General features: G+C 46.8%; 5 protein-coding genes and 1 pseudogene across 14 annotated transcripts in view; 5 read left to right on the forward strand and 1 right to left on the reverse strand.

Moving 5' to 3' along the window:
- Positions 1-3,703: 3,703 nt before the first annotated feature.
- On the forward strand, positions 3,704-60,075 carry LOC143793566 (gastrula zinc finger protein XlCGF66.1-like). 2 transcript variants are annotated; one of them, XM_077280640.1, is made up of 8 exons: positions 3,704-3,856; positions 22,788-22,929; positions 23,247-23,426; positions 31,202-31,325; positions 33,764-33,861; positions 33,940-34,018; positions 37,871-38,068; positions 58,372-60,075. In XM_077280640.1, exons 2-8 carry the CDS (start codon positions 22,840-22,842, stop codon positions 58,989-58,991), a joined length of 1,389 nt encoding a protein of 462 aa, XP_077136755.1. In that variant the 5' UTR covers positions 3,704-3,856; positions 22,788-22,839; the 3' UTR covers positions 58,992-60,075. The 2 variants fall into 2 exon arrangements, with proteins under 2 accessions (XP_077136755.1, XP_077136754.1); XM_077280639.1 differs by lacking the exons at positions 3,704-3,856; positions 22,788-22,929 and having other exon boundaries at positions 23,124-23,426.
- Positions 16,710-176,582, forward strand: LOC143793494 (oocyte zinc finger protein XlCOF8.4-like). 4 transcript variants are annotated; one of them, XM_077280510.1, is made up of 17 exons: positions 130,518-130,631; positions 131,105-131,251; positions 131,568-131,747; positions 138,384-138,507; positions 141,459-141,556; positions 141,635-141,713; positions 141,820-141,917; positions 142,034-142,151; positions 159,426-159,692; positions 166,514-166,728; positions 166,825-167,038; positions 173,426-174,401; positions 174,489-174,696; positions 174,784-174,903; positions 174,972-175,108; positions 175,195-175,425; positions 175,499-176,582. In XM_077280510.1, the coding sequence occupies exons 2-17, from the start codon at positions 131,162-131,164 to the stop codon at positions 175,851-175,853; spliced, it is 3,510 nt and encodes a 1,169-aa protein (XP_077136625.1). In that variant the 5' UTR covers positions 130,518-130,631; positions 131,105-131,161; the 3' UTR covers positions 175,854-176,582. The 4 variants fall into 4 exon arrangements, with proteins under 4 accessions (XP_077136624.1, XP_077136625.1, XP_077136623.1 ...); XM_077280509.1 differs by lacking the exon at positions 130,518-130,631 and adding an exon at positions 16,710-17,046 and having other exon boundaries at positions 166,514-167,038; XM_077280508.1 differs by having other exon boundaries at positions 166,514-167,038.
- LOC143793600 (uncharacterized) lies at positions 167,044-167,860 on the forward strand (annotated as a pseudogene).
- A 12,186-nt stretch (positions 176,583-188,768) lies between the features above and the next one.
- LOC143793497 (uncharacterized) overlaps positions 188,769-288,358 on the forward strand; it is a 300,046-nt gene continuing 200,456 nt past the window's right edge. Inside the window, exons 1-8 of the mRNA XM_077280518.1 lie at positions 188,769-188,988; positions 189,305-189,484; positions 193,289-193,412; positions 208,572-208,669; positions 208,748-208,826; positions 279,961-280,058; positions 280,137-280,215; positions 280,303-280,400. Coding sequence (XP_077136633.1) covers positions 188,899-188,988; positions 189,305-189,484; positions 193,289-193,412; positions 208,572-208,669; positions 208,748-208,826; positions 279,961-280,058; positions 280,137-280,215; positions 280,303-280,400 — 846 coding nt within the window. The 5' untranslated portion in view covers positions 188,769-188,898. The remainder of the gene's footprint in view (positions 188,989-189,304; positions 189,485-193,288; positions 193,413-208,571; positions 208,670-208,747; positions 208,827-279,960; positions 280,059-280,136; positions 280,216-280,302; positions 280,401-288,358) is intronic.
- Positions 209,298-227,071, forward strand: LOC143793570 (uncharacterized). 2 transcript variants are annotated; one of them, XM_077280643.1, is made up of 2 exons: positions 209,298-209,418; positions 223,352-227,071. In XM_077280643.1, the coding sequence occupies exons 1-2, from the start codon at positions 209,313-209,315 to the stop codon at positions 224,644-224,646; spliced, it is 1,401 nt and encodes a 466-aa protein (XP_077136758.1). In that variant the 5' UTR covers positions 209,298-209,312; the 3' UTR covers positions 224,647-227,071. The 2 variants fall into 2 exon arrangements, 1 of the variants encoding a protein (XP_077136758.1); XR_013220152.1 differs by lacking the exon at positions 209,298-209,418 and adding an exon at positions 209,430-210,302 and having other exon boundaries at positions 223,352-223,471.
- On the reverse strand, positions 244,534-256,554 carry LOC143793580 (ribonuclease P protein subunit p20-like). Of its 5 annotated transcripts, none has more exons than XM_077280653.1 (2): positions 256,408-256,554; positions 244,534-245,369 (listed from the first exon to the last, which is right to left on the reverse strand). In XM_077280653.1, exon 2 carries the CDS (start codon positions 245,364-245,366, stop codon positions 244,980-244,982), a length of 387 nt encoding a protein of 128 aa, XP_077136768.1. In that variant the 5' UTR covers positions 245,367-245,369; positions 256,408-256,554; the 3' UTR covers positions 244,534-244,979. The 5 variants fall into 5 exon arrangements, with proteins under 5 accessions (XP_077136768.1, XP_077136771.1, XP_077136767.1 ...); XM_077280656.1 differs by having other exon boundaries at positions 256,462-256,482; XM_077280652.1 differs by lacking the exon at positions 256,408-256,554 and adding an exon at positions 252,432-252,859.

The following is a 288,358-nucleotide window of genomic DNA, read 5'->3' on the forward strand; positions in this document are numbered from 1 at the left end:
CTGTTATAAAACTCCACCCCAGCCTTCAGTCTGTGCTAGAGTATTCTGCCTTGCATCCAGCTCCTGACCTCTGATTACTCCATGGTTATACACCTGCTCCTGTGAACCTGTGTGGTGATCCTGCTACTCTGCTCTGAGTTCCTGCTGCATACACAAGTTCCAGTAATCCTCCTTCATCTGCTGCTCGTGTTTACTTCATCTGCATTTGCTAGACATGTAAGCTGCTGCTGATCTGCAATAACCTGAGACTATTAACCAGGCCTCCCTGGTTGAGCTAAGATATTATTTGAACTGCCTTATAAGCATATCTATCTGTGTCTGGACTAAGACAAGGATTTATTCGTGTCAAGTTTCCTCAAGAATAACTGTGCTTCATAGACTTTCTGCTTGATTGCATTTCCCTCTGAAGTTTCCTATAGACTGTTAGGCTGTGTTTGTTATTTGCACCAAGTGTTGTGGACTTGAGTTTCTCTCTGCACCTGTTTGAATCACCGTGTGATAATATAGACCAGGGGTGTCAAACTGCATTCCTCAAGGGCTGCAAACAGGTCATGTTTTCAGGATTTCCTTGCATTGCACAGGTGATCATTTAATCACCTGCACAGAATGATTCCAGCACCTTGTGCAATGAGAAGGAAATCTTGAAAACACGCATGGTTTGAGGCCCTCGAGGAATGCAGTTTGACACCCCTGATATAGACTTTACCACTTATAAAACTGTCCTATAGTTGTCTTGTTCCACGCAAAGAGTCTCCTGAGTTATCCCCTATAATTATTACACAAACCTTCTTGCCACAGCTCGTATTGATGTACCATCCTTGATGAACTGCACTACCTGAGCCACTTGTTTGGGTTGTAGAGTCCGTCTCATGCTACGAGGGTGAAAGCACAACCAACATTCAAAAGTGACCAAAACATCAGCCAGAAAGCATTGGTACTGAGATATGGTCTGTGGTCCCCACCTGCAGAACCACTCCTTTATTGAGGGTGTCTTGATAATTGCCAATAATTTCCATCTGTTGACTATTCCATTTGCACAACAGCATGTGAAATTGATTGTCAATCAGTGTTGCTTCCTAAGTGGACAGTTTGATTTCACAGAAGTTTGATTTACTTGGAGTTATATTCTGTTGTTTAAGTGTTCCCTTTGTTTGTTTTTTTTTAGCAGTGTACAGTTGTGGCCAAAAGTATTAACACCCCTGCAATTCTGTCAGATAATACTCAGTTTCTTCCTGAAAATGATTGCAAACACAAATTCTTTGGTATTATTATCTTCATTTAATTTGTCTTAAATTAAAAAAAAACAAACAAAAGAGAATGAAGCAAAACATTGATCATTTCACACAAAACTCCAAAAATGGGCCAGACAAAAATATTGGCACCCTCAGCCTAATACTTGGTTTCACAACCTTTTGCCAAAATAACTGCGACCAACCGCTTCCGGTAACCATCAATGAGTTTCTTACAATGCTCTGTTGGAATTTTAGACCATTCTTCTTTGGCAAACTGCTCCAGGTCCCTGATATTTGAAGGGTGCCTTCTCCAAACTGCCATTTTAGATCTCTCCACAGGTGTTCTATGGGATTCAGGTCTGGACTCATTTCTGGCCACCTTAGAAGTCTCCAGTGCTTTCTCTCAAACCATTTTCTAGTGCTTTTTGTAGTGTGTTTTGGGTCATTGTCCTGCTGGAAGACCCATGACCTCTGAGGGAGACCCAGCTTTCTCACTGGGCCCTACATTATGCTGCAAAATTTGTTGGTAGTCTTCAGACTTCATAATGCCATGCACACCGTCAAGCAGTCCAGTGCCAGAGGCAGCAAAGCAAACCCAACACATCAGGGAACCTCCGCCATGTTTGACTGTAGGGACTGTGTTCTTTTCTTTGAATGCCTCTTTTTTTCTCCTGTAAACTCTATGTTGATGCCTTTGCCCAAAAAGCTCTACTTTTGTCTCATCTGACCAGAGAACATTCTTCCAAAACGTTTTAGGTTTTTTCAGGTAAGTTTTGGCAAACTCCAGCCTGGCTTTTTTATGTCTCGGGGTAAGAAGTGGGGTCTTCCTGGGTCTCCTACCATACAGCCCCTTTTCATTCAGACGCCGACGGATAGTACGGGTTGACACTGTTGTACCCTCGGACTGCAGGGCAGCTTGAACTTGTTTGGATGTTAGTCGAGGTTCTTTATCCAACATCCGTACAATCTTGCGTTGAAATCTGTTGTCAATTTTTCTTTTCCGTCCACATCTAGGGAGGTTAGCCACAGTGCCATGGGCTTTACACTTCTTGATGACACTGCGCACGGTAGACACAGGAACATTCAGGTCTTTGGAGATGGACTTGTAGCCTTGAGATTGCTCATGCTTCCTCACAATTTGGTTTCTCAAGTCCTCAGACAGTTCTTTGGTCTTCTTTCTTTTCTCCATGCTCAATGTGGTACACACAAGGACACAGGACAGAGGTTGAGTCACCTTTAATCCATGTCAACTGGCTGCAAGTGTGATATAGTTATTGCCAACACCTGTTAGGTGCCACAGGTAAGTCAGGGTATGTGCACATGTTGCGGATTCTGCTGCGGATTTTTCCGCAGCGGATTTTGAAAATCTGCAGTGCAAAACCACTGCGGTTTTCACTGCGGATTTTCTCACGGTTTCTTCTGCGGTTTTCCAACTGCACTTTCCTATTGGTGCAGGTTGAAAATTGCTGCGGAATCCGCACGCACTGCGTTTCCGCGCGGATATTTCCGCAGCATGTGCACAGCGTTTATTTTTTCCCATAGGTTTACATGGTACTGTAAACTTTGGGAAAACTGCTGCGGATCCGCAGCATCAAATCCGCTGCGGATCCGCAGCAAAATCCGCAGTGTGTGCACATACCCTCACAGGTGCTCTTAATTACACTAATTAGAGAAGCATCACATGATTTTTCGAACAGTGCCAATACTTTTGTCCACCCCTTTTTTATGTTTGGTGTAGAATTATATCCAATTTGGCTTTAGGACAATTTGTTTTGTGTTTTTTTTATTTAAGACAAATTAAATGAAGATAATAATAACAAAGAATTTGTGTTTGCAATCATTTTCAGGAAGAAACTGAGTATTATCTGACAGAATTGCAGGGGTGTCAATACTTTTGGCCACAACTGTATATAGCTATACTATGTGTATATTTCTATTCTATTGTACGCTGCATCTGCCAGCTTTTAATAATCTAATATATATATATATGTTTTGAAGATAATTTGGTTTTAAACGATGTGTACAGTTGTATTTTACAATGCGATTTTAACATGATCTTTTACACAGAGAGAACTGCTGTACGTAAAACCTCATGTTAAACTTGCATTGCATGCGCATGTTCCGTGGAAAAATCGCATAGCACTTGTCCCTTTTTTCAGGCCGGATATCAGACCGTTTTTTTTTTCTCACAAATGGGTATGAGCCCTCAGGTAGAGAATAACATGAAGTCTGAAGAGTCACATATTATACACAGCAGGACACAGGAATAATGCGATAGCCGGGAAGCGGAGCGATCAGTATGGGAGAGGGAGAGACAGCGGTGGCGGAAATATTGGAGCAGGTCATAGACAAGGAGGGTGAAGCGTCATCGTCCGGTGATCGGGGTCTGCGCCAGGGTCCTGAGCCCCACAAGGGGCAGATACACAGCTGAGGTACAAAGACATAAATCCATGAGACACAGTCATTCCTGCACTGAGGGGAGGAGCTGTGATGACATCATCATGGTCACATGACTGGATCCTAACTGCAGGTCCTTCACCACTTCTCAGTGCAGCAGCTCCGTCCTGGTTGTGTGCAGCTCGTGTTCTCTGGTGTCAGCCAGCAGCAGATTTCCCGCCATTCCGGTGAGATTACAGGAGGGTTTGGTGGAGTTTTGGTGTGTTGAGGTAGCCCCTTCCAAGGAGAGCTAATTTTGGTTGAGATTTAAACCCAAATCTGCCATTATTGATTTAAAATTAAAATTAAATAAAATAAATACGATGCATCGGAGGCGAGAAAATACACAGCCGGCGTCTGTCCGTGTCCGATCCTTGTCTGGTCTCAGATCCCGGTCACAAGTCTTTATTACAGAGAGGAGAGAGCGGGAGGAATGGCTTCTTACATCACATCACCTGAGGGAGATTTACAGTGGGAAAAACAAAATTCAGACTGGTTCTATCCATATGATCTATAGTATCAGAGACAAAGGGTTGTGTAACACACAGACCCTCGATATAGAGACAGCGCCCGGTGTTATTGCTCTTGTGAACAACACTTATAGAGCGAATACTAAATACAGAATTATCAGATATAGGGGGAGATGTAATTGTCTAAAAATAATCAGAGCAAAGTATAAATATTTCCCATAACAATTGCTCCTTTTTATTATTAGACATTTATCCATCAGATACTTCCCCGTGCTATGAGAGCCTGGAGAGGACGAATCCCGGTCAGTGACAAATACCTTGTCTGTAAATCTCGGCATAACAAATCTACCAGTTCTAGCGGTCACATACACTAGTAATACCAACATTTATGTGATGACAGGGTGAATGAATATACTTATTCCCTATCCCCATCGCCACTATATGAGGTCCACCATTCCGGGAGATTGTCTGCAGCCTGTTTATATAGGGAATGTTTGGGGACAGCATTTATATCCAGGTCACCATACAGAAGTATGAAGGTAGCAGGCGTGCTAAGGTCCGGGAGACGCCATTTATAGTCCTGGTGACCACATACTACATATAAATCCTCAGGCGGTATGCAGGGTACGATGTCAGTGGGGCTCCCAAGACAACATATACAAGTCATAAGTTCTTGCATCGGAGGTTTGACATAACCAAGTTTGATTGTTTTGTAAACCGACCTCATTCCTTCGGCATGTCAGAATTAAAAAGGGAAATCAAATGGGTCAAGTCGTTCACAAGTCTGGGAAGAATCTGTAAACCACAACTCAATATTGTCCAAATATCCATGGTTATTTCCTGAAAATATCTTTCCCCACAATTTACAGACGTGCTCTCACACCTTTCCTAGTCCTCCTTTAGTACCTCATTGAGAGGTAGAGTGTGAGTGAGGGCCGGGGCCGTAGTCGTGGCTGAGTTTCTGTACTTTAAAGGGAACCTGTCACCACGTTTTTGGAAGATGGGATAAAAATAGCGTTAAATAGTGGCAGAGGTGGGCGTTACATTAGTGTGTGTGTTATGCGTTTATTACCCACCTAAGTTGCCGAAATAACTTTGCAAAGTCTCCGTTTTCGCCTGTCAATCAGGCTGGTCAGGTCGCATGGGCGTTGTCTTCCCCCAGATTTGGCGTAGTTTTCCGTTGGTGGCGTAGTGGTGTGCGCATGCCCAAAGTCCGGAATCCTCTTCCAGGGGATTTAAAATAGCGCGGTGTTCGTTATTGCATTGGTGATCGGTGGGCGCGGCCATCTTCCTTTGGCCGCGCGTGCGCAGAAGCGGCGCTCTGCTGGCCGCGGCTTCAGGAAAATGGCCGCCGCGATATCCATCTGCGCACGCGCAGCATCCCGCGGCCATTTTCCTGAAGCCGCGGCCAGCAGAGCGCCGCTTCTGCGCACGCGCGGCCAAAGGAAGATGGCCGCGCCCACCGATCACCAATGCAATAACGAACACCGCGCTATTTTAAATCCCCTGGAAGAGGATTCCGGACTTTGGGCATGCGCACACCACTACGCCACCAACGGAAAACTACGCCAAATCTGGGGGAAGACACCACGCCCATGTGACCTGACCAGCCTGATTGACAGGCGAAAACGGAGACTTTGCAAAGTTATTTCGGCAACTTAGGTGCATACCTCCCAACCGTCCCGATTTCAGCGGGACAGTCCCGCTTTGGCACCGGGGTCCCGGTGTCCCGCTTCGGGCATTTAAAATCCCGAATTTGCGGCCGCCGGTGAAGCCCCGCCCACTTCCGGGACGTAGAGAGAGCCAGCCTGTTTTTTTTTTTTTTTTTTATAAAAGCTGCCTCCTGACCGCCCGCGCAACACCCCCCCCCCCTCCCGCCCCCTGTGCGGCGCTGCCACGCTGAAGGAGAGAGCCTGCAGCAATCAAGAAGAAAGGTCAGCGATTCACTACCTCTGGCTGTGTGTGCACGGAGCTCCGGCTTCTGCTCTTAGCTGCTATCCCGGCAGAGAAGGAGAGACGGGGGAGGTGCCGGGATAGTGCAGAGCTGTGAGCAGGAGACTGAAGACTTCAGCAGAGAGCTGCACATGGACATCAGCCGCCCCTGCATCACAGAGGAGATTGTGTGTGTGTGATGTGTGTGATGGCTGCGTGTGTGTGTGTGATGGCTGCGTGTGTGTGTGTGATGGCTGCGTGTGTGTGTGTGATGGCTGGGTGTGTGTGTGTGTGATGGCTGCGTGTGTGTGTGTGTGTGTGATGGCTGCGTGTGTGTGTGTGTGTGTGTGATGGCTGCGTGTGTGTGTGTGTGATGGCTGCGTGTGTGTGTGATGGCTGCGTGTGTGTGTGTGATGGCTGTGTGTGTGTGATGGCTGCATGTGTGATGGCTGCGTGTGTGTGTGTGATGGCTGTGTGTGTGTGTGATGGCTGCGTGTGTGTGTGTGTGATGGCTGCGTGTGTGTGTGATGGCTGCGTGTGTGTGTGTGTGATGGCTGCGTGTGTGTGTGTGTGTGTGTGATGGCTGCGTGTGTGTGTGTGTGATGGCTGCGTGTGTGTGTGTGTGATGGCTGCGTGTGTGTGTGTGATGGCTGTGTGTGTGTGATGGCTGCATGTGTGATGGCTGCGTGTGTGTGTGTGTGTGATGGCTGTGTGTGTGTGTGATGGCTGCGTGTGTGTGTGTGTGATGGCTGCGTGTGTGTGTGATGGCTGTGTGTGTGTGATGGCTGTGTGTGTGTGTGATGGCTGCGTGTGTGTGTGATGGCTGCGTGTGTGTGTGATGGCTGCGTGTGTGTGTGATGGCTGCGTGTGTGTGATGGCTGCGTGTGTGTGATGGCTGCGTGTGTGTGATGGCTGCGTGTGTGTGATGGCTGCGTGTGTGTGTGTGTGATGGCTGCGTGTGTGTGTGTGATGGCTGCGTGTGTGATGGCTGCGTGTGTGATGGCTGCGTGTGTGATGGCTGCGCGCGCGTGTGTGTGTGATGGCTGCGTGTGTGTGTGTGATGGCTGCGTGTGTGTGTGTGATGGCTGCGTGTGTGTGTGATGGCTGCGTGTGTGTGTGATGGCTGCGTGTGTGTGTGATGGCTGCGTGTGTGTGTGTGTGATGGCTGCGTGTGTGTGTGATGGCTGCGTGTGTGTGTGATGGCTGTGTGTGTGTGATGGCTGCGTGTGTGTGTGATGGCTGCGTGTGTGTGTGATGGCTGCGTGTGTGTGTGATGGCTGCGTGTGTGTGTGATGGCTGCGTGTGTGTGTGATGGCTGCGTGTGTGTGTGTGTGATGGCTGCGTGTGTGTGTGTGTGATGGCTGCGTGTGTGTGTGTGTGATGGCTGCGTGTGTGTGTGTGTGATGGCTGCGTGTGTGTGTGATGGCTGCGTGTATGTGTGATGGCTGCGTGTGTGTGTGATGGCTGCGTGTGTGATGCATTTGTGTCAAAGCTGCATGTGTTTGTGAGCTGCGTGCGTGTGTGAGCTGCGTGCGTGTGTGAGCTGCGTGCGTGTGTGAGCTGCGTGCCTGTATGTCATTATACAGTATGGAGCATCATGTGTGGTCATTATACAATATGGAGCATCATGTGCGGTCATTATACAGTATGGAGCATCATGTGCGGTCATTAGACAGTATGGAGCATCATGTGCGGCCATTATACAGTATGGAGCATCATGTGCGGTCATTATACAGTATGGAGCATCATGTGCGGTCATTAGACAGTATGGAGCATCATGTGCGGCCATTATACAGTATGGAGCATCATGTGCGGTCATTATACAGTATGGAGCATCATGTGCGGTCATTATACAGTATGGAGCATCATGTGCGGTCATTATACAGTATGGAGCATCATGTGCGGTCATACAGTATGGAGCATCATGTGTGTTCATTATACAGTATGGAGCGTCATGTGTGTTCATTATATATTATGGAGCATCATGTGTGGCCATTATACAGTATGGAGCGTCATGTGTGTTCATTATATATTATGGAGCGTCATGTGTGGTCATTATATATTATGGAGCGTCATGTGTGGTCATCGTACAGTATGGAGTATCATGTGTGGCCATTATACAGTATGGGGCACTGTGTGGCCATATTTTTTTGTTTATAATTATTGTATATGAAACAGTGTGATCGGCAGTGCTAAATGGGTGTGGTTGGGATGTGGATATGGGTGTGACTAATTATGAATGGGTGTGGTCAGAGGCGTGGCCTAAAATTTGCCGCGGCGCGCAAAGCGCGCCACAAACTTTGTCCCTCTTTCCCATCTTCAAAAGTTGGGAGGTATGTAGGTGGGTAATAAACGCATAACACACACACTAATGTAACGCCCACCTCTGCCCCTATTTAACGCTATTTTTATCCCATCTTCCAAAAACGTGGTGACAGGTTCCCTTTAACACCCTATTCTCTCGTCACATGACTACAGTGGCCCCACTGCAGCACAGCTTCTGCTTCACCTTCTGCACCGGCAGGGTCCCATCGGGCTGGCTGAAGATCCACTGCTGCTGCTGTTCCATATAAAGACACAGAGTCCGTTTCAAACTTCAAATGCAAAACATTACTCTTATGTGTTCGTAGCACATCCATTTTCATTACAGCATCAGATTCCACACTACACACTTCCTCTTTCCCTGTACTCTTCTCCCCGTCACACAGCATGTGCCCGGGACAGACCATATCAGACGGTTCCTCAGCGTCCTCCCTGTCCAGACTCTGCACTTGGGGATTCCCTCAGCCATGTCGCCCTGGATCTGAGGGCATCAGCCTATGCGATGATCTGCCACATGGTGAGCGACCTGCCCTTCGGTACTGCTGTGACTTCTCCTGCCGCTCCATTCCTTACTACTGCTGTCACTGCTGCTGTTCTGGCCTACTGGCCCTGGATGGCTGGGCTTCTCTCATGGCAACATTATGTGGCACTGTACAGTCCTGGGCATTAAGCCCGTCGGGACTGTCTGGGCAGTCAGGCCCTCTGAGCTGTTCAGCTCCCAGGCTTCTTTCCCTAAAATCAGGATTCAAACATCCGCTTCTTGCCGCCCAGCACCACGCAGCACGCACCCCAGAGCGCGGTCCACCTTGTCCGCATTGTGACACTATAGTTTATTTTTTCCCAGGATAGGCACAGATCCTGTGTGGTCCCAGCAGCTAGGGGTGTTCATTCTATTGCCCACTCTTCTAGTCACCACCTTTTCCCCTCCCCCCTTATGTGGTGAGCGCCATAGTGTGTGTCGTTTTTTTTTTCTTGCAAAAATCAGGAAATGCTTTCCCTCTTATTCACAGTGGTCCCTTCTAGATTTTAACTATTCCTTAGACTAGTTTCCTATTCCTACTCTGCTATGTACACTATAATGCCCCCATCTAGTGGCCAGAAAGGGGCACTGCACTTTCCCTATAGCAGATAACAGGTGGCATAAATATATTACTTATGAGCATGTAACGAACAGGTAATAAACACTATATACGTACTGACATCAGTATATGTACATTCTTAAACATATTACAAAATATACATGAGGGAGAGGGAGGAGAATCACAAGACCCCGGTACACCCCTTACAAGAGGGGACATTTTTGAGGTACTTGTCACGCCCCCTTGTGTTAGGCCGCGCCCCTTCCGGTATGTTCCTGAGTGAGTCTCCAGTGTGCGTGCGGTACAGAACTTCAGAGAGGGAGACACTGAGAGGGGACACTTCTGTTCTTTGAGGTACATAAGTTACAACACAGTCAGTCACCACCTCCAGGGCTTATCTGCCGAACACAGCCCTGGGTGCCGCAATAAGCAGCAGACCAGTGGACTGCTGAGCTAATCATGCCTGGCTAGTAAACTAATCGTGTGTGGAATGAGTGGGGCTGAGCAGGGTGGGATGGACACTCACAGCCTCCTCTGTTACTGGCCTCTGCTGCTGTGATTGCAGATCGACGTATCAGGTATGGAGAAGTCTGTGCAGTTAGCCGTGTGTGTATGAGGTGTACGGAGCGGAGCTGAATGTGTACAAGGTGTATGGAGCGGAGCCGTGTGTGTATGAGGTGTACGGAGCGGAGCTGAATGTGTACAAGGTGTATGGAGCGGAGCCGTGTGTGTATGAGGTGTACGGAGCGGAGCCGTGTGTGTATGAGGTTATGGAGCGGAGCCGTGTGTGTATGGAGCGGAGCCGTGTGTGTACGAGGTGTATGGAGCGGAGCTGAATGTGTACGAGGTGTATGGATCGGAGCCGTGTGTGTGTGAGGTGTATGGAGCGGAGCTAAATGTGTACGAGGTGTATGGAGCGGAGCTGAATGTGTGCGAGGTGTACCGAGCGGAGCCGTGTGTGTATGAGGTGTATGGAGTGGAGCCGTGTGTATGGAGCGGAGCCATGTGTGTAAAGTGTACGGAGCGCAGCCGCGTGTGTAGGAGTAGCTATGTGTGGCCATTAAACGGTACGAAGTATCATGTGCGGCCAATATACAGTATGGAGCATCATGTGCGGATATTATACAGTATGGAGCATCATGTGTGGCCATTATACAGTATGGAGCAACATGTGTGGCCATTATACAGTATGGAGCATCATGTGGCCATTATACAGTATGGAGCATCATGTGTGGCCATTATGCAGTATGGAGCATATGTGTATAAGTGTATGGAGTGGAGCTAAATGTGTACGAGGTGTATGGAGCGGAGCTGAATGTGTATGAGGTGTATGGAGCGGAGCTGAATGTGTACGAGGTGTATGGAGCGGAGCTGAATGTGTACGAGGTGTATGGAGCGGAGCCGTGTGTGTTTGAGGTGTATGGAGTGGAGCCGTGTGTGCAAAGTGTACAGAGCGCAGCCGCGTGTGTAGGAGGAGCATCATGTGCAGTCATTATACAGTATGGAGCATCATGTGGCCATTATACAGTATGGAGCATCATGTGTGGCCATTATGCAGTATGGAGCATCATGTGCGGTCATTATACAGCATGGAGCATCATGTGTGGCCAATATACAGTATGGAGCATCATGTGTGGTCATTATACAGTATGGAGCATCATGTGGTGTATGGAGCGGAGCCGTGTGTGTATGAGGTGTATGGAGTGGAGCTAAATGTGTACGAGGTGTATGGAGCGGAGCTGAATGTGTATGAGGTGTATGGAGCGGAGCTGAATGTGTACGAGGTGTATGGAGCGGAGCTGAATGTGTACGAGGTGTATGGAGCGGAGCCGTGTGTGTTTGAGGTGTATGGAGTGGAGCCGTGTGTGCAAAGTGTACAGAGCGCAGCCGCGTGTGTAGGAGGAGCATCATGTGCAGTCATTATACAGTATGGAGCATCATGTGGCCATTATACAGTATGGAGCATCATGTGTGGCCATTATACAGTATGGAGCATCATGTGCGGATATTATACAGTTATATGAAAAAGTTTGGGCACCCCTATTAATCTTAAGCTTAATGTTTTATAAAAATTGCTTTTTGTGCACCAGCTATTTCAGTTTCATATATCTAATAACTGTTGGACACAGTAATGTCTCTGCCTTGAAATGAGGTTTATTGTACTAACAGAAAATGTGCAATCTGCATTCAAACTAAATTTGACAGGTGCATAAGTATGGGCACCTCACCAGAAAAGTGACATTAATATTTAGTAGATTCTCCTTTTGCAAAAATAACAGCCTCTAGTCGCTTCCTGTAGCTTTTAATGAGTTCCTGGATCCTGGATGAAGGTATTTTTGACCATTCCTCTTTACAAAACAATTCCAGTTCAGTTAAGTTTGATGGTCGCCGAGCATGGACAGCCCTCTTCAAATGATCCCACAGATGTTCAATGATATTCAGGTCTGGGGACTGGGATGGCCATTCCAGAACAGTGTAATTGTTCCTCTGCATGAATGCCTGAGTGGATTTGGAGCGGTGTTTTGGATCATTGTCTTGCTGAAAGATCCATCCCCTGCGTAACTTCAACTTTGTCACTGATTCAAGAACATTTTTGTCAAGAATCTGCTGATACTGAGAGGAATCCATGCGTCCCTCAACTTTAACAAGATTCCCGGTGACGGCATTGGCCACACAGCCCCAAAGCATGATGGAACTTCCATCAAATTTTACTGTTGGTAGCAAGTGTTTTTCTTGGAATGCTGTGTTTTTTTGGGCGCCATGCATAACGCCTTTTTGTATGACCAAACAACTCAATCTTGGTTTCATCAGTCCACAGGACCTTCTTCCAAAAATAAATTGGCTTCTCCAAATGTGCTTTTACATAACTCAGCTGATCCTGTTTGTGGCGTGCTTGCAGAAACGGCTTCTTTCGCATCACTCTCCCATACAGCTTCTCCTTGTGCAAAGTGCATTGTATAGTTGACCGATGCACAGTGACACCATCTGCAGCAAGTTGATGCTGCAGCTCTCTGGAGATGGTCTGAGGATTGTCCTTGACCATTCTTCTTCTCTGCCTTTCTGATGTTTTTCTTGGCCTGCCACTTCTGGCCTTAACAAGAACTGTACCTGTGTTCTTCCATTTCCTTACTATGTTCCTCACAGTGGAAATTGACAGGTTAAATCTCTTAGGCTACGTTCACACTAGCGTTGTGCGCCGTTGCGTCGGCGACGCAACGCACAACGCACGCAAAAACGCGTCAAAACGCACGCAAAAACGCTGCGTTTTGCGACGCATGCGTCGGTTTTTGCCGAAAATCGGACGCAAGAAAAATGCAACTTGTTGCGTTTTCTTGGTCCGACGCTTGCGGCAAAAAAGACGCATGTGTCGCACAACGCAACAAAAAAAAACGCATGCGTCCCCCATGTTAAGTATAGGGGCGCATGACGCATGCGTCGCCGCTGCGTCGCCGACGCAAACCCGACGCACATTAGCTTAACGCTAATGTGAACGTAGCCTTAGACAGCTTTTTGTATCTTTCCCCTGAACAACTATGTAGAATAATCTTTGTTTTCAGATCATTTGACAGTTGTTTTGAGGAGCCCATGATGCCACTCTTCACAGGAGATTCAAACAGGAGAACAAGTTGCAGCTTTCTCATGATTGCATACACCTGGCTATGAAGTTCATAGCTCAATGAGGTTACAAAACCAAAAAAAGTGCTTTAGTAAGTCAGTAAAAAGTAGGTAGGAGTATTTAAAACAAGAAAATGATAAGGGTGACCATACTTATGCACCTGTCAAATTTAGTTTGAATGCAGATTGCACATTTTCTGTTAGTACAATAAACCTCATTTCAAGGCAGAAACATTACTGTGTCCAACAGTTATTAGATATATGAAACTGATATAGCTGTTGCAAAAAAAACAATTTTTATAAAACATTAAGCTTAAGATTAATAGGGGTGCTCAAACTTTTTCATATAACTGTACAGTATGGAACATCATGTGCGGCCAATATACAGTATGGAGCATCATGTGCAGTCATTATACAGTATGGAGCATCATATGGGGCCATTATACAGTATGGAGCAACATGTGTGGTCATTATACAGTATGGAGCATCATGTGGGGCTATTATACAGTATGGAGCTTTGGTGGGCCATTATACAGTATGGAGCACTGTGTGGCCATTATACAGTATTGAGCATCATGTGGGGCCATTATACAGTATGGAGCATCAAGTGTGGCAATTATATAGTATGGAGTATCGTGTGTGGCCATTATACAGCATGGAGCACTGTCTGGCCATATTTTTTCGTTTATAATTATTCTTTATGAAACAGTGTGATCAGCAGTGCTAAATGGGTGTGGTTCGGACGTGAATATGGGTGTGACTAGTTATGAGTGGGTGTGGTCAGAGGCGTGGCATGAGGCGTGGCCTAAAATTTGCCGCGGCGCACATTGCGCGCCACAGACTTTGTCCCTCTTTCCCATCTTCAAAAGTTGGGAGGTATGGTAGTATGTGAAATGGCTCTCTGTATCTGGGTTCCAGTGGTCTCCTCGTGTGTCTCTTGAACACGACCCAGTCTCCTGGTACCAGCTCCGTGTGTTATGAGTAACAGTCAGATGTTTGTGCAACTCCAAGACACATTCAGTGAGGGAACTGTATTAGGAGGCCTGCAACTGCTGCAGGAAATACAACCCTGTCATAGGGACACTACCAAACATTATTTCATGCAGGGACAGCTTCTCTCTACCCCTAAGTGTGGTCCTTACTGAATGCAATGGTAAGCAATCTACCAAGAACCAGTGTTCCATCCATGCCCTTTTGGATTTTTAATTTCAGAGTACCATTAAGGTGTTCGACCTTCCCACTACTTTGTGAGTCTAGGGAACATGGAAAGCCGGCTCTATCTCAAAAGTGACCATGATTTGTTTCATCAGTTCTTAAAGTAAAGTGTGTGCCTTTGTCACTCTCTATAGTTTGGGCATCCCATATCTACAAACCACTTCACGAATCATGGCCCAAAGCTTCAGTTCATCTTGGGAAGAGATCAATTTATATTAGGACATATTCATAAGTACCATACCTCCCAACTTTCGAGGAAGGGAAAGAGGGACAAAGTCAGCGGTGCGCGTAGCGCGCCGCGGCAAATTTTAGACCACACCTCTGACCACACCCATTTCACAACTAGCCACGCCCCAACCACACCCATTTAGCACTTCTGATCACAATGTTTCATAAACAATAATTATAAACAAAAAAATATGGCCACACATAACGCTCCATACTGTACAATGGCCACCCACGACGCTCCATACTGTACAATGGCCACCCACGACGCTCCATACTGTACAATGGCCACACATGATGCTTCATACTGTACAATGGCCACACATGACACTTCATAATGTATAATGGCCACACATGACGCTCCATACTATATAATGGCCACACATGACACTCCATACTGTACAATGGCCATTGGCCACATTATGCCCCATACTGTATAATGGCCCCACATGATGCTGTGTACAGTATAATGGCCACACATGGTTACCCCACCCCCATCATTGCCTTCTCCATCACTACACACAAACACCTTTCACCGCGCTCCCTCGCAGCAGCCGGCAGCTTCCACTCCCACGGCGCTGAATGGTGTCATTCAGCTACGCCGCTGACTGCTCACGTCGCTGCAGCTGTGATACGCCACTGATAAAGACCTCCGTGTCTCCTGTGCCAGTCAGTGTCAAAGCGAGGAGCAATATCTGCTCCGATCCGACACAGCCAGCGTCCGCTCCGTACACCTCGTACACATGCGACTCCGCTCCATACACCTCGTACACACACGACTCCGCTCCATACACCTTGCACATGCGGCTCCGCTCCGTACACACACGGCTCCTCTCCGTACACCTCATACACACACGGCTCCTCCCCATACACCTTGTACACACACGGCTCCACTCCATACACCTTATACACAAACGGCTCCGCTCCGTACATCTCGTACACACACGGCTCCACGCCGTACACCTCGTACACACATGGCTCCACTCCATACACCTCGTACACACATGGCTCCACGCCGTACACCTCGTACACACATGGCTCTGCTCCATACACCTCGTACACACACGACTGCGCTCCATACACCTTGCACATGCTGCTCCGTACACACACAGCTCCGCTCCGTACACCTCATACACACACGACTGCGCTCCATACACCTTGCACATGCGGCTCCGCTCCGTACACCTCGTATACACACGGCTCCGCTCCGTACACATTGCACACACACGGCTCCGCTCCGTACACCTCGTACACACACGGCTCCGCTCCGTACACCTCGTACACACACGGCTCCGCTCCATACACATTGCACACGCTGCTCCACTCCGTATACCTTGTACACACATGGCTCTGCTCCGCACACCTCGTACACACACTGCTCCGCTCTGTACACCTCGTACACACGGCTCTGTACACGTCTTACACACACGACTCTGCTCCATACACCTTTCACACGCTGCTCCGATCCATACACCTTGTACACACACGGCTCTGCTACATTAGTGTCAGACTGTCACAGGGGCTTTGGCTTAGCCCTTTTTATGCATGGGGAAATAGCAGCCACAATAGCGTCGTGTCGTCACCCTCTCCCAGGGAGCTGCAGCTGCTACTCCTCAAATGCACTGACTGGAGACAGACATGTCAGTGAGTCACCGATCTGTGACATTGACTACTCACTCACACTGGGCGCTCTGCAATAAGATAACACAGCAGTGAGCACTGAGCAGCCGAGGCAAACAGAGGGAGGCTGTGTCCATCCCTCCTTGCTCAGCCCCACTCACGATTACTAGGCAGGCATTATAATTAGCAGCTCCAGTCCACTCACACTGGTCTGCTGCTTACATTGCCGCCAGCACCCAGGCTGTGTTCGGCTGTTAGGTACCTCAGGTTCAAACTAGAAGTGAGTCCTAGTGATGTGTCGTTCGCGAATGAGCCGACACAAAGAGCCGGCTCCCTGCTGTGAACGATGGGAGCCGACACACCAGTGAGAGCCACTAAAATTCCTGAATGGCTCTCACTGGGCGTAAAATCCCGGGCTTCGGCATGTGTAACTCCGCCCACCTGAGCAAAACCCTGCCCACTCTTCAATTTAATTGGCTCTAAGAAGTGGGCGGAGTTTCTGCGGTAGGTGGGCGGAGTTTCGGACGCCTAAACAGATATTCAATAGGGATCCAAAAAGAGCCGGTTCATGAGCCGAAAGAGCCGGCTCTTTTTTTGAGCGGAGCCATGAGAGCCGGATCACCAAAAAGAGCCAGACTGCCCATCACTAGTGAGTCCCCTCTCTCTCCCTCTCTGAACAGTGACGCTGGGAGACTCAGGAACATGGGGAAGGGGCGTGGCCTAACAAAAGGGGGCGTGACGGAAGCTTATACTGCTGTCTCCTGGGATCAGAGCGTCCTGCGCTGGACAGCAGGGCAAAGAATCAAATCCGGGACAATCCCGCACAATGAGGGACGGTTGGGAGCTATGAGTACCTTCCTTAGGTCGCTGTATGAAGTCCACCTGCAGTCTCTGAAACGGGTAATCTGGTTTTAGTGTGCATTTCTGTTGGACTCAAATAGGTCTTTATGTTTTGCACAGAGGAGACATACTTTGTAGCCGCATTCGTGCACCACTTGTGTAGCACCACTGCACACATCACACCCTTTGAGTTGTGCACTGGGAAAATGCGCTAGGGCAGCCATTATAGGGAACAGGTGCGCTGCAGGCAAGTCCGGGTGTTCACCTGCCATACCCCTGACAATGACTGTGCTGCACCTGCGTAGACCCATGTGCTCTGTCCGTGTGTGGGGACCTGGTTCTGGAAGACCTGCAGCAGTTTGCGATCAATGGCCACTGGGGCCGGTGTGGTGACAGTCTCCTCTGTCAAAAGGGGGCTTCCCGCACTTCCGATTACTGAGTCCCCTGTGGTAGCTGCGTCTGCTATGGCCGGTGTGTAAGCAGGTTACGGGATACAGTAACGCAGGGAATGCAGAGCGAGGATTAACAATAATGCAATTCAATTGTAACAAGAGGGAACTCCTCGTGGGTAGGCAAAAGTTAATAAAGATGAGATTGTAATATAACACAACAGTCCTGTGAACAAACTGCACTTATTGTGACTCCTATGTTCCTCAGCCGCATGCAGTCCGATGAGGGTTGTAGTACTGGCAACAGCCAGCATGAAGTCCTCAGTGGTCACTTTCCAATAAACGATCAAGCTTCGGGCGCACCGTGCGGTCACCGGTACTGCCTGTTGAGCCCCTACTCCATTGATCTGTAACGTGGCAGCAGATAAGGCCGTGGAAGTCTCATTCCAGGGCGCACTCCACCGCATGCCTGTCAGCAAAGAGGAATACAGTTTCCGCTCCAGCTCCTGGCACCCGCTTCTCAATGCGAGCACCACACACTGTCTGGCTGTGCGCACGATGCTCTGCACATTCACTGATGCTGCGGAGCCCTCACATGTCCCAGCTCCGCACTCTTCCTCTGTCTGCAGAGTGCGGCACACACCTGTCTCTCCTCTCTGCCGGTGGGAAATTGAACTGCTTTACCGCGCTTCCTGTTCTCTCACTGGTACCGCCACGCCCCCTCTTAACAGGTCAGGGGCCATGTACCATTTCCCATTCTTTCCCCCCGGCAACACTGGACGCAGCCTTGACAGTTCCGGACCAGCATTGTGCAGGCACCCGCAGCCTGGTCTTCCTCCTTACACTCCGGCCTTCCTTTAATTCGCCATTCCACTGGCGAGAGTTCATTCATCAAACTTTCACATTCTTCTACTCCTTGAATGATTTGTTGCCAGATAAATTGGTCTTATTCATAGCGAATGGGAGGTACTCCCACTGTCACCCGCTCTGACCGACGTAGGTCAGGTTGACTGATAGGAGGTGAGAGAACATTTTGGTCCTATGAACTCATTGGCTCTGTAACTTCAGGCCTGGGCACTTCGATGCTCACTTTCCAGGGGATGAGGGACTGAATTATCCAGATCTGGGAGCGAGGCAAGTGTCTCTTCTTCATCACAGTCAAGAATTGTTAGAGTAGGTATTTCAGTAACGTCCAGCGCCCCTTCTTCTTCCTCAGGAAACTGCGATAGACAGGGCCGCAACATACTGTGATGGACTATTCAGGTAGGTGCCCCTTCTTCTCGTTTGGGTTGGATTTTATACACCGGCCCGTCGGAACCTAATCTGCGCTTCACACGTTATGGGGTTTTCTCCCATCAAGGTTCTAGTTTTCCCCGAGGCTGCTTATCCCAGACCAATACCTGATCTCCTGCCCTTAGAGCTGTCCCTCGGATAGGCTGTGTCTCATGATGTTGGAGTTCTCAGAACTATGTCTGCATCAGCCAATGGAGAGTCTGTAGCCGATGTCGATGTTCACCCACACCCAGGAAGACACCCCCGTCCACGGGTAGTCTTCTTCTGTATCCAACTCCAGCTCTGTGATCTCCCGTCCCTTTCGCCCCCAAAAACAGGGTATACTGAGTGTATGCTGTGGTGCTGTGCACTCGATTATTGTACACCCAGACCAATTCAGCCACAAATTCAGGCCCCCGGATCTTCCGATCTTCCTCCAATGTTCATAACATCTGGATCAACGTTCGGTTGAAACACTAGCAGGCTCCATTCCTCTGAGGATGGTAGGGTGTAGTCCTTGACTTCTCGATCCGGTACAAACGATGTAGCTCTTCCTTCACCCTACTTGGAAACAAGCGCCTTGATCAGAATGGATTCTCTTCGGGCAGCCGGATGAAGTCTCGGCAAATGGCCTGCGCTGCTCATTCAGCCGTCTGGTCCCAGGTGGAACATCTTCTCCAGACCAAAGTGAGCCGTTCTCTCATGGGCCTCCACCACCACTGTACTGATCAACTTCTCTAGGAGCACCACGTGCCAAGTGACCCCCAACTCCAGGACTAGCTGTACCCTGCGGTATAGTACATCCTTTAACTGGAGCTTCTCCCACTGCCTAAGATTCTGCAGAGCCCCTGGAGTCAGAGCGTCACTCTTGCCGGCTGGGAAGTTGTTTCAGGGCCACCCACTGTCTTAGCTGAGCCTGTTCTTTGTCTGCTTGCTGGAGCTGCACCCAGTCATCCTGAGGTCGTCCCAGCACCCGTTCTCCAAATGTCTCTTTGATCTGTTCCTGCGTCACCACCAACGCCCTGGCAAGGTCCCGAAAACCAAGAATCTTTTCTGCCTCCAACTCTTCGTCTCGGTCACGTACTGGTCACTCATGGGTCACTCTCGAAAGGGCATCAGTGTCAGTATTCTCGGTTCCACACTGATAGGCGATCTTGTACTGATACTTCGCCATGCGGGCCACCCATCGTTGTTCCAAGGCTCCTAATTTCGCATTATCCAGGTGGGTGAGGGCATTGTTATCAGTGCGCATCAAGACTTCGGACCCCGACAGATATTCTGCAAACTTCTCGGTCATCGCCCACACCAATGCCAGCAGTTCCAGCTTGAAGGAGCTGTAGTTGCCTGGGTTTGTTCCAAGTCGTGAAGACCCCGGCTCACGTAGGCTATCACTCCCTCCTTTCCTTCCTGTATTTGTGATAGAACGACCCCCATACCATGTATATTTCCATCGGTGTGAAGAATGAAGGGCTGGGAGAAATCCACATAGGCGAGAATTGAGGCCTCAGTCAGGGCCATTTTTAAAGCTTTAAAGGCTTCTTCCTGGCTGCTTCCCGGCTGCTTCCCCATTGAATAGCTCGATTCTTGGAACCAGACGGTACTCCCTTTAATAGCTTCAGCAGCAGATTAGCAATACGAGTGAAATTCTTTACAAACTTTCAGTAGTACCCAGTGAGCCCCAGGAAGGCCCAGACATCTTTCAATGTTTTCGGGGTGGGCCAATCTTGCACAGCTGCTACCTTCTCACACATAGTTTTCACTCCTTCAGCGGATACAACGTGTCCCAGGTACTCAATTTTTTTGTGGAAAAGATGACATTTTTGAGGCTTCACGTTCAGGCCATGGGTCTACAACCGGCACAACACTTGCTCCAGCTGCGCCGATGCTCCTCAAAAGGTGGCCCCATAAAGGATGATATGCCTCGAAGTTTAAGACTCCCAGGCATCTTTCCATTGATCACTGAAATGTCCTTGGAGCTTAAGTCAGGCCAAAGGGCATTCTGTTGACCTCGAACAATCCCATGGGCAGTATGAACGCTGTCTTTGGCCAGTCGTACTCAGCCATGGGCACCTGCCAGTACCCACTGGCCAGATCCAAAGACAAAAAATACTTTGCCTTTCTCAAGGCTTACAATGATTCCTCAATTCTGGGCAATGGGTAGGAGTCCTGCACCATAAAAGCATTTAGTCATCTGATGCAGTCGACACAGAAACGCAGAGTCCATCTTTCTTCTGAACTAGAACAATGGGATCGGCCCATGGGCTCTGACTCTACCTTATGACTCCGCTCTGCAGCATGTGGGCCAACATTTCTTTCACTTCCTTCTACATCTGAGGTGGGTTCTGTCGGTATCTTTCCCGAATCGGTGCAGCACTTCCTTTGGGTATTTTTTGGGTCATGGCGGTAGCGCTCCAGTACAGCTTCCACTGTTGTACCTGTTGTGGTGAGAGTCGCGTCAATTCGGCCCGCATCTGTTCTAAGATTCGACGGCCCTCCTTCATGCTTTCAGGTGGGAGTTCGGGTGTCATTGTAACAGCTAGGTTCCATGGGTCTCCTTGCATTACTGCCAACTGCACCGCCTCCGGTTGTATCAATTTTTCCAGCATTCCCAGTACCTGAGCCACTTCACTCCTAGGTGGAAGGGTGAGATTATCTTCTCCCAGGTTGACGCACCCCACCACAACGTTACCATCATGGACTGTAGCTAAGGTCCAAGCGATGAGGAGTCCTGGGGATACCTGATCTATCGATGTCAGTCACGCAATCCACACTGCAGTCACTGGCACAGTGCACTTATTGGTCACTCAAAAATTATTCAGTCCAACATCAAAGGATCCTCGCAGTTTACAGAAATATAATTCCAGCCATGACAGTCATATACACAATGAAGACAACATATAACAATCCTTCGACTCCTGAAATATTATACTTGTCACTTTATCCAATTTCATTCGACAATTGTTAGTTATACATCTAAAGACACATTGAAGCATACAATAGACAACAAATTATCTTATAACTCTATAAATTCAATCATACACAAAAAAATCCAAACAATATCAGAGGTTTGATAAGAATGGTCTTGTAGGACTACTACGTACCCATCTTGGACCACCAGAAAGCACTGAAACTTTGTAACACAAAGGGCTACTCACCGTGGGGTCCAGTTAACCATCTTGGCTTTCGGCATGTAATGTTGAGGTAGCCCCTTCCAAAGAGAGCTGATTTGGGTCGAGATATAAACTATCTCCAGATCTGCCATTATTAATTTAAAATTAAAATGAAATAAAATAAGTACGATGCATCGGAGGCAAGAAAACACATAGCCAGTGTCTGTCCGTGTACAATTCTTGTGTGGTTCTCAGGTGCCCAGTCACAAGTCTTTATGGCTACTTTCACACTAGCGTTTTTTTGCATACGTCGCAATGCGTCGTTTTGGCGAAAAAACGCATCCTGCAAAGTTGTCTGCAGGATGCGTTTTTTTCCCCACAGATTTACATTGGCGACGCATTGCGACGTATGCACACACGTTGCAACCGTCGTGCGACGGTTGCGTCGTGTTTTGGCGGACCGCCGGCAGCAAAAAACGTTACATGTAACTTTTTTTGTGCCGACGGTCCACCATTTCCGACCGCGCATGCGCGGCTGGAACTCCGCCCCCACCTCCCCGCACCTCACAATGGGGCAGCGGATGTGTGGAAAAACAGCATCCGCTGCACCCGTTGTGCGGCGCAAACAGCGCTAGCGTCGGTAACCTCGGCCCGACGCTCTGCGACGGGCCGAGTACGACGCTAGTGTGAAAGTAGCCTATTACAACCACAGAGATAAGGAAAGTGGGAATGGCTTCTTACATTAGAGATTTAAGTTGGGAAAAACAAAATTCAGACTGCTTCTACCCAGATCTATACATTTTAGAGACAAAGGATTGTTTGCCACACAGACACCTCTATATCAGTGACAGCGCCCGGTGTTAGTGACCGTCCTCCGCCTACGAGGCTGATAATGAGCGGTCAGATCGGCGGAGGAGGCCGCGGTGGAGTTTTGTGGCTTTTCCTCCTGATAAATGTTGATATTTGGCAGAATTTAGTGATTGTCGTTCTCTCGTCCCCTGTGATTTCCATCTTCTCCTTCATCATGAAGACGCCGGCAGGATCCCTCCAGCTGATCCAGTGTTCATCCCTCCTCCTCCTGAATGACCCCGAGGATGGACGAGGACAGGGATGAGACCACCAGAAGATTATTCCGCTTCGCCCTGGAGATCATCTCCCTGCTGAGCGGAGAGGTAACTCCTCTACATTTCTATCAGCTTTATTGTGTTCTGTGACAAGTCCGACATCGGGAGGAGGAAATCCAGAATAGAGAGAAGGATTCTTTCCTGTAAGAGCAGTGATTGTGTGGAGCGCTCTGCCCGGAGGAGTTGTCATGGGGATTCCCTATAAGAGCTGTAGAGGGGCCGGGATGTCTGTCCGGAGGGGAATAATATTCCCGGTTATGGCCCCAGATTACTGGAGACTGTTATTGATCCCGGGATTTCTACTGATTGTCAGATCTGGAGTCGGGAAGGAATTCTTCTCCCTAAGTGTCTCTCTCCATACACAGGATTACACAATAGTGAGGAAGACACCGGGGGACGGTGTGACTCCCATCATCCATCTCCAGGAGTCAGGAGGGCGGAGCCCGGGCCCCATCACAGAGCCTCCCCCGCACTCCCTGCTACATGAGAGGAACAAGAAGATCCTGGAGCTCAGCAACAAGATGATTGAGCTGCTGAGCGGAGAGGTGACTGCTGGGAGATTATACAGGACAGGAGGATTCTGGGTGATGAGCGGAGAGCTGACTGCTGGGACATTATACAGGACTGGAGGATTCTGGGTGATGAGCGGAGAGGTGACTGCTGGGACATTATACAGGACTGGAGGATTCTGGGTGATGAGCGGAGAGCTGACTGCTGGGACATTATACAGGACTGGAGGATTCTGGGTGATGAGCGGAGAGGTGACTACTGGGACATTATACAGGACGGCACTGGAGGATTCTGGGTGATGAGCGGAGAGGTGACTGCTGGGACATTATACAGGACTGGAGGATTCTGGGTGATGAGGGGAGAGGTGACTGCTGAAACATTATACAGCACTGGATGATTCTGGGTGATGAGCGGAGAGGTGACTGCTGGGACATTATACAGGACTGGAGGATTCTGGGTGATGAGGGGAGAGGTGACTGCTGGGACATTATACAGCACTGGAGGATTCTGGGTGATGAGCGGAGAGGTGACTGCTGGGACATTATACAGGACTGGAGGATTCTGGGTGATGAGCGGAGAGGTGACTGCTGGGACATTATACAGGAAGGCACTGGAGGATTCTGGGTGATGAGCGGAGAGGTGACTGCTGGGACATTATACAGGACAGCACTGGAGGATTCTGGGTGATGAGCGGAGAGGTGACTGCTGGGATATTATACAGCACTGGAGGATTCTGAGTGATGAGCGGAGAGGTGACTGCTGGGACATTATACAGCACTGGAGGATTCTGAGTGATGAGCGGAGAGGTGACTGCTGGGACATTATACAGCACTGGAGGATTCTGAGTGATGAGCGGAGAGGTGACTGCTGGGACATTATACAGCACTGGATGATTCTGGGTGATGAGCGGACAGGTGACTGCTGGGACATTATACAGGACGGCACTGGAGGATTCTGGGTGATGAGCGGAGAGGTGACTGCTGGGACATTATACAGGACAGCACTGGAGGATTCTGGGTGATGAGCGGAGAGGTGACTGCTGGGATATTATACAGGACGGCACTGGAGGATTCTGGGTGATGAGCGGAGAGGTGACTGCTGGGACATTATACAGCACTGGAGGATTCTGAGTGATGAGCGGAGAGGTGACTGCTGGGACATTATACAGCACTGGATGATTCTGGGTGATGAGCGGAGAGGTGACTGCTGGGACATTATACAGGACTGGAGGATTCTGGGTGATGAGCGGAGAGGTGACTGCTGGGACATTATACAGCACTGGAGGATTCTGGGTGATGACCGGAGAGGTGACTGCTGGGACATTATACAGGACTGGAGGATTCTGGGTGATGAGCGGAGAGGTGACTGCTGGGACATTATACAGCACTGGAGGATTCTGGGTGATGAGCGGAGAGGTGACTGCTGGGACATTATACAGCACTGGAGGATTCTGGGTGATGACCGGAGAGGTGACTGCTGGGACATTATACAGGACTGGAGGATTCTGGGTGATGAGCGGACAGGTGACTGCTGGGACATTATACAGCACTGGAGGATTCTGGGTGATGAGCGGAGAGGTGACTGCTGGGACATTATACAGGACTGGAGGATTCTGGGTGATGAGCGGAGAGGTGACTGCTGGGACATTATACAGCACTGGAGGATTCTGGGTGATGAGCGGAGAGGTGACTGCTGGGACATTATACAGGACTGGAGGATTCTGGGTGATGAGCGGAGAGGTGACTGCTGGGACATTATACAGCACTGGAGGATTCTGGGTGATGAGGGGAGAGGTGACTGCTGAAACATTATACAGCACTGGATGATTCTGGGTGATGAGCGGAGAGGTGACTGCTGGGACATTATACAGGACTGGAGGATTCTGGGTGATGAGGGGAGAGGTGACTGCTGGGACATTATACAGCACTGGAGGATTCTGGGTGATGAGCGGAGAGGTGACTGCTGGGACATTATACAGGACTGGAGGATTCTGGGTGATGAGCGGAGAGGTGACTACTGGGACATTATACAGGACGGCACTGGAGGATTCTGGGTGATGAGCGGAGAGGTGACTGCTGGGACATTATACAGCAATGGAGGATTCTGGGTGATGAGCGGACAGGTGACTGCTGGGACATTATACAGGAAGGCACTGGAGGATTCTGGGTGATGAGCGGAGAGGTGACTGCTGGGACATTATACAGGACAGCACTGGAGGATTCTGGGTGATGAGCGGAGAGGTGACTGCTGGGATATTATACAGGACGGCACTGGAGGATTCTGGGTGATGAGCGGAGAGGTGACTGCTGGGACATTATACAGCACTGGAGGATTCTGAGTGATGAGCGGAGAGGTGACTGCTGGGACATTATACAGCACTGGATGATTCTGGGTGATGAGCGGACAGGTGACTGCTGGGACATTATACAGGACGGCACTGGAGGATTCTGGGTGATGAGCGGAGAGGTGACTGCTGGGACATTATACAGGACAGCACTGGAGGATTCTGGGTGATGAGCGGAGAGGTGACTGCTGGGATATTATACAGGACGGCACTGGAGGATTCTGGGTGATGAGCGGAGAGGTGACTGCTGGGACATTATACAGCACTGGAGGATTCTGAGTGATGAGCGGAGAGGTGACTGCTGGGACATTATACAGCACTGGATGATTCTGGGTGATGAGCGGAGAGGTGACTGCTGGGACATTATACAGGACTGGAGGATTCTGGGTGATGAGCGGAGAGGTGACTGCTGGGACATTATACAGCACTGGAGGATTCTGGGTGATGACCGGAGAGGTGACTGCTGGGACATTATACAGGACTGGAGGATTCTGGGTGATGAGCGGAGAGGTGACTGCTGGGACATTATACAGCACTGGAGGATTCTGGGTGATGACCGGAGAGGTGACTGCTGGGACATTATACAGGACTGGAGGATTCTGGGTGATGAGCGGAGAGGTGACTGCTGGGACATTATACAGCACTGGAGGATTCTGGGTGATGAGCGGAGAGGTGACTGCTGGGACATTATACAGGACTGGAGGATTCTGGGTGATGAGCGGAGAGGTGACTGCTGGGACATTATACAGCACTGGAGGATTCTGGGTGATGAGCGGAGAGGTGACTGCTGGGACATTATACAGGACTGGAGGATTCTGGGTGATGAGCGGAGAGGTGACTGCTGGGACATTATACAGCACTGGAGGATTCTGGGTGATGAGCGGAGAGATTACTGCTGGGACATTATACAGGACGGCACTGGAGGATTCTGGGTGATGAGCGGAGAGGTGACTACTGGGACATTATACAGGACGGCACTGGAGGATTCTGGGTGATGAGCGGAGAGGTGACTGCTGGGACATTATACAGCACTGGAGGATTCTGGGTGATGAGCGGAGAGGTGACTGCTGGGACATTATACAGGACAGCACTGGAGGATTCTGGGTGATGAGCGGAGAGGTGACTGCTGGGACATTATACAGGATGGCAAAGGAGGATTCTGGGTGGTGACTGCTGGGACATTATACAGGACTGGAGGATTCTGGGTGATGACCGGAGAGGTGGCTGCTTGGACATTATACAGGACGGCACTGGAGGATTCTGAGTGATAAGCGGACAGGTGACTGCTGGGACATTATACAGGAAGGCACTGGAGGATTCTGGGTGATGAGCGGAGAGGTGACTGCTGGGACATTATACAGGACGGCACTGGAGGATTCTGGGTGATGAGCGGAGAGGTGACTGCTGGGACATTATACAGGACAGCACTGGAGGATTCTGGGTGATGAGCGGAGAGGTGACTGCTGGGATATTATACAGGACGGCACTGGAGGATTCTGGGTGATGAGCGGAGAGGTGACTGCTGGGACATTATACAGCACTGGAGGATTCTGAGTGATGAGCGGAGAGGTGACTGATGGGACATTATACAGCACTGGATGATTCTGGGTGATGAGCGGAGAGGTGACTGCTGGGACATACAGCACTGGAGGATTCTGGGTGATGAGCGGAGAGGTGACTGCTGGGACATTATACAGGACTGGAGGATTCTGGGTGATGAGCGGAGAGGTGACTGGTGGGACATTATACAGCACTGGAGGATTCTGGGTGATGAGCGGAGAGGTGACTGCTGGGACATTATACAGGACTGGAGGATTCTGGGTGATGAGCGGAGAGGTGACTGCTGGGACATTATACAGCACTGGAGGATTCTGGGTGATGAGCGGAGAGGTGACTGCTGGGACATTATACAGGACGGCACTGGAGGATTCTGGGTGATGAGCGGAGAGGTGACTACTAGGACATTATACAGGACGGCACTGGAGGATTCTGGGTGATGAGCGGAGAGGTGACTGCTGGGACATTATACAGGACAGCACTGGAGGATTCTGGGTGATGAGCGGAGAGGTGACTGCTGGGACATTATACAGGATGGCAAAGGAGGATTCTGGGTGGTGACTGCTGGGACATTATACAGGACTGGAGGATTCTGGGTGATGACCGGAGAGGTGGCTGCTTGGACATTATACAGGACGGCACTGGAGGATTCTGAGTGATAAGCGGACAGGTGACAGCTGGGACATTATACAGGACGGCACAGGAGGATTTTGGGTGATGATGTTATTTTCTATCCATACGTACTTCTTTCCTCTTGCATCTCCCTTGCATACCTGAATGGTCAATCTAACCCCTCCTCCTCTTTATGACCTGGCTTAACTGTGAATATGTGCTCTGGACACACAGGCCCACATCCCCTCTCAGCAGGGAGCCCTTAGGTGCACACAAATTCAAAGCCATGAGTCTGACCATCTTTCAAATTACTGATTTCTATTTACTCTGGATTAGACTAGAATTGGACTGGAATTGACTGGTAGGTAAAGGAATAGAAAACTACTATAATATTTATTTTTCTTTTTACATTAACCCCTATACTACTTTATTTCTTCCTATCTCCTGTAATCTCTCCACCCAGTAAGGAACTAGTCATTTCTCCCTCCATCCTCCCCAGCCACCTCACCTCCTCCACAGAACTGTTCCTCCACATATAATCATCTTTCTCCAGACACACACGGCCACATCATGTCCTATCCTGCTCCCAACTTCTAGCGCTCTGTCTACTGCTCCTCATTGCTGGCGACGTATCCCCTAATTGTGGCCCTCCTCAACACATCCCCACACTCATTTATAACCACCTGCCACAATCCTCTACACGTCTTCGCAACCACGATAACCTCATACCCATTCATCCAGCCCCCGCTCCCCCTACCTGGAGCACTATGGAACGCACGCTCTGTCTGCAACAAACTGTCATTTATCCATGACCTCTTTATCACTAACAAACTCTCCTTCCTCGAAATCACTGAACACTGACTCACCCCCTCTGACTCAGCCTCTCCAGCTGCACTTTCTTATGGCGGACTCAATCTGTCTCACACCCCTCACCCCACCAGCAAACGTGGTGGAGGAGTTGGCTTGCTCCTGTCCGAAACAAGCTCCTTTACCCCAATTCCACTACCACCCTTCACTACTCTAACCTTGTTTGAGGTTAAATCCGTCCGCATCTACTCCCCCTCCAACCTCAAGCTAGCTGTCATTTACCACCCCCCAGAACTAGCCATCTCCACCTTTCTTGACCACTTCACCACCTGGCTACTTCATTTCCTCTCAGCTGACATCCCCACTATCATCATGGGTGACTTCAATATCCCCATTGACTCTTACACCCCTGCTGCCTCTAAACTTTTATCGCTCACTGCCTCCTTTGGTCTCACTCAATGATGCTCCTGAGCCACCCACAAAGTTGGCCACACACTGGACCTCATCTTCACCCGCCTCTGTTCCCTTACTAATCTCACTAACTCACCCCTCCCCCTGTCTGACCACAACCTACTGACATTCTCTTCCCTCTCCTCTACTAGTGCGAAACCCCCACTCCACAAACTCACTCACCCTCGCAGAAATCTCAAACACCTAAATTTCCACTCAATCTCTGAGTCCCTTCTCCCTCTTACAGACATAGCTTCCTTCCATGACACAGATGCTGCTGCCACTTTTTATAACACCACAATAACAGCAAAACTTGATTCGGTCTCCCCGCTCACACATAGCAAAACTCGTACAGTCATCAGGCAGCCCTGGCTGACCAGCCTGATTAAAGAACTGAGACAGGCTTCCGGGGTCGCTGAGAGGAGATGGAAGAGATCTCATTCTGCTGAGCACTTTATCGCATATAAGCAGTACCTCACCAGCTTCCAGTCCACTCTCACTGCCTCAAAGCAAACCTACTTCTCATCTCTCATATCCTCCCTGACTCACAATCCTAAACAGCTCTTAAACAATTTCAATTCTCTACTCCGTTCTCCAGCACCTCCCTCTCCTCTCATTTCTGCTGAAGACTTTGCCTCTTTCTTTACGCAGAAGATCAATAACATCAGACAAAGCTTTGGCTCTCCGCCCCCAATGCACCTCCTCTTGACTGCTCATCCCTGTTCTTCCAAAGCCAGCTTCTCCACCATGACAGAAGATCAGCTCTCCGCCCTTCTGTCAAGATCCCATCTCATCACTTACACGCTTTACCCGCTCCCACCTCATCCCTAACCTCACCAAAGTCTTCATCCCAACCCTAACAAAACGCTTCAACCTCTCACTTACAAACAGTGTCTTCCCCTCATCCTTCCAACATGCATCAATCACACCTATCCTCAAAAAACCCTCCCTCGACCCATCCTCTGTGTCCAGCTATCGCCCAATATCCCTTCTCCCTTATGCCTCCAAACCACTGGAGCAACACATCCATCTTGATCTGTCCTCCCACCTCTCCTCCGGCTCCCTCTTTGACCGGTTACAATCTGGCTTCCGGCCACATCACTCAACTCAAACTGCCCTAACTAAAGTGACCAACGACCTACTAATTCGATCTTCTCATTATCTCCTTCTCTACTCTTCTCCCATCTCTTCCTCCCACAATCGCATACAAGACTTCTCCCGTGCTTCACCTATACTCTGGAACTCTCTACCCCAACACATCAGGTTCTCTCCTACCTTCAAAAGGAACCTGAAGACCCACCTCTTCCGACAATCCTACAACCTGCAGCGATCCTCTGTTTGCTGAACCACCGCATGACCAACTCTATCCTTTCCTAGTGTATCCTCACCCATCCCCTTAAGACTGTGAGCCCTCGCAGGCAGGGTCCTCTGTCCTCCTGTACTTGTGTATTCCTTGTTTTACTCATGTTTATTGTACTTGTCTATATTTGCCCCGTTCACATGTAAAGCGCCATGGAATAAATGGTGCTATAAAAATGTATAATAATAATAATCACTGGAGAGTTGACTGTTGGGACATTATACTGGATGACACTGGAGGATTCTAGGTGATGACTGGAGAGGTGACTGTTGGGACATTATACTGGATGGCACTGGAGGATTCAGGGAGGTGACCGAAGAGATGACTGCTGGGACATCATACAGGATGTCACTGGAGGATTCTGGGTGATGAACGGAGAAGAGACTGCTGGGACATTATACAGGATGGCACTGGAGGATTCTGGGTGATGACTGGAGAGGTGACTTCTGGGACATTATACTGGATGGCACCGGGGGATTCTGGGCGATGAGCGGAGAGGTGACTGCTGGGACATTATACAGAATGGCACTGTAGGATTCTGGGTGATGAGCAGAGAGGTGACTGCTGGGACATTATACAGGACGGCACTGGAGGATTCTGGGTGATGAGCGGAGAGGTGACTGCTGGGACATTATACAGCACTGGAGGATTCTGGGTGATGACGGTGTCGCTGTTGTCAGGTTCCTATAAGGTGTCAGGACGTCGCTATCTATCTCTCCATGGAGGAGTGGGAGTATCTAGAAGGACACCAGGATCGGTACCAGGACGTGATGATGGAGGAGCTCCGGCCTCTTACACCACGAGGTGAGAAGCGAGGCTCCTTGTTGGCTCCGGTGGATGTGATGACGTCTCTCCGGCGTCGTCCTATAATAGATGATTTTCCTCCAGACTTGCTCTGGTTTTCTCTACGTTTTCTCCGTCTGACAACAGATTTCATTTCCCTGATTATTTTCTTCTGATCTGTGAGTCGCGGTTTCTCCGCTGTCGTCTTCATCAGTCTTGAGTCTTCGTCCTCGGCGGCTTCTTTCAGAAACTTTCTCCTTCCTTAGAGCATCGGTCACATTTTGTCTGCAGATGTCCCGTCCTTCTGTCCGTTCTCTCCTGTGAGTTCTTTCGGTCCCTAAGTCTGTCATGGATTCATATTCAACAGAGTCGGGGTTACTTTACGGGTGATTTTCCACCTAATTCGCTGTCGCTCGTCCATCCCTCAGAATCGGTGCAGGCTCAATGTCGTCATCAGTCGTGGTCAGTGTCCGGCTCCTCCCTCTTGGCTGACACTTGTCTCCTTCCTTGGACTTCTCCTTCATTCTCTTTCTCTTTTTTTGTGACAAATCCCTTTCTCCGTTCTGTGCACAAAGTCCTGGATAAATATCGGCACCGGACCGTCCCTCAGACCTGGAGACACGAGTCGCTGTCCTGACATAAAGATGGGACGTGGTGGAGCCGATCACCCGTCAGTCTGACATGGAGGCTTTCCATCCGTTCTCCAGCCTCCGCGTCTATTCACCACTCGCTCTGCAGGTGTAGAAGCCAGAACTCTCCGTACTGGAGGAGAAGGTCAGATCACCACGCAGGGGACTAGAGCACCCATCCACATAAAGGGAACCTGTCATGTAAAATAACATTAACTTTCAGACATGGGGTTAACCTGTAGGTTAAAAATAGTTTAAACTTGCCCGGCCCCTGCACTGAGAGCCCCTCTGCCTGGAGGAAGTTAACTTTATTCCCCGGCAGCTTTCGGCTTCCAGCCATAGAGGTGCGGTCGGTGCGGCTTCAGTGACTCCTCAGTATATAGTGAGCAGCGGCGGAATCTGCGCCCCAGCAGTGACTGACAGCCGGCTCTAAAGCTGAGCCATAATGCGGAGCCGGCTGTCAGTCAGTGCCGGGGGCGCGGAAATTGCCGCTCTCAATACACTTAACGTTGACTGTAGCTGCAGCTGCTGAAACTCTGACTGAAAGCTGAACACTGCCAGGTGGAATAAGATTCATTTCCTCCCGGCAGTGGGGCTGTCAGTGCTGACACCGACAAGTTAAAAATTCTGTTATCTTGCATGCAGATTACCCCATATCTGCAGTCTATTAGCATTATTATAAGACAGGTTCCCTTTAAATGGCACTGTCAGGCTGTCGGCAGCAGTGAAGTGGTTAAATGGCAGCAATCAGAGCTCACTCCACAGACACGCACCTGGCGTCCTCCATGTATGAAGACCAGATAACAGGAAGGGGTTAAAGAGACATCCGCTCTTCCTCTTCATGGGGTCTGAGGAGAGCGATATAAGTGGGCTGGTGACGCAGGTGTTGGCCCTGCAGGGACATCGGGCCGCACAATGCTGGTAATAATCAGTGTAAGTCTCCCGTAAAGGGTTGTTTCTTCAGTAGAATATGTATTATGGGGCTTTTCTGTGGACTCTGACCAGACAATCTCTCCTTGGTTCCCCGTGTACATCAGTAAGCGCCCATGACCCCGGCGTCTGCTCTCTAGTGTCCTCTCGTATTACACATTGATAATCACTAGCCTCTGCGTACCGGGGGCTCCCCACAACACCGTCTTCCCGAGCGCTGTGACCGTTAGTCATACATGTGCACTTTTTTTCTCCTTCAGAGTCAGACTCCCATCTTTCCGCGCACTTTCTGCCTATTTTAGTGTTTATATCGAGGCGAATGTTGAGATTTTTCTCTAGTTAAAGAGGAATAAAAACGCAGTAACTCGTCTTTTAATAGGAGGACGGCAGGTTCTCTCCTCTTAGGCTATGTTCACACTGGGCGTTTTGCTGCTTTTTTAAGCTAATTTTCAGCTGCGTTTTACAGTACCAGCTATGTCTATGACGTTTCAGAAATCTCGTGCACACAGCTTTATTTGTCATCAGTATTTTGTGCTTTGCATGGTTTCTTGGACATAGAGCAGGTCACTTCTTTCAGCATTTTTTCAGTGTTTTTGACCCATTGACTTGAGTGGGTGATGAAAAAACGCTGCAAAATGCACCAAAAACGCAAGTATTATTTTTTTAAGCGTTTTTTCATGCTGAAACCTCATTCTTAGAAATAGGACTTTTTTTTGTCTATGCTAAACTTTATCAGCATCCACAAGAGACAAATCTGGGACCTCAGGACCAGTGGTGAGGACCACAACAATGCAATTTAGTCCCTGATACATAAACCTAGAATTACCGGTTCTGAGAGACGTGTCTGATATATAGACAGATACGCGGCAGGTCATGTATTCAGTCTGTGTGTCTCCACAGATGGATCCAGGAGGAGAAATCCACCAGAGAGATGTCCCCGTCCTCTGTATCCCCAGGACTGTCCGGAGGAGAATCACAACATCCCGGAGGATCATCAGGTAGATGACACTGAAGCCCCCACAACATCTGACCATGAAGTGATGGGACCTGAGCTCATCTTACATTTTTCTTTTTAGGGTGAAGATCTGATTGATATTCAGGTTGAGGTTATACATGGAGGACAAGAGGCGATCGCAATATGGGCCGATCAGCAGGGTGAGGAGGGGAGACTGTCATGTCTGTTCTGTGGTCACCTACTACTACTCCCATCATCTTATCACATGACACAATCTACAGTGGCATGTACAAAGTTTGGGCACCCCTGGTCAAAATTATTCTTATTGTGAACAGTTAAGCAAGTTGAAGATGACATGATCTCTAAAAGGCCTAAAGTTAAATTGATACACTTTGTTTGTGTATTATGTTCTCTGAGAACTATCATCAACCTGAGGAAGCTCAAATGATGGGTCATGAATTGCTCTTTCAAGATGGAATTAGTAAACATGGCTATAAAACTGTTGTTCCAAGACTGCTTCATGACGGTCATAGACTTAAAAGATACTTATTACCACATCCCAATCCATCAGGACCATCAAAAGTTCCTAAGGGTGGCTCTACATGTCCAGGAATAGGTCAGGCACTACCAGTATGCAGCCCTCCCATTCGGTCTGTCAGTAACTCCAAGGGTGTTTAGAAAGGTGATGTCAGAGGTGATGTCCTACCTTCGTTCTCGGGACATTGTTATCATCCCCTTCCTTATAGTAGGGAGGTCGGAAGATCACTGTGTAGAACAAGTGAGGGAAGTGACTATGATCCTAAAGGAGCTAGGCTGGGTGGGAAATACCTTCAAGTCAAGGCTAACACCGGAAAAAATACAATCCTTCCTGTGGTTGGTTCTGGACTCCGAGCGCCAGCTCTGTCTCCTACCAGAGAACAAAATAAAATAATGGGACTGGCACTGTCAGCAATACAGCAGCCCACAATGACACTGAGAAAGACAATGTCCTTGCTAGGATCCCTAACATCCTGTATACCGTCAGTGGGATGGGCTCAATTTCACCTAAGGCAGCTACAGTGGGATGTGCTGTCGGCACAATGGTCGTTAAAACGGCATTTAGAAGGAAAAGTAGATCTTTCCTTAGCAATAAGAGACTTCCTTGCCTGGTGGACAGTGAGAGAGCATCTGGCGTCAGGGGTCCAGTAGCTGAGGCAGGTGGAGGATGTGATCACGACAGATGCAAGCGGTACTGGATGGGGAGCACATCTAAGGTCCCAGTCAGTGCAGGGAACCTGGTCTCTAGAAGAGGATCAGGGTTCAAACGTGAAGTAGCTGTGGGCTGTGGAAAAGGCCTTAAGATACTTTCTTCCCTTCCTTCAGGGTCGCCACGCCCAGGTCATGTCGCACAATCATGCTGTGGTGGCTTGTTTCAACCACCAAGGGGGAACAAGGTCCTATACCCTTATGGGGGCAGCCAGCATCCTGTTGCAGCTAGCAGAACAACACTTGCTATCTCTCACGGCTCTTCACATAAGGGGTATAGAAAACACGAAAACAGACTTCCTGAGTCACAAGAAACTGAGACAAGGAAAATGGTCCCTAAACCCTCGAGTGTTCCATTAAATAGTGCAGGCTTGGGGCACGACAGAGACAGACCTGTTTGCCAGTTTATACAACAGGAAAGTGAGGAACTTCTGCTCCATAAATCCAAGAGAAAATCCATTTGCTTTAGATGCCCTTCAAATACCTTGGAAGTTCAGCATGGCCTATGCATTTCCCCTGATAGCAATGATTCCAGCAGTCGTGAGAAAGATCAGAGAAGATCAGGAGAGAGTAATTCTCATTGCTCCATTTTTGCTGAGGAGACCATGGTTCTCCCTTCTAAGGTGGATGTCGGTTACCGATCCATGGATTCTACTAGAGATCCTGGACCTGACTACCCAGGAACCAGTGTGCCACTCTCAAGTGAAGGGTTTCCATCTGGCAGCATGGAATTTGAGAGGACTTTATGAGTCGGCAAGGGTTCTCACCAGGGCTAGTCTCCACCCTGTTGAAGAGTAGGAAACCGATTGCATCAAAGACCTAAGGTAGAACATGGAAGAAATTCCTGGAGTTCTTAGGGCAACCTGTGGGCGGATGAAGCTCTGGTAGGGGCTACTCTAGAATTTCTACAGTTGGGGTTGCAACTAGGGTTAGCAGCTAATGCTCTCAAGGCACAGGTGTCGGCATTGGGTGCCTTGTATAATTGCAACCTAGCATCCAATAGATGGGTGTCCTGATTCATTAAATCCTGTAGTAGATCTAGACCGGTTATAGTTCCAAAAATTCCACCATGGGACCTGAGCCTAGTTTTAGAGGCACTAACTAGGGAACCTTTCGAGCCCTTTCAGGAAGTATCTGCAAAATTCCTCACTCTTAAATAGTGTTGCTAGTGACCTTAACATCAGCCCATGGGGTGAGTAACATACAAGCCCTGTCTGCCCCCCATACACGCAAGTGTTTGAAGACAAGGTGGTTTTAAGACCAGATCCGGCCTATCTCCCCAAAGTAATTCTTAAATTTGATAGGAGCCAGGAGATCCCCTTGCCCTCGTTCTGTGATAACCCTTAAAATCCAGGGGAGGAAAAATTCCATACTTTAGACGTGTGGAGGTCCATGTTGGAATTCATGTCCATAACTAGTCAATGGAGGAAAGATCAGTCCCTATTTGTAACCTTCCAGGGTAGCAGAAAGAGATACTGGGCATCTAAGGGTACCATTGCCAGATGGATCACGGAGGCCATTAGCTTATCCTACTCTGCGAGTGGGGCTCCGGTTCCAGAAGGCATTAAGGCTCACTACACCAGAAAAGGCAGAGGTATTGATTGATCAGATCTGTAAGGCCGCTACCTGGTCCTCACCACCTACTTTCTTTAAGCACTACAGACTGAAACTGTCCTTCTCAGCTGATCTAACCTTTGGTAGAAGGGTGCTACAAGCGGTGGTCCCTCCCTATGGTGTTTTTTTTCATTTTCCAAAACTCTCTCAGGTGTGCTGTCATGGGTGAAGGGAAAATACTCAGGTTACTTACCGGTAGCCATTTTCTTCAGAACCCATGACAGCACCTGTATATTTCCCCCCCCCCCCCTTCTCACTCCTTCGGTGTGCACTATACAGCTCTGGCAAAAATTAAGAGACCACTACATCAAAACCCTGTCATGGGCAGCACAATCTCCAGACCTGAGCCCCATTGAAAACCTCTAGAAAGTAATCAAGAGGATGATGGATAGTCACAAGCCATCCAACAAAGAAGAACTGCTGACATTATTGTACCAGGAGCAGTGTGAAAGACTGGTGGAAAGCTGCCAAGACGCATGAAAGCTGTGATTAAAAATCATGGTTATTCCACAAAATATTGATTTCTGAACTCTTCCCGAGTTAAAACATTAGTATTGTTGTTTCTAAATGATTATGAACTTGTTTTCTTTGCATTATTTGAGGTCTGAAAGCACTGTTTTTTTTTATTTTAACCATTTTTCTTTGTCAGAAAAAAAATACTCAATTTGTTGCTTGGAAATTCAGAGACATGTTGTCAGAAGTTTATAGAATAAAACAACAATTTACATTTTACTCAAAAATATACTGTACCTATAAAGAGAAAAATCAGAGAAACTGAACATTTTGCAGTGGTCTCTTAATTTTTGCCAGAGTTGTAGTTTGGGTGCTTTTTTTGTTGATATAATGTGGTGTTGGTTTGCCATGTGAAAGTAACCGGAGGGCCTCTCATGCTCTGTAACCCAACTGAAGCGAGGGAGAGGTACTGCCCTTTTATTTTCAGTAGGTTTCCTGTCCTGGCTGGGAGGATCCCTCTCTCAGGTGTGCTGTTATGGGTTCCAGAAAAAACGGCTGCCTGTAATTAACCTTGGTGTTTTTGCCTAAAATACAAAGGAAATGTGTAATTTTTAGTTTTAGGGCTTTTAGAGAACATTTAATCTTCAACTTGCTTAACTGTTCACAATAACAGTAATTTTGCCCAGGAGTGCCCAAACTTTTATATGCCATTGTATTCTGTCACTGTGTATTTCCTACAGATGGAGTCATGGAAAGAAATCCACCAGCGAAATCTCCCCGTCCTCTGTATTCCCTGAATTGTCCACAGGAGAATCACAGTATCCTGGAGGATCATCAGGTAGATGGCGCTGAGCTCTGTACCAGATCTGTATATGGGGAGACATTTCGACCGTGTGTGAGTGACGGGAAGGAGGAGATTCCAGTAGATGTTTCCACAGGTGTGTAATAATGGCTGGCATGTGACGATGATGACCGGTGTGTGATATCGTTTAAAAGTCTCTGATGCAGTGAGGCTTTGTCCGCTGTCCACATCACAGCAGAAACGTCCGGTGATGGCGCGGCTGCTCCTGTACAGAGTCTGGTGGTGCACCAATGAATAATGGGGCCGTCTTCACATCTTCTTAATGATTTAGAAAGCACATGTTTAATTTTCCTGATGATACCTTTTTTAATATTACTTCTATTTTTACTTACATATTTTCTTACACAAGTTTCTTGCTGCCATATAAATGACCTGAGCTTGTGATTCAGACAGAACTTCCGCCAGAAGATTACTGACACTGAGGCAGATGAAGGCACTGTGGACACTGTCTGTCCTATGATGTGACGATGTCTATCTTTCTAGGCTTGTATAAATGCACGGTCGACCAGTGTTGTGCACCTTTGAAAAGAAAGACACCACTTATCTGAGTCCACAGTAACTCTGCTTCCTCATTATAGTGAATGGATCTCTCGGGGATGTCATCTGAATTACATATTTTGTAGATTTAGATGGAAACCCCGATGTAAGTGCTCAGCGTAGAGCCTCACAGGATAAATGCTCAAGGCACAAAAACAAATTTCCACTCAGGTTCCTCGTTTCTTAACAGAAATATTGGGGGTGTCCACATTACTGGTAGCACAAAGGCTCTGGAAAAGTGATGTGGCTCCCATCAACAGAAATCCAGCAAAATGTACCCCTCCTCCTGAGCCCCACAGTGTGCCTAAACCACAGTTAGTATCCACATGTTTGGCATTACTGTAAGGGAGGAGCCCCACGTAATTTACAGGGTGCATGTCTCCAGAATCATGAGCTGGGCATATTCTACGTGTGCTGCAATGTAATGGGCACCACAACGTACTGGGCACCACAACGTACTGGGCACTATAGTGTACAGAGTACTAGAATGTACGGGACACTACAGTGACATATTTTCATTTAGCAACATCCATTGCTTCTCGTTTCTGGAAATCACACATGGAGTCAAAATCGTCACCACACCTGTAGATAAATTCCCAGAGTGGTGTAATTTTCAAAATGGGGTCAATTGAGAGGGAATTCTCTTCTTCTGCCACTTAGGGGCTCTGTATATGGAGTCCGCAAACTATTCTACAAAAATTTGTTCTCAAAGAGTCAAATAGCTCTTCTTCCCTCCCGAGTCTCACCATGTGGCTAAGCAGTACTGTACAGACACATATGGGGTATTGTCACATTGAGCAGAAATTGTGTAACAAATTATGTGGTCATTTTTACCGATTTTTCCTTTGTGAAAATGAAAAATTTGGGCCCAAAACAGTTTTTTTTTTTTTTTGGGGGGGGGGGGGGAGGGGATTCATTTGTAACCCCTTCAAGAGCTTGGAGTTTTTCGTTTTAGCATTTCCATTTTTTGCTCCTTGTCCTCCCAGAGCCATAACTTTTTTATTTTCTTGGGCAACATGTCCATGTGAGGGATTGTTATTTGTAAGATGAGTTTTACTTTTGAACTACATCATCGGTTTTACCATATTGTGTACTGGAAAATGGGAGAAAATATAAAAAAGTGCAATTCACCAATTGCTTTTTGGATTTCTTTGTTTTTTACCATGTTCCCTAAATGCTAAAATTGCCCCGCCACTATGATCCTCCTGGTCATTATGAGTTTGCAGAGACCAAACATGTCTAGGTTCTCTTTTATTTAAGTGGTGAAAAAAAATCTAAAGATTGCTCCACTCTTCTGAACCTACGGTCAGGCTTTCAGATACTTTTTACGGGGGAAGGAGAAGTTCTATACATTCAGGGAGAGTTGTAAGCTGCTTCTCTCCCTTAGTTCCTCTGGGGATGAGAGTCAACGGATAGGGATAATTATTTAGTTATTCCGGGAGGGTCCTCAGTCTTGGGTTTTTTGTTACCTGACACTGCCCCTGAACGTGTACCTATGGACAGGTTTTTTGAGGCTTTAGGACTGATTTTTGATGAACCAGACCGGGTCAGGGTGGCAGAGGACGTGATCATGGGTCTCTCCCAGGGTAGACTCGCTGCCAAATGGTATTGCTGAGAGTTTAGATGGTGGTCCACCAAAGTGTCCTGGAACAACTCTGCCAGTTTAGAAATTGACTGTCAGATCATCTTAAGGACACTCTGGCTCTCCGTCAGCCACCCAGTTCTTTGGAGGGGGCCATGACTCAGGCTATTTGTATGGATTGGAGATTGTGGGAGAGAGGTGTAATCCAGCGACAGGTTCCAGTATACCGTTGTACGTCCGAGGTGGTGCCATATACGGAACCATTGGAGGTTGGGGCCACTAACCTCAAGAAGAAGGAGAGGAAGCAGCGTCGCGATTGGAGACTATGTTTCTATTGTGGAAATCCAGGACATTGGAAGAAGGACTGCCCCCCCCCTTGCCCATCGAATAACAAGCTACCGAGTCTGGGTGATAGTCAAGGAGGTCACCCAGACTCTCAGGTACCTTTTTCCTGATGTCAAAACTGTTTTTGGAGGTGGAACTTAGTTATGGGGACTGTTACACACCCACTTCAGCCTTCGTGGACTGTGGGTCATCCATGAACTTTATTGACTCACGCTTGGTGTCCAAGAGTAAGATTAGGCTTGAAACACCAATTCACATCATTGCTATTGACGAGACTCCGCTGGGTAAAAATATTGTTAAATTTGTCTCGGAGGAATTTCTCCTCAAGGTGGATTCCTTGAATCAGGAACGTATTTGATGTTATGTTCTGGATAATCTGCCAACGGGACTGGTGTTGGGATTCCCTTGGTTACAGCTGCACAATCCTGTTATTGACTGGGAATCTTGGTATATTGTGAAATGAGGTCCTAACTGTTCTGAACGTTGTCTTTCTGCTGTGCTGGTGTCGTCCGTTAATCTGGAGGGTATTCCAGAGTACCTGAAGAATTTTAAGGACGTGTTTTCCGAAAAAGAGGCTGAGGTTTTGCCACCACATCGCCCCTATGATTGTGCTGTCAATCTCATTCTGGGTGCTAAATTGCCCAAGGCCCGTCTGTACAATCTTTTTGGCCCAGAACGTTCTGCTATGAAAGAGTATGTCTCTTAAAGTTTACATAAAGGTCACATCCGTCCCTGCCTCTCCTGTGGCTGCGGAATTTTTTTTTGTTAAGAAAACAGATGGTGATTGTCACGGTGCCACTCCGTGCCGCCGCATCTGCCGCTCTTCCCTCTGCTCGCCGGCATACTTACACGTCCCGGCGCGCTCCTGCTGTGTGCGCGCGCCTTTCGGTCACCTCTACTCCAGACTCGCCGCCAGTCCCTGGGTCTTGTCAGGTGCACCTCTCACTCCAACTCCTTCTGCACACGCGCACTTCCTCGCTCTGGTCTGCAGACGCTGCGTTCCTCCACTCTATGACTCTGGAGGATCCTGACCCAGAAGTCCTGCAGCACACAGCCTATTTAAGGTGACTCTTTCCTCTGCTCCATGCCTGATTGTCATTTGTTTTTCATGTCACCCAGGTCCCTCTTTGCTCTGCATTCTCCGCCATAGCCAGCCTGTCCTGTGTCTCCGCCATAGCCAGCCTGTCCTGTGTCTCCGCCCTAGCCAGTCTGTCCTGTGTCTCCGCCATAGCCAGTCTGTCCTGTGTCTTCGCCATAGCCAGTCTGCCCTGTGTCTCCGCCCTAGCCAGTCTGTCCTGTGTCTCCGCCCTAGCCAGTCTGTCCTGTGTCTCCGCCATAGCCAGTCTGTCATGTGTCTCCGCCATAGCCAGTCTGCCCTGTGTCTCCGCCATAGCCAGTCAGTCCTGTGTCTCCGCCATAGCCAGTCAGTCCTGTGTCTCCGCCATAGCCAGTCTGCTCTGTGTCTCTGCCATAGCCAGTCTGTCCTGTGTCTCCGCCATATCCTGCTTGTCCTGTGTCTCCGCCATATTCAACCTGTCCTGTGTCCCCACCGTGCCCAGCCTGCTCTGTGTCTTTTCTATACCCAGCCGATCCAGCTTCTTCCTGCTCCTACTTCCAGTCCCCGGGTATCAGCTTCTGCGGCAATAGTCTCCCTCGGGCCTGCCCCTAACGCTCCCTGTATTGGGGCTGGTCCACCTGGTCAGCTCACCCTTGGGAGGTTCGTTGTCGTAGTTCTGCAGGTTCACTTTAGGAGTTCCAAAAGATCTTACAGTGGTTTACGCCCTTACCTCAATTTTCGTCAACTAAATAAGATTACGGTGAGAAATACCTACCCTCTCCTGCTTATCCCTGATCTGTTCAACCAATTGTCTGGGGCTAAGTGGTTTTCCAAGTTGGACCTCAGGGGAGCGTATAATCTTATCCGTATTTGAGAGGGGATGAGTGGAAAACATCATTTCTCACCTCTGAGTGTTTATTTGAAAACCTGGTCATGCCCTTTGGTCTAATGCACTAGCGGTGTTTCAGACTTTCATTAATAATGTTTTTTCTGACTTCATTGGTATTGGACATCCTGGTATTTTTATCTGACAAAGAATCTCACATAGGTCATCTACGTGCAGTTCTTCAGAGGTTATGGGAGAGCTCTCTATTCGCTAAACCTGAGAAGTGTTTATTTTTTGTCCAAGAACTGTCCTTTCTGGGGGTCATTCTGTCTGCCCAGGGGTTTCGTATGGACACTGGAAAGATACAGGCCATTGTTGATTGGGTACAACCCAGAGACCTTAAAGGTCTTCAGCGTTTTTGGGGGTTTGCCAATTACTATCGTAAATTTATTAAAGGCTTTGCTCAGGTCGTCAAGCCTCTCACTGATCTCACTCGTAAGGGGGCTGATCTTAAAAATTGGTCAGTCCCAGCTGTTGCAGCCTTTTCTACATTGAAAAGATGTTTTATGTCTGCTCCTGTATTGGTCCTGCCCGATCTTTCTGAACCATTCATTGTTGAGGTGGACACATCGGAGGTGGGAGTGGGGGCAGTGTTGTCTCAGGAACCCATCACTTTGACTAACTTGAGACCTTGTGCCTTTTTTCCAGGAAGTTTTTTCCAGCTGAGAGAAATTACGATGTCGGGAATCGGGAGCTATTAGACATAAAACTGGCTTTTGAAGAATGGAGACACTTTTTGGAGCGGGCTGTTCATCGGATTACGGTCATTACGGAACACATGAACCTGTCCTATATAGAATCTGCTAAGCGCTTAACTCCTAGACAGGCGAGGTGGTCGCTTTTTTTTTCACGTTTTCATTTTTCCATCACCTTTCAGCCTGGTTCCAAGAATGTCAATTCCGATGCCTTGTCTCGCAGTTTGTATCCGATATCACCTCCCAAACCTCCTTCCTCCATTCTTCAGCATGGAGTGGTCGTTGCTGGAGTGTTCTCTGAGTTGGAGCAGGAAATTCGCAAAGCTCAGTCTCTTGCTCCTCCGTCATTACCTGATAACAAGCTCTTCATCCCTGTTCAGCGTTTGTTGAGGGTTCTCCGGGAGTTCCATGACTCTGCTCTCAGTGGGCATCCTGGAGTCTCAGCCACTCGACGAGCTAGTGCTAGACTGTTCTGGTGGTCCTCCATGTCTTCTGACATTGCTAGGTTTGTGTCTGCTTGTGATACGTGTGCCCGTGCTAAAGCTTCCCATTTCCGGGGAATTGGTGCCATTGCCAATTCCGGATAGACCCTGGACTCATTTGTCCATGGATTTTATCATTGATCTCCCTCCTTCCAATGGCAAGACTGGTTTGGGTGGTGGTTGACAGATTTAGTAAACAGGCACATTTTGTACTTTTGGCAGGACTGCCTAATGCGGAAACTTTATCCAAGTTATTTATTGAACATGAGGTGCGGTTGCATGGTGTGCCTCTGAATTTGGTGTCTGACAGAGAGTGCAATTTGTGTCCAAGTTCTGGAGGGCATTTTGTAAGAGAGTGGGTATTGAGTATTGAACAAATTTTGCGGTGTCTTGCCACATCTCGGCAGGATGATTGGTGCTCTTCACTGCTCGTGGCTGAGTTTGCATTTAATAATCGGGTTAATCAGTCCACTGGCACCTCTCCATTCTTCTTCAACTACGGTTTTCACCCCCATTTTGGTGAATTTTCCAGACGGGATTCGGGGTGCCCAGGGGCTGATTCGGCTGTTCCACGGTTGGAGGAGGTGTGAAGGGAGGTTCGGAAGAACATTGGGGTGGCTCTGGGCAAGCAAAAACATTTTTCTGATAAGCGACGATCTGCGGGACCTAAGTTGCTGGTAGGAGACAAAGTGTGGTTGTCTACCAAGAACATACGTCTGAAAGTTACTTCCATGAAGTTGGGTCCTAAGTTTATTGGTCATTACGAGATCACTGAGGTTGTCAATCCAGTTGCCTTCAATTTAAGTTTACTTCCGTCGCTTCGAATGTCCAATGTATTCCACAAGTCACTTCTTAAGTCATGTGTACCTTCCACTGCTGGGTCTCCATCCCCTCCACCTCCTGTCTCTGTGAGTGGTCAAATTGAGTATGAAGTTGATCGGATTGTTGACTCTCAGGTGATTTGCAGTTCACTTTAGTATTTGGTCCACTGGAGGGGTTATGGTCCTGAGGATTGATCTTGGTTCCTGGCACGATCTGTCCATGCTGATCGATTGGTTCGGGCAATTCATGCACGTTACCCTGGGAAACCTGGGAGTCCGGTGCCCCTCCCCCCTGAGAGGAGGGTACTGTCATGATCAGGACCGAGTTTTGAGTCCTGTCTACCTATTTCCCGGTCTGGCCATGTCAGGGGTTAACTTTGCTCTGCCTCATTCTGGGTTCAGGTTTGCTATTTATCTCCTCTGCATCCTGCAGGTGGTGTCAGCTATATTTTCTGCCTACGGCGTATCTGACTCTGGTGTTACCCTGATTTGTCCTGCTGCTTTAGGTGACTTCGCTCGTGTCTGTTCCCTCCCCCCTCCCCGTTTTTGCGGGGAAAAAAAGTTACATTTTCATTTTTTCTTCTACATTGCTTTTATTCCTGTGAAGCACCTGAAGGGTTAATAATAGTGATGAGCGAGTATACTCGTTGCTGGGGTTTTTATGACTGCTCGGAGATTTAATTTTCCTTGCCGCAGCTGGATGATTTGCGGCTACTAGACAGCTTAATTACATGTGGGGATTCCTTAGCAACCAGGCAACCCCCACATGTAATCAAGCTGTCTAGCAGCCGTAAATCATCCAGCTGCGGCAAGGAAAACGAAATCTCCAAGCAGTCATAAATACTCCGAGACCACCCGAGCGTGCTCATGAAAACCCGAGCAACGAGTACACTCGCTCATCACTAATAAGCATGCCTAAACTGCCCATATTGAAATCTGCAGACCTCTGGTAGCCCATAATCTTCCTGCAACTTTCCAAAGGGCACCAGTTCCTGCGCGTCCTGCATCCGAACCATGTACTGTATTCCCAGTCTCATCCCATTTTTAAATTCTCCCATTTTAACAAATTCTGGTAGAGTCTCGTTTTGCCATATCGGGGAAAAATTTGTCAAGTGCTCCAAACCCCTAATCTTTTTAAATGCCCCAGACTTTATGTATCAGCGCTAAAGTAGGATACACCAAACCCATCTTCCTGAAACTTCCTGCCTCCAACCCCTGAACCAAGGGATCCCTCCCCATCACCTGGACCAAGAACCTTTGTATTGAACCAGCCCCAGACACATCCCTCCACCCCCTCATCTGTTGGCCCTGAGCAGCTAAGTAATAAATCCAAGGATTCGGTAGCGCCAGACCCCCTCCATCTTTGGGCCTCTGCAATATCTCAAGTCTGAACCTTGGCTGCTTTTTCCCCCACACAAGATCCCTAAATATAGAGTCCATAGTACGAAACCACCTCCTAGGGAACCAGATAGGGGCATTGTGCAAGACGTACAGCAGTTGGGGCATCAAAATCATCTTAATCAAATTAATTCTTCCCACTACTGAAAGATGCAGTTTACACCAGGCCCCTACTTTACTCCAAAACTTACCGTACTCAGCAGTGGAATCAGATTCAAATCTGCATAACCCGAAATCGGGAGTGCCACCTGAATGCCCAGGTATTTAAACTGTCGCACCCCTGCCAACCTACTACCCTCCCCCGATACTGGCAAATCAACAACACAATCATCTACAGCCATGACAGTGGATTTTTCCCAGTTAATTTCTAATCCCTATATAGACCCAAATGTTTTAATAATATTTCCATTGCTCTTAACAATGACTCTCCGGAATCCTCCCAAAAAAAAAAAAAACATCATCTGCATACAGGGATACTCTTTCTTCTACCAAGCCATATCTAAACCCTTTAACCGAGCCGTCCTCCTAATTGTCTGCACCAAAGGCTCCTCTGCCAAAGCAAAAACCAGCGGGGACAGTGGACACCCCTGCCTATTCCTCCTATGAAGCGCAAAACTCCCATACTTTTGCCCGTTAACTCTGACCCTAGCGCTTGGGGAAGTATATAGCTACTGTGTCCATGAAATAAAGGTCGGCCCAAAACCAAAGCGTTCCAACACCCTCCAAAGATACTGCCACTCAACACTATCAAACGCTTTTCGCGCGTCCAATGATACCACAACTCTACTGCCCCTATTGTCTGACGGCAGCTGCAAATTCAGAAAAAGTCTACGCAAATGAATCGCCGTAGACTTATTTGGCATAAATCCGGATTGGTTAGGATGAATAAGATTCTGAACCACACTCGCCAACCGGTAGCCAAATTTTTAGCCAAAATCTTTACATCTACCGTCAGCAACGAGATGGGCCTATAAGATTCTGCCAACCCCGGATCTCTTCCCTCTTTTTTATTATTATTATTATTATTATTATTATTTATAAAGCACCATTAATTCCATGGTGCTGTATATGAGAAAGGGGTTACATACAGGGTTATAAATATCGTTTACAGTAAACAAGTTTACAATGACAGACTGGTACAGAGGGGAGAGGACCCTGTCCTTGCGGACTTACATTCTATGGGATAGTGGGGAAGAGACAGAAGGTCGGAGGTGCAGCAGCTCTGGTGGTGGTGAGGCGGCGGCTCTGGCGGTGGTGAGGCGGCAGAATGGTTATTGCAGGCTGTAGGCTTTCTTGAAGAGATGGGTTTTCAGGTTCCGTCTGAAGGATCTGAGGGTGGTGGATAGTCGGACGTGTTGAGGCATGGAATTCCAGAGGATGGGGGATATTCGGATGAAATCTTGGAGGCGGTTGTGTGAGGAACGAATAAGTGTGGAGGAGAGTAGGAGGTCTTGGGAGGATCGGAGATTACGTGAGGGAAGGTATTGGGAGATTAGTTCAGAGATATAGGGAGGGGACAGGTTGTGGATGGCATTGTAGGTCAGTGTTAGTAGTTTGAACTGGATTCGTTGGGGGATTAGGAGCCAGTGGAGGGATTTGCAAAGGGGAGAAGCAGGGGAGTAGCGAGGACAGAGGTGGATTAGCCGGGCAGCAGAGTTGAGGACAGACTGGAGTGGTGCAAGAGAGTTAGCGGAGAGGCCACAGAGGAGGGTGTTGCAGTAGTCAAGGTGGGAGATGATAAGGGCATGCACAAGATTCTTAGTAGATTGTGGGGTGAGGAATGACCACCACCACCGCCTCCCTCATGGACGCCGGTAATTTACCCTCCCGAAGAGCCTCTTCAAAAACCTTTTGCAGTCTGGGTGTTACCATCTCAATTAATTGTTTGTAAATTTCACTCGGGATACCATCTACCCCCGGGACCCTATTATTAGCCATAGATATAATAGCAATTTCAATCTCTTCTTTTGTTATGGGCTCCTCCAGTCTCCCCCTATCACTGTCTTTAATACTCGGGAGCCCGGCTTCCTGAAGAAAACCCTTTATGTCTCCCAATGAGCCCCCCAATCCCGAAGAATATAACTGATTATTGAATCGTCTAAATTCCCCTAAAATACTCTGTGTCTCCCACCTCCCTTCCCTCATCAGTCTTCAATTTATATACATAAGACCAGGCTCGGACTGGCCCACCGAGAACCGGAGGATTCTCCAGTGGGCCCAGGCACTGACACCTGCTGGCATACTGGCCATCAGCTACCTAGGGCGCCCTGTCATGGTTCTCAATGGCAAGAGAACATAGTAAAGCATACAAAAAGGACTAGCTCTTGGAAGATGGGAACTCGAGCTGACTGTGAGCTAAACCTACCGCACAACTAACAGTGGCCGGGTAGCGTGCCTACGTTTTATCCCTAGACGCCCAGCGCCAGCCGGAGAACTGACTGACCCTAGCAGAGGAAAATACAGACCTGGCTTACCTCTAGAGAAATTTTCCCCAAAAGGCAGACAGTAGCCCCCACATATATTGTCGGTGATTTCAGAGGAAATTGACATACGAAGTATGAAGATAGGTATAGCAAATTGAGGTCCGCTTACTAGATAGTAGGAAGACAGAAAAGGGAACTTCACAGTCAGCTGAAAACCCTTTCAAAACACCATCCTGAAATTACTTTAAGACTCTAATATCAACTCATGACACCAGAGTGGCAATTTCAGCTCACAAGAGCTTCCAGCCTCAGAAATAATCAATCCCAGAGAACTGGAACAAAAATGCAAAACAAACTTAGGACTACAAGTCCAACTTAGCTGATAGTAGTCTAGGAGCAGGAACATGCAACAGAAAGGCTTCTGGTAACATTGTTGGCCGGCATAGAAATGACTGAGGAGCAAGGTTAAATAGAAAACTCCCACATCCTGATGGAAACAGGTGAACAGAGGAGATGAAGCACACAAGTGCAGTACCACCAGAAACCACCGGGGGAGCCCAGAAACCAAATTCACAACAGTACCCCCCCCTCAAGGAGGGGGCACCGAACCCTCACCAGAACCACCAGGGCGATCAGGATGAGCCCTATGAAAGGCACGGACCAAATCGGAGGCATGAACATCAGAGGCTGTCACCCAAGAGTTATCCTCCTGACCGTAGCCCTTCCACTTGACCAGATACTGAAGTCTCCGTCTGGAAACACGGGAGTCCAAGATCTTCTCGACAACGTACTCCAACTCACCCTCAACCAACACCGGAGCAGGAGGCTCAACGGAAGGCACAACCGGTACCTCATACCTGCGCAACAATGACCGATGGAAGACATTATGAATAGAAAAAGATGCAGGGAGGTCCAAACGAAAGGACACAGGGTTAAGAATCTCCAATATCTTGTACGGGCCGATGAACCGAGGCTTAAACTTAGGAGAAGAAACCTTCATAGGGACAAAACGAGAAGATAACCACACCAAGTCCCCAACACAAAGACGAGGACCAACACGACGACGGCGGTTGGCAAAATGCTGAGTCTTCTCCTGGGACAACTTCAAATTGTCCACCACATGCCCCCAAATCTGATGCAACCTCTCCACCACAGCATCCACTCCAGGACAATCCGAAGACTCCACCTGACCGGAAGAGAAACGAGGATGAAACCCCGAATTACAGAAGAAAGGAGAAACCAAGGTGGCAGAACTAGCCCGATTATTGAGGGCAAACTCCGCCAAGGGCAAAAAGGCAACCCAATCATCCTGATCCGCAGACACAAAACACCTCAAATAAGTCTCCAAGGTCTGATTAGTTCGCTCGGTCTGGCCATTAGTCTAAGGGTGGAAAGCAGATGAAAAAGACAAATCAATGCCCATCCTAGCACAGAACGCTCGCCAAAATCTAGACACGAATTGGGTTCCCCTGTCAGAAACGATATTCTCCGGAATACCATGCAAGCGCACCACATTTTGAAAAAACAGAGGAACCAGCTCGGATGAGGAAGGCAATTTAGGCAAGGGAACCAAATGGACCATCTTAGAGAAACGGTCACACACCACCCAGATGACAGACATCTTCTGAGAAACAGGGAGATCAGAAATAAAATCCATGGAGATGTGAGTCCAAGGCCTCTTCGGAATAGGCAAGGATAACAACAATCCACTAGCCCGAGAACAACAAGGCTTGGCCCGAGCACAAACATCACAAGACTGCACAAAACCTCGCACATCTCGCGACAGGGAAGGCCACCAGAAGGACCTAGCCACCAAATCCCTGGTACCAAAGATTCCAGGATGACCTGCTAACGCAGAAGAATGGACCTCCGAGATGACTCTACTGGTCCAATCATCAGGAACAAACAATCTACCAGGCGGGCAACAATCAGGTCTATCCGCCTGAAACTCCTGCAAGACCCGTCGCAAATCTGGGGAAACAGCAGATAATATCACTCCATCCTTAAGGATACCTGTAGGTTCAGAATTACCAGGGGAATCAGGCTCAAAACTCCTAGAAAGGGCATCCGCCTTCACATTTTTAGAACCCGGTAGGTAAGAAACCACAAAATTAAACCGAGAGAAAAATAACGACCAGCGCGCCTGTCTAGGATTCAGGCGCCTGGCGGACTCAAGATAAATCAAATTCTTGTGGTCGGTCAATACCACCACCTGATGTCTAGCCCCCTCAAGCCAATGACGCCACTCCTCAAAAGCCCACTTCATAGCCAAGAGCTCCCGATTACCAATATCATAATTTCGCTCAGCAGGCGAAAACTTACGAGAAAAGAACGCACAAGGTCTCATCACGGAGCAGTCGGAATTTTTCTGCGACAAAACCGCCCCAGCTCCGATTTCTGAAGCGTCGACCTCAACCTGAAAAGGAAGAGTAACATCAGGCTGACGCAATACAGGGGCGGAAGAAAAGCGGCGCTTAAGCTCCCGAAAGGCCTCCACAGCAGCAGGGGACCACTCAGCAACATCAGCACCCTTCTTAGTCAAATCAGTCAACGGTTTAGCGACATCAGAAAAACCAGTTATAAATCGACGATAAAAATTAGCAAAGCCCAAAAACTTCTGAAGGCTCTTAAGAGAAGAGGGTTGCGTCCAATCACAAATAGCCTGAACCTTGACAGGGTCCATCTCAATGGAAGAGGGGGAAAAAATGTACCCCAAAAACGAAATCTTTTGAACCCCAAAAACGCACTTAGAACCCTTTACACACAAGGAATTAGAGCGCAAAACCTGAAAAACCCTCCTGACCTGTTGGACATGAGAGTCCCAGTCATCCGAAAAAATCAAAATATCATCCAGATACACAATCAAAAATTTATCCAAATATTCATGGAAAATGTCATGCATAAAGGACTGAAAGACTGAAGGGGCATTTGAAAGACCAAAAGGCATTACTAAATACTCAAAATGGCCCTCAGGCGTATTAAATGCGGTTTTCCACTCATCCCCCTGCTTAATTCGCACTAAATTATACGCCCCACGAAGATCAATCTTAGAGAACCACTTGGCCCCCTTTATTCGAGCAAACAAATCAGTAAGCAGTGGCAAAGGATACTGATATTTAACCGTGATTTTATTCAAAAGCCGATAATCAATACACGGCCTCAAAGAGCCATCTTTTTTAGATACAAAGAAAAAACCGGCTCCTAAGGGAGATGACGAAGGACGAATATGTCCCTTTTCCAAGGACTCCTTAATATATTCCCGCATAGCAGCGTGTTCAGGCACAGATAGATTAAATAAACGACCCTTTGGAAACTTACTGCCCGGAATCAGATCTATTGTACAATCGCAATCTCTGTGCGGAGGTAGTGAACCAATTTTAGGCTCCTCAAAAACGTCACGATAATCAGATAAAAATTCCGGAATCTCAGAGGGAATAGATGACGAAATGGAAACCAAAGGTACGTCCCCATGAGTCCCCTGACATCCCCAGCTTAACACAGACATTGCTTTCCAGTCGAGGACTGGGTTATGAGATTGCAGCCATGGCAATCCAAGCACCAACACATCATGTAGATTATACAACACAAGGAAGCGAATAATCTCCTGGTGATCCGGATTAATACGCATAGTTACTTGTGTCCAGTATTGTGGTTTATTACTAGCCAATGGCGTGGAGTCAATACCCTTCAGAGGTATAGGAACTTCCAGAGGCTCTAAATCAAACCCACAGCGTTTGGCAAAGGACCAATCCATAAGACTCAAAGCGGCGCCAGAGTCGACATAGGCGTCCGCGGTAATAGACGATAAAGAGCAAATCAGGGTCACAGATAGAATAAACTTAGACTGTAAAGTGCCAATTGAAACAGACTTATCAACCTTCTTAGTACGTTTAGAGCATGCTGATATAACATGAGTTGAATCACCACAATAGAAGCATAACCCATTTTTTCGCCTAAAATTCTGTCGTTCGCTTCTGGACAGAATTCTATCACATTGCATAATCTCTGGCGCCTTCTCAGTAGACACCGCCAAATGGTGCACAGGTTTGCGCTCCCGCAAACGCCGATCAATCTGAATAGCCATTGTCATGGACTCATTCAGACCTGTAGGCACAGGGAACCCCACCATAACATCCTTAATGGCATCAGAGAGACCCTCTCTGAAATTCGCCGCCAGGGCGCACTCATTCCACTGAGTAAGCACAGACCACTTACGAAATTTTTGGCAGTATATTTCAGCCTCATCTTGCCCTTGAGACAGGGCCATTAAGGCTTTTTCAGCCTGAATCTCTAAATGAGGTTCCTCATAAAGCAACCCCAAAGCCAGGAAAAACGCATCCACATTGAGCAACGCAGGATCCCCTGGTGCCAAAGCAAATGCCCAGTCCTGAGGGTCGCCCCGGAGCAAGGAAATTACAATCCTGACCTGCTGTGCAGGATCTCCAGCGGAGCGAGATCTCAGAGACAAAAATAATTTACAATTATGTTTGAAATTCTGGAAGCGAGATCTATCCCCGGAGAAAAATTCAGGTAAAGGAATTCTAGGTTCAGATATAGGAGCATGAATAACAAAATCCTGTAAACTTTGAACCTTCACAGCGAGATTATCCAAACCTGTAGCTAAACTCTGAGGATCCATATTAATCAGGTGAAATCAGAACCATTCAAGGATTAGAAGGAGAGAGAGACGAAGGCTGCAGTAAGCAGAGATGCAAGTGAATCAACTAATGAGCAAACTCAGGAAAAAAAAAAAAAATTCTCTGCAGAGTTCTTTTCTCTCCATTCTTCTGCCAATTATTTTAACCCTTGGCCGGCCAAACTGTCATGGTTCTCAATGGCAAGAGAACATAGTAAAGCATACAAAAAGGACTAGCTCTTGGAAGATGGGAACTCGAGCTGACTGTGAGCTAAACCTACCGCACAACTAACAGTGGCCGGGTAGCGTGCCTACGTTTTATCCCTAGACGCCCAGCGCCAGCCGGAGAACTGACTGACCCTAGCAGAGGAAAATACAGACCTGGCTTACCTCTAGAGAAATTTTCCCCAAAAGGCAGACAGTAGCCCCCACATATATTGTCGGTGATTTCAGAGGAAATTGACATACGAAGTATGAAGATAGGTATAGCAAATTGAGGTCCGCTTACTAGATAGTAGGAAGACAGAAAAGGGAACTTCACAGTCAGCTGAAAACCCTTTCAAAACACCATCCTGAAATTACTTTAAGACTCTAATATCAACTCATGACACCAGAGTGGCAATTTCAGCTCACAAGAGCTTCCAGCCTCAGAAATAATCAATCACAGAGAACTGGAACAAAAATGCAAAACAAACTTAGGACTACAAGTCCAACTTAGCTGATAGTAGTCTAGGAGCAGGAACATGCAACAGAAAGGCTTCTGGTAACATTGTTGGCCGGCATAGAAATGACTGAGGAGCAAGGTTAAATAGAAAACTCCCACATCCTGATGGAAACAGGTGAACAGAGGAGATGAAGCACACAAGTGCAGTACCACCAGAAACCACCGGGGGAGCCCAGAAACCAAATTCACAACAGCGCCCACTGCTCCAGGGGCCTCCAGCCAGTGGCTATGGGGCCCCTGAGTCAAGGGGGCCTGCCCTGTGCCCGTGTAGCAGCAGCTGGAGACAGGATCCTATCTCCGCTGCTAAAGCAAAATGAATATTCACGCTTCCTCACGCCCCTATGGGCCTGGAGAGGCGTGAATACCATTTCTCTTTAATAACAGGCAGAGTTAGCCACAGGCTGCAGCTACCACTGCCCGCATGTAAAACCCCACCATGCACATACACAGCACTGCACCACATACACACACACGCAGGCACACAGATTCACAGCGCAGTGAGTCCCGGCGTCCTGCTTCCTGTCTGAGACAGCCCAGCTGGATCACGTCATCATCCAGCGCGCTGTCTCAGACAGAAAGCTGCCAGCAAGAGGCTGCCGGGATGTGCTGCTGCTGTGGGGAGCTGTGCTGTGTGTCTGTGTGCCTGCATGTGTGTATGTGTGAGAGAGAGAGGGGTGGTGGGGAAGGACAATGATATTGGTGGGAGACAATGATGGAGGTGATGGGCAATGATGGTGGGGGAGGCAATGATTGAGGTGATGGGCAATGATTGCGAGGGAGGCAATGATGGAAGTGATGGGCAATGATGGTGGGGGAGGCAATGATGGAGGTGATGAGCAATGATGGTGGGTGAGACAATGATGGAGGTGATGGGCAATGATGGTGAGGGAGGCAATGATGGAGGTGATGAGCAAAGATGGTGGGGGAGGCAATGATTGAGGTAATGGGCAATGATGGTGAGGGAGGCAATGATGGAAGTGATGGGCAATGGTGATGGGGGAGGCAATGATGGAGTGATGGGCAATGATGGTGGGGAGGCAATGATGGATGTGATAGGCAATGATGGTGGGGGGAGGCAATGATGGAGGTGATGGGTAATGATGGTGGTGGAGGCAATGATGGAGGTGATGGGCATTGATTGTGGGGGAGGCAATGATGGTGAGCGGAGGCAATGATGGAAGTGATGGGCAATGATGGAGGTGATGGGCAATGATGGTGGGGTAGGCAATGATGGGATGGAGGTGATGGGCAATGATGGTGGGGGAGGCAATGATGGAGGTGATAGGCAATGATGGTGGGGGAGGCAATGATGGGGTTGATGGGCAATGATGACGGTGGGGGAGGCAATGATGGAGGTGATGAAATGGGCAATGATGGTGGTGGGGGAGACAATGATGGAGGTGGTGGAATGGGCAGTGATGGGGAGAATGATTGGGGTGGTGGGGGAGAAGGCAATGATGGAGGTGGTGATGAGGACTATGATGGGGGTGGAGAGGGGCTGCATTATACTTTATTGGGGGGCTATATTATATTCTGTGGGGGGACTGCATTATTCTCAGGGGACTACATTACTACATTATATTCTGGGTGGCTACATCATACTCTATGAGGGGGCTACAGTATACTCTATGGGGGGCTGCATTATATTCTATGGTGGTGACTGTGTTATACCTGAGGGGGTTGCATTATATTTTATGAGGGGGGCTACATTATATTCTATGAAGGGGCTACATTATATTATATGAGGGGGCTACCCCAACCCTTGCTACATAATTAAGAAGTGTAGTACCTTATATTATACCCTAATATTAGCGTATTTTACCACACATTTGGTGGTCTTGTATCTATTTCTATGTAGTGACATAGTGGACCTCAAGAATGATTTTCTCTGGTGGGCCCTAGGTGTTCTAGTCCGACGCTGCATAAGACGATTCACTCTGCGCCGCCACCACCACTGACAACAGATGCCCCACTTTTTCACCTTCATCATAAAATTGTGTTTTTTGGAAGGCCCTCCTCCTCTCTGCTTTTCTCAACTACACCTTATTAACCTCTTCCTGTGCACCCCTTAGCCTACTCTGATTTTCTGCTGACAAGTTTAGTACTATATCCCTCTCCAAGGTTTCTATTATTTCCCTATTTTCTAGCGTAGATTTCGACCTACACCTGGAAATCTCTCAAAACAAGAGGCCCCTTAAGAGTGCTGTCATAGTGTCCCACACCACCCGACTATCAGCACTCCCTTCATTAATCTGCCAATACTCCTCCAATTCTTCCTTTCTAGTATTCATATTGATATATTCCAGCCATACCGGGTTAAACTTTCACCCAACTCCCTTCTCAATCTTCCCCCCTATCTGTCTAATGGACAATTCTATAGGCTTATGGTCCGAAATCACCCTTGGGAGGTATTGCACTCCACAGACCAGTTGTGTCATTAGCTCATTTCCCAGTGCCATATCTATTCGTGAGAGAGACCCATGCGTCGCAGAATAACAAGAGTAGCACACCACATTCTCATTTCTCACTCTCCACAGGTCCATCATTCCAATCTCTTTAATATAATTCCCAAATGCCGTCAATTTCCTAATACTTTTACCTGCACTCTGTTTATGTCAATCCCACCCCTCATCTATAACATTATTGAAATCACCAATGATCAGTAATGGTAATCCCATACCTCGCTTGAATAATTCCATAACCTCACATAACTTTTAACCGCTGTATGGCGGTGGTATGTACATAGCATAGTGATTGCCCATAGATTTTACAAACAACAAAAATATACTGTCCTTCACTATCAACATGGCTTTCAATTTCTTCAAATGGTGTAGACTCTCCTATTAATAAAGAGACCCCTCTAGCATATGAAGAATATGTGGAATGATATGCTCTCCCAATCCACCTCCTCTTCAACATCTCCACCTTTTCCCGTAATAAATGAGTCTCCGGCCTCCTCTTCCTAGCATATTCCATGATCGCCGTTCTTCGTGTTCCTTCCAACAGTCCTCTTACATTCCAACTAAGGATTTTAATTCTATCACCCAACATACAATTCTATAAATGCAAGTTCCCGACCCTTGAAAATATCTTGCAGCTCTTCCCTAAACAATTAACCCCTCCCCACCCTTCTCCCCCTATATACAGTAACCCAACAAACCATAACGGTTCTCCCGCTGTATTTTTCCCTCTCTTACCAGAGAGTGGGTACTCAAACGTCTAGCTACCCTATAAACGTTACCTCTGAACCACTATCTATCTAAAACTCCTCCACACCTCCTCCGCATATACATATGTGTTAGTGCAGTCTTTCAAAATCTAACCAGGTCATATACATCCTTCAATGTGGGCTCCCCTATAACAGGCTCCTCAATATCTGCCTGCACCACACTCTCCTTTTCCCCTGTTCATCCTCACCCATTAACTCCTCCTGTACCGAATCAGCCTCTGAATCGTCTTCTTTCTCCTTCTCCCAGGGCTCCCCCTGTCCCCTTCATCCATCACCTTTGCTGCTCCATCCAGCCTCACAAACTTATCCAATTTAGCCGCTATCTCCAGCCTCTGTGCATAGGAGGCATTTGCCGCGTCTGCCTTCTCAGCTGCCTCTACGCTCTTGGCGCCTTCTTTAGCCACGCTCCCAGCTCCTGTCCTCAAATCCTGCTGCTGTATCCTCACCATGATCGCGTGTCACCACAGCACTGTGTGTCGGGGTCTGCCTCCGCTCCCCACCGCCACAAGCAGAGCTTGTTACCGGCACTCCCGGATACCAGGGTCACGTACCTTGCCTTACCTACTGAATCAGTCCTCAGTCTGTACCCTCCTCACCTCTTGCGTGGGTGGGGGTAGTAGTGTACCATAATACAATAAAAAGAGTAAACAGGTAATACGAACAAGGGTAATACCAAACCTAGAAATATACTCACACAACCAGAGGAATGCATCGGGGAGTGGAGGATGGGGTAAAACCAAAGTAGGAGAAGAAAAGGAATTCTCACACACTGAAAATCAAGCAACAGTCACAGATAAATCCACCAAACGTCTTCTCCAGTAACAACGACCAAAAACCTCCAGCCATGCAGCATAAGCTCCCTCTGACAGTGAGTGCTAGCCAGGACCCAGATTATATAGGGGATGGGAGTAGCTTTCAGTGCACAGCTGAGAGCCTAAATGCTCCAGGAGCTCTCAACAGAGCAGATTAACCCCTGCACTGCTAAAAGAAACTTACACCGTTTAATATGAAGGTGAAGTGCTTCTAATCAGTGCAGGAATAGGAGAAATCAGACATTGTGGTCTTCTGGCTCCTCTCTGTCGTAGTAAACCTGTGAAATCACCCGACTTGTGCCATTGTCAACAGTTTATAAGAGTTATTCACTTTACCCATCATTGTGCTAATATTATGGCATGTAAATAAAACAAAGGTATAAACTGGGATATAAACTGGTGTGCATGCAGCGTGTAAACGCACGTTCACACTGGCCACTGTACAGGAGAAAAAACAAAGACAGAAATGTAATGATTGAATATCCTGAATTAAATAAATAACAATAGTGCATGGAAATAATATAGGAGACTTAGTTAACAAAAACCATCCAACCAAGTCAAGGTAACCGTAATTGGGACAGTCCTAACTCTAATATTAAAAACCATACCATTTGTCAAGTGGCATGTCGTTGTCTTCCTTATTACCGGTCTTTTCACTGACTGGCGTTTTCATTGTAAGCTCCATAAAATATATTTAGAAATCTCTTTTGTGTTGTAGATTAGATGTGATTTTTTCATTCCTTCATCCTCAGGAAATCCATGTGAGAATAACGGTTTATCACTAAACTGTAAAGAAGAAGATATCGGGAAGCACTGTAATGAAGAAAACCTCATTACCCTTCATGGACCTCCTGGACTTCACAGTACTTCACTTTCTTATAATCCTCTTAATCATGAGGAACCTTCTCCTGAGCAATCTCGCATTGTTACCACTATTCCAGATGACAACGTGGATACAAGATTTCAATGTGATAAGCAACTTACTAAATGCTCAGATTTTTTAACAAAAAGAAATCACAAAGTAGAAAAGTCATTCTCCTGTCCAGAATGTGGGAAATGCTTTCAAAGTAACACAAAATTAGTTATACATGAGAGAAGTCACACAGGAGAAAAACCATTTTCATGTTTGGAATGTGGGAAATGCTTTACACATAAAGGACATCTTATTAGACATCATAAAATTCACACAGGAGAGAAGCCATATCCATGTTCAGAATGTGGGAAATGTTTTAGAGATAATTCAGTGCTTGTTATACATCAGAGAACTCACACAGGAGAAAAGCCGTATTCATGTTCAGAATGTGGGAAATGCTTTACACATCAATCATGTCTTGTAAAACACAAGAGAAGGCATTCAGAAAATAAACTGTAATTATGTTATATGTTTTTTAAATGTCAGTAAACATTGCTCAGCATAAATGAGTACACCCCCTTTGATTGGTAAGATTTTAATTAATATCTCACTGAACACAAAAACAATTTCTAACATTTTGCCAACACTGATTTTCATAGAACATTTTTTTTATAAAAACATAAAAGTAAGGTTAATAATAGAAGTTTGATTACAAAATCTTCAGTTTTACCCAAATTAGTTGACTACAAAAATTAGTGCACCCCAAAAGCTACTTCATCTAGAATTTTGTATGGTTCCCATGATTTTTAACCACAGCACCAAGTCTTCTAGGCCTGGAATGAACAAGTTGGTGACATAATACACAATCTATCTTTTTTACTCTTTTTCAAGAACGAGCGCTCTTAGCACTTGGATGCTGGATGGAGAGTGATGACAACTTGTCTCTTTAGAATTCACCATAGGTATTTGGTGGGGTTTAGATCAGGAGACAATTGGTCACTGAATCACTTTCATCCTATTCTTCAGAAATACAACAGTGGCCTTAGATGTGTATTTTGGATCATTGTCATGGTGCAGAAGTGCAGGTCTTCCAAGAGCATGGAGTGATGGCAGCATCTTCTTTCACTGTAGAGCAGAACATCTGTGAGTTCATGATACCATCAATTAAACGTAGCTCCTGACACCAGCAGCGCTCATGCAGCCCAACATAAGGACACTGCCACCACCATATATAATGTAGGTACCGTGCATTTCTCATTGTATTACTCACCCTTGCAATGTCATACAGTATTGGAATCATCAGTTTCAAAAAAACATTTATTTTGGTTTCCTCACTCCATAGTATAGAGTCCCAGGAGTCTTCATATTTATTATGTTGTGGTGCTAAGAACGTCCCCAATGCGGAGACTTAAGGTTCTGACCCCCACATATTGCAGTGGGCAAGCTTCACACGGTATGATGTCGGTGACGTGTGGACCTACAACTAATGAGACGTCCAATATTATGTTATTCTGTTTAGTAGATGAAGCATTTTTGCTTTGGCCACATACTTGCACAAAGCACATTTAGGTCGACCACATTCAATAAAACCTTTGGTATTTGTCTCCCAGGTGTCGGCTGACTTTCTTGTTGAGAGATACAGGTGCATCTCACAAAGTTAGAATATCATCAGAAAGTTAATTTCAGTTCCTCAATACAAAAAGTGAAACTCCTATACTATATAGATTCTGTCACGAAGTGACTGACCCAGTGTGACGCGACCCAATGGTTGGTCGGTCACCAAACAACACAACATCCCGGGGAACACCAGGGACACAATAACAACAGTAGGTCCTGACAATAGGGAACAGGGTAAACAAAACATGCAACACTTAAGGCCCCGTCACATACAGCGACGCTGCAGCGATGCAGACAACGATGCTGATCGCTGCAGCGTCGCTGTTTAGTCGCTGTGTGGTCGCTGGGGAGCTGTCACACAGACCGCTCTCCAGCGACCAACGATGCCGAGGTCCCCGGGTAACCAGGGTAAACATCGGGTTACTAAGCGCAGGGCCGCACTTAGTAACCCGATGTTTACCCTGGTTACCAGCGTAAAAGTAAAAAAAAAAAAAAAGGACATACTCACATTCCGCTGTCTGTCCTCCGGCATCCGCTTCTCTGCACTGTGTAAGCACAGCGGCCGGAAAGCAGAGCGGTGACGTCACCGCTGTGCTGTGTTTTCCGGCTGGCCGGCGCTCACAGTGCAGAGAAGCACAGCGCCGGGGGACAGACAGCGGAATGTGAGTATGTAGTGTTTGTTTTTTTTTACTTTTACGCTGGTAACCAGGGTAAACATCGGGTTACTAAGCGCGGCCCTGCGCTTAGTAACCCGATGTTTACCCTGGTTACCAGTGAAGAGATCGCTGAATCCGTGTCACACACACCGATTCAGCGATGTCAGCGGGGCCTCAACGACCAAAAAAAGGTCCAGGCCATTCCGACACGACCAGCGATCTCACAGCAGGGGCCTGGTCGCTGGTACGTGTCAAACATAGCGAGATCGCTACTGAGGTCGCTGTTGCGTCACAAAACTTGTGACTCAGCAGCGATCTCGCTAGCGATCTCGCTATGTGAGACGGGGCCTTTAGCTCCTTCTGCTGCAAAGCACCGAACAGCAGAGATAAGGCAACAGGAAAGCAAACTCAGCAAAAGCACAACTGCACCCAGAGAGCTCCTTTCTCCAGCTTGGTCACTGTAGAATCTTCTCTAAGCCTGGAGTCACACACAACGTATAAAAAAAAAAATCGGTCCATTTTACACCAATGAGAATCTCAGAAATGTTTCATGAACAGTGATCCGTGTGCAATGCGAGGATGCGATTTCCTCGCATCATACTATCCGTGTGACATCCGTATGGCGAGATTTTATCGCCGGCTTGCAAAATGGACACATAATGGATCCATGGGCTCAAATATTTGTGAAAACATATATAGTATATATATATATATATATATATATATATATATATATACCATATATACTCGAGTATAAGCCGAGAATTTCAGCCAATTTTTTTAGGCTGAAATTGCCCCTCTCGGCTTCTACTCGAGTCATACCCAGGGGTCGGCAGGGGAGGGGGAGCAATAGCTGTCTAATAATACTCACCTGCTCCTGGCATGGTCCCTGCACGTCCCTGATTCTCTGGATGCCGGCAGCTTCTTCCTGTAGTGAGAGGTCACATGCTACCGCTCATTACAGTAATTAATATGGACCCGACTCCACTCCCATAGGGGTGGAGCCGCATATTCATTACTGTAATGAGTGGTACCATGTGACCGCTCACTACAGGAAGAAGCTGCCGGCGCCGGAGAACCAGGGACACCGCGCCAGGAGCAGGTGAATATAATTCAGTGCGTGATATTCACCTGCTCCCCGTTCCACCAACGGCCGCCGCTGCGTCTTCCCCGTCCTCTGCATTGACGCTCAGGTCAGAGGACGCTATTAGTGTGCGCGCCGCCCTCTGCCTGAATGTCAGTGCAGAAGACACAGCGGCGGCCGTCGGTGGAAAGGTGACCAGTGAATATAGCAAGTGCCCGGGGCCTGAGAGGTGAGTATGTCATATTTTTTTTTATCGCAGCAACAGCATATGGGGCAAAAGTCTGTATGGATCCTCTTATGGGGCCATGTGCAGCGTTATATGGGGCAAATATCTCTATGGAGCATCTTATGAGGCCATGTGCAGCATTATATGGGGCAAATATCTGTATGGGGCCATGTGCTGCATTATAAGGGGCAAATATCTCTATGGAGCATCTTATGGGGCCATAATCCGCATTTGTGGAGCATTATACGGAGAAAATGTGTCTATGGAGCATCTTATGGGGCCCTTATTAACCTTTGTGCACCATTATATGGGGCGTATTTTGTATGGAGCATCTTATGGGGCCCTTATTAACCTTTATGCAGTACTGTATGGGGCAAATGTGTCTATGGAGCATCTTATGGGGCCATTATTAACCTTTGTGCAGCATTATATGGGGCATATTTTAATATGGAGCATCTTATGGGGCCATAATGAACTGTATGGAGCATTATATGGGGCGTATTTTGTATGGAGCATCTTATGGGTCCCATCATGAACTTTATGGAGCATTATATGGGGCTCCTGATTCAATACGGATATTCAAAAACACTTAACCTACTGATATCTCAATTAATTTTTATTGGTATCTATTTTTATTTTTTAAATTTACCGGTAGCTGCTGCATTCCCCACCCTAGGCTTATACTCGAGTTGATAAGTTTTCCCAGTTTTTTGTGGCAAAATTGGGGGTCTCGGCTTATACTTGGGTCGGCTTGTACTTGGGTACATACGGTATGTATATATATATATATATATATATATATATATATATACCGTATGTCAGTGAGACACATATATATATTCATATATATATACCGTATGTCAGTGAGACACATATATATATTCATATTTCATACAGAGCTAGATAGCATAAAAGCCGGTAATTCAATTGTCGGCTTTTGCTAAATAATTCCCAAACCCAACAGGATATGAGACATTTTTACATACAGTAAACCATTTCATTTCCGTTAGATTTTTACATATTCCCCACTAATAATGTTAGAAGTGTGTGTGTGTAAAATTTGGGAGCTCTGGGTGTTAAATTAAAGGGTTAATTCACGGAAAAAAAATGGCGTGATTGTCATGATCTGTACTTTTGCCCTGTCCTGTGTTTGAATCATATGTATTTTCTTGTGCTTTGAGTCAATCTGTAACAAAATGTCTCCTTCCCCCAATACTTGCAGCCCTAAGCTATAATGTAATTAAGCTTTGTCAACATCACTAGGAAGGAATAGCCATTGTTCCTCACAGCAGGTGGCTAGTCAAATGTACATATTACTTAGGGTACCGTCACACATTGAAATTTCCATCGCTACGACGTTACGATTCGTGACGTTCTAGCGATATCGTTACGATATCGCAGTGTCTGACACGCAGCAGCGATCAGGGATCCTGCTGAGAATCGTACGTCGTAGCAGATCGTATGGAACTTTCTTTCGTCGCTTGATCACCCGCTGACATCGCTGGATCGTTGTGTGTGACAGCGATCCAGCGATGTCTTCGCTTGTAACCAGGGTAAACATCGGGTAACTAAGCGCAGTGCCGCGCTTAGTAACCCGATGTTTACCCTGGTTACAAGCGTAAACGTAAAAAAACAAACCGTACATGCTCACCCGTCGGTGTCCTTCAGGTCCCTTGCCGTCTGCTTCCTGCTCTGAGTGCCGGCCGGAAAGTGAGAGCAGATCACAGCGGTGCTGCGATCTGCTCTCACTGTACGGCCGGCACTCAGAGCAGGAAGCAGACGGCAAGGGACCTGAAGGACACCGACGGGTGAGCATGTACGGTTTGTTTTTTTACGTTTACGCTGGTAACCAGGGTAAACATCGGGTTACTAAGCGCGGCCCTGCGCTTAGTTACCCGATGTTTACCCTGGTTACCCGGGGACTTCGGCATCGCTCCAGCGCCGTGATTGCAACGTGTGACCGCAGTCTACGACGCTGGAGCGATATTCATACGATCGCTGCGACGTCACGGATCGTGCCGTCGCAGCGATGAAAATTTCAATGTGTGACGGTACCCTATGTCGAGCTGACCAAAATAGAATCTTCTGGTGAACTCAACCATTGAACAGAAGATGTGACCCCTACCCCTTCATGGGCGGATCCCAGGAGCTCAGACAATCCATTCTTATGTTGAGATCAGATGTGAGTTGATGCTGGAAGGAGAAGGAGTAGGGATTCTTAGCTGAGGCAAGACCCTACGTTCATCTGTGACTGCGGAAGCGAGACTTGAGCTGAGGCCATATCTCGTCGTTCGTGAGATTGTTTGGGATCTCTTGGACTCGTGTGGACTATAATTTTGTTAGCTGGCACAAGGATTATCGGGAGGTGCCCCCGAACCTGTTCCGTTGGACTAATTGTGGACTCTGTAGATCTACCTGCCTGTGTTGTTCCAGCGTTCTTGATAATAAATCTGTGGAATCATCCCTTGGCCTGTTGTCCCTTCTTGCTCTGCCGTACACCCCGTCACAAACTGGTGGCAAGCAGCTGGATCAGAGCAGAAGGAATGGAGGACAATGGCCCAACGTCTGGAACCAGCACCGCAGAGTACAAGAACTGGACTTTGGGGAGCCTACAATCAAAGGCCCGTGAAGTAGGAGTCCGTTTTAAAGGACTCTCCAAGGAGCAGCTAATTGAGGCTTTGGAAGGAGTTCGCCTGCAAGATGACGCTGAGGAGGGATCCTCACAGCAAATGGAGGAAAGACTGCAGCCGGAGGTAAATACCCACAAAAGTCAGTGGGTTGTATGGTACGAGGAGGAGTTGGCATTGCTGGGAGAGGAGCTCACCATCGCCGATAAGAAGGAGGCCATTCACAGAGCTCAGGAGAGGCAGAGGGAGGCCATTCACAGAGCCGAGGAGAGAGAGAGGGAGGCCATTCACAGAGCCGAGGACAGAGCTCAGGAGATGGCATTGCTGGAGAGGCAGATCGCTTTGGAAGCAGCTAGAAGCTCCAGACAGACTGTAACCCCAGCACCCACCATGAGGGAACTCCCCAGAGTGTCCCGCAAAGACTTCAAGCCGTTTAATGAGGCTTCAGGCGACATTGAGGATTTCTTCCAGGACTTTGAGCATCAGTGTCGATTAATGGAAGTCCCGGACAGGGAGCGAGTCCGACATCTGGTGGGGCTCTTAGAGGGTGGAGCTGCTGCAGCCTATAGAGCTATGGGCCCTCGAGAGAACTGTGAGTATGCGGAGATTAAACTGACTATTCTTGAACATTATGCTGTGACGCCAGACACTTACAGGACTCAGTTCCATACTTTAGCCTGCAATGAGGAAGTGTCTTTCAAGATGTATGCCCATAGACTCAAACAAATATGTAATCGCTGGCTGGAAGCAGAGGAGGCCTTAACCTGGGAGACCTTTCTCCAGGTTATCCTAAAAGAGCAGTTTTACTTCCAGTGCCCTGCTGAGATCCGGGAATGGGTGCGTGAGAGGAGACCAGCGACAGTGGAAGAAGCTGCATCTCTCGCTGATGAGGCTCTCACCATCAAGCCTCAGTGGAGGGTTCTGTTAGAGGATCGAGAGACACCTACCAGCTCCACAACACCGGTGGCCCCCGGTTCTTCTGTCCCCATTGTTCCCCGTTCCTCTAAGCCACCACCTCATGCTGATACCCGTGTAAATGTGCCTCCAGTTGCTTCTACTGCATTTTCTGGAATACGACGAGGAGAGGAAGTAGCAGAGCGCAGGTGTTATGGTTGTGGGCATCCGGGGCATCTGCAGGCCTCATGCCCAGCCAGCACATGGAGGAGTCGTCCTCAAACCCCTACCGCACCTTCCGGTGGGAGCCGGCCTCCAGGTTCCCTTACCCCTCGCCCAAGAGGACGCCTTGGATGGAGTGAGACCCAGCACAGATGCTATCGATGTGGGCAGCCGGGGCATCTGCAAGCCTCCTGCCCAGCTGTTCAAATGAGGATTGATCCTGTACCCAGTCGTATTATTAATTATGTACAGCCAAGTGCCATGGAGGAGGACGTGTCACCACTACGTGAGGACTGGCCTAGTGCCTCACCCACCCATGTTGCACCCCTAGGAGTTTATGGGGTGCGACCTGCAGCTATGATGACATCTGCTCATCGAAGTAAGCACTTGCAGGAGGTCGTGCTGGATGGACAGAGACTTATTGGATTTTGTGACTCGGGGGCTTTCCTCACACTGGCTGATCCCCGAGTGGTTCGGCCTGAGGCAATCCATAGAGGACCTGGGATTGTCATTGAACTGGCTGGTGGACAATGGAAGATTATTCCCACAGCCACTGTGGATCTGAACTTTGGTTTTGGGGTCAGGCGATGTTTGGTTGGGGTGATGGGAGGTCTGCCTGCAGATGTTCTCCTGGGCAATGATGTGGGAGAGCTACAATGCCAATTCGTGGCTGCATGAAGCCACATGTAAGTTACGCTCTGCCTGTGTGTACTTAACCAGCGACCTGTAGAGGTCCCTAGTACGTACACAAATTGGGAGGGGAAGGGATTGTCATGATCTGTACTTTTGCCCTGTCCTGTATTTGAATCATATGTATTTTCTTGTGCTTTGAGTCAATCTGTAACAAAATGTCTCCTTCCCCCAATAGCTGCTGCATTCCCCACCCTAGGCTTATACTCGAGTTGATAAGTTTTCCCAGTTTTTTGTGGCAAAATTGGGGGTCTCGGCTTATACTTGGGTCGGCTTGTACTTGGGTACATACGGTATATATATATATATATATATATATATATATATATATATATATATATATATATATATACCGTATGTCAGTGAGACACATATATATATTCATATATATATACCGTATGTCAGTGAGACACATATATATATTCATATTTCATACAGAGCTAGATAGCATAAAAGCCGGTAATTCAATTGTCGGCTTTTGCTAAATAATTCCCAAACCCAACAGGATATGAGACATTTTTACATACAGTAAACCATTTCATTTCCGTTAGATTTTTACATATTCCCCACTAATAATGTTAGAAGTGTGTGTGTGTAAAATTTGGGAGCTCTGGGTGTTAAATTAAAGGGTTAATTCACGGAAAAAAAATGGCGTGATTGTCATGATCTGTACTTTTGCCCTGTCCTTGTGTTTGAATCATATGTATTTTCTTGTGCTTTGAGTCAATCTGTAACAAAATGTCTCCTTCCCCCAATACTTGCAGCCCTAAGCTATAATGTAATTAAGCTTTGTCAACATCACTAGGAAGGAATAGCCATTGTTCCTCACAGCAGGTGGCTAGTCAAATGTACATATTACTTAGGGTACCGTCACACATTGAAATTTCCATCGCTACGACGTTACGATTCGTGACGTTCTAGCGATATCGTTACGATATCGCAGTGTCTGACACGCAGCAGCGATCAGACACCCTGCTGAGAATCGTACGTCGTAGCAGATCGTATGGAACTTTCTTTCGTCGCTGGATCTCCCGCTGTCATCGCTGGATCGTTGTGTGTGACAGCGATCCAGCGATGTCTTCGCTTGTAACCAGGGTAAACATCGGGTAACTAAGCGCAGGGCCGCGCTTAGTAACCCGATGTTTACCCTGGTTACAAGCGTAAACGTAAAAAAACAAACCGTACATGCTCACCCGTCGGTGTCCTTCAGGTCCCTTGCCGTCTGCTTCCTGCTCTGAGTGCCGGCCGGAAAGTGAGAGCAGATCACAGCGGTGCTGTGCTCTGCTCTCACTGTACGGCTGCACTCAGAGCAGGAAGCAGACGGCAAGGGACCTGAATGACACCGACGGGTGAGTATGTACTGTTTGTTTTTTTACGTTTACGCTGGTAACCAGGGTAAACATCGGGTTACTAAGCGCGGCCCTGCGCTTAGTTACCCGATGTTTACCCTGGTTACCCGGGGACTTCGGCATCGCTCCAGCGCCGTGATTGCAACGTGTGACCGCAGTCTACGACGCTGGAGCGATATTCATACGATCGCTGCGACGTCACGGATCGTGCCGTCGCAGCGATGAAAATTTCAATGTGTGACGGTACCCTTAGACTATGTCGAGCTGACCAAAATAGAATCTTCTGGTGAACTCAACCATTGAACAGAAGATGTGACCCCTACCCCTTCATGGGCGGATCCCAGGAGCTCAGACAATCCATTCTTATGTTGAGATCAGATGTGAGTTGATGCTGGAAGGAGAAGGAGTAGGGATTCTTAGCTGAGGCAAGACCCTACGTTCATCTTTGACTGCGGAAGCGAGACTTGAGCTGAGGCCATATCTCGTCGTTCGTGAGATTGTTTGGGATCTCTTGGACTCGTGTGGACTATAATTTTGTTAAAAATCAAAAGAAAAAAGGAGAAGAGCGGCACTGCCTGTGTCTTAACGACTTCTCATAGGCTCTAGTCAAGGTGCATTTGTGCAGACTTCGGATGGACAAACCATACAGTGGTGACTTGGTGGTGCACCTCAATGAAAATGTGTCCATAAATATGTAGCAATGAAAAAGAAGAAAATGAGGGCACTCACCAATCTTTCACGTTCTTAGTCCTTTATTGCAACACGATCCAGTTAAAACACATGGCCGGGGAAGAGAGAGAGCCGAAGCCCGTGTGAGCAGGCGAGAGACGACAGCTGTTTCGCACTGTGCTTTGCACTTCTACAGGTCAGCTTGTGCATAGGTGAAACAGTGGAAATGTAGTGCCGGCCATGACACCGCCCACCACTGTGTCCCCTCCCACAAACCAAACGATACATACATACTTTAAAAAGCACACTTAAAACCATTAACGCAACCTTAGTTGGTAACAAAACCTTTTGGCAGAGCAGACAATTGGAGACATTTAAAGTTATTCTAGGAACCACAGTTAATCTTTAGAAAGCATAAAGGGTTAATCTTTAGAAAGCATAAAGGGGTAAACCCTCGCCGCTACCAACAGCGCACAAGACACTGCAGAATGCACTTCTGCCATAATATTCACAGAATTACCCCCCAACATCGGTATAAACGTCAGCAAAAAGCAAAGAAATAACAAAAAACAAAAAAACAAAAAAAAAAAATTCCCAAAAAATTCTTAAAAAAAAATTAAAAAAAATGTTTCCTTTTTTTCAAGCAGCAAATCATTAAAGAAATATCGACATATCCACACGGTCATTGAAACCTAGTGGCCCCAATGCTTCACTGCGCAGGATCCATCTCGTCTCACATCTGAGGAGCAGATTATCCAGATCACCTCCTTGCGCCGGCAGACTGACTTTCTCAATCCCGGCGAAGGAGAGGACCCCTGCATCACCGCCATGTGTATCCCTAACATGTGTAATTAACCGTGGAACACCTTTCCCTGAGACAATCGATTTGCAATGCTCGCGGAAACGAACATATAGTGGCCGGATCGTCTTTCCCACATAGTAATACCTGCAAGGACAGAAAACAACGTATACTACGTGATCTGTCCTGCATGTGATGAAATCTTTAACATTTTTTTTTTTTTTAAGAATTTTTTGGAAAATTCTGTGAATATTATGGCAGAAGTGCATTCTGCAGTGTCTTGTGCGCTGTTGGTAGCGGCGAGGGTTTACCCCTTTATGCTTTCTAAAGATTAACCCTTTATGCTTTCTAAAGATTAACTGTGGTTCCTAGAATAACTTTAAATGTCTCCAATTGTCTGCTCTGCCAAAAGGTTTTGTTACCAACTAAGGTTGCGTTAATGGTTTTAAGTGTGCTTTTTAAAGTATGTATGTATCGTTTGGTTTGTGGGAGGGGACACAGTGGTGGGCGGTGTCATGGCTGGCACTACATTTCCACTGTTTCACCTATGCACAAGCTGACCTGTAGAAGCGCAAAGCACAGTGCGAAACAGCTGTCGTCTCTCGCCTGCTCACACGGGCTTCGGCTCTCTCTTTTCCCCGGCCATGTGTTTTAACTGGATCGTGTTGCAATAAAGGACTAAGAACGTGAAAGATTGGTGAGTGCCCTCATTTTCTTTTTTTTCATTGCTACATATTTATGGACACATTTTCATTGAGGTGCACCACCAAGTCACCACTGTATGGTTTGTCCATCCGAAGTCTGCACAAATGCACCTTGACTAGAGCCTATGAGAAGTCGTTAAGACACAGGCAGTGCCGCTCTTCTCCTTTTTTCTTTTGATTTTGGACATTTTGCCACTGTTTTGTATCAGAGCTGAGCACGCTACTGGCAGGACTGTCAGGTGTAGATGATTAAATGGATCCTGCATTGGAGCAGATGGAATTGGCTACCGTGCAACCCAGAATGGGATTACAAGCTGGCCGGGAGGACGTTGAGAGTTATTTTAAAGAGTGTGAGCAGGCTGATGGGATACATGCAATGAGCACCAAAGCCTTGGAGTTTAAATTGACAAATTTAGCTGAAAGAGAGATCAAATTATTTTGGACAAATAACTCTTTGAAATCGTATTGTGAAAGTGGGAGAGTTCCGCGCGGACTGAGAGTCTGGAAGCAGATATCCCAGCACAGCGATGATAGTACCTTCCGAAAGGAGTGGGAAAGCATTATGCTTAAATGCTCGCAGGAGTTATTGTCTTTAGTTCTGAGAACAAATTTACAGAATTACGATAAAGTGAACAGCGAATTGGTCAAAACACAAGCAGAATTAAAATCACGCCATACTGAGAGTCAATGGGCCACCTTCAGTAAAAAATTGGATGGCAGACTGATACCCATTCAGGCAAACGTTAAGCAAAGAAAGAGAGACAAATTTATTCGTGATAAAGCAGATTTCGACACAGGGCGCATTTTTTCGTGGAATACACCCCTGGATGGTATTGGTAAGGGGAGAAATACCACGGGTTGGAGGAGGAGTAACGGAAATAGAAATAAAAACAGATACCGCAATAAAGATTATCTGACTACCGAATCCGAGTCTAGCCTTAAGGTACCGTCACACAGCACCATTTTGATCGCTACGACGGCACGATCCGTGACGTCGCAGCGATCGTATGAATATCGCTCCAGCGTCGTAGACTGCGGTCACACGTTGCAGTCACGGCGCTGGAGCGATGCCGAAGTCCCCGGTAACCAGGGTAAACATCGGGTAACTAAGCACAGGGCCGCGCTTAGTAACCCGATGTTTACCCTGGTTACCAGCGTAAACGTAAAAAAAACAAACAGTACATACTTACATTCCGGTGTCTGTCCCCGGCGTTCTGCTTCTCTCCACTGTGTAAGCGCCATAGCCGGAAAGCACAGCGGTGACGTCAGACGTCACCGCTGTGCTCGCTTTCCGGCCGGCGCTCACACTGCAGAGAAGCTGAGACGCCGGAGGACAGACACTGGAATGTGAGTATGTACTGTTTGGGTTTTTTTACGTTTACGCTGGTAACCAGGGTAAACATCGGGTTACTAAGCGCGGCCCTGTGCTTAGTTACCCGATGTTTACCCTGGTTACAAGCGAACACATCGCTGGATCGCTGTCACACACAACGATCCAGCGATGTCAGCGGGTGATCAAGCGACGAAAGAAAGTTCCATACGATCTGCTACGACGTACGATTCTCAGCAGGATCCCTGATCGCTGCTGCGTGTCAGACACTGCGATATCGTAACGATATCGCTAGAACGTCACGAATCGTACCGTCGTAGCGATCAAAATGGTACTGTGTGACGGTACCCTTAGTGATGGTGCAGGTAATCTGACCGCGTCCTTAGAAGCATTGCCTACTACGGACATTGAAACCGTCGATATGTCGACCCCTTTAGGAGGAGGACCCGGAGGGGCAGAAGGAAAGGCCAGCGGAGGCAAACAACGCAAGCGGAAGCATGTGGCTTGGACCCGGAGATACCAGTAACCCCGACGGAGGATGCAATTATAAATTTAACTGATCATGCTCTAACTCCAGCTCACTTGTCCTTACTGTCTAAGGGTTTGGGCTTTTGCATACCACAAGAGTTCGATCTGACAGAGTTTAAAATTGACCTGTTTAAGTCTATCAGGAAAATTCACCTTTTTAAAGCATTTTCTAATAAAGCTACGAGCAGTAATGTCCTGGAAGGGGAAAACCCGTGTTCTATTGGCCCTTTGGGTTTTATGGCAGGCACAGGAGCTCTAGCCGACATGAGGGAGGATGCTAGACTGTTATTAAATATAGCAGAGGAATCAGTCGACTTCAATAATGGTGATACAGTAGAATTTGCTCCCTTTAAGGGAGGAGTTCCCTCGAGGTTTATGCCTGTGGTGTCTCCAGGCAATATGATTGATCTTTTTGAGGCTCAGGTAATAAAAGACGTGGAGGCTGTGATTTATCAAAAACCTCCCAAGAATTTATCGGAAGATGAGAATAAGGCATTGCAGGAGATTTGCTCTTGGGAGGACACAGTAGTGAGGGCTGCAGATAAAGGTGGAAAGATTGTGTTGCTTCCCAGATCATACTACATTGCCGAGGCCAAGAGACAATTGTCTGATTCTAATGTATACAGGTTGCTTCCGAGTAGCCCCTTGCAAAAATATAAGAGCGAATTAAGATCATACTTGAGAAAGTATGTTGAGTTAGGTATTATTTCCAAGAAAAAGGCGGAGAAATTGCTGCCGGAGTTCCCGACCAGGCCCCACTGGTACCACATCCCCAAGGTGCACAAGTCTGTAGACAATCCCCCGGGACGGCCAATCGTGTCTGGGATAGGATCGCTCACCGAGCCCCTGTCCCAGTACATTGATTGGCTGTTGCGTCCCATGTTGAAAGATATTCCTGCTTATTTGAAGGATACTAACTCTTTTCTGTGTGGTATCCAAGATGTCGAATGGCAGGAGAATTATTCCCTGGCTTCGATAGATGTCGAAAGTTTATATACCAGGATCCCCCAAAAAATAGGGGTTGAGGTTGTCAATCAGATTTTGTGCACCACGGGAAAGAGCCAGAATTTTATTGGCTTTGTGTGTGAGGGTTTGGAGTTCATCCTCACGCATAACGCGTTTATGTTCTTGGATGATTGGTATGTACAGTCAGTGGGGACTGCGATGGGGACTCCGGCAGCTTGTACCTTCGCAAATTTGTTTTTGGGGCTCTTTGAGGAGAAATAATGTGTACGCAAATAAAAATAATTTTTTGCATCATATAAAGTTTTATCAGAGATATATCGACGATGTGGTATTGATTTGGGATGGAACAGAAGAGGCTTTCAATAGTTTTGTAACTTACCTTAATCAGAGTAATAATATGAACATGGCCTTCACGTCAGTTTTCGGAGGGCAGCGGTTGGAGTTCCTGGATGTCCTGGTGGAAATTAAGGACAATAAGATCTGTACGTCGCTTTATCGTAAGCCAGTAGCAGGTAACACCATGTTACATTTTAATAGTTTCCACCCAATGCATACAAAACGCTCTTTGCCCTATAGTCAGTTTCTGAGAGTGAGTAGGGTTAATAATACTGATGAGGGTTTTGATCGGCAGCTAAATGAGATGGAGACTAGATTCAAACAAAGAGGGTATCCTGATAGGGCTTTAATGACAGAAAAGGAAAAAGTGAGAAGTGAGAGGAGTTGCATAAGCAAGAACGTAAGGAAGGTGCCTTCTAATAGGGTTGACGTAGAGAGAAGGTTTACCTTCAGTTTTCAATATAGCAATATGGACCAGCAAATCAGATTAGCCATTAAGAAAAATTGGCATATCTTAGGTCGGGACAAGGAGTTGGCTGAGGTAGTGTCTAGGGGTCCCCTCATAGCGAATAAACGGAGCGTCAGACTAAGGGACAGATTAGTGAGGAATCGAGTAGTTAAGTCAAATCAGAACTGGCTGAACACCGCTATCCCCAAAGGTAATTTCAGGTGCGGGCATTGCCCTTGGTGTAAGCAACATGTAACTGACCGGACTCTTCATATAGGTGCAGTGAAGCACACGGTTAAAGATTTCATCACATGCAGGACAGATCACGTAGTATACGTTGTTTTCTGTCCTTGCAGGTATTACTATGTGGGAAAGACGATCCGGCCACTATATGTTCGTTTCCGCGAGCATTGCAAATCGATTGTCTCAGGGAAAGGTGTTCCACGGTTAATTACACATGTTAGGGATACACATGGCGGTGATGCAGGGGTCCTCTCCTTCGCCGGGATTGAGAAAGTCAGTCTGCCGGCGCAAGGAGGTGATCTGGATAATCTGCTCCTCAGATGTGAGACGAGATGGATCCTGCGCAGTGAAGCATTGGGGCCACTAGGTTTCAATGACCGTGTGGATATGTCGATATTTCTTTAATGATTTGCTGCTTGAAAAAAAGGAAACTTTTTTTTTTTTTTTGTTTTGTTTTGTTATTTCTTTGCTTTTTGCTGACGTTTATACCGATGTTGGGGGGTAATTCTGTGAATATTATGGCAGAAGTGCATTCTGCAGTGTCTTGTGCGCTGTTGGTAGCGGCGAGGGTTTACCCCTTTATGCTTTCTAAAGATTAACCCTTTATGCTTTCTAAAGATTAACTGTGGTTCCTAGAATAACTTTAAATGTCTCCAATTGTCTGCTCTGCCAAAAGGTTTTGTTACCAACTAAGGTTGCGTTAATGGTTTTAAGTGTGCTTTTTAAAGTATGTATGTATCGTTTGGTTTGTGGGAGGGGACACAGTGGTGGGCGGTGTCATGGCCGGCACTACATTTCCACTGTTTCACCTATGCACAAGCTGACCTGTAGAAGCGCAAAGCACAGTGCAAAACAGCTGTCGTCTCTCGCCGGCTCACACGGGCTTCGGCTCTCTCTCTTCCCCGGCCATGTGTTTTAACTGGATCGTGTTGCAATAAAGGACTAAGAACGTGAAAGATTGGTGAGTGCCCTCATTTTCTTCTTTTTCATTGCTATAATTTTGTTAGCTGGCACAAGGATTATCGGGAGGTGCCCCCGAACCTGTTCCGTTGGACTAATTGTGGACTCTGTAGATCTACCTGCCTGTGTTGTTCCAGCGTTCTTGATAATAAATCTGTGGAATCATCCCTTGGCCTGTTGTCCCTTCTTGCTCTGCCGTACACCCCGTCACAGTGGGCTCCAGCGCTATTTTCTCTGCCAGAGTGGTAAAGCCAGTGACTGAGGGCAGATATTAATAGCCTAGAGAGGGGCCATGGTTATTGCCCCCCTCTGGCTACAAACATCTGCCCCCAGCCACCCCAGAAAAGGCACATCTGTAAGATGCGCCTATTCCGGCACTTAGCCTCTCTCCAATCCCCTGTAGTGGTGAAATATGGAGTAATAAAGGGTTAATGTCACCTTGCTATTGTAAGGTGACATTAAGCCTGGTTAATAATGGAGAGATGTCAATAAGACGCCTATCCATTATTAATCCAATAGTAGGAAAGGGTTAAAAATACACACATTAAGAATAAAGTATTTTATTGAAAGAAATACACAGGTTTTTAATATCTTTATTGTATGCTCAATTCAACTGAAGACCCTTGTTCTCCTGGAAAAAATGCAAAATAAAAACGCAACAATATCCCATACCTGTCCGCAGTACAGTCATGTCCCACGATGTATATCCATCTGAAGGGGTTAAATACAGTTACAACTAGGAGCGCTGCTAATGTGGCCGCTCTCGGTTGTAAAAGACTGGGGAATTAATGAAATCCAGGGGCGGAGCTTCAGTGACTAGCGGTGACGTCACCGAAGCTGCGCCCCTTGGCGGCATGAACTGTAGCGTGAGAAAATATTCAGAAAAATTCCCACGCTACAGTTCATTTGAGTTCATGCCGCCAGGGGGCGGAGCTTCGGTGACATCACCGCTAGTCAATGAAGCTCCGCTCCCTGGATTTAATTCATCCCTCTTGGATTTCATACTATCTAGCGCTGTATGAAATATTAATATATATATATATATATATATATATATATATATATGTGTGTGTGTCACTGATATATACAGTACAGACCAAAAGTTTGGACACACCTTCTCATTTTAAGATTTTTCTGTATTTTCATGACTATGAAAATTGTACATTCACACTGAAGGCATCAAAACTATGAATTAACACATGTGGAATTATAGACTTAACAAAAAAGTGTGAAACAACTGAAATTATGTCTTATATTCTAGGTTCTTCAAAGTAGCCACCTTTTGCTTTGATGACTGCTTTGCACACTCTTGGCATTCTCTTGATGAGCTTCAAGAGGTAGTCACCGGGAATGGTCTTCCAACAATCTTGAAGGAGTTCCCAGAGATGCTTAGCACTTGTTGGCCCTTTTGCCTTCACTCTGCGGTCCAGCTCACCCCAAACCATCTCGATTGGGTTCAGGTCTGGTGACTGTGGAGGCCAGGTCATCTGGCGTAGCACCCCATCACTCTCCTTCTTGGTCAAATAGGCCTTACACAGCCTGGAGGTGTGTTTGGGGTCATTGTCCTGTTGAAAAATAAATGATGGTCCAACTAAACGCAAACCAGATGGAATAGCATGCCGCTGCAAGATGCTGTGGTAGCCATGCTGGTTCAGTATGCCTTCAGTTTTTAATAAATCCCCAACAGTGTCACCAGCAAAGCACCCCCACACCATCACACCTCCTCCTACATGCTTCACGGTGGGAACCAGGCATGTAGAGTCCATCCGTTCACCTTTTCTGCGTCGCACAAAGACACGGTGGTTGGAACCAAAGATCTCACATTTGGACTCATCAGACCAAAGCACAGATTTCCACTGGTCTAATGTCCATTCCTTGTGTTCTTTAGCCCAAACAAGTCTCTTCTGCTTGTTGCCTGTCCTTAGCAGTGGTTTCCTAGCAGCTATTTTACCATGAAGGCCTGCTGCACAAAGTCTCCTCTTCACAGTTGTTGTAGAGATGTGTCTGCTGCTAGAACTCTGTGTGGCATTGACCTGGTCTCTAATCTGAGCTGCTGTTAACCTGCGATTTCTGAGGCTGGTGACTCGGATAACCTTATCCTCAGAAGCAGAGGTGACTCTTGGTCTTCCTTTCCTGGGGCGGTCCTCATGTGAGCCAGTTTCTTTGTAGCCCTTGATGGTTTTTGCCACTGCACTTGGAGACACTTTCAAAGTTGTCCCAATTTTTCAGACTGACTGACCTTCATTTCTTGAAGTAATGATGGCCACTCGTTTTTCTTTACTTAGCTGCTTTTTTCTTGCCATAATACAAATTCTAACAGTCTATTCAGTAGGACTATCAGCTGTGTATCCACCAGACTTCTGCACAACACAACTGATGGTCCCAATCCCATTTATAAGGCAAGAAATCCCACTTATTAAACCTGACAGGGCACACCTGTGAAGTGAAAACCATTCCCGGTGACTACCTCTTGAAGCCCATCAAGAGAATGCCAAGAGTGTGCAAAGCAGTCATCAAAGCAAAAGGTGGCTACTTTGAAGAACCTAGAATATAAGACATAATTTCAGTTGTTTCACACTTTTTTGTTAAGTACAGGTCCTTCTCAAAAAATTAGCATATAGTGTTATATTTCATTATTTACCATAATGTAATGATTACAATTAAACTTTCATATATTATAGATTCATTATCCACCAACTGAAATTTGTCAGGTCTTTTATTGTTTTAATACTGATGATTTTGGCATACAACTCCTGATAACCCAAAAAACCTGTCTCAATAAATTAGCATATCAAGAAAAGGTTCTCTAAATGACCTATTACCCTAATCATCTGAATCAACTAATTAACTCTAAACACATGCAAAAGATACCTGAGGCTTTTAAAAACTCCCTGCCTGGTTCATTACTCAAAACCCCCATCATGGGTAAGACTAGCGACCTGACAGATGTCAAGAAGGCCATCATTGACACCCTCAAGCAAGAGGGTAAGACCCAGAAAGAAATTTCTCAACAAATAGGCTGTTCCCAGAGTGCTGTATCAAGGCACCTCAATGGTAAGTCTGTTGGAAGGAAACAATGTGGCAGAAAACGCTGTACAACGAGAAGAGGTGACCGGACCCTGAGGAAGATTGTGGAGAAGGACCGATTCCAGACCTTGGGGAACCTGAGGAAGCAGTGGACTGAGTCTGGTGTGGAAACATCCAGAGCCACCGTGCACAGGCGTGTGCAGGAAATGGGCTACAGAGAAGCGCTGGACTGTTGCTAAGTGGTCCCAAGTACTTTTTTCTGATGAAAGCAAATTTTGCATGTCATTCGGAAATCAAGGTGCCAGAGTCTGGAGGAAGACTGGGGAGAAGGAAATGCCAAAATGCCTGAAGTCCAGTGTCAAGTACCCACAGTCAGTGATGGTGTGGGGTGCCATGTCAGCTGCTGGTGTTGGTCCACTGTGTTTCATCAAGGGCAGGGTCAATGCAGCTAGCTATCAGGAGATTTTGGAGCACTTCATGCTTCCATCGGCTGAAATGCTTTATGGAGATGAAGATTTCATTTTTCAGCACGACCTGGCACCTGCTCACAGTGCCAAAACCACTGGTAAATGGTTTACTGACCATGGTATTACTGTGCTCAATTGGCCTGCCAACTCTCCTGACCTGAACCCCATAGAGAATCTGTGGGATATTGTGAAGAGAAAGTTGAGAGACGCAAGACCCAACACTCTGGATGAGCTTAAGGCCGCTATTGAAGCATCCTGGGCCTCCATAACATCTCAGCAGTGTCACAGGCTGATTGCCTCCATGCCACGCCGCATTGAAGCAGTCATTTCTGCCAAAGGATTCCCGACCAAGTATTGAGTGCATAACTGAACATTATTATTTGATGGTTTTTTTGTTTGTTATTAAAAAACACTTTTATTTGATTGGACGGGTGAAATATGCTAATTTATTGAGACAGGTTTTTTGGGTTATCAGGAGTTGTAGGCCAAAATCATCAGTATTAAAACAATAAAAGACCTGACAAATTTCAGTTGGTGGATAATGAATCTATAATATATGAAAGTTTAATTGTAATCATTACATTATGGTAAATAATGAAATTTAACACTATATGCTAATTTTTTGAGAAGGACCTGTATATAATTCCACATGTGTTAATTCATAGTTTTGATGCCTTCAGTGTGAATGTACAATTTTCATAGTCATGAAAATACAGAAAAATCTTTAAATGAGAAGGTGTGTCCAAACTTTTGGTCTGTACTGTATATATACTGTACCTATTCTACTGTATGTGTAGACATTTATTCTATCTATTCTTTTCTAACCTGTCAGTGTGATTTTACTGTACACCGCACTGAATTGTCGGCTTTTCTATAGGACACTGGTGCGTATTTCTCGCAAGTCGCACTGACGGTCCGTGTGGTGTGCGAGTTTTCCCATAGACTTTCATTGGTGATTCTCGGGCGATATACGGTGCAAATCACAGCATGCTGCAATTTCTCTCGCACGTATAATACGGCCGAGAAAACAACAGATGATAGGAGCTGCCCCATAGATTAACATTGGTCCGAGTGCTATGCGATTTTTATCGCATATCGTCCGTATTACGGTCTAGTGTGACACCGACCTAACACCGACAGTCAGCTGATGTATCAGGTGACCTCTTGAAGGATGGTGGGAGTGGTCACCACCCACATCAGCTAACCCAGCAGCAATGCAATTACACCAGCAGGCCACCAGGGGAAAAAACTGCTTTAAAGGGAACCTGTCACCCCTCCCCCCCAGGCATTTGTAACTAAAAGATCCACCTTGTGCTGCACTAATGCTGCATTCTGACAAGGTGGCTCTTTTAGTTCTGGTCCCTGTCACTGCTGAAAGAATCGGTTTTGAAATTTGTTCCTCATACCGTGAAATCGCCAGGGAGGCAGGTCTTTCCCCCTGAATCCAGACGCCTCCCAGCCGTCAATCATGGCCTCTGCGCGCCGGGTGCCGCCTCCTCTTTCTTCATCAGCGTCCCCGGCGCCTGCACTGTTGCGCTGCCCTTCGAACTTACAGCACAGTGCCAGGGACCTGAACTAAAAGAGCCACCTTGTCAGAATGCAGCATTACTGCTGCACAAGGTGGCTCTTTTAGTTACAAATGCCTGGGGGGGGGGGGGGGGGGGGTGACAGGTTCCCTTTAACTCCCAACGGCCTGAAAGGAAATTAGTTTTAATCTGAGGGACCAGATCTGTCACAGATCGAAAAATGGATCTTGACATAGTCATTACAAATAAAGTGATGTATTTCAAGTGTTTATTTCTGTTAGTTGATGAATATGGCTTACAGTCAATGAAAACCCAAAAGTAATTGTCTCAGTAAATGCGCTCAATACTTGGTCCTTTTCCATCAATTACTGCATCAATTTGGCGTGGCATGGAGGCGATCAGCCTGTGGCACTGCTGAGGGGTTATGGAAGCCCAGGTTGCTTTGATAGCAGCCTTCAGCTCGTCTGCATTGTTGGGTCTGGTGTCTCTCATCTTCCTCTTGACAATACTCCATAGATTCTCTATGGGGTTCAGGTCGGGCGAGTTTGCTGCCAATCAAGCCCGGTGATATTGTTGTTTGTACACCAGGTATTGGTACTTTTGGCAGTGTGGACAGGGGCCAAGTCCTGCTGGAGAATGACATTTCCATCTCCAAAAAACTTGTCAGCAGAGGGAAGCATGAAGTGCTCTAAAATGTCCTGGTAGACGGCTGCGCTGACTTTGGTCTTGATAAAACACAGTGGACCTACACCAGCAGATGACCTGGCTCCCCAAACCATCACTGATTGTGGAGACTTCACACTAGACCTCCAGCAGCTTGGATTGTGGCCTCTCCACTCTTCCTCCAGACTCTGGGACCTTGATTTCCAGGGTCTAATGTGAAGTTTGCACAATCAGTGATGGTTTGGGGAGCCAGGTCATCTGCTGGTGTAGGTCCACTGTGTTTTATCAAGACCAAAGTCAGCGCAGCCGTCTACCAGGACATTTTAGAGCACTTCATGCTTCCCTCTGCTGACAAGTTTTTTGGAGATGGAAATGTCATTCTCCAGCAGGACTTGGCCCCTGTCCACACGGCCAAAAGTACCAACACCTGGTGTAAAAACAACAGTATCACTGTCAGGGCCGGACTGGGACTAAAATTCAGCCCTGGCATTTGAAGTTACACAGGCCCACTTGTCACATGGTGACTGTATAATATCTTTGTACACTTGTAGGCAGGGCCGGTTTTAGGCAAAGTGGGGCCCTAGGTAAAGTTTAAAATGGGGCCCCAAATGCTAACATATTGCACATCACACAGAAGCCTTTCTGTTGTATTTACGTGCGCTGAGTTCAGGCCGCTAAACGAGTTTGATCGACAATACTGAAGTTGTTCAACGCTTGTTTCCCGGCCTCTTTCCACCAGCTGAGGAATAATGATGAGACAGAATGATCACTAATAGATCACTAACAGATCACCATACAGTATCATGTTTTCAGCAGCACATCTACAGTTTACACTGGCAATGTGCTGCTGACAACAAGGCTTTTTGTTCCAGCAAAAACAATCCGAATATGCAGCATTTTACTTGTTTAGTAAAATACACCCCATAGTCCTCCATATATTATAATGTGCTCCATAGTCCTCCATATAGTATAATACACTCCCTATAGTCCTCCATATATTAAAATACACTGCTCAGTCCTCCACATAGTATAATACACTCCTCATAGTCCTCCATATAGCATAATACAATCCTCATAGTCCTCCATATAGCATAATACAATCCTCATAGTGCTCCATATAGTATAATGCACCGCCACAGTCATCCATGTAGTACAATTCACTTCCCATAGTATAATGCACCCCATAGTTCTTCATATAGTATAACGTATTCCCCATAGTCCTCGATACAGTATAATGCAGCCCACATATAGTATAATGCAGCCACCCCAGAGTATAATGCAGCCACCCCAGAGTATAATGCAGCCACCCCAGAGTATAATGCAGCCACCCCAGAGTATAATGCAGCCACCCCACAGAGTATAATGCAGCCACCCCAGAGTATGTAACCCCCATAGAATATAATACAGCCCACCTCCCCATAATATATAATGTAGCCCCCCATAGAATATAATGCAGCCCCCCATAGTATATAACGCAGCCTCCCCCATAGAATATAATATACCCCCACAATAGTATATAACATAGCCACATAGTACATAACATGGCCTCCCCCATAGAATATAATATACTCCCCATAGTATATAGCAAAGCCCGCATATTATATAGCACAAACCGCATAGTATACAGCACAGCCTGCATACTATAGCACAGCTCGCGTAGTAGATAACACAGCCCACACAGCAGTATTCAGCACAGACCACACAGTAGTATACAGCACAGACCACACAGTAGTATACAGCACAGCCCACGTAGAAGTATACAGCACAGTCCACACAGTAGTATACAGCACAGCCCACAGAGTAATATATACAGCACAGCCCACAAAGTAATATATACAGCACAGCCCACAAAGTAATATATACAGCACAGCCCACAGAGAACTATATACAGCACAGCCCACAGAGAACTATATACAGCACAGCCCACAGAGAACTATATAAAGCACAGCCCAGAGTACTATATACAGCACAGCCCAGAGTACTATATAAAGCACAGCCCAGAGAGTACTATATACAGCACAGCCCAGAGAGTACTATATACAGCACAGCCCAGAGAGTACTATATACAGCACAGCCCAGAGAGTACTATATACAGCACAGCCCACAGAGTACTATACACAGCACAGCCCACAGAGTACTATACACAGCACAGCCCACAGAGTACTATATACAGCACAGCCCACAGAGTACTATATACAGCACAGCCCACAGAGTACTATATACAGCACAGCCCACAGAGAACTATATACAGCACACAGTAGTATACAGCACAGAGCACAGCCCACAGAGAACTATATACAGCCCACAGTAGTATACAGCACAGAGCACAGCCCACAGAGAACTATATACAGCCCACAGTAGTATACAGCACAGAGCACAGCCCACAGAGAACTATATACAGCACAGAGCACAGCCCACAGAGAACTATATACAGCCCACAGTAGCATACAGCACAGAGCACAGCCCACAGATAACTATATACAGCCCACAGTAGTATACAGCACAGAGCACAGCCCACAGAGTACTATATACAGCCCACAGTAGTATACAGCACAGAGCACAGCCCACAGTAGTATACAGCACAGAGCACAGCCCAGAGAACTATATATAGCACACAGTAGTATACAGCACAGAGCACAGCCCACAGAGTACTATATATAGCACAGAGCACACAGTAGTATACAGCACAGAGCACAGCCCACAGAGAGCTATATACAGCCCACAGTAGTATACAGCACAGAGCACAGCCCACAGAGAGCTATATACAGCCCACAGTAGTATACAGCACAGAGCACAGCCCACAGAGAACTATATACAGCCCACAGTGGTATACAGCACAGAGCACAGCCCACAGAGAACTATATACAGCCCACAGTAGTATACAGCACAGAGCACAGCCCACAGAGTACTATATACAGCCCACAGTAGTATACAGCACAGAGCACAGCCCAGAGAACTATATATAGCACACAGTAGTATACAGCACAGAGCACAGCCCACAGAGTACTATATATAGCACAGAGCACACAGTAGTATACAGCACAGAGCACAGCCCACAGAGAGCTATATACAGCCCACAGTAGTATACAGCACAGAGCACAGCCCACAGTAGTATACAGCACAGAGCACAGCCCAGAGAACTATATATAGCACACAGTAGTATACAGCACAGAGCACAGCCCACAGAGTACTATATATAGCACAGAGCACACAGTAGTATACAGCACAGAGCACAGCCCACAGAGAGCTATATACAGCCCACAGTAGTATACAGCACAGAGCACAGCCCACAGAGAGCTATATACAGCCCACAGTAGCATACAGCACAGAGCACAGCCCACAGATAACTATATACAGCCCACAGTAGTATACAGCACAGAGCACAGCCCACAGAGTACTATATACAGCCCACAGTAGTATACAGCACAGAGCACAGCCCACAGTAGTATACAGCACAGAGCACAGCCCAGAGAACTATATATAGCACACAGTAGTATACAGCACAGAGCACAGCCCACAGAGTACTATATATAGCACAGAGCACACAGTAGTATACAGCACAGAGCACAGCCCACAGAGAGCTATATACAGCCCACAGTAGTATACAGCACAGAGCACAGCCCACAGAGAGCTATATACAGCCCACAGTAGTATACAGCACAGAGCACAGCCCACAGAGAACTATATACAGCCCACAGTGGTATACAGCACAGAGCACAGCCCACAGAGAACTATATACAGCCCACAGTAGTATACAGCACAGAGCACAGCCCACAGAGTACTATATACAGCCCACAGTAGTATACAGCACAGAGCACAGCCCAGAGAACTATATATAGCACACAGTAGTATACAGGACAGAGCACAGCCCACAGAGTACTATATATAGCACAGAGCACACAGTAGTATACAGCACAGAGCACAGCCCACAGAGAGCTATATACAGCCCACAGTAGTATACAGCACAGAGCACAGCCCACAGAGAGCTATATACAGCCCACAGTAGTATACAGCACAGAGCACAGCCCACAGAGAACTATATACAGCCCACAGTGGTATACAGCACAGAGCACAGCCCACAGAGAACTATATACAGCCCACAGTAGTATACAGCACAGAGCACAGCCCACAGAGTACTATATACAGCCCACAGTAGTATACAGCACAGAGCACAGCCCACAGAGAACTATATACAGCCCACAGCAGTATACAGCACAGAGCACAGCCCACAGAGAACTATATACAGCCCACAGCAGTATACAGCACAGAGCACAGCCCACAGAGAACTATATACAGCCCACAGCAGTATACAGCACAGAGCACAGCCCACAGAGAACTATATACAGCCCACAGCAGTATACAGCACAGAGCACAGCCCACAGAGAGCTATATACAGCCCACATCTCTTCTCTTCCTCCCCTCACCTCCTCCGAGAATGGCCCCACAGTCCAGAAAAAAAAAAAAACTCTCCTCACCTCTCCTCGTGCCCAGCGTTGCTTCCTGGTTCCTGCTCCTGTCTCAGCAGCTGCAGTCTGCCCGGGACACAGCAGGTGCGCGATGATATGACATCATCGCGCACCCGCAGTGTCAGAGGCAGAGCGGGGAATGATGGGAGAGGAGCGTCTGTAGACGCTCTCTCCTCCATCATTGCATTCAACTGTACCGGCGTCTATACGCCGGTATAGTTGAATGCGACGGCGGGGGCGGCGGATTGAGCGGCCCACCACTGGCACCGGCCCTTCTGGCATTTGCCAGAAGTGCCCTATGGCCAGTCCGGCCCTGATCACTGTGCTTGATTGGCAGCAAACTCGCCTGATCTTAACCTTGATTTTGTCAAGAGGAAGATGAGAGACCCCAGACCCAACAATACAGACAAGCTGAAGGCTGCTATCAAAGGAGCCCCAACCAAGTATTGAGTGCATTTACTGAATATACATTTCAGTAGGCCAACATTTTGGATTTGAAAATAATTTTTCAAACTGGTGTTATAAAGTATTCTAATTTACTGAGATAATGACTTTTGGGTTTTCACTGGTTGTAAGCCATAATCAACATTAACAGAAATAAACACGTGAAATAGATCACTCTGTGTGTAATGACTCTATATATGAGATTTGCTTTTTGTATTGAACTGAAATAAATCAATATTTTGATGATATTCTAATTTTGTGAGATGCACCTACACTCACCGGCCACTTTATTAGGTACACCATGCTAGTAACGGGTTGGACCCCCTTTTGCCTTCAGAACTGCCTCAATTCTTCGTGGCATAGATTCAACAAGGTGCTGGAAGCATTCCTCAGAGATTTTGGTCCATATTGACATGATGGCATCACACAGTTGCCGCAGATTTGTCGGCTGCACATCCCAAAGATGCTCCATACAAGGCAGGATGGATCCATGCTTTCATGTTGTTTACGCCAAATTCTGACCCTACCATCCGAATGTCACAGCAGAAATCGAGACTCATCAGACCAAGCAACGTTTTTCCAATCTTCTACTGTCCAATTTCGATGAGCTTGTACAAATTGTAGCCTCAGTTTCCTGTTCTTAGCTGAAAGGAGTGGTACCCGGTGTGGTCTTCTGCTGCTGTAGCCCATCTGCCTCAAAGTTCGACGCACTGTGCGTTCAGAGATGCTCTTAGGCCTACCTTGGTTGTAACGGGTGGCGATTTGAGTCACTGTTGCCTTTCTATCAGCTCGAACCAGTCTGCCCATTCTCCTCTGACCTCTGGCATCAACAAGGCATTTCCGCCCACAGAACTGCCGCTCACTGGATTTTTTTTCTTTTTCGGACCATTCTCTGTAAACCCTAGAGATGGTTGTGCGTGAAAATCCCAGTAGATCAGCAGTTTCTGAAATACTCAGACCAGCCCTTCTGGCACCAACAACCATGCCACGTTCAAAGGCACTCAAATCACCTTTCTTCCCCATACTGATGCTCAGTTTGAACTGCAGGAGATTGTCTTGACCATGTCTACATGCCTAAATGCACTGAGTTGCCGCCATGTGATTGGCTGATTAGAAATTAAGTGTTAACAAGAAGTTGGACAGGTGTACCTAATAAAGTGGCCAGTGAGTGTATATAAACAAGGAGAAACGATGCTACCGGTAATAACTTGTCACACTGTGACTGTCTTTGGTAAGGGAGGGGGGCCTCAAACTGTCCCTGGAAGTGGGACCCTATCTATCCCTGTAGCCGGGGTACTCTTGAAGGTAGAGAGGCCTGAGTCTCCAACCTTACTGTTCTGCTGTTAACCCCTGATCTGTCCCATCCCCCATCCATTGAGGCCTGGGACAGAAATATAAGGTAAATAAGACACAAGGACAAAACAGAGATAACAGAAGGCAACAAGCCTATAAACACTCACCACAGGGAAAGGTATTGTGGTAATGCCACTCAGCTACTTAAGGTACCTTCACACTAAACGATATCGCTAGCGATCCGTGACGTTGCAGCATCCTGGCTAGCGATATCGTTGAGTTTGACAGGCAGCAGCGATCAGGATCCTACTGTGCCATCGTTGGTCGGAGCAGAAAGTCCAGAACTTTATTTTGTCGCTGGATCTCCCGCAGACATCGCTGAATCGGTGTGTGTGACACCGATTCAGCGATGTCTTCACTGGTAACCAGGGTAAACATCGTAAAGTAAAAGCAGAGCACAGCGGTGATGTCACCGCTGTGCTGTGCTTTTACTTTACAGCCGGCACTCACAGTCAGTGCGGGAAGCAGACGGCGAGGGACGTGTGACAGACAGCAGAAGGTGAGTATGTACTGTTTTGTTTTGTTTTTTACATTTACGGTGGTAACCAGGGTAAACATCGGGTTACTAAGCACGGCCCTGCGCTTAGTAACCCGATGTTTACCCTGGTTACCAGCGAACCTCGGCATCGTTGGTCGCTGGAGAGCTGTCTGTGTGACAGCTCCCCAGCGACCACACAACGACTTACCAACGATCACGGCCAGGTCGTATCGCTGGTCGTGGTCGTTGGTAAATCGTTTAGTGTGAAGGTACCTTTAGAGACGTAGACACAGGAACGTTTCTTCTGCTGGTTTATTCAAACACGCCATAAACCAGGGCAAGATTCAATAACACAAATGTGGCGTTTTCTGGCAAAATGAGAAAACAAATGATAACGTGTAATACAGTCCGTATGCCTGCAGCGATTCGCCCGCTCAGAGTACAAGCGACAGCGTCCAGCACAGTTGCACATAAACTCTTCTCTGGAGCTCTAACATTTTAAGATGCAGATGTTGAGGTACAAACAATTTCCAAGCAGGGGCATTCCTCTGAGCCTTCAATACCTCACCTTCAAGTTCGGAACACTCAGCGGAGACGACCACCCCTTCTTGGAAAATAGGGAGCACATTGTCATTACTCCCACACCTCCAGAAAACTCCTAGAGGGTCTTAATCCCAGGATGGTAATTGACCTCAAAATAAATCTGGTGAAAAACAAAGACCTCCTTGCTTGCCTGGGATTAAGACGTTTAGCAGATTCCAGGTACATCAAGTTTTTGTGATCAGTGATGACTGTGATCGGGTGAAATGCCCCCTCCAAAAATGACACCATTCCTTAAATGCCAACTTAGTGGCCAAAAGTTCCCTACTGCCTACATCTTAGTTTATTTTGGCTGACAATAACTTTTTAGAGAAGAAGGCACATGGATGCCATTTAATAGTGGATGACCCTTGAGACAATACAGCCCCGACTGTTGTGAATTGACCTTTTGGCTCCCTCTTGTGGTCACTAGTGATATGACACTTTGATATTCCTTCCCTTGCTTGGTATCCACCTGGCCTCGTTAGTCCAGGGGTGTCGCTATTTGAACTTCCTGGATTTTCAGTCTGGTGCCTGGCATCGTTGTAATCAGATCCTTCTGTTTGCTCCTATCTGCTGGTCCTGGTTCTATGCAAAATTAAGCTAAGTCCTGCTTTCTTGTTTTTGGTTATTTTCTGTGCTCTTATTTTTGTCCAGCTTGTACTAAATGTGATTCCTTATATTGCTGGAAGCTCTAGGGTGCGGATGTTCTCCCCCCGTGCCGTTAGATGGTTCGGGGGTTCTTGAATATTCCGCGTGGAGTTTTTGTGAGGGTTTTCGCTGACCATATAAGTCATCTTCCTATATTCTGCTATTAGTTAGCGGGCCTCTCTTTGCTAAAACCTAGTTCATTTCTTGCGTTTGTCTTTTCTTCTTACCTCACCGTTATTATTTGTTGGGGGCTTGTATCCAACTTTTTGGGGTATTTCCTCTGGAGGCAAGAAAGGTCTTTCTTTTCCCTGCTAGGGTTAGTTAGTTCTCCGGCTGGCGCGAGACGTCTAGAACCAACGTAGGTACGTTCCCCGGCTGCTGTTATTTGTGTGCTAGGTTCAGGTATATGGTCAGCCCAGTTACCACTGCCCTATGAGCTGGGTTTTATGTTTGCAGACTTCGCTATTGTCTCTGAGACCCCCTGCCATTGGGGTCATAACAGTATGCCAGGCCATAAGTGAATATTTAATGCATTGCAGAAGTGGGATTATAAGAAAGGAAATTCTGAGTTTTTTTTTTTTTTTTTTTCTTTCTTTCCTCCCCTTTATCTCAGAGTGGCTAGAGCCTTGCTGCAGACATGAATGTCCAGACCTTGATTACTAGTGTGGATCAGCTTGCTGCTCGTGTGCAGAGTATTCAAGATTTTGTTACTAGCAGTCCAATGTCAGAACCTAAAATATCTATTCCGGAATTGTTCTCTGGAGACCGATTTAAATTTAGAAATTTCAGGAATAATTGTAAATTGTTTCTATCTCTGAGACCTCGTTCGTCTGGAGACTCAGCTCAGCAAGTAAAAATTGTTATCTCTTTCTTACGGGGCGACCCTCAGGATTGGGCCTTCTCGTTGGCGTCAGGCGATCCGGCTTTGGCAGATGTTGATGCGTTTTTTCTGGCGCTTGGGTTGCTATACGAGGAGCCCAATCTTGAAATTCAGGCAGAAAAAGCTTTGCTGGCTATCTCTCAGGGCCAGGATGAAGCTGAAGTTTATTGCCAAAAATTTCGGAAATGGTCTGTGCTTACTCAGTGGAATGAGTGTGCTCTGGCCGCAAATTTCAGAAATGGCCTTTCTGAAGCCATTAAGAATGTGATGGTGGGTTTCTCCGTTCCTACAAGTCTGAATGACTCCATGGCGTTGGCTATTCAAATTGACCGGCGTTTACGGGAGCGCAAAGTCGCTAATTCCCTGGTGGTGTTGTCTGAACAGACACCTGAGTTATTGCAATGTGATAGAATTCAGACTAGAATTGAATGGAAAAATCATAGACGTCAGAATGGGTTGTGTTTCTACTGTGGTGATTCTACACATGTTATATCAGCATGCTCTAAACGCTTAACAAAGGTGGTTAGTCCAGTCGCCATTGGTAATTTGCAACCTAAATTTATTTTGTCTGTGACTTTAATTTGCTCATTGTCTTCCTATCCTGTTATGGCGTTTGTGGATTCAGGTGCTGCCCTGAGTCTTATGGATCTGTCGTTTGCCAAGCGCTGTGGTTTTGTTCTGGAGCCTTTGGTTAATCCTATTCCTCTGAGAGGTATTGATGCTACGCCATTGGCGGAAAATAAGCCGCAGTTTTGGACACAGGTGACCATGTGCATGTCTCCTGAACATCGAGAGGTGATTCGTTTTCTTGTTTTGCATAAAATGCATGATTTGGTCGTTTTGGGTCTGCCATGGTTACAAACTCACAATCCAGTTTTGGATTGGAAGGCTATGTCTGTGTCAAGTTGGGGCTCTCAGGGAATTCATTGCGATTCCCCGCCGGTGTCTATTGCTTCCTCTACTCCTTCGGAAGTTCCTGAGTATTTGTCTGATTATCAGGATGTATTCAGCGAGTCCAGGTCCAGTGCTCTGCCTCCTCATAGGGACTGTGACTGCGCTATAGATTTGATTCCAGGTAGTAAGTTTCCTAAGGGAAGATTATTTAATCTGTCTGTACCTGAGCATACCGCAATGCGTTCGTATATTAAGGAGTCTCTGGAGAAAGGACATATTCGTCCATCCTCTTCCCCTCTTGGTGCGGGATTTTTCTTTGTGGCCAAGAAGGACGGATCTTTGAGACCTTGTATAGACTATCGACTTCTGAATAAAATCACTGTTAAATTTCAGTATCCTTTGCCTCTGTTGTCAGACTTGTTTGCCCGGATTAAGGGTGCCAAGTGGTTCACCAAGATAGACCTTCGTGGTGCGTACAACCTTGTGCGCATTAAGCAAGGAGATGAATGGAAAACTGCATTTAATACGCCCGAAGGTCATTTTGAGTACTTGGTGATGCCTTTTGGGCTCTCTAATGCTCCTTCAGTGTTTCAGTCCTTTATGCATGACATCTTCCGGAAGTATCTGGATAAATTTATGATTGTTTATCTGGATGATATTCTTTTTTTTTCTGATGATTGGGACTCCCATGTAAGGCAGGTCAGGATGGTGTTTCAGGTTTTGCGTGAGAATGCTTTGTTTATTAAGGGCTCAAAGTGTCTCTTTGGTGTGCAGAAGGTTCCCTTTTTGGGTTTTATCTTCTCCCCTTCTGCTGTGGAGATGGACCCAGTCAAGGTCCGAGCTATTCATGATTGGACTCAGCCCTCGTCAGTTAAGAGTCTTCAGAAGTTCTTGGGTTTTGCTAACTTCTACCGTCGTTTTATCGCTAATTTTTCTAGCGTTGTTAAACCTTTGACGGATATGACCAAGAAAGGTTCTGATGTTGCTAACTGGGCTCCTGCAGCCGTGGAGGCTTTTCAGGAGCTGAAGCGCCGGTTTACTTCGGCGCCTGTTTTGTGTCAGCCTGATGTCTCGCTTCCCTTTCAGGTTGAAGTAGACGCTTCTGAGATCGGTGCAGGGGCCGTTTTGTCGCAGAGAAGCCCTGGTTGCTCAGTAATGAGACCATGTGCTTTTTTTTCTAGGAAATTTTCGCCTGCTGAGCGGAATTATGATGTTGGCAATCGGGAGTTGTTGGCCATGAAGTGGGCATTTGAGGAGTGGCTTCATTGGCTCGAGGGTGCTAAGCATCGTGTGGTGGTTTTGACTGATCACAAAAATCTGATGTATCTCGAGTCTGCTAAACGCCTGAATCCTAGACAGGCCCGTTGGTCATTATTTTTCTCCCGTTTTGACTTCGTGGTCTCGTACCTGCCTGGTTCAAAGAATGTTAAGGCTGATGCTCTTTCTAGGAGCTTTGTGCCTGACTCTCCTGGAGCCTCAGAGCCAGTTGGTATTCTTAAAGAGGGAGTAATCTTGTCGGCCATTTCTCCGGATTTGCGACGTGTGTTGCAGAGATTTCAGGCTGATAGACCTGACTCTTGTCCACCTGACAGACTGTTTGTTCCTGATAAATGGACCAGTAGAGTCATTTCCGAGGTTCACTCCTCGGTGTTGTCAGGGTATCCGGGTATTTTTGGCACCAGAGATTTGGTGGCTAGGTCCTTTTGGTGGCCTTCCTTGTCACGGGATGTGCGGTCATTTGTGCAGTTCTGTTGGACTTGTGCTCGGGCTAAGCCTTGCTGTTCTCGTGCCAGCGGGTTGCTTTTGCCCTTGCCTGTCCCGAAGAGGCCTTGGACACACATTTCCATGGATTTCATTTCGGATCTTCCAGTGTCTCGGGGCATGTCTGTCATCTGGGTGGTATGTGATCGCTTTTCCAAGATGGTCCATTTGGTGCCCTTGCCTAAGCTGCCTTCCTCTTCTGATCTGGTTCCGTTATTCTTTCAGAATGTGGTTCGTTTGCACGGCATTCCTGAGAATATCGTGTCTGACAGAGGATCCCAGTTTGTTTCCAGGTTCTGGCGATCCTTTTGTGCTAGGATGGGCATTGATTTGTCGTTTTCATCTGCCTTTCATCCTCAGATTAATGGCCAAACTGAGCGAACAAATCAGACTCTAGAGGCTTATTTGAGATGTTTTGTTTCTGCAGATCAGGATGATTGGGTGACCTTCTTGCCGTTGGCTGAGTTTGCCCTTAATAATCGGGCTAGTTCCGCTACCTTGGTTTCGCCATTTTTCTGCAACTCTGGTTTCCATCCTCGTTTTTCCTCGGGACATGTGGAGCCGTCTGACTGTCCTGGGGTGGATTCTGTGGTGGATAGGTTGCAGCGGATTTGGGATCATGTGGTGGACAACTTGAAGTTGTCACAGGAGAAGGCTCAGCGTTTTGCCAACCGCCGCCGCGGTGTGGGTCCCCGACTTCGCGTTGGGGATTTGGTGTGGCTGTCTTCTCGCTTTGTTCCTATGAAGGTCTCCTCTCCTAAATTTAAGCCTCGCTTCATCGGTCCTTATAAGATTTTGGAAATTCTTAATCCAGTGTCCTTTCGCTTGGATCTTCCTGTGTCGTTTGCCATTCACAACGTGTTCCATAGGTCCTTGTTGCGGCGGTACGTTGTGCTTGTGGTTCCTTCTGTTGAGCCTCCTGCTCCGGTGTTGGTTGGGGGCGAGTTGGAGTACGTGGTGGAAAAGATCTTGGATTCTCGTCTCTCCAGGCGGAGGCTTCAGTATCTGGTCAAGTGGAAGGGCTATGGTCAGGAGGATAATTCCTGGGTGGTCGCCTCTGATGTGCATGCGGCCGATTTGGTTCGTGCCTTTCACGCTGCTCATCCTGATCGCCCTGGTGGTCCTGGTGAGGGTTCGGTGACCCCTCCTTAAGGGGGGGGGTACTGTTGTGAATTGACCTTTTGTCTCCCTCTTGTGGTCACTAGTGATATGACACTTTGATATTCCTTCCCTTGCTTGGTATTCACCTGGCCTCGTTAGTCCAGGGGTGTCGCTATTTGAACTTCCTGGATTTTCAGTCTGGTGCCTGGCACCGTTGTAATCAGATCCTTCTGTTTGCTCCTTTCTGCTGGTCCTGGTTCTTTGCAAAATTAAGCTAAGTCCTGCTTTCTTGTTTTTGGTTATTTTCTGTGCTCTTATTTTTGTCCAGCTTGTACTAAATGTGATTCCTTATATTGCTGGAAGCTCTAGGGTGCGGATGTTCTCCCCCCGTGCCGTTAGACGGTTCAGGGGTTCTTGAATATTCCGCGTGGAGTTTTTGTGAGGGTTTTCGCTGACCATATTGTTATGGTTCTCAATGGCAAGAGAACATAGCCCCGCAAACATAAGAACTAGCTCTTGGAAGGATGGAAACTAAACTGACCATGAACTAAACCTGCCGCACAACTAACAGTAGCCGGGTAGCGTAGCCTGCGTTTTATCCCTAGACGCCCAGCGCCAGCCGGAGGACTAACTAATCCTGGCAGAGGAAAATACAGTCCTGGCTCACCTCTAGAGAAATTTCCCCGAAAGGCAGACAGAGGCCCCCACATATATTGGCGGTGATTTTAGATGAAAATGACAAACGTAGTATGAAAATAGGTTTAGCAAAATTGAGGTCCGCTTACTAGATAGCAGGAAGACAGAAAGGGTACTTTCATGGTCAGCTAAAAACCCTATCTAAACACCATCCTGAAATTACTTTAAGACTCTAGTATTAACTCATAACATCAGAGTGGCAATTTCAGATCACAAGAGCTTTCCAGACACAGAAACGAAACTGAAGCTGTGAACTGGAACAAAATGCAAAAAACAAACAAGGACAAAAGTCCACTTAGCTGGGAGTAGTCTAGAAGCAGGAACATGCACAGAAAGGCTTCTGATTACAATGTTGACCGGCATGGAAGTGACAGAGGAGCAAGGTTAAATAGCGACTCCCACATCCTGATGGGAACAGGTGAACAGAGGGGATGATGCACACAAGTTCAATTCCACCAGTGGCCACCGGGGGAGCCCAAAATCCAATTTCACAACAGTATCCCCCCCTCAAGGAGGGGGCACCGAACCCTCACCAGAACCACCAGGGCGATCAGGATGAGCCCTATGAAAGGCACGGACCAGATCGGAGGCATGAACATCAGAGGCAGTCACCCAAGAATTATCCTCCTGACCGTATCCCTTCCATTTGACCAGATACTGGAGTTTCCGTCTGGAAATACGGGAGTCCAAGATTTTTTCCACAACGTACTCCAACTCGCCCTCAACCAACACCGGAGCAGGAGGCTCAACGGAAGGCACAACCGGTACCTCATACCTGCGCAATAATGACCGATGAAAAACATTATGAATAGAAAAAGATGCAGGGAGGTCCAAACGGAAGGACACAGGGTTAAGAATCTCCAATATCTTGTACGGGCCGATGAACCGAGGCTTAAACTTAGGAGAAGAAACCCTCATAGGGACAAAACGAGAAGACAACCACACCAAGTCCCCGACACAAAGCCGAGGACCAACCCGACGCCGGCGGTTGGCAAAAAGCTGAGTCTTCTCCTGGGACAACTTCAAATTGTCCACTACCTGCCCCCAAATCTGATGCAACCTCTCCACCACAGCATCCACTCCAGGACAATCCGAAGATTCCACCTGACCGGAGGAAAATCGAGGATGAAACCCCGAATTACAGAAAAAAGGAGACACCAAGGTGGCAGAGCTGGCCCGATTATTGAGGGCAAACTCCGCTAAAGGCAAAAAAGCAACCCAATCATCCTGATCTGCAGACACAAAACACCTCAAATATGTCTCCAAGGTCTGATTCGTCCGCTCGGTCTGGCCATTAGTCTGAGGATGGAAAGCAGACGAGAAAGACAAATCTATGCCCATCCTAGCACAGAATGCCCGCCAAAATCTAGACACGAATTGGGTTCCTCTGTCAGAAACGATATTCTCCGGAATACCATGCAAACGAACCACATTTTGAAAAAACAGAGGAACCAACTCGGAAGAAGAGGGCAACTTAGGCAGGGGAACCAAATGGACCATCTTAGAGAAACGGTCGCACACCACCCAGATGACAGACATCTTCTGAGAAACAGGAAGATCTGAAATAAAATCCATCGAGATGTGCGTCCAAGGCCTCTTCGGGATAGGCAAGGGCAACAACAATCCACTAGCCCGAGAACAACAAGGCTTGGCCCGAGCACAAACGTCACAAGACTGCACAAAGCCTCGTACATCTCGTGACAGGGAAGGCCACCAGAAGGACCTTGCCACCAAATCCCTGGTACCAAAGATTCCAGGATGACCTGCCAACGCAGAAGAATGAACCTCAGAAATGACTTTACTGGTCCAATCATCAGGAACAAACAGTCTACCAGGTGGGCAACGATCAGGTCTATCCGCCTGAAACTCCTGCAAGGCCCGCCGCAGGTCTGGAGAAACGGCAGACAATATCACTCCATCCTTAAGGATACCTGTAGGTTCAGAATTACCAGGGGAGTCAGGCTCAAAACTCCTAGAAAGGGCATCCGCCTTAACATTCTTAGAACCCGGTAGGTATGACACCACAAAATTAAACCGAGAGAAAAACAACGACCAGCGCGCCTGTCTAGGATTCAGGCGTCTGGCGGACTCAAGATAAATTAAATTTTTGTGGTCGGTCAATACCACCACCTGATGTCTAGCCCCCTCAAGCCAATGACGCCACTCCTCAAAAGCCCACTTCATGGCCAAAAGCTCCCGATTCCCAATATCATAATTCCGCTCGGCGGGCGAAAATTTACGAGAAAAAAAAGCACAAGGTTTCATCACGGAGCAGTCGGAACTTCTCTGCGACAAAACCGCCCCAGCTCCGATTTCAGAAGCGTCGACCTCAACCTGAAAAGGAAGAGCAACATCAGGCTGACGCAACACAGGGGCGGAAGAAAAGCGGCGCTTAAGCTCCCGAAAGGCCTCCACAGCAGCAGGGGACCAATCAGCAACATCAGCACCCTTCTTAGTCAAATCAGTCAATGGTTTAACAACATCAGAAAAACCAGCAATAAATCGACGATAAAAGTTAGCAAAGCCCAAAAATTTCTGAAGACTCTTAAGAGAAGAGGGTTGCGTCCAATCACAAATAGCCTGAACCTTGACAGGATCCATCTCGATGGAAGAGGGGGAAAAAATGTATCCCAAGAAGGAAATCTTTTGCACCCCAAAAACGCACTTAGAACCCTTCACACACAAGGAATTAGACCGCAAAACCTGAAAAACCCTCCTGACCTGCTGGACATGAGAGTCCCAGTCATCCGAAAAAATCAGAATATCATCCAGATACACAATCATAAATTTATCCAAATAATCACGGAAAATGTCATGCATAAAGGACTGAAAGACTGAAGGGGCATTTGAAAGGCCAAAAGGCATCACCAAATACTCAAAGTGGCCCTCGGGCGTATTAAATGCGGTTTTCCACTCATCCCCCTGCTTAATTCGCACCAAATTATACGCCCCACGGAGATCTATCTTAGAGAACCACTTGGCCCCCTTTATGCGAGCAAACAAATCAGTCAGCAGTGGCAACGGATATTGATATTTAACCGTGATTTTATTCAAAAGCCGATAATCAATACACGGCCTCAAAGAGCCATCTTTCTTAGACACAAAGAAAAAAACGGCTCCTAAGGGAGATGACGAAGGACGAATATGTCCCTTTTCCAAGGACTCCTTTATATATTCTCGCATAGCAGCATGTTCAGGCACAGACAGATTAAATAAACGACCCTTAGGGTATTTACTACCCGGAATCAAATCTATGGCACAATCGCACTCCCGGTGCGGAGGTAATGAACCAAGCTTAGGTTCTTCAAAAACATCACGATAGTCAGACAAGAATTCAGGAATCTCAGAGGGAATAGATGATGAAATGGAAACCAAAGGTACGTCCCCATGCATCCCCTTACATCCCCAGCTTAACACAGACATAGCTTTCCAGTCGAGGACTGGGTTATGAGATTGCAGCCATGGCAATCCAAGCACCAACACATCATGTAGATTATACAACACAAGGAAGCGAATAATCTCCTGGTGATCCGGATTAATACGCATATTTACTTGTGTCCAGTATTGTGGTTTATTACTAGCCAATGGCGTGGAGTCAATACCCTTCAGAGGTATAGGAACTTCCAGAGGCTCTAAATCAAACCCACAGCGTTTGGCAAAGGACCAATCCATAAGACTCAAAGCGGTGCCAGAGTCGACATAGGCGTCCGCGGTAATAGACGATAAAGAGCAAATCAGGGTCACAGATAGAATAAACTTAGACTGTAAAGTGCCAATTGAAACAGACTTATCAACCTTCTTAGTACGTTTAGAGCATGCTGATATAACATGAGTTGAATCACCGCAATAGAAGCACAACCCATTTTTTCGTCTAAAATTCTGCCGTTCGCTTCTGGACAGAATTCTATCACATTGCATATTCTTTGGCGTCTTCTCAGTAGACACCGCCAACTGGTGCACAGGTTTGCGCTCCCGCAGACGTCTATCGATCTGGATAGCCATTGTCATGGACTCATTCAGACCCGCAGGCACAGGGAACCCCACCATAACATCCTTAATGGCATCAGAGAGACCCTCTCTGAAATTCGCCGCCAGGGCGCACTCATTCCACTGAGTAAGCACAGACCATTTACGGAATTTTTGGCAATATATTTCAACTTCATCTTGCCCCTGAGATAGGGACATCAAGGCTTTTTCCGCCTGAAGCTCTAAATGAGGTTCCTCATAAAGCAACCCCAAGGCCAGAAAAAACGCATCCACATTGAGTAACGCAGGATCCCCTGGAGCCAATGCAAAAGCCCAATCTTGAGGGTCGCCCCGGAGCAAGGAAATCACAATCCTGACCTGCTGAGCAGGATCTCCAGCAGAGCGAGATTTCAGGGACAAAAACAACTTGCAATTATTTTTGAAATTTTGAAAGCAAGATCTATTCCCCGAGAAAAATTCAGGCAAAGGAATTCTAGGTTCAGATATAGGAACCTGAACAACAAAATCTTGTAAATTTTGAACTTTCGTGGTGAGATTATTCAAACCTGCAGCTAAACTCTGAATATCCATTTTAAACAGGTGAACACAGAGCCATTCCAGGATTAGAAGGAGAGAGAGAGAGGAAGGCTGCAATATAGGCAGACTTGCAAGTGATTCAATTGGAAGCACACTCAGAACTGAGAAAAAAAAAAATAAAAAAAAATCTTCAGCAGACTTCTTTTTTCTCTCCTTTCTCTGCCAATTAATTTAACTCTTTGCGGGCCGGTCAAACTGTTATGGTTCTCAATGGCAAGAGAACATAGCCCCGCAAACATAAGAACTAGCTCTTGGAAGGATGGAAACTAAACTGACCATGAACTAAACCTGCCGCACAACTAACAGTAGCCGGGTAGCGTAGCCTGCGTTTTATCCCTAGACGCCCAGCGCCAGCCGGAGGACTAACTAATCCTGGCAGAGGAAAATACAGTCCTGGCTCACCTCTAGAGAAATTTCCCCGAAAGGCAGACAGAGGCCCCCACATATATTGGCGGTGATTTTAGATGAAAATGACAAACGTAGTATGAAAATAGGTTTAGCAAAATCGAGGTCCGCTTACTAGATAGCAGGAAGACAGAAAGGGCACTTTCATGGTCAGCTAAAAACCCTATCAAAACACATCCTGAAATTACTTTAAGACTCTAGTATTAACTCATAACATCAGAGTGGCAATTTCAGATCACAAGAGCTTTCCAGACACAGAAACGAAACTGAAGCTGTGAACTGGAACAAAATGCAAAAAACAAACAAGGACAAAAGTCCACTTAGCTGGGAGTAGTCTAGAAGCAGGAACATGCACAGAAAGGCTTCTGATTACAATGTTGACCGGCATGGAAGTGACAGAGGAGCAAGGTTAAATAGCGACTCCCACATCCTGATGGGAACAGGTGAACAGAGGGGATGATGCACACAAGTTCAATTCCACCAGTGGCCACCGGGGGAGCCCAAAATCCAATTTCACAACACCATATAAGTCATCTTCCTATATTCTGCTATTAGTTAGCGGGCCTCTCTTTGCTAAAACCTAGTTCATTTCTTGCGTTTGTCTTTTCTTCTTACCTCACCGTTATTATTTGTTGGGGGCTTGTATCCAACTTTTTGGGGTATTTCCTCTGGAGGCAAGAAAGGTCTTTCTTTTCCCTGCTAGGGTTAGTTAGTTCTCCGGCTGGCGCGAGACGTCTAGAATCAACGTAGGTACGTTCCCCGGCTGCTGTTATTTGTGTGCTAGGTTCAGGTATATGGTCAGCCCAGTTACCACTGCCCTATGAGCTGGGTTTTATGTTTGCAGACTTCGCTATTGTCTCTGAGACCCCCTGCCATTGGGGTCATAACACCCGACCCCATCTCCGAAGCATAAACCTCTGCAATAAATGGTTGAGAAGCATTGCGTTGCATGAGCACTGCCGGAGTGGAAAAACATCTCTTCAAAGTAGAAAATACATGCCGAGCACAATCAGACCACCTTGAGAAGTCCATACCTTTCCTATTCATGTCAGTGAGAGATTTGACAATAGATAAGAAGTATCGGATAAATTTTCGATAACAGTTTGCAAACCCCAAAAAGCATTGTAATAATTTCAGATTTTCTGGGAGGTTCCATTCCAGGACTGCTCAGACCTTATCAGGATCCATGCGGAAACCTGTAGCTGATAGTAAGAAACCTAAGAACTGGACCTTCTGTACGGCGAGTACACACTTCTCCAACTTGGCAAACAGTTTATTATCCTGTAGAACCTGTAACACCTGATGAACATGTACCTGATGAGACTTGAGATCGAGCAAGTGGATCAAATATCACCAAGATAAACTAATCTACCCACAAGGTGACGGAAGATGTCACTAAAGAAATACAGGAAGGGGAGGGTTTGATCTCAGCACACCGGCCAGGTAAAATAAAAAATATTTATTCAATAATTAAAAAACAGGAAAGTAAAAACAGCCTGACGCATTTCCGGCGAGGTAAGCGCCCTTAGTCATAGGATGTCAGTGAGTGAGTACAGGCGAAAAGGACAAGATCCAATCAAAACAAGAAATAATCACAGCAGCTGATCGAAAACACAAAAGACAAGTTAAAGCGCTGTATACCATCAATATATAGAAAACAAGGCTTTTTTTAAATTGATTCCCTTCGGATATTTTGTATTCAGAGGTAATATCAAAAAGGCTTCCCTCATCATTAAATTTCTCTGCCAATCGCAGCCCTGTCTGGGGTACCCCACTTTTTCTAGACCTTAAAACGCAAAAATATGTAAGGTTCCCTTTGTGAGTGCACACAAAATGACACTTTTTTTTTTTTCGGATGGACCTGAAAAAGTAAAAGAAAGACTCTCCTCCCGCCTTGCAGTGGAAGATACTTCATTTTCTCACAGTTTCTTGCAGGTTTAACTTTGACATCACTACAGAACTTGACGGATGTTGTAGACTTTGTCACGGATAAAGACATTAATGTCACACCAAGAAACTCTACTTACCATCCTCTACAATCGAGAGTTCCTTCACTCGATTTGCTCCAGACATTAGTAGAGAGAGATCTGAAGCTGCTTCTCACGCAGACCACATCTATTAGAGACCTGCAGGCTACACTAACTTACATCTAACTCTAAAGGTACCGTCACACTGAGCAACGTCGCAGCGATATAGCCAGCGATGCGACCGAAACGAGATTGCTGGAGCGTCGCTGTTTAGGTCGCTGTAGAGACGTCAAACACACCAACGCCAGAGCGATGCAGGAGCGATCCAGTGACGTAGCGGCAACCAATTTATTGCTGTCGCTGGTTGCTCGCTCCATGTCAAACAGCCAGAGTGTATTGACTTGACACACCCAAAGGGGCGTTGTAGTGTATAGGTAGACCCCCAGGATGTGACGCGTCGGCGTCCTGTAATATAAACTGCGACTCTGCAGCGATGCAGAACTTGTATATTTGCAAGCGTTATCGTCCCGTTGTGCCTTTCCAGCGTCCTGTTCAGAACGCCCCTCCACATCACTGACACATATTAACGCCGAGCTATCATCAATAGATTTTGCTGTAAGTTCCCTCTCAGGTCGTCGCGGATGAGGGCGTCTCCTTTTTTAATAAAACACGCCTCTCTATCCTCGTCGCTGTCGCTGCTGGCGTCGCTCCTTTTATGTCAAACACGGCGATACACGGCGACCTAGCGACCAAATAAAGTTCAGACCTTCCAGCAGCGACCAGCAATTTCACAGCGGGATCCAGATCGCTGCTGCGTGTCAAACACAGCGATATCGCTACCTAGGACGCTGCAACGTCACAGATCGCTGGCTATATCGCTGCGACGTTGCTCAGTGTGACGGTACCTTAAGACAATCGGATAAGGGGGATGCTTTGTTTTCTGCTAATAACCAAGATCAATTATCTTTCACAATTGGTGCAGAATCCAACCAGAGGAGCAGCACTTTTAGACCTAATACTATCTAATAGACCTGACAGAATAACAAATCTGCAGGTGGTCGGGCATCTAGGAAATGCGACCACAATATTGTACAGTTTCACCTGTCTTTCACTAGGGGGACTTGTCAGACAGTCACAAAAACACTGAACTTTAGGAAGGCAAAGTTTGACCAGCTTAGAGATGCCCTTAATCTGGTAGACTGGGACAATATCCTCAGAAATAAGAATACAGATAATAAATGGAAAATGTGTAAGAACATCTTAAATAGGCACTGTAAGCGGTTTATACCTTGTGGGAATAAAAGGACTAGAAATGGGAAAAACCCAATGTGGCTAAACAAAGAAGTAAGACAGGCAATTAACAGTAAAAAGAAAGCATTTGCACTACTAAAGCAGGATGGCACCATTGAAGCTCTAAAAAACTATAGGGAGAAAAATACTTTATCTAAAAAACTAATTAAAGCTGCCAAAAAGGAAACAGAGAAGCACATTGCTAAGGAGAGAAAAACTAATCCCAAACTGTTCTTCAACTATATCAATAGTAAAAGAATAAAAACTGAAAATGTAGGCCCCTTAAAAAATTGTGAGGAAAGAACGGTTGTAGATGACGAGGAAAAAGCTAATAAAACGCCTTCTTCTCCACGGAATTCACGGTGGAAAATGAAATGCCGAGAGACCGCTCCCAGCACATTAACCCCCGGAACACTAAGCAGGCGCCGGGAAGCGTCCCGCAGTGCCTGTCAGATCGCTGATCTGACAGAATGCTTTGCAAAATATCAGATCAGCGATCTGACACTATAGTATGATGTCCCCCCCTGGGGCAATGTAAAAAAGTAAAAATAAAAATATTTACATGTGTAAAAAAAAAAATCCCTAAATAAAGAAAAAAATAAAATATTATTCCCATAAATACATTTCTTTATCTAAATAATAAAAAAAAACAATAAAAGTACACATATTTAGTATCGCCGCGTCCGTAACGACCCGACCTATAAAACTGTCCCACTCGTTAACCCCTTCAGTGAACACCGTAAAAATTAAAAAAAGAGGCAAAAAACGACGCTTTATTATCATACCTCCAAACAAAAAGTGGAATAACACGTGATCAAAAAGACGGCTATAAATAACCATGGTACCGCTGAAAACGTCATCTTGTCACGCAAAAATGAGCCACCATACAGCATCATCAGCGAAAAAATAAAAAAGTTATAGTCCTGAGAATAAAGCGATGCAAAAATAAATATTTTTTATATAAAATAGTTTTTATCGTAGAAATGCGCTAAAACATAAAAAAATTAAATAAATGAGATATCGCTGTAATCGTACTGACCCGACGAATAAAACTGCTTAATCAATTTTACCAAACGTGGAATGGTATAAATGCAACCCCCCCCACCCCCAAACAAAAAAAAAAGAAATTCATGAATAGCTGGTTTTTGGTCATTCTGCCTCACAAAAATCGGAATAAAAAGTGATCAAAAAATGTCACATACCCGAAAATGGTACCAATAAAAACGTCCACTCGTCCCACAAAAAAACAAGACCCCATAGGACTCTGTAGACCAAAATATGGAAAAATTATAGCTCTCTCAAAATGTGGAGTCACAAAAAAATGTTTTTGCAATAAAAAGCGTCTTTTAGTGTGTGACGGCTGCCAATCATAAAAATCCGCTAAAAAATCCACTATAAATAGTAAATCAAACCCCCCTTCATCACCCCCTTAGTTAGGGAAAAATAATAAAGTAAAAAAAAATGTATTTATTTCCATTTTACCATTAGGGTTATCGTTGGGGTTAAAGTTAGGGTTAGGGTTGGGGCTAAAGTTAGGGTTAGGGTTGGAGCTAAAGTCAGGGTTGGGGCTAAAGTTAGGGTTAGGGTTGGAGCTAAAGTCAGGGTTGGGGCTAAAGTTAGGGTTAGGGCTAGGGTTAGGGCTGCAGTTAGGGTTGGGGCTACTGTTAGGCTAAGGTTGAGGCTACAGTTAGGGTTGGGGCTAAAGTTAGGGTTAGGGTTGGGGCTAAAGTTAGGGTTGGGGCTACAGTTAGGGTTGGGGCTAAAATTAAGGTTAGGGTTAGGGCTTAAGTTAGGGTTACAGTTGGGGCTAAAGTTAGAGTTAGGGTTGGGCTAACGTTATGGTTAGGGTTGGGGCAAAAGTTAGGGTTTGGATTACATTTATGGTTGGAATTAGGGTTGGGATTAGGGTTAGGGGTGTGGTTAGAGTTATGGTTGGGATTAGGGTTAGGGGTGTGTTGGAGTTAGGGGTGTGGTTAGGGTTGGGATTAGGGTTAGAGGTGTGTTGGGGTTAGGGGTGTGTTGGGGTTAGGGGTGTGGTTTGGACTAGGACTAGGGGCATGTTCGGGTTAGGGGTATGGTTGGGATTAGGGTTAGGGGTGTGTTTGGGTTAGGGTTTCAGTTAGAATTTGGGGGTTTCCACTGTTTAGGCACATCAGGGGCTCTCTAAACGCGACATGGCGTCCGATCTCAATTCCAGCCAATTCTGCGTTGAAAAAGTAAAACAGTGCTCCTTCCTTTCCGAGCTCTCCCATGCGCCCAAACAGGGGTTTACCCCAACATTTAGGGTATCAGCGTACTCAGGACACATTGGACAACAACTTTTGGGGTCCAATTTCTCCTGTTACCCTTGGGAAAATACAAAACTGGGGGCTAAAAAATATTTTTGTGGAAAAAAAGGATTTTATATTTTTACGGCTCTGCATTATACACTGTGTGCAAAATTATTTTTTACATGTTGTCCTACTCCGAGCTGTTCAGGCCTGAGAGCCAACTACCAATTAAGGTGAATCAGGTGATGTCCATTTCTGTAATGAGGAGGGGTGTTGTCTAATGACATCAAAACCCTATATAAGGTGTGCTTAATTATTAGGCAACTTCCTTTCCTTTGGCAAAATGGGTCAGAAGAGCGATTTGACGGGCTCTGAAAAGTCCAAAATTGTGAGATGTCTTGCAGAAGGATGCAGCAGTCTTGAAATTGCCAAACTTTTGAAGCGTGATCACGGAACAATCAAGCGTTTCATGGCAAATAGCCAACAGGGTCCCAAGAAACGTGTTGGGCAAAAAAAGGCGCAAAATAACTGCCCAAGAATTGAGGAGAATCAAGCGTGAAGCTGCCAAGATGCCATTTGCCACCAGTTTTTTGCCATATTTCAGAGCTGCAACGTTACTGGAGTATCAAAAAGCACAAGGTGTGCGATACTCAGGGACATGGCCAAGGTAAGGAAGGCTGAATAACGACAACCTCTGAACAAGGAACATAAGATAAAACGTCAAAACTGGGCCAAGAAATATCTTAAGACAGACTTTTGAAAGGTTTTATGGACTGATGAAATGAGAGTGACTCTTGATGGGCCAGATGGATGGGCCAGAGGCTGGATCAGTAAAGGGCAGAGAGCTCCACTCCGACTCAGACTCCAGTAAGGTGGAGGTGAGGGACTGGTATGGGCTGGGATCATCAAAAATGAACTTGTGGGACCTTTTCGGGTTGAGGATGGAGTGAAGCTCAACTCCCAGACCTACTGCCAGTTTCTGGAAGACAACTTCTTCAAACAGTGTTACAGGAAGAAGTCGGTATCGTTCAAGAAAAACATGATTTTCATGCAGGACAATGCTCCATCACATGCCTCCAACTACACCACAGCGTGACTGGCCAGTAAAGGTCTCAAAGAAGAAAAAATAATGACATGGCCCCCTTGTTCACCTGATCTGAACCCCATAGAGAACCTGTGGTCCCTCATAAAATGTGAGATCTACAGGGAGGGAAAACAGTACACCTCTCGGAGCAGTGTCTGGAGGCTGTGGTGGCTGCTGCACGCAATGTTGGTCGTAAACAGATCAAGCAACTGACAGAATCTATCGATGGAAGGCTGCTGAGTGTCATCATAAAGAAAGGGGGCTATATTGGGCACTAATTTTTTGGGGTTTTGTTTTTGCATGTCAGAAATGTTTATTTCTAAATTTTGTGCAGTGATATTGGTTTACCTGGTGAAAATAAACAAGTGAGATGGGAATATATTTGTTTTTTATTAAGTTGCCTAATAATTCTGCACAGTAATAGTTACCTGCACAAACAGATATCCTCCTAAGATAGCCAAATCTAAAAACAAAACCACTCCAACTTCCAAAAATATTAAGCTTTGATATTTATGAGTCTTTTGGGTTGATTGAGAACATAGTTGTTGATCAATAATAAAAATAATCCTCTAAAATACAACTTGCCTAATAATTCAGCACACAGTGTAAACTCAAAATTCTCACAACACATCTAGATAAGTTCCTTGGGGGTCTAGTTTCCAATATGGGGTCACTTGTGGGGGGCATCTACTGTTTAGGTACATCAGGAGCTCTGCAAATGCAACGTGATGCCTGAAGACCAATCCATCTAAGTCTGCATTTCAAACGGCGCTCCTTCCCTTCCGAGCTCTGCCATGCGCCCAAACGGTGGTTCCCCCACACATATGGGGTATCAGCGTACTCAGAACAAATTGGACAACAACTTTTGGGGTCCAATTTCTCCTGTTACCCTTGGAAAAATACAAAACTGGGGGCTAAAAAATAATTTTTGTGAAAAAAAAGGATTTTTTATTATTGAAAAGTCAAACGGCGATCTTTCCCTTCCGAGCTCTGCCATGCACCCAAACAGTAGTTTAATCCAACATATGGGGTATCAGCGTACTCAGGACAAATTGCACAACAACGTTTGGGGTCTAATGTCTTCTGTTACCCTTGGGGAAATAAAAAATTGGGGGTGAAAAGAAAATTTTTGTGAAAAAATTATTTTTTATTTTTACGGCTCTACATTATAAACTTCTGTGAAGCACTTGGTGGGTCATAGTGCTCAGCACACATCTAGATAAGTTCCTTAGAGGGTCTACTTTCCAAAATGGTGTCACTTGTGGGGGGTTTCAACGTTTAGGCACATCAGGGGCTCTCCAAACGCAACATGGCATCCCATCTCAATTCCAGTCAATTTTGGATTGAAAAGTCAAATGGCGCTCCTTCCCTTCCGAGCTCTGCCATGCGCCCAAACAGTGGTTTACCCCCACATTTGGGATATCAGCGTACTCAGGACAAATGGTACAACAACTTTTGGGGTACAATTTCTCCTGTTACCCTTGGTAAAATAAAACAAATTTGAGCTGAAGTACATTTTTTGTGAAAAAAAGTTAAATGTTCATTTTTAAAACATTCCAAAAATTCCTGTGAAACACCTGAAGGGTTAATAAACTTCTTGAATGTGGTTTTGAGCACCTTGAGGGGTGCAGTTTTTAGAATGGTGTCACACTTGGGTATTTTCTATCATATTGACCCCCCAAAGTGACTTCAAATGTGATGTGGTCCCTAAAAAAAACGGTGTTGTAAAAAGGAGGAATTGCTGGTCAACTTTTAACCCTTATAACTCCCCAACAAAAAAAAATTTTGGTTCCAAAATTGTGCTGATGTAAAGTAGACATGTGGGAAATGTTACTTATTAAGTATTTTGTGTGACATATCTCTGTGATTTAAGGGCATAAAAATTCAAATTTGGAAAATTGCGAAATTTTCAATATTTTCGCCAAATTTCCGCTTTTTAACAAATAAATGCAAGTTATATCGAATAAATTTTACCACTATCATAAAGTGCATTATGTCATAAGAAAACAGTGTCAGAATCATCAGGATCCGTTGAAGCGTTCCAGAGTTATTACCTCATAAAGGGGCAGTGGTCAGAATTGTAAAAATTGGCCCCGTCATTAGCGTGAAAACCACCCTTGGGGGTTAAGAGTCACCCATCTAACCCAAGAAGAGGTGCGAAACCGGCTAAAAAAGATTAAAATAGATAAATCTCCGGGTCCGGATGGCATACACCCACGAGTACTAAGAGAACTAAGTAATGTAATAGATAAACCATTATTTCTTATATTTAGGGACTCTATAGTGACGGGGTCTGTTCCACAGGACTGGCGCATAGCAAATGTGGTGCCAATATTCAAAAAGGGCTCTAAAAGTGAACCTGGAAATTATAGGCCAGTAAGTCTAACCTCTATTGTTGCTAAAATATTGGAAGGGTTTCTGAGGGATTTTATTCTGGATTATCTCATTGAGAATAACTGTTTAACTCCATATCAGCATGGGTTTATGAGAAATCGCTCCTGTCAAACCAATCTAATCAGTTTTTATGAAGAGGTAAGCTATAGGCTAGACCACGGTGAGTCATTGGACGTGGTATATCTCGATTTTTCCAAAGCGTTTGATACCGAACTGTTGTGGATTCTGTTTGTGGGCTCCCTCTGGTGGTTACTGCTGGTACTGGGTGACTTTGGTGGGTTGCGGCCTTTGGTTTCCACCTGTCCATCTGAGGCTGGGTGTTTCCTATTTTACCTGGCCTTTCTGTCATTTCCCTTGCCGGCTATCAATGTGTTCAGATGTGCTCTGTTTGGTTCCTGCCTACCTGCTCCCAGATCTTTCAGGATAAGCTAAGTGCTGATTTTCTGTTGTTTGGTTTTTGGTCCAGCTTGCTTATTATGTCTCTATGCTAGCTGGTTGCTCTAGTGGACTGAGGTTCTCCCCATGTGCCATGAGTTGGCACATGGGTTCTTGTAATCTCAGGATGGTATTTTTGATTAGGGTTTTTTGCTGACCGCTCAGTCCCCTTTTGTATCATTCTGCTTTCTAGTTTTCAGCGGGCCTCTATTTGCTAAAGCTATATACATCATCTCTATGTGTGTGCCTTCCTCTCATTTCACCGTCAATACATGTGGGGGGCAACTATACCTTTGGGGTTAATTCCTCTGGAGGCAAGTGAGGTCTTTGTTTTCTCTGCAGTACTAGATAGCTCTTAGGCTGGTGCGTGGCGTCTAGAACCAACGTAGGCACGCTCCCTGGCTATCTCTAGTTGCATTTGTTAGGCGTAGGGCAGCGGTCAGCCCAGGTTCCATCACCCTAGAGCTCGTCCGATATTTGTTATACTTCGCTTGTCCTGTTCTATCCCTCGGCATTGGGGATTCATGACAGTATAGCCGGCCCACAAAGTGTTAATTGTTTGGGCTGAAGCAGGAGAAAAAGAAGTGTTCAGGGAAATTTTTATTTTTATTTTTTTTCCCTTCAGAGTTTTGCTGCCTAGCCCTTAATTGCTGTCTAGCTGCTTCTTACCTCCTCTTAACCCTTGAATGGCTCTGATCTTAGCTGTTTATCATGGATGTCCAGAGTTTGGCTTCCAGCCTGAGTAATCTCGCAGCAAAGGTTCAAAACATACAGGATTTTGTTGTTCACACTCCCATGTCTGAACCTAGAATTCCTATTCCAGAGTTTTTTTTCTGGAGATAGATCTACCTTCCTGAATTTCAGGAACAATTGTAAATTGTTTCTCTCTTTGAAATCTCGCTCCTCTGGAGACCCTGCTCAACAGGTCAAGATTGTTATATCGTTCCTACGGGGCGACCCTCAGAATTGGGCTTTTGCATTGGCACCAGGGGATCCTGCATTGCTCAGTGTGGATGCGTTTTTTCTGGCATTGGGATTGCTCTATGAGGAACCTAACCTAGAGATTCAGGCTGAAAAGGCTTTATTAGCCCTCTCTCAGGGGCATGATGAAGCGGAAATATATTGTCAGAAATTTCGGAAATGGTCGGTGCTTACTCAGTGGAATGAGTGCGCCCTGGCTGCAAACTTCAGAAATGGTCTTTCTGAGGCCATTAAGGATATTATGGTGGGGTTCCCTGCGCCTACAGGTCTGAATGAGTCTATGGCTATGGCCATTCAGATTGATCGGCGTTTACGGGAGCGCAAACCCGTGCACCAGTTGGCGGTGTCTTCTGAACAGGCACCTGAGACTATGCAATGTGATAGAATTCAGTCCAGAAGTGAACGGCAAAATTATAGGCGGAAAAATGGTTTGTGTTTTTATTGTGGTGATTCAGCTCATGTTATATCAGCATGCTCTAAACGCACAAAAAGGGTTGATAAATCTTTTGCCATTGATACTCTGCAGTCTAAGTTCATTTTGTCTGTGACTCTGATTTTTTCACTGTCTTCCATTTCCGTCGATGCCTATGTGGATTCAGGCGCTGCCCTGAGTCTTATGGATTGGTCATTTGCTAAACGCTGCGGTTTTAGTCTGGAACCTCTGGAAGTTCCTATTCCTCTGAAGGGAATTGACTCTACACCATTGGCTAGGAATAAACCGCAGTATTGGACACAAGTGACCATGCGCATGACTCCCGTTCATCAGGAGGTGATTCGCTTCCTTGTACTGTATAATTTACATGATGTACTAGTGCTTGGTCTGCCATGGTTACAAACTCATAATCCTGTCCTGGACTGGAAAACAATGTCTGTGCTAAGCTGGGGATGTCAGGGGGTTCATGATGATGCACCTTCGATTTCTATCGCTTCATCTACTCCTTCGGAGATCCCTGCGTTTTTGTCGGATTATCGGGATGTTTTTGAGGAGCCTAAGCTCAATTCGCTCCCTCCTCATAGAGAGTGTGACTGTGCGATAGAATTGATTCCTGGCAGTAAGTTCCCTAAGGGTCGTTTATTTAATCTGTCACTGCCAGAGCATACTGCTATGCGGAATTATATTAAGGAGTCCTTGGAAAAGGGACATATTCGTCCATCTTCGTCCCCTCTGGGAGCAGGTTTTTTTTTCGTGGCAAAAAAAGATGGTTCCCTGAGGCCTTGTATAGATTATCGCCTTCTGAATAAGATTACAGTCAAATACCAGTATCCATTGCCTTTATTGACTGATTTGTTTGCTCGCATTAAGGGGGCTAGGTGGTTCACTAAGATAGATCTTCGCGGTGCGTATAATCTGGTGCGGATAAAACAGGGTGATGAGTGGAAAACCGCATTTAATACGCCTGAGGGCCATTTTGAGTATTTGGTAATGCCTTTTGGACTCTCCAATGCTCCGTCAGTCTTTCAGTCCTTTATGCACAATATTTTCCGTGAATATCTGGATAAGTTTATGATTGTGTATTTGGATGATATTTTGGTGTTTTCTGATGACTGGGAGTCTCATGTTCTACAGGTCAGGAAGGTGTTTCAGGTTTTGCGGGCCAATTCTCTGTTTGTGAAGGGCTCAAAGTGTCTCTTCGGAGTCCAGAAAATTTCTTTTCTGGGGTACATTTTTTCTCCTTCTACTATTGAGATGGATCCCGTTAAAGTTCAGGCTATTTGTGACTGGACACAGCCTACATCTGTTAAGAGCCTTCAGAAGTTCTTGGGGTTTGCTAATTTTTATCGTCGGTTCATTGCTAATTTTTCCAGTATTGTTAAACCTTTGACTGATTTGACGAAAAAGGGTGCTGATGTTGCTGATTGGTCTCCTGCGGCCGTGGAGGCCTTTCGGGAACTTAAGCGCCGGTTTTCTTCTGCTCCTGTGTTGTGTCAACCTGATGTTTCACTTCCTTTTCAGGTGGAGGTTGATGCTTCCGAGATTGGAGCGGGGGCGGTTTTGTCACAGAGAAGTTCTAATGGCTCGGTGATGAAGCCATGTGCTTTCTTCTCTAGAAAATTCTCGCCCGCCGAGCGCAATTATGATGTGGGTAATCGGGAGCTTTTGGCCATGAAGTGGGCATTTGAGGAGTGGCGTCATTGGCTTGAGGGTGCTAAACATAGCGTGGTGGTCTTGACTGATCACAAGAATCTCATTTACCTTGAGTCTGCCAGGCGTTTGAATCCTAGACAGGCTCGTTGGTCGTTATTTTTTTCTCGTTTCAATTTTGTGGTTTCATACCTGCCAGGTTCAAAGAATGTGAAGGCGGATGCTCTTTCCAGGAGTTTTGTGCCTGACTCTCCTGGAGACACTGGGCCTGCTGGTATCCTTAGGGATGGGGCAATATTGTCCGCCGTATCCCCAGACTTGCGACGCGCATTGCAGGAGTTTCAGGTGGATAAACCGGATCGATGTCCACCAGAAAGACTGTTTGTTCCGGATGATTGGACCAGTAGAGTCATCTCCGAGGTCCATTCTTCTGTGTTGGCTGGTCATCCTGGAATATTTGGTACTAGAGACTTGGTGGCCAGGTCTTTTTGGTGGCCTTCCTTGTCTAGGGATGTGCGTACCTTTGTGCAGTCTTGTGAAGTGTGTGCTCGAGCTAAGCCTTGCTGTTCACGGGCTAGTGGGTTGTTGTTATCATTGCCCATCCCGAAGAGGCCTTGGACGCACATTTCCATGGATTTTATTTCTGATCTCCCGGTTTCACAGAAAATGTCCGTTATCTGGGTTGTGTGTGACCGTTTTTCTAAGATGGTTCATTTGGTGCCCTTGCCTAAGTTGCCCTCCTCCTCTGAGTTGGTTCCTTTGTTTTTTCAGAACGTGGTTCGTTTGCATGGGATTCTGGAGAATATCGTTTCTGACAGGGGATCCCAGTTTGTGTCTAGATTTTGGCGGACGTTTTGTGCCAAGATGGGCATTGATTTGTCTTTCTCGTCTGCATTCCATCCTCAGACGAATGGCCAGACGGAGCGAACTAATCAGACCTTGGAAACTTATTTGAGGTGTTTTGTTTCGGCTGATCAGGATGATTGGGTTGCTTTTTTGCCACTGGCCGAATTTGCTCTTAATAATCGGGCTAGTTCTGCCACGTTGGTCTCTCCTTTTTTTTGTAATTCGGGGTTTCATCCTCGTTTTTCCTCTGGTCAGGGGGAATCTTCGGATTGTCCTGGAGTGGACGTGGTGGTGGACAGGCTACATCAGATTTGGAATCAGGTGGTGGACAATTTGAAGTTATCTCAGGAGAAGACTCAGCAGTTTGCTAATCGCCGTCGCCGTGTGGGTTCCCGACTTCTTGTTGGGGACTTGGTGTGGTTGTCTTCTCGTTTTGTCCCTATGAAGGTCTCTTCTCCTAAGTTCAAGCCTCGGTTCATCGGTCCTTATAGGATCTCGGAGATTCTTAACCCCGTATCTTTTCGTTTGGATCTCCCAGCATCGTTTGCTATTCATAATGTGTTCCATCGGTCGTTGTTGCGGAGGTATGAGGTGCCCGTTGTTCCTTCGGTTGAGCCTCCTGCTCCGGTGCTGGTGGAGGGAGAATTGGAGTATGTTGTTGAAAAGATCTTGGATTCTCGTGTTTCCAGACGCAAACTCCAGTATTTGGTTAAGTGGAAGGGTTATGGTCAGGAGGATAATTCCTGGGTGGTCGCCTCCGATGTTCATGCGACTGATTTGGTCCGCGCCTTCCATAGAGCTCACCCTGATCGCCCTGGGGGTTCTCGTGAGGGTTCGGTGACCCTCCTCAAGGGGGGGGGTACTATTGTGGATTCTGTTTGTGGGCTCCCTCTGGTGGTTACTGCTGGTACTGTTATGGTTCTCAATGGCAAGAGAACATAGCCCAGCATACATAGGAACTAGCTCTTGGAAGGATGGAAACTTAAACTGACCATGAACTAAACCTGCCGCACAACTAACAGTAGCCGGGTAGCGTAGCCTGCGTTTTATCCCTAGACGCCCAGCGCCGGCCGGAGGACTAACTAATCCTGGCAGAGGAAAATATAGTCCTGGCTCACCTCTAGAGAAATTTCCCCGAAAGGCAGACAGAGGCCCCCACATATATTGGCGGTGATTTAAGATGAAAATGACAAACGTAGTATGAAAATAGGTTTAGCAAAATCGAGGTCCGCTTTCTAGATAGCAGGAAGACAGAAAGGGTACTTTCATGGTCAGCTGAAAACCCTATCAATACACCATCCTGAAATTACTTTAAGACTCTAGTATTAACTCATAACATCAGAGTGGCAATTTCAGATCACAAGAGCTTTCCAGACACAGAAACGAAACTGCAGCTGTGAACTGGAACAAAATGCAAAAAACAAACAAGGACAAAAGTCCGACTTAGCTGGAAGTTGTCTGGTAGCAGGAACATGCACAGAAAGGCTTCTGATTACAATGTTGACCGGCATGGAAGTGACAGAGGAGCAAGGTTAAATAGCGACTCCCACATCCTGATGGGAACAGGTGAACAGAGGGGATGATGCACACAAGTTCAATTCCACCAGTGGCCACCGGGGGAGCCCAAAATCCAATTTCACAACAGTACCCCCCCCTCAAGGAGGGGGCACCGAACCCTCACCAGAACCACCAGGGCGATCAGGATGAGCCCTATGAAAGGCACGGACCAGATCGGAGGCATGAACATCAGAGGCAGTCACCCAAGAATTATCCTCCTGACCGTATCCCTTCCATTTGACCAGATACTGGAGTTTCCGTCTGGAAACACGGGAGTCCAAGATTTTTTCCACAACGTACTCCAACTCGCCCTCAACCAACACCGGAGCAGGAGGCTCAACGGAAGGCACAACCGGTACCTCATACCTGCGCAACAATGACCGATGAAAAACATTATGAATAGAAAAAGATGCAGGGAGGTCCAAACGGAAGGACACAGGGTTAAGAATCTCCAATATCTTGTACGGGCCGATGAACCGAGGCTTAAACTTAGGAGAAGAAACCCTCATAGGGACAAAACGAGAAGACAACCACACCAAGTCCCCGACACAAAGCCGAGGACCAACCCGACGCCGGCGGTTGGCAAAAAGCTGAGTCTTCTCCTGGGACAACTTCAAATTGTCCACCACCTGCCCCCAAATCTGATGCAACCTCTCCACCACAGCATCCACTCCAGGACAATCCGAAGATTCCACCTGACCGGAGGAAAATCGAGGATGAAACCCCGAATTACAGAAAAAAGGAGACACCAAGGTGGCAGAGCTGGCCCGATTATTGAGGGCAAACTCCGCTAAAGGCAAAAAAGCAACCCAATCATCCTGATCTGCAGACACAAAACACCTCAAATATGTCTCCAAAGTCTGATTCGTCCGCTCGGTCTGGCCATTAGTCTGAGGATGGAAAGCAGACGAGAAAGACAAATCTATGCCCATCCTAGCACAGAATGCCCGCCAAAATCTAGACACGAATTGGGTTCCTCTGTCAGAAACGATATTCTCCGGAATACCATGCAAACGAACCACATTTTGAAAAAACAGAGGAACCAACTCGGAAGAAGAAGGCAACTTAGGCAGGGGAACCAAATGGACCATCTTAGAGAAACGGTCACACACCACCCAGATGACAGACATCTTCTGAGAAACAGGAAGATCCGAAATAAAATCCATCGAGATGTGCGTCCAAGGCCTCTTCGGGATAGGCAAGGGCAACAACAATCCACTAGCCCGAGAACAACAAGGCTTGGCCCGAGCACAAACGTCACAAGACTGCACAAAGCCTCGTACATCTCGTGACAGGGAAGGCCACCAGAAGGACCTTGCCACCAAATCCCTGGTACCAAAGATTCCAGGATGACCTGCCAACGCAGAAGAATGAACCTCAGAAATGACTTTACTGGTCCAATCATCAGGAACAAACAGTCTACCAGGTGGGCAACGATCAGGTCTATCCGCCTGAAAATCCTGCAAGGCCCGCCGCAGGTCTGGAGAAACGGCAGACAATATCACTCCATCCTTAAGGATACCTGTAGGTTCAGAATTACCAGGGGAGTCAGGCTCAAAACTCCTAGAAAGGGCATCCGCCTTAACATTCTTAGAACCCGGTAGGTATGACACCACAAAATTAAACCGAGAGAAAAACAACGACCAGCGCGCCTGTCTAGGATTCAGGCGTCTGGCGGACTCAAGATAAATTAAATTTTTGTGGTCGGTCAATACCACCACCTGATGTCTAGCCCCCTCAAGCCAATGACGCCACTCCTCAAAAGCCCACTTCATGGCCAAAAGCTCCCGATTCCCAATATCATAATTCCGCTCGGCGGGCGAAAATTTACGAGAAAAAAAAGCACAAGGTTTCATCACGGAGCAGTCGGAACTTCTTTGCGACAAAACCGCCCCAGCTCCGATTTCAGAAGCGTCGACCTCAACCTGAAAAGGAAGAGCAACATCAGGCTGACGCAACACAGGGGCGGAAGAAAAGCGGCGCTTAAGCTCCCGAAAGGCCTCCACAGCAGCAGGGGACCAATCAGCAACATCAGCACCCTTCTTAGTCAAATCAGTCAATGGTTTAACAACATCAGAAAAACCAGCAATAAATCGACGATAAAAGTTAGCAAAGCCCAAAAATTTCTGAAGACTCTTAAGAGAAGAGGGTTGCGTCCAATCACAAATAGCCCGAACCTTGACAGGATCCATCTCGATGGAAGAGGGGGAAAAAATGTATCCCAAGAAGGAAATCTTTTGAACCCCAAAAACGCACTTAGAACCCTTCACACACAAGGAATTAGACCGCAAAACCTGAAAAACCCTCCTGACCTGCTGGACATGAGAGTCCCAGTCATCCGAAAAAATCAGAATATCATCCAGATACACGATCATAAATTTATCCAAATAATCACGGAAAATGTCATGCATAAAGGACTGAAAGACTGAAGGGGCATTTGAAAGGCCAAAAGGCATCACCAAATACTCAAAGTGGCCCTCGGGCGTATTAAATGCGGTTTTCCACTCATCCCCCTGCTTAATTCGCACCAAATTATACGCCCCACGGAGATCTATCTTAGAGAACCACTTGGCCCCCTTTATGCGAGCAAACAAATCAGTCAGCAGTGGCAACGGATATTGATATTTAACCGTGATTTTATTCAAAAGCCGATAATCAATACACGGCCTCAAAGAGCCATCTTTCTTAGGCACAAAGAAAAAACCGGCTCCTAAGGGAGATGACGAAGGACGAATATGTCCCTTTTCCAAGGACTCCTTTATATATTCTCGCATAGCAGCATGTTCAGGCACAGACAGATTAAATAAACGACCCTTAGGGTATTTACTACCCGGAATCAAATCTATGGCACAATCGCACTCCCGGTGCGGAGGTAATGAACCAAGCTTAGGTTCTTCAAAAACGTCACGATAGTCAGACAAGAATTCAGGAATCTCAGAGGGAATAGATGACGAAATGGAAACCAAAGGTACGTCCCCATGCATCCCCTTACATCCCCAGCTTAACACAGACATAGCGTTCCAGTCGAGGACTGGGTTATGAGATTGCAGCCATGGCAATCCAAGCACCAACACATCATGTAGATTATACAGCACAAGAAAGCGAATAATCTCCTGATGATCCGGATTAATTCGCATAGTTACTTGTGTCCAGTATTGTGGTTTATTACTAGCCAATGGGGTGGAGTCAATCCCCTTCAGAGGTATAAGAGTTTCAAGAGGCTCTAAATCATACCCACAGCGTTTGGCAAAGGACCAATCCATAAGACTCAAAGCGGCGCCAGAGTCGACATAGGCATCCGCGGTAATAGATGATAAAGAACAAATCAGGGTCACAGATAGAATAAACTTAGACTGAAAAGTGCCAATTGAAACTGACTTATCAAGCTTCTTAGTACGCTTAGAGCATGCTGATATAACATGAGTTGAATCACCACAATAAAAGCACAACCCATTTTTTCGTCTAAAATTCTGCCGTTCGCTTCTGGACAGAATTCTATCACATTGCATATTCTCTGGCGTCTTCTCAGTAGACACCGCCAAATGGTGCACAGGTTTGCGCTCCCGCAGACGTCTATCGATCTGGATAGCCATCGTCATGGACTCATTCAGACCCGCAGGCACAGGGAACCCCACCATAACATCCTTAACGGCATCAGAGAGACCCTCTCTGAAATTCGCCGCCAGGGCGCACTCATTCCACTGAGTAAGCACAGACCATTTACGGAATTTTTGGCAGTATATTTCAACTTCATCTTGCCCCTGAGATAGGGACATCAAGGCTTTTTCCGCCTGAAGCTCTAAATGAGGTTCCTCATAAAGCAACCCCAAGGCCAGAAAAAACGCATCCACATTGAGCAACGCAGGATCCCCTGGAGCCACTGCAAAAGCCCAATCTTGAGGGTCGCCCCGGAGCAAGGAAATCACAATCCTGACCTGCTGAGCAGGATCTCCAGCAGAGCGAGATTTCAGGGACAAAAACAACTTGCAATTATTTTTGAAATTTTGAAAGCAAGATCTATTCCCCGAGAAAAATTCAGGCAAAGGAATTCTAGGTTCAGATATAGGAACATGAACAACAAAATCTTGTAAATTTTGAACTTTCGTGGTGAGATTATTCAAACCTGCAGCTAAACTCTGAATATCCATTTTAAACAGGTGAACACAGAGCCATTCCAGGATTAGAAGGAGAGAGAGAGAGGAAGGCTGCAATATAGGCAGACTTGCAAGTGATTCAATTGAAAGCACACTCAGAACTGAAGGAAAAAAAAAAAAAAAAAAAATTTTTCAGCAGACTTCTTTTTTCTCTCCTTTCTCTGCCAATTAATTTAACCCTTTGTGGGCCGGTCAAACTGTTATGGTTCTCAATGGCAAGAGAACATAGCCCAGCATACATAGGAACTAGCTCTTGGAAGGATGGAAACTTAAACTGACCATGAACTAAACCTGCCGCACAACTAACAGTAGCCGGGTAGCGTAGCCTGCGTTTTATCCCTAGACGCCCAGCGCTGGCCGGAGGACTAACTAATCCTGGCAGAGGAAAATATAGTCCTGGCTCACCTCTAGAGAAATTTCCCCGAAAGGCAGACAGAGGCCCCCACATATATTGGCGGTGATTTAAGATGAAAATGACAAACGTAGTATGAAAATAGGTTTAGCAAAATCGAGGTCCGCTTTCTAGATAGCAGGAAGACAGAAAGGGTACTTTCATGGTCAGCTGAAAACCCTATCAATACACCATCCTGAAATTACTTTAAGACTCTAGTATTAACTCATAACATCAGAGTGGCAATTTCAGATCACAAGAGCTTTCCAGACACAGAAACGAAACTGCAGCTGTGAACTGGAACAAAATGCAAAAAACAAACAAGGACAAAAGTCCGACTTAGCTGGAAGTTGTCTGGTAGCAGGAACATGCACAGAAAGGCTTCTGATTACAATGTTGACCGGCATGGAAGTGACAGAGGAGCAAGGTTAAATAGCGACTCCCACATCCTGATGGGAACAGGTGAACAGAGGGGATGATGCACACAAGTTCAATTCCACCAGTGGCCACCGGGGGAGCCCAAAATCCAATTTCACAACATGGTACTGGGTGACTTTGGTGGGTTGCGGCCTTTGGTTTCCACCTGTCCATCTGAGGCTGGGTGTTTCCTATTTTACCTGGCCTTTCTGTCATTTCCCTTGCCGGCTATCAATGTGTTCAGATGTGCTCTGTTTGGTTCCTGCCTACCTGCTCCCAGATCTTTCAGGATAAGCTAAGTGCTGATTTTCTGTTGTTTGGTTTTTGGTCCAGCTTGCTTAGAATGTCTCTATGCTAGCTGGTTGCTCTAGTGGACTGAGGTTCTCCCCATGTGCCATGAGTTGGCACATGGGTTCTTGTAATCTCAGGATGGTATTTTTGATTAGGGTTTTTTGCTGACCGCTCAGTCCCCTTTTGTATCATTCTGCTTTCTAGTTTTCAGCGGGCCTCTATTTGCTAAAGCTATATACATCATCTCTATGTGTGTGCCTTCCTCTCATTTCACCGTCAATACATGTGGGGGGCAACTATACCTTTGGGGTTAATTCCTCTGGAGGCAAGTGAGGTCTTTGTTTTCTCTGCAGTACTAGTTAGCTCTTAGGCTGGTGCGTGGCGTCTAGAACCAACGTAGGCACGCTCCCTGGCTATCTCTAGTTGCGTTTGTTAGGCGTAGGGCAGCGGTCAGCCCAGGTTCCATCACCCTAGAGCTCGTCCGATATTTGTTATACTTCGCTTGTCCTGTTCTATCCCTCGCCATTGGGGATTCATGACACCGTACCGCACAAGAGGTTGGTACACAAAATGAGAATGCTTGGTCTGGGGGAAAAGGTGTGTAAATGGGTTAGTAACTGGCTTAGTGATAGAAAGCAGAGGGTGGTTATAAATGGTATAGTCTCTAACTGGGTCGCTGTGACCAGTGGGGTACCGCAGGGGTCGGTATTGGGACCTGTTCTCTTCAACATATTCATTAATGATCTGGTAGAAGGTTTACACAGTAAAATATCTATATTTACAGATGATACAAAACTATGTAAAGCAGTTAATACAAGAGAAGATAGTATTCTGCTACAGATGGATCTCAATAAGTTGGAAACTTGGGCCGAGAGGTGGCAGATGAGGTTTAACAATGATAAATGTAAGGATATACACATGGGAAGAAGGAATCAATATCACCATTACACACTGAACGGGAAACCTCTGGGTAAATCTGACATGGAGAAGGACTTGGGGATCCTAGTTAATGATAAACTTACCTGGAGCAGCCAGTGCCAGACAATGGCTGCCAAGGCAAACAGGATCATGGGGTGCATTAAAAGAGGTCTGGATACACATGATGAGAGCATTATACTGCCTCTGTACAAATCCCTGGTTAGACCGCACATGGAGTACTGTGTCCAGTTTTGGGCACCGGTGCTCAGGAAGGATATAATGGAACTAGAGCAAGTACAAAGGAGGGCAACAAAATTAATAATGGGGATGGGAGAACTACAATACCCAGATAGATTAGCAAAATTAGGATTATTTAGTCTAGCAAAAAGACGACTGAGGGGCGATCTAATAACCATGTATAAGTATATAAGGGGACAATACAAATATCTCGCTGAGGATCTGTTTATACCAAGGAAGGTGACGGTCACAAGAAGACATTCTCTATGTCTGGAGGAGAGAAGGTTTTTCCACCAACATAGAAGAGGATTCTTTACTGTTAGGGCAGTGAGAATCTGGAATTCCTCACCTGAGGAGGTGGTGATGGCGAACTCAGTCGAGGGGTTCAAGAGAGGCCTGGATGTCTTCCTGGAGCGTACCAATATTGTATCTTACAGTTATTAGGATCTTTAGAAGGACGTAGATCTGGGGATTTATTCTGACGGAATATAGGCTGAACTGGATGGACAAATGTCTTTACGTACATCGGGGGCTCTGCAAACACAACGTGACGCCCGCAGACCATTCCATCAAAGTCTTTATTCCAAAATAAACGCCGCTCCTTCCCTTCCGAGCTCTGCCATGCGCCCAAACAGTGGTTCCCCCCCACATATGGGGTATCAGCGTACTCAGGACAAATTCCACAACAACTTTTGGGGTCCAATTTTTCCTGTTACCCTTGCGAAAATAAAAAATTGGGGGCAAAAAGATCATTTTTGTGAAAAAAATATGATTATAATTTCTACGGCTCTACATTATAAACTTCTGTGAAGCACTTGGTGGTTCAAAGTGCTCAGCACACATCTAGATAAGTTCCTTAGGGGTCTACTATCTAAAATGGTGTCACTTATGGGGGGTTTCCACTGTTTAGGCACATCAGGGGCTCTCCAAACGCGACATGGCGTCCGATCTCAATTCCAGCCAATTTGCATTGAATAGTCAAACGGCGCTCCTTCCCTTTCGAGCTCTGCCATGCACCCAAACAGTGGTTTACCCCCACATATGGGGTATCGGCGTACTCTGGACAAATTGTAAAACAACTTTTGGGGTCCAATTTCTCCTGTTACCCTTGGTAAAATAAAACAAATTGGATCTGAAGTAAATGTTTTGTGAAAAAAGTTAAATGTTCATTTTTTTTAAACATTCCAAAAATTCATGTGAAACACCTGGAGGGTTAATAAACGTCTTGAATGTGGTTTTGAGCACCTTGAGGGGTGCAGTTTTTAGAATGGTGTCACTTTTGGGTATTTTCTATCATATAGACCCCTCAAAATGACTTCATATGTGATGTGGTCCCTAAAAAAATGGTGTTGTAAAAATGAGAAATTGCTGTTCAACTTTTAACCCTTATAACTCCCTAACAAAAAAAAATTGGTTCCACAATTGTGCTGATGTAAAGTAGACATGTGGGAAATGTTATTTATTAATTGTGTGACATATGTAACACCACAGGATTCCGGTTGTTACAGTGGTATTGCCTTTCTCACTGGGAGGGTAATGCCATGCCTGAAAGCGACAAGGATCCCTTTAACAGGTAACACGTACACACAACACTGTTCTGACTCCAGGCCAGAAGGGGGAGCTTTAGACCCGGATTCAGGGTAACTTCCCTATATGTTCTGGCTGGAGTAGGAGTTAGGAGTCCAGTCAAGAGGAGAGCTGGAGCCGTACAGACACGAGGTTCTGCAGCTCCTGACAGGAGTCAGTCAGATTGTAAGAGACTGTGAGGGGAGAAGAGTCAAAGGAGAGGAAAGATATCGGGAGGGAGTGGAGCTGCGAGTGGGCTCACTCCAGAATCAGATGGAGCCCGGAGTCACCACAAGAAGATACACCTGTAAAAAGGCTCGAGTTGCCTAGTGCGGCGAGGGACTTAGAAAACAGCGCAGTAAAGAAGGCTTCCAACCCCACCTGGCTAGGGGGATTCTGAATCGCTTCCAGGCTGCCCAGACCACACCATCACCTGTTATCTGTACCCTGGACTGTGCCTGCATTCTACCAGTAAAAGGTAAAGAGACTGCAACCTTGTGTCCTCTAGTTCTTTCCTGAACCTCAACATCTATCATCCTTTCTAACTACGCTGGGAGCTCTGAGGACTAAGTTCTACCTGTGGGGAACTATACCATCTCTGCTGCAATACCTTCTTATCCAGAGGACCCCTTTAAGCAGCGGCGGTCATCCCTGACTGAGTACCACAGGTGGCGTCAGGAACACTACTATGTCAGACTTTATTTCTACTTCCATTCATCCCTTTTTACTGGACACCCAGGGCCACGGACCGGGTCACTGCCACTGTGACCACGCCTTTAAGAACAGAACCGGCCTGGTACCGAGTACCCCACGGACCGGGCGGGCGCTCCACATATCTGTGTGATTTAAGGGTATGAAAATTCAAAGTTGGAAAATTGCAAAATTTTCACCAAATTTCCATTTTTTTCCACAAATAAAGGCAAGTTATATCAAATAAATTTTTACCACTGTCATGAAGTACAATATGTCACGAGAAAACAATGTCAGAATCACCGGGATCCGTTGAAGCGTTCCAGAGTTATAACCTCATAAAGGGACAGTGGTCAGAATTGTAAAATTGGCCCGGTCATTAACGTGCAAACCACCCTTGGGGTAAAGGGGTTAATATATACTTAGCTTGTAATGTCTTCACATCCTGTTCTGACCAGATGTGTTCGTATCCCAGAATTCCAAGCGGCGGAAGTTCACCGACCTCCATATTGGGACACTAAAGTGATGGGTGTCTCAATATGGAAACTGCTGGTGGCACCAACCCATTGCACGGAACATCGCACCACACATACAGACACACTGTATACGCCGTACGCACCACACACAAACACACACTATATGCCGTACGCCCCACACACACACTATAAATGCTGTACACACACACACACTGTATACACCCTACGCACCACAGACAAACACACACACTATATGCCGTACGCACCACAGACAAACACACTGTATACGCCATACGCACCAGACACTGTATACGCCGTACGCACCACACACACACTATAAACGCTGTACGCACCACACACACAAACACACTGTATACACCCTACGCACCACAGACAAACACACACACTATATGCCGTACGCCCCACACACACACTATAAACGCCGTACGCACCACACACACAAACACACTGTATACACCCTACGCACCACAGACAAACACACACACTATATGCCGTACGCACCACACACAAACACACTGTATATGCCATAAACACCACAAACACACACTGTATACGCCATACGCACCAGACACTGTATACGCACCACACACATACTGTATACGCCGTACGCACCACACACACACTGTTTTTAAACAATATTTTACCTCACAAAATGCATCCTCTGTGATCTCCTGCTGTAATGTCAGTATTACACAGGTCAAAGAAGAGATGACATGAGAGAAGACAGCAGATGAGGGAGAGAGAGACAGTGCTCAGGGGGAGAGAGACAGAGCACAGGGGGAGACAGCTCAAACGGGACAGCACATGAGGGGAGAACACAGCACAGGAAGGAGAGACAGGGGGAGAGCACATGGGGTAGACTGGTCAAAGAGGAGAGCACAGAAGGGAGAAGTCAGCACATGGGGAAAGAGAGAGAGGATAGGTGGGTGACCACCTGGGGGGAGATTCTAAACGCTGCAAAGCCTGCCGCCATCGTGACATTATTAGGGTTGAACAATTAATAAAATGTTCAATTCTCTAGTTGCCTACTCCTGGCCTAATGGATATTGATCATGTGCACTAAAGAAATACACCAGACACAGTCAGCTGTAACTCTCCTTGATCAATGTGTGGCTCAGCTCCAAGAAGGGATGTTTATTAGTCAAACACAATGTTATATATCTCCTGTAAGGGGGCTCGGTTAGCTCTAAAATGGGAGTGATCGGATGTATTCCATTGGTTAGTGGGTTGGGCATGAGCAAGTCCCTGGGCCGATCCATGAGGTCATCAGGGTGGGTTGGTCCGTGAGGTCATCAGGGTGGGCGTCGCTGTGGGTGGATCCATGAGGTCATCAGGGTGGGCGTCAGCTTGGATACCAGAGCCCACGGCATGCTGAAACAGGAAATGGCGGCCATCTTTAGTGTCTTCATTGTTCATCTTGGATACCTGAGCACATGGATCTGATACAGGAAATGGCGGCCATCTTCAGTGTCTCACTTTGTCTGAGGAAAACTTATGTAAGGTTAAACAATACATGTTATAGGTCGCTTCTCTCAATTACCTTATGTGTTGAGGTTAATTAAGTATTTGATCTTATGGCTCTCCTCAACAGTCCCCCCTAAATACTTTATTAACCTTTTCTTTTATCTTGATCCCACCGTGGTTCCCTAACCCACCGATGTTAAGTGTTATTATGACATCAGAGGCTTCATGACAATATGGATGCTATAGACACCAGAGAATGTGTGACCAATTATGGGTATACTGCGGAGGTATATCGGAGCGTCTTACCAGTGTCCTCGGGACTTCCCTACCTGCTGGATCTATTACTCTCCAATCTCCCATCTCCACGGTTACTTACAGTAAAATACACATGTGACTAACCCTGATGTACACATCCTAGATCTGACCGTCTTGCCCGGGAGGGGGAATTGGAGTTTTCACCAGTTTGAGACAAGTTTTCCCTTGTGGAAAACCTCCCTTTGTAGCTGGACTTTGACAAGCAGGTCAGATCCTACTCTGTCCCTAACTGTCTAACAAATTTACAATGTGAGAGATGGATCCAGGAGGCACTCAGCAACCCTGACTGAAGTAGGAGTAGTCAGGAGCACTTGGTAGGGACCCTCAAATCTCGACTCCAGGAATGTCTTTCTGATGAACGTCTTTACCAGCATGTAGTCACCAGGTTAGAAAGTATGGGTACCGTCACTGGAATCTGGACCTGGAATGGATGATAAACCTTGTACATGTGTTATTGACAGTTCTTTAGTAACAACAATTACATAATTTACAAGAGTATCACTTCCTAAGGCTAGCTGTTGTGGAAAATATTGACCCAATCTTGGAGGCCCCCCAAAAAGAATCTTGAATGGTGTGAGTTTAGTAGAACCCCTTGGAGTGTTTCTGACTGAGTATAAGGCAACAGGCAAAATGTCTGTCCAAGTCTGACCTCCTAACTGGCTTTCAGTATTTTATTTTTGAAGGTGCCATTCAGTCTTCCTACTTTCCCACTGCTCTGGGGTTGATATGGAGTATGTAAACCCAAATAACCAATGTTCATAGTTCCTTAGACAGTGCTGCAGTGAACGCAGGTCCTTGGTCACTCTCAGTTACCTCTGGGACCCCATATCTGCATACTACTTCAGTCACCAGTCTCTTAACAGTCACTCTGGCAGTCATGTTTGTTACTGGATAGGCTTCGGGCCATCCTGAGAACATGTCAGTCACTACCAGTACATACTCGTACTTCCCTACTTTTGGCATTCGAATGTGGTCAATCTGAATCCTCTGAAAGGGATAAAGTGGTTTAGCCAAATGTTTCTGAGTAACTTTCCGAGGCGGTGCTGGATTGCATGTTGCACACACAAGGCAGGACTTGAAATAATTTTGGGTGACAGTAGAGATCCCAGGTGCCATATAAATCTTCCAAATCAGGTCATTCATCCGATTCTTGCCTCTGTGGGTGATACCGTGTGCCCATTCTGTCACTGAGGGGTACGGATTACGGGGTAGACAGACCTTTGTGTTCACCCTCCAGACTCCATCTTCATCCTTTTTAGCTCCTCCTTCTTGCCATGACTTCTTTTCATCATCTGATGTCTTGTCTTGATGTAGATGGATAATCCTCATAAGAGAGGCTTTAGTCCCTTCTTCAGTGTCTTGTAACACGTACACAGCTGCTTTCTCTTTCCCAAATGGATCCACAGCATAGGTCTTTGCTGTTTTGTCAGCAAAGAAGTTCCCCCTTGCTTCTGGAGAATCCAGTCTCCCGTGAGCTTTGATCTTGATCACTGCAACCTTTGAAGGTAGATCCAGAGTGACCACAAGTTCTTGCATGGTAGCAGCATGTTTTAGAGGAGTCCCACTGGACGTTAGGTATCCTCTGGCTGCCCAGATACTGCCGAAGTCATGAGCCACTCCAAAAGCGTATCTTGAATCCGTGTAGATGTTGACCACCTTCTCCGTCGCTTCCTGACAAGCCAGCGTCAAAGCTTTAAGTTCCGCTTCTTGTGCAGACATGTGCGGTGGTAGCGATCCAGCTGAGATGATCAGGTCATGTGTAACCACGGCATATCCCGTATGGAACCTTCCTGTTTTATCTGCAAATCTGGAACCATCAGTGAAGAACGTCACGTCAGCATGTGGGAGTGGGTCTTCAGACAAGTTTTTCTGGGAGGCTACTTCTTCATGCATTTGTTCAAGACAGTCATGATCCTCTGAGTGTGTAGAGGCATCTTCTCCGAGAGCATCAGTATCATCCACATCCCCCCTGGAAAGAGGAAGCAGCGTGGACAGTTTGAAGATGCTGCAGCGGACAAGAGTGACATTATCCGGAACCAAGAGCCAACATTGGAGTCTCATATGATGCTGCACCAACAGATGTTTAGGTTCCAACAATAGCAATTATGTCGTGTGGAGCCATTAAGAGAACTGGATGTCCTCAGATGATATCAGGATTTGGGATTCAAAGAGCTGGTGCAGACTGTATGGCCTGTTTAAGAGCGTAGAAAGCTTCCACGGATTTAGTACATAGTGGAAACGCTGACGTCTTGAGGTCATCGTACAATGGCTGCATCAGCTTTGAGGCATCTGGAAACCTTTGGCAACAATAATCATTGATAGGTCAGCCAACTCATCCGAGGCCCTTGTCTTAGGTTCTTGGCAGAACAAAATACCAGAGTCCCATGTCTCGTCATGCTCCTATAGAAAGGCATCAGCTGTTTTTCTGGATCTAGAACTTGGTTCAACAGAGTAGCAGCTTGCTGGGGTGTAAACTTGACATAGATGGTGGGCTCCTCAGACATGAGCATTGGCACTGTTGGTGGTGGCACCTGAGGCGGGAGTAGAGATGGCACCGGGAGTGCAGATGTAGTCCCTTGTGTATGAGGAGCCGGAGGAGGTAACAGTCCTGGAATGAGGGGCTCTATTTGGGCAGCTCCAGTATCATGGTGTGGGCTCCAGGTGACGCAGGCAGTCTTAAAAGCTTTAACAGTCCTGTCCTCATTAATGCGAGTTATTGCTGCATGAAGTTGTTGAGCACTAACGTCTGGATGAATAGGGTCATAAGTAGGGGTCACAGTGTGTATGATCATTCTACACAGGAGATTGCCAGCTTTAGTCACCGCTATGTCCCCAACCGCTATCTGACCACGTGACTCAACAATGATTCGACTGTCAGCTTGAATAGTCGCCCCTCCTGCTTCCACTATAGCTCTAGCTACACCTCCATTGTGCTCTAACCGAGAATTGGCAGCATTAACAATAGCGTCTGTCTCCACTGTTGTAATGTCACCCTTTCCCACCACTAACAAAGGTCCCTCAGGATGTTCTTTTTCAAAAATAGGTTGCCAACATTCCCTCCCCTTTGTGCTTCCTCTGCTATTGGTATCCCCCTCCCACATTGAGCCCCCCTTGTTACAGTCGCCACCGTCCCATACAGGTGTGCGCTTGGCTGCGAGACAGCCTGTGAGGTACTGGGTATAGGGTTATGTAGACTGCATGAGAGTGCTGTTGTGGAAGCATTGGGAGGAGAGGTCGCTGCTTGGAGCATCTCATGTGGGTGTGCGGCTAAATTGGCAGTGGAAGTGACAGTAGAAAGGGTAGGTGCCGGGAACGATCCAGGTGGGAGTATTGCTGGATTCCCGACAGGAGTGATAGGGGAAAGGGTCGGTGCCCCACTGGAAACCACTGAGACGGGAAACATGGGTAAAGCCTGTTCACTTCCCGAAGGAATATAGTATTGGCCATCAGTGGTCATTACTGGGTAACAAGGATTTGGTGATGTGGTGTGTAGCCTTAATCTGAGATGTTCACCACCAGGAGCAGCACATTCGCCATCCACAACATGGCTGCCGTCAGAATTACATTTGCCACCAACAAAATGGCCGCCGTCAGAATTATATTTACCACCAACAAAATGGCCGCCGTCAGAATTATATTTACCACCAACAAAATGGCCGCCGTCAGAATTATATTTACCACCAACAAAATGGCCGCCATCAGAATTATATTTACCACCAACAAAATGGCCGCCATCAGAATTATATTTACCACCAACAAAATGGCCGCCGTCAGAATTATATTTACCACCAACAAAATGGCCGCCGTTACATTTAGCACATGGCTCTGGGCCACCATTTTGGCTGCTATTACATTTAACACATTCGCCATCAACAAAATGGCCGCCATTACATTTAGCACATGGCTCTGGGCCCCCATTTTGGCTGCTATTACATTTAACACATTCGCCATCAACAAAATGGCCGCCATTACATTTAGCACATGGCTCTGGGCCACCATTTTGGCTGCTATTACATTTAACACATTCGCCATCAACAAAATGGCCGCCATTACATTTAGCACATGGCTCTGGGCCACCATTATACGGTGGTGGCCGCTCACAGGATATATTTTTGTAATACACATAAGTCAAAACTCTATTCTTTCTATTCCTTTTCTCTTCTACCCAATTTCCAATTTTTATTTTTTTTTATACAGACTTTCAGAGACTCTTTCTCCTGCCCTAGCAATAGACAACAATCCATTATCTTCTAGGATACCTTTTCTTTCTTTCTTTCTTTTTTTAAGACAATCTTCCACTCCAGGGGCTGTAACCATCCCCCCTTCTGGCATTCCACACAATTTCCACTAATGTGCATGAGTCTAACTTGCCATCTGAATTTGGCTTAGTGCCCATACGGCAGAACTGCATTAATTTCTCCATTTTTCTATAGATATACAGTATATATATCTATCTAGATAACAAACACCAAACAAACAATAAGACGGGGGAGATGACTCAAACCTGAGATTCTAAAGGGAACTGAGTCTGCAGTACCCAGTTCCTATTGCTTCTTGTCACGTGGTCCCTGTCTGACTTCCGTGCTCCGTACTTTACAAACCAATTATTCCCTACTTTGTCAAATTGCTCCCTAACTTACCGGTCCCCGTGCAGAGTCAATTACTCGATGTCACGGGGCAAAAAAAAAAAAAAGAAAACTATAAATTTAATTGGCTCGAACTGAGCCAATTGCTCCAAGTTTCAATGAGCCGCTACACAATTTATTATGCCCGAACTGAGCCAATTGCTCCAAGATTTACCGGGCCCCCCTAGGCCGAGTCAATTACTCCAGGTCCTAGTCTCTCTTGTACAGAACTGAAAATCTTATCACAGGCGACAACCGTATACCACAGACAAAAATTATTTTATTTTTTCTACACTTGCTTGCTTATCCTTCTCTATATATATAAAAAAAAAAAAAAATTGGAAATTAAAATGGGAGTGATCGGATGTATTCCATTGGTTAGTGGGTTGGGCATGAGCAAGTCCATGGGCGGATCCATGAGGTCATCAGGGTGGGTTGGTCCGTGAGGTCATCAGGGTGGGCGTCGCTGTGGGTGGATGCATGAGGTCATCAGGGTGGGCGTCAGCTTGGATACCAGAGCACACGGCATGCTGAAACAGGAAATGGCGGCCATCTTTAGTGTCTTCGTTGTTCATCTTGGATACCTGAGTACATGGATCTGATACAGGAGATGGCGGCCATCTTCAGTGTCTCACTTTGTCTGAGGAAAACTTATGTAAGGTTAAACAATACATGTTATAGGTCGCTTCTCTCAATTACCTTATGTGTTGAGGTTAATTAAGTATTTGATCTTATGGCTCTCCTCAACAACATTACCACCCTCCCGATGCGACAGCACCCGGCCTCCATCTAGTAGTATAACACACACCATCCACATATTGTACACACACACTACATTATAGGCTGTAGGGTTACATATTTAGCCTTCAGTGCGTTTATAGGCTATATGATGCGTGATATTGATGCATATTATTGTTGCTGCACAGATAGTATCCTAATTTCAGATTTTTCACTAGTAACGTATGGATCATGTGACTAAACACTAACAGCCGTATTCCTACTGAGAAGTGTATTGTTCCTCCACCATTTTTATGAAATGTGTCGTTAGAAGGTGAACGTCTGTCACACACGTGCTGGGCTGCAGGAGACAGAAGATGGGCGGCGGCCGCCTCACGGTGCTGCATGTGCTCCCCCCAGGCTAAAACATGCCAGCCTCTGACGTCACCACAGCTCCTTCACCACTTCTCTACTGAGCTCCGCCCCCTGATCACATGACGAAGACGTCACCACAGGTCCTCCACCACTTCCGTCCTGAGCCCCGCCCCCTGATCACATGACAGTGACGTCACCACAGGTCCTTCAGCTCTCAGTGCAGCAGCTCCGTCCTGGTTGTGTGCAGCTCGTGTTCTCTGGTGTCAGCCAGCAGCAGATTTCCCGCCATTCCGGTGAGATTACAGGAGGGTTTGGTGGAGTTTTGGTGCTTGTGGTAAATCTGTGAGAGGAGAGTGTGGGGTGAGATCAGAGCTGTTCCTGTGGAGGCTCCTGCTCCGTGTGACTGCGGCTCCTCAGTGTTGGGGACGGGCAGCATTGTATGGGGGGTGTGCAGCGTCTGCTCCTCATCTCACGGCCCCGCTGGAGGTGTAGTTACCACGGTGACCGTCCTCTGCTGGCGGTGTAGTTACCACGGTGACCGTCCTCTCCTGGCGGTGTAGTTACCACGGTGACCGTCCTCTCCTGGAGGTGTAGTTACCACAGTGACCGTCCTCCTACGAGGCTGATGATGAGCGGTCAGATCGGCGGAGGAGGCCGCGGTGGAGTTTTGTGGCTTTTCCTCCTGATAAATGTTGATATTTGGCAGAATTTAGTGATTGTCGTTCTCTCGTCCCCTGTGATTTCCATCTTCTCCTCCATCATGAAGACGCCGGCAGGACGAGATCCCTCCAGCTGATCCAGTGCTCATCCCTCCTCCTCCTGAATGACCCCGAGGATGGACGAGGACAGGGATGAGACCACCAGAAGATTATTCCGCTTCGCCCTGGAGATCGTCTCCCTGCTGAGCGGAGAGGTAACTCCTCTACATTTCTATCAGCTTTATTGTGTTCTGTGACAAGTCCGACATCGGGAGGAGGAAATCCAGAATAGAGAGAAGGATTCTTTCCTGTAAGAGCAGTGATTGTGTGGAGCTCTCTGCCCGGAGGAGTTGTCATGGGGATTCCCTATAAGAGCTGTAGAGGGGCCGGGATGTCTGTCCGGGGGGGAATAATATTCCCGGTTATGGCCCCAGATTACTGGAGACGGTTATTGATCCCGGGATTTCTACTGATTGTCAGATCTGGAGTTGGGAAGGAATCTTCTCCCTAAGTGTCTCTCTCCATACACAGGATTACACAATAGTGAGGAAGACACCGGGGGACGGTGTGACTCCCATCATCCATCTCCAGGAGTCAGGAGGGCGGAGCCCGGGCCCCATCACAGAGCCTCCCCCGCACTCCCTGCTACATGAGAGGAACAAGAAGATCCTGGAGCTCAGCAACAAGATGATTGAGCTGCTGAGCGGAGAGGTGACTGCTGGGAGATTATACAGCACTGGAGGATTCTGGGTGATGAGCGGAGAGGTGACTGCTGGGACATTATACAGGACTGGAGGATTCTGGGTGATGACCGGAGAGGTGACTGCTGGGACATTATACAGCACTGGAGGATTCTGGGTGATGAGTGGAGAGGTGACTGCTGGGACATTATACAGTACTGGAGGATTCTGGGTGATGACCGGAGAGGTGACTGCTGGGACATTATACAGCACTGGAGGATTCTGGGTGATGAGCGGAGAGGTGACTGCTGGGACATTATACAGGACTGGAGGATTCTGGGTGATGAGCGGAGAGGTGACTGTTGGGACATTATACAGGACTGGAGGATTCTGGGTGATGAGCAGAGAGGTGACTGCTGGGACATTATACAGGACTGGAGGATTCTGGGTGATGAGCGGAGAGGTGACTGCTGGGACATTATACAGGACTGGAGGATTCTGGGTGATGAGCGGAGAGGTGACTGCTGGGACATTATACAGCACTGGAGGATTCTGGGTGATGAGCGGAGAGGTGACTGCTGGGACATTATACAGCACTGGAGGATTCTGGGTGATGAGTGGAGAGGTGACTGCTGGGACATTATACAGGATGGCACTGGAGGATTCTGGGTGATGAGCCGAGAGGTGACTGCTGGGACATTATACAGGACTAGAGGATTCTGGGTGATGAGTGGAGAGGTGACTGCTGGTACATAATACAGCACTGGAGGATTCTGGGTGATGAGTGGAGAGGTGACTGCTGGTACATAATACAGGACTGGAGGATTCTGGGTGATGAGTGGAGAGGTGACTGCTGGGACATTATACATGTATAGTTATATTCACAAGGGGTTAACTTAGGGTGGGGGCTCATAATTAAGGGGTTATAAGGGGCAGCTGTTTGGGACTCAAGTCCTTTTTGGTAGAGCATTGAACAGCAAGGTGGATTGTTGCTGAAGGGAAAAAAATAATAATAATCTATAAATCTTCAGCATAGCGAGTGTGAGCGAGCTGAGTGTGACCTGAGCGTAAGTGTGGACGGCGGTAAGTGTGTGACTTGTGACTCAGTGACTTTGGAATCAGGGAGTTTCCAAGGGAGGAATTGCTGTCTGTATTTTATTAATACTTTGTATTTATTTTTTATTTAACGTTTCTGTCTGGTGCAATCCCCATTAGGAAATGTGCTCCACAATTGTTACTGCCATCCAGTGCACATCTTGCCACATGTATGCAGTCCTTGACCAGCCGGTCGAGGGTGCATACTGCTGTGCGAGATGTGAGCACATTGTGCATTTGGAAACCCAGATTCTGGATCTAAATGTGCAGCTGGCAACACTGAGATCCATAGACAATATGGAGAGGAGTCTTCTGCTCACTGAGCAGACGCTCAATGGGATAGATGAGGAGGGGGATGGTAGGATGGAGCTGCAGGACAGTGTGGCAGTTAGCTGGGTGACAGATAGAAGGCGGGGTAGAGGGAAGAGTGCCAGGGAGGCTAGTCCTGATCTGGCACACCCCAATAAGTTTGCTAAGTTGGCAGATGAGGGGGGTGCCAGTACAGGGGTAGCACTGCTGCAGCCAGGCATGTCCTCTGAAAGCCGGAGGAGTGACTGCTCCAGTAAGGAGGGAAATAGGAGAGCAGGGCAGGCCAGACAGGTGCTCGTAGTGGGGGACTCAATTATTAGGGGAACAGATAGGGCAATCTGTCACAAAGACAGGGATCGTCGGGCGGTGTGCTGCCTACCTGGCGCTCGAGTCCGACACATCGCTGATCGGGTGGACAGATTACTGGGAGGGGCTGGTGAGGACCCAGCGGTCATGGTGCACATTGGCACAAATGACAAAGTTAGAGGTAGGTGGAAGGTCCTTAAAGATGATTTCAGGGAATTAGGCTGCAAGCTGAAAGCAAGGACCTCCAACGTGGTATTTTCCGAAATACTGCCTGTACCACGTGCCACGCCAGAGAGGCAACGGGAGATTAGGGAGGTTAATAAGTGGCTCAAGAATTGGTGTAGGAAGGAGGGGTTTGGGTTCCTGCAGAACTGGGCCGACTTCTCAGTTGGCTACAGGCTCTACGCTAGGGACGGGCTGCACCTCAATGGGGAAGGTGCAGCTGTGCTGGGGGAGAAAATGGTTAGAAGGTTGGAGGAGTGTTTAAACTAGGGATTGGGGGGGAGGGTATTCATTTTATAGGAGGGGAAGATAGTGCAGATAGAGACCTGGGCACAAATAAGGAAGTTGGGGGTGGCGGTGGCATGGGGGGTGGGGTTAGAACAGTTAATAATTTAAGAAAGAATAGAGGTACAAAGAGGAACATCAAGTGCGTGTATACTAATGCCAGAAGCCTCGCCAACAAAATGGATGAATTAGAACTAATGTTGTTGGAGCATAATTATGACATGGTGGGGATATCTGAGACGTGGCTGGATGAGAGCCATGACTGGGCTGTTAACTTGCAGGGCTATAGCCTGTTCAGAAATGACCGTACAGATAAGCGAGGGGGAGGGGTGTGTCTGTGTGTAAAATCGTCCTTAAAACCCATCCTGCGTGATAATATAGGTGAATTTAATGAAAATGTAGAGTCCCTGTGGGTGGAGATAAGGGGAGGGGGGAAAAATAATAAACTACTGATAGGGGTTTGTTATAAATCTCCAAAACTAATGGAAGCAATGGAGAATATCCTCGTAAAGCAAATAGATGAAGCTGCGACTCAAGGAGAAGTCATTATTATGGGGGACTTCAATTACCCTGTACCCTGAAATAGATTGGGGAACAGAAACCTGCAGTTCCAGCAAAGGTGATCGGGGTCTTACAACTATGAGAGACAATTACCTCTGACAACTGGTTCAGGACCCAACAAGGAGGGGGGCACTGCTAGACCTAATATTAACCAACAGGCCAGACCGCATAGCAAATATAAGGGTTGGGGGTCACTTGGGGAATAGTGATCACAAAATAATAAGTGTTCATGTATCCTTTAATAAGATGTGTAGTAGAGGGGTGACAAGGACACTAAACTTCAGGAGGGCAAATTTCCAACGGATGAGAGAGGATCTTGGTGCAATTAACTGGGACGATATCCTGAGACATAAAAGTACACAAAGAAAATGGGAGACGTTTATTAGCATCCTGGATAGGACCTGTGCACAGTATATACCGTATGGGAATAAACATACTAGAAATAGGAGGAAACCGATATGGCTAAATAGAGCTGTAAGGGTACCGTCTCACATAACGATTTACCAACGATCACGACCAGCGATACGACCTGGCCGTGATCGTTGGTAAGTGATTGTGTGGTCGCTGGGGAGCTGTCACACAGACCACTCTCCAGCGACCAACGATGCCGAAGTCCCCTGGTAACCAGGGTAAACATCGGGTTACTAAGCGCAGGGCCGCGCTTAGTAACCCGATGTTTACCGTGGTTACCAGCGTAAAAGTAAAAAAAAAAAAAAAACAGTACATACTCACATTCCGGTGTCTGTCCCCCGGCGTTCTGCTTCTCTGCACTGTCTCAGCCCCAGCTGGAAAGCACAGCGGTGACGTCACCGCTGTGCCCGCTTTCCGGCCGGCAGGCGCTCACAGTGCAGGGAAGCAGAACGCCGGGGGACAGACACCGGAATGTGAGTATGTACTGTTTTTTTTTTTTTTTTTTTACTTTTACGCTGGTAACCACGGTAAACATCGGGTTACTAAGCGCGGCCCTGCGCTTAGTAACCCGATGTTTACCCTGGTTATAAGCGAACGCATCGCTGTCACACACAACGATCCAGCGATGACAGCGGGAGATCCAGTGACGAAAGAAAGTTCCAAACGATCTGCTACGACGTACGATTCTCAGCAGGGTCCCTGATCGCTGCTGCGTGTCAGACACTGCGATATCGTATGGATATCGCTGGAACGTCACGGATCGTACTGTCGTAGCGATCAAAGTGCCACTGTGAGACGGTACCCTAAGGGGCGCAATAAGTGACAAAAAGAAAGCATTTAGAGAATTAAAGGAAGAAGGTAGTGAGGAGGCATTAAATAAATACAGAAAATTAAATAAACTCTGTAAAAAGCAAATCAAGGCAGCAAAGATTGAGACAGAGAGACTCATTGCCAGAGAGAGCAAAAATAATCCCAAAATATTCTTTAACTACGTAAATAGTAAGAAACTAAAAAATGAAAGTGTTGGCCCCCTTAAAAATAGTCTGGGTGAAATGGTGGATGAGGATGAGGAAAAAGCCAATATGCTAAATGACTTTTTTTTCATCAGTATTTACAAAAGAAAATCCCATGGCGACAATATGATCAGTGATAACAAAAATTCCCCATTAAATGTTACCTGCTTAACCCAGCAGGAAGTACGGCGGCGTCTAAAAATCACTAAAATTGACAAATCTCCGGGCCCGGATGGGATCCACCCCCGAGTACTGCAGGAACTAAGTACAGTCATTGATAGACCATTATTTTTAATCTTTAAAGAGTCCATAATAACAGGGTCTGTACCACAGGACTGGCGTATAGCAAATGTGGTGCCAATATTCAAAAAGGGGACAAAAACTGAACTCGGAAATTATAGGCCAGTAAGCTTAACCTCTACTGTGGGTAAAATCCTGGAGGGCATTCTAAGGGATGCTATACTGGAGTATCTGAAGAGGAATAACCTCATGACCCAGTATCAGCACGGGTTTACTAGGGACCGATCATGTCAGACTAATTTGATCAGCTTCTATGAAGAGGTAAGTTCCGGACTGGACCAAGGGAACCCAGTGGATATAGTGTATATTATTATTATTATTTGTTATAGCGCCATTTATTCCATGGCGCTTTACATGTAAGGAGGGGTATACATAATAAAAACAAGTACAATAATCTTAAACAATACAAGTCATAACTGGTACAGGAGGAGAGAGGACCCTGCCCGCGAGGGCTCACAATCTACAAGGGATGGGTGAGAATACAGTAGGTGAGGATAGAGCTGGTCATGCAGCGGTTTGGTTGATCGGTGGTTACTGCAGGTTGTAGGCTTGTCGGAAGAGGTGGGTCTTCAGGTTCTTTTTGAATATTTCGATGGTAGGCGAGAGTCTGATGTGTTGTGGTAGAGGGTTCCAGAGTAGGGGTGATACGCGAGAGAAATCTTGTATACGATTGTGGGAAGAGGAGATAAGAGGGGAGTAGAGAAGGAGATCTTGTGAGGATCGGAGGTTGCATGTAGGTAAGTACCAGGAGACGAGGTCACAGATGTATGGAGGAGACAGGTTGTGGATGGCTTTGTACGTCATGGTTAGGCTTTTGTACTGGAGTCTCTGGGTAATGGGGAGCCAGTATATGGACTTTTCAAAAGCTTTTGATACGGTGCCACACAAAAGGTTGATACACAAGATGATAATAATGGGGATAGGGGAAAATATGTGTAAGTGGATTGAGAGCTGGCTCAGGGATAGGAAACAAATGGTGGTTATTAATGGAGCACACTCGGACTGGGTCGCGGTTAGCAGTGGGGTACCACAGGGGTCTGTATTGGGCCCTCTTCTTTTTAACATATTTATTAATGACCTTGTAGGGGGCATACAGAGCAGAATTTCAATATTTGCAGATGACACTAAACTCTGCAAGGTAATCAATACAGAGGAGGACAATTTTATATTACAGGATGATTTATGTAAACTAGAAGCTTGGGCTGATAAATGGCAAATGAGCTTTAATGGGGATAAATGTAAGGTCATGCACTTGGGTAGAAGTAATAAGATGTATAACTATGTGCTTAATTCTAAAACTCTGGGCAAAACCGTCAATGAAAAAGACCTGGGTGTATGGGTGGATGACAAACTCATATTCAGTGGCCAGTGTCAGGCAGCTGCTACAAAGGCAAATAAAATAATGGGATGTATTAAAAGAGGCATAGATGCTCATGAGGAGAACATAATTTTACCTCTATACAAGTCACTAGTGCGACCACACTTAGAATACTGTGCACAGTTCTGGTCTCTGGTGTATAAGAAAGACATAGCTGAACTAGAGCGGGTGCAGAGAAGAGCGACCAAGGTTATTAGAGGACTGAGGGGTCTGCAATACCAAGATAGGTTATTACACTTGGGGCTATTTAGTTTGGAAAAACGAAGACTAAGGGGTGATCTTATGTTAATGTATAAATATATGAGGGGACAGTACAAAGACCTTTCTGATGATCTTTTTAATCATAGACCTGAGACAGGGACAAGGGGGCATCCTCTACGTCTGGAGGAAAGAAGGTTTAAGTATAATAACAGACGCGGATTCTTTACTGTAAGAGCAGTGAGACTATGGAACTCTCTGCCGTATGATGTTGTAATGAGGGATTCATTACTTAAATTTAAGAGGGGACTGGATACCTTTCTGGAAAAGTATAATATTACAGGGTATATACACTAGATTCCTTGATAGGGCGTTGATCCAGGGAACTAGTCTGATTGCCGTATGTGGGGTCGGGAAGGAATTTTTTTCCCCATGGTGGAGCTTACTCTTTGCCACATGGGTTTTTTTGCCTTCCTCTGGATCAACATGTTAGGGCATGTTAGGTTAGGCTATGGGTTGGACTAGATGGACTTACAGTCTTCCTTCAACCTTAATAACTATGTAACTATGACGGTGTCACTGTTGTCAGGTTCCTATAAGGTGTCAGGACGTCGCTGTCTATCTCTCCATGGAGGAGTGGGAGTATCTAGAAGGACACCAGGATCGGTACCAGGACGTGATGATGGAGGAGCTCCGGCCTCTTACACCACGAGGTGAGAAGCGAGGCTCCTTGTTGGCTCCGGTGGATGTGATGACGTCTCTCCGGCGTCGTCCTATAATAGATGAGTTTTCTCCAGACTTGCTCTGGTTTTCTCTACATTTTCTCCGTCTGACAACAGCTTTCATTTCCCTGATTATTTCCTTCTGATCTGTGAGTCGCGGTTTCTCCGTTGTCGTCTCGTCTTCATCAGTCTTGAGTCTTCGTCCTCGGCGGCTTCTTTCAGAATCTTTCTCCTTCCTTAGAGCATCGGTCACATTTTCTCTGCAGATGTCCCGTCCTTCTGTCCGTTCTCTCCTGTGAGTTCTTTCCCTAAGTCTGTCGTGGATTGTTACTCAGCAGAGTCGGGGTTAATTTACAGGTGATTTTCCCCCTAATCCGCTGTCGCTCGTCCGTCCCTCAGAATCTCATCATCGGTCGTGGTCGGTGTCCGGCTCCTCCTTCTTGGCTGACACTTGTGTGCCCCATGGGAAATAAGATATGCAAATTTCCTCTCCCCAGATACAGAGAAGAGGTCTCTAGCGCCTCCTATAGGACGCAGCAATCCTACAAATCAATATCAATATTTCAACATCGTCTTGAGAGGCAAATTTAGATTTTTGCATTTTTTCCTCTCCGTCCTCTATAAGACATAACATTTGAGACGTTTGAGATCTTGTGGTTTTTTGCATCAAGGATTTTTCATTTTACCGTATAATGTGCTGAAAAACATTCCTGATGCGGTGAAACGGTTAATAAAAAAAATGTATTTCCACATTTGTTTTTTTGTTTTTTTTTCTTGACATTTATTGGACGGTAAGAACGACCTCGCTGTGATTTTCTGGGTCAGTTATGGTGACACAAATCTTGTGTGTTTTTTAATATATTTTCTGGATTATAATATCAGCCCTTTCCCTGAGACCGATCTCTTTATCTTCCGTTATCGGAGCGGTGTGACGGCTTCTCTTCTTGAATGCAGCGCTGACCTTTTGGGATCATTTTGAGGCATCTGTGATTTTTGTTCATTGTGTTTTCATTGCATTTTTGCGGAGGTGTTTGTGATGTGTTTACCGTGTGGGATAAATCCTCATGTGACAATGACAAATATGTTTGTTGATACATTTATTTATATATTTTTTGTTCTCATTTTTGGAAATAAAGAAAAAATAATGGGGACTTTAACCTGAGATCCTGTTCATACCGGACTTCATAGGAAAACCTTGCCGGCAGAGATAGGGGCCTTCTGGAGGCCACAGACGGTCATAGCCGGCTCTAATGCTGAGCTGGCTGTCAGTCAGTGCCGTCTCTAATGCTGAGCTGGCTGTCAGTCAGTGCCGGGGCCGCGGTAACAGCTGCCGCTTGCAATACACTGAGCAGTGACTGTAGCTGCTTCAGTCGAAACTTTATGACTGGAAGCCGAACGCTGCTGAGTGGGACTAAAGTTAATTTCCTCTCCGTGCTGACACCGGGCAGGTTCAATATGTTATTAACCTGCAGGTTAACCCCATGTCTGCAGGTTATTACCATTATTTTACATGACAGGTTCCCTGTAAATGGCACTGTCAGGCTGTCAGCAGCGGTGAAGTGGTTAAACAGCAGGAATCTGAGCTCGCTCCACAGACGCGCACCTGGCATCCTCCATGCATGAACATAGGATATTAGGAAGGGGTTAACGAGCTTTATCACATGACGTCAGAATGCAGGGGACGGGGGTCCTTGCCTCAAGGGCTCAACGATCGCAAAATTTCAAGGGGTCCGCTCTTGCTCTTCATGGGGTCTGACCAGAACGATATAAGTGGGATGGTGACGCAGGTGTTGGCCCCGCAGGGACATCGGGCCCCACAATGGTGATAATAATCAGTGGGCAGCACGGTGGCTCAGTGTTTAGCACTGCAGCCTTGCAGCGCTGGAGTCCTGGGTTCTAATCCCACCCAGGACAACATCTGCAGAGAGTTTATGTTCTCCCCGTGTTTGCGTGGGTTTCCTCCGGGTTCTCCGGTTTCCTCCCACATTCCAAAGACATACTGATAGGGAATTTAGATTGTGAGCCCCATCGGGGACAGTGATGATATTGTCTGTAAAGCGCTACGGAATATGTTAGCGCTATATATTAAAAAAAAATAATAAAGATTATTATTATTATTATTATTCCGTAAAGGGTTGTTTGTTCAGATGAATATGTATTACAAGGTTTTCTGTGGAATCTGACCAGACAATCTCTCCTCAGCTCCCCGTGTTCATCAGTAAGCGCCCATGACCCCGGTGCCGGCTCTCTAGTGTCCTCTTATATTACACATTGATCGGCACTAACCGCTGCGTATCGGGGGCTCCCCACAACACCGTCTTCGGGTGCACTTGCTGCCTGTTTTACTCTTTATATCGAGGCAGATGTTGAGATTTATCTCTTTTTAAAAAAGAATAAAAATGCAGTAACTCCTCTATTAATAGGAGGACGGCAGGATCTCTCCTGATCCCAGAGGATCCTGTCCAGGAGGGAGGTCGTGTCCTCATAGTGACATCATGAGCTCTCAGAAAACAATCACTGGTAAATGGTAACTGTCCCTCCCCCAATCTCCATAACGGTGAATTAGGAGAGAAGAAACCGATGGATAGAAATGTGGAGCTTTCTCCAGCTCCTCTGTGGTTCCATCCCTGGTGGAGAGGAAACTAGAAGTTGTGTTTCTTAGTACGGCTCCTCCATCTGACTGACGAGGGTCTTCTCTGTCCCTCTCCTCAGGGTCCTCATCCTCCGAGTGCAGATCAGAGAGCATTAGGCTTTGGCCTCGCTGATTATCACTTCATACTTGGGGTTTATAATGTGCTGGGACCTTGGTACCGGTGGTGAGGACCACAACAATGTAATTTAGTCCCTGACACACAAACCTAGAAATACCAGTTCTGAGAGCAGTGTCTCCTATATAGACAGATACACGGCAGGTGATGTATTCAGTCTGTGTGTCTTCACAGATGGATCCAGGAGGAGAAATCCACCAGAGAGATGTCCCCGTCCTCTGTATCCCCAGGACTGTCCAGAGGAGAATCACAACATCCTGGAGGAACATCAGGTAGATGACACTGAAGCCCCCACAACATCTGACCATGAAGTGATGGGACCTGAGCTCATCTTACATTTTTCTTTTTAGGGTGAAGATCTGGTTGATATTAAGGTTGCAGTTATACATGGAGCACAAGAGGCGATCGCAATATGGGCCGGTCAGCAGGGTGAGGAGGGGAGACTGTCATGTCTGTTCTGTGGTCACCTACTACTACTCCCATCATCTCATCATCACATGACACAATCTATTCCATCACTGTGTGTCTCCCACAGATGGATCCAGGAGGAGAAATCCACCAGAGAGATGTCCCCGTCCTCTGTGTCCCCAGGACTGTCCGGAGGAGAATCACAACATCCCGGAGGATCATCAGGTAGACGGTGCTGAGTCCTGTACCGGATCTGTATATGGGGGACATTTCTGATCGAGGTCATAGATGTCACAGATTTTGGTGGTTTCTTGTATTGATTGTTACATCTGATATATCAGGGGGAAGATCCGACTAAGAATAAAGAGAAGGAAGAGACAGAAGAAGAAGCGATGACGAGGGGGGATCAGCCGTGTGTGAGCGACGGGAAGGAGGAGATTCTGGGAGATGTTTCCACAGGTATGTAATAATGACCTGCATGCGATGATGATGATGAGCAGTGTGTAATGATGACGACTGGCATTTGATGATGATCAACGATGTGTGATGATGATTGTTATGTGTTACGGAACCCCTCAGCACCCAGATTATGTTGTGCAGTTATACAGTCATGGCCAAAAGTATTGACACCCCTGCAATTCTGTCAGATAATACTCAGTTTCTTCCTGAAAATGATTGCAAACACAAATTCTTTGGTATTATTATCTTCATTTAATTTGTCTTAAATGAAAAAACACAAAAAGAATTGTCCTAGAGCCAAATTGGATATAATTCCACACCAAACATAAAAAAGGGGGTGGACAAAAGTATTGGCGCTGTTTGAAAAATCAAGTGATGCTTCTCTAATTAGTGTAATTAACAGCCCCTGTAACTTACCTGTGGCACCTAACAGGTGTTGGCAATAACTAAATCACACTTGCAGCCAGTTGACATGGATTAAAGTTGACTCAACCTCTGTCCTGTGTCCTTGTGTGAACCACACTGAGCATGGAGAAAAGAAAGAAGACCAAAGAACTGTCTGAGGACTTGAGAAACCAAATTGTGAGGAAGCATGAGCAATCTCAAGGCTACAAGTCCATCTCCAAAGACCTGAATGTTCCTGTGTCTACCGTGCGCAGTGTCATCAAGAAGTGTAAATCCCATGGCACTGTGGCTAACCTCCCTAGATGTGGATGAAAAAGAAAAATTGACAAGAGATTTCAAAGCAAGATTGTGCGGATGTTGGATAAAGAACCTCGACTAACATCCAAACAAGTTCAAGCTGCTCTGCAGTCCGAGGGTACAACAGTGTCAACCCGTACTATCCGTCAGCATCTGAATGAAAAGGGACTGTATGGTAGGAGACCCAGGAAGACCCACTTCTCACCCCGAGACATAAAAAAGCCAGGCTGGAGTTTGCCAAAACGTACCTGAAAAAGCCTAAAACATTTTGGAAGAATGTTCTCTGGTCAGAAGAGACAAAAGTAGAGCTTTTTGGGCAAAGGCATCAACAGAGTTTACAGGAGAAAAAAAGAGGCATTCAAAGAAAAGAACACGGTCCCTACAGTCAAACATGGCGGAGGTTCCCTGATGTTTTGGGGTTGCTTTGCTGCCTCTGGCACTGGACTGCTTGACCGTGTGCATGGCATTATGAAGTCTGAAGACTACCAACAAATTTTGCAGCATAATGTAGGACCCAGTGTGAGAAAGCTGGGTCTCCCTCAGAGGTCATAGGTCTTCCAGCAGGACAATCACCCAAAACACACTTCTAAAAGCACTAGAAAATGGTTTGAGAGAAAGCACTGGAGACTTCTAAGGTGGCCAGCAATGAGTCCAGACCTGAATCCCATAGAACACCTGTGGAGAGATCTAAAAATGGCAGTTTGGAGAAGGCACCCTTCAAATATCAGGGACCTGGAGCAGTTTGCCAAAGAAGAATGGTCTAAAATTCCAGCAGAGCATTGTAAGAAACTCATTGATGGTTACCGGAAGCGGTTGGTCGCAGTTATTTTGGCTAAAGGTTGTGCAACCAAGTATTAGGCTGAGGGTGCCAATACTTTTGTCTGGCCCATTTTTGGAGATTTATGTGAAATGATCAATGTTTTGCTTTTTGCTTCATTCTCTTTTGTGGTTTTTCATTTAAGACAAATTAAATGAAGATAATAATACCAAAGAATTTGTGTTTGCAGTCATTTTCAGGAAGAAACGGAGTATTATCTGACAGAATTGCAGGGGTGTGAATACTTTTGGCCATGACTGTATGTATGTATAATAGGTTCCATGTGAGAGGCATGTCCCTAATGCATCAGCCCACAGGCTGCGCCCCTGGGCAGAGGGGACAAGATATCCCCCTTCTGACCTCCCCCCACCTTTGTAATTCCCACAGTAAATATCGGCAGGCTCCGGCCACCTGCGGCTATTGTAATGTATGTCTGGCCTGCCGCTTTTCTGTTGGCCTACCCTCTGTATCTGTGTGATATATATTCTGTGTCCTGTGAGTAAAGTGTTGTCATACTGGAAATACATGGAGAAACAGTGATATTTTATATGCGCCCATGTAACCAAGCAATTCCAGCCAGCGTCCTTCATTCAGACTCCAGCCAAAGCAGAGTGGACCTCCTGAAACACGGGGTGGTACTGAAAGAGGTACTCCAGCACGGTAGACCCCGTTACACTGGTGGCAGACAGCGGAATGTGAGACCCCTTCTACAGGAGGAAAGGAATGAATGGAAAACAACTACCAGAAGTTAAAGAGGACTACATTAAAAGATCTGGCGGAAGCCCGAGGGTTAATCGCCAGCAACAAAACAAAAGCGGATTTGATAGCAGCCATCATGGAACACAACAGTGCAGCGCCCCCCAATGTGAACGTGGAGGAGACTGAATTCCAGAGGGAGGTAAAGAACAGACTGGCGTTCTAAGGCCCAAACCCTGCAGTAGAGATCATACGAGAGGTGATGGCTGATGTGCGTACTAATCTGAAGGAAAAGATGGCCGAGCGGACCAGGATAGAGCTAGCCAAGATGGAGATGGCAGAGCGGAGCAAAGTGGAGCTGGCCAAGATGGAGATAGCAGAGAGGAGAGTAAGCGAGCAGGGGGAGCTCTGGCCTCCGACCAGGTACCTTTAACAGTAAGCCACAAAAAGATCCAGTATAATGCCTTCCGACAGTTGGGGGAGGCAGAGGAAGACATTGATGGCTTTCTGCAGGACTTTGAACGGCAGTGTGCCCTTCATCAAGTGAAGCCGGAGGAACAGGTTCAGATTCTGGCCAGCAAGCCGACAGGCCGGGCAGCGGACGCCTATCGCACGGTACCTGATGAGGACTGTATGGACTATGAGCGGATCAAAGAAGTGATCTTGGCCCGGTATGCGCTGACACCAGAGGCATACCGCCAAAAGTTCCGCGGACTTATAAAACAAGTAACCAATACCCACGCTGAATGGGCCTGTAAATTACGGCGGTCACTGCTACAGTGGGTACAAGGGAGCCAAGCAACCACTAAGGAGGACGTCCTCCAGCTCTTCTTGTTAGAACGATTCTTTAATGGACTAACCCCCCCCGAGACACAGGAATGGATTCGGGACAGGCGGCCAACGACTCTTGAGGAAGCCGCTCATCTGGCTGATGAACATCATGATGCCAGGAGGCCTCAGTTGTCCGGATAATCACTAGGGGTCCGCCCATGGACCTGGAGGGCCCCAAACCACCGAAGATTGTAGGGGGACCAGCAAGAAACCCGGCCTACCACAGTCCCCCTGGGGCGCGATGCCACACCTGCCGTCAGCTGGGCCACCTGCAAAGACAATGTCCCAACCGGACTCAGCATACCCAGTGGCCAAAGGCGGAAACAGCTACCTTCTGCCGGGCCACTGTACACTGCTACCAAGATGAAGCTGACCCGGCATTGGGGGCTACGACTAACCAGGGGGTGGAAGAAATGGAGGAAGTGCTGCATGAAGTAGACCCCGTGCAGGCAGCCCGGGCAGATAATCGACAACAGCATCGACAGGTCGTGTGGGTTAATGGGAAACGCATGCAGGGACTAAGAGATTCAGGGGCAACTTTGACCCTTGTGAAGCCTCATCTCGTCTGGGACCAAGAGAAGATGGACCGGACAGTGGCAGTCCGTGTAGCAGGGGGAGCCATACATCGACTGCCCACTGCCAGGATTCACCTGAACTGGGGAGTCGGGGATGGCCTTGTTGAGGTCGGCTTGATGGTGGATTTGCCCGCAGACACCTTGCTGGGAAATGACTTGGGGCCCATGTTGTCTGCCTTCTCGGTTGCCCCTCTGGCTGAGACATATCCTGTGACCACCCAGAGACAAACTCGAGCTGCAGAGGTGGAATCACACTCAGAGGAGGCCCAGGTAAGACATCCCAGCCCTACACGTATTCCCATAGCTAGACACATTTCTTGGGCCACCCCAGATGAATTTAAGAGGGAGTTACTTGAGGATCCTTCATTGGAGGGATATCGTGGGAAGGCACAGGAGGGGAGAGGGGTACTGGAAGGGGAACAGTTTGTATGGAAGCAGGGACTCCTCTCCCGGATCACAGAGCAGCACCACACAGGGACGAGCCCCACTATAAAACAGCTGGTAGTTCCCAAGAAGTATAGGCAGGAGTTACTGCGAATCTCTCATGACATACCCTCGGCAAGGCACTTCGGCGTTTGTCGCACCAGGCATCGTCTGACACAAAACTTCTTTTGGCTGGGGTTAACCTATGATGTTCGTCAGTACTGCCAGACCTGTGACTGTTGCCAGCGCATTGGCAAGAGGGGAGATCGATGCAAGGCCAAATTACGCCCCCTCCCCATTGTGGAGGAACCATTTAGCCGAGTAGCGGTCGATTTGATAGGGCCGTTAGCCAAACCCAGTCCATCAGGGAAAAGGTATATATTGACAGTGGTAGATTATGCCACACGGTATCCAGAGGGGGTTGCGTTACCTAACATACTGGCAGAGACGGTGGCGGCTGCCCTGCTCCAGGTTTTCTCACGGGTTGGATTTCCCCGGGAGATTATCTCTGACCAGGGTACCCAGTTTACAGCAGATGTGACCAACCAACTGTGGAAGCTGTGCGGCGTAAAGTCCATTAGAAGCGCCCCGTACCACCCGCAAACCAATGGGTTGTGTGAACGCTTTAACGGAATGTTAAAACAACTCATTGGGACTTTTACCAGGACCTACAGGGACTGGGAGAAATTCTTGCCACACCTCCTGTTTGCCTATCGGGAGGTGCCCCAAGAATCCACGGGGTTCTCCCCGTTCGAACTGGTATACGGGAGACGGGTAAGGGGATCCCTAGACTTAGTGCTAGAACACTGGGAAGGGGAGGGCATCATAGAAGGGGTACCTATTGTACCCTATGTGCTGGAATTCCGGGACTGCCTACAGGAGCTGACCCAGGCTGTACGTGGGAACCTGCAGGAGGCTCAGCGGCGCCAGCGCGTATGGTATGATCGGAGGGCCAGAGAGCGCACCTTGGAAATAGGACAGAAGGTCCTGGTGTTAGAGCCCACTAGGCAGAACAAGTTCCAAGCTGCATGGCAGGGGCCCTACCAGGTAATGGGGAAAATAGCCGACGCCACCTATAATGTCGCCGATTGTGACGACCCCAGGGTTATCCGCATGTTCCACATGAATATGCTGAAGCCCTACCGGGAGCGCCCTGAAGAGGTAGTGGCCATCTGTGCACCTGAAGCAGAGGATTTAGCCAGACTCCCCTTGCCTGATGTCTTAGGGGAGAGGACTCAGTCTAAAACATGGGACCGGGTACACTTGGGTGAAGACCCAGGTCCCCGGGAGAGACAGCAGGCAGAGGCGCTGTTGAGGCAGCGACAGAGGATGTTTTCACGGAGACCAGGGTACACCCACCTGGCACAACACAAGGTTGAGACCCAGGATCAGACCCCCCTGCGACAACCCCCCCTTCCGCGTCCCTGAGTCTGTACGAGAAGGGATGCGACAAGAGATGTTGCGTTTAGGGGTCATTGAAGAGTCAGATAGTACCTGGGCATCCCCCGTAGTGTTAGTGCCCAAGAAGGATGGGACTACACGGCTTTGTGTAGACTATCGTAAGCTCAATGAGAGAACGGTGACGGATGCGTATCCCATGCCACGTGTGGATGAGTTGTTAGACCGGCTGGCAGGGGCAAAGTATTTGACCACCATCGATCTATGCAAAGGCTACTGGCAGATTCCCCTTAGTCCTGACGCTATTCCCAAGTCGGCATTTGTCACCCCGTTTGGCTTATTCCAGTTTCGAGTTATGCCATTCGAGATGAAGAATGCCCCGGCGATCTTCCAGAGGCTGGCTGACCGGCTTCTGGATGGTCTCCAGGACTATGCTTGTGCCTACCTGGACGACATCGCCATCTACAGCGCGACATGGGAAGAGCATCTAAATCACCTAGAGACAGTATTAGACAGGATCCACAAGGCCGGAATCACCCTGAACCCAAACAAGTGTCACGTGGGCACAGCAGAGGTTCAGTATTTAGGGCATTGGGTGGGAAGTGGGAAACAGAGACTAGAACGAGCCAAGATTGAGGCCATAGCCAAATGGCCCACCCCACGCACTAAAACCCAGGTCATGGCGTTTCTAGGGACAGCAGGGTATTACAGGAAATTCGTTCCCAATTACAGCAGCGTAGCCAAGCCCCTCACTGATCTGACCCGTAAGAACCAACCCCGCCAGGTAACCTGGACTCCAGAGTGTGAGGAAGCCTTACGCCAGCTAAAGGACACCCTCACCAATACCCCTGTATTGGCTGCACCCGATCCAACTAAGCGTTTCCTTGTTCACACGGACGCTTCTATGTTTGGATTGGGGGCAGTACTGAGCCAAGTCGGGCCGGACGGCCAAGAACACCCAGTAGCTTACCTGAGTCGGAAACTACTGCCCCGTGAAGTAAGCTATGCGGCCATCGAGAAGGAGTGCCTGGCGGTAGTATGGCCACTCAAAAAGTTGCAACCATATTTGTATGGACGACAGTTTTCCCTCCTAACGGACCATAATCCCCTAGTCTGGCTTAATCGGGTCTCCGGAGACAACGCCAGATTACTGCAGTGGAGTTTAGCCCTACAACCTCTGGACTTCACCATCCACTACAGACCCGGCAAACAATACGGTAACGCCGATGGACTAAGTCGACAAACGGAACTTGTACCAACCCCATAATCTTCGGTCATCCCCAAACCGATCTGTTAAGGATCAGACTGTGTATGCTGATCGCATCGTTGAAAAGGGGAGCCGTGTTACAGAACCCCCCAGCACCCAGAATATGTTGTGCAGTTATATCTATGTATAATAGCTTCCATGTGAGATGCATGTCCCTAATGCATCAGCCCACAGGATGCGCCCCTGGGCAGAGGGGACAAGATATCCCCCGTCTGACTCCCCCCACCTTTGTAATTCCCACAGTAAATATCAGCAGGCTCCGGCCACCTGCGGCTATTGTAATGTATGTCTGGCCTGCCCTCTGTATCTGTGTGATATATTCTGTGTCCTGTGAGTAAAATGTTGTCAGACTGGAAATACGTGGAGAAGCAGTGAGCTTTTATATGCGTCCATGTAACCAAGCAATTCCAGCTAGCGTCCTTCATTCAGACTCCAGCCAAAGCAAAGTTGACCTCCTGAAACACGGGGTGGTACTGACAGAGGTATTCCAGCACGGTAGACCCCGTTACAATGATGATGACCGGTGTGTGATGTCGTGTGGAATCTCCGGTGCAGTGAAGCTTTATCCGCTGTCCACATCACAACAGAAGCGTCTGGTGATGGCGCGGCTGCTCCTGTAGAGTCTGGTGGTGCACCGATGAATAACGGATCCATCTTCACACCTCTTCTTAATGGTTTAGGAAGCACAGATTTAGTTTTTCTTTACCTTTGTTAATATTACTTCCATCCTTTCCGTCCATATTTTTCTTCCATACGTCCTGTGCTGCCATATAAATGATTGAGCTTGTGATTCGGACGGAACCTCTGATGGAAGATTCCCTATAATAAGGCAGATAGAGACACTGTGGACGCCATAGAACTAGTGATCCGGCGGTGTCAAGCGTGTATAAAAGTGATGTTGGCCAGAGTTTTGTGCATCTTTAAAGAGACGGACAACGCTGAACAAAGGCTAGACAGTAACTGTGTTGCTTCATTAGTGATTGGATCCCTCGAGGTTTCGTCTGGATCACGTATTTTGTATATTTAGATGGGAACGCCGATGTAAGTGCTCAGTGTAGAGCGCAGGATAAATGTGAATCAAAATGTTTTTTTTTTTAAATGTTCCTATAAGAGCTTCATCTCAATTCACTCCTGAATCCAAATCCCTCTTCCTCCTGAGCCCCATATTGTGCGTAAACCGCAGGTAGCGTCCATATATTTGGCATTTCTGCAGCAAGTAGAGACCGCTTAATTTACAGGGTGGGCGTCTCCAGAAGCGCAAGCTGGGCATAATGTATGGGCACTACAATGTACAGGCACTACAAGGTACTGGCAGTACAATGTCCTGGGTGCTACAATGTCCGAGCACTACAATGTACTGGGCACTGCAGACTACTGGGCATAATGTACTGGGCATTACAAAATATGGGTACTACAATGTACTGGATACTTAAATTGTCAACCAACAACTATACCACATATTTTGGGGAAATTAATAGAATATTTTATATATAAATATAATAATACTTGTAGTCAAAACACCCCATGTGGAGACATTATAATGTGGACACATCTTTAACCCCTTCCCGACATTTGACGTACTATCCCGTCAAGGTGGGGTGGGCCCGTATGACCACCGACGGGATAGTACGTCATACGCGATCGGCCGCGCTCACGGGGGGATCGCGGCCGGGTGTCGGCTGCATATCGCAGCTGACATCCGGCACTATGTGCCAGGAGCGGTCACGGACCGCTCCCGGCACATTAACCCCCGGCACACCGCGATCAAACATGATCGCGATGTGCCGGCGGTGCAGGGAAGCATCGCGCAGGGAGGGGGCTCCCTGCGGGCTTCCCTGAGCCCCCCGCAGCAACGCGATGTGATCGCGTTGCTGCGAGGGTCTTACCTCCCTCCCTGCCTGCTCCAGACCCGGATCCAAGATGGCCGCGGATCCGGGTCCTGCAGGGAGGGAGGTGGCTTCACAGAAGCCTGCTCAGAGCAGGCACTGTGAAGCAGCCTGCACTTCTCGCAGATCGGTGATCTGTCAGAGTGCTATGCAAACTGGCAGGTCACCGATCTGTAATGTCGCCCCCTGGGGCAAAGTAAAAAAGTTAAAAAAAAAATTTCCAAATGTGTAAAAAAATAAAAATAAAAAAAAATATTCCAAAATAATGAAAAAAAAAAAAAATATTATTCCCATAAATAAATTTCTTTATCTAAATAAATTAAAAAAAACAATAAAAGTACACATATTTAGTATCGCCGCGTCCGTAACGACCCGACCTATAAAACTGGCCCACTAGTTAACCCCTTCAGTAAACTCCGTAAGAAAAAAAAAAAAAAACGAGGCAAAAAACAACGCTTTATTATCATACCGCTGAACAAAAAGTGGAATAACACGCGATCAAAAAGACTGATATAAATAACCATGGTACCGCTGAAAACGTCATCTTGTCCCGCAAATAACGAGCCGCAATACAGCATCATCAGCAAAAAAATAAAAAAGTTATAGTCCTGAGAATAAAGCGATACCAAAATAATTATTTTTTCTATAAAATAGTTTTTATCGTATAAAAGCGCCAAAACATAAAAAAATGATATAAATGAGGTATCGCTGTAATCGTACTGACCCGAAGAATAAAACTGCTTTATCAATTTTACCAAACGCGGAACGGTATAAACGCCTCCCCCAAAAGAAATTCATGAATAGCTGGTTTTTGGTCATTCTGCCTCACAAAAATCGGAATAAAAAGCGATCAAAAAATGTGACGTGCCCAAAAATGTTACCAATAAAAACGTCAACTCGTCCCGCAAAAAACAAGACCTCACATGACTCTGTGGACCAAAATATGGAAAATTTATAGCTCTCAAAATGTGGTAACGCAAAAAATATTTTTTGCAATAAAAAGCGTCTTTCAGTGTGTGACAGCTGCCAATCATAAAAATCCGCTAAAAAACCCGCTATAAAAGTAAATCAAACCCCCCTTCATCACCCCCTTAGTTAGGGAAAAATAAAAACAAAGTATTTATTTCCATTTTCCCATTAGGGTTAGGGCTAGGGTTGGGGCTAGGGTTAAGGCTACAGTTAGGGTTGGGGCTAAAGTTAGGGTTAGGGTTGGGGCTAAAGTTAGGGTTAGGGTTTAGATTACATTTACGGTTGGGAATAGGGTTGGGATTAGGGTTAGGGGTGTGTCAGGGTTAGAGGTGTGGTTAGGGTTACTGTTGGGATTAGGGTTAGGGGTGTGTTTGGATTAGGGTTTCAGTTATAATTTGGGGGTTTCCACTGTTTCGGCACATCAGGGGCTCTCCAAACGCGACATGGCGTCCGATCTCAATTCCAGCCAATTCTGCGTTGAAAAAGTAAAACAGTGCTCCTTCCCTTCCGAGCTCTCCCGTGTTTCCAAACAGGGGTTTACCCCAACATATGGGGTATCAGCGTACTCAGGACAAATAGGACAACAACCTTTGGGGTCCAATTTCTTCTGTTACCCCTGGGAAAATGCAAAACTGGGGGCTAAAAAATAATTTTTGTGGGAAAAAAAAGGATTTTTTTATTTTCACGGCTCTGCGTTATAAACTGTAGTGAAACACTTAGGGGTTCAAAGTTCTTACAACACATCTAGATAAGTTCCTTGGGGGGTCTAGTTTCCAAAATGGGGTCACTTGTGTGGGGCTTCTACTGTTTAGGTACATTAGGGGCTCTGCAAACGCAATGTGACGCCTGCAGACCGTTCCATCTAAGTCTGCATTCCAAATGGCGCTCCTTCCCTTCCGAGCCCTCCCATGCATCCAAACGGTGGTTCCCCCCACATATGGGGTATCAGCGCACTCAGGACAAATTGGACAACAACTTTTGGGGTCCAATTTCTCCTGTTACCCTCGGGAAAATACAAAACTGGGGGCTGAAAAATAATTTTTGTGGGAAAAAATTTTAGTTTTTTTTTACGGCTCTGCATTATAAACTTCTGTGAAGCCCTTGGTGGGTCAAAGCGCTCACCACACATCTAGATAAGTTCCTTAGGGGGTCTACTTTCCAACATGGTGTCACTTGTGGGGGGTTTCTACTGTTTGGGTACATCAGGGGCTCTGCAAACGCAATGTGACGCCTGCAGACCATTCCATCTAAGTCTGCATTCCAAATGGCGCTCCTTCACTTCCGAGCCCTTCCATGCGTCCAAACGGTGGTTCCCCCCCACATATGGGGTATCAGCGCACTCAGGACAAATTGGACAACAACTTTTGGGGTCCAATTTCTTCTCTTACCCTTGGGAAAATAAAAAATTGGGGGTGAAAAGATAATTTTTGTGAAAAAATATGATTTTTTATTTTTACGGTTCTGCATTATAAACTTCTGTGAAGCACTTGGTGGGTCAAAGTGCTCACCACACCTCTAGATAAATTCCTTAGGGGGTCTACTTTCCAAAATGGTGTCACTTGTGGGGGGTTTCAATGTTTAGGCACATCAGGGGCTCCCCAAACGCAACATGGCGTCCCATCTCAATTCCAGTCAATTTTGCTTTGAAAAGTCAAATGGCGCTCCTTCGCTTCTGAGCTCTGTCATGCGCCCAAACAGTGGTTTACCCCCACATATGGGGTATCGGCGTACTCAGGACAAATTGTACAACAACTTTTGGGGTCCATTTTCTCCTGTTACCCTTGGTAAAATAAAACAAATTGGAGCTGAAGTAAATTTTTTGTGAAAAAAAGTTAAATGTTCATTTTTATTTAAACATTCCAAAAATTCCTGTGAAGCACCAGAAAGGTTAATAAACTTCTTGAATATGGTTTTGAGCACCTTGAGGGGTGCAGTTTTTAGAATGGTGTCACACGGGTATTTTGTATCATATAGACCCCTCAAAATGACTTCAAATGAGATGTGGTCCCTAAAAAAAAAATGGTGTTGTAAAAATGAGAAATTGTTGGTCAACTTTTAACCCTTATAACTCCCTAACAAAAAAAAATGTTGGTTCCAAAATTGTGCTGATGTAAAGTAGACATGTGGGAAATGTTACTTATTAAGTATTTTGTGTGACATATCTCTGTGATTTAAGGGCATAAAAATTCAAAGTTGGAAAATTGCAAAATTTTCAAAATTTTCGCCAAATTTCCATTTTTTTTGCAATTAAACGCAGGTAATATCAAAGAAATTTTACCACTATCATGAAGTACAATATGTCACGAGAAAACAATGTCAGAATCGCCAAGATCCGTTGAAGCGTTCCAGAGTTATAACCTCATAAAGGGACAGTGGTCAGAATTGTAAAAATTGGCCCGGTCATTAACGTGCAAACCACCCTTGGTGGTGAAGGGGTTAAACTCAGAGCCTAATTCCCATAGGGAAAAATTGATGTACCAGTCCATTGTATAAAATTCATAACTTCTTTATTAGAAACATTAAAATATAAACAAAACAAAAAATAACCAGGTGTGTGGAGTATTCCAAAACTGAAACAATCAACACCAGGGGCCCCACCCCCCACCAGTTAACCCACCATGTGTATGAAACGTGAGCAGCTAAATATAATCACCTGGGGCTGTCTAGGTCACGGTGCATGTGCACCTTCACCTATCATCTATAATGCAGAGTGAGCAATATTAATCTATCTGATTTTATATAGGGCTTAAAGAGGTTAATTGTTTTAAATCTCTTTATACAATAGTAGGATATAAATAGTAATGTGGACACAGATAACTAAATTGGAAATATCCACTAGATTGCTATAATCAATACCGAGTCCACAGTACTAACCTACTTCAAGGCCTATACAGCAGAGTGTGAATCAACAGCCCATGTTTGAGCATACAAAATGTGCACCCTCTACAGCCCTATTGCCAAAAAAGCCGCTCAATACTCACAATACGTTCACTATTACGGGGGTAAACCAGGGGGGGTGAGTGCCCGCCCCAACGCGCGTTTCGGTCCGTCCTTCGTCAGGGGGCACTCACCTCCCCGGGCCCCGTGCCTTAAATACAATATCCTCCTATGACGCTGCCAATGCAGAGGTGCGGCGCCGCCCGGATGTGACGTCTCTACCGGAAGTGACGCGCGTGTCACCATAGCAGCCGCGACGCCAAGGAGCATCAGCGTCACACAGCACCGCGCATGCGCGATGCTGCATGTAGACACCGAATGCCCCGTGGAGCCATCGGAAGCCATCGGACCGCGCGTCAGGCAGCGACATCACATCAGCTGCAATATTTGGTATGTGGCCGCAATCTGAAATAATATTTTGCACTGAGAACATCATTCCATCCTAATTCTCATACAGATTTTAGACCCCTAATATCTATGCCAACACAAGTCCAGATATGGAAAAAATGTAACATACCATAATATATACAATATGGCAATTAACAATATACAGTATAAATTTATTACAATGCAGCTTTTTTGCCACTCGTAAAGCACAGGTGTCCAAGAGGGAGCCGATATAACACATCAATCCGTCAATCAGATAATAGGAGGATAGTGCGTCAATTTACATCTTGAATTACTGCACGGAGCACCGGAAACAAGAATAAAAGTTACATAATTAATAAGAAAATTAAAACATAATTAAAAACAATGTAAACAGATTTGCACACCACCATATGGTAAGAGTATTCAGACGGATGATCAAAGAAAAGGAGCATAACTCAAATTTTCGTTAAGTCCGGCAGGATATAGAGTTCCCAGCGTCCAGATCCACCTGGACTCTAGCTGGGCTAATTTCTTAGGGATATCCCCCCTACGAATTCCCAGTTCCACCATGTCGATGCCTCTAACCCTCAGAAGGCTGCCATCACACTTATGGTATTCTTTGAAATGACGTGGTAATGTTTTTAAGGTGGATGCGTCCTCACAGTCCGCTGCTGCGGCAATGCCCAATACGTGCTCTCTCGTCCGCACCTTCAATTGCCTGGTGGTCAGGCCCACATATATTTTAGTGCAGGGGCACGTAGCGTAGTAAATTACATTCATACTTATGTTTTGTTTATATTTTAATGTTTCTAATAAAGAAGTTATGAATTTTATACAATGGACTGGTACATCAATTTTTCCCTATGGGAATTAGGCTCTCAATGTACTGGATACTACAATGTATGGGCACTAAATTATATGGGCACTGCAATGTTCTGGCACTACAATGTACTGTGCACTACATTATATGTGTACTGCAATGTATTGGACTCTATAATGTACTGGGCACTGCAATGTACAGTCACTGCATTGACTGGACACTGTGATGTATGGGCACTTCAGCTTTCTGGGCACTACAATATATGGGCACTACAATGTCCTGGACTCTATAATGTGCTGGGCCCTACTATGTACTGGGCACTACAATGTACGGGCGCTAAAATGTACTGGGCACTACATTGTACTGGGCACTACAATGTACGGGCGCTAAAATGTACTGGGCACTGCGATGTACGGGCACTTCAATGTACTGGACTCTATAATATACTGGGCCCTACAGTCTACTGGGCACTACAATGGCATATTTGCATTATCACTTAGCAACATCCACTGCTGCTTGTTTCTGGAGAACACCCATGGAATCAAATACATCACTGAACCTGTGGATAAATTCCCAGAGAGGTGCAATTTCAAAAATGGGGTTACTTGAGGTCAATTCTGCTCTGGTAGCACTTATGGGTTCTGTATATGGAGTCCGCATACTATTCTAGGACAATCTGCCCTCCAGGAGGCAAATAGCACTTCTTTTCTCCCAAGTCTCACCGTGTGGCTACGCAGTACTGCACAGCATCATATGTGGTATTTTCACGTTCAACAGAAATTGTGTAACAAATTATGTGGTCATTTTTACCCATTTCCCCTTGTGAAAATGTAAAATCTGGGGCTAAAGCTACAATATAATGGTAAAAATGTTACGTTTTTCCCCACAATTCAATGGTATAACATTTTGTGAAACCATAACTCTAGATATATTCCTTGAGGGGTCTAGTTTCCAAAATGGGGTCAGTTGTGGGGGGTTTCCACTGCTTAGGCACAGCAGGGGCTTTGCAAACGCGACGTGGCATCTGCTATCTGTCATCTGATTTTGTGCTCCAAAAGTCAAATGGTTCTTTCTTTCCGAGCCCTGCCATGCGCCCATACAGTAGTTTCCTCCCACATACGGGGTATCTGCATACTTAGGAGAAATTGTGTAACAAATTGTATGGTGCATTTTCTGCTTTTACTTTTGTGAAAATTAAAAGTTTGGAGCTAAAGCAACGTTTTTTGTGGTGGAAAAATAAAAATGGTATTTTTTTTCCTTCCACATTCCATTAATTCCTGTGAAGCACCTGAAGGGTAATAAACGTCTTGAATGTGGTTTTGAGCACCTTGAGGGGTGCAGTTTTTCGAATGGTATTTTCTGTCACATAGGCCCCTCAAAGTCACTTGAAATATGAGGTGGTCTCTAAATAAATAAAGTTTTGTAAATTTTGTTGGAAAACAGAGAAATTGCTCATAAACTTTTAACCCTTATAACTTCCTAACAAAAAAACTGTTTCAAAAATGATTCTGATGTAAAGTAGACCTGTTGGAAATGTTGTTTATGAACTATTTTTGGTTATTTTTGGTTATTTAAGGGGATAAAAACTTGTAAACTCCGAAATACTCTTATTTTGTCAAATTTTTGATATTTTCATAAATAAATGAAATAATGACGACTACAATTTACCACAAACATAAAGTATAGTATGTCACAGAAAACAATCTCGGAATCAGTGGGATGTGTGGAAGCTCCAGAGTTATCACATAAAGTTGACACTGGTCAGAATGCGGCTCGGTCACTAACATAAGTAACAACGTGGCTTGATCCTAAGGAGTTAATGTTCCTTCAGAGCTATTGCAGACCTCTAAGATTTCCTATCGTGCCCTTCGGCATACTGAGGCAATGATTACGGCGTCTGGAGCTCGGCTACTCGCGGATGTAGGGCCACCTTTGTGACTAGTCAATCTCATTTGCATACATTAATGAATATTACAACTCCATTTTTAATTGCATGGACTCTTTTCTATTTTTTTCTGATGGTATATTGAGGGGGTAAATCCTGAAGGCGGGGTCCCTTTAAGAACTATTTGTTGTCTAATCTCTGCGCCACCCCTGATTGTGCCAGTGTCACCAGTTTATAAGTGTTCCTCACTTTACCTGTCATTGTGCTAATGTTATAGTTACATAGTAACGTAGTATTTAAGGTTAAATGGAGACTTTAAGTCCATCTAGTTCAACCCATAGCCTAACCTAACATGCCCCAACATGTTGATCCAGAGGAAGACAAAAAAAAAAACATGCGGCAAACAGTAAGCTCCACATTGGGGAAAAAATTCCTTCCCGACCCCACATACGGCAATCAGACTAGTTCCCTGGATCAACTCCATATCAAGGAATCTAGTATATATGACCTGTAACATTATACTTTTCCAGAAAGGCATCCAGTCCCCTCTTACATTTTAGTAATGAATCACTCATTACAACATCATACGGCAGAGAGTTCCATAGTCTCACTGCTCTTACAGTAAAGAATCCGCATCTGTTATTATGCTTAAACCTTCTTTCCTCCAGACGTAGAGGATGCCCCCTTGTCCCTGTCTCAGGTCTATGATTAAAAAGATCATCAGAAAGGTCTTTGTACTGTCCCCTCATATATTTATACATTAACATAAGATCACCCCTTAGTCTTCGTTTTTCCAAACTAAATAGCCCCAAGTGTAATAACCTATCTTGGTATTGCAGACCCCCCAGTCCTCTAATAACCTTGGTCGCTCTTCTCTGCACCCGCTCTAGTTCAGCTATGTCTTTCTTATACACCGGAGACCAGAACTGTGCACAGTATTCTAAGTGTGGTCGCACTAGTGACTTGTATAGAGGTAAAATTATGTTCTCCTCATGAGCATCTATGCCACTTTTAATGCATCCCATTGTTTTATTTGCCTTTGCAGCAGCTGCCTGACACTGGCCACTGAATATGAGTTTGTCATCCACCCATACACCCAGGTCTTTTTCAGTGATGGTTTTGCCCAGTGTTTTACAATTAAGCACATAATTCTACATCTTATTTCTTCTGCTCAAGTGCATGACCTTAAATTTATCCCTAGTAAAGCTCATTTGCCATTTATCATCCCAAGCTTCTAATTTACATAAATCCTCCTGTAATATTAAATTGTCCTCCCCTGTATTGATTACCCTGCAGAGTTTAGGGTCATCTGCAAATATTGAAATTCTACTCTGTATGCCCCCTACAAGGTCATTAACAAATGTTAAAAAGAAGAGGGCCCAATACTGACCCCTGTGGTACCCCACTGCTAACCGCGACCCAGTCCGAGTGTGCTCCATTAATAACCACCCTTTGTTTCCTATCCCTGAGCCAGCTCTTAACCCACTTACACATATTTTCCCCTGTCCCCATTGTTTTCATTTTATGTAGCAACCTTTTGTGTGGCACCTTATCAAAAGCTTTTGAAAAGTCCATATACACCTTATTACCGGTCCTTTCACTTACGAGGTTCTTCATTGTGAACTCCATAAAATATATGTAGAAATCTCTTTGGAGTTGTAGAAGAAATTCACATACAATCTACCTTTCTTCTTTATAGGAAATCCTTGTGAGATTAACGCTTTATCACTAAATTGTAAAAAAGATGATATCAAGAAGCACTCTAATGGAGAAAACCTCTTTACCCTTCATGGACCTCCTGGACTTCACAGCACTTCACTTTCTTATCCTCCTAATCATGAGGAACCCTCTCCTGAGCAATCTCGCATTGTTACCACAATGCCAGGAGCCAAAGTGGATACAAGATTTCAGCGTGACAAACAAATTACTAGAAGCTCAGATATTTTAACACAAGGCAAACACAAAGGTGAGAAGCCATACTCCTGTTCAGAATGTGGGAAATGCTTTACAAAGAAATCACAATTTGTTAGACATGAGAGAAGTCACACAGGTGAGAAGCCATACTCCTGTTCAGAATGTGGGAAATGCTTTACAGAGAAATCAAAATTTGTTAGACATGAGAGAAGTCACACAGGAGAAAAGCCATTTTCATGTTCAGTATGCGGGAAGTCCTTCACAGAAAATGGGAGTCTTATTACACATCAGAGAATTCACACAGGAGAGAAGCCATTTTCATGTTCAGAATGTGGGAAGGCCTTCAAATATAAAGGGAGTCTTATTATACATCAGAGAATTCACACAGGAGAGAAGCCATTTTCATGTTCAGAATGTGGTAAGTCCTTCACATATAAAGGGCATCTTATTACACATCAGAGAATTCACACAGGAGAGAAGCCATTTTCATGTTCAGAATGTGGGAAATGTTTTTTCTATAAATCAAAAGTTGCTATGCATGAGAGAATTCACACAGGAGAAAAGCCATTTTCATGTTTAGAATGTGGGAAATCCTTCACAGATAAAGGGTATCTTACTATACATCAGAGAATTCACACAGGAGAAAAGCCATTTTCATGTTCAGTATATGGAAAGTCCTTTAGAGTTAAAAGGAGTCTTAGTAGAAATCAGAATGTTCATACTAGAGAGACACCATATTCATCTCATGCTTTACAAAAAAATGAAGTCTTGTGAGCCACGAGAGAAGTCACACATTGAAGCATGTTCAGAATGTGGTAAATCTTTCATACACAAATTTTATCTTGTAAAACATGAGAGAAGACATGCAGGACAGATACAGTAATTATGTTCTGTGTTTTATAAATTTTAATAAACTCAGTTTAAATGAGTACACCCCTTTGATAAGATGTAATTAATAGCTCACTGAACTTTAGAACAATTTGTAACATTTTGCCAACACTAAATTTCATAGAACATATTGGTGGGGGGATATGATGCAGAGGAGCTGTGTGGGAGAAGGAATATGACAGAGAAGAGCTATGTGTGGGAATATTATGGATAGGAGCTGTGTGTGTGTGGGGGGGCAATATAACAGAAAGGAGCAGTATGTGTGGGGAATATGACGGAGAGGAGCTGTATGTGGGGGAAAAATATAAGAAACAGGAACTGTGTGTGTGTGTGTGTGTGTGTGTGTGTGTGTGTGTGTGTGTGTGTGTGTGTGTGTGTGTGTGTGTGTGTGTGTGTGTGTGTGTGTGTGATATACCAGAGAGAAGCTGTGTGTGTGGGGATATGATGAAGAGGAGCTGTGTGTGGGGGAGAGTATGACAGAGAGGAGCTGTGCGTGGCTCAAATATGACACAGAGGAGCTGCGTGTGTTTGAGAAATTTAACAGAGGAGCTGTGTGTGGGGGGTATTTGGGAGGAGCTGAGGGGGAATATGATGGAGAGGAGCTGTGTGTGAGGGGGAATGTGACAGAGTGGAGCTGTGTGTGGGAAATATGACGGAGTGGAGCTGTATGTGTGGGGGGAATACAATAGAGAAGAGCTGTGTGTGAGGGGGTATATGACACAGAGGAACCGTGTGTGTGTTAGCTTCAGTGATAGCAACCCAGGAAAATGCTTCAGCACAAGAAGTGCGGAGAGGGGTTAATCAGCCATGTTCAGTGCTAGGTTGATTGAACAGCTGTAGAGTGAGAGGATTCCAGAGGATAAATACCCATATGTGTGAAAAAAAAAAGTTCCAATATCAGGACCGAAAAAAGTGATTGTGAGCACAATCCAATTTAAATCCGTTTGCGACTTTAACATAAGCCTTTACATAGAATTTCTCTATGTCATTACACATTGTTATCAAAGGAAATATTTTTCAAAACATATATATATATACAGGTGTTTCTCACCAAGTTGGAATATCCTTAAAAAGTGAATTTATTTCAGTTCTTCAATACAAAAAGTGAATCTCATCTATTCTGTAGAGTCATTACAAACAGAGTGATCTATTTCATGTGTTTTATTTCTGTTAATGTTGATGATTATGGCTTACAGCAAACAAAAACCCAAAAGTCATTATCTCAGTAAATTAGAATACTTTATAACACCAGCTTGAAAAATGATTTTAAAATCCAAAATGTTGGCCTACTGAAATATATGTTTAGTAAATGCACTCAATACTTGGTCGGGCTCCTTTTGCATCAATTACTGCATCAATGCGGCGTGGCACTGCTGAGGGGTTATGGAAGCCTTCAACCCCTCTGCATTGTTGGGTCTGGTGTCTCTCATCTTTCTCTTGATAATTCCCCATAGATTCTCTATGGGGTTAAGGTCAGATGAGTTTGCAGCCAATCAAGCTCAGTGATACTGTTGTTTTTACACCAGGTATTGGTACTTTTGGCAGTGTGGACAGGTGCCAAGTCCTGCTGGAGAATGACATTTCCATCTCCAAAAAGCTTGTCGGCAGAGGGAAGCATGAAGTGCTCTAAAATTTCCCGGTTAATGGCTGCGCTGATTTTGGTCTTGATAAAACACTGTTTACCTACACCAGCAGATGACATGGCTCCCCAAACCATCACTGAATGTGGAAACTTCACACTAGACCTCCATCAGCTTGGATTGTGGCCTCCCCACTCTTCCTCCAGACTTTGGGACCTCAATTTCCAAAATTTACTTTCATCTGAAAATAACACCTTGGATCACTGACAGCAGTCCAGTTCTTTTTCTCCTTGGCCCCGGTAAGATGCTCCTGGCCTTGTCTATTGGTCATGAGTGGCTGACACAAGGAATGTGACACTTGTAGCCCATGTCCTGGAGACGTCTGTGTGTGGTGAAGCAATGACTCCAGCAGCAGTCCACTCCTTGTGAATCTCCCCCAAATTTTTGAATGGCCTTTTCTTAACAATCCTTTGAAGGCTGCGGTTATCCCGGTTGCTTGTGAACCTTTTTCTACCACACTTTTTCCTTCCACTCAACTTTCCATTAATATGCTTGGATACAGCACTCTGCCAGCTTCTTTAGCAATGACCTTTTGTGGCTTACCCTTACCCTTTTGTGGAGTGTGTCAACGACTGCCTTCTGGACATCTGTAAGGTCAGCAGTCTTCCCCATGATTGTGGAGCTACTGAAACAGTATAAGGAACCTTTATAAATGCTTAGGAAGCCTTTGCAGGTGTTTTTTGTTATTTATTTTGGGTTTTCATTGGCTGTAAGCCATAATCATCAACATTAACAGAAATAAACATGTGAAATAGATCACTCTGTCTGTAATGACTCTATAGAATATATGAGGTTGTCTTTGAAGGCTTACGGCTGCAAGGCCTCTAATTTTGAAGCCCTACGGCTTCAAGCCTCTAGTTTTGTAGACCCAGGGCTTCAAGCCTCTAGTTTTGTAGACCCAGGGCTGCTAATTCCACATCCAATTGAAGCCGTACGGCTTCAATGTTCTATTTCAATGTATCTCTATGGGAAATCTGTGTGTTACCAATATTTATTTTGGAAGCCCTACAGCTTCAAGGTTCTGTGTATGACCAATATTTATTTTCCTTGTTTTTTATCAAAAATATTGACCCCCTCCAGTTTTGGGGGGGGGGGGGGGGGGGCTGGCTGAATTTTATTTTTTATTTTTTTACTTAGTACACTGGTTATTTACAGTCATTATTTCTGGGCTACATTCATGTCTTGGGGTCCATTTGAGAAGACACATTTTTTTGGGGTGCAGCCACCTCAAGTAATAAATACTGCCTCCCACAGCCCTTAGCGTACCGAATCCTGATTTTATGTCCCCCCAAGTCGTTTTTCTAGAAATCTGACACATTTGGGGGGTACATTTGAGGAGACATATTTTGGGGTGCATCTGCAAAAATGCTAAATACTGCCTCCCACAGCCCATAATATACTGATTCCTGTTTTTTTTTTTGTCCCCCAAGTGATTATTTCTGGGCCACAGTCACATTTTAGGGTACATTTGAGAAGACGCATTTTGGGGTGCATCCCCTAAAGTGCTAAATACTGCCTCCCACAGCCCCTAAAGTACTGAATACTGTTTGTTTTATGTCCCCCAGGTGATTATTTCTTGAAATCTGGCACATTTTGGGGGTACATTTGAGAAGAAATATTTTGGAGTGCATCCCCCAAAGTGCTAAATACTACATTCTACAGACCCCAATATAGTGAATCCTATTTTTTATGTCCGCTAGACCCAGAGCTGCTAATTCCAAATCCAATTGAAGCCCTACGGCTTCAAGGTTCTATTTCAATGTATCTCTATAGGAAATTTGTGTATGACCAAGATATCTTTTCCTTGTGTTTGAACACAGATATTGACCCCCTGCAGTTTTTTTTTGTTTTTTGTTTTGGGGTGGGGGGTGGGGGAAGCTCTCGGCAGCAGCGCGTGCATATTAGCAACGCTCCTGCCGAAAGCAGTTTTAACCCTGTGGACGCCGGGGGACGTGACAGACATCAGAATATGAGTATGTACTGTTTTTTTTTTTTTTTTACTTTTACAATGGTAACCAGGGTAAATATCGGGTTACTAAGCGCAACCCTGCACTTAGTAACCCGATATTTACCCTGGTTACAAGTGAACACATCGCTGGATCGGCGTCACACACACCGATCCAGCGATGACAGCGGGTGATCAGCGACCAAAAAATGGTCCTGATCATTCCCATCGACCAACGATCTCCCAGCAGGGGCCTGATCGTTGGTCGCTGTCACACATAACGAGATCGTTAGCGGGATCGTTGCTACGTCACCAAAAGCGTGACGTTGCAACGATATTGTTATGTGTGACTCAGCCTTAACTGGCTGGATACAAAACTTGTAGACTCTGTAGTCTCAGGATAAATACCTAACATACCTTAATACCTTAGCCAAGGGAACTACCTGTAACTTATATATCTACATATATAATTGTCTAAGGGGTACGTCCGTCTTTCTGTCGGCAACTTCCGTCACGGTTATTCATTCGCTGATTGGTCTCGCCAGCTGCCTATCATGGCTGCCGCGACCAATCAGCGACAGCCACAGTCCGATTAGTCCCTCCCTACTCCCCGCAGTCCGTGCCCGGCGCCCGCTCCATACTCCCCGCAGTCAGCGCCCGCTCCATACTCCCCTCCAGTCACTGCTAACACAGGGTTAATGACAGCGTTAACGGACCGCGTTATGCCGCGGTGTAACGCACTCCGTTACCGCTGCTATTAACCCTGTGTGTCCCCAACTTTTTACTATTGATGCTGCCTATGCAACATCAATAGTAAAAAGATGTAATGTTAAAAATAATAATAAAAAAACCCCCTGCTATTCTCACCCTCTGTAGTCCACCCAGCTGCGCGTGGCTGCCGCCATCTTCCGTTCCCAGAGATGCATTGCAAAATTACCCAGAAGACTTAGCGGTCTCACGAGATCGCTAAGTCATGTGGGTAATTTTGCAATGCATCCTGGGAACGGAAGATGGCGGCAGCTGCGCACGCATCGCCAGAGCTTCGCTGGATCCCGGCAGGTGAGTATAAAACTATTTTTTATTTTAATTATCTTTTTAAACAGGGATATGGTGCCCACACTGCTGTATACTACGTGGGCTGTGTTATATACCACGTGGCTGCTATATACTACCTAGCCAGTGTTAGATACTATGTGGGCTGTGTTTTGTACTGCGTGGGCTGTGCTTTGTACTGCGTGGGCTGTGCTGTAACTTACGTGGCCAGTGTTATATACTACGTCGCCTGTGTTATATACTGCGTGGGCTGTTATATAGTACATGGGCTGTGTTATATATTACGTGGCCAGTGTTATATACTATGTGGGCTGTGTTATATACTGTTTGGGCTGTGTTATATACTAAGTGGCCAGTGTTATATACTGTTTGGGCTGTGTTATATACTAAGTGACCAGTGTTATATACTACGTGGCCAGTGTTATATACTGCGTGGGCTGTGTTATATAGTACGTGGGCTGTGTTATATACTGTTTGGGCTGTGTTATATACTAAGTGGCCAGTGTTATATACTGTTTGGGCTGTGTTATATACTAAGTGGCCAGTGTTATATACTACGTGGCCAGTGTTATATACTGCGTGGGCTGTGTTATATAGTACGTGGGCTGTGTTATATACCGCGTGGCCAGTGTTATACTGCGTGGCCTGTATTAACGCATCGGGTATTCTACAGTATGTATGTATGTATATAGCAGCCTCATAGTATATAGCACAGGCCACGTACTATTTGTCTGCTATATACTACATGGCTCCTATATACTACGTGGCCTGTGCTATATACTATGTGGTTCTACACACAGCTCCTCGCTCCTCCCCCCTCCCCAGGCTAAACACATAGCTCCTCCCCCTCCTCAGGTTCTACACATAGCTCCTCCCCGGGTTCTACACATAGCTCCTCCCCCTCCCCGGGTTCTACACACAGCTCCTCCCCATGTTCAACACATAGCTCCTCCCCCCTCCCCATGTTCAACACATAGCTTCTCCCTCCCCCCTGGTTCTCCATATAGGCATTAGCGCTATCCTCTATGGCTTGCACTGAATGGGATTCAATCAACATCATTACCTAATGAGTCATGAAACTAATTGATGGCCGGGTCCAGCAGGACCTACTGTTATTGTGTTGTGTCTAATTGCCAATCCAGTGAAGCTCTGTTCTCTCTACAGGACTGATCTCCATGGACTGCTTTGCTATGTCTACTGGACTGCTTTGTCCAACCTGCTTTTTACTTTTTGCTCTTTTTGATTTCTTTACATACAGCTTTTTATTTTAACTGTCCCAATAGCTTTTTTTAAAAGCTATCTTAACCTTTTAATTTTATATCTCTTTTCTTTTGTTCTAATTCTTAGGTTTAAGTATGGAATCCAAAGTGCACAACAGAACCCCAATGACCTGCCCGATGTGTTACAAGATAGATGACAACCTTGGCACCCACCTAAGAAGAAAATGCAAAAAAAATGCCAATGAGGATGAGGTCAAGGCTACCCTTGCACAAGCAAAAAAAAATCTGGTTGCTGTGGCAGCAAAGGGCCTGGCCATTGAGTACAATGAGGTTGAGGAGCTGGTATGTAACAGTGGGTGCCTGGAAAAAGTAATTGCATTTCTTAATAGACGTGGTTTTAAAATCATTAATCAGCCATTTCATACAAGAATTCTCCAGAAGAATGGCCATTGCGAGAAGGTTCCCAACATGAGGATAGAAGGACTCCTAACAGCTGAGGTGACAACCAAAGGACAAGATGATGCAATTGTGAAGGAAGATTGTGAACATGCCACAGCCAAAGGAAGGAATGAAACCAAAGAAGACATGACTGAGTCACATGAGGAGCAAATTACTAGAAGCTCAGATATTTTAACACAAGGCAAACACAAAGGTGAGAAGCCATACTCCTGTTCAGAATGTGGGAAATGCTTTACAAAGAAATCACAATTTGTTAGACATGAGAGAAGTCACACAGGTGAGAAGCCATACTCCTGTTCAGAATGTGGGAAATGCTTTACAGAGAAATAAAAATTTGTTAGACATGAGAGAAGTCACACAGGAGAAAAGCCATTTTCATGTTCAGTATGCGGGAAGTCCTTCACAGAAAATGGGAGTCTTATTACACATCAGAGAATTCACACAGGAGAGAAGCCATTTTCATGTTCAGAATGTGGTAAGTCCTTCACATATAAAGGGCATCTTATTACACATCAGAGAATTCACACAGGAGAGAAGCCATTTTCATGTTCAGAATGTGGTAAGTCCTTCACATATAAAGGGCATCTTATTACACATCAGAGAATTCACACAGGAGAGAAGCCATTTTCATGTTCAGAATGTGGGAAATGTTTTTTCTATAAATCAAAAGTTGCTATGCATGAGAGAATTCACACAGGAGAAAAGCCATTTTCATGTTTAGAATGTGGGAAATCCTTCACAGATAAAGGGTATCTTACTATACATCAGAGAATTCACACAGGAGAAAAGCCATTTTCATGTTCAGTATGTGGAAAGTCCTTTAGAGTTAAAGGGAGTCTTAGTAGACATCAGAATGTTCATACTAGAGAGACACCATATTCATCTCATGCTTTACAAAAAAATGAAGTCTTGTGAGCCACGAGAGAAGTCACACATTGAAGCATGTTCAGAATGTGGTAAATCTTTCATACACAAATTTTATCTTGTAAAACATGAGAGAAGACATGCAGGACAGATGCTGTAATTATGTTCTGTGTTTTATAAATTTTAATAAACTCAGTTTAAATGAGTACACCCCTTTGATAAGATGTAATTAATAGCTCACTGAACTTTAGAACAATTTGTAACATTTTGCCAACACTAAATTTCATAGAACATATTGGTGGGGGGATATGATGAAGAGGAGCTGTGTGTGGGGGAGAGTATGACAGAGAGGAGGTGTGCGTGGCTCAAATATGACACAGAGGAGCTGCGTGTGTTTGAGAAATTTAACAGAGGAGCTGTGTGTGGGGGGGAATGTGACAGAGTGGAGCTGTGTGTGGGAAATATGACGGAGTGGGGCTGTATGTGTGGGGGGCAATACAACAGAGAAGAGCTGTGTGTGGGTTATATGACAGAGAGGAACCGTGTGTGTGTTAGCTTCAGTGATAGCAACCCAGGAAAATGCTTCAGCACAAGAAGTGCGGAGAGGGGTTAATATCAGCCATGTTCAGTGCTAGGTTGATTGAACAGCTGTAGAGTGAGGGGATTCCAGAGGATAAATACCCAGCCTTGGGGCTCATACCCATATGTGTGAAAAAAAAAGTTCCAATATCAGGACCGAAAAAAGTGATTGTGAGCACAATCCAATTTAAATCCGTTTGCGACTTTAACATAAGCCTTTACATAGAATTTCTCTATGTCATTACACATTGTTATCAAAGGAAATATTTTTCAAAACATATATATATATATACAGGTGTTTCTCACCAAGTTGGAATATCCTTAAAAAGTGAATTTATTTCAGTTCTTCAATACAAAAAGTGAATCTCATCTATTCTGTAGAGTCATTACAAACAGAGTGATCTATTTCATGTGTTTTATTTCTGTTAATGTTGATGATTATGGCTTACAGCAAACAAAAACCCAAAAGTCATTATCTCAGTAAATTAGAATACTTTATAACACCAGCTTGAAAAATGATTTTAAAATCCAAAATGTTGGCCTACTGAAATATATGTTTAGTAAATGCACTCAATACTTGGTCGGGCTCCTTTTGCATCAATTACTGCATCAATGCGGCGTGGCACTGCTGAGGGGTTATGGAAGCCCAGGTTGCTTTGATAGCAGCCTTCAACCCCTCTGCATTGTTGGGTCTGGTGTCTCTCATCTTTCTCTTGATAATTCCCCATAGATTCTCTATGGTGTTAAGGTCAGATGAGTTTGCAGCCAATCAAGCTCAGTGATACTGTTGTTTTTACACCAGGTATTGGTACTTTTGGCAGTGTGGACAGGTGCCAAGTCCTGCTGGAGAATGACATTTCCATCTCCAAAAAGCTTGTCGGCAGAGGGAAGCATGAAGTGCTCTAAAATTTCCTGGTATATGGCTGCGCTGACTTTGGTCTTGATAACACACAGTGGACCTACACCAGCAGATGACATGGCTCCCCAAACCATCACTGAATGTGGAAACTTCACACTAGACCTCCATCAGCTTGGATTGTGGCCTCTCCACTCTTCCTCCAGACCTTGGGACCTCAATTTCCAAAATTTACTTTCATCTGAAAATAACACCTTGGATCACTGACCGCAGTCCAGTTCTTTTTCTCCTTGGCCCCGGTAAGATGCTCCTGGCCTTGTCTATTGGTCATGAGTGGCTGACACAAGGAATGTGACACTTGTAGCCCATGTCCTGGAGACGTCTGTGTGTGGTGAAGCAATGACTCCAGCAGCAGTCCACTCCTTGTGAATCTCCCCCAAATTTTTGAATGGCCTTTTCTTAACAATCCTTTGAAGGCTGCGGTTATCCCGGTTGCTTGTGAACCTTTTTCTACCACATTTTTTCCTTCCACTCAACTTTCCATTAATATTCTTGGATACAGCACTCTGCCAGCTTCTTTAGCAATGACCTTTTGTGGCTTACCCTTACCCTTTTGTGGAGTGTGTCAACGACTGCCTTCTGGACATCTGTAAGGTCAGCAGTCTTCCCCATGATTGTGGAGCTACTGAAACAGTATAAGGAACCTTTATAAATGCTTAGGAAGCCTTTGCAGGTGTTTTTTGTTATTTATTTTGGGTTTTCATTGGCTGTAAGCCATAATCCTCAACATTAACAGAAATAAACACGTGAAATAGATCACTCTGTCTGTAATGACTCTATAGAATATATGAGGTTGTCTTTGAAGGCCTACGGCTGCAAGGCCTCTAATTTTGAAGCCCTACGGCTTCAAGCCTCTAGTTTTGTAGACCCAGGGCTTCAAGCCTCTAGTTTTGTAGACCCAGGGCTGCTAATTCCACATCCAATTGAAGCCGTACGGCTTCAAGGTTCTATTTCAATGTATCTCTATGGGAAATCTGTGTGTTACCAATATTTATTTTGGAAGCCCTACAGCTTCAAGGTTCTGTGTATGACCAATATTTATTTTCCTTGTTTTTTATCAAAAATATTGACCCCCTCCAGTTTTGGGGGGGGCTGGCTGAATTTTATTTTATTTTTTTTTTTACTTAGTACACTGGTTATTTACAGTGATTATTTCTGGGCTACATTCATGTCTTGGGGTCCATTTGAGAAGACACATTTTTTGGGGTGCAGCCACCTCAAGTAATAAATACTGCCTCCCACAGCCCTTAACGTACCGAATCCTGTTTTTATGTCCCCCCAAGTCGTTTTTCTAGAAATCTGACACATTTGGGGGGTACATTTGAGGAGACATATTTTGGGGTGCATCCGCGAAAATGCTAAATACTGCCTCCCACAGCCCATAATACACTGATTCCTGTTTTGTTTTGTTTTTTGTCCCCCAAGTGATTATTTCTGGGCCACAGTCACATTTTGGGGTACATTTGAGAAGACGCATTTTGGGGTGCATCCCCTAAAGTGCTAAATACTGCCTCCCACAGCCCCTAAAGTACTGAATACTGTTTGTTTTATGTCCCCCAAGTGATTATTTCTTGAAATCTGGCACATTTTGGGGGTACATTTGAGAAGAAATATTTTGGAGTGCATCCCCCAAAGTGCTAAATACTACCTTCAACAGACCCCAATATAGTGAATCCTATTTTTTATGTCCGCTAGACCCAGAGCTGCTAATTCCAAATCCAATTGAAGCCCTACGGCTTCAAGGTTCTATTTCAATGTATCTCTATAGGAAATTTGTGTATGACCAAGATATCTTTTCCTTGTGTTTGAACACAGATATTGACCCCCTGCAGTTTTTGTTTTTTGTTTTGGGGGGGTGGGGGAAGCTCTCGGCAGCAGCGCGTGCATATTAGCAACGCTCCTGCCGAAAGCAGTTTTAACCCTGTGGACGCCGGGGGACGTGACAGACATGAGAATATGAGTAGGTACTGTTTTTTTTTTTTACTTTTACAATGGTAACCAGGGTAAATATCGGGTTACTAAGCGCAACCCTGCACTTAGTAACCCGATATTTACCCTGGTTACAAGTGAACACATCGCTGGATCGGCGTCACACACACCGATCCAGCGATGACAGCGGGTGATCAGCGACCAAAAAATGGTCCTGATCATTCCCATCGACCAACGATCTCCCAGCAGGGGCCTGATCGTTGGTCGCTGTCACACATAACGAGATCGTTAGCGGGATCGTTGCTACGTCACCAAAAGCGTGACGTTGCAACGATATCGTTATGTGTGACTCAGCCTTAACTAGCTGGATACAAAACTTGTAGACTCTGTAGTCTCAGGATAAATTACCTAACATACCTTAGCCAAGGGAACTACCTGTAACTTATATATATCTACATATATAATTGTCTAAGGGGTACTTCCGTCTTTCTGTTGGCAACTTCCGTCACGGTTATTCATTCGCTGATTGGTCTCGCCAGCTGCCTATCATGGCTGTCGCGACCAATCAGCGACAGCCACAGTCGGATTAGTCCCCCCCTACTCCCCGCAGTCCGTGCCCGGCGCCCGCTCCATACTCCCCGCAGTCAGCGCCCGCTCCATACTCCCCTCCAGTCACTGCTAACACAGGGTTAATGACAGCGTTAACGGACCGCGTTATGCCGCGGTGTAACGCACTCCGTTACCGCTGCTATTAACCCTGTGTGTCCCCAACTTTTTACTATTGATGCTGCCTATGCAACATCAATAGTAAAAAGATGTAATGTTAAAAATAATAATAAAAAAACCCCCTGCTATTCTCACCCTCTGTAGTCCGCCCAGCTGCGCGTGGCTGCCGCCATCTTCCGTTCCCAGAGATGCATTGCAAAATTGCCCAGAAGACTTAGCGGTCTCGCGAGACCGCTAAGTCATGTGGGTAATTTTGCAATGCATCCTGGGAACGGAAGATGGCGGCAGCCGCGCACGCATCGCCAGAGCTTCGCTGGATCCCGGCAGGTGAGTATAAAACTATTTTTTATTTTAATTATCTTTTTAAACAGGGATATGGTGCCCATACTACTGTATACTACGTGGGCTGTGTTATATACCACGTGGCTGCTATATACTACCTAGCCAGTGTTAGATACTATGTGGGCTGTGTTTTGTACTGCGTGGGCTGTGCTGTAACTTACGTGGCCAGTGTTATATACTACGTCGCCTGTGTTATATACTGCGTGGCTGCTATATACTGCGTGGGCTGTTATATAGTACGTGGGCTGTGTTATATATTACGTGGCCAGTGTTATATACTATGTGGGCTGTGTTATATACTGTTTGAGCTGTGTTATATACTAAGTGGCCAGTGTTATATACTGTTTGGGCTGTGTTATATACTACGTGGCCAGTGTTATATACTACGTGGCCAGTGTTATATACTGCGTGGGCTGTGTTATATAGTACGTGGGCTGTGTTATATACCGCGTGGCCAGTGTTATACTGCGTGGCCTGTATTAACGCATCGGGTATTCTACAATATGTATGTATATATGTATATAGCAGCCTCATAGTATATAGCACAGGCCACGTACTATTTGTCTGCTATATACTACATGGCTCCTATATACTATGTGGCCTGTGCTATATACTATGTGGTTCTACACATAGCTCCTCGCTCCTCCCCCCTCCCCAGGTTCAACACATAGCTCCTCCCCCTCCTCAGGTTCTACACATAGCTCCTCCCCCTCCCCGGGTTATACACACAGCTCCTCCCCCTCCTCAGGTTCTACACATAGCTCCTCCCCCCTCCCCAGGTTCAACACACAGCTCCTCCCCCCTCCTCAGGTTCTACACATAGCTCCTCCCCCCTCCCCATGTTCAACACATAGCTTCTCCCTCCCCCCTGGTTCTCCATATAGGTATTAGCGCTATCCTCTATGGCTTGCACTGAATGGGATTCAATCACCATCATTACCTAATGAGTCATGAAACTAATTGATGGCCGGGTCCAGCAGGACCTACTGTTATTGTGTTGTGTCTAATTGCCAATCCAGTGAAGCTCTGTTCTCTCTACAGGACTGATCTCCATGGACTGCTTTGCTCTGTCTACTGGACTGCTTTGTCCAACCTGCTTTTTACTTTTTGCTCTTTTTGATTTCTTTACATACAGCTTTTTATTTTAACTATCCCAATAGCTTTTTTTAAAAGCTATCTTAACCTTTTAATTTTATATCTATTTTCTTTTGTTCTAATTCTTAGGTTTAAGTATGGAATCCAAAGTGCACAACCGAACCCCGATGACCTGCCCAATCTGTCACAAGATAGATGACATCCTTGGCACCCACCTAAGAAGAAAATGCCAAAAAAATGCCAGTGAGGATGAGGTCAAGGCGACCCTTGCACAAGCAAAAAAAAATCTGGTTGCTGTGGCAGCAAAGGGCCTGGCCATTGAGTACAATGAGGTTGAGGAGCTGGTATGTAACAGTGGGTGCCTGGAAAAAGTAATTGCATTTCTTAATAGACGTGGTTTTAAAATCATTAATCAGCCATTTCATACAAGAATTCTCCAGAAGAATGGCCATTGCGAGAAGGTTCCCAACATGAGGATAGAAGGACTCCTAACAGCTGAGGTGACAACCAAAGGACAAGATGATGCAATTGTGAAGGAAGATTGTGAACATGCCACAGCCAAAGGAAGGAATGAAACCAAAGAAGACATGACTGAGTCACATGAGGAAGATCAAGAAGAAGAAGAATTACCTACGGAAACTGAAGCAGCAACAACTGAGCCCAATGTTGTCTGGAGCAATCCACTAAGACTTAAAATGGCCGAGACTGGGATGTACATGAGACATTCTCTGGATTTGGAACCAATTGCTGGCTTTGCAAGATATTTATCTAAAACCTTGCAAGTCGTGAGATACAAGCAGGAGGTAGAGAACGTTGCTCGCTTTCTGTATTTCATGGACAAGGAGAAGCCTTCACTGAAGTTTCTATATGACATCGAGAAGACCAATGACTATTTTTGCAAACTATTGGAAATCGGAAACACTCATCAGACGGTCTTTAATTATATGAAGAATGTCAAGCGGTTCATACGTTACCTAATGAATGCGACATCCCTTCCTCATAAAGACCAAAAGACATCTGGAGCAGCGGGAACGTACCTCGGCCGGTTAGGAGTATTTCAAAAGAGGCTCAGCCAAGGAATCTCCAGGGAGAATAGCCTGAAGAAGTAAGTGTAAAAGAAGAAGAAAATGTACATTGTTGCTCGTAAGAAAATGTGCCTCGTTACTTTACTTTGAATTTATTTTATTTCCAGAGAAAACCACTTATTGGATGGGATGAAAAAACCACACGAGATGCAATCTATCCTGGTAGTTGCAAAGAAAGATTTTGAAAGGGCCCTAAACAAGGCGGAGCGGTATGAAAGGCTTCTAGATAGTGACAAGCTAGTTATTCTCAACTATCTCGAGTGCTACATAATCTTGAATAAATTACAACGACCTGGTGTGGTGCAAAATATGACTGTAAGGAACCTGTAGTACATCTAGCTTTTTTTTATAAACCAACTAATTAAAGCTTTATTAAGGCAAATTTCACACTGTAACTGGTAGGTCGAGGAGTGGAAGAAGAGAGGTCCTTATCGTGAAGGTCATGTAGGAGTCGCCATACACGAACACAAGACCGCGGGGAACCAGATTGCAGTATTGATTTTGAATAAAGAAGAAGAAAGGGTAAATATCTGTCTTTCTGTCTCCTGTCTGTCTATCTATTGATCTAACATTTTCAGTTTATTTTTTAGTGGTTTCAAATTTACATTAAAAAAGTCCGGCCGACATTCCTGAAAAAAAAATCAGTGGAGATAAAAAATTTCTTCATTTCTTCATCGGGGCAAAAAATCCACAATGTTTCTAGTGATATTGCAAGATTTCATAAAAAGTAAGTATTTCTGAATAGTGACACATAGATTCTAGATATCAATATTACAAAGTTTTATTTTAATATATATTTATTCTATTGCACAGATTTGGATTAAAGACTGTGACAAGCCAAGAGATCAGGAGAAGCGCCGAGACATTCATTGCTTCCAATTGCAAGGACACTAATGACAAAGACAAATTTGCAAAATACCAGGCGCATTCGAATCCCACAGCAGAACGTGTCTGCAGGGAGAAGACAATGGAAGATATGGCGAAGGCCTCCATGATGACAACACAAGTTCTCGACAGACTGCAAGAGAAGCCTTCCACCTCACTGTAAGGACTTGGAAAGTAGAAGATTTTTGTTTGATTATTCTTTCACAAATATTGCATTTGTGTGCTTTTACAGAGCTGCAATTGAAAAAGAAGAAAGGATTAATCAAGAAAAAGAAAATAAGCCTGGACCTCCCACCATAGAGACCAAAGACGAGGATTTTCAAAGATTTATTTCCCTGTATCCCCTAACTGTTGAGACAGAACCACCAACGTTAAAACAATGCCAGGACGAGTTCCCACTGAATGGACAACATCTGTATGATCGGTGGAGGAGGGGACAGAGCAGAATGCGAGTGGACTATATATTTGGACTTCTTAAGGATGATCATCCAGATGACGAGGAGGTGAAGAGGTGTATTGCACAGAGACTTTGGAAAAGTAACTTGCCGAGGGTGAAGGATATTTTGGAAAAATGGAAAAAGTGTTAGACTTAGACCAGGACAATGGACAGTACACTTTTAAAAGGACACTCTTCTGTTAAATGGACATTTCTATGGATTTTGTTGGATATGTCAAAAGCTTTTGATGTCACTGGGTCTCACTTGTGAGACCTTCTGTGATCAGAAACTTGACATACCTTACGACCTGTCAGGAGTGTTTAAGAATGGCAGTATGTTTTATTTCTTGACAAATGTATGATTGAATGCAAATACACACATTTATTAGTGGGGTGGGGGCTGTTTAATAAAGTAAATATTTTGTAACTTAAAGTAGAAGAGCAGGACTGGGACAACTTCCCAGTGTTACATCTACCCTATTAAATAGAGCATTTTTCTAAATACAGTCACATCGCGGGACGGCCTCGTTCCCCCGTTCTCTGCCTCCGTGCAGAGAGCGGAGTTAGTCGTGGACACGATGAGAGTGCAACATCAGGGCACGTGTTCATCAGACTCCTAGGAGCAGCTTGAGAATTAGACGCCATGATGCAGCATTCACATCGAGGCCGTGGCTGCCCCAACTCTCTGCATGGAGACAGAAAAGGGGGAATTATGGCGCCCCACAATGGGAACATGCATAGAAACATGATTTATTTAACACCAGGAAGATGTCTCCGCACTGCACTTCTTCTTTAAGGAGCGTAAATTCAAATTTGCTGACTGGACATTTGAATACCTATTTTTTGTTACACTGTATTAAAACATATACGAGGAGGATGATGGGGCCATATGTAGGAGGGGGAGGATGGGGCCATATATAGGAGGAGGAGGATGGGGTCATATATACTAGAAAGAGGATGGGGCCATATATATATACTAGGAAGAGGAAGATGGGGCCATACATAGGAGGAGGAGGATGGGGCAATATATACTAGGAGGAGGATGGGGCAATATATACTAGGAGGAGGATGGGGCCATATATACTAGGAGGAGGATGGGGCCATATATACTAGGAGGATGATGGGGCCATATATATATACTAGGAAGAGGATGATGGGGCCATATATAGGAGGAGGATGATGGGGCCATGTATACTAGGAAGAGGATGATGGGGCCATACATAGGAGGAGGAGGATGGGGCCATATATTCTAGGAAGAGGATGATGGGGCCATGTATACTAGGAAGAGGATGATGGGGCCATACATAGGAGGAGGAGGATGGGGCTATATATATATATGTTGGTCAGGAGCCATTATGTTCCTGTTTTTCAGAATCCCTTTGGTACTACCGGCCCTCGCCCGGGTTGCATTCCGTGTGGGCACTGTCTTGCCTGCGCCAATGTCCTGCGCTGTTCTGAATTTAAATCTAGTGATGGCTCTAGAACTTTTCAGATAAGACATCGTATCTCCTGTGGGTCGTCGAACATTATCTATTATGCTACCTGTCCGTGCCCGAGGATTTACGTGGGCCTCACTACACGTGAATTTAGGGTCCGTGTACGTGAACATGTGCGGGACATTGACGCGGCCAAGACAGTGCCCACAGAGGCCGAATTGAAAACGCTCCCTCGACACTTTTGGCTGCACCATAACTGCAATTCAAAATTACTTTCTGTTCGGGGGATTGACGCACTTCATTTGGGCATAAGGGGCGGGGATAACAAAAAACGACTTGCGCAGATCGAAACAAAATGGATAGTTATGTTAGACTGTATGACTCCTAAAGGTCTTAATGAGTCCTTGAGCTTCGCCTCGTATCTCTAGCTACCATTATCATCCATGGGTTCCCATCATTTACCTGCCAGTCAAATTTTTCTTTGTTTTTAGCTTTTTTGTATTTTTAACTCTTTGTTTTTGTGTTATCAGTAATTGTTCTTACCTGCGGACCCTCTACCGATTGCTGCCTTCTCTTTCCCCTGGCCATTCGGATCGATTATTACAGCGCTTCTGCAGTCCTTTTGGATATCAACACCTATATGGACAGAAGTTGGCTATTTATATCATCCGTGCATTACTGATGGATTTATCTAAATTGCTGCTCCATTGCAGGATATAATTGCATCATGGCATTTAAACATGCATGTATTGTTATATAAGATGTTACGAACTTTTTGATATTTATTTATTGCATGTTATTGCCATTTCTGCTATGATATACATGTGGGTTCATTTCTTCTTTCCCTGCATTAAGCTATACCTTTCTATTTAGGGTTTTTTCCAGTTGCACTATATCTTTCTGCATGACATGTGGGTATACTGCGGTCTGGTTTCCGGCAAATAGTACTCACTTTTCTTTTCTTTATAAATTACCCTTTGCAGTGGCCGTGCTTATCGCCCAGCTGATGGGCGGCTCCCTCATGTGGGCGGGCGTCTGTGCGCTCTGTGCGGGCGCTCCGGGAGGTCTTTTCCGGCGCGTGCGCACTGGGCCTGACGCCCTGCCTCCATGGAGGACCTTGCCGTCGCTGTGCGCATGCGCCGCTAGCGCTACTGCTATTGGCCGGATCCGGACATGTGATAGAGGTCGGGTAGGTTATTAACAGGTCCTGATTGCTCCTTACCCTACACCTCCTTGAAAAAGCGGCGTGCATCAGCCGCGAAACGCGCGTCGGGGACGTTATTCTGGCAGGATCCCCTCTCCTCTGTCTCCCCCTTGACTTGGTAAGCTGATTTAGGTTGACTTGTGATGTTAATAATTTGATGTTCAGATTTGGCACCTTGCTAATGATCGGCTCACTATTGTAAGATCACACTGCATGGAAGGGGTCCTCTATTTATTCCCCTCCCTGGGTTACTGTGCAGCATGGGGATTTCAGAGGGGTGGGTTCCCCCTTTTACATCTATGCTAGTCATGGGTTAACTCTGCACCTTGTATATTACTGATTATTGTCCTTTTTAAATTTTTGTATCAATAAAGTAATCTTTTATATATTACTAGACTGTGGCCCGATTCTAACGCATCGGGTATTCTAGAATATGCATGTCCCCGTAGTATATGGACAATGATGATTCCAGAATTCGCGGCAGACTGTGCCCGTCGCTGATTGGTCGAGGCAACCTTTAGGACATCATCGTCGCCATGGCAACCATTATGACATCTACGTCGATACTGTGCCCGTCGCTGATTGGTCGAGGCAACCTTTAGGACATCATCGTCGCCATGGCAACCATTATGACATCTACGTCGATACTGTGCCCGTCGCTGATTGGTCGAGGCCTGGCGGCCTCGACCAATCAGAGACGCGGGATTTCCATTATGACATCATCGTCGCCATGCTGTGCCCGTCTCTGATTGGTCGAGGCCTGGCGGCCTCGACCAATCAGAGACGCGGGATTTCCAGGACAGACAGACAGAAAGACAGACAGAAAGACAGACAGACAGACAGACAGAAAGACAGACAGACAGACAGACAGACAGACAGACAGACAGACGGAAAAACCCTTAGACAATTATATATATAGATATATACACACATATGGGAGGAGGATGATGGGGCCATATATACAAGGAGGAGGATGGGGCCATGTATACTAGGAAGAGGATGATGGGGCCATATATATTCTAGGAAGAGGAGGATGGGGCCATATATATACAAGGAGGAGGATGGGGCCATATATATACAAGGAGGAGGATGGGGCCATATATACTAGGAAGAGGATGATGGGGCCATATATACTAGGAGGATGATGGGGCCATATATATATACTAGGAAGAGGATGATGGGGCCATATATATACTAGGAGGACGATGATGGGGCCATACATAGGAGGAGGATGATGGGGCCATATATATACACATAGGAGGAGGAGGATGGGGCCATATATACTAGAAGGATGATGGGGTCATATGTACTAGGAAGACATTCAGCGTCTCCCACTCACACACCACCTCCTCACCTCGCCCCCTCTCTGTCGGAGTCCCGCAAGGTTCAGTCCTTGGGCCCCTGTTCCTCTCCATTTACACCTTTGGCCTGGGACAGCTCATAGAATCTCATGGCTTTCAGTATCACCTCTATGCTGATGACACACAGATCTACATCTCTGGACCAGATATCACCTCCCTACTAACCAGAATCCCTCAATGTCTGTCCGCTATTTCATCCTTCTCCTCCGGTAGATTTCTGAAACTTAACATGGACAAAACAGAATTCATCATCTTTCCCCCATCTCACGCGACCCCCCCAACGAACCTAACCATTACAGTAAACGGCTGCCCACTCTCCCCAGTCCCACAAGCTCGCTGTCTCGGGGTAATCCTTGACGCTGATCTCTCCTTCAAACCACATATCCAAGCCCTTTCCACTTCCTGCCGACTTCAACTCAAAAATATTTCACGGATCCGTACATTCTTAAATCAAGAATCTGCAAAAACCCTAGTCCATGCCCTCATCATCTCTCGCCTTGACTACTGCAACCTCCTCCTCTGTGGCCTCCCCTCTAACACTCGCACCCCTCCAATCTATTCTAAACTCTGCTGCCCGACTAATCCACCTGTCCCCCCGCTATTCCCCGGCCTCTCCCCTCTGTCAATCCCTTCACTGGCTCCCCATTGCCCAGAGACTCCAGTACAAAAGCCTAACCATGACATACAAAGCCATCCACAACCTGTCTCCTCCATACATCTGTGACCTCGTCTCCCGGTACTTACCTGCACGTAACCTCCGATCCTCACAAGATCTCCTTCTCTACTCCCCTCTTATCTCCTCTTCCCACAATCGTATACAAGATTTCTCTCGCGTATCACCCCTACTCTGGAACTCTCTACCACAACATATCAGACTCTCGCATACCATCGAAATCTTCAAAAAGAATCTGAAGATTCACCTCTTTCGACAAGCCTACAACCTGCAGTAACCACCGATCCACCAAACCGCTGTATGACCAGCTCTACCCTCACCTACTGTATTCTCACCCATCCCTTGTAGACTGTGAGCCTTCGCGGGCAGGGTCCTCACTCCTCCTGTACCAGTCACGACTTGTATTGTTCAAGATTATTGTACCTGTTGTTATTATGTATACCCCTCCTCAGATGTAAAGCGCCATGGAATAAATGGCACTATAATAATAAATAATAATAATACTAATAAAACAGAGGATGATGGGGCTATGTATACTAGGAGGATGATGGGGCCATATGTACTAGGAAGAGGATGATGGGGCCATATATACTAGGAAGAGGATGATGGGGCCTGATATACTAGGAAGAGGATGATGGGGCCTGATATACTAGAAGGATGATGGGGCCATGTATACTAGAAAGAGGATGATGGGGCCATATATATTGGAAGAGGATGATGGGGCCATATGTACTAGGAAGAGGAGGATGGGGCCATATATACTAGGAAGAGGAGGATGGGGCCATATATACTAGGAAGAGGAGGATGGGGCCATATATACTAAGAGGAGGATGGGGCCATATGTACTAGGAAGAGGATGATGGGGCCTGATATACTAGAAGGATCATGGGGCCATATATACTAGGAAGAGGATGATGGGGACCATATATATGAGAAGGATGGGGCTATATATAACAGGATGTACTTTATGGGGCACATTATACTGCAGGGCACTATATGGGGCCATTATACAGAGGGCTCGGTGACTGATGAGTGGTGTAGTTACTGAGGTCACTGCTCATCACAGCCACTGGGTCTCGTGGAGCGCAGTGGGCCCCGAAGTGGCTGCTGCTACGGCCTATGGAGCTTCATTCTCTTAACAAGGCTCCATAGCCTTTCGATATTGGATTCAGGAATCGTCGGGGGAACTCCATGGACTACAATAGACCTGCTTGGTTTTTTTTTTCTCCAAAAATAAATAGAAGAACCAGTGAAAGTATCGGGGAGTATTTATTCAAATAACATTTATTTTTCTGTGTATTTTTTTTTCCATTAGTGGGTTAGAAGTGGGGGTGTCTGGTAGACCCCTCTCCATTACTAATCACAGGGTTTGATGCCAGACGTGAATTTTGACAATTCACAGCTGTCATCAACCCCAACGACCATTACCCCGATTGGCACCGTACCAGGGCATCAGGAACAGGCAGGCAAAGTGCGATCTAATGTGATGCGCCAATTCTTGGGTCGCTGCACGCCGGTATTTTTAGGCTGGGAGGGGCCCAATAGCCAGGAACATTTCCAGCCTGATAATGTCAGCCCGCAGCTGTCTGCTTTACCTTGCCTGGTAACAAAAATAGGCGAGGGGGAGAACCCACGCTGTTTTTTTCATTTATTAGGGTATATACTCTTTAGTGCGACATGAAAGGCGCTAAAGGGTGTCAATCTATTATATGTAGGAGCTTGTGAAATTATATCTACAGGACATTCATCCATTCTGTTACACCACTGCTCCCATAGAAGTGGATGGAGCAGGGTCACATTACATCACTGCTCCTATAGAAATGTGTGACTCTGCCCCATACATTAGCTACTGTGTATGTAATCCCATCCTGTGTAATACACTCCGAGGAGCTCAATATCTAATCCCATAATGTGATACGCTACACTTAGCCCTGTATCTAATCCCAGCGTGAGCTACTCTAAGCATATCTAATCATACACGTGATACACTCCACATATCTAACCCCAGTTTATGATACAGCGAGCAGCACCAACTAACAGAATCAGTGCTGTCGGCCATCAGTGACACTGTACTTGTCAGTATTACTGGCAGTCACCAACAAAATATGTATCTAATCCGATCATCATGCGCGATACTCCCCAGACCGGCGTATCTAATCCCATCATCATATGCTATACTCCCCAGACCGGTGTATCATGACTTGATGCCAGTTGTGACTTTGGACAATTAAAGGCTGACATAAACCCCAACTACCATTAACCCGATTGCCACCACACCAGGGCAATCGGGAAGGGGCAGTCAAAGCACGATCTAATGTGATGCGCCAATTCTAGGGCCACTGCGGGCTGGTATTTTTAGGCCCAATAAACAGGGACCTTTGCAGCCTGATAATATCATCCTGCAGCTGTCTGCTTCACCTTGCCTGGTTACGAAAAATAGGGGAGACCCCACATCTGTTTCTTTCATTTATTAGGGTAAACACCCTTTAGTGTCACATAAAAAGGCATTAAAGGGTGTAAGTTTATTGTATATATTATTGTGAAATTCTATATCTACTGGACGTTTACTCTATTACACCCCTGCTCCCTTATAAGTGGACAAAGCAAGGTTACACATTTCTAAGGGAGCAGTGGGATAATGTGTGACTGCGGGTGGGTGAGGTGCTGGGGTGGGTGAGGATTTGTGAGCGTGAAGGAGAGAATGTTGTGGTCAGAGAGGGGAAGTGGTGAGTTATCGAGGTAGGAGATTGAACATAGCTGGACAAAGACCAGGTCAAGGGTGTTACTGTCATTATGTGTTCGAGAGGTTGAAAGCTGTGGGAGGCCTAGAGAAGTGGTTAGTGATAGAAGCTGGGATACAGATGTGGAAGTGGGGCTGTTAATGGAGATGTTGAAGTCTCCCAGGATAAGTAATGGGAGTTCTGAGGACATGATGTGCGGCAGCCAGGCTGAAAAGTGGTCAAGGAAGTGGGTGGGTAAGCCTAGGGGCCGGTATATGACTGCTACTCTGAGGGAGAGGGGACAGAAGAGCCTGATGGTGTGGACCTCAAAAGAATGGAATGAGAGTGATGGAATTGGGGGGTGTCACGGTTCACTCCGCGCTGCCAATATGTCACGAATCCCAGCAATATGTCAGGGATCCTGAGGAGGATACCTTTATTGTCCCCATCACTCACACCAATTTTTCACGAACCGGGGTTGTTTGGTTACCCCTGGTTCCTTCTGAAGGGGATTTATCTATATCCCACTTCTGCTTTGGAACTTGCAGCTCTCTGGCACCCCCCTTAGCCTCAGGTCATTCGGGGTACTGCACCTAGGGTAGTCGTCAGAAGGGCTGCCTGCCATGTACTGGCTATTGGGCACGCTGCAGCGAGGGTGATGTAACTACTCCCACTCAGGCGGGAACACTAAGTATCAATGCCGCCGGTCGCCGCAAAGACGCCCGATTGCACAGGACAAAGTATGCTGCCACCAGCTCCGATTAACGGGTCCGGAGCCAACCCAAATCAGTAGTGTAATTCACCTCAGAGGACGTACAGTTTGTTATAGAGAAGGGAAAGACAAGCTAGTAAATTTTATATTTTACTCCAAAAAAAGGTAGGCAGTGTTTACAAAGTATAAAAAAAGATATTATAAAGAAGAAAAAATCATGTGTACAATGCAATTACAAATAAAAGAAGGATTCAAATTGAAAAAAACACATAGCGTTCAGATCATTTCATATCATCATGGCCGGCCTATGTGCTTTGTAGGATGCACACATCTAGATGCACGTCACATCTATATAGAAGTTAGACCCCAGGCACAAATACACTGCAAGAATGATGTCTCACTAAATTATTCTTAGCCCAAAACCCAGGCACTCCCCCTGTGGTGACATCACTTAGGGGCTGACACCTCCCCTTGACTTAGACTTAAGAAAACAATTTTTATGCCTAGCTCGCTGTAGGAATCTCGTTTCTGGTATACACCCGTCGGGGCAATTATTTTAAGTGTAAACACGGAGCAATTACCTGAACCGCTTGCAGAGAAATCCGCACTTAGCCCTCGTTGCGTTTAGCTGCTAGCGCTTTCAGTGAGTGATAGATCTATCGATGGACGTCCAGAATATATAATTCTTATATTTCTAGCCCGGAACGGTGCCACTATGTATCACATTAATAGAACAAAGAATTTTAACAAAGAAAATACCAGTTTTGGCCAGTATTCGATGAGAGGGGGGGGGGGGGGGGAATGATGAGTCTAGGGAGAATTGTCTGCTGCAGCTACAAGGACCATAAAAATTATTTTGGTGGGAGGGAAAATGAGGGGTTTTGAGTTACACACACACAAGCAGCAGGCAGAGTGAGAAGAGGGGGGTCGGAATGGCCCGCAGCGTGTCTTGTAAAGTTATGTAACCTTCAGAAACTAAACTCACAATATGACATTTTTATATTATCATGACTGGGGGATGACCTGGAAAGTGCATTGTGGGGACATGAGTATGTTGACTCCACCACCAAGTCTGTTTGTGGGTCTCGGGGAATGGGAGAATTGTAAGCCACCAAGGGAAATGGCAGCTGGGGAGACTGTTTCAGAATCCTGGATCCAGGTTTCAGTGAGTGCCAACAGATTCAGAGTTGTTCAGAAAGTAATTTTGCAGGAAAGGAAGCTTGTTACATACAGACCGTGGATTCCAGAGGGCACAATTGAAAGAAGGAGATACAAGTCACGACTGGTACATGAGGAGAGAGGACCCTGCCCGCGAGGGCTCACAGTCTACAAGGGATGGGTGAGGATACAGTAGGTGAGGGTAGAACTGGTCGTGCAGTGGCTTGGTAGAGCGGTGGTTACTGCAGGGTGTAGGCTTGTCGGAAGAGGTAGGTCTTCAGGTTCTTTTTGAAGGTTTCGATGGTAGGCGAGAGTCTGATATGTTGGGGTAGAGAGTTCCAGAGTAGAGGGGATGCGCAAGAGAAATCTTGTATTCGATTGTGGGAAGAGGAGATAAGAGGGTAATATAGAAGATCTTGTGAGGATCGGAGGTTGCGTGCAGGTAAGTATCAGGAGATGAGGTCACAGATGTATGGAGGAGACAGGTTGTGGATGGCTTTGTACGTCATGGTTAAGGTTTTGAGCTGGAGTCTTTGGCTAATGGGGAGTTAGTGCAGGGATTGATAGAGAGGAGAGGCCGGGGAATAGCGGGGGGACAGGTGGATTAGTCGGGCAGCAGAGTTTAGAATAGATTGGAGGGGTGCGAGAGTGTTAGAGGAGAGGCCACAGAGCAGGAGGTTGCAGTAGTTGAGGCGGGAGATGATGAGGGCATGGACTAGGGTTTTTGCAGATTCTTGGTTGAGGACTGTACAGATCAGGGAAATATTTTTGAGTTGAAGTCGGCAGGAAGTGGAAAGGGCTTGGATATGTGGTTCGAAGGAGGCATCAGTGTCAAGGATTACCCCGAGGCAGCAAGCTTGTGGGACTGGGGAGAGTGGGCAGCCATTTATTGTAATGGATAGGTTCATTGGGGGGGGTCACGTGAGATGGGGAAAGATGATGAATTCTGTTTTGTCCATGTTAAGTTTTAGAAATCTAGCAGAGAAGAAGGATGAAAGAGCGGACAGACATTGAGGGATTCTGGTTAGTAGGGAGGTGATATCTGGTCCAGAGATGTAGATCTGTGTGTCATCAGCATAGAGATGATACTGAAAACCGTGAGATTCTATGAGCTGTCCCAGGCCAAAGGTGTAAATGGAGAAGAGCAGGGGCCCAAGGACTGAACCTTGTGGGACTCCGACAGATAGGGGGCGAGGTGAGGAGGTGGTGTGTGAGTGGGAGACGCTGAATGTCTGGTCAGTTAGGTATGACGAGTTCCAGGATAGGGCCAAGTCTTTGATGCCAAGGGATGAGAGGGTCTGTAATAATAGGGAATGGTCCACTGTGTCAAAGGCAGAGGACAGGCCCAAGAGGAGGAGGACAGAGTAGCTTTAAACATGCCTCAATCACACCTATCCTCAAAAAGCCCTCTCTTGACCCATCCTCGGTATCTAGCTATCGCCCTATATCACTTCTCCCCTATGCCTCAAAACTACTGGAACAACAAGTCCATCTTGAACTGTCCTCCCATCTCTCTTCCTGCTCCTCGACCACTTGCAATCCTCTCAAGATCTCCTTCTCTACTCCCCTCTTATCTCCTCTTCCCACAATCGCATACAAGATTTCTCTCGCGTATCACACCTACTCTGGAACTCTCTACCACAACACATCAGACTCTCACCTACCATCGAAACCTTCAAAAAGAGCCTGAAGACCCACCTCTTCCGACAAGCCTACAACCTGCAGTAACCACCGATCGACCAAACCGCTGCATGACCAGCTCTATCCTCACCTACTGTATCCTCACCCATCCCTTGTAGATTGTGAGCCCTCGCGGGCAGGGTCCTCTCTCCTCCTGTACCAGTTATGACTTGTATTGATTAAGATTATTGTACCTGTTTTTATTATGTATACCCCTCCTCACATGTAAAGCGCCATGAACAAAAAATGGCTCTATAACAATAAATAATAATAATAATTCAGGTGTGAAGCAGAGGGGAGTGGTCTGTGCTCCTGTTGGTCAGATAATTACGAGGGCCAGACGTATATAATGAAGGCAGAGTAAAAAAAAGTCATAATTAACATTGGGGATATTGCAGGGGTCAGTTGAAAAGCTTACCAAGATTTGTGACAGGCTGAGGTAGGAAAGTTCAGTTTGGAAAAGCTGGATGACACGTGTGCAGGGAGAATATACATGGCGAGTAGAGAGCGATGATGTCGGATGGCGGAGTACAATCTATACATCAGGAATGGAATTAATTCTGAGCGTTACACTTCTATGATCACACTCATGTGATACACACTGCAGACATCGCTGAAATCAGCATGAAAATATCAGGGACACTCAGAACTGAGGACAAACCTGTAACACAGTGACTGGAAGTGTAAGAAGTGCGATGTGTTTGGGCAAGATGGACGGAGGTGTTTCATCACCCCCCCCCATTCTCCACACAGCCCCCATTCTCCACACAGCCCCCATTCTCCACACAGCCCCCTCAAGTAACACCAACCCTCCCCATAATCCTCCTCGGAGCCTCACACCGAGTCCTGGTCCCCAGCAGCACACGGCTCCTTCCCAGCAGCCTCAGCACAACACAAGTGCCCGTCATGGTCTTCACAGGGCTGAGGAGGCCCCGTCCCTCCGGTGACATCATTCCTTCAAAATATCACACTTCCAATCTGGATGCAACCTAGTGTCTGCTGGAAGGAAGGAAGGACCTGTGTGACGTCATCAGTGTCACATGACTGCATCATCATCATCACAGGTCCTTTCGCTGTTCTGACCTTCTTAGGCTGCAGTCACACTAGCAGTATTTGGTCAGTATTATAGTATATTATAGTAGCCAAAACCAGGAGTGGGTGATAATACAGAAGTGGAGCAGATGTTTCTATTATACTTTTCCTCTGATTGTTCCACTCCTGGTTTTGGCTACAAATCCTGATGTAAAATACTGCTAGTGTGACGGCAGCCTTATAGTGAGGTGTGGTTCATGAACGATCCGATACAAAGAGCCGCTCCCTGCTGTGAGTGAGCGGAGATTTTTTTTCCTTTCTTGGCTGCAGCTTATCAGACTCAGGTACGTGACCCCTGACTGTGACTGATGTGGGAGGAGGAGAGAGGAGAGAGGAGGATGTGGAGTAACTGCAGGGGAGTACTGAGAGATCATGGCGGGGACTCCTAAACCACGACCCCGCCCCCTGGTCACATGACGGTGACGTCACCACAGGTCCTTCAGCTCTCAGTGCAGCAGCTCCGTCCTGGCTGTGTGCAGCTCGTGTTCTCTGGTGTCAGCCAGCAGCAGATTTCCCGCCATTCCGGTGAGATTACAGGAGGGTTTGGTGGAGTTTTGGTGCTTGTGGTAAATCTGTGAGAGGAGAGTGTGGGGTGAGATCAGAGCTGTTCCTGTGGAGGCTCCTGCTCCCTGTGACTGCGGCTCCTCAGTGTTGGGGATGGGCAGCATTGTATGGGGGATGTGCAGCGTCTGCTCCTCATCTCACGGCCCCGCTGGGGGTGTAGTTACCACGGTGACCGTCCTCTGCTGGGGGTGTAGTTACCATGGTGACCGTCCCCCGCTGGCTGTGTAGTTACCACGGTGACCGTCCTCTGCTGACGGTGTAGTTACCATGGTGACCGTCCCCCGCTGGCTGTGTAGTTACCACGGTGACCGTCCTCTGCTGGAGGTGTAGTTACCACGGTGACCGTCCTCTGCTGGCAGTGTAATTACCACAGTGACCATCCTCCTCCTACGAGGCTGATGATGAGCGGTCAGATCGGCGGAGGAGGCCGCGGTGGAGTTTTGTGGCTTTTCCTCCTGATAAATGTTGATATTTGGCAGAATTTAGTGCTTGTCGTTCTCTCGTCCCCTGTGATTTCCATCTTCTCCTTCATCATGAAGACGCCGGCAGGACGAGATCCCTCCAGCTGATCCAGTGCTCATCCCTCCTCCTCCTGAATGACCCCGAGGATGGACGAGGACAGGGATGAGACCACCAGAAGATTATTCCGCTTGGCCCTGGAGATCGTCTCCCTGCTGAGCGGAGAGGTAACTCCTCTACATTTCTATCAGCTTTATTGTGTTCTGTGACAAGTCCGACATCGGGAGGAGGAAATCCAGAATAGAGAGAAGGATTCTTTCCTGTAAGAGCAGTGATTGTGTGGAGCTCTCTGCCCGGAGGAGTTGTCATGGGGATTCCCTATAAGAGCTGTAGAGGGGCCGGGATGTCTGTCCGGGGGGGAATAATATTCCCGGTTATGGCCCCAGATTACTGGAGACGGTTATTGATCCCGGGATTTCTACTGATTGTCAGATCTGGAGTCGGGAAGGAATCTTCTCCCTAAGTGTCTCTCTCCATACACAGGATTACACAATAGTGAGGAAGACACCGGGGGACGGTGTGACTCCCATCATCCATCTCCAGGAGTCAGGAGGGCGGAGCCCGGGCCCCATCACAGAGCCTCCCCCGCACTCCCTGCTACATGAGAGGAACAAGAAGATCCTGGAGCTCAGCAACAAGATGATTGAGCTGCTGAGCGGAGAGGTGACTGCTGGGACATTATACAGCACTGGAGGATTCTGGGTGATGAGCGGAGAGGTGACTGCTGGGACATTATACAGCACTGGAGGATTCTGGGTGATGAGCAGAGAGATGACTGCTGGGACATTATACAGGACTGGGGGATTCTGGGTGATGAGCGGAGAGGTGACTGCTGGGACATTATACAGGACTGGAGGATTCTGGGTGATGAGCGGAGAGGTGACTGCTGGGACATTATACAGTACTGGAGGATTCTGGGTGATGAGCGGAGAGGAGACTGCTGGGACATTATACAGTACTGGAGGATTCTGGGTGATGAGCGGAGAGGTGACTGCTGGGACATTATACAGCACTGGAGGATTCTGGGTGATGAGCGGAGAGGTGACTGCTGGGACATTATACAGCACTGGAGGATTCTGGGTGATGAGCAGAGAGATGACTGCTGGGACATTATACAGGACTGGGGGATTCTGGGTGATAAGCGGAGAGGTGACTGCTGGGACATTATACAATGGAGGATTCTGGGTGATGAGCGGAGAGGTGACTGCTGGGACATTATACAGGACACTGGAGGATTCTGGGTGATGAGCGGAGAGGTGACTGCTGGGACATTATACAGCACTGGAGGATTCTGGGTGATGAGCGGAGAGGAGACTGCTGGGACATTATACAGCACTGGAGGATTCTGGGTGATGAGCGGAGAGGTGACTGCTGGGACATTATACAGCACTGGAGGATTCTGGGTGATGAGCGGAGAGGTGACTGCTGGGATATTATACAGGACGGCACTGGAGGATTCTGGGTGATGAGCGGAAAGATGACTGCTGGGACATTATACAGCACTGGAGGATTCTGGGTGATGAGCGGAGAGGTGACTGCTGGGACATTATACAGGACTGGAGGATTCTGGGTGATGAGCGGAGAGGTGACTGCTGGGACATTATACAGGACTGGAGGATTCTGGGTTATGAGCGGAGAGGTGACTGCTGGGACATTATACAGCACTGGAGGATTCTGGGTGATGAGCGGAGAGGTGACTGCTGGGACATTATACAGGACGGCACTGGAGGATTCTGGGTGATGAGCGGAGAGGTGACTGCTGGGACATTATACAGCACTTGAGGATTCTGGGTGATGAGCGGAGAGGTGACTGCTGGGACATTATACAGCACTGGAGGATTCTGGGTGATGAGCAGAGAGGTGACTGCTGGGACATTATACAGGACTGGAGGATTCTGGGTGATGAGCGGAGAGGTGACTGCTGGGACATTATACAGTACTGGAGGATTCTGGGTTATGAGCGGAGAGGTGACTGCTGGGACATTATACAGCACTGGAGGATTCTGGGTGATGAGCGGAGAGGTGACTGCTGGGACATTATACAGCACTGGAGGATTCTGGGTGATGAGCGGAGAGGTGACTGCTGGGACATTATACAGGACGGCACTGGAGGATTCTGGGTGATGAGCGGAGAGGTGACTGCTGGGACATTATACAGCACTGGAGGATTCTGGGGGATGAGCGGAGAGGTGACTGCTGGGGCATTATACAGGATGGCACTGGAGGATTCTGGGTGATGAGCAGAGAGGTGACTGCTGGGACATTATACAGGACGGCACTGGAGGATTCTGGGTGATGAGCGGAGAGGTGACTGCTGGGACATTATGCAGGACTGGAGGATTCTGGGGGATGAGCGGAGAGGTGACTGCTGGGACATTATACAGGACGGCACTGGAGGATTCTGGGTGATGAGCGGAGAGGTGACTGCTGGGACATTATACAGCACTGGAGGATTCTGGGGGATGAGCGGAGAGGTGACTGCTGGGACATTATACAGGACGGCACTGGAGGATTCTGGGTGATGAGCGGAGAGGTGACTGCTGGGACATTATACAGCACTGGAGGATTCTGGGTGATGAGCAGAGAGATGACTGCTGGGACATTATACAGGACTGGGGGATTCTGGGTGATGAGCGGAGAGGTGACTGCTGGGACATTATACAGGACTGGAGGATTCTGGGTGATGAGCGGAGAGGTGACTGCTGGGACATTATACAGTACTGGAGGATTCTGGGTGATGAGCGGAGAGGAGACTGCTGGGACATTATACAGCACTGGAGGATTCTGGGTGATGAGCGGAGAGGTGACTGCTGGGACATTATACAGCACTGGAGGATTCTGGGTGATGAGCAGAGAGATGACTGCTGGGACATTATACAGGACTGGGGGATTCTGGGTGATGAGCGGAGAGGTGACTGCTGGGACATTATACAATGGAGGATTCTGGGTGATGAGCGGAGAGGTGACTGCTGGGACATTATACAGGACACTGGAGGATTCTGGGTGATGAGCGGAGAGGTGACTGCTGGGACATTATACAGCACTGGAGGATTCTGGGTGATGAGCGGAGAGGAGACTGCTGGGACATTATACAGCACTGGAGGATTCTGGGTGATGAGCGGAGAGGTGACTGCTGGGACATTATACAGCACTGGAGGATTCTGGGTGATGAGCGGAGAGGTGACTGCTGGGATATTATACAGGACGGCACTGGAGGATTCTGGGTGATGAGCGGAAAGATGACTGCTGGGACATTATACAGCACTGGAGGATTCTGGGTGATGAGCGGAGAGGTGACTGCTGGGACATTATACAGGACTGGAGGATTCTGGGTGATGAGCGGAGAGGTGACTGCTGGGACATTATACAGGACTGGAGGATTCTGGGTTATGAGCGGAGAGGTGACTGCTGGGACATTATACAGCACTGGAGGATTCTGGGTGATGAGCGGAGAGGTGACTGCTGGGACATTATACAGGACGGCACTGGAGGATTCTGGGTGATGAGCGGAGAGGTGACTGCTGGGACATTATACAGCACTTGAGGATTCTGGGTGATGAGCGGAGAGGTGACTGCTGGGACATTATACAGGACTGGAGGATTCTGGGTGATGAGCGGAGAGGTGACTGCTGGGACATTATACAGTACTGGAGGATTCTGGGTTATGAGCGGAGAGGTGACTGCTGGGACATTATACAGCACTGGAGGATTCTGGGTGATGAGCGGAGAGGTGACTGCTGGGACATTATACAGCACTGGAGGATTCTGGGTGATGAGCGGAGAGGTGACTGCTGGGACATTATACAGGACGGCACTGGAGGATTCTGGGTGATGAGCGGAGAGGTGACTGCTGGGACATTATACAGCACTGGAGGATTCTGGGGGATGAGCGGAGAGGTGACTGCTGGGGCATTATACAGGATGGCACTGGAGGATTCTGGGTGATGAGCAGAGAGGTGACTGCTGGGACATTATACAGGACGGCACTGGAGGATTCTGGGTGATGAGCGGAGAGGTGACTGCTGGGACATTATGCAGGACTGGAGGATTCTGGGGGATGAGCGGAGAGGTGACTGCTGGGACATTATACAGGACGGCACTGGAGGATTCTGGGTGATGAGCGGAGAGGTGACTGCTGGGACATTATACAGCACTGGAGGATTCTGGGGGATGAGCGGAGAGGTGACTGCTGGGACATTATACAGGACGGCACTGGAGGATTCTGGGTGATGAGCGGAGAGGTGACTGCTGGGACATTATACAGCACTGGAGGATTCTGGGGGATGAGCGGAGAGGTGACTGCTGGGACATTATACTGCACTGGAGGATTCTGGGGGATGAGCGGAGAGGTGACTGCTGGGACATTATACAGCACTGGAGGATTCTGGGGGATGAGCGGAGAGGTGACTGCTGGGACATTATACAGCACTGGAGGATTCTGGGTGATGACGGTGTGGTTGTTGTCAGGTTCCTATAAGGTGTCAGGACGTCGGTGTCTATCTCTCCATGGAGGAGTGGGAGTATCTAGAAGGACACCAGGATCGGTACCAGGACGTGATGATGGAGGAGCTCCGGCCTCTTACACCACGAGGTGAGAAGCGAGGCTCCTTGTTGGCTCCGGTGGATGTGATGACGTCTCTCCGGCGTCGTCCTATAATAGATGAGTTTTCTCCAGACTTGCTCTGGTTTTCTCTACATTTTCTCCGTCTGACAACAGCTTTCATTTCCCTGATTATTTTCTTCTGATCTGTGAGTCGCGGTTTCTCCGCTGTCGTCTTCATCAGTCTTGAGTCTTCGTCCTCGGCGGCTTCTTTCAGAATCTTTCTCCTTCCTTAGGCTACGTTCACATTTGCGTTGTGCGCCGCTGCGTCGGCGACGCAACGCACAACGCAAACAAAAATGCAACAAAACGCACGCTAAAACGCTGCGTTTTGCGACGCATGCGTCCTTTTTCGCCGAAAGTTGGACGCAAAAAAAATGCAACTTGCTGCGTTCTCTGCGCCCAACGCTTGCGGCCAAAAAAACACATGCGTCGCAAAACGCAGCACAGCGCATGTCCATGCGCCCCCATGTTAAATATAGGGGCGCATGACGCATGCGGCGACGCTGCGGCGCCGAACGCTAATGTGAACGTAGACTAAGAGCATCGGTCACATTTTGTCTGCAGATGTCCCATCCTTCTGTCCGTTCTCTCCTGTGAGTTCTTTCTGTCCCTAAGTCTGTCGTGGATTGTTACTCAGCAGAGTCGGGGTTAATTTACTGATCATTCTCCCTCTAATCTGCTGTCGCTCGTCCGTCCCTCAGAATCGGTGCAGGCTCAATGTTGTCATCAGTCGTGGTCGGAGTCCGGCTCCTCCCTCTTGGCTGACACTTGTCACCTTCCTTGGTCTTCTCCTTCATTCTTTCTCTCTTCTTCTTTGTGACAAATCACTTTCTCCGTTCTGTGCACAAAGTCCTGGATAAATATCGGCACCGGACCGTCCCTCAGACCTGGAAACACGAGTTGCTGTCCAGACATAAAGATGGGACGTGGTGGAGCCGATCACCCGTCAGTCTGACATGGAGGCTTTCCAGCCGTTCTCCGGCCTCCGCGTCTATTCCCCACTCGCTCTGCAGGTGTAGAAACCAGAACTCTCCGTACTAGAGGAGAAGGTCGGATCACGGCGCACTGCTCCCTATAGGGGGTAATTCACAGCACTGGGTGCAATGCCCTATGGGAAATAAGATATAAAAATGTCCTCTTCCCAGATGCAGAGAATGGGGTCTCTAGCGCCACCTATAGGACGCAGCAATCCTAGGAGTCAATATCAATGTTTCAACCTCATCCTGATGGGGCAAATTTCCATTTTTGTTTTTTTTTTCCCTCCCCGCCTTCCATAATCCAGAACATCTTTATTTTCCGTCCTCAAATGTTTGATGTCTTGTGATTTTTATTTGCAGGATGAATTGTGCTTTCTGCCGTTCTGCCATATTTTTATATTATATTAGCCTCGTATAGTGGTTTTGTTCTGTATTATTTGGGCATAATATTGGGATTTTTTGAGCACTGTATACTGGTATTAATTGGATGGGAATTTTGTTGCATATTTGGGCACTGAATGTTGATAATTGTTTGTCATCAGTTGAACACTATATTTGACTGGGATTTTTTTGATGCTTAGTATTTGAGCACTATACAGTGAGGGAAATAAGTATTTGATCCCTTGCTGATTTTGTACATTTGCCCACTGAAAAGACATGAACAGTCTATAGTTTTAAGGGAAGGTTAATTTTAACATTGAGAGATAGAATATAAAAAATAAAATCCAGAAAATCACATTGTATCAATTATATAAATTTATTTGCATTTTGCAGTGAGAAATAAGTATTTGATCCCCTACCAACCATTAAGTAGTTCTGTCTCCTACAGACCAGTTAGACGCTCCTAATCAACTCGTTACTTGCATTACAGACAGCTGTCTTACATAGTCACCTTTATAAAAGACTCCTGTCCACAGACTCAATTACTCAGTCAGACTCTGACCTCTACAACATGGGTAAGACCAAAGAGCTTTATAAGGATGTGAGGACAAGATCATAGACCTGCACAAAGCTGAAATGGGCTGCAAAACCATAAGTAAGACGCTGGGTGAGAAGGAGACAACTGTTGGTGCAATAGTAAGAAAATGGAAGAAATGCTAAGTGATTGTCAATCAACATCGATCTGGGGCACCATACAAAATCTCACCTCGTGGGGTATCCTTAATCATGAGGAAGGTGAGAGATCAGCCTAAAACAACACGGGGGGAGCTTGTTATTGATCTTAAGGCAGCTGGGACCACAGTCACCAAGAAAACCATTGTTAACACATTACTGTTATGATCTGGTAACCTTGGAGCCGCATGAAAGACTTCCTCAGGAGAGGTGGTACCTATACTGACCGCAAACCCTAAACTAACACCGCAACTAGAAGTAGCCGTGGGGTGTACCTAACGAGTCCTAGACACCTCGACACAGCCGGAGAACTAAATACCCCTATAGATAGAAATGGGAATTCTATCTTGCCTCAGAGCCGTACCCCAAAGGATAGACAGCCCCCCACAAATATTGACTGTGAGTACAAGAGGAAGACACACGCAGGCAGAAAAACAGGATTTAGCAAAAGAGGCACTTCTAGCTAAATAGTAAAGGATAGGACAGAATTCTAAGCGGTCAGTATTAAAATCCTAAAAATATCCACAGCAGAAAATACAAATATTCCACATCTAACTAAAGACATAGAAAGTATATCTGCATCTCCTGAGAATCCAGCAGACAGAAAAATCCAAACAAAGTCTAAGCTGGACATAAAACACAATAAATTGCACTGAATTGCAAAGCACACTGCATGTGTGCACAGAGACAAAAAAACAGACACTTATCTGAATTGGCAGCATGGCACGAGGAGCCAGAGAGAGATGCAATCCCTCCAAGTACAATGGACAACTGGCACTGACTCATGGAGCCTGCACACCTAAATACCTAATAGAGCTGCAATCAGCAGAAACACCTGCCCGGATTACAATCCCAAAGCAACTGCACTACCACCAACAACCACCGGAGGGAGCCCAAGAGCAGAATTCACAACGCATTACGCCGTAAAGTTTTTAAATCCTGCAGTGCCGCAAGGTCCCCCTGCTCAAGAAGGCACATGTGCAGGCCCGTCTGAAGATTACCAATGAACACCTGGATGATTGTGTGTGATTGGGAGAAGGTGCTGTGGTCAAATGAGACAAAAATTAAGCTCTTTGGCATTAACTCAACTCGCCGTGTTTGGAGGAAGAGAAATGCTGCCTATGACCCAAAGACCACCATCCCCACTGTCAAGCATGGAGGTGAGTAGTAGAGCATAGGGACCTTTCGTCAAACTCAATTTGACAGGTGGACATGCCCCTATCAAAGTGTGTAACCCCACCCCTCCCTGTCTGCTGACAGCAGCTGTGTGCCTGCTCCCCATCCCTTTTTGATATAGTTTAATTTGTTAATACAGTGAATATTATCCCAGTAATTGTTTTTATATTAGATTTATGTGCTGTATTAAAGTTTACTCTTATTTGATAAACCGATGATAGGGAGAATGAGCCTGTGTTTCTGCTATCACAGTGTTTAATATTGTTAATACAGTGTTTATTATCCCAGTAATTGTTTTAGATTAGATTAATGTGCTGTATTAAAGTTTACTCTTATTTGATAAGGAACTTATCACAGTGTTTAATATTGTTAATACAGTGTTTATTATCCCCGTAATTGTTTTTATATTAGATGTTTATATGTAATGTTTATATGTAATTTTGAGAATAAGGAGCATTGTGTCTTAGAATAGCTCACTCGTCTAATGCTTCCTACATAAACACAATGTAAGCATTTTACACAAGATTCACATGACATGTCAGCACGGATGCTCTTCCTTTCTGAGAACACAGACAGCTGTTCAAAACACAGAAAGCTTTATCAGAGATTTAGAGACTGTATAATTATCGGACTTCAGTATCGCTGTAAGCTGCAGACTGACCATTTGATAATAAATTGTTATCAAAGTGACAGCAAAGCATATTAAATAGATAACACACCAAAATCATAGTGTATCAAAGTGTATTATTTTATTTATAGTCCCAATAATATTTATTCTCTTTTATTGACATTTTCACAAACCTACAGTCCCAATAATATTTATTTGACCAGCAGATAATTATTTAAAACCGCATAAAGCGTGTTAAATAGACATCATACGGATACCGTAGTGAATCAAAATGTATTAAATTGATTACTGATACGATTCCAACAAATTGATAATAAATTGTTATCAAAGTGACAGCAAAGCATATTAAATAGATAACACACCAAAATCATAGTGTATCAAAGTGTATTATTTTATTTATAGTCCCAATAATATTTATTCTCTTTTATTGACATTTTCACAAACCTACAGTCCCAATAATATTTATTTGACCAGCAGATAATTAATTAAAATCGCATAAAGCGTGTTAAATAGACATCATACGGATACCGTAGTGAATCAAAATGTATTAAATTGATTACTGATACGATTCCAACAAATTGATAAATGACTGTCCAATTAACTAATTTATTATCAATTTGTTGGAATCGTATCAGTAATCAATTTAATACATTTTGATTCACTACGGTATCCGTATGATGTCTATTTAACACGCTTTATGCGATTTTAATTAATTATCTGCTGGTCAAATAAATATTATTGGGACTATAGGTGTATAAAAATGTAAATAAAAGAGAATAAATATTATTGGGACTATAAATAAATGGTCCTATGTAATAATAGGTGTAATAATACACTTTGATACACTATGATTTTGGTGTGATATCTATTTAATATGCTTTGGTGTCACTTTGATAACAATTTATTACATAAAATGAGAATCACAGTATGAAATAATGATGCATAAACACAGAATATACATAATATGCCAACAAACTCGCACAGATCAAGCTAAATCTTTCTGTGATACGTATGAAAAACTGATAAATGACTGTCCAATTAACTAATTTATTATCAGTTTTTTCATACGTATCACAGAAAGATTTTAGTTTGATCTGATTTAAAATCATATAGTTCAGCGATAATGTCAGGTGTTGGACAGTCATTTATCAGTTTTTCATACGTATCACAGAAAGATTTAGCTTGATCTGTGCGAGTTTGTTGGCATATTATGTATATTCTGTGTTTATGCTCCATTATTTCATACTGTGATTCTCATTTTATGAGCTTTATAACACATCAGACTGATTTACGGACATATTATGTATAATTATTTTAGAATGAACCAGGCCCAGAGACGTCCCCAACCTGTACAGATAATGTTCAGTGTTAGTGTGATACAGAATTGTGTTATTATTCCAGGCTGTAACATTTCTATTCCCACAATTTCAACGATCTCTTGATTTTTATCAGAGTCGGTATTCACATATAATAATAATAATAATAATAATAATAATAATAATAATAATAATAATAATAATAACCAGCGGTGATATTATGTATATCATGTGTTTTGACAGGTATAAAACGATTGTTTTATACATGCCTGGTATATGAATATAAAAAGTAAAAATCATCACATGTACAATTAATATACATCATTACACTTCTTACAAAATAGATAATATACAGTATATAGTTCAGTGATAATTGTTACAGTATTTTATTTTCCCGGTGTTACTTTTGTTCATTTATTACCGGATTCTTCTGCAGCTGTGTTTCTCACCTTTCTGTATAAATAGTGCAATAATTCACACCCACGGCCAGTTTTCCGTTAAAAATATGAATATTATTGAATATAATGTTTTACTTATGTTACAGTTTTTTAAGGGGACCATGCAAAGCGCCGTCAGCTAACCACAATCACCCCGGCTAACAGATAAAATAGATAGCCACAAGCACAGAGACATCCCCACCCCAGTACAGATAATGTGCATGGTATAATTCTCATTTTCATATTATTTGTACACACTCTAACGGACATATTATGTATAGCCGGTGTTTTGACAAGTATGAAGCGGTGTGTTTTTTTTTTTTTTTTTTTAATTGTCCAGTGCCAGCATAATTTTTCAGCGTGTCCAGGGGTTGTGTTTAACTATCCTTTTAGAGTGTCTAGTAGTTTTATATTCTTTGTCTGTTATATTTCTACACAAAGCTTCAAAACTATTTTGTAATTTATAATGTATCACAGTAGTTTCATATGAAGTTACATCTTAGGCTCTGTTCAGACTATTGTAATATCTGTAGCTTAAAATACAGCCAAATAGCTACTTTCAAATCCGGGCATACACCATTAATTTTAATGGGGTCTAAGGGGATTCTATCAAGCTTTTCCACATAATAGTTATGGAAAGAATAATGCTACAGAATTGGCCGCTCCAGTTATAAAACAAAAATGCTGAAAATTATCCTTGATGATAATGTGAAAAAGGCTTATGCAGCGGGTTTATGGATCTCTACAATAAACACCATGTGTAGAAATTTGGTTCTAGAACTTGTTGGATTAGTGAATATAATAACGTTTGGCATATTTTATAACATACAGCTAATGATTCTTGCTTTTAACTTGTATGTAACTGGTTAATGTTACTAATACCCTCTAACATGGGGTCATGGTTCTGCATTTTCTGAAGAGTTGAGCTTCATCTCCATCTTTCTTTAATTCTACATTATTTTATCACATATTAATTTCACAGTTGTCTGTGCGGGCTATTTGCACACAGCCTTCTTGAATTCAATGTTTTGTAGATTTTTCTGTCATGGAAAAAAAAAAAAACCGTGTACAAAGTTAAAACATAATTAAAATAAAGAATAATGACCTAGCTGGTTGTTTGGGTGATATTGTAAAATCATTTATTGTTTCTACTACTTGGCAATTGTTACACTCAGTTATTTTTATTTATTTATTTAAATTTTTTCCTTGGGTTTTGTTAGTCATTACAATTATTTTTGCTCCCAAGATAGGGTTTTAGAGTCACCAAGTAACATAAATGTGCAGACTCCTGAATATTACAATTACAAAACATTCAAAGTTTGTTTCTCCACTTTTTGCAGATAATAAATCTTAATTTCTTTATAATTTTGACTTTTAGTTATAGTTTGTTTCAGCTCTTTGTCGTTCTATGTATACCGTAAATTTTGCTTGCTTTCAGTGAATAATATAAGACAAATTATTTTTATTCAAAGAAGTCTAACTTATGTATACTTTTAAAGCTTTGTTACATTTCTATCCAGTCTAAACCATGCTGTGTAACATAAATACATGTGGTCTTGTAGTATGGTTTTTGGTTTATCTGAACTGCCGCAAACAAAACATATAAGGTAGTACGGCACAAGATGTGAGCGTACCCGCAGCTCACTGAGCATTACCGCTGCACTCACTTCTCTCTGCTGCTTCTGAAAGTACACTATTCTCACCCATGGAGAGTTTTCCTTTAAAAATATGAATATTATTGAATATAATGTTTTACATATGTTACAGTATTTTATTTTCCATGCAAAAATCCATCTTTGTGCTGATGGAGGCATCAACATTTTGCCATTATAAGTTTATGGTTCTGTGTGTTTGTTGTGTGTGTTGCATGTGTTGTGTGTGTTGTGTGTGTTCTGTATGTTGTGTGTGTTGCCTGTGTTGTGTGTGTTCTGTATGTTGTGTGTGTATGTTTGTTGTGTGTGTTGCCTATGTTGTGTGTGTATGTTTGTTGTGTGTGTTGTATGTGTTGTGTGTGTTCTGTATGTTATGTGTGTTTGTTGTGCATGTGTTCTGTATGTTGTGTGTGTATGTTTGTTGTGTGTGTTGCATGTGTTGTGTGTGTTCTGTATGTTATGTGTGTTTGTTGTGCATGTGTTCTGTGTGTTGTGTGTGACTGCCTCCATCTCCGTTCTGCAATTCTCCTCTCTCTTTACAGAACCATAAACTTATAATGGCAAAATGTTGATGCCTCCATCAGCACAAAGATGGATTTTTGCATGGAAAATAAAATACTGTAACATATGTAAAACATTATATTCAATAATATTCATATTTTTAAAGGAAAACTCTCCATGGGTGAGAATAGTGTACATTCAGAAGCTGCAAAGAGAAGTGGCCATGAGTGCCGCGGTAATGCTCAGTGAGCTGCGGGTACGCTCACATCTTGTGCCGTACTACCTTATATGTTTTGTTTGCGGCAGTTCAGAGAAACCAAAAACCATACTACAAGACCACATGTATTTATGTTACACAGCATGGTGTAGACTGGATAGAAATGTAACAAAGCTTTAAAAGTATACATAAGTTAGATGTCTTTGAATAAAAATAATTTGTCTTATATTATTCACTGAAAGGAAGCAAAATTTACGGTATACATAGAACGACAAAGAGCTGAAACAAACTATAACTAAAAGTCAAATTATAAAGAAATTAAGATTTATTATCTGCAAAAAGTGGAGAAACAAACTTTGAATGTTTTGTAATTGTAATATTCAGGAGTCTGCACATTTATGTTACTTGGTGACTCTAAAACCCTATCTTGGGAGCAAAAATAATTGTAATGACTAACAAAATCCAAGGAAAAAAATAAATAAATAAATAAATAAAAATAACTGAGTGTAACAATTGCCAAGTAGTAGAAACAATAAATGATTTTACAATATCACCCAAACAACCAGCTAGGTCATTATTCTTTATTTTAATTATGTTTTAACTTTGTACACGTTTTTTTTTTTTGTTTTTTTTTTCATGATAGAAAAATCTACAAAACATTGAATTCAAGAAGGCTGTGTGCAAATAGCCCGCACAGACAGCTGTGAAATTAATATGTGATAAAATAATGTAGAATTAAAGAAAGATGGAGATGAAGCCCAACTCTTCAGAAAATGCAGAACCATGACCCCATGTTAGAGGGTATTAGTAACATTAACCAGTTACATACAAGTTAAAAGCAAGAATCATTAGCTGTAATGTTATAAAATATGCCAAACGTTATTATATTCACTAATCCAACAAGTTCTAGAACCAAATTTCTACACATGGTGTTTATTGTAGAGATCCATAAACCCGCTGCATAAGCCTTTTTCACATTATCATCAAGGATAATTTTCAGCATTTTTGTTTTATAACTGGAGCGGCCAATTCTGTAGCATTATTCTTTCCATAACTATTATGTGGAAAAGCTTGATAGAATCCCCTTAGACCCCATTAAAATTAATGGTGTATGCCCGGATTTGAAAGTAGCTATTTGGCTCTATTTTAAGCTACAGATATTACAATAGTCTGAACAGAGCCTAAGATGTAACTTCATATGAAACTACTGTGATACATTATAAATTACAAAATAGTTTTGAAGCTTTGTGTAGAAATATAACAGACAAAGAATATAAAACTACTAGACACTCTAAAAGGATAGTTAAACACAACCCCTGGACACGCTGAAAAATTATGCTGGCACTGGACAATTAAAAAAAAAAAAAAAAAAAAACCACACCGCTTCATACTTGTCAAAACACCGGCTATACATAATATGTCCGTTAGAGTGTGTACAAATAATATGAAAATGAGAATTATACCATGCACATTATCTGTACTGGGTGGGGATGTCTCTGTGCTTGTGGCTATCTATTTTATCTGTTAGCCGGGGTGATTGTGGTTAGCTGACGGCGCTTTGCATGGTCCCCTTAAAAAACTGTAACATAAGTAAAACATTATATTCAATAATATTCATATTTTTAACGGAAAACTGGCCGTGGGTGTGAATTATTGCACTATTTATACAGAAAGGTGAGAAACACAGCTGCAGAAGAATCCGGTAATAAATGAACAAAAGTAACACCGGGAAAATAAAATACTGTAACAATTATCACTGAACTATATACTGTATATTATCTATTTTGTAAGAAGTGTAATGATGTATATTAATTGTACATGTGATGCTTTTTACTTTTTATATTCATATACCAGGCATGTATAAAACAATCGTTTTATACCTGTCAAAACACATGATATACATAATATCACCGCTGGTTATTATTATTATTATTATTATTATTATTATTATATGTGAATACCGACTCTGATAAAAATCAAGAGATCGTTGAAATTGTGGGAATAGAAATGTTACAGCCTGGAATAATAACACAATTCTGTATCACACTAACACTGAACATTATCTGTACAGGTTGGGGACGTCTCTGGGCCTGGTTCATTCTAAAATAATTATACATAATATGTCCGTAAATCAGTCTGATGTGTTATAAAGCTCATAAAATGAGAATCACAGTATGAAATAATGAAGCATAAACACAGAATATACATAATATGCCAACAAACTCGCACAGATCAAGCTAAATCTTTCTGTGATACGTATGAAAAACTGATAAATGACTGTCCAACACCTGACATTATCGCTGAACTATATGATTTTAAATCAGATCAAACTAAAATCTTTCTGTGATACGTATGAAAAAACTGATAAATGACTGTCCAATTAACTAATTTATTATCAATTTGTTGGAATCGTATCAGTAATCAATTTAATACATTTTGATTCACTACGGTATCCGTATGATGTCTATTTAACACGCTTTATGCGATTTTAATTAATTATCTGCTGGTCAAATAAATATTATTGGGACTGTAGGTTTGTGAAAATGTCAATAAAAGAGGATAAATATTATTGGGACTATAAATAAAATAATACACTTTGATACACTATGATTTTGGTGTGTTATCTATTTAATATGCTTTGCTGTCACTTTGATAACAATTTATTATCAAATGGTCAGTCTGCAGCTTACAGCGATACTGAAGTCCGATAATTATACAGTCTCTAAATGTCTGATAAAGCTTTCTGTGTTTTGAACAGCTGTCTGTGTTCTCAGAAAGGAAGAGCATCCGTGCTGACATGTCATGTGAATCTTGTGTAAAATGCTTACATTGTGTTTATGTAGGAAGCATTAGACGAGTGAGCTATTCTAAGACACAATGCTCCTTATTCTCAAAATTACATATAAACATTACATATAAACATCTAATATAAAAACAATTACGGGGATAATAAACACTGTATTAACAATATTAAACACTGTGATAAGTTCCTTATCAAATAAGAGTAAACTTTAATACAGCACATTAATCTAATCTAAAACAATTACTGGGATAATAAACACTGTATTAACAATATTAAACACTGTGATAGCAGAAACACAGGCTCATTCTCCCTATCATCGGTTTATCAAATAAGAGTAAATTTTAATACAGCACATAAGTCTAATATAAAAACAATTACTGGGATAATATTCACTGTATTAACAAATTAAACTATATCAAAAAGGGAGGGAGAGCAGGCACACAGCTGCTGTCAGCAGACAGGGAGGGGTGGGGTTACACACTTTGATACACTTTGATAGGGGCGTGTCCACCTGTCAAATTGAGTTTGACGAAAGGTCCCTATGCTCTACTACTGAGGTGGAAACGTTACGTTTTGGGGTGTTTCTCTGCTATGGGCACAAGACTACTTTGTCGCATCAATGGGAGAATGGATGGAGCCATGTTCTGTAAAATCCTGAGTGACAACCTCCTTCCCTCCGCCAGGACATTAAAAATGGGTCGTTGCTGGGTCTTCCATGAAAACAATGACCCAAAACATACAGCCAAGGCAACAAAGGAGTGGCTCAAAAAGAAGCACATTAAGGTCTCCAGGCCTTAATCCCATAGAAAACTTATGGAGCGAGATGAAGCTTCGAGTTGCCAAGCAACAGCCTAAAAATCTTAATGATTTAGAGATGATCTGCAAAGAGGAGTGGACCAAAATTCCTCCTGACTTATGCGCAAACCTCATCATCAACTACAAAAAACATCTGACTGCTGGGCTTGCCAACAAGGGTTTTGCCACCAAGTATTAAGTCTTGTTTGCCAGAGAGATCAAATACTTATTTCTCACTGAAAAATGCAAATTTATATAATTTACACAATGTGATTTTTAGGATTTTATTTTTGATATTCTATCTCTCAATGATAAAAAATAAAATACCCTCAAAATTATAGACTGTTCATGTCTTTGTCAGTGGGCAAACTTACAAAATCAGCAAGGGATCAAATACTTATTTCCCCACTGTATGTTGGTGTTATTTGACCTCTGTATATTGGTAGTTGTTTAGCACTGTATAGAGGTTTTTCTTCTGTCTGCACGACGTATTTGATATGTTTTTGTGCATTTGCTGTCTGTCTCACAATACATTGCATGGGGGAAGCTTCTTTAGATGTAATCCACAGGCCGCACTACTGACTATAGGAGGATTTTCTCTGGATACAATGATTTTCAGGACCTGGAGTGTTCGTATTATTTGGCTTTCTATATTGGTATTTGTGTTATTTCATGGACTCTGCACATCAGTATTAATTGGTTTGTAATATTTGGGCACTATAGATTGGTAATATTTGGTTGCTATTTAGGCACTGTATTTTGGTATTATTTGGGCTCTGTATGTTGGTGTTTGAGCACTGGATATCAGTATTTGGTTTCTATTAGGGTACGTTCTCATGTTCAGGAATTGCTGCGGTTTTGACGCTGCATATTTATGCAGCGTCAAACCCGCAGCGGCCAGATGATACAGCATAGTGGATGGGATTTCTAGAACCCTCATGTCCTTTATGTGGGCATCTGCACCTGCGGACACTGACATGCGGTGCGTCTTTCAGGACAGCAGCATGTTAGTTTCTCGTGTGGAGACGCTAGTCACCACAACAGAAATTACTGTATTTTTTAGACTATAAACACACTTTTTTTTCTCCAAAAATGTGGCGAATAATGCAGGGTGCGTCTTACAGTCTGGATGTACCTGCTCTGGCTATGGTGGGGAGGTGGGAGAGCGGTTTCAGAGGAGCACAGGGTCACAGGAGGCTGGACATGGCTTCTGCGTCTAACTCCTGTGCCCGCTGCTAAAGAGAAATGAATATTCACTGCATTTCCATGCCCATGGGCGTGGAGGGCTTTGAATATTCATTTCTCTTTAATGGTGTCCTTTTATGATTGGCTCCCACCCCCATCATGGTATGCTTGGCCCCATCAGAAAACATTAAACAAACCATTACACTTACCTTCCCGCTGCTCCCTTGCAGCGTCTTGCTCTGATGCCAGCAGCTGCTTAATGCTTGTAAGCAGCGCAGGGCAGGAATGTCATGCCAAAGGGCAGCTGCCGGAATACTCAGTGCTCTGCACGCCGGGACTGTGTGCATGCAAAGCAGTGAGAATTCATTGCTCTCTAGCGAGCACAGTGTCAGCCGGAGCCTTCCTGCTGCTGCATGCTGTCACGTTTGCCGATACTTGAGAGAAATGAATATTCACCTCATTCCATGAATATTCATTTCTGTGTTTCCCCATATGGGTAGATCTCTCGAGATTCTCCATGATAATTAGTTCCTTCCTTGTGGCTTTTGTGTTTCGGTGCACTATTGAATTTTTTTAATTTTTGTAGGCATTAGGCTTTGTGGCGTGTGTAATAAGGCGACTAAGTTCCACGCGTATGCATACCATTTCTCCAGGGCCGTATTAGAAAGCCCATTAGAGTCTACTATGTGACGGGAAATACACGCTAGATTATATCCTCTTATGTCTGGCAAGTTTACCCCCCCCCCCTTTCCTTTTCCTTGGAAGCCATCAGTGTACTCCGTTTTATACGGGGTCTTTGACCTTTCCAGATAAATTTCCCAATAGCCGAATATACTTTTCCCACGTCCACATGCTTCAGGAGAACAGGATGGTCTGTATTGGATACATGAATTTTGAGAAACTCATCATTTTTTAAAAGGTGAATCCTGCCCAGAAGACTCAAAAGACAAATTTTGCCGCCTGTCTAATTCCTGTTGGATTTTGGAGATATCTGGAGGAAAGTTTCAATTTTATATTGACTCTGATTTTCTACCCTGCTTGATACCCAGATATGTTATGTGTGTTTTGTGTGTTTTGTATACCGGAATACCGCATATTTCCTTTTCTACCATACTACTTCTGTTTCTATCTGTTAAGTGGAGAATTTCACATTTGCTTTTATTTAGAGTGAATCCCGAAAACCTACCAACATTTTCCATAAGATCTAGGATCCCTGGCAGATCTCTTGCCACCTCAGCCATGTAGAGTATGATATCATCTGCAAAGTACGAGGCCCTAAGCTTCATGTCCACCATCGATAACCCTTCAAATACTTCATGTTGTTCTATGTATTGTTCTGGTGCCAGGTCAACTATCAGCGGGGAAAAGGGCATCCCTGACACGTTCCTTTTTCAAGTGGGAAATTTGCAGATAGATGACCTGGGGTTTGAATTCTTGCTGCGGGGTTAGCATACACAGCGTTTATAGAATATCTGAAATTCCCCAACAGCCCAATTTTGTCCAAGACTTGTCCTACCCAATTCTACCTCACTTATCGAAAGTCTTCTCTGCATCTAATGTAACCAGAGCCCGCTTACCTCCACTGTTTTCTCTTTTACTGATTACGTCTATGGCTATCAGTGTACGTCTTACATTTGTGTCCGCACTCCTACTTTTCACAAAGCCCACCTGTGCGGGTGTTACTAATGTTGGGAGAATCTCTGCTAGTCTGTCTGCCATCAGTTTGGATATTATATGAGATATCTTGTTATCGGCGATCAGATGAACCAGCTGATATTATTTGGCAGGATCGCTTTCTAATTACTGATAGATCTCAGCCGGTGTCAGGACTTTCCAGGTTTTTTTTTGCTCCTCTCTTTCTTCATTAATTTTTTTCAATACTTTTCCCTGTGTCATTCGTCATTATTACACATAATTTATGGACATCTCTAGATGATTTCTTTGCCTGTGTGGATTGGACAGGTTGTTACCGACATCTGGTGAGAATTCATGTCAATAGCACATTTACAAATAGATTTACATAGAAAATGATTATGTGTTCAATACTTATTTTGCTAACATTATATATTTCATGCTTTGGAGTCGGAGGTGTATATACTATACGCTCACTGTGAGTTCCCAATAACCGGCCTAGTGGTGAAAACAGTTGCAGCCTCGCCAATCACTAGTCAGCCAATTTCGTAATTTGTCCTGACGATTGGAGGCAGCTGAGTGTTGTTCCCTGACATAATGGTGGCAGCGGTGAAATCTGCGTGATCTCTTGGCTGATATCCTTGACATACTGGTTTTGACAGTTGCCTAGACAGATACACGGTAGGTCATGTATTCAGTCTGTGTGTCTCCACAGATGGATCCAGGAGGAGAAATCCACCAGAGAGATGTCCCCGTCCTCTGTATCCCCAGGACTGTCCGGAGGAGAATCACAACATCCCGGAGGATCATCAGGTAGATGACACTGAAGCCTCCACAACATCTGACCATGAAGTGATGGGACCTGAGCTCATCTTACATTTTACTTTTTAGGGTGAAGATCAGATTGATATTAAGGTTGAGGTTATACATGGAGCACAAGAGGCGATCACAATATGGGCCGATCAGCAGGGTGAGGAGGGGAAACTGTCATGTCTGTTCTGTGGTCACCTACTACTACTCCCATCATCTCATCATCACATGACACAATCTGTTCCATCACTGTGTGTCTCCACAGATGGATCCAGGAGGAGGAATCCACCAGAGAGATATCCCCATCCTCTGTGTCCCCAGGACTGTCCAGAGGAGAATCACAACATCCCGGAGGATCATCAGGTAGACGGTGCTGAGCCCTGTAAAGGATCTGTGTATGGGGGGATATTTCTGATCGAGGTCACACATTTTGGTGGTTTCTTATATTGTGCTGATTGTTACATCTGATATATCAGGGGGAAGATGTGATTAATATTAAAGTGGAGGATGAGACAGAAGAAGAAGCGATGACGAGGGGGGATCAGCCGTGTGTGAGTGACGGGAAGGAGGCGATTCCGGGAGATGTTTCCACAGGTATGTGATGATGACCGGTGTGTGATATTGTGTGTGTGTCTCCGGTTTGGTGATGGCTCAGCTGCTCCTGTATGGAAAGTCTGACTGCACCGATGACTCTCTGGGATGTAGGAGGACCAGAACACAGGTCACAGTTGGAGACAAGCGGAGGACACCAGGTAGGCGACAGTACATGAAATATGGTTAGCCACTTTTCTAACGTGGAGGATTGCTTTAACATAAACGGGATCACGAGATTGTATATACAAACAGATTCCATACATCCGTCCCCATAGCCTCCCTACAGCGTATAACATCTAGTTCCATTGCCCCGATGTATAACATCCAGCCCCTCTACACTTATCAGTTCCAATGGCAACTGTGGGGTAAATGCAGCCTGGAGGGGTGTCCTTAAAGTGGTGACACGTGCAAAACTGGCCAGATTTAAAAATGTGTTCTTCTGTCAAAATGAAAACACATTTGTGAGGGATGAGGGGATTTAATGACAGCTTACAATCCTCCTGAAAATGTAGCTAAGCAATTCACACCCCTATCAGGTAGCCAGTATCGAACTACTGTAGGAAGACCTCCTGCAGAGCCCATGCAGGGTAACTGCTTTGTTCAGACAGCTAGCATTTCTTTAGGAGAATATGAACTTACTGTACATCCTAGCCACACACCGGTTAGGTTTTCGAGATCTGTGGAACAGGCCGAACGCCTTCCAGGGTCCCGATCCGTTCTAGCACCCCAGGGTGGGGAGTTACGTAGAATGGTTAGTAGGAGCCAGAATGCAAAGTTACATGGACTCCTGAGGCAGAGAACACCTTTTGTGTCTTTGAAACAGGCCTTCTCCTCGGCTCCAGTGCTGCATCGACCGGACAATAATAAGCAGTTCTTCTCGGAAGTAGATGCTTCTTTCTCAGAATCTGACTGCGCCCAAACCGCCTCCCTAGCACTGTCCATTAAGGAGTTATGACCTATCTTCTGCTAGAGGCATGGGGAGGGGATTGAGGTCCAGCCCGGGGAACTGAAGGGGAGTGACCCCAAGGGGTTAAATGCTCAGGTAAAGCACGGCCAAATGCTTTTTCTGTGGGGAGGTCGTGATGACATTGTGTGGGGAGAAGGCAAGGAACAGAGGGCACCAACATGCTCCCATTTGGCAGCCTCTCCCCTGCAAGTCAGGCCTTTCATCTGACTGGTAGCTTACTCTCATGTTTTGCATACTTGGTCCTACCACTATTTCTATTTGTAAATCTGACTATTGTATATGTATAACTATTGTGTATATAGTCTTTTGTCTGGTGTGCCCTTAAGGCGATTAAATATATAATTTAACCTTGTACTGCTCTTTTATCTTGGTCCACAAGTTTGTGTTGTCGGCTTAACTTTCCATGCTGCCGGGGCTTGTTTCTTGCCCGATATTATTCCGTTATAGGCTTATGTCTAATGAGGGACTGGTGGCAGTAATACCGGGCTAGTTGTTTTTTGTTTCACTTTTGCTACTGAAAGGGGTGTCTGAGCCTGTCAGGGTTGTGAGCGAGGGTGAGCCACATCACTTGACTGCGTGGACCACGTATACTCAATCCCCGTGCCTCCCTTTGCCTGTGTGAACAGTGGGAGTCTGTGTAAAACTGTGCCAAGCTGATCTTACATGTCCCCAGTGAGGAGAGCATATGTCAGGACTCTGAACATTTTTTTTACCTTTTGTGCATTACTGCTCTTTTCCAAGATGGCGTCTTTGGTCTCATGTGCACTGTCTTCCTGCAATAAAACTCCACCCCAGCCTTCAGTCTGTGCTAGAGTATTCTGCCTTGCATCCAGCTCCTGACCCTGTTGACTCCCTGGCTGTATACCTGCTCCTGTGAACCTGTGTGGTGATCCTGCTACTCTGCTCTGAGTTCCTGCTGCATACACAAGTTTCCAGTAATCCTCCTTCATCTGCTGCTCGTGTTTGCTTCCATCTGCATTTGCTGGACATGTAAGCTGTTGCTGCACTGCAAAGACCTGAGACTATTACCCAGGCCTCCCTGGTTGTGCTAAGATATTATTTGAACTGCCTTATAAGCATATCTATCTGTGTTTGGACTAAAACAAGGACTTATTCGTGTCAAGTATCCTCAAGAATAATTGTGCTTCATAGACTTTCTGCATGATTGCATTTTCCTCTGAAGTTCCCTATAGACTGTTTAAGCTGCGTTTAATATTTACACCAAGTGTTGTGGACTTGAGTTTCTCTCTGCACCTGTTTGAATCACCGTGTGATAATATAGACTTTACCACTTATAAAACTGTGTCCTGTAGTCGTCTTGTTCAATGCAAAGAGTCTCCTGAGTTATCCCCTATAATTATTACAGGATACTGTAGCCAGAAAAGAGGAGACTGCTGGAACAATGACTGCAGAGAGCAGATTAGAGCAGGTGTTTTCCATAATTAGATCACTGCAGAAAGATGTGGAAGGTCTGCAAAAGACGTTTGGAAGCTTTGAACACAATCAACAAGTGTTTGGACAAACTTTGCAGGACTTAAGCACCCGCATGGCAGCCCAGGAAAACAAACTTGCTGGCATAGAGTCCCAGTATGGACGGGCTTTTCAGGATATAAGCACGCAAATAGCTGCACAAGCGACTTTACCCTCTGGGCAGCCGCCACCAGCTAGCCCACCTAAGTTGCCCCCATTCAGATTTAATGGTGATCGCGACAAATTTCGTGGCTTTGTGAATCAATGTATGCTATATTTTGATGTGCATGCTGACCATTTTCCTAATGATAGATCCAAAGTATTGTGTGTAATAATGCTACTGACCTCACGAGCGCTCGCCTGGGCGAATCCGATGATTGAGTCTCGTGACCCACGGTTAAGTAACTTGGATGATTTCTCGGATCAGGAGACCGTACCCCTTGAAATTTTGTTGGAGCCTAATCATCAGGAGCAACTTTCTTTCTTGCTAATTTCTTCTCCTCATTTTCCTGTGATTTTAGGCATTCCTTGGTTGCGTTCTCAGAACCCAATTATCAACTGGGAGACCAAGGAGATTATCTTTCCAACAAGGAGTAACTCAGCGTTAACAGAAGCTGTCCCTGAGTCCACGGCTACGGAACCACATGTACAGGTATTTTCTTTACCTCCAGCATATAAAGAATTCTCTGACATCTGTGACAAGAAGAATGCAGATCAGCTTCCTCCACATAGGCATTATGACTGTCCCATTAAGCTGCTTCCTGGGGCAGCTATTCCTTTTGGTAACGTATACCCTTTGGTGGCACCTGAGCTTCAAGCCTTAAAGGAGTATATTGATGAAAATCTGGCCAAAGGCTTCATACGTCCTTCTTCCTCACCAGCAGGGGCACCTATATTTTTTGTAAAAAAGAAGGATGGGACCCTGAGACCCTGTGTTGACTATCGGGAACTCAATAAGGTAACCGTACGAAACCGTTACCCTTTGCCTCTGATTCCTGAATTACTGGGAAGAGTCCGCCATGCTAAGGTGTTCTCTAAGCTGGATCTTCGTGGGGCTTCTAATTTGGTGCGTATTCGTCCAGGGGATGAGTGGAAGACAGCATTCAGATGCCGGTATGGACACTTTGAATATCTTGTGATGCCCTTCGGGCTTTGTAACGCCCCTGCAACGTTTCAACACCTTGTTAATTACATCTTCTGAGATTTGTTGGACCAGTTTGTGGTGATCTATTTGGACGATATACTAATCTTTTCTGACTCTCTACAGGAACATGAAGAACATGTCAAAACTGTTTTAAGACATCTGAAAGAGAACCATCTCTATATTAAGCCGGAGAAATGCGAGTTCCATCGTTCTGAGATACAGTTCTTAGGTTATATCATCTCTCCCCAGGGGCTGAACATGGAATCTGGTAAGATTCAGGCTATCCTTGACTGGCCGGTACCCAAGAACGTTAAGGATGTCCAACGTTTTATTGGTTTTCCAAATTTCTACAGACGCTTTATTCGAAATTTTTCTGATATTGTCCGTCCCATTACTTCCTTGACAAAGTAGGAAAAGCCCTTTAAGTGGTCATCACAGGCTCAAGAAGCTTTTGATCGGCTTAAGATCTGTTTCACCTCAGCACCTATAATAATAATCTTTATTTTTTATATAGCGCTAACATATTCCGCAGCGCTTTACAGTTTGCACACATTATCGTCGCTGTCCCCGTTGGGGCTCACAATCTAAATTCCCTATCAGTATGTCTTTGGAATGTGGGAGGAAACCGGAGTGCCCGGAGGAAACCCACGCAAACACGGAGAGAACATACAAACTCTTTGCAGATGTTGTCCTTAGTGGGGCTTGAACCCAGGACTCCAGCGCTGCAAGGCTGCTGTGCTAACCACTGCTCCACCGTGCTGCCCAGCACCTCTGTTGATACACCCAGATCTAACACTTTCTTTCATTGTGGAGGTGGACGCTTCTGATAATGCTTTGGGGGCTATTCTCTCCCAAAGAACTGGAGAGAAGGGTCTGCTACATCCTTGTGCTTTCTTTTCCCGTAGACTAACCTCAGCAGAGAAGAATTACGACGTGGGAGACAAGGAATTGCTGGCTATTATTGCCGCTTTCAAAGAATGAAGGCATCATCTGCAAGGAGCTGCACAACAGATCATAGTGCTAACTGACCATCGCAATTTAGAGTTCCTTAGATCCGCTAGATGTCTTTCTCCTCGTCAGGCTCATTGGAACTTATTTTTAAATCAATTTAACTTTATCTCGTACCGTCCAGGTTCTCGTAATGGGAAGGCTGATGTTTTATCCCGAATCCATGCTGCGGATTCCGTACCTGGAGCCCCGTCCAAGACCATTCTATCTGATGCCAATTTCATCGGAGTCATCCACGATCAGGACTTGTGGAAGGAGTGCAGGGAGGCCTATGACGGTGATGTATTTCTGGCCAACCCACCTGTGGATATTAATCTTGTCTTTAAGGGTGGCATGTGGTTCAGAGATCGACGTATCTAAGTCCCTGAGGTCGTCCATCTGCAGATCCTCAAGTTGGTACATGACTCCAAGTTGGCTGGTCACAGGGGGGCTCAGAAGACACAAGAGTTCCTGAGCCGATTCTTCTGGTGGCCAACTTGCCTGAAGGATACCAAGGACTATGTTCTCTCTTGCAAGGTATGTGCCCATTACAAGACTCCTCATGTGGCACCTACTGGTCTTCTACAACCATTACCTATTCCGTCCCGCCCTTGGGGGTCTATATCAATGGACTTTATTGTGGAGCTGCCTACATCGGGAGGCATGAATACAATCGTGGTGGTAGTTGATCGCCTGACTAAAGCTGCTCATTTTGTTCCATGCACCGATACAGATAAAGATACAGTGAACTTGGTTATACAGAATGTCTTTCGGTTGCATGGGGTTCCGGATGAGATCATCTCTGACCGTGGAGTACAGTTCACTTCAAGATTCTGGAAGGGGTTTTGCTCTGCACTCAATATTCATGTCTGTCTCTCTTCCGCTTACCATCCCCAGACATATGGTCAGACTGAGTGGACCAACCAGACGCTGGAACAATATCTAAGATGCTATGTCAGCCATCTCCAGGATGATTGGTTGGAGTTGCTGCTGTTAGCCGAATTTTCATACAATAATTCTCAGAGCGCCTCCACTAAATTTACACCTTTCTTTGCCAATCTAGGTTATCATCCATGTATCTTACCTAGGTCTCCAATTAATTCTCCGGTTCCGGCAGTGGAGGAAAGGCTCACTGCGATGAGGCAAAATCTGGAGGTTCTGATGGAATCCCTGACCACAGCTCAAGAATGTTATAAGAGATCGGCTGATAGATTCCGTAAACCTGCACCCATGTTCAAGGTAGGAGATTCCGTGTGGTTAGCAACTAAGAATCTGAAGTTAAACGTTCCTTCACAAAAACTTGGACAGAAAATCATTGGCCCTTTCAAGATCAACGGTATTGTGAGCTCTGTGGCCTGCTGGCTGAAGCTGCCTAGGACAATGAAGGTACACACAGTTTTTCATGTATCTTTATTAAAGCCTGTATCTCCTAATACCTTCCAGGGACGTGTTGTGCCACCTCCGCAGCCTGTGGTGATTGATGGGCAAGAACAATTTGTGGTGGAGGAAATTATTGATTCCAGGATTTGCAGGAATCGGCTCCAATATGTGATAAGATGGCAGGGATATCCCCCTGAGGAAGACTCTTGGGAACCTGTGGAAAACATCAATGCCCAACAGAAGATTTCTCGTTTTCATCAGAGATTCCCTGAGAAACCAGGTCCAGGATCGTCCTGAGGCCGCTTCTAAGGAGGGAGTAATGTCAGGACTCTGAAGATTTTTTACCTTTTTTGCATTACTGCCCTTTTCCAAGATGGCGTCTTTGGTCTCATGTGCACTGTGTCTTCCTGCTATATAACTCCACCCCAGCCTTTAGTCTGTGCTAGAGTATTCTGCCTTTCATCCAGCTCCTGACCTCTGATTACTCCCTGGCTATACACCTGCTCCTGTGAACCTGTGTGGTGATCCTGCTACTCTGCTCTGAGTTCCTGCTGCATACACCAGCTTCCAGTAATCATCCTTCATCTGCTGCTCGTGTTTACTTCCATCTGCATTTGCTGGACATGTAAGCTGTTGCTGCTCTGCAAAGACCTGAGACTATTACCCTGGCCTTCCTGGTTCAGCTAAGATATGATTTGAACTGCCTTATAAGCATAGCTATCTGTGTTTGGACTAAAACAAGGACTTATTCGTGTCAAGTATCCTCAAGAATAATTGTGCTTCATAGACTTTCTGCGTGATTGCATTTTCCTCTGAAATTACCTATAGACTGTTTAAGCTGCGTTTAATATTTACACCAAGTGTTGTGGACTTGAGTTTCTCTCTGCACCTGTTTGAATCCCCATGTGATAATATAGACTTTACCACTTATAAAACTGTGTCCTGTAGTTGTCTTGTTCCATGCAAAGAGTCTCCTGAGTTATCCCCTATAATTATCACAGCATACCACGTGATCCCTCGGACATAATATTAACGGCAGATAGGGTACGGGCTCTTCACATGTGGTAGCAATTGTGGAATTCTGTGTGATCTTTCTGGTGTCATCCTTCACGTGTGGTGGCAGCAGTGGGATTGTGTGTGATCTTTCTGGTGCCATCCTTCACATGTGGCAGCGGTGGGATTGATAGAGCGTGTGTGTGACCCATACTCCCAGACACTAAGGACTACCAGCCGTAGCTTTTTGCCACTGGGCTCTTAAGATGAACTCCTCATTAGACAGTCCGATTGCAAATACTTTAAGGTGTGTGGGTGCATAAGGCTGCAGCTCTGTGTGAGTGACCAAAGATTGAAAGGATGGCCATGGGCAGAGTCAGGGAGATAGCCAGTGCTACGGATAGTGAGGAGGAGGTAGAAGACGGTGTTGCTCAAGCAGAGGGGAGGGTCCAGCCCAGGCTTCCCAAGGAGTCAGTCATCGGCTATCAGTCCCGCAGTGAGTCGCTTACCACCTGCCCGTCCCTCCAGCCAGACAGGCTCAGATACCCTCCTGAAAGCTGCCCTGGTCCGACTCAAGGCTGGAGGCAAGGTCACCTACGAGACTATTATGGCAGCAGCTGAACATCGCAAGGTAGCAGAGACTGCAGAATGTGAGCGCGAGCACCAGCGACAAATGCTTCAGCTCCAACTCCAGTCGCAGATCCCCAGCCAGTTGTGAGTCCCTAGAGAGAGCTGGATTTTGAAGCTACGGTTTGATGACTTCCCCCTGCTGGACAACTGAGGGCACTTGGAAATTGCATTTGAAAAAAATGGCCATCAATACCATCTGCCTGAGGGCCAGTGGGTCTGGTTCTTAATGCCTCATCTCAGGGGTAAGGTCCTAGATATCTTTGGGTATCAGCCCAGCGCGACCACTCTATGAGGATATCAAGCAGGCTCTGTTTGACCCCTGAGACGTACCAGAAGAGGCCCCGGTGTATGCAGTGGGGTACTGCAGATAGGTGGACCGATCACATGCGGGCCCTGCTGAGAGCGGTTGACCAATTGACCATGGGATTGGAGCTTACAACTGTCCAGAATCTGAAGGCGCTCATCGCAACAGAGTAGTTTTTATTTATCTGCCCAGAGGACCTGCAGAAGTATCTCCGTGACCAGAAGCCAAACTTCCACACTTGCCGACGAGTACTCCAATAACAGGATTCCACAGGCCAAGAAACCTGTTGTCTGGGGAGGAAGAAAGACAAATGCGATGTCTGCTGTCCCTGCCTCTAAGCCCTAGGGGGCACTTGCCCATGCTTCTCTCTCCACGTGGGGAGAGGGGGGAGGAGATCAATCAAGCAAGCTGTAATAATTGGCCAGAGTGTGGCCAGCCAGCAGGCTGGAACTAGTTGTCCTGTGGGGTCAGATGGTGTAGACTGCTGCGGAGGTGGAGCAGTCAATTGAGAGCGAAGCTGTCACAGGAATGGACATTACAGACCACAGACCCCCAATGACTGGCAGTTGGAACTGCCTGAAGGTAAATAAAAGAAGAATGAGGCAGGTGCGGACCGGTACAGCTGATATACTGATTGGCATGGCATGTGCTGGCTGGCTGGTCCGGTTGTAATACACAGAATGGCACAGGAGGTGTAGGTGAGTCCAGCTGATATACAGACTTTCACAGTAGGTGCAGGCCGATCAGAATGACAAGGCAAGTACTAGTAAGATTGGTTAGAAACGGACAGGGACCTAAGAACTAGCAAGCGTGTTTAGTAACAGACTAGCAACGTTGCACAGGTACCTCCATGCATGTGGAGGTGCCTAAAAAAAATAATAAGTGTCTTCCAGCCATTTAAGAAGGAGGGAGAACGCACAGTGCCTGGGGATCTGTGCGTCGTGTATGCACCCCGGGCAGCAGCCGACGAGGAAGGAGGTGGTTAATGGGGGACGCAACGGTGAATGAGACGGCGTCCCTGCCAGGGAAGTGGGGCAGCGTGCAGGGAAGCCGGCGCTACAATACTCTTTCCCCCCAGCCGTCCCCCTTTCCACTCCCTCTTTTTCAAGATCGCAAGAAATCTCTCCAGGAGGAGAGGGGCATGGATGTTTTTTCTGGGGTTCTTGGATCTCTCCTCAGGACCAAGCCCCTTCCAATCCACAAGAAAAAATAGGTCTTTCCTCTTACCCTCTTGGTGGCCAGAATGTTCTCTACCTCAAAAACATCTTCAGTGCTGACTAGAGCAGGAGTGGTACCAGAATCTTTAAAAGAAAAGGCAACAGGCTTGAGGAGAAACACATGGAAGGAATTGGTGATCTGTGAAGAGGCCGGGAGTTTGTGCTTGTAGTCTACTGGAGTAATCCAATTCAGAACCTCGAACATACCAATGAAGCGAGGGCCTAGTTGATACGAGGGTACCTTGAGATGGACATACTTAGATGACAGCCACACGATGTCCCCAGGATGAAACTGAGGTGAATCCAGACGTCTCTTGTCTACATGTCTTTTCATCCGTTCAGAAGACTTCAGTAAGGTGGACTTGGTGTCTTCCCAGGTTTTAGAAAAACACTTGACAAGGGATTCAACAGCAAGAATATTGGAGGCTGTAGAAACAGGGAACGGATTATTGGGATATTGACCACAAAAAATGGAGATTTGGCAGAAGAATCACTTACATGGTTGTATGAGAATTCAGCCCACAGAAAGAGTTCGGCCCAGTCATTGTGATGGGCATTGACAAAGTTCCACAGGAAATTGGTCAGTATCTGGTTGACCCGCTCTATGTGATCATTGGATTGAGGATGGTAGGCCGAAGAGAAATCTAAAGTGAAATTCAGTAGCTTACACACGGCCCTCCAGAAACGAGAAGTAAACTGAGCTAGAGATGAGCGAATATTTCAATGTTCGGTTTACGATCGCTGAATTCTGCAATATTTGCAGATTTATTTGTCGAATATTTGCCAAACATAGCCAAACGCCTTTCATGTCAATGGGAGACAACAACAAACGCATGCACAACGCCTTCAAATGGGCCCAAAAGTTGCGAAAACACATCAAATGAGGGGCAGACACCAGAAAAGTGGCTTCAATTCACTCACAGTACAAATTTTAGCATGGCACAGCAGAAATCATCCTGGACTGACGCTCTTGGGAGGCCTACTGCTACAGGCAGCACGCATGAAGGAAGCTCAACCAGGAGTCTACACATTTACAAAAATTAATGGCAGACACCAAAGTGGCATCAATAGCAACAGAGTAGAACTAGTATAATGGGGACCGACACCTCTTCCACTACATCCAATGCAGCAGATGGAGACTGTAACAGGGAAGGTGGTAGAAACACTTTGCCATATCCCTCGGAAAGCCTGTAGGGGCATAACTAAGTGGTCTACCAAATTCCAACTCTGATATGGCAGCAGGTGAAAACTGCGACCCAAGGAGGTGGCACCAAATACTACTGCAGGGCTGACCTACAGAGGGTGGCAGCTGGCCCCCTAGAGTGGGGAGGCTTCTACGGCCCGAAGAAGAGATGAAGAATGCAGGCAGGCACTGTAGGAATACTGGAACCACTGTGCAGATAGGACCAGCTGATGAACAGAAAAGCACTGACGGGTGCGATCTGGAATGGCTGATGGATAGAAGAGCACAGACCAGTACGAGCAGACGGGAACCGAGGGAACCTGACAACTACCAAGCATAGAACGGAGGTTGCGTGCAGGAAAGTACCGGGAGACTAGGTCACAGATGTATGGAGGAGACAGGTTGTGGATGGCTTTGTATGACATGGTTAGGCTTTTGTACTGGAGTCTCGGGTAATGGGGAGCCAGTGAAGGGATTGACAGAGGGGAGAGGCTGGGGAATAGCGGGGGGCAGGTGGATTAGTCAGGCAGCAGAGTTTAGAATAGATTGGAGGGGTGGGAGAGTGTTCGAGGGGAGGCCACAGAGCAGGAGGTTACAGTAGTCGAGGCGGGAGATGATGAGGGCATGGACTAGGGTTTTTGCAGATTCTTGGTTTAGGAATGTACGGATCCGTGAAATATTCTTGAGTTGAAGTCGGCAGGAAGTGGAAAGGGCTTGGATATGCTGTTTGAAGGAGAGATCAGTGTCATGGATTACCCCGAGACAGCGAGCTTGTGGGACTTGGGAGAGTGGGCAGCCGTTTACTGTAATGGATAGGTTCGTTGGGGGGGTCGCGTGAGATGCGGGAAAGACAATGAATTCTGTTTTGTCCATGTTAAGTTTTAGAAATCTAGCGGAGAAGAAGGATGAAATAGCGGACAGACATTGAGGGATTCTGGTTAGTAGGGTGGTGATATCTGGTCTAGAGATGTAGATCTGTGTGTCATCAGCATAGAGATGATACTGAAAACCGTGAGACTCTATGAGCTGTCCCAGGCCAAAAGTGTAAATGGAGAAGAGCAGGGGCCCTAGAACTGAACCTTGTGGGACTCCGACAGATAGGGGGCGAGGTGAGGAGGTGGTGTGTGAATGGGAGACGCTGAATGTTCGGTCAGTTAGGTAAGACGAGATCCAGGATAGGGCCAACTCTTTGATGCCAAGGGATGAGAGGGTCTGTAGTAATAGGGAATGGTCCACTGTGTAAAAGGCAGAGGACAGGTCGAGGAGGAGGAGGACAGAGTAGTGTCGCTTGCTCTTGGCTGTTAAGAGGTCATTGGTGACCTTATTTAGGGCAGTTTCAGTGGAGTGGTGTGACCGGAAGCCTGATTGTAAGCGGTCGAAAAGGGAGCAGAAAGATAGATGGGAGGACAGTTCAAGATGGACGTGTTGTTCCAGTAGTTTTGAGGCATAAGGGAGAAGTGATATAGGGCGATAGCTAGATACAGAGGATGGGTCAAGAGAGGGCTTTTTGAGGATAGGTGTGATGGAGGCATGTTTAAAGCTTGAGGGGAAAACACCAGTTGTTAGTGATAGGCTGAAGAGATGGGTTAGAGTTGGAATGAAGACTGTGGCGTGGTTTGGGATGAAGTGGGAAGGGATCGGGTCAAGTGCACAGGTGGTGAGATGCGATCTTGAGAGTAGAGTGGAGAGTCGATCTTTTGTAATAGTGGAGAAGTTGGTTTTGGAGGTGGAGGGCTGGGTAGTTGGGAGGAAGGGCTCTGGGGGTTGTCGACTAAAACTGTCTCTGATGTTCTCAATCTTCTGCTTGAAAAATGAGGCAAAGTCTTCAGCTGAGATGAGTGGGGAGGGAGGAGGTGCTGGGTGACGGAGGAGAGAATTGAAGGTGTTGAATAACTGTTTAGGGTTGTGAGACAGGGAGTATATGAGAGATGAGAAGTAGGTTTGTTTAGCTGTGGTGAGTGTGGTCTTGAAAGTAGTGAGGGACTGTTTGAATGCGATAAAGTGCTCATTGGAGTGGGATCTTTTCCATTCAAAGGTTCCCAGGCTATTAATATCAGCTCACAGTGTTTTCTTAGACTTTACTGGCTAGTTTACAGGGGAACCCCAGAAAAAAATTGATATGGGGTCCCCCTATAAAATCCAACCAGCAAAGGCTAGGCAGACAGTTGTGGGCTCATATTAATAGCCTGAGAAGGGGCCATAGATATTGGCATCCCCCAGGCTAAAATCATCAGCTCTCATCTGCCCAAGAAACGGCACATCTTATAGATGCGCCAATTCTGGCACTTAGCCTCACTCTTCCCACTTGCTCTGTAGCGGTGTCAAGTGTGGTTCATATTTGTGGGGTTGATGTCACCTATGTATTGTCCGGTGATATCAAGCCCACAGGTAATGGAGAGGCGTCTATAAGACACCTATCCATTGCTAATCCTCCTATAGTTGTTTGGTAAATAAACACACGGCCAGAATAAAGTCCTTTTTTTTTTTTTTTTAAATAATCACAGACTCCTTTATTGAATCTAAATTTACCATACTTACTGAACGCCTAATCCCGGAAGCCCTCATCTCCTGCAAACAATCAAAAAATAATAAACCAACATATAATACTATCCTGTCCGACATTAATCCATTTAATACAGAGTGTCCCACGGCGATCTCACGTGTAGAACAGTCACATCGGGAGATGTGACCGCTCTACCCGGCCTCCGGCGATACACAGACAGGAGGTAATCGCACCCACAGTGCATCACTGAGTCGCCCTGATGGTTCACTGGAGTTCATCAGCTCCGGTGCTCTCACGGCCCTACCGCTGTGTGAGAACTTTCTCACGCAGCGGTGCCGTGAGAGCACCGAAGCTGATCAACTCATGAACTCTCACAGCAGCTCAGTGATACACTGCAGGAAGGATCACCTCCTGTCCTTGTATCGCCGGCGGCCATTGAGATCGAGGTAGGGCACGCCGTATTAAATGGACTATGATGGAAAGGTGAGTATATGTTGGTTTATTATTTTTGATTGTTTGCAGGCGACACAGGCATTAGGAATTAGGTGTTTGGTGAGTATGTATTTTGTATGTGAATATGTAAATGTTTCGATTTTTTTTTTAAATTTTATTTTTTTACAATTGAACACAGGTGCCGAATGATGGGACTATTCTCCCATCATCGGCTCATGCTGTCTCTGTTGTATGTGATAAAACACGTAGCCAGATGGGAGTAGTAGTCCCATCAAACGACGCCTGGGTACACACATCGCATGGGTACACACACAGACACGCACATATTCTCCGCCCACACACAGACACACACACACATATTCTCCGCCCGCACACCCTTCTGAGAACATTTCACTTTGACAAACCGCAGCGTTTTTGGTTCCAAATAAACAAACCTTTTTACACCTGCGTTTTTGGTGCAGATTTGACTGACTTAATTGAAGTCAATGAGTCAAAAACGCTGCAAAAACGCAAAAAGAATTGACATGCTACAGAAAATAAAATGCCGCAAATACGGATGGAAATTTGTGGATCATGTGCACAACAATTCAGGAGTGTCATTGAATTATCTTCCTTTAGTATTCCATTGCGTTTTTTCGGGGCATTTACGCACGTAAAGAAAACACTGCAAAAGCTTATCATGTGCACATAGCCTATGAGGTGAGCGCAATTTACCACTTAATCCTCCTTGTGTAACTTGGGTAAGAGCCCATTGCACTTTTTAAATTCACTTTCACTGATGAGGGTTTTCATTGTGCGCTTCATAATATAACTTTAGAAATCCTTTTTGTGTTAATCCAATCTATCTTTCATCCATATAGGAAATCCTTGTGAGAATAACGATTTATCACTAAGTTATAAAGAAGAAGCTATCTGGAAGCACTGTAATGGAGAAAACCTCATTCTCCTTCATGGACCTCCTGGACTTCACAGTTCGTCATTTTCTTATAATTATAATTATGAGGAACCCTCCCCTGAGCAATCTCGCATTGTTACCACAATTCCAGGTAACAAAGATGATACAAGATTTCAGTGTGACAAGCAACTTCCCAAAAGCTCAGATTTTTTAACAAAAAAAAAGTACAAAGGAAAAAAGTCATTCTCCTGTCCAGAATGTGGGAAATGCTTTACAAAGAAATCAAAATTTGTTATACATGAGAGAATTCACACAGGAGAAAAGCCATTTTCATGTTCGGAATGTGAGAAGTCCTTCACAAATAAATGGAGTCTTATTACACATCAAAAAATTCATACAGGTGAGACTCCATATTCATGTTCAGAATGTGGGAAATGCTTTTCAAATAAATCAAAATTTGTTATACATCAGAGAATTCACACAGGAGAAAAGCCATTTTTATGTTCGGAATGTGGGAAGTCCTTCACAGATAAAGGGAGTCTTGTTAGACATCAGAGAATTCACACAGGAGCAAAGCCATATTCATGTTCAGAATGCGGGAAAGGCTTTACAAAGAAATTAAAATTTGTTATACATGAGAGAAATCACAAAGGAGAAAAGACATTTTCATGTTCACAATGTGAGAAATGCTTTACAGATGAATCAAATCTTGTGAAACATGAAAGCAGTCACACAGGGAAGAAACAGTATTTATGTTCAGAGTGTGGAAAATCTTTTAAATACAGATCAAACTTTGATACACATTGTAGAATTCACACTGGAGAGAAGCCGTATTCATGTTCACTGTGTGGGAAATGTTTTACGCTTAAATCAACTTTTATTTCACATGAGAGAATTCACACAGGAGAAAAACCATACTCCTGTCCAGAATGTGGGAAGTCCTTCCCAGCTAAAAGGTATCTTACTATGCATCAGAGAATTCATACAGGAGAGAAGCCATATTCATGTTCAGTTTGTGGGAAATCTTTTAAATATAAATCATGTCTTGTTAAACATTATAGAACTCACACTGGAGAGAAGCCGTATTCATGTTCAGAATGTGGGAAATGTTTTACACAAACATCAACTTTCGTTTCACATAAGAGAATTCACACTGGAGAGAAGCCTTATTCATGTTCACGGTGTGGGAAATGTTTTACACGGAAATCATATCTGGTTTTACATGAGAAGAGTCACATAGAAAAGCCATTTTCATGTTGAATATGTGGAAAGTTCTTCATGGATAAAAAGGCTCATATTAGAAATCAGGAGCGAAGCCGTATTCATGTTTAGAATGTGGAAAATCTTTTATAAATACATCAAATCTTGTGATATGTGAGAGAAGTTACACAAGAAAAAAATTGTAATTATGGTCATTGTGTTTATAAATTATAATAAACAGTGGTCAACATAAATGAGTACACCCCACTTTGATAATTAAGATTATAATATCTCACTGAACATAAAATTAATTCCCAAAACTTTGCCAACTCTGAGTTTCATAGAACTTTTTTTTTAATCAATAACAACATGAAAGTAAGGTTAATAATATAACTTTTAGCATAAAATCTTTAGTTTTACTCAAATTAGTTGATGCAAAAATGAGTACACCCCACATTAAACACTAACTACTTCATCAATCATTTTTTATGGCCTCCGTGATTTTTAGGGACAGCATCAAGTTTTCTCAGCATGGAATGAACAAATTGGTGACACAATGCTACATTTATCCTTTTTCCTTCTTCAAGAACGAGTTCTTTTAGTGCTTAGATGCTGGATGGAGAGTGATGATAACTTGTCTCTTCAGAATTCACCATAGGTGTTTGGCGGGGTTCAGATCAGGATACACTTGGCTACTGAATCACTTTTTTCCTGTCACTATAGATCAGTATAACTCGTATCTGTGAGTTCATGATACCATCAATTAAATATAGTTCCCTGAGGCCAGCTGCACTCATGTAGCCTCAAATAAGGACACTGCCACCTCCATGTATCACTGTAGGTACCATGCATTTTCATTGTATTCTTCACCATTTGTAATTCCATACAGTTTTGAAGCCATCAGTTTCAAAAATATTTATTTTGGTGTCATCACTCCAGAGTCCCAGAAGTCTTCATATTTTTCAGCATTTATCACAAATGGTGTCCTCAAGTATTAAACCCATAAAAGATTTTTTGGGTTTAGTGTACCCTTAAAACACAAGACTAATCACAACTAATCACAAACTTGGAAACCCACTTAGTAAAAGCACTGTGGAAACCAAAGGGTACTTTCCAATTTGAAATAATATTTATTGATAAAATCATAAAAAAATATGAGAAAGGTGCAAGATCATTAAAAAGAATGGACAATAATGCCATGGAATGCCACTTAGCACTAGCTATTAAGAATAGCATAGCCCCAATAGTAAATAAATATACTGGCTAAAACCACAGATGTATAGATATAAATATATGGATGTTGTTACACTGAAAGATGTAACCAATAAAAAAGCAGCTGACAGTAAGATTCAAACATAAAGTGATTGTCACTAAGACCTGACACCTGTGCTAACATGGACTACATGCAACACTTATCATGTATAGTCAACAGGGCATGTCATGGATCAGGTATACACCAATAAGGTATAGCTGCTATAAAGTGGGTGAGATGACATCTAACAACTATCTAAATAAACATAATGTGCACGTGGATATCCCGGGTGTCCCTCTGCGCCTCCCGAAGAAGTGCGAAACGCGCGTCGGAGCAGAGGAACGCCCGGGATATCCATGTACATGGACTTCGGGAGAGACTTTCTATGTAGACATACGTGCCATTCATCTATATAAAGAACTGCTTTCAGCTCACCTCTCAATGATTGGTGAGATCCATGGGAAGTGCTCGGATGGAAATTCCTGGTTGGGAAGGAATGGATGAGACTTAGAAAGTTAGTGATAATCCAGCACTTGTTTCCAGTGTGAATAAAAACAAAATCCTTTATTAAAAAATGCAAATTAAAATTGTAGAAACATTAAAAACAACATCCTGGGGATATCGGCAAAAAACCTAGTATGTTTAAATTACCCTTACCCCTATGGATGATCATATGTCCAAAAAAGAAAGCATACGTGCTATACAAGAATGAAGAGTGTGCATCTATAATGTGTATATTATGTAGAATTACTATACACGAGAAAGGACAAAAGAAAAACACAAGTCAATAAATGGATACAAGGTCTGAACGAAGATTCATACCACTAGGGAACCTGGGGTCCAATTCCAGAATCCACGAGGCTTCTCTGGGGTGTACATTTTATACCAATCTCCCCCTTCTCTGGTCTGGTAACATATTCACTACCCACAACTGTGCAGTGATGATATTTCTATTGTGTTGTATGAAATGTTGTGATGCTGCAGATGTATTACGTGTTGTGGGGCTGAGAACGTCCCTAATGTGTCCCCAATGCGGAGACTTAAGGTTCTGACCGTGCTCTCCACATATTGCAGGGGGCAAGCTTCACACTGTATGATGTCAGTGATTTGTGGAGCTACAACTAATGAGACGTCCAATATTATATTATTCTGTTTAGTAGATGAAGCATTTTTGCTCTGGGCACATACTTGCACAAACCACATTAGGTCGACCACATCCAATAAAACCTTTGGTATTTGTCTCCCACGTGTCGGCTGACTTTCTTGTAGTGATATAAACTAGGAGAAATTATGTCACCGATAATAACGTCCCTCTCAGCAATGAAGGAACAACCAGGTCTCACAATCTCTGCTAGATCCTCGTCAGTGTATAAAATAGGTAAATGTTCTCTGATAATATTCACTGTATTATAGAAATCTTCCCTGCAGCCAGTATTGGATTTATCTCTAGATTGAAGAAGGTTTTTATTTGTTTCTTTTCATCAGATAATTATCTCTGATTTTAGTATCGGCTTTGATTTTTGCCATATTTAGGATGTGATGTTTATATCCTCATTGAGTTAATCTCTTATCCAGGGGCAGACATACCGCATGTGCAGCCGCATCGGGGCCCGGAGGTGGAGGGGGGCCCCTGCAGGGCGCCTAACACTGAGAGCAATCTTGCCTGTTTCTCTGCTCCTGAGATTCCGGGGGGCCCTGGCCAGATTGCCCTCATGTGAGGTGGTCAGGGAGCTATTCCTGCAGCACCACTGCCTACAGGAGAAAATGGCAGCAGAGCTGTAGGGATCCGTCTTGTGCTTCCTGCCTGACACAGCTGCGCGGCTGGATGACGTCAGCATTCAGTGCGCCTGTGTCAGCTGCCAGCGACGAAGATGCTGCGGGGAATGTGCGGAGAGGTGAGTGTTGTGTGTATGTAGGCAATGTTGGGGTGGTGATGGAGGTGGGGAAGAGGGAAATGATGGGGGGGGTGGGGAAGAACAGTGATTGAGGTGATAGAAAGGGCAATGATGTAAGTGGTGGGGAGAACAATGATTTGGGTGGTGGAAAGGAAAATGATTGAGGTGGTGGAGAGGGTAATGATGGAGGTGGTGGAAAGGGAAATGATAGAGGTGGGGAGAAGGCAATGATAGAGGTGGGGGAGAAGGAAATGATGGAAGTGGGGGAGATGCCAATGATAAAGGTGATGGGGAGGGCAATGATGGAGGTTGTGGGGGAGAACTATGATTGGGGTAGTGGAGAGGGTAATGATGGAGGTGGTGGAGAGGGCAATGATAGAGGTGGGGAGAAGGCAATGATAGAGGTGGGGGAGAAGGCAATGATGTAAGTGGTGGAGAGGGCAATGATAAAGGTGATGGGGAGGGCAATGATGGAGGTTGTGGGGGAGAACTATGATTGGGGTAGTGTAGAGGGCAATGATGGAGGTGGTGGAGAGGGCAATGATGGAGGTGGTGGAGAGGCCAATGATAAAGGTAATGGGGAGGGCAATGATGGAGGTGGTGGGGAGAACAATGGGGTGGGGGAGAGGGAAATGATTGGGGTAGTGGAGAGGGAAATGATTAGGGTAGTGGAGAGGGTAATGATTGGGGTAGTGGAGAGGGTAATGATGGAGGTGGGGGAGAAGGCAATGATGGAAGTGGTTGAGAGGGCAATGATAGAGGTGGGGAGAGCAATGATGGAAGTGAATAAACCACCCGAACACCTTATAACTATATCTGGATCCATTATTTGTCACAGCAGCGCGGATTTTATCCACATTCATCTATTATAAAGGTAATGGGGATGGCAATGATGGAGGTGGTGGGGAGAACAATGGGGTGGGGGAGAGGGAAATGATTGGGGTAGTGGAGAGGGAAATGATTAGGGTAGTGGAGAGGGTAATGATTGGGGTAGTGGAGAGGGAAATGATGGAGGTGGGGGAGAAGGAAATGATGGAAGTGGGGAAGAAGCCAATGATAAAGGTGATGGGGAGGGCAATGATGGAGGTTGTGGGGGAGAACTATGATTGGGGTAGTGGAGAGGGTAATGATGGAGGTGGTGGAGAGGGCAATGATGGAGGTGGTGGAGAGGGCAATGATGGAGGTGGGGGAGAAGGCAATGATGGAAGTGGTGGAGAGGGCAATGATAGGTGGGGGAGAAGGCAATGATGGAAGTGGTGGAGAGGGCAATGATAGAGGTGGGGGGAGCAATGATGGAAGTGGTGGAGAGGGCAATGATAAAGGTAATGGGGAGGGCAATGATGGAGGTGGTGGGGAGAACAATGGGGTGGGGGAGAGGGAAATGATTGGGGTAGTGGAGAGGGTAATGATTGGGGTAGTGGAGAGGGCAATAATAGAGGTGGGGAGAAGGCAATGGTCGAAGTGGTGGAGAGGGCAATGATAGATGTGGGGGAGAAGGCAATGATGGAAGTGGTGGAGAGGGCAATGACAGGTGGGGAGAGCAATGATGGAAGTGGTGGAGAGGGCAATGATAGAGGTGATGGGGAGGGCAATGATGGGATGCGGGGGATTGGGATGAGAGGAAGAGGTACTTATAATGGACTTGCAAAAAGCAGGAGGAAGACATTAGATATGGATGTAAAATTAATTGGGTGGTCGAGGAGGGTGCTAAAACCCTGATAGTGTTCTCCCCTATCTCACAATTCATCATGATGCTATTGGGGACTTAAAATTTATTGGGGAGTGGGAGAGGAGGCGATAAGGTGCATAGGACACTTTATAATGAATTGAAAGGGAGAAGACGCTGTCAGGAACTTGTAATGAATTAAGACGTGGTTGAGGATGCTCAGTACCTGATAGCGTCTTCTCCCATCCCAAAATTCATTATGCTATCAAGGACTTATAGTGAATGATGGGGAAACAGGACAGGGACTAAGGCTATGTGCGCACGTTCAGGATGTGCAGGAGAAAATTCTTCTGCATGTCCTAATGTGTTGGCAGGAAAAAAGTTGCTGAAAATACCGTATTTTTCGGACTATAAGACGCACCGGACCATAAGACGCACCCCAAATTTGGGGTGAAAATAGCAGAAAAAAATGATTTTTAAAAGATGGGGGTCCGTCTTATTGTCCGAATTTAAGGTATCTTTCCTGAGGGTTGGTGGTGGCAGAGCAGGGTCACAGGAGGCATGGTGGCGGTGGGCGGTGTGGCGTGCACCTGAGCAGGGTCCATTCCTGCTTAGGTGAGCGACACCGCGGCCTGGTGTCCACGGGGGGGGGGGGGTGTGGCAGTGGTGTGGCAGCGACAGGTGCAGTCACCTTCTTAGGTGAGGTGACGCCGTGGCCCAGAATCCAAAGAGAGCAGCAGAGCCGGGCTAATCACCCGTTTCTCGGTGGCGGCAGCCATCTTCCTGAGGCCACGCGTGTGCAGATTGAGTACTCTGCTTCCCGGGGCTTCGGGAAAATGGCAGCGGGAAGCAGCGCATGCGCAGATGGAGATTGTGGCGGACATTTTTCTGAAGCAGAGATCTCAATCTGCAAACCTCTTTATCTAACACACTTGCTCCATTGCTTCTGCCTCCTCCACCTCCTCTAGGGCTTCCTCATGTGCCTTCATCCTCTCCCTTAATGAGAAACGCATTCAGACAGTGCAGAGAGATTCCCCCCACCTCCGTAATGCGCATCCAGGGCTCACTGCAATCAGGCAGTGTTTAAATTAATATACTTGGGAGATAAGTCACACAGCTCAAGAATTATGGACAGCTATCCAGGCCGAGTTTGAGCAATGGCTGTCTCCATTGAACCTGAAGGCAGGAAAGGTCATATGTGATAACAATACAAACCTGGATGTGATCCTATGCTGGGGCAACCTCACACATGTGCCTTGCGTGGCTGACGTTCTCAACCTGGTGGTACAGCAATTTCTCCGCCACTTTCCTGGCCTACATGCGCTGCTGCATAAAGCACAGTTGCTCTGTGCTCACTTCTGCGATTCACACTCCATGGGTCATCGACTTGCATCGCTACAGAGGTCTTTCGGGCTATCGATTAACTGGTTGATATGCAATGTGACGACGCTGCATATGTTGCAGCGACTGGCAGCAGTGATGAGCCCTGGTGCAGTATGCCATTTTGCATAGCCTGGGCCAATGCTGTACGGACATGGTGCAAATCACGCTTGTGTAGTGGGCACAGATGAAGGACCTCTGCACCCTTCTGCAGTTTTGAAATGGCTACTAAAACGATTAGCGTTCATGATGCCGTCATCAGCATTGCTGTTCTGGTCATCTACATGCTGGAGCACACTTTGAGTAGTCTGCATGAGGAGGTGGTGGTCACATAGGAAGAGGAGGAAACAGTAGGATGCGGAAGGGATAACAATTAGCGATGAGCGAGTGTACTCGTTGCTCTGGTGACCTCCGAGTATTTATGACTGCTCGGAGATTTAGTTTTCATCGCTGCAGCTGAATGATTTACAGCTACTAGCTTGCATGTGGGGATACCCTAGCAACCCCCACATGTACTCAGCCTGGCTAGTAGCTGTAAATCATTCAGCTGCCGCGATGAAAACTCGTACACTCGCTCATCACTAATAACAATATCTCTTAAGTTTTAGACGTCGTCTCACAAGCGTATGCCATGGGAGGATGGATTACATGATTGTGTGGGGCTCATGGTACCAGAATGTTAGGGCTCATACTCATCTTCGAGGAAAACGGAAGAGTGCAATCCAATAAAAAATCAGATTGCACTCTGTCCAATGTTAAGCTATGAGTCACAGCTCATCTGCTATTTTTTTTCTCAGCTGAAATCGGACTGAGAAAAAAAATAGCAGCATGCTGCGATTGTCCTTGTATCTCGGATGAGACTCGCCAATGCAAGTCAATGGGTGTGGGAAAAAAAAATCACACTGCACTTGGACCATGCAAGTCCCATCCGATTTTTTCTGAAGAAAAATGCTGTGGTGTCCCTCAAAATTTTATTAACAAGCGGAGGGAAAGCGGATAGCTGGGGTCAGATGTTTATAGCCTGGGAAGGGTGTAATGCCCATGGAGCTTCCTAGGCTATTAATATCAGCTCACAGCTGTATGCTTAGCCTTTCCTGGTTATTAAAATGGGAGACCCAACCCCCCCCCAAAAAAAAAAATGTACTGTCCCCCTATAATTAATAACCAGCAAAGGCTAGGCAGACAGCTATGGGCTGATATTAATAGCCTAGGAAGAGGCCATTGATATAGGCTCCCTCCCAGACTAAAACATTAGGTCTCAGCTGCCCCACTTAGCCTCGCTCTTTCCACTTGCCCTGGTTAGATGGCAAGTGGAGTGATACTTATGGGGTTGTTTCTTTCTGGTTGTCTTGTAAGTAAACATTTGATGTAACATACTGTGCTGTTATCCTGGATGACTAGTGATATATGCCATTTACACATTGTCCAGGGCAGCTAGCTTGTTGACCTGCAAAACAGGAGTAAACACTAAGCAAATTGATTAAATTGTCAAGCAATGCGAGTCAACCTCATCACATTCACATATATAATCGGTTGGATGATATAGATCCTCATCACATTTTTCTCTTGACCTCTGGATTCTAATTTGAAGGTCAGTTGTTAACTATAAAAAAAGGAGATGCCCCTCTATAACAGAGATACCTGCAGACAGCCAAGAGATCCAAACAACGAGAGACTCTACAGGGCAGCAGTCAAAACATCATGGCTCCATCATGAGGGACACAGATCTGTCATTCTACAGGATGTCCGTTTAGGAGACCTCGGCCCTGGCTGGAAGAATACAGATCTGCTCCATTGACCATTGCTGAACCATGGATACGTTTGTGAAAGCTAGGAATGAGACCCACCGCTCGCCTGGCTCCATGGAGATATTCAGAGAAGCCAGATTGTGTTCCTCTGGTCAACTAGCCTTGCACCTGATTGGACTGTCATCTTCCATAGCTTGTCATTACCTTCTCTCTGTTGGTGCAACAGGTGGGGACGTCGGCCCTGGAAGCTGAAGCCAGGTTGTGACCCTCCGGTAAACTGGCCCTGTCTGTACCCAAATGGACTGTCCGCTTCCTAAGTTTGTCATTACCTCCTCTCTGTGCATGTCACAGGTGGGGTAGTTGGCCCTGAAAGTGCTGAAGTAACAGCTGGTCTTATTATGATTAGTGATGAGCGAGTATACTCTTGCTCGGGTTTTCCCGAGCACGCTCGAGTGACCTCTAAGTATTTGTTAGTGTTCAGAGATTTCGTTTTCTTTGCGGCAGCTGAATGATTTATAGCTATTAGCCAGGCTGAGTACATGTAGGGTTGCCTGGTTGCTAGGGAAGCCCCACATGTAATCAAGCTGGCTAATAGCTATAAATCATGCTGCTGAGGTGATGAAAACTTAATCTCCATGCAGTCATTACTACTCGGAGACCACCCGAGCGTGCTCGGGAAAACCCAAGCAACGAGTACATTCGCTCATCACTAATTATGACGAGTCAGCAGAAGGGTGAGAATCTGTAATTTGCACCATCTTGGGTATTTACATAAACTGTTCTATATCCTATTGTGTGTTGGTGTTTCAATAAATTATTGCCACACTGTTTTACTCTTACCCTGTGTTGTCTGAGAAGCATTATGCACACAGTGAAAGGAGGGCGGGTGTTAGGTGGGATGATCCCTGGAACATGCGGTTTCGGCTAGCGGACCAGGGCATCCGCTGAACCCCCGTTTCTCCACAGTGACATCAAGCCCAGAGTTTAGTAATGGAGAGGCGTCTATAAGATGCCGCTATACTAATCCGATAGTGATATTGTATAAAAAAGACACACCCAGAATAAAGTCATTTAAAGGGACAGTCACCCCCCTCCAGCCGTTATAAACTAAAAGAGCCACCTTGTGCAGCAGTAATGCTGCATTCTAACAAGGTGGCTCTTTTAGTTTGTGGTGCAGTTATAGCCAAAATAAAGCGGTTTATAATTTCGCCAAAATACCTGTCTTTAGCCCTGGAGGCAGGTCTTAACCCCTCTGCTGAGACCGCCACACTGCCGTCGCTCAAATCTTCGGCGCCGGGCGCCTCCCCCTCCGCCCTGTTTTCAAATCAAGTTCGGCGCCTGCGCTGTTTTGTTCTGCCTGGGGCAGGAGCAGTGTTTGCTGCCCGTCTGACCTCAGATGCAGTCTCGCAGACTGCGCCTGTGCGGCAACCCAGCTTGCGAATCCCAGCCCCGCACTGTGCATAATACATAACAAGCACAAGGTGGCTCTTTTAGTTTATTACGGCTGGAGGGGGTGACAGTGTCCCTTTAATTTAAGGAATGACACAAACTCCATTATTGAATCTAAATTAAAGCATACTCACGTCATTGCCCAGTCCACTGAAGCCAATGTCCCCTGTAAAAGAATTATAATAAACAAAAATATTTCTCACCTGTCCACCGAGGAGATAATCCATTTGTCATGTGATGCTTTTAGCTCTGCCACATCTAGATGACAGGCTGCATTGTTGCATGATGCGACTATATAGCCTGCCAGCCAACAAAGACACTGAGCTGTGCGTGTTTGCACAGCTTATGGTATCGCGGTGAACTCCTGTCACCTCACTGCCATCACTGTAACCATGCCGATACAACTTTTTCCACGGCGCTCATGCTGACGTCAGTGAGTTGAACGGAGTTCATTGGCTGTGAACTCCCAGGACCTTTCTACCAGCACCACGAGCATGGGAACTTTCTCATACCCGCTGTGACGTCAGTCGGGTCATAGGAATTCACCGTGAGACACTGAGCAGCGCTAGCATACTCTGCTCAGTGTCTGTGCTGGTTGACAGGCTTTATAGTTGTATCATGTAACCTGCTATCTAGATGTACAGTACAGAGAAAAAGTTGGACACACCTTCTCATTTAAAGATTTTTCTGTATTTTCATGATTATGAAAATTGTACATTCACACTGAAGGCATCAAAACTATGAATTAACACATGTGGAATTATATACTTAACAAAAAAGTGTGAAGCAACTGAAAATATGTCTTATATTCTAGGTCAGTGTTCCCCAAGTTCGCTCCTCAAGAGCCACCAACAGGTCATGTTTTCAGTATTTCCTTAGTATTGCACAGGTGATAATTGCATCACCTGCACAGGCAATAATTCCATCACCTGGGCAATACTAAGGAAATCCTGAAAACGTGACCTGTTGGTGGCTCTTGAGGACCGACCTTGGGGAACACTGTTCTAGGTTCTTCAAAGTAGCCACCTTTTGCTTTGATGACTACTTTGCACACTCTTGGCATTCTCTTGGTGAGCTTCAAGAGGTAGTCACCAGGAATGGTTTTCACTTCACAGGTGTGCCGTCAGGTTTAGTAAGTGGGATTTCTTGCCTTATAAACGGGGTTGGGACCATCAGTTGTGTTGAGCAGAAGTCTGGTGGATACACAGCTGATAGTCCTACTGAATAGACTGTTCGAATTTGTATTATGGCAAGAAAAAAGCAGCTAAGTAAAGAAAAATGAGGGCCATCATTACTTTAAAGGGAACCTGTCACCCCGTTTTTTCCGTATGAAATAAAAATACCGTTAAATAGGGCCTGAACTGTGCATTACAACAGTGTATTTTGTGGACCCTGATTCGCCACCTATGCTGCCGAAATACGTTACCAAAGTCGCCGTTTTCGCCTGTCAATCAGGCTGGTCTGGTCAAATGGGTGCGGTGACATCACTGTTCCTTCCCCCAGATCTTGCTTATTTTTCCGTTGGTGGCGTAGTGGTTTGCGCATGCCCAAGGCCCGAATCCACTTCATAGGTGTGGAAAGAGCGCGATCTGCGCTATTCCCCTGGTGATCGGTGGGGGCGGCCATCTTCCTGTGGCCGCGCGTGCGCAGATGGAGCGCTCTGCTGCCCGCGGCTTCAGGAAAATGGCCGCGGGAAGCCGCGCGTGCGCAGATGGAGATCGCGGCGGCCATTTTCCTGAAGCAGAGTTCGCATCTCGGCTTCAGGAAAATGGCCGCCGCGATCTCCATCTGCGCACGTGCGGCATCCTGCGGCCATTTTCCTGAAGCCGTGGGCAGCAGAGCGCTCCATCTGCGCACGCGCGGCCACAGGAAGATGGCCGCCCCCACCGATCACCAGGGGAATAGCGCAGATCGCGCTCTTTCCACACCTATGAAGTGGATTCGGGCCTTGGGCATGCACACACCACTACGCCACCAACGGAAAAATAAGCAAGATCTGGGGGAAGGAACAGCGATGTCACCACACCCATTTGACCAGACCAGCCTGATTGACAGGCGAAAACGGCGACTTTGGTAACGTATTTCGGCAGCATAGGTGGGGAATCAGGGTCCACAAAATACACTATTGTAATGCACAGTTCAGGCCCTATTTAACGGTATTTTTATCTCATACGGAAAAAACGGGGTGACAGGTTCCCTTTAAGAAATGAAGGTCAGTCAGTCCAAAAAATTGGGAAAACTTTGCAAGTGTCCCCAAGTGCAGTGGCAGAAACCATCAAGGAAGACCAAGAATCACCTCTGCTTCTGAGGATAAGTTTATCTGAGTCACCAGCCTCAGAAATCGCAGGTTAACAGCAGCTCAGATTAGAGACCAGGTCAATGCCACACAGAGTTCTAGCAGCAGACACATCTCTACAACAACTGTTAAGAGGAGACTGTGCAGCAGGCCTTCATGGTAAAATAGCTGCTAGGAAACCACTACTAAGGACAGGCAACAAGCAGAAGAGACTTGTTTGGGCTAACGAACACAAGGAATGGACATTAGACCAGTGGAAATCTGTGCTTTTCTCTAATGAGTCCAAATTTGAGATCTTTGGTTCCAACCACCGTGTCTTTGTGCGACGCAGAAAAGGTGAACGGATGGACTCTACATGCCTGGTTCCCACCGTGAAGCATGGAGGAGGAGGTGTGATGGTGTGGGGGGGCTTTGCTGGTGACACTGTTGGGGATTTATTCAAAATTGAAGGCATACTGAACCAGCATGGCTACCACAGCATCTTACAGCGGCATGCTATTCCATCCGGTTTGCATTTAGTTGGACCATCATTTATTTTTCAACAGGACAATGACCCCAAACACATCTCCAGGCTGTGTAAGGGCTATTTGACCAAGAAGGAGAGTGATGGGGTGCTACGTCAGGTGACCTGGCCTCCACAGTCACCAGACCTGAACCCAATCGGGATGGATTGGGGTGAGCTGGACCGCGGAGTGAAAGCAAAAGGGCCAACAAGTGCTAAGCATCTCTGGGAACTCCTCCAAGATTGTTGGAAAACCATTTCCAGGGACTACCTCTTTATGCTCATCAAGAGAATGCCAAGAGTGTGCAAAGCAGTCATCAAAGCAAAAGTTGGCTACTTTGAAGAACCTAGAATACAGGTCCTTCTCAAAAAATTAGCATATAGTGTTAAATTTCATTATTTACCATAATGTAATGATTACAATTAAACTTTCATATACTATAGATTCATTATCCACCAACTGAAATTTGTCAGGTCTTTTATTGTTTTAATACTGATGATTTTGGCATACAACTCCTGATAACCCAAAAAACCTGTCTCAATAAATTAGCATATTTCACCCGACCAATCAAATAAAAGTGTTTTTTAATACCAAACAAAAAAACCATCAAATAATAATGTTCAGTTATGCACTCAATACTTGGTCGGGAATCCTTTGGCAGAAATGACTGCTTCAATGCGGCGTGGCATGGAGGCAATCAGCCTGTGACACTGCTGAGATGTTATGGAGGCCCAGGATGCTTCAATAGCGGCCTTAAGCTCATCCAGAGTGTTGGGTCTTGCGTCTCTCAACTTTCTCTTCACAATATCCCACAGATTCTCTATGGGGTTCAGGTCAGGAGAGTTGGCAGGCCAATTGAGCACAGTAATACCATGGTCAGTAAACCATTTACCAGTGGTTTTGGCACTGTGAGCAGGTGCCAGGTCGTGCTGAAAAATGAAATCTTCATCTCCATAAAGCATTTCAGCCGATGGAAGCATGAAGTGCTCCAAAATCTCCTGATAGCTAGCTGCATTGACCCTGCCCTTGATGAAACACAGTGGACCAACACCAGCAGCTGACATGGCACCCCACACCATCACTGACTGTGGGTACTTGACACTGGACTTCAGGCATTTTGGCATTTCCTTCTCCCCAGTCTTCCTCCAGACTCTGGCACCTTGATTTCCGAATGACATGCAAAATTTGCTTTCATCAGAAAAAAGTGCTTGGGACCACTTAGCAACAGTCCAGTGCTGCTTCTCTGTAGCCCAGGTCAGGCGCTTCTGCCGCTGTTTATGGTTCAAAAGTGGCTTTACCTGGGGAATGCGGCACCTGTAGCCCATTTCCTGCACACGCCTGTGCACGGTGGCTCTGGATGTTTCCACACCAGACTCAGTCCACTGCTTCCTCAGGTTCCCCAAGGTCTGGAATCGGTCCTTCTCCACAATCTTCCTCAGGGTCCGGTCACCTCTTCTCGTTGTACAGCTTTTTCTGCCACATTGTTTCCTTCCAACAGACTTACCATTGAGGTGCCTTGATACAGCACTCTGGGAACAGCCAATTTGTTGAGAAATTTCTTTCTGGGTCTTACCCTCTTGCTTGAGGGTGTCAATGATGGCCTTCTTGACATCTGTCAGGTCGCTAGTCTTACCCATGATGGGGGTTTTGAGTAATGAACCAGGCAGGGAGTTTTTAAAAGCCTCAGGTATCTTTTGCACGTGTTTAGAGTTAATTAGTTGATTCAGAAGATTAGGGTAATAGGTCGTTTAGAGAACCTTTTCTTGATATGCTAATTTATTGAGACAGGTTTTTTGGGTTATCAGGAGTTGTATGCCAAAATCATCAGTATTAAAACAATAAAAGACCTGACAAATTTCAGTTGGTGGATAATGAATCTATAATATATGAAAGTTTAATTGTAATCATTACATTATGGTAAATAATGAAATTTAACACTATATGCTAATTTTTTGAGAAGGACCTGTATAAGGGTACCGTCACACATTGAAATTTCCATCGCTACGACGTTACGATTCGTGACGTTCTAGCGATATCGTTACGATATCGCTGTGTCTGACACGCTACTGCGATCAGACACCCTGCTGAGAATCGTACGTCGTAGCAGATCGTTTGGAACTTTCTTTCGTCGCTTGATCACCCGCTGACATCGCTGGATCGTTGTGTGTGACAGCGATCCAGCGATGTCTTTGCTTGTAACCAGGGTAAACATCGGGTAACTAAGCGCAGGGCCGCGCTTAGTAACCCGATGTTTACCCTGGTTACAAGCGTAAACGTAAAAAAACAAACCGTACATACTCACCCGTCGGTGTCCTTCAGGTCCCTTGCCGTCTGCTTCCTGCTCTGAGTGCCGGCCGGAAAGTGAGAGAAGAGCGCAGCGGTGCTGCGATCTGCTCTCACTGTACGGCTGCACTCAGAGCAGGAAGCAGACGGCAAGGGACCTGAAGGACACCGACGGGTGAGTATGTACTGTTTGTTTTTTTACGTTTACGCTGGTAACCAGGGTAAACATCGGGTTACTAAGCGCGGCCCTGCGCTTAGTTACCCGATGTTTACCCTGGTTACCCGGGGACTTCGGCATCGCTCCAGCGCCGTGATTGCAACGTGTGACCGCAGTCTACGACGCTGGAGCGATGATTATACGACGCTGCGACGTCACGAATCGTGCCGTCGCAGCGATGAAAATTTCAATGTGTGACGGTACCCTAAGACATAGTTTCAGTTTTTTCACACATTTTTGTTAAGTATATAATTCCACATGTGTTAATTCATAGTTTTGACGCCTTCAGTGTGAATGTACAATAGTCATTGTCATGAAAATACAGAAAAATCTTTAAATGAGAAGGTGTGTCCAAACTTTTGCCTGTACTGTATATGTATTGAAGAATGCTTCCTTTGAAAAATATGTGTAAATGACAGAATTACTCTATGTAAAAGCTTATGTTAAAATTACATTGCATTCGGATGTCAATTGGATGCTAGGTGTAAAAAATTGGATTGTACTAACATGAAAATCGCTTGGCACTTGCATGACACTCGTCCTACTTTTCTGGACAAAAATCAGAACACATTTTTTTCATAGTGCTGTGTATGAGACCTTAGTGAAGGTACAGGAGCAGAGGAACAAATGAAGGAGGACGAGGAGGAAGATATGATGGGAGCGGAACAGTCAGGAGATGAAGAGGATAATGATCCTCTCAAATTGTCCATGGTTGGCAGGAGGGGACAGAGGAAGCAACTTAAGTATTACCCCGCCTCCAATACACCATGGTCTTGAACCTCATGGAAGCGCTCGACATGAGTGCCTTCTTGCTGCACTGTCTGCAACATGATGCCTGTAAGGGGTATGGGGCCAGTTCAATGTCCTGCACTCCTTGAATACGTCCCTGGCATGTAAATATGCCTGACAGAAACCGTGTATTTCATGTGTCATGTAATGTAGATACACTGTTCAAAAAAAATAAAATAAAGGGAACACTAAAATCCCACATCCTAGATATCTCTGAATGAAATATTCCAGTTGCAAATTTTTATTCATTACATAGTGGAATGTGTTCAGAACAATAAAACATAACAATTATCAATGTAAATCACAACTAATATCCCACGGAGGTCTGGAGTTGGAATGATGCTCAAAATCAAAGTGGAAAATCAAATTACAGGCTGATCCAACTTCAGCGGAAATGCCTCAAGGCAAGGAACTGATGCTCAGTAGTGTGTGTGGCCTCCACGTGCTTGTATGACCTCCCTACAATGCCTGCTCATGCTCCTGATGAGGCGGCGGATGGTCTCCTGAGGGATCTCCTCCCAGACCTGGACTAAAGCATCCACCAACTCCTGGACAGTCTGTGGTGCAACGTGACGTTGGTGGATGGAGCGAGACATGATGTCCCAGATGTGTTCAATCGGATTCAGGTCTGGGGAACGGGCGGGCCTGTCCATACCTTCATCTTGCAGGAAATGCTGACACACTCTAGCCACATGAGGTCTGGCATTGTCCTGCATTAGGAGGAACCCAGGGCCAACCGCACCAGCATATGGTCTCACAAGGGGTCTGAGGATCTCATCTCGGTACCAAATGGCAGTCAGGCTACCTCTGGCGAGCATCTGGAGGGCTGTGCTGCCCTCCAAAGAAATGCCCCCCCACACCATTACTGATCCACTGCAAAACCAGTCATGCTGAAGGATGTTGCAGGCAGATCGCTCTCCACGGCATCTCCAGACTCTGTCACATGCGTTCAGTGTGAACCTGCTTTTCATCTGTGAAGAGCACAGGGCACCAGTGGCGAATCTGCCAATCCTGGTGTTCTGTGGCAAATGGCCAGCGTCCTGCACGGTGTTGGGCTGTGAGCACAACCCCCATCTGTGGATGTTGGGCACTCAGACCATCCTAATGGAGTCAGATTGTAACCGTTTGTGCAGACACATGCACATTTGTGGCCTGCTGGAGGTCATTTTGCAGGGCTCTGGCAGTGCTCCTCCTGTTCCTCCTTACACAAGGGCGGAGGTAGTGGTCCTGCTGCTGGGTTGTTGCCCTCCTAGGTCCCCTCCACGTCTCCTGGTGTACTGGCCTGTCTCCTGGTAGCGCCTCCAGCCTCTGGACACTACGTTGACAGAGACAGCAAACCTTCTTGCCACAGCTCGCATTGATGTGCCATCCTGGATGAGCTGCACCACCTGAGCCACTTGTGTGGGTTATAGAGTCCGTCTCATGCTACCACGAGTGTGAAAGCACAACCAACATTCAAAAGTGACCAAAACATCAGCCAGAAAGCATTGGTACTGAGATGTGGTCTGTGGTCCCCACCTGCAGAACCGCTCCTTTAATGAGGGTGTCTTGATAATTGCCAATAATTTCCATCTGTTGTCTATTCCATTTGCACAACAGCATGTGAAATTGATTGTCAATCAGTGTTGCTTCTTAAGTGGACAGTTTGATTTCACAGAAGTTTGATTTACATGGAGTTATATTCTGTTGTTTAAGTGTTCCCTTTATTTTTATAAGCAGTGTATATATACACACCTCTGGCAAAAATTAAGAGACCACTGCAAAATATTCAGTTTCTCTGATTTTTCTCTTTATAGGTATATTTTTGAGTAAAATGAAAATTGTTCTTTTATTCTATAAACTACTGACAACATGTCTCCAAATTTCCATGTAATAAATTTTGTATTTTTTTTCTGAAAAGGAGAAATAGTCAAAATTAAAAAAAAAAACCGCAATGCTTGCAGACCTCAAATCATGCAAAGAAAACAAGTTCATAATCATTTAGGAACACAATACTAATGTTTTCACTCAAGAAGAGTTCAGAAATCAATATTTTGTGGAATAAGGCTGTGTGCACACGTCTGGAAATTGGCATGCATTTTCCCGCTAAACACTAGCGTTTTACAAGTGTAATTAGCTTGCAGAATGCTAGTGTTTTCCATGCGATCTGTAGCATCGCTTGGAAAACTGATTGACAGGTTGATCACACAAACATAGTGTTTGATTTTTACTATTGATGCTGCCTATGCAGCATCAATAGTAAAAAGATTCTAACGTTAAAAATAAAAAAAATAAATAAATAAATCGTGATATTCTCACCTTCCGGCATCCCCGGCAGGCTTCCCGCTGCTCTCGTTCCCAGTAATGCCTAGTGGCAATGACCCCAGATGATGTAGCGGTCTCGCAGTCATTGCCGCAAAGCATCACTGGGAACGCAAGCATCGCGAGGAGCGGGAAGACTGCAGGAAGGTGAGAATATCACAATTTTTTATTTTAAGTCTCCTCTTCTTCACCCTGGGTACCAACCGCACATGATCGGCTCACTTCCCGCATGGTGGGCATAGACACATGCGGAAAGTAAGTGGATCAGTGCATTCCTATGTGTGCGGAATCCCTGCAATTCCGAACAAAGAATGAACATGCTGCGTTTTTTTCCGGAATGCGATTCCGCCGCGGAAAAAAACTCAACATGTGCACAATAATTGTGGATTGCATTCTAATAATAGGATGCTTAAAGTATACTTTTTTTTGCGGTTTTATCGCATTTGTATAGCGAAAAAAACGCAAAAATTCCTGAACGTGTGCACATAGCTTTACCATGATTTTTTATTTCAGCTTTCATGTGTCTTGGCATGCTTTCCACCAGTTTTTCACACTGCTTTTGGGTGACCGTATGCCACTCCTGGTACAGTTCTTCTTTGATGGCTTGTGACTATCCATCATCCTCTTGATTACATTCCAGAGGTTTTCAATGCGGTCCAGGTCTGGAGATTGGGCTGCCCATGACAGGGATTTGATGTGGCCTCTTAATTTTTGCCAGAGCTGTATATCAGCAAGGCGGCTCAGTGGTTAGCACTGTACGGAGGCTCAGTGGTTAGCACTGCAGCCTTGCAGGGCTAGAGTCCTGGGTTCAAATCCCACAAAGGACAACATCTGCAAGGAGTTTGTATGTTCTCCCGGTGTTTGCGTGGGTTTCCTCCGGGTTCTCTGGTTTCCTCCCACATTCCAAAGACATACTGATAGGGAATGTAGATTGTGAGACCCAGAGAGGGGACAGATATATGGCTAATTCAGGAGAATAGTAAAGTAAGTGGCCCCAACATCACCGCTTTGCTAGAGAGGAGTCGGGAGGCGCAGAGAATCGCAGCTATGCTAGAGAGGAGTCGGGAGGCGCAGAGAATCGCAGCTATGCTAGAGAGGGGTCGGGAGGCGCAGAGCATCGCAGCTATGCTAGAGAGGAGTCGGGAGGCGCAGAGCATCGCAGCTATTATAGAAAGGTCGGGAGGCGCAGAGCATCGCAGGCATGCTAGAGAGGAGTCGGGAGGCGCAGAGCAACGCAGCTATGCTAGAGAGTAGTCGGGAGGCGCAGAGCAATGCAGCTATGCTGGAGAGGACTCGGGAGACACAAAGCATTGCAGCTATTATAGAAAGAGGTCGGGAGGCGCAGAGCATCGCAGGTATGCTAGAGAGGAGTCGGGAGGCGCAGAGCAATGCAGCTATGCTAGAGAGGACTCGGGAGACAAAGCATCGCAGCTATGCTAGAGAGTAGGTCGGGAGGCACAGAGCAACGCAGCTATGCTAGAGAGGAGTCGGGAGGCGCAGAGCAACGCAGCTATGCTAGAGAGGAGTCGGGAGGCGCAGAGCAACGCAGCTATGCTAGAGAGGAGTCGGGAGGCGCAGAGCAACGCAGCTATGCTAGACAGTAGTCGGGACGCGCAGAGCAACGCAGCTATGCTAGAGAGGAGTCGGGAGGCGCAGAGCATCGCAGGTATGCTAGAGAGGACTCGGGAGACACAAAGCATCGCAGCTATGCTAGAGAGTAGTCGGGAGGCGCAGAGCAACGCAGCTATGCTAGAGAGGAGTCGGGAGGCGCAGAGCAACGCAGCTATGCTAGAGAGTAGTCGGGAGGCGCAGAGCAACACAGCTATGCTAGAGAGGAGTCGGGAGGCGCAGAGCATCGCAGGTATGCTAGAGAGGACTCGGGAGACACAAAGCATCGCAGCTATTATAGAAAGAGGTCGGGAGGCGCAGAGCATCGCAGGTATGCTAGAGAGCAGTCGGGAGGCGCAGAGCAATGCAGCTATGCTAGAGAGGACTCGGGAGACACAAAGCATCGCAGCTATGCTAGAGGAGTCGGGAGGCGCAAAGCATCGCAGGTATGATACAGAGTCTGTACAAGGCCGGTGGTATTAATGTTTTGGTTGAACAGCTCAGACACTTTGGCCGCGGTCTGACAACCTCAGAGCTCACACACATCAGCACACAGGATATTATCTCTGGATAATCATGGCTTTATTTTTTGGCCAATCAAAACCAGCGATAATTCTCAGCACAACATGGCTGCACAAGTCACAGCACAGAAACAGCAGATCTACATGTGACCCACGGGACAGACTGCCTCGGCGTCACATCCTCTGCCCCAGTCACTACAAGTCTGATACGCAGGATCTGATATACTCTAGTCGCATCCAGAACTGCAGTGGAGAAGACATGACAGAACGGTGCATGCCACAGCTCCGGATGTGACTGAAGAAGATGCAGAATTGTGCTGCAGCTTCGGACGTGACTGGTGGATAAGTCGCGGCAGAATTCTGCTCGCAGCTCCGGACGTAACTGGTGGATAAGTGGTGGCAGAATTCTGCTTGCAGCTCCGGATGTGAGGCTTCCTCAGTCCCAGGAGCACTTAGTCCCTCAGCACTATACCCAGTCCCGTGCCTCACTCCTCATGGGCTCGGTAGACCCGGATGTGGATGGCAGAGTTGTTGCGGTGGCGGGTGCCCGGTTCTCCATCCTCTCCTCCCTCGGCCTCCATGTCATCAGTCAGCTCCACGGTGGAGGTGCTGGCAGACAGGAGGAGGGTCTCCGGCATGGCGAGCTGAAGCTGTAGTGCCAGGTTAATGGCACGGCCGATGGCGAGGCCCAGTCCGTGCACCCTCAGCTCCTTCTGCCCCCCACTCTCCAGGAGGCGACGGCAGCGAGACAGCTGGGCCCTGAAATCAGTCTTTGTGTTCACGTAGATGTCATTGGGGCCACGGGGCGGGCGGGGGGCCGGGCGGCGGCGGTGACACGGGGGTCTCTCCTGTACAGACGTCTGTTCAGCCATGGCCTGTAAAAGAAGAAAGAGTTAAAGGATGATGAGGCTTGTAGTTCTTCACAAATCAGCAAAAAGTCCTCCAGAAAGAACTATAACCCCCAGCATGTCCTGGGGTAAGACGTATCAGGCCTGCACTCCTGTCTCCGGAGGACGGGCTCTATGTTCTGTGGCGCCACGAGGAGTGTCTGCAGCAGACACCACATGGCACCGTACAAGCCCCTGAGAACCCCACTGTGGAGTACATGACCTAGAGGCCCCCCGCCGTACAGGACCCCCCCGCCACAGAGCACCGTACATGACCTAGAGGCCCCCCGCCGTACAGGACCCCCTACCACAGAGCACCGTACATGACACAGAGGCCCCCCGCCGTACAGGACCCCCCTACCACAGAGCTCTGTACATGACACGGAGGCCCCCCGCCGTACAGGACCCCCCCGCCACAGAGCTCTGTACATGACACGGAGGCCCCCCGCCGTACAGGACCCCCCCGCCACAGAGCTCTGTACATGACACGGAGGCCCCCCGCCGTGCAGGACCCCCCGCCACAGAGCACCGTACATGACACGGAGGCCCCCCGCCGTACAGGCCCCCCGCCACAGAGCTCTCTACATGACACGGAGGCCCCCCTGCCACAGAGCACCGTACATGACACGGAGGCCCTCCGCCGTACAGGACCCCCCGCCACAGAGCACCGTACATGACACGGAGGCCCCCCGCCGTACAGGACCCCCCGCCACAGAGCACCGTACATGACACGGAGGCCCCCCGCCACAGAACACCGTACATGACACGGAGGCCCCCCGCCACAGAGCACCGTACATGACACGGAGGACCCCCCGCCGTACAGGCCCCCCCGCCACAGAGCTCTGTACATGACACGGAGGCCCCCCGCCGTACAGGACCCCCCGCCACAGAGCACCGTACATGACACGGAGGCCCCCCGCCGTGCAGGACCCCCCCGCCACAGAGCGCCGTACATGACACGGAGGCCCCCCGCCGTACAGGCCCCCCGCCACAGAGCTCTCTACATGACACGGAGGCCCCCCGCCACAGAGCACCGTACATGACACGGAGGCCCTCCGCCGTACAGGACCCCCCGCCACAGAGCACCGTACATGACACGGAGGCCCCCCGCCACAGAGCACCGTACATGACACGGAGGCCCCCCGCCGTACAGGACCCCCCGCCACAGAGCACCGTACATGACACGGAGGCCCCCCGCCGTACAGGACCCCCCGCCACAGAGCACCGTACATGACACGGAGGACCCCCGCCGTACAGGACCCCCCGCCACAGAGCACCGTACATGACACGGAGGACCCCCCGCCGTACAGGCCCCCCCGCCACAGAGCTCTGTACATGACACGGAGGCCCCACGCCGTACAGGACCCCCCGCCACAGAGCACCGTACATGACACGGAGGCCCCCCGCCGTACAGGACCCCCCGCCACAGAGCACCGTACATGACACGGAGGCCCCCCGCCACAGAGCACCGTACATGACACGGAGGCCCCCCGCCGTACAGGACCCCCCACCACAGAGCTCTGTACATGACACGGAGGCCCCCCGCCGTACAGGACCCCCCACCACATAGCACCGTACATGACACGGAGGCCCCCCGCCGTACAGGACACCCCGCCACAGAGCACCGTACATGACACGGAGGACCCCCCGCCGTACAGGACCCCCCGCCACAGAGCTCTGTACATGACACGGAGGCCCCACTCCGTACAGGACCCCCCGCCACAGAGCTCTGTACATGACACGGAGGCCCCCCGCCGTACAGGCCCCCCGCCACAGAGCTCTCTACATGACACGGAGGCCCCCCTGCCACAGAGCACCGTACATGACACGGAGGCCCCCCGCCGTGCAGGACCCCCCCGCCACAGAGCGCCGTACATGACACGGAGGCCCCCCGCCGTACAGGCCCCCCGCCACAGAGCTCTCTACATGACACGGAGGCCCCCCGCCACAGAGCACCGTATATGACACGGAGGCCCCCCCGCCGTACAGGACCCCCCACCACAGAGCACCGTACATGACACGGAGGCCCTCCGCCGTACAGGACCCCCCGCCACAGAGCACCGTACATGACACGGAGGCCCCCCGCCACAGAGCACCGTACATGACACGGAGGCCCCCCGCCGTACAGGACCCCCCGCCACAGAGCACCGTACATGACACGGAGGACCCCCGCCGTACAGGACCCCCCACCACAGAGCACCGTACATGACACGGAGGCCCCCCGCCATACAGGACCCCCCGCCACAGAGCTCTGTACATGACACGGAGGCCCCCCGCCATACAGGACCCCCCGCCACAGAGCACCGTACATGACACGGAGGCCCCCCGCCGTACAGGACCCCCCGCCACAGAGCTCCGTACATGACACGGAGGCCCCCCGCCGTACAGGCCCCCCTACCACAGAGCTCCGTACATGACACGGAGGCCCCCGCCGTACAGGCCCCCCTACCACAGAGCACCGTACATGACACGGAGGCCCCCGCCGTACAGGACCCCCCTACCACAGAGCTCTGTACATGACACGGAGGCCCCCGCCGTACAGGCCCCCCTACCACAGAGCTCCGTACATGACACGGAGGCCCCCGCCGTACAGGACCCCCCTACCACAGAGCTCTGTACATGACACGGAGGCCCCCCGCCGTACAGGACCCCCCACCACAGAGCACCGTACATGACACGGAGGCCCCCCCGCCATACAGGACCCCCTACCACAGAGCACCGTACATGACACGGAGGCCCCCGCCGTACAGGACCCCCCTACCACAGAGCTCTGTACATGACACGGAGGACCCCCGCCGTGGAGGACCCCCGCCGTACAGGACCCCCCGCCACAGAGCACCGTACATGACACGGAGGCCCCCCGCCGTACAGGACCCCCCACCACAGAGCACCGTACATGACACGGAGGCCCCCCCGCCATACAGGACCCCCTACCACAGAGCTCCGTACATGACACGGAGGCCCCCCGCCGTACAGGCCCCCCTACCACAGAGCTCCGTACATGACACGGAGGCCCCCGCCGTACAGGCCCCCCTACCACAGAGCACCGTACATGACACGGAGGCCCCCGCCGTACAGGACCCCCCTACCACAGAGCTCTGTACATGACACGGAGGCCCCCGCCGTACAGGCCCCCCTACCACAGAGCTCCATACATGACACGGAGGCCCCCGCCGTACAGGACCCCCCTACCACAGAGCTCTGTACATGACACGGAGGACCCCCGCCGTACAGGACCCCCCGCCACAGAGCACTGTACATGACACGGAGGCCCCCCGCCGTACAGGACCCCCCACCACAGAGCACCGTACATGACACGGAGGCCCCCCGCCGTACAGGCCCCCCGCCACAGAGCTCTCTACATGACACGGAGGCCCCCCGCCACAGAGCACCGTATATGACACGGAGGCCCCCCCGCCGTACAGGACCCCCCACCACAGAGCACCGTACATGACACGGAGGCCCTCCGCCGTACAGGACCCCCCGCCACAGAGCACCGTACATGACACGGAGGCCCCCCGCCACAGAGCACCGTACATGACACGGAGGCCCCCCGCCGTACAGGACCCCCCGCCACAGAGCACCGTACATGACACGGAGGACCCCCGCCGTACAGGACCCCCCACCACAGAGCACCGTACATGACACGGAGGCCCCCCGCCATACAGGACCCCCCGCCACAGAGCTCTGTACATGACACGGAGGCCCCCCGCCGTACAGGACCCCCCGCCACAGAGCACCGTACATGACACGGAGGCCCCCCGCCGTACAGGACCCCCCGCCACAGAGCTCCGTACATGACACGGAGGCCCCCCGCCGTACAGGCCCCCCTACCACAGAGCTCCGTACATGACACGGAGGCCCCCGCCGTACAGGCCCCCCTACCACAGAGCACCGTACATGACACGGAGGCCCCCGCCGTACAGGACCCCCCTACCACAGAGCTCTGTACATGACACGGAGGCCCCCGCCGTACAGGCCCCCCTACCACAGAGCTCCGTACATGACACGGAGGCCCCCGCCGTACAGGACCCCCCTACCACAGAGCTCTGTACATGACACGGAGGACCCCCGCCGTACAGGACCCCCCGCCACAGAGCACCGTACATGACACGGAGGCCCCCCGCCGTACAGGACCCCCCACCACAGAGCACCGTACATGACACGGAGGCCCCCCCGCCATACAGGACCCCCTACCACAGAGCACCGTACATGACACGGAGGCCCCCGCCGTACAGGACCCCCCTACCACAGAGCTCTGTACATGACACGGAGGACCCCCGCCGTGGAGGACCCCCGCCGTACAGGACCCCCCGCCACAGAGCACCGTACATGACACGGAGGCCCCCCGCCGTACAGGACCCCCCACCACAGAGCACCGTACATGACACGGAGGCCCCCCCGCCATACAGGACCCCCTACCACAGAGCTCTGTACATGACACGGAGCCCCCCGCCATACAGGACCCCCCACCACAGAGCACCGTACATGACACGGAGGCCCCCCGCCGTACAGGACCCCCCACCACAGAGCACCGTACATGACACGGAGGCCCCCGCCGTACAGGACCCCCCGCCACAGAGCTCTGTACATGACACGGAGGCCCCCCGCCGTACAGGACCCCCCACCACAGAGCACCGTACATGACACGGAGGCCCCCCCGCCATACAGGACCCCCCGCCACAGAGCACTGTACATGACACGGAGGCCCCCCGCCGTACAGGACCCCCCACCACAGAGCACCGTACATGACACGGAGGCCCCCGCCGTACAGGACCCCCCGCCACAGAGCTCTGTACATGACACGGAGGCCCCCCGCCGTACAGGACCCCCCACCACAGAGCACCGTACATGACACGGAGGCCCCCCCGCCATACAGGACCCCCCGCCACAGAGCACTGTACATGACACGGAGGCCCCCCGCCGTACAGGACCCCCCACCACAGAGCACCGTACATGACACGGAGGCCCCCCGCCGTACAGGACCCCCCACCACAGAGCACCGTACATGACACGGAGCCCCCCCGCCGTACAGGACCCCCCACCACAGAGCACCGTACATGACACGGAGGCCCCCCGCCGTACAGGACCCCCCACCACAGAGCTCCGTACATGACACGGAGGACCCCCACCGTACAGGACCCCCCACCACAGAGCACCGTACATGACACGGAGGCCCCCCCGCCATACAGGACCCCCCGCCACAGAGCACTGTACATGACACGGAGGCCCCCCGCCGTACAGGACCCCCCACCACAGAGCACCGTACATGACACGGAGCCCCCCCGCCGTACAGGATCCCCCGCCACAGAGCACCGTACATGACACGGAGGACCCCCGCCGTACAGGACCCCCCACCACAGAGCACCGTACATGACACGGAGGCCCCCCCGCCATACAGGACCCCCCGCCACAGAGCACTGTACATGACACGGAGGCCCCCCGCCGTACAGGACCCCCCACCACAGAGCACCGTACATGACACGGAGGCCCCCCTACCACAGAGCACTGTACATGACACGGAGGCCCCCCGCCGTACAGGACCCCCCACCACAGAGCACCGTACATGACACGGAGGCCCCCCTACCACAGAGCACTGTACATGACACGGAGGCCCCCCCGCCATACAGGACCCCCCGCCACAGAGCACTGTACATGACACGGAGCCCCCCCGCCGTACAGGATCCCCCGCCACAGAGCACTGTACATGACACGGAGCCCCCCCGCCGTACAGGATCCCCCGCCACAGAGCTCTGTACATGACACGGAGGCCCCCCCGCCATACAGGACCCCCCGCCACAGAGCACTGTACATGACACGGAGGCCCCCCGCCGTACAGGACCCCCCACCACAGAGCACCGTACATGACACGGAGCCCCCCCGCCGTACAGGATCCCCCGCCACAGAGCACCGTACATGACACGGAGGACCCCCGCCGTACAGGACCCCCCACCACAGAGCACCGTACATGACACGGAGGCCCCCCCGCCATACAGGACCCCCCGCCACAGAGCACTGTACATGACACGGAGGCCCCCCGCCGTACAGGACCCCCCACCACAGAGCACCGTACATGACACGGAGGCCCCCCTACCACAGAGCACTGTACATGACACGGAGGCCCCCCCGCCATACAGGACCCCCCGCCACAGAGCACTGTACATGACACGGAGCCCCCCCGCCGTACAGGACCCCCCGCCACAGAGCACTGTACATGACACGGAGCCCCCCCGCCGTACAGGACCCCCCGCCACAGAGCACTGTACATGACACGGAGGCCCCCCGCCGTACAGGACCCCCCACCACAGAGCACCGTACATGACACGGAGCCCCCCCGCCGTACAGGATCCCCCGCCACAGAGCACCGTACATGACACGGAGGACCCCCGCCGTACAGGACCCCCCACCACAGAGCACCGTACATGACACGGAGGCCCCCCCGCCATACAGGACCCCCCGCCACAGAGCACTGTACATGACACGGAGGCCCCCCGCCGTACAGGACCCCCCACCACAGAGCACCGTACATGACACGGAGGCCCCCCTACCACAGAGCACTGTACATGACACGGAGGCCCCCCGCCGTACAGGACCCCCCACCACAGAGCACCGTACATGACACGGAGGCCCCCCTACCACAGAGCACTGTACATGACACGGAGGCCCCCCCGCCATACAGGACCCCCCGCCACAGAGCACTGTACATGACACGGAGGCCCCCCCGCCATACAGGACCCCCCGCCACAGAGCACTGTACATGACACGGAGGCCCCCCTACCACAGAGCACCGTACATGACACGGAGCCCCCGCCGTACAGGACCCCCCGCCACACCGTGAAGCAGAAGCACCATATAACAGCATAAAGGAGCCCAGGGGAAAACGTCACAAGAGTCGCTAGTGACGGCACACAGAACCTCAGGACAGAACGTCAGCAGAGGCCGCTGGAGAGCAGCAGCACAATGTCCACGGTGCCCTCACATCGCCAGCACACAGCGGGCCGTCACCGGTCACATTCCCCAGTACCGGAGCCGGCGAGAGACAACACTCACCTCACAAGAGTAGAAGACCCTACGGTTAGATATGACGTCACGGGTGTCTGCGGTCACGTGAGGAGCTTGGGGGCGTGTGTCGATTACCATTGGAGCACAGAAAAGGCGGGAGAAGAGAAGCGGGAGCGCGCATGAGCGGTCCCGACTCCAGCGCCGAGTACGAGCGACCAGTCAGAGTGAGGAGAGGAGCAGTGATGGGCGGTCACCAGTCAGTGTGAGGAGAGGAGCGGTGATGGGCGGTCACCAGTCAGTGTGAGGAGGAGAGGAGCGGTGATGGGCGGTCACCAGTCAGTGTGAGGAGGAGAGGAGCGGTGATGGGCGGTCACCAGTCAGTGTGAGGAGGAGAGGAGCTGTGATGGGCGGTCACCAGTCAGTGTGAGGAGAGGAGCGGTGATGGGCGGTCACCAGTCAGTGTGGGGAGAGGAGCAGTGATGGGCGGTCACCAGTCAGTGTGGGGAGAGGAGCGGTGATGGGCGGTCACCAGTCAGTGTGAGGAGAGGAGCGGTGATGGGAGGTCACCAGTCAGTGTGAGGAGAGGAGCGGTGATGGGCGGTCACCAGTCAGTGTGAGGAGAGGAGCGGTGATGGGCGGTCACCAGTCAGTGTGAGGAGAGGAGCGGTGATGGGCGGTCACCAGTCAGTGTGAGGAGGAGAGGAGCGGTGATGGGCGGTCACCAGTCAGTGTGAGGAGGAGAGGAGCGGTGATGGGAGGTCACCAGTCAGTGTGAGGAGAGGAGCGGTGATGGGCGGTCACCAGTCAGTGTGAGGAGAGGAGCGGTGATGGGCGGTCACCAGTCAGTGTGAGGAGAGGAGCGGTGATGGGCGGTCACCAGTCAGTGTGAGGAGAGGAGCGGTGATGGGCGGTCACCAGTCAGTGTGAGGAGAGGAGCGGTGATGGGCGGTCACCAGTCAGTGTGAGGAGAGGAGCGGTGATGGGAGGTCACCAGTCAGTGTGAGGACTGAGGAGGAGAGGAGCGGTGATGGGCGGTCACCAGGATATAACGGGGTATTCCGTATATATTCTGTGTGCGATATCAGGGTATTCTGTATATATAGAGGCCGGGATGATATGCCGCTTATCTCCTCATCACTGCCCCGAGCCTGCAATCCTCAGTACTGACACCAGAGACACAGCCAGTAATGGAAGCCGGGATGATACGCCGCTTATCTCCTCATCACTGCCCCGAGCCTGCAATCCTCAGTACTGACACCAGAGACACAACCAGTAATAGAGGCCGGGATGATACGCCGCTTATCTCCTCATCACTGCCCCGAGCCTGCAATCCTCAGTACTGACACCAGAGACACAACCATTAATGGAGGCCGGGATGATACGCCGCTTATCTCCTCATCACTGCCCCGAGCCTGCAATCCTCAGTACTGACACCAGAGACACAACCAGTAATGGAGGCCGGGATGATACGCCGCTTATCTCCTCATCACAGCCCCGAGCCTGCAATCCTCAGTACTGACACCAGAGACACAACCAGTAATGGAGGCCGGGATGATACGCCGCTTATCTCCTCATCACTGCCCCGAGCCTGCAATCCTCAGTACTGACACCAGAGACACAACCAGTAATGGAGGCCGGGATGATACGCCGCTTATCTCCTCATCACTGCCCCGAGCCTGCCATCCTCAGTACTGACACCGGAGACACAACCAGTAATGGAGGCCGGGATGATACGCCGCTTATCTCCTCATCACTGCCCCGAGCCTGCAATCCTCAGTACTGACACCAGAGACACAACCAGTAATGGAGGCCGGGATGATACGCCGCTTATCTCCTCATCACTGCCCCGAGCCTGCCATCCTCAGTACTGACACCGGAGACACAACCAGTAATGGAGGCCGGGATGATACGCCGCTTATCTCCTCATCACTGCCCCGAGCCTGCAATCCTCAGTACTGATAATGGAGACACAACCAGTAATGGAGGCCGGGATGATACGCCGCTTATCTCCTCATCACAGCCCCGAGCCTGCAATCCTCAGTACTGACACCGGAGACACAACCAGTAATGGAGGCCGGGATGATACGCCGCTTATCTCCTCATCACTATCCCGAGCCTGCAATCCTCAGTACTGACACCAGAGGACACAACTAGTAATGGAGGCCGGGATGATACGCCGCTTATCTCCTCATCACTGTCCCGAGCCTGCAATCCTCAGTACTGACACCAGAGACACAACCAGTAATGGAGGCCGGGACTGATTTGGGGTGGCTCTGGACCCGTTAACCTTTGGTGGAATCGGAGCTGGTGGCAGTATACTTTGTCCTGTGCAGTTGGGCATCTCTGCAGCGTTGATAACACAGGTCAACAAAAAAAAATTTTTTTTTCTGGTGTCCAAAATATTTTAATGAATTTGGGGTATTTTTGGGGTGCTGATTCTGAATATGTCATCAGTTTTGCCAGATTGGCTCAAGTTTGTGACATTTTTGGTATCTTATTTATAGCACTTGTTGGTAAATGCGACGCATCATCTCATTAATTTCTTTGGATTAGTACTTGAACTGAGCAGTTCTCAATATAGTTTTGTGTTAATTAGTGTTCTAAAAGTTTGTTCATAGCTTGATTTTTGCACTAACTTTATGTTGTTGTCTGTTTTCCAGTGAAAAGCATGAACTCATCAAGAAGAAGTTGTCTTAACGATCCAGACTCATTCTGTTACATTTGTGGTGAATACACACTGCCAAAACATAGAAGAAACATAACAGACTTCGTAAAAAAAAGTGTATTTTGCCTATTTTGGGGTTATGCTTGGGGACCAAGACAAGTTTTGGGCACCACACATAGTGTGCAAAGCATGTATCGAATTATTACGAAAATGGAGCAAAGGACAAAGAAAAAGCTTCAAATTTGGTGTTCCAATGGTGTGGAGAGAGCCAAAAAATCATCATGATGACTGTTATTTCTGTGCAGTGCAAGTGCAAGGATTCAATAAGCATAAGAAACGAAAATGGGAGTAACATGGAATCTGCAAGAAGGCCTGTCCCTCATTGTGAAGATGTGCCTGTACCTGTGTTTACCATAAATAACAGTCATCATGATGATTTTTTGGCTCTCTCCACACCATTGGAACACCAAATTTGAAGCTTTTTCTTTGTCCTTTGCTCCATTTTCGTAATAATTCGATACATGCTTTGCACACTATGTGTGGTGCCCAAAACTTGTCTTGGTCCCCAAGCATAACCCCAAAATAGGCAAAATACACTTTTTTTTACGAAGTCTGTTATGTTTCTTCTATGTTTTGGCAGTGTGTATTCACCACAAATGTAACAGAATGAGTCTGGATCGTTAAGACAACTTCTTCTTGATGAGTTCATGCTTTTCACTGGAAAACAGACAACAACATAAAGTTAGTGCAAAAATCAAGCTATGAACAAACTTTTAGAACACTAATTAACACAAAACTATATTGAGAACTGCTCAGTTCAAGTACTAATCCAAAGAAATTAATGAGATGATGCGTCGCATTTACCAACAAGTGCTATAAATAAGATACCAAAAATCTCAAAAACTTGAGCCAATCTGGCAAAACTGATGACATATTCAGAATCAGCACCCCAAAAATACCCCAAATTCGATGAAATATCTTTGGCACCAAAAATGCTGTTGACCAGTGTAATGATTGTTCCCGCCTGAGTGGGAGTAGTTATATCGTCCTCACTGCAGTATGTCCATTAGGCAGTACATAGCAGGCAGCCTTTCCGGCGACTAATTATCCAGGTGCAGTACCCTGACTGACCTGAGGGTAAGGGGGCGCCAGAGAGCTGCAAGTTCTAAACAGGACTGGGAAGTGGGATATAGATAAATCCCCTTCAGAAAGAACCAGGGGCAACAAAACAACCCCGGGTCATGACCTATTGGTGTGAGTGGTGGGGACGATACATTTATCCTCCCGGGATCCCTGACATACTGCTGGGATCCGTTACAGTCTTTATATAGAGATTATCCTCAGGAACAGCGCGGTTACCTGCTGACATTCTCCTCCACTATTAGGGCCGTCACCGGCTGTAATGAAGGTCACCTGTTAGCGGCCGCTCAGAAGCTTCGCCCCTCTGAACCAACCTCCTAGCTACAGCTCTGGCTCTGCCGAGTCACTGGTGAAGACGACAATGTGCTGCAGCCAGGAGCAAACCAGGAAGAGGCTACTGCACTGCGAGAGCGGGAGGGGCTGAGGTGACGTCATCACTGTCACCTGATTGGATCATAACTAACATTTTACCTGAACTCCATCTGATCACATGACCTTGAAGTCTCACAGGGCCTGCATTTCTCTGCCTCACCACTTCTCTCCTGAGCTCCGCCCCCTGATCACATGACGGTGACGTCACCACAGGTCCTTCAGCTCTCAGTGCAGCAGCTCCGTCCTGGTTGTGTGCAGCTCGTGTTCTCTGGTGTCAGCCAGCAGCAGATTTCCCGCCATTCCGGTGAGATTACAGGAGGGTTTGGTGGAGTTTTGGTGCTTGTGGTAAATCTGTGAGAGGAGAGTGTGGGGTGAGATCAGAGCTGTTCCTGTGGAGGCTCCTGCTCCATGTGACTGCGGCTCCTCAGTGTTGGGGACGGGCAGCATTGTATGGGGGATGTGCAGCGTCTGCTCCTCATCTCACGGCCCCCGCTGGCGGTGTAGTTACCAAAGTGACTGTCCTCCACTAGCGGTGAGTTACCACGGTGACCGTCCTCTCCTGGCTGTGTAGTTACCACGGTGACCGTCCCCTGCTGGAGGTGTAGTTACCACGGTGACCGTCCTCTGCTGGCGGTGTAGTTACCACGGTGACCGTCCTCCTCCTACGAGGCTGATGATGAGCGGTCAGATCGGCGGAGGAGGCCGCGGTGGAGTTTTGTGGCTTTTCCTCCTGATAAATGTTGATATTTGGCAGAGTTTAGTGATTGTCGTTCTCTCGTCCCCTGTGATTTCCATCTTCTCCTCCATCATGAAGACGCCGGCAGGACGAGATCCCTCCAGCTGATCCAGTGCTCATCCCTCCTCCTCCTGAATGACCCCGAGGATGGACGAGGACAGGGATGAGACCACCAGAAGATTATTCCACTTCGCCCTGGAGATCATCTCCCTGCTGAGCGGAGAGGTAACTCCTCTACATTTCTATCAGCTTTATTGTGTTCTGTGACAAGTCCGACATCGGGAGGAGGAAATCCAGAATAGAGAGAAGGATTCTTTCCTGTAAGAGCAGTGATTGTGTGGAGCTCTCTGCCCGGAGGAGTTGTCATGGGGATTCCCTATAAGAGCTGTAGAGGGGCCGGGATGTCTGTCCGGGGGGGAATAATATTCCCGGTTATGGCCCCAGATTACTGGAGACGGTTATTGATCCCGGGATTTCTACTGATTGTCAGATCTGGAGTTGGGAAGGAATCTTCTCCCTAAGTGTCTCTCTCCATACACAGGATTACACAATAGTGAGGAAGACACCGGGGGACGGTGTGACTCCCATCATCCATCTCCAGGAGTCAGGAGGGCGGAGCCCGGGCCCCATCACAGAGCCTCCCCCGCACTCCCTGCTACATGAGAGGAACAAGAAGATCCTGGAGCTCAGCAACAAGATGATTGAGCTGCTGAGCGGAGAGGTGACTGCTGGGACATTATACAGCACTGGAGGATTCTGGGTGATGAGCGGAGAGGTGACTGCTGGGACATTATACAGCACTGGAGGATTCTGGGTGATGAGCGGAGAGGTGACTGCTGGGACATTATACAGGACTGGAGGATTCTGGGTGATGAGCGGAGAGGTGACTGCTGGGAGATTATATAGGACTGGAGGATTCTGGGTGCTGAGCGGAGAGGTGACTGCTGGGACATTATACAGGACTGGAGGATTCTGGGTGATGAGCGGAGAGGTGACTGCTGGGACATTATATAGGACTGGAGGATTCTGGGTGCTGAGCGGAGAGGTGACTGCTGGGACATTATACAGGACTGGAGGATTCTGGGTGATGAGCGGAGAGGTGACTGCTGGGACATTATATAGGACTGGAGGATTCTGGGTGCTGAGCGGAGAGGTGACTGCTGGGACATTATACAGCACTGGAGGATTCTGGGTGATGAGAGGAGAGGTGACTGCTGGGATATTATACAGCACTGGAGGATTCTGGGTGATGAGCGGAGAGGTGACTGCTGGGACATTATACAGTACTGGAAGATTCTGGGTGATGAGCAGAGAGGTGACTGCTGGGACATTATACAGCACTGCAGGATTCTGGGAGATGAGCGGAGAGGTGACTGCTGGGACATTATACAGCACTGGAGGATTCTGGGAGATGAGCGGAGAGGTGACTGCTGGGACATTATACAGGACTGGAGGATTCTGGGTGATGAGCGGAGAGGTGACTGCTGGGACATTATATAGGACTGGAGGATTCTGGGTGCTGAGCGGAGAGGTGACTGCTGGGACATTATACAGCACTGGAGGATTCTGGGTGATGAGAGGAGAGGTGACTGCTGGGATATTATACAGCACTGGAGGATTCTGGGTGATGAGCGGAGAGGTGACTGCTGGGACATTATACAGTACTGGAAGATTCTGGGTGATGAGCAGAGAGGTGACTGCTGGGACATTATACAGCACTGGAGGATTCTGGGAGATGAGCGGAGAGGTGACTGCTGGGACATTATACAGGACTGGAGGATTCTGGGAGATGAGCGGAGAGGTGACTGCTGGGACATTATACAGCACTGGAGGATTCTGGGTGATGAGCGGAGAGGTGACTGCTGGGATATTATACAGGACTGGAGGATTCTGGGTGATGAGCGGAGAGGTGACTGCTGGGACATTATACAGGACTGGGGGATTCTGGGTGATGAGCGGAGAGGTGACTGCTGGGACATTATACAGGACTGGAGGATTCTGGGTGATGAGCGGAGAGGTGACTGCTGGGACATTATATAGGACTGGAGGATTCTGGGTGCTGAGCGGAGAGGTGACTGCTGGGACATTATACAGCACTGGAGGATTCTGGGTGATGAGCGGAGAGGTGACTGCTGGGACATTATACAGGACTGGAGGATTCTGGGTGCTGAGCGGAGAGGTGACTGCTGGGACATTATACAGGACTGGAGGATTCTGGGTGCTGAGCGGAGAGGTGACTGCTGGGACATTATACAGGACTGGGGGATTCTGGGTGATGAGCGGAGAGGTGACTGCTGGGACATTATACAGGACTGGAGGATTCTGGGTGATGAGCAGAGAGGTGACTGCTGGGACATTATACAGCACTGCAGGATTCTGGGAGATGAGCGGAGAGGTGACTGCTGGGACATTATACAGCACTGGAGGATTCTGGGAGATGAGCGGAGAGGTGACTGCTGGGACATTATACAGGACTGGAGGATTCTGGGAGATGAGCGGAGAGGTGACTGCTGGGACATTATACAGCACTGGAAGATTCTGGGTGATGAGCGGAGAGGTGACTGCTGGGATATTATACAGCACTGGAGGATTCTGGGTGATGAGAGGAGAGGTGACTGCTGGGACATTATACAGGACTGGAGAATTCTGGGTGATGAGCGGAGAGGTGACTGCTGGGACATTATACAGGACTGGAGAATTCTGGGTGATGAGCGGAGAGGTGACTGCTGGAACATTATACAGCACTGGAGGATTCTGGGTGATGAGCGGAGAGGTGACTGCTGGGACATTATACAGGACTGGAGGATTCTGGGTGATGAGCGGAGAGGTGACTGCTGGGACATTATACAGCACTGGAGGATTCTGGGTGATGAGAGGAGAGGTGACTGCTGGGACATTATACAGGACTGGAGGATTCTGGGTGCTGAGCGGAGAGGTGACTGCTGGGACATTATACAGGACTGGAGGATTCTGGGTGATGAGCGGAGAGGTGACTGCTGGGACATTATACAGGACTGGAGGATTCTGGGTGCTGAGCGGAGAGGTGACTGCTGGGACATTATACAGCACTGGAGGATTCTGGGTGATGAGAGGAGAGGTGACTGCTGGGACATTATACAGGACTGGAGGATTCTGGGTGCTGAGCGGAGAGGTGACTGCTGGGACATTATACAGGACTGGAGGATTCTGGGTGATGAGCGGAGAGGTGACTGCTGGGACATTATACAGGACTGGAGGATTCTGGGTGCTGAGCGGAGAGGTGACTGCTGGGACATTATACAGCACTGGAGGATTCTGGGTGATGAGAGGAGAGGTGACTGCTGGGATATTATACAGCACTGGAGGATTCTGGGTGATGAGAGGAGAGGTGACTGCTGGGACATTATACAGGACTGGAGAATTCTGGGTGATGAGCGGAGAGGTGACTGCTGGGACATTATACAGCACTGGAGGATTCTGGGTGATGAGCGGAGAGGTGACTGCTGGGACATTATACAGCACTGGAGGATTCTGGGTGATGAGCGGAGAGGTGACTGCTGGGACATTATACAGCACTGGAGGATTCTGGGTGATGAGCGGAGAGGTGACTGCTGGGACATTATACAGCACTGGAGGATTCTGGGTGATGAGAGGAGAGGTGACTGCTGGGACATTACACAGCACTGGAGGATTCTGGGTGATGAGAGGAGAGGTGACTGCTGGGACATTATACAGGACTGGAGGATTCTGGGTGATGAGCGGAGAGGTGACTGCTGGGACATTATACAGGACGGCACTGGAGGATTCTGGGTGATGACCGGAGAGGTGACTGCTGGGACATTATACAGCACTGGAGGATTCTGGGTTCTGAGCGGAGAGGTGACTGCTGGAATATTATACTGAGGGCACTGGAGGATTCTGGGTGATGAGCGGAGAGGTGACTGCTGGGACATTATACAGGACTGCACTGGAGGATTCTGGGTGATGAGCGGAGAGGTGACTGCTGGGACATTATACAGCACTGGAGGATTCTGGGTTCTGAGCGGAGAAGTGACTGCTGGGAAATTATACAGGACTGGAGGATTCTGGGTGATGAGCGGAGAGGTGACTGCTGGGACATTATACAGCACTGGAGGATTCTGGGTGATGAGCGGAGAGGTGACTGCTGGGACATACAGCACTAGAGGATTCTGGGTGATGACCGTAGAGGTGACTGCTGGGACATTATACAGGACCGCACTGGAGGATTCTGGGTAATGACAGGAGAGGTGACTGCTGGGACATTATACAGCACTGGAGGATTCTGGGTTATGAGCGGAGAAGTGACTGCTGGGACATTACACAGCACTGGAGGATTCTGGGTGATGAGCGGAGAGGTGACTGCTGGGACATTATAAAGGACAGCACTGGAGGATTCTGGGTGATGAGCGGAGAGGTGACTGCTGGGACATTATACAGGACTGTAGGATTCTGGGTGATGAGCGGAGATGTGACTGCTGGGACATTATACAGGACTGGAGGATTCTGGGTGATGAGAGGAGAGGTGACTGCTGGGACATTATACAGCACTGGAGGATTCTGGGTGATGAGAGGAGAGGTGACTGCTGGGACATTATACAGGACTGGAGGATTCTGGGTGATGAGCGGAGAGATGACTGCTGGGTAGTGTTGAGCGATACCTTCCGATATCGTAAAGTATCGGTATCGGAAAGTATCGGTATCGGAAAGTATCGGCCGATACCGTCAAAGTATCGGATCTAATCCGATACCGATACCCGATCCCAATGCAAGTCAATGGGACGAAAATATCAGAATTAAAATAAACCCTTTATAAACTTGTAGGTTCATTCTACATGAAGGAAAACAACTAAGAATAATGTAGGATGTATTGGGGGACGTGGCGGAGATATTAAAGGCACAGAGGTTTAGCCCAATCTAATAGAATAGCAGGATTTTGTTTTGTTTTTTATGACGTTCGGCGGTAGAAAGATTTTGACTATGTTAATTTTTATTTTTATTTTGTCAGATATTGATGTTTCACTACTTCCACACCCTTCACCTTCTTTTTTACTTCTCCCACGCTTTCTTCTTAATTATCCTCATCATCAGCTTCTTTGACATCAACTTCTTCACCTTATTCATCTTCTTCTTCATCTTCTACCTATTATTTTTTTGGTTACATTGTTCATATTCTTTTTATTTTACTATTATCTTCATCATATTCTACTTCTTCATCATATTCTTATTTGTGACAGGCATTCCCGTAGTTGTTATCTATAAAAGTTTGAAGATTACACCTTCCGTTCTGCCTGTCACAAAACAGTTACATTTGTCCGCGTTCAGTTTGGCCTGCAGCATCAGGCTTTATCCAGGGGCACCACGAGAAGGAACGGACTCACCCCCATACACTGCTTAGTCTTCTTCTGCTTATAATTTAGATAATATTTTTTGCTCTGATATTTAGTCTTATGCTTAATGTTCTTCTGCTCTTTGTTCTGCAGCCTCTTGTTCTTCTGCTTCTCGGTCTTCCAGGTCGTCGTCGTCTCCAGGGTCGTCGTCTCCGGGGTCGTCGTCATCGGGGTGGTCTTCAGGGTCGTCGTCTCCGGGGTCGTCGTCATCGGGGTCGTCTTCAGGGTCATCGTCTCCAGGGTCGTCGTCATCTCGGTGGTTGTCGTCTCTGGTGTCGTCGTCATCTTAGGGGTGGTCTTCCGGGTCATCGTGTTTAGTCTCTTGAACTTGGAAATGTAGCAGAAGGTACAAGAAGGCTGAGAAAATGCCGAGAACCAGCTGATGGAACTGGAACTCGGATGGCTACCCGAAGGTCCAAGAGCCAATGGAACTACCGAGGACCAGCTGACGTTACTGGAACCCGGTTACTAAGCAGGAGGTACCCGTGCCTGAAAGCACTACCAAGGACCACCTGACGTTGGTGGAACTCGGATACCCAGAGGGAGGCACCTAAGCCAAAGGCTCTGCCCGGAACCAGCTGACGGTACTGGAACCAGGATGGGGAGCAGAAGGTACAAGAGCAAAAGACACTGCCGAGAACCAGCTGACGGTGCTGGAACCCGGATGGGTAGCCGAAGGTCCAAGAGCCAATGGAACTACCGAGGACCAGCTGACGTTACTGGAACCCGGTTACTAAGCAGGAGGTACCCGTGCCTGAAAGCACTACCAAGGACCACCTGACGTTGGTGGAACTCGGATACCCAGAGGGAGGCACCTAAGCCAAAGGCTCTGCCCGGAACCAGCTGACGGTACTGGAACCAGGATGGGGAGCAGAAGGTACAAGAGCAAGTGTCTGCGTGGCTTTTGCAGGACACGATGCCGGCTGCACAGCAGGGGAACAGCTGGCGGTGCTGAACCCCACTGACACATTGGCTGGTGTTTTTCTCTGTGCAGCTAGCAGTACCGGGCCCCAACTGGCGGTGTTAGAGCCCGGGGTCAGCAGGAGGAGGAGAGGGAGCAGAGTGTAGGCCGAAGCCTGCACTGGCGGCAGCTTTGGGTCTGTTGTGCCTGCGTGGCAGTTGCAGGACACGTTACCGGCTGCACAGCAGGGGAACAGCTGGCGGTGCTGAACCCCACTGACACATTGGCTGGTGTTTGGCTCTGTGCAGCTAGCAGTACCGGGCCCCAACTGGCGGTGTTGGAGCCCGGGCTCTGCAGGGGGAGCAGAGTGTAGGCCGAAGCCTAATTGAACCAATTTCAAAGGTAACCTTTAACCCCCCTCAGGGGTTACAAAGTAGAAGAGCCACAGCTTATGCAGCAGTAGTGCTGCACAAGTCAAAGGTTGCTCTTTTAATTTTTCTCCTTGCACACGCTGAATGAAACACGTATAACATTTAGCCCTTTATACAGTCAAACTGTGTTGGAGGCGCGAGTTCCCTTTGTAATGAGACGCAGCACAGATGTCAAGAATCCCACCTTGCTGCTGGGTGCAGCCTCCTGACCGTTGTTATTTGCTGTACAGGAGTCTGCGCTGTCGTGTTATCCCCTGGCCTAGCGCTGTTAGCGCTGCCCATCCTCTGACATCATTTAATGTCGGCCGGTGCGGTTCACGATGACCATGAATCCCAGCCCCGCAGTGTCTTAACATTGTTAAAACACTGCGGGGCTGTGATTCATGGCCTGGCGCAGCACATATGTTCGCCTCTCGCACTCGGGTCCTTACACCCGCTGCAGACTGTGCGGCGTCAGCTGATCCCTTATCGCATGCCACGGCCATGAAGCCGCACAGTCCGAAGAAGGCGGAAGGAGATGAGGGACAGGCGAAGAAATGCACCGATCAAGCCCATCAATCACACCCTCGCAGTCCAAATAAATAAGACACCGAGGGGCGTTGTGTGGGTCAGGGCGGCCGCAGAGGCGCAGGCAGCCAAACAATGATGCCAGAAGACGGGCAGCGCTACCAAGGGGGTTGCAGCGTGTCATTACAAAGGAAAGTCACACCACCGGGACGGTTAAATGGTCACACAGAGGACACATTTTAGACGTGTTTTCAGTTCCACATGTGCGAGGAGAATACGTTTCTGAGCCACCTTGCACACATGCAGCATTACCGCTGTACAAGGTGGCTGGAAAACGTACAAACGCCTGGGGGAGGGGGGACAGGTTCCCTTCAATTTCAGTTCTTGTGTCTGCGTGGCTTTTGCAGGACACGATGCCGGCTGCACAGCAGGGGAACAGCTGGCGGTGCTGAACCCCACTGACACATTGGCTGGTGTTTTTCTCTGTGCAGCTAGCAGTACCGGGCCCCAACTGGCGGTGTTGGAGCCCGGGCTCTGCAGGGGGAGCAGAGTGTAGGCCGAAGCCTAACTGAACCAATTTCAAAGGTAACCTTTAACCCCCCCCTCAGGGGTTACAAAGTAGAAGAGCCACAGCTTATGCAGCAGTAGTGCTGCACAAGTCAAAGGTTGCTCTTTTAATTTTGCTCCTTGCACACGCTGAATGAAACACGTATAACATTTAGCCCTTTATACAGTCAAACTGTGTTGGAGGCGCGAGTTCCCTTTGTAATGAGACGCAGCACAGATGTCAAGAATCCCACCTTGCTGCTGGGTGCAGCCTCCTGAGCGTTGTTATTTGCTGTACAGGAGTCTGCGCTGTCGTGTTATCCCCTGGCCTAGCGCTGTTAGCGCTGCCCATCCTCTGACATCATTTAATGTCGGCCGGTGCGGTTCGCGATGACCATGAATCCCAGCCCCGCAGTGTCTTAACATTGTTAAAACACTGCGGGGCTGGGATTCATGGCCTGGCGCAGTACATATGTCCGCCTCTCGCTTGGGTTCTTACACCCGCTTCAGACTATGCGGCGTCAGCTGATCCCTTATCGCATGCCACGGCCATGAAGACGCACAGTCCGAAGAAGGCGGAAGGAGATGAGGGACAGGCGAAGAAATGCACCGTTCATGCCCATCAATCACACCCTCGCAGTCCCAAGAAATAAGACACCGAGGGGCGTTGTGTGGGTCAGGGCGGCCGCAGAGGCGCAGGCAGCCAAACAATGATGCCAGAAGACGGGCAGCGCTACCAAGGAGCTTGTTGCGTGTCAATACAAAGGAAAATCACACCTGAGGGACGTTTTAATGGTCGCAGAGGACTCATTTTTAGACGTGTTCACTTCAACATGGGCAAGGAGAATAAGTTTCTGAGCCACCTTGCACACATGCAGCATTACTGTCGTACAAGGTGGCTGTAAAACGTATAAACGCCTGGGGGAGGGGGGACAGGTTTCCTTCAATTTCAGTTCTTGTGTCTGCGTGGCTGTTGCAGGACACGTTGCCGGCTACACAGCAGGGGAACAGCTGGCGGTGCTGAACCCCACTGACACATTGGCTGGTGTTTGGCTCTGTGCAGCTAGCACATCTGGGCCCCAACTGGCGGTGTTAGAGCCCAGGGTCAGCAGGAGGAGGAGAGGGAGCAGAGTGTAGGCCGAAGCCTGCACTGGAGCAAGTTGAAAGGGAAACTTTAACCCCCCCCCCAGGCGTTTGTAGCTGAAAGAGCCATCGTGTACAGCACTAATGCTGGAAAAGGTAAACTTAGCTCTTTTAATTATGGTCCTTGCACATGCTGAACCTAACACTTATAAAAAGTGTCCCCTCCTACCGTGATACCGTCCGGTAGGTGGAACTTTCCTTTGTGATGTGACGCAGCACAGCCGTCATTCTTACCCCCTTGGCGCCGTGCGCCGCCTCCTCAGCGTTGTTTGAATCAGTCCCGGAGCCTGCGCTGTTAGGTTAGCCCTTGGCCAGGCACACATTTTGCGCTGCCCGTCTTCTGACATCATTTGGTGTCAGGCTGGCTGCCTGTGAACCCCACTAACACATTGGCGAGGTGGTTGGCTCTGTGCGGACAGCACTTCTGGACGGCAACTAGCGGTGTTGGAGCCCAGGGACAGGTGGAGGAGGAGGAGGTAGGAGGAGGTAGGAGGGATTGCCACACACACAGCAGGGGAACAGCTGACGTTACTGAACCCCAATAACAGAGGAGGGACTGTTGACTGTGCGGACAGCACTACTGGACGGCAACTAGCGGTGTTGGAGCCCAGGGACAGGAGGGGGAGGTGGAGGAGATAGGAGGGATTGCCACACACACAGCAGGGGAACAGCTGACGTTCCTGAACCCCAATAACAGAGGAGGGACTGTTGGGACTGTGCGTACAGCACTACCAGGCAACAACTAGCGGTGTTGGAGCCCAGGGACAGGAGGGGGAGGTGGAGGTAGGAGGGATTGCCACACACACAGCAGGGGAACAGCTGACGTTACTGAACCCCAATAACAGAGGAGGGACTGTTGACTGTGCGGACAGCACTTCTGGACGGCAACTAGCGGTGTTGGAGCCCAGGGACAGGTGGAGGAGGTGGAGGAGGTAGGAGGGATTGCCACACACACAACAGGGGAACAGCTGACGTTACTGAACCCCAATAACAGAGGAGCGACTGTTGACTGTGCGGACAGCACTTCTGGACGGCAACTAGCGGTGTTGGAGCCCAGGGACAGGTGGAGGAGGAGGAGGTGGAGGAGGTAGGAGGGATTGCCACACACACAGCAGGGGAACAGCTGACGTTACTGAACCCCAATAACAGAGGAGGGACTGTTGACTGTGCGTACAGCACTACTGGACGGCAACTAGCGGTGTTGGAGCCCAGGGACAGGAGGGGGAGGTGGAGGTAGGAGGAGGTAGGAGGGATTGCCACACACACAGCAGGGGAACAGCTGACGTTACTGAACCCCAATAACAGAGGAGGGACTGTTGACTGTGCGGACAGCACTTCTGGACGGCAACTAGCGGTGTTGGAGCCCAGGGACAGGTGGAGGAGGAGGAGGTGGAGGAGGTAGGAGGGATTGCCACACACACAGCAGGGGAACAGCTGACGTTACTGAACCCCAATAACAGGAGGGACTGTTGACTGTGCGGACAGCACTTCTGGACGGCAACTAGCGGTGTTGGAGCCCAGGGACAGGTGGAGGTGGAGGAGGTAGGAGGGATTGCCACACACACAGCAGGGGAACAGCTGACGTTACTGAACCCCAATAACAGAGGAGGGACTGTTGACTGCGTACAGCACTACTGGACGGCAACTAGCGGTGTTGGAGCCCAGGGACAGGAGGGGGAGGTAGGAGGAGGTAGGAGGGATTGCCACACACACAGCAGGGGAACAGCTGACGTTACTGAACCCCAATAACAGAGGAGGGACTGTTGACTGTGCGGACAGCACTTCTGGACGGCAACTAGCGGTGTTGGAGCCCAGGGACAGGTGGAGGAGGAGGAGGTGGAGGAGGTAGGAGGGATTGCCACACACACAGCAGGGGAACAGCTGACGTTACTGAACCCCAGTAACAGAGGAGGGACTGTTGACTGTGCGTACAGCACTACTGGACGGCAACTGGCGGTGTTGGAGCCCAGGGACAGGTGGAGGAGGAGGAGGTAGGAGGAGGTAGGAGGGATTGCCACACACACAGCAGGGGAACAGCTGACGTTACTGAACCCCAGTAACAGAGGAGGGACTGTTGACTGTGCGTACAGCACTTCTGGACGGCAACTAGCGGTGTTGGAGCCCAGGGACAGGAGGGGGAGGTGGAGGTAGGAGGAGGTAGGAGGGATTGCCACACACACAGCAGGGGAACAGCTGACGTTACTGAACCCCAATAACAGAGGAGGGACTGTTGACTGTGCGGACAGCACTTCTGGACGGCAACTAGCGGTGTTGGAGCCCAGGGACAGGTGGAGGAGGAGGAGGTGGAGGAGGTAGGAGGGATTGCCACACACACAGCAGGGGAACAGCTGACGTTACTGAACCCCAATAACAGAGGAGGGACTGTTGACTGTGCGTACAGCACTACCAGGCAACAACTAGCGGTGTTGGAGCCCAGGGACAGGAGGAGGAGGTGGAGGAGATAGGAGGGATTGCCACACACACAGCAGGGGAACAGCTGACGTTACTGAACCCCAATAACAGAGGAGGGACTGTTGACTGTGCGTACAGCACTACCAGGCAACAACTAGCGGTGTTGGAGCCCAGGGACAGGAGGAGGAGGAGGAGGTGGAGGCGATAGGAGGGATTGCCACACACACAGCAGGGGAACAGCTGACGTTACTGAACCCCAATAACAGAGGAGCGACTGTTGACTGTGCGGACAGCACTACCAGGCAACAACTAGCGGTGTTGGAGCCCAGGGACAGGAGGAGAAGCAGAGGAACACAATGTAGGCCGAAGCCTGATTGGAGAAAGTCGAAAGGGAACCTTTAACCCCCCCCCCCCAAGGCGTTTGTAGCTGAAAGAGCCAGCTTGTGCAGCAAAAAAGATGCAAAAGGAAAAGGTGGCTCTTTTCATGATGCTCCTTGCAAACACAGAACTAAACACTTATAAAATGTGTCCCCTGATACCGTGAGACCGTCCCGGAGGTGGGACTTTCCTTCGTAATATGACGCAGCACAGCCGTCATTCCTACCCCCTTGGCGCCGTGCCCCGGCTCCTCAGCGTTGTTTGATTCCGTCCCGGAGCCGGCGCTGTTATGTTATCCCTTGGCCAGGCACACTTAGCGCTGCCCATCTTCTGACATCATTTGGTGTCAGGCTGGCTGCGCCTGTGCGGCCGCGCTGGCCGAGAGCCCGCCTCGCAGTGTCTTCTGATTTAATCCCACCGCGGGCCTGAGATCCGTGGCCATGCGCAGTGCATATCCTCGCCTCTCACTCCCCTCCCTACGGCTTCTTAAGACTGTGCGGTGTCACGGCCGTGGCATGCTATTAGGGACCAGCTGACACCGCACAGTCTGAAGAAGCCGTAGGGAGATGAGTGAGAGGTGGAGGTTCAGATATGCACTGCGCATGTCCATGGATCTCAGGCCCCCAGTGGGATTAAATCAGAAGACACTGCGAGGCGGGCCCTCGGCCAGCGCGGCCGCACAGGCGCAGCCATCCTGACACCAAATGATGTCAGAAGACGGGCAACGCTAAGTGTGCCTGGCCACGGGATAACATAACAGCGCAGGCTCCGGGACGGAATCAAACAACGCTGAGGAGCCGGGGCACGGCGCCGGGGGGGTAAGAATGACAGCTGTGCTGCGTCATATTACGAAGGAAAGTCCCACCTCCGGGACGGTTTTACGGTATCAGTGGACACATTTTATAAGTGTTAAGTTCTGCGTGTGCAAGGAGCTAAACAAAAATAGCTACCTTTTCCTTGTGCAGCATTACTGCTGCACAAGGAGGCTCTTTCAGTAACAAACGCCTTGGGGGGGGGGGACAGATTCCCTTACATTTCAGTTGTTGTGTCAGCGTGGCGGTCGCATGACACATTGCCAGCTACACAGCTGGGGATCAGCTGACGTTACTGAAACCCAAGAACACTGGGTCGTATGTTTTGACTGTGCAGACGGCACTTCTGAGCCTCAACTGGCGGTGTTGGAGCCCAGGAATTTAAGTTCAGGTGGTAGAAAGATGAACACAACAGGAGACCTGGATACTGTAGACAGTCACCTAATTATTTAATCAGGAAGAGGAGTGGCAAATTCCTGCGAGATCCAGGCCTTGTTCATTTTCAGGAAAGTAAGCCGGTCAACGTTATCGGAGGATAGTCGCATGCGACGGTCAGTTAGTACACCACCTGCAGCACTAAAGACACGTTCCGATAATACACTGGCCGCAGGGCAAGACAGCACCTCCAATGCATACTGGCTTAGCTCTGGCCATGTATCCAGCTTTGAGACCCAAAACTTGAAAGGGGAAGAGCCGTCTGGGAGTACAGCAAGAGGGCAAGACATGTAGTCTGTCACCATCTGACGGAACCGTTGCCTCCTGCTGACTGGAGCCGTCTGTGATGGTGTAGACTTTTGTGGCGGGCACAGAAAACTGTGCCACAGTTGGGCCATACTGGTCTTGCCTTGGGCAGAGGCACTGCTTCTGCTCCCTCTTTGTGCAGAGCCTCCACCACTGCCTGGACGCACTGAGCTGCTTTGGAATGCACTAGCAGAACTTCTCTCAGTTGGAATGGAGAAGATGATGGAATTGACCAGTGTGTCTTGGTACTCCCGCATTTTTCGCTCCCGGTTCAACGGTGTGATGAGGCTTTCTACGTTGTCCCGGTAGCGAGGATCGAGGAGGGTGAACACCCAATAATCAGACATGTTGAGAATGTGGGCGATGCGGCGGTCGTTTCTCAGGCACTGCAGCATGTAATCCACCATGTGCTGCAGACTGCCAACTGCCCAAGAAACGCTGTCCCCTGCTGGAGGCGTGATCTCTGCCCGCTCGTCATCACCCCACCCTCGCTGTACACACTGAGTACTGGACAATTGTGTAACTCCCTCCTCTGGACGGATGTCTTCCTCCTCCATTGACTCCTCCTCATCCTCCTCACAAACTGTCCCCTGCCTACGCGTTTGTGAGGAACCACGTGGCGCTGACTGTCCAGAAGATGATGGAAATGCTGAATCCTCATCCTCCACCTCTTCCACAACATCATCCCTTAGCGCTTGCAGTGATTTTTCAAGCAGGCAGATAAGGGGGACAGTCATGCTGACTAGTGCATCATCTGCACTCGCCATCCGCGTGGAATAATCAAAGGGACGCAAAACCTGGCAGACGTCATTCATAGTGGCCCACTCTGTGGTTGTGAAGTCTGTACGGCGCTGACTGCGACTTCTTTGCGCCTGAAGCAGCTGGTACTCCATTACAGCTTGCTGCTGCTCACACAACCGCTCCAACATATGTAACGTGGAATTCCACCTGGTAGGTAGGTCACATATGATGCGATGTTCCGGCAGGCGGTGTCGGCGCTGCAGAGCCGCAATGCGCGCTTTTGCCGTGCTGGAACGCCGCAAGTGAGCACACTCTAGGCGGACCTTGTGCAGCAGTGCATCAAGATCCGGATAGTCCCTCAAAAAGCTCTGCACGACCAAATTGAGCACATGTGCCAGACATGGGATGTGAGTGAGGTTGCCGAGGCCCAGAGCTGCCACCAGATTTCGGCCATTATCACACACTACCATGCCTGGCTGGAGATTCGCTGGCACAAACCACACATCGCTCTCCTGCTTGATGGCATTCCAGAGCTCCTGCGCTGTGTGGCTTCGATTCCCCAAATAAATTAATTTCAAGACGGCCTGTTGACGTTTGGCCACGGCTGTGCTCATGTCGGTCGTAACAGGTACACGTTCATCACGGGTCCATGTGGAGGTGGACTGTGACGGCTCCTGCAGCGATGATTCTGAGGAACTGGTGTAAGAGGAGGAGTCAATGCGTACAGAATGGATTCCTGCAATCCTTGGAGTGGGCAGGACACGTCCTGCGCCACTCGCACGATCTGTACCCGGCTCAACGACATTAACCCAATGGGCAGTGAGGGAAAGGTATCGCCCCTGTCCATGTTGACTGGTCCACGCATCGGTGGTGAGGTGGACCTTGCTACTGACGGCATTCAGTAGCGCGTGTTTTATGTGTCCCTCCACATGCTTGTGCAGGGCAGGGACGGCTTGCCTGCTGAAGTAAAAGCGGCTGGGCACATTGTACTGTGGGACTGCCAATGACATCAAGTCACGGAAGCTGTCAGTCTCCACCAGCCTGAATGACAGCATTTCCAGTGACAGAAGTTTGGCAATGCCTGCAGTCAGAGCCTGTGCTCGTGGGTGGTTTGACGAGAAAGGCCGCCTTTTCTCCCATGCCTGTACTACCGATGGCTGTAGACTGGGCTGGGAGTGTGTGGATGACTGGGAAAGTGGTGCTGCGGGTGGAATTACAGCGGGTCTCTGGACAACAGGGCCAGAGGTTCTTCCACGGCGATCCTGGGAGGAAGCCGAACCAGCTGCGTGTGAGCTAGAGGAAGAGGCAACACGAGCTGAAGAGGTGGTAGCTGCCGCTGTTGGTTGGCCTAGCTCTTCAGTGTGTTTTTCTAACTCCGCCGGGTGCCTGTTGCGCACATGTTTCCACATGTTGGAGGTATTGAGGTTGCTGACATTTCGACCTCTTTTGACTTTTTGATGACACACCTTGCATCTGACATAGCAAATGTCATCTGCAACTGTGTCAAAAAAGGACCAGGCACTGCAAGTCTTGGGAGCGCCCTTTTTGGGTTTTGGAAGAGACATGCTCCTAACGGCTGCCAAAGCGGAGGCTGCAGGATCCGCAGTCTTCCCCCTCCCTCTCCCTCTTTGGGCCGTACGGGGAATCTCTTCCTCAGAGCTGCTCCCACCACCTTCCTGTCCCTCACGCCAAGATGGGTCAAGGACCTCATCATCTACACTACCCTCTGCCCCCAACTGCTCCTCCTGGGTAGTCTCAGCAGCAGAGCACGCACCAGTAAGTGGCACCTGAGTGTCATCATCAGCTGATGCGGCCTACGATGTGGTGAACGGAGCCACTGGCCCACCCGCCTCTTCAGAGGAAGACAGAAAAAGCTGTTGGGCATCACTGCACCCTGCCTCTTCTTCCATTTCTCCAATGCTGCTTGGCTGGCCCCCTGTTTCCAAGCCAAGAGATTCAGAGAACAGAAGTAGAGACGGCTCCTGTCCTGGGCTCTCTGTCTGCCTGGGCAATTTGGCAGGTGGTGAAGAGACAGATGGCTGCTCTCCAGTGCTCTGTGTCTGAGAGGATGTGGCACTAATTGAAGTTGATGCATTAGCTGCCATCCATCCGACAACGGCTTCAATTTGTTCTTCACGCAGCAGCGGTGTACGGCGCTCTGCGACAAAGCTGCGCATGAACGACTGTTGCCTGGTGAAAGTGGGTGCTGATGAGTCACCGGTGCCCGCAGCAGGCACAGAATCCCCACGTCCCCTCCCTGCTCCGCGCCCACGCCCACGTGCCTTACTCACTGCCTTCTTCATCTTGGTTGACTGATAAAGATAAGCAGAAAAGTACTAACGGATTTGTGTGCTTATTCCTGAGCAACTCCTCCTAACAGGTATAAGAAACACTAATTTTCTAAAGTGTGGACTAGACTTGAATATGAGCTAATGTGGCCTACACAAATGTTAAGTGGTGTCACTGGTGTGTTTGGTGAACTTTATTATTTATTTATTTTTTGGGGGCTGAACTGACAACAGATAGAGCTGCAGTCACACGGAGACCGTGCAGACAGACGTAAACGGCGCTGCAAGGCCCAAAAACCCTCCTCTGTTATCCTATGTAGTGTTTTTCCACAAGTTAGCTGGAGACGGGTGGAAAGACACTAATAGGATTTTTTTGAATAAATTAGCAGCAGACTACACTACTTGGAAAAAAAAAAAAAAAAAAGGACAGTATGAGGCAATGAACCACCCTCCCTGAACTGAATACAACCAGCTATGGATGGCCTATGTGGCTGCACTCAGACTAGAGAGTGGGCTGCACTCACACACACACACACACACACACACACAGACCTTGCAGATCGCTGTGAAAACAGCGCTACAAGGCAAAAGCAAGGTGAATAGTAGGTGAACACAGCGGTTGCTAAATTAGCCTTTGGAAAGCACAAAGAAGCAAATCGCTATCTCTAAACTGTCCCTCAGTCAGCAAACAGCGTCCTGTCACTAACTGAATTCACAGCAGAGTGATCGCAAAATGGCGCCAGCGACTTTTAAACTGCATCATGACATCATTTCAGCAGCCAATCACAGCCTTGCCAGTAGTTTCATGCCCTCCATGCTGAACAGGATGTGCCCACACTTGAAATCATTCTCATTGGCTGAATTTGTGCATTTTGAATCTGGGAACTTCCGATTCCGGTATCCGATACGCGGCAAGTATCGGAATCCCGGTATCGGAATTCCGATACCGCAAGTATCGGCCGATACCCGATACTTGCGGTATCGGAATGCTCAACACTACTGCTGGGACATTATACAGGACTGGAGGATTCTGGGGGATGAGTAGAGAGGTGACTGCTGGGACATTATACAGCACTGGAGGATTCTGGGTGATGAGCGGAGAGGTGACTGCTGGGACATTATACAGCACTGGAGGATTCTGGATGATGAGCGGAGAGGTGACTGCTGGGACATTATACAGCACTGGAGGATTCTGGGTGATGAGCGGAGAGGTGACTGCTGGGACATTATACAGGACTGGAGGATTCTGGGAGATGAGCGGATAGGTGACTGCTGGGACATTATACAGCACTGGAGGATTCTGGGTGATGACCGGAGAGGTGATTGCTGGGACATTATACAGGACTGGAGGATTCTGGGTGATGAGCGGAGAGGTGACTGCTGGGACATTATACAGGACTGCACTGGAGGATTCTGGGTGATGAGCGGAGAGGTGACTGCTGGGACATTATACAGGACTGCACTGGAGGATTCTGGGTGATGAGCGGAGAGGTGACTGCTGGGACATTATACAGCACTGGAGGATTCTGGGTTCTGAGCGGAGAAGTGACTGCTGGGACATTATACAGCACTGGAGGATTCTGGGTGATGAACGGAGAGGTGACTGCTGGGACATTATACAGCACCGGAGGATTCTGGGTGATGAGCGGAGAGGTGACTGCTGGGACATTATACAGGACTGCACTGGAGGATTCTGGGTGATGAGCGGAGAGGTGACTGCTGGGACATACAGCACTAGAGGATTCTGGGTGATGACCGTAGAGGTGACTGCTGGGACATTATACAGGACCGCACTGGAGGATTCTGGGTAATGACAGGAGAGGTGACTGCTGGGACATTATACAGCACTGGAGGATTCTGGGTTATGAGCGGAGAAGTGACTGCTGGGACATTACACAGCACTGGAGGATTCTGGGTGATGAGCGGAGAGGTGACTGCTGGGACATTATACAGCACTGGAGGATTCTGGGTGATGAGCGGAGAGGTGACTGTTGGGACATTATACAGCACTGGAGGATTCTGGGTGATGAACGGAGAGGTGACTGCTGGGACATTATAGAAGACTGGAGGATTCTGGGTGATGAGCGGAGAGGTGACTGCTGGGACATTATACAGGACTGGAGGATTCTGGGTGATGAGGGGAGAGGTGACTGCTGGGATATTATACAGCACTGGAGGATTCTGGGTGATGAGCGGAGAGGTGACAGCTGGGACATTATACAGCACTGGAGGATTCTGGGTGATGAGCGGAGAGGTGACTGCTGGGACATTATACAGCACTGGAGGATTCTGGGTGATGAGCGGAGAAGTGACTGCTGGGACATTATACAGGACTGGAGGATTCTGGGTGATGAGCGGAGAGGTGACTGCTGGGACATTATACAGGACTGGAGGATTCTGGGTGATGATCGGAGAGGTGACTGCTGGGACATTATACAGCACTGGAGGATTCTGGGTGATGATCGGAGAGGTGACTGCTGGGACATTATACAGGACTGGAGGATTCTGGGTGATGAGCGGAGAGGTGACTGCTGGGACATTATACAGCACTGGAGGATTCTGGGTGATGATCGGAGAGGTGACTGCTGGGACATTATACAGCACTGGAGGATTCTGGGTGATGATGTCGCTGTTGTCAGGTTCCTATAAGGTGTCAGGACGTCGCTGTCTATCTCTCCATGGAGGAGTGGGAGTATCTAGAAGGACACCAGGATCGGTACCAGGATGTGATGATGGAGGAGCTCCGACCTCTTACACCACGAGGTGAGAATGAAAATAAAGTTATAGCTGTCAGAATAAAGCGATCCAAAAATATATATTTTTTCTATAAAATAGTTTTTATTACTTAAAAAAGCCAAAACATGAAGCCAGAGACAACATTTTTCTAATTTTGGTTATAGACATTACCACAATGAATTTTAAACAAAACAATTCAGATGCAGTTGAAGTTCAGACTTTCAGCTTTCATTTGAGGGTATCCACATTAAAATTGGATGAAGGGTTTAGGAGTTTCAGCTCTTTAACATGTGCCACCCTGTTATTAAAGGGACCAAAAGTAATTGGACAATTGACTCCCAGGCTATTTCATGGACAGGTGTGGGCAATCCCTTCGTTATGTCATTCTTAATTAAGCAGGTAAAAGGCCTGGATCTATTTTTTTTTAATTTTCCCGCCACAACATTATAGAAGCACCTGGGGGTTCAATGTGTTCACAACAAATCTAGATAAGTTCCCTGAGGGGTCTAGTTTCCAATATGGGGTCACTTGTGAGGGAATTTTACTGTTTAGGCACATCAGGGGCTCTGCAAACACAACATGGCATCCGCTAATTATTCCCGCAAATTTTGCATTCAAACAGACAAACGGCGCTCCTTCCCTTCCGAGCCCTGCTTTGCGCCCAAACAGTAGATTTCCCCCTCATATGGGGTATCAGCGTACTCAGGAGAAATTGCACAAGAAATTTTGTGTCTGTTTTTTCCTATTACCCCTGTGAAAATTAAAAAAAAAAATTAGGTCTAAAGAAAAGTTTTTTGAGAAAAAAAAGTTAAAGGTTCATTTTTTTTTTTCCACATTCCAAAAATTCCTGTGAAGCACCTGAAGTGTTAATAAACGTGAATGTTTTTTTGAGAGGTGCAGTTTTTAGAATGGTGTCACTTCTGGGTATTTTTCTGTCACATAGGGCCCTCAAAGTCACTTCATATGTGAGGTGTTCCCTACAAAAAAAAAAAGAATGGTTTTGTAAATTTTGTTTGTAAAAATGAGAAATCGCTGGTCAATTTTTAACCCTTATAACTCCCTAACAAAAAACAATATTTATTTCATTTGTGCCGATGTAAAGTAGACGTTTAGGAAATGTTATTTAAAAACTATTTATATCTGTGATTTATGAGTATAAGAATTCAAAGTTTGAAAATTGAAAAATTGTCGCCAAATTTTCGTTTTGTTTTTTTCACAAACGCAAGTCATAAAGAAGAAATTTTCTCGCTATCATGAAGTACAATGTGTCACAAAATATGATCTCGGAATCGCCGGGATCCCTTGAAGCTCCAGCGTTATGACCTCATAAAGTGACAGTGGTCAGAATTGTACAATTTGGCCTGGTCATTAATGTGCAAACCATCTTGGGGGGGTAAAAGGGTTAATTGGGTGGGATTTTTGGTGCATATTTGGGCTTCGTACTTTGCTATTTGTGTATTTGACTGTGATTTTTTTGATGCTTATTATTTGAGCACTGTATGTTGGTGTTATTTGACCTCTGTATATTGGTAGTTGTTTATCACTGTATAGAGGTTTTTCTTCTGTCTGCACGATGTATTTGATATGTTTTTGTGCTTTTGCTGTCTGTCTCACAATACATTGCGGGGGGGAAGCTTCTTTAGATGTAATCCACAGGCCGCACTACCGACTATAGGAGGATTTTCTGTGGCTGTAATGATGTTTAGGACCTGACGTCTTCTCTGGTGTACGGGGCTATTGTATGTTGGTATTATTTGGCTTTCTATATTGGTAATTTGTGTTATTACATGGACTCTGTACATCAGTAATAATTGGTTTGTAGTATTCGGGCACTATAGATTGGTGATATTTGGTTGCTATTTTGCCATTATTTTGGCACTGTATGTTGGCACTTGGTATTTGACCACTGGTTATCAGTATTTGGTTTCTGTTATATGGACACTATTTGTCAGCTTTATTTGGTTATCATTTGAGCACTGTATATTTGTATTTGGTATTATTTTTGCTCTTTATGTTGGTATTTGGTATTCTTCACCAATTTATATTATTTGGTTGGTAAAATGTGGGCACAAAATATCCTTAATATTTGGGCACTGTATGTTGGCATTAGTTGGCTGTGTTTTTTTGGGGTGCATATTATCTGAGCACTTTATATTTTAGCACTGTATAGAGGTATTTTTTTTGTCTGTAATGTGTATTAGAAGTGGTATTGTATATTTTTTTTTTTGTTTGCTTTTATAAGGGACACCCCAGGCGGACAGGCTTCAGTTAAGGTGCCAGATTAACCATATTGCTCAGAGACATAAGCAGGCGGTTTGAATTGATAACATGCAACGCTGATTCAGTGTCGTTCCATCACGAGAGGCGCATTACTGCGCCGAAGAACGGCCTGGCAATCTACTGCCGTATTATGGCCAAGAATACTTGATGGAGAAGGCAACAAATGGTATTAGATATAGTGGTGGAAGTTACACCCTGTGTAGGAAGACGCTCAACCAGCTACTGTGGAAGAGCCGATGGTCCACCTGAGTATGATCAGTGCTCCTGACGTGTGAGGATCAAAGCCTCAAGTATGGTCGAAAGGGCAGATCCAAAGATGGAGAGATATCATAAAGTTTGGAATGTACGAACCATGAACCAAAGCAAACTAGACATCGTAAAAGGCGAAATGGACAGAACAGAACTTGACTTACTCAGAATTAGCGAAGTAAGATTGATTCAATCTGGACATTTCCAGTCAATCAAATATTGGGTCCACTTGTCTGGCAATGATGAGAAGAAGCAAAAAAAAGATTGGCCGGTACTGTCCTGAAGTCAGTGACAATTATGTCCTTCGCCTACAAGGAGCGCCAATCCATGTCACATTATACAAGTCTACTTGCCAACAAGCGATGCCGAGGAGGAGGACATTGAACTGTTATACTATCAACTTCAAAAGGAAATCTACAAGACAAAGCAAGACTGACTCATTATAATGGCAGACTTCAATGCCAAAGTGGGCCTCGGCAAACATGGAACCAGTGTTGGCAACTTTGGACTTGGTGAATAAAACAAGGCTGGAGGAAGATTTATTCACTTTTGTGCGACAAATCAACTGTCCATCATGAAATCCTTCCAAAATGGAGTCTCTACATGGAATGTACGACATATTACAGAGTGTCAGGAGGGAAAGCTTCAACATGAGACTGCTACTCAATACAAGGAAGACAAAGATAGTGACTGCTGCCAGGTATGACGTGGACATATTTTAGATGGACGGCGAAGACCTAAACAATGTAAAGGATGATCACTCAAGGTGCAGCGACGACGTCTGACCAGACAATATTCTCCCAGCATTTCACAGACTTGTCTAAATGTTGTTGAGCAAACCTGAAACTCTCTTCAACATGCTTTTTGCTCAGCAATGAAGGTTGTGTGGTGTCCGTGCATACAGGCCGTGGAGATTCATAACTTAGTTTTCTTTTAAATAATTGTCCTGACAAATGGAGGTTGCGGAGTGTTCTTCCCTGACATTTTGGTGGCACTGGTGGAATCTGCGTGATCTCTCCGCGGTTATCCTTGACATACTGGTTCTGAGAGACGTGTCTCATATATAGACAGATAGACGGCAGGTCATGTATTCAGTCTGTGTGTCTCCACAGATGGATCCAGGAGGAGAAATCCACCAGAGAGATGTCCCCGTCCTCTGTATCCCCAGGACTGTCCGGAGGAGAATCACAACATCCCGGAGGATCATCAGGTAGATGGCACTGAAGCCTCCACAACATCTGACCATGAAGTGATGGGACCTGAGCTCATCTTACATTTTTCTTTTTAGGCTGAAGATCTCATTGACATTAAGATTGAGGTTATCGATGAAGCTGAAGAAACAATGGATATTTGGGCTGATCAGCAGGGTGAGGAGGGGAGACTGTCATGTCTGTTCTGTGGTCACCAACTACTCATATCATCTCCTAATCACATGACACAATCTTTTCCTACAGATGGATCCAGGAGGAGAAATCCACCAGAGAGATGTCCCCGTCCTCTGTATCCCCAGGACTGTCCGGAGGAGAATCACAACATCCCGGAGGAACATCAGGTAGACGGCGCTGAGCCCTGTACCAGATCTGTATGTGGGGGGACATTTCTGATCGAGGTCATAAGTGTCACAGATTTTGATGGTTTCTTGTATTGTGCTGATTGTTACATCTGATATATCAGGGGGAAGATGTGATTAATATTAAAGTGGAGGATGAGACAGAAGAAGCGATGACGAGGGAGGATCAGCCGTGTGTGAGTGACGGGAAGGAGGAGATTCCGGGAGATGTTTCCACAGGTATGTAATATTGACTATCGTGTGATTTTGTGTGTGTGAGTCTCTGCTCCTGTACAGAAAGTCTGACTGTGCACCGATGATTAACTGGGATGTAGGAGGACCAGAACACAGGGCTCAGTAGGAGACAAGCAGAGGACACCAGGTCGGCGACAGTACATGAAATATGTTTAGTCACTTTTCTAAGGTGGAGGATGGCTTTAACATAAACAGATCACGAGATTGTATATACAAACAGATTCCATACATCCGTCCCCATAGCCTCCCTACAGCGTATAACATCCAGCCCCTCTACACTTATCAGTTCCAATGGCAGCTGACGGGTAAATAAATCCTGAAGGGCCGTTCTTAAAGTCGTGACACGTGCAAAATTTAATAAAGATTTACTGAAGCGTTTTACTGTCAAAATATCACACATTTTTGTGTATTTTATTATAAGACCACATTGTGGTTTTTGGAACATCCCTTTTAAATGAACCCTGATTTACTGTCTTTACGGATTGACTAAAAATCGGGAACCCATCAGAGTCTCTAAAGTGAATAAATAATTCTCTTCGCAATGGCACATAAATGAATTCACAAAAGAAGGTACCCCCCATTGAGGTCCCAAGAATTTGTAAAATATGTACTGATAAATAGGATGAAATAATTTTTTTATTAAAGAATTGTGTGACCAACAAAATGAACTGCTGCACAGAATCACGGCCGTTCGTCCAACATTTATGAATAACATGATAATTGAGCGTTACCATTCTCCATGCAAAGGATTGGAAAATGTGGGGAAACGCCCGTTTGTCAAAGGGAATGCTAACACCCAGTTGTCAATATTTTCTTACATTTATAGGTTGAATAGCAGAAGAATTGCACAGCTTAGTGAAAAATATTATTGTGACTTCTGAAATGAGGATGAAGAACTAAAGATAAAAAATCCATAAAAACAATGTGACCTGTAAAGCCTAAAATCCTCTGGTTCTTATGACGTTGGGTAACGTTTTTAAATAATTACTGGACAAAGTGAACATCTAAACCCTTAAAACAATATTTATTAGTTACTATTCAAAAACAAACAAACATGCACAACAGGAGTAGAAAGCAAGACCGTATATCTGGTAGACCTACACCCAATATATATATATATATATATATATATATATATATATATATATATATACTAGCTGTACTACCCGGCTTCGCCCGGGTTAATGACTGCTGTTAGCAAAATAGAATGTGTTAACAAAAATTTATTCTGCACACAAAAACCACAAAACAAATAGATAGAAATGTAATTATTAAAAGGCAAAAACTAAGCAAATAGAAGCATTTCACAACATATATTAGCTTTGTTATACTGAGAATGTCTTTGTTGCCTATATTAACCAATCAGAGCTCAGGTTAATTAACTGTAGCAAAATAGAAGCTGAGCTGTGATTGGTTGCTATTGGCAGCCTGATAAATCCCCAGCCAACAGGAAGCCCTCCCCCCTGGCAGTATATATTAGCTCACACATACACATAATAGACAGGTCATGTGACTGACAGCTGCCGTATTTCCTATATGGTACATTTGTTGCTCTTGTAGTTTGCTTATTAATCAGATTTTTATTTTTGAAGGACAATACCAGACTTGTGTGTGTTTTAGGGCGAGTTTTATGTGTCAAGTTGTGTGTGTTGAGTTGCGTGTGGCGACATGCATGTAGCGACTTTTGTGAGATGAGTTTTGTGTGGCGACATGCGTGTAGCAACATTTTGTGTGTTGAGTTGCATGTGACAGGTTAGTGTAGCAAGTTGTGTGCAGCAAGATTTGTGCATGGCGAGTTTTGCGCGTGGCGAGTTTTATGTGTGGTGCATTTTGAGTATGTGCAAGTTTTGTGTGAGGCAACTTTTGCATGTGGTGCAACTTTTGTACATGTGGCAATTTTTCTGTGTGTGCAAGTTTTGCATGAGGTGAGTTTTCCATGAGGTGAGTTTTGCACGTGTGGCGAGTTTTGCGTGAGCCTAGTTTTGCATATGGCGAGTTTTGCATGTAGCGAGTTTTGAGTGGTGACTTTTGTGTTTCGACTTTTATGTGGCGAGGTTGGTGTGTGTGTGTGGTGAAATGTGTGCTGAGGGTGGTATATGTGTTCAAGCACGTGGTAGTGTGTGGCGCATTTTGTGTTTGTGTTCATATCCCCGTGTGTGGTGAGTATCCCATGTCGGGGCCCCACCTTAGCAACTGTACGGTATATACTCTTTGTCGCCATCGCTCTCATTCTTTAAGTCCTCATTGTTCACATCTGGCAGCTGTCAATTTTCCTCCAACACTTTTCCCTTCACTTTTTCCCCATTATGTAGATAGGAGCAAAATTGTTTGGTGAATTGGAACGCGCGGGGTTAAAATTTCACCTCACAACATAGCCTATGACGCTCTCGGGGTCCAGACGTGTGACTGTGCAAAATTTTGTGGCTGTAGCTGCGACGGTACAGATGCCAATCCCGGACATACACACATACATACATACACACATTCAGCTTTATATATTAGATATACCTGTATGTAATCTCCTGTATATAGTATATACCTGTGTGTCATCTCACCTATATATAGTATATATCTGTGTGTCATCTCCTGTATATAGTATATACCTGTATGTCATCTCCTCCTATACATAGCATATACCTGTGTCATCTCCTCCTGTATATACTATATACCTGTAGGTAATCTGCTCCTGTATATAGTATATACCTGTGTGTCATCTCCTCCTGTATATAGTATATACCTGTATGTCATCTCCTCCTGTATGTAGTATGTACCTGTATGTCATCTCCTCCTCTATATAGTATATACCTGTGTGTCATCTCTCCTGTATATAGTATATATCTGTGTGTCATCTCCTCCTGTATATAGTATATACCTGTGTGTCATCTCCCCTGTAAATAGTATATACCTGTGTGTCATCTCCTGTATATAGTATATAGCTGTATGTCATCTCCTCCTGTATTAGCCCTCGTTCACACGTTATTTGGTCAGTATTTTTACCTCAGTATTTGTAAGCTAAAATGGCAGCCTGATAAATCCCCAGCCAACAGTAAGCCCACCCCCTGGCAGTATATATTAGCTCACACATACACATAATAGACTGGTCATGTGACTGACAGCTGCCGGATTCCTATATGGTACATTTGTTGCTCTTGTAGTTTGTCTGCTTATTAATCAGATTTTTATTTTTGAAGGATACCAGACTTGTGTGTGTTTTAGGGCGAGTTTCGTGTGTCAAGTTGTGTGTGTTGAGTTGCGTGTGGCGACATGCATGTAGGGACTTTTGTGAGATGAGTTTTGTGTGGCGACATGCGTGTAGCAACTTTTTGTGTGTCGAGTTGCATGTGACAGGTTAGTGTAGCAAGTTGTGTGCAGCAAGTTTTGCGCATGGCGAGTTTTGCGCGTGGCGAGTTTTATGTGTGGTGCCTTTTGAGTATGTGCAAGTTTTGTGTGAGGCAACTTTTGCATGTGTTGCAACTTTTGTGCATGTGGCAATTTTTCTGCGTGTGGCAATTTTTCTGCGTGTGCAAGTTTTGCGTGTGGCGAGTTTTGCACGTGTGGCGAGTTTTGCATGTGGAGAGTTTTGCGCGTGGCGAGTTTTGAGCGGCGACTTTTGTGTTTCTACTTTTATGTGGCGAGGTTGGTGTATGTGTGGTGAAATGTGCACTGAGGGTGGTATATGTGTTCGAGCACGTGGTAGTGTGTGGCGCATTTTGTGTGTGTGTTCATATCCCCGTGGTGGTGTGATTATCCCATGTTGGGGCCCCACCTTAGCAACTGTACAGTATATACTCTTTGGTGCCATCGCTGTCATTCTTTAAGTCCCCCTTGTTCACATCTGGCAGCTGTTAATTTGCCTCCAACACTTTTCCTTTCATTTTTTCCCCATTATGTAGATAGGGGCAAAATTGTTTGGTGAATTGGAAAGCGCGGGGTTAAAATTTCACCTCACAATATAGCTTTGACGCTCTCAGGGTCCAGACGTGTGACTGTGCAAAATTTTGTGCCTGTAGCTGCGACGCCTCCAACACTTTTCCTTTCACTTTTTCCCCATTATGTAGATAGGGGCAAAATTGTTTGGTGAATTGGAAAGCGCGGGGTTAAAATTTCACCTCACAACATAGCCTATGACGCTCTCGGGGTCCAGACGTGTGACTGTGCAAAATTTTGTGGCTGTAGCTGCTACGGTTCAGATGCCAATCCCGGACATACATACATACATACATACATACACACACACACACATTCAGCTTTATATATTAGACTAGCTGTACTACCCGGCTTCGCCCGGGTTAATGACTGCTGTTAGCAAAATAGAATGTGTTAACAAAAATTTATTCTGCACACAAAAACCACAAAACAAATAGATAGAAATGTAATTATTAAAAGGCAAAAACTAAGCAAATAGAAGCATTTCACAACATATATTAGCTTTGTTATACTGAGAATGTCTTTGTTGCCTATATTAACCAATCAGAGCTCAGGTTAATTAACTGTAGCAAAATAGAAGCTGAGCTGTGATTGGTTGCTATTGGCAGCCTGATAAATCCCCAGCCAACAGGAAGCCCTCCCCCCTGGCAGTATATATTAGCTCACACATACACATAATAGACAGGTCATGTGACTGACAGCTGCCGTATTTCCTATATGGTACATTTGTTGCTCTTGTAGTTTGCTTATTAATCAGATTTTTATTTTTGAAGGACAATACCAGACTTGTGTGTGTTTTAGGGCGAGTTTTATGTGTCAAGTTGTGTGTGTTGAGTTGCGTGTGGCGACATGCATGTAGCGACTTTTGTGAGATGAGTTTTGTGTGGCGACATGCGTGTAGCAACATTTTGTGTGTTGAGTTGCATGTGACAGGTTAGTGTAGCAAGTTGTGTGCAGCAAGATTTGTGCATGGCGAGTTTTGCGCGTGGCGAGTTTTATGTGTGGTGCATTTTGAGTATGTGCAAGTTTTGTGTGAGGCAACTTTTGCATGTGGTGCAACTTTTGTACATGTGGCAATTTTTCTGTGTGTGCAAGTTTTGCATGAGGTGAGTTTTCCATGAGGTGAGTTTTGCACGTGTGGCGAGTTTTGCGTGAGCCTAGTTTTGCATATGGCGAGTTTTGCATGTAGCGAGTTTTGAGTGGTGACTTTTGTGTTTCGACTTTTATGTGGCGAGGTTGGTGTGTGTGTGTGGTGAAATGTGTGCTGAGGGTGGTATATGTGTTCAAGCACGTGGTAGTGTGTGGCGCATTTTGTGTTTGTGTTCATATCCCCGTGTGTGGTGAGTATCCCATGTCGGGGCCCCACCTTAGCAACTGTACGGTATATACTCTTTGTCGCCATCGCTCTCATTCTTTAAGTCCTCATTGTTCACATCTGGCAGCTGTCAATTTTCCTCCAACACTTTTCCCTTCACTTTTTCCCCATTATGTAGATAGGAGCAAAATTGTTTGGTGAATTGGAACGCGCGGGGTTAAAATTTCACCTCACAACATAGCCTATGACGCTCTCGGGGTCCAGACGTGTGACTGTGCAAAATTTTGTGGCTGTAGCTGCGACGGTACAGATGCCAATCCCGGACATACACACATACATACATACACACATTCAGCTTTATATATTAGATATACCTGTATGTAATCTCCTGTATATAGTATATACCTGTGTGTCATCTCACCTATATATAGTATATATCTGTGTGTCATCTCCTGTATATAGTATATACCTGTATGTCATCTCCTCCTATACATAGCATATACCTGTGTCATCTCCTCCTGTATATACTATATACCTGTAGGTAATCTGCTCCTGTATATAGTATATACCTGTGTGTCATCTCCTCCTGTATATAGTATATACCTGTATGTCATCTCCTCCTGTATGTAGTATGTACCTGTATGTCATCTCCTCCTCTATATAGTATATACCTGTGTGTCATCTCTCCTGTATATAGTATATATCTGTGTGTCATCTCCTCCTGTATATAGTATATACCTGTGTGTCATCTCCCCTGTAAATAGTATATACCTGTGTGTCATCTCCTGTATATAGTATATAGCTGTATGCCATCTCCTCCTGTATTAGCCCTCGTTCACACGTTATTTGGTCAGTATTTTTACCTCAGTATTTGTAAGCTAAAATGGCAGCCTGATAAATCCCCAGCCAACAGTAAGCCCACCCCCTGGCAGTATATATTAGCTCACACATACACATAATAGACTGGTCATGTGACTGACAGCTGCCGGATTCCTATATGGTACATTTGTTGCTCTTGTAGTTTGTCTGCTTATTAATCAGATTTTTATTTTTGAAGGATACCAGACTTGTGTGTGTTTTAGGGCGAGTTTCGTGTGTCAAGTTGTGTGTGTTGAGTTGCGTGTGGCGACATGCATGTAGGGACTTTTGTGAGATGAGTTTTGTGTGGCGACATGCGTGTAGCAACTTTTTGTGTGTCGAGTTGCATGTGACAGGTTAGTGTAGCAAGTTGTGTGCAGCAAGTTTTGCGCATGGCGAGTTTTGCGCGTGGCGAGTTTTATGTGTGGTGCCTTTTGAGTATGTGCAAGTTTTGTGTGAGGCAACTTTTGCATGTGTTGCAACTTTTGTGCATGTGGCAATTTTTCTGCGTGTGGCAATTTTTCTGCGTGTGCAAGTTTTGCGTGTGGCGAGTTTTGCACGTGTGGCGAGTTTTGCATGTGGAGAGTTTTGCGCGTGGCGAGTTTTGAGCGGCGACTTTTGTGTTTCTACTTTTATGTGGCGAGGTTGGTGTATGTGTGGTGAAATGTGCACTGAGGGTGGTATATGTGTTCGAGCACGTGGTAGTGTGTGGCGCATTTTGTGTGTGTGTTCATATCCCCGTGGTGGTGTGATTATCCCATGTTGGGGCCCCACCTTAGCAACTGTACAGTATATACTCTTTGGTGCCATCGCTGTCATTCTTTAAGTCCCCCTTGTTCACATCTGGCAGCTGTTAATTTGCCTCCAACACTTTTCCTTTCATTTTTTCCCCATTATGTAGATAGGGGCAAAATTGTTTGGTGAATTGGAAAGCGCGGGGTTAAAATTTCACCTCACAATATAGCTTTGACGCTCTCAGGGTCCAGACGTGTGACTGTGCAAAATTTTGTGCCTGTAGCTGCGACGCCTCCAACACTTTTCCTTTCACTTTTTCCCCATTATGTAGATAGGGGCAAAATTGTTTGGTGAATTGGAAAGCGCGGGGTTAAAATTTCACCTCACAACATAGCCTATGACGCTCTCGGGGTCCAGACGTGTGACTGTGCAAAATTTTGTGGCTGTAGCTGCTACGGTTCAGATGCCAATCCCGGACATACATACATACATACATACATACACACACACACACATTCAGCTTTATATATTAGATATATACACTAGACTGTGGCCCGATTCTAATGCATCGGGTATTCTAGAATATGCATGTCCCCGTAGTATATGGACAATGATGATTCCAGAATTCGCGGCAGACTGTGCCCGTCGCTGATTGGTCGAGGCAACCTTTATGACATCATCGTCGCCATGGCAACCATTATGACATCTACGTCGACACTGTGCCCGTCGCTGATTGGTCGAGGCCTGGCGGCCTCGACCAATCAGAGACGCTGGATTTCCATTATGACATCATCGTCGCCATGCTGTGCCCATCTCTGATTGGTCGAGGCCCGGCGGCCTCGACCAATCAGAGAGGCGGGATTTCCAAGAC

The sequence above is a fragment of the Ranitomeya variabilis genome, chromosome 1 (genome assembly GCF_051348905.1).
Source record: "Ranitomeya variabilis isolate aRanVar5 chromosome 1, aRanVar5.hap1, whole genome shotgun sequence".
Lineage (NCBI taxonomy): Eukaryota > Metazoa > Chordata > Amphibia > Anura > Dendrobatidae > Ranitomeya > Ranitomeya variabilis.

Excerpts from the sequence above, each read along its gene's own strand:
- LOC143793494 (XM_077280509.1), top strand. The coding sequence starts at position 131,162 with ATGACCCCGAGGATGGACGAGGACAGGGATGAGACCACCAGAAGATTA. Across the intron at positions 141,918-142,033 it reads ACATCCCGGAGGATCATCAG|GGGGAAGATCCGACTAAGAA; the intron begins GTAGACGGTGCT and ends CTGATATATCAG. Across the intron at positions 174,697-174,783 it reads GTGTGGTGCAAAATATGACT|GTCGAGGAGTGGAAGAAGAG; the intron begins GTAAGGAACCTG and ends TGTAACTGGTAG.
- LOC143793580 (XM_077280652.1), bottom strand. The coding sequence starts at position 252,521 with ATGGTAATCGACACACGCCCCCAAGCTCCTCACGTGACCGCAGACACC. Across the intron at positions 245,370-252,431 it reads GGGTCTTCTACTCTTGTGAG|GCCATGGCTGAACAGACGTC; the intron begins GTGAGTGTTGTC and ends CTTCTTTTACAG.
- LOC143793570 (XM_077280643.1), top strand. The coding sequence starts at position 209,313 with ATGGCTCAGCTGCTCCTGTATGGAAAGTCTGACTGCACCGATGACTCT. Across the intron at positions 209,419-223,351 it reads AGACAAGCGGAGGACACCAG|GAAATCCTTGTGAGAATAAC; the intron begins GTAGGCGACAGT and ends TCATCCATATAG.
- LOC143793566 (XM_077280639.1), top strand. The coding sequence starts at position 23,139 with ATGGCCCCAGATTACTGGAGACTGTTATTGATCCCGGGATTTCTACTG. Across the intron at positions 23,427-31,201 it reads TTGAGCTGCTGAGCGGAGAG|GTTCCTATAAGGTGTCAGGA; the intron begins GTGACTGCTGGG and ends CGCTGTTGTCAG. Across the intron at positions 31,326-33,763 it reads CCGGCCTCTTACACCACGAG|ATGGATCCAGGAGGAGAAAT; the intron begins GTGAGAAGCGAG and ends GTGTCTCCACAG.